Source organism: Acomys minous, assembly GCF_964271855.1.
Source record: "Acomys minous genome assembly, chromosome: 6".
Lineage (NCBI taxonomy): Eukaryota > Metazoa > Chordata > Mammalia > Rodentia > Muridae > Acomys > Acomys minous.
The window spans coordinates 32,946,731-33,201,490 of NC_140487.1; the positions used below are offsets into that span (position 1 = coordinate 32,946,731).

The following is a 254,760-nucleotide window of genomic DNA, read 5'->3' on the forward strand; positions in this document are numbered from 1 at the left end:
AGCTCTCCACTTGGAACTACATGTTGATCTCCATCTGAAACAAAAAATCTTCCAAGGTCACATTGTAAGACCATGGACCCCTCCAAAAATTACATTATTTTAAAATGAAAGAACCTGCATTCACTAACAGAAGTGGGTTTTCCCCCTTTTTTTTTCTCTTTGTGAATTCCAGAGTTGTAATAACCACTCTCACACTTGCTGACTAGTTATCATATTTTCAGATATTGTTGTCAAAAACATGTATTTGTTAGTTATGCACAATCTACTTGCTGGTAAAAATATACACCAAATGGAACATTGCGGGATATGCCTCTGTTGTACAACGCAATCTCTAGTGGATTTTGTTTATTCACAGCTTAACTTTCTCTGCTGATATTTGATCATAATATCAAATACATATTAGGTCTATGTTGTAGTACTGTGAGTAGCTCATAATGACTACAATCCCACCCTATGGTATTTTTAAAAATTTATCTTCAAACTCAGACCACCCATGTATCTCATTAGACAGTCAGTTTCCTATCTCATTCTTCCTTCCTGAGTTCTCTGAAGAACTCATATTACTGTCTGAGTTCTGGGAATACACACACAGGGCAGGGATTTCTCAACATGTTTATGAAGGAAGCAAAGAGAAGAATAGCTGACAGACAATAAGCACTGGCTTTTATTTAGAGGCTTCATGAAGGAGGCAGAGAATTGATGTTGTTTAATTTATTCTAAGTCAGACTTCTTGAGACACTGGAGAGAGGACAGGAAGTGGGTTTGCCGTGGTCTCCAGGGAAGAGGAAGAGTGACACAAGCAGCCTCTCTATTTCTTACAAATGTGATTAAACAGCATGATCTTTGGCCTTCTGGGAGACTTTACTCAAGAAGAAGCTGATTAGTGGCAGTTAGGAAACAGACCAGTGACAGTCAGGATGCTGTTTTACCATGCAGTCAATTGCTCTGGGAGCTGGTCTGAAAATCAATTAATTTCAGATACATCAGCAGCTGGCAGCTGATAATAAAGTTCTTTCTATCCTAAGCTAAAAGCAACTTATGAGTACAAGGGTAAGGTCACTTAGGAATCCATGGAGACACCAAAATAGCTTTTGTCCTGATCTCCCCCACCAGGCGGGAAGGGGGTGCGGAATTTGAGCCATCACTTTTTCAAGCATATCATACAGAGTTCCAGTAAAACAAACACGTATTTCTAAAGTATAAATTATGATGCTTTATACAAGCAAAACTGTAAGGTACTTACTAAACATTTACCATAAATGCTTAACACCTAGGAATCCTATTTTCTTAGCTGTCAATTAGCATCTTAATTTCTTGCCTATATAACTTCCCCTGTTTTCAAGTCTGTCTTCAGCTTCTGCATACCCTGAAGCTGGCAAGAAGCCTCTTGACTTGGCGTGATCAACACCAGGTCTACTATGCAAGCATTGTTCCCCAGCCTCTTCTCCAGCTGTATTCACTCCTAACTTTCTAAATCCATCTCCACTGCTCTTTTAAGGTTCTTGGCTGTCCTGTCTCCTTTTACTACAAGAACTCTATGTTGTCCCCTGTGCGTCAGCACTCCCTCCCTCCCCCGCTCTCCACATCTTAACTTCTACTACTTCCTGCTTAGAGGTCTGGGCATGCCGGACACTGGCCTCAGGAATTGCCTGCTGAGATCTCTGTTTAGGTCAGTGCCCTCTTGCAGATCTCACTGTGCGTCTTTATTCCCTATCACACTCATTACGGACTATAGTCTCTTTGCCTAACCGAAATCTAAGATTTGGCAGAAGTGAGTCCTGGGGCTGTCTAGTTCACTGTTTAAAAGTTTAGCACCAAGCATTGTGTGCCAGATATTTTTGTTAGGGGAAAAATGAATACATTAATTAGAGGAAAGTAACTTACAAGATAACAGTATGTGAACTGCCCACTTTGCATGAGTGAATTTTGCATTAAGACTGAAATTTTATAATTTTAAACCAGTCAGAACAATCTTAACGATTCTCATGATATTCTCTAACATTGCATCACAATTAGCCATTCAAAACAATGTTGTAAAATAAAAGTATAGCAAGTTTGAAAAATACATATCTCAAAAAAGAATCAAGTCCATAACGGTTACTTACTAGGTAAAATTACTACATTTTCAAAAAGGAAATAAAGCCAGAGAAAACTCAAAATGGTACCACATTAGGATTCAAATTTCTCAAATAAGAATACTAAAGCCTCCTAGAATCTGAACCAAAACCCAAGACTTTTAATTCAAAGGATAGGCCAGGCAAAATGGGAAGTAGTAAAACAGGAGTGCCATACACCCAGGGTTCAACTCTGTATGTGATAATGCTGAATTACCACATAAGATAGGACCCCTGGTGCAACAGTGATAGGATTGTTTGAGGAGTGACTAAATGTTCTCTTGGTTGGATGTGAAGCCTACTTAAAAGAAAAGCAAATCCTTTACTGGTACTGAAATCCTGGCCAAAATCCATGGCTACAGAAGTCATAGACTCCCACTTACTGATGCTAAGAAATACATTGTCAAGCTGACCTCTAAATACTTATGTTTATAATCATACATGTATACTGCTTTTAGTGTTTTCCAGAGAAGCTTCTATTTAAGTAGGGAGTGCTAAATGTAGACACAAGACTTTTCAAGAGATTAATGTTAGTGCTCAGCTAAAGATGGGACATTTTATACCAAGCCCCCCAAGGCTCAGAAATTGTAGAAAGAATATATAATAGCCAGATGATGGAGAGAATTGCTTTGCTATCAAATGCTGTCTTCTGGACATGACATGGCTATTGTATACTTTCCCATAGAAGCTGTGATGGTCTTCATAAGATCAAGTCATTTAACATTTTGTCATAGAGGAGGGAGGGGCTCCAAGGTTCCTTAACTAAGGAGCTATTGGCAATTGATGGATTCTGGAAGAGGACCTATTAACAGCTAACAAATTCTGGAAGAAGGAGAATCTCTTTTCTTGGGGAGTGGTCACTCAAAGGTGAATGACCTCAAATTCTTTTACTTATGGGGAAGAGTAGTTGCATTCAACATATATTTTTGAAAAGAGAGTTAGGGAGAGAAATTTGTGGAGAGATGTTTTGAGAGTGGGAGAAGTTGGATGGGAAGATTGAAGAGTGGATTTGATCAAGATATATTGTATCCATGCAGAAAATTTTCAAAGAATAAGAAGCAAATGAAAATAGCTTTCAGGCAATGAACCATTGAAATGCTTTTGCAGATACAGTATTTCCCTTTACAGCCATGATTGAAAACTACTTTCTCAAAATCATAGTCGGATGACTTAGGAAATAATATTTACTTCATAAGAAGGTAAATAATTTTATAACTCCCTCAAATACCTCACTCATATATCCTTATAAGTTTTGCCACCTGGCTCGTATAAAACAGAGACGTATACTGACAAATTGACAGACACAGTGACATACTATTAAAGACCTTATATATAACTTACTATAAAAATCAACGTTTTGCTGCTTATGTAAAACCAATAAAAAAGACAGCTAAAAATTTAGTCTAATTTTTCAACTGTTCAGAAAAGCAAAATATTTTTACGAAAAATCTGTTTGCTGAGGTTATACAACCGATGACGAACACACATGCACATTACTGACACTAAAGGCTGGCTTTATTAGGAAAGGGTATTGCTTTTTTCATATACATTTATTTTATTATGCATGCATAAAACAAACTACATACAGCAGGGAGAACCATGTGACAAGCATGAGTTCTATAAATGTTATATTCATAGTGATTTGGCTATCTGTATTTGTCAAACTTGAAGTAAACATTGTTCCTGTCTTGTTTGGTCTAAATTTCTGAATGAAATTCAATATATCCATGGTGTACTTTAATATGACTAGGAAGTTGTAGAATTAGAAACTGTAGTTTGTGAAAATGACATGGTTTTATAAGTTTTAAATCTTCCCTGTTTTCCCAGTGGTGATGACTCTTTATTGTATTGCATTTTCCTACTTGCTTAATCTTAAGCCTGTATGGCAAGGCAGGTAACAAAAATAAAAGCAAGAAACAAACAAAAACCCAGATTTCTTTGATTTGTCTTTTGAAGACTGTGGTAATCAAACTGAGTAGAATTTCTCAGAAGCACAGTTTTCTAGCACTTTACAAGGTCTTTACTACTTTCCTCCAAAGCCTGATTTCAGAACTTCATACACATGTCCTGCTGAACTGCAATAATTTCTCATTACATAAAATGTCATGCCAGCAATGCATTCTACTGTGTATATAACATGGGCTGCAACAAGGCTCTAAAGAAACCACAGCAGTTCTTAGCAATTAACCCTCTTTTTTTCTTTTTGTTCTCATTAATTAATTGATTGATTGATTAATTTGCTCTCCATCCTGATCTCAGCTTCTCCACAATCTTCTCTTCCTGGTTTGCCCCTCACACGCCCACCTCTGTTCCTCCCTCCCGTCCTCCTCAGAGACAGGGAGACTTCCCTGACTATCAATCCTCCTTGGCATATCAAGTTGCAGTAGGACTAGGTGCATCTTCTACTGCAGCTAGACAAGGCAGCCCAGGCAGGGGAAAAGGATCTAAGGGCACAAACAGCCCCTGCTCCTGCTTTTAGGGGCTTGAAGACCGAGTTGCACATCTGTTAAGTATGTGTAAGGAGCCTAGATATGTCTGATGCATGCTCTTTGGTTGGTGGTTCAGTCCCTGTGAGCCCCAGACACTATTAAATGATAGTCTGCTATACTTGCAGACAGGAGCCTACCATACTGTTTTCTGAGGTGCTTCACCCAGCAGATGACAAAAACAGATAACATTAGGCAGAACTTTGAGGAACCTTGTGAAAAATGGGGAGGTAGGATTGAAGGAGCCAAAGAGATCAAGGACACCACAAGAAAACCTACAGAAGGACTGAACTCTCTAATCTTTCAATTTCATTTATCCGTTAGTTTGTTAACAAATCAATTAACATTAGCAGCTTTCATTACAGTTCAGATACATGTTAACTTGTTACATTTAAAAGATAGTAGATCATCTATGTCTGCTTGTATAAAGGAAACAGTGAGTCATTTCCAGACAGAGCCAGCTGTGTGATTCCCAGCAATACACTGCATTTTGCTGACATTCTCTATTGAAGATGCATTATCTTAATTCTCTACACTCGATTTTTCACTTTTGATTTGTGGTAAACAACTTCCCCCCAGAGATTTGCATAATATTTTAATTTGCTTTTCATTATTTCTTTGGACTCTCAAGTCATAATTCAAATCACATTCTGACCAGTTGTTTTCTGGAAGCAATGTGCACATGCTTTTAGTCAGAAGAAAAATACAATTGGTGTCACAAGAATCATCATCACAAGCAACATGCCATTCCATCTGTAACTTTTTAAAAAATAAATTCTGATTTTTCAAATGTAATCAAGATAACTTGAGGTACACACATGAAATATATAAGCAGAAAGTATTTTTATAGACTTACATTTCAACATATTTTGAGTTAGGTAATAGGTATTGGATTTATGTTAAATCTATGTACAATTAAAAATAATCACAACGTAAGAAACTGGCTCAATATGTTGACTTGGAAAGTTAAAGAAAATACCACCTATGTGGCTTTTCAAAGCATTTGATCAGGAAGACACAACAGAAACTCCCAGTGAAACACAGGGAAAACTAATGTAAAATAAAACCATCGTTGCACAAACAGACATTTCAGAAGTGAGGCAAGAGGCCCAGGGGTGCAGGACTCTGACAGGGACATAAATGTTCCATACAATTCCTCATTTGCTGTGGTTTTTGTAAATTCAATTCATCCATATTTATTCTCCTTCTCTACTAATTCTTCCTGTGAGGAATAATATGGAATGCTTTTTCTTACACACACGTTGTCAAGAGTGATTTGTTCTCTGAAGCATCCCTGACCCACCCAGAAGATAGGAATCTGCTACCAGGAATTCTAACTGGCCTAAATTAGAACAGTGTTAAGCAAGTAGGATTCAATGTTGAATTTATTAAAATAAATCTGGAAATAGTTTTTAAATGTATTGCTATTCAGACTCCACCATCGCTCATCAATTATTACGGTGTTATGGGTGTACTGTGAGAACTTCAGAAGGAAGAGAGAAAGGAGTGGAAAGGGTGGAAGGTGGGAAAGAAGACAGTAGGGCAAAACAAATCCTCCAGTATCAAGTCGTTCTGATGTACATAAAAGTTTAACCATGGTGGTATGTTACTGTAATTGCAATACTTAACTTATTTTCTGTATGTCTCTCCCTCTATATTATAAGGCTCCATGTATTTGTGAAAATGAGACTCCTTATCTTCATGGTACTAGTTACCAACCATGAGAGAGATAGGTGGGGTCTAACCATGAGGTTGTGTCCTTCAGAAATAATGTAGCCTGCACCAGCTTATGCTTTCCCACAACGGACTGAGCTGAATAAATGAGACATAACATACATGGACCCTGGCAAAATTGGGAATACACAGGTGGTCTTTAAAGAATTATTGTCCATGTAGTGTAAGTAGTGCACCCAAGAACCATTCTAAGTGATTTACTTTAGGTCATTAGTTTTCAGAAGACTCAAAACTAAAGGTTTGCCTGAGTAATAAATACCAATAGTGTCCTTTACATAGTTCCCTCTTCCAAACCATGGTTCTAGAGTTTTTCTCGAACTATATGGAAGGCCAGACATCAAGTTAAGAAATGGTATTAAGATTTAAATCAGCTACTATTACATACATACATACATACATACATACATACATACATACATATAAAGTGAAGCTGGTTTTAAGACTCTGCTATATTAGTGGCTTTTCAGAAGTGAAACATGAGTGTTGGAAACAAATATTTCAGAAATTTAATAGGGAAGCAGTATTTATATTCTGGAATTTGAACGATGCTACATGGAAGAAATAAAATATAGTTCTATTTCTAAGCTGATGCCAATATTGTGCATGGTAACACACACACACACACACACACACACACACACACACACACACACACACACACACCACCTCCACTCTTGACAATTTAGTTATGCTATAACAGTAACATATGAGGTGAATTATTTTAGGTAAAAGCATTATTTCTTGAAAATACATAAAAAGCAACAATTAAATGAGAAGAAGTTCACTAATGCTCAGTGTTGCAATCACATGAAATGTGATTTTTTTTATGCTGGAATGAACAATTTGGTTTTTGAAAGAAATACACAGGTGGTAAAAAGAAATCCTATGAGACCATTCTTCTTTATCTGTAATATGAATATTCAAACACATCACATTACTTTCCTTTAAATTCAAGAAACAGTCAAAGGTGACCCTTATCTCCTAGATCATGAGAAATACAAAAAGTTGAAAATGTTGTAGAATAAAAAGTAAAGCTAAACCAAAATAGTCAGAAGTTTCAAGACAGTTTATATTGTCATTATTTGTAAACTATCTGGAATACAAACCAACTGTAATTCAGTGAGAGTAAATACAAAATTAAATAGGATGATTAAAGTAAAATAGTTACAATAACTACATTTCTAGTGTTAACTAATAAAATGATAATTATGAAAGATTCTATCTGTAATAGCACCGAAATATGTTATTTTGAATAACTTTAAACAGAAGTTATATACATAATTAAATATACATAACACATATGAATATAAGTATAACAGATAAACTAGATAACTGAATGAAAAGTTTGATTTTGTAAAAACTATTAATTTTCTTGAATGTGCAAACTGAACATTCCTCAAATCACTCCTCAGTAGATGAGTTACAATAAGGTGAAGAATAATTTTAAAATAATTTATGTTAAGACAATACAAATGAAAGTTGATAATTTGATTATCTATGAAAGTTCATTAAAAAAACAAAAATAAAACAAAAAAGAAAGTTCATTTAGATTACAATAATTAGACAATAATGAATAAAAATCACATATGGATTAATAGAGTGTTATAATTCACTCTCAATTATACCAAACATATAATGAACATGATATATAACAAAGATGCCTCACAAATTGATGAGGAGCATATTTACTTTTTAACATTTTACAAAGAAAATTTTGACTCATTAGCTTGTACGCTTTCTTAATTTTCATGTATCCATATAGCTGAATTTTAGGTGAAGCAGTAACAATGAGAAGATGATATAGGAAAGTGTTTAATGTTAGTGACTTGAACCTTTTTTTTTTCTTTTGAAGATTCTATTTTAGAATTAGATTAGTCTGGTAATTAAATGAGTTCCTACTGAAGTTCCAGTGAGAGATGCATGGAAACATATGTATGAATACATTGAAAATTCTGCACATAACTACAGCAGGTACACGATGAAGTCAGGGAACAGGAACTGTGGGGTACATTCGTGAGGCACATGCAATTGCTCTCATCTTGTCTTCCAAGTCAAGTTTGCTTCCAATTGTCCCTCTGAACCTTGACCTAAATGGAATCCTATCCAAGTTTAGGGATGGCAGAATTGAAGCTTATGCTAATGACGGGAGGTTCACAGAGTGTTACTGAAGGTGTGTTCTATTGAATTTCCCACATTAAACTACTTGTACAAGCCATATCCTCGATAATAATTTGTGGAGTGCCAGAAGGGAAACTTCATGGAATAGTCATGAGCAAAGTAATTCTAGTGGGCTTGTAACATGGTCCTTTTTGGGGATAAGTAACTTCGTGGGATTCATCGTGGCTTGAGTGAAGCATCACATCTGGAACACATCCTTCTTTGTGTCAGGATGAGGTTAAATGTGTGTCCTGAAGGCTCTGGTGATAGGGGCTTGATCTTCAGTGTAGTGATGTAGAAAGGTGAAGAAGTTTGTGAGATGGAGTTTAGTGGTAGTGTAGTCAGTCACTTTTAGTACCACTTGAACCTTGAATACTCTCAGGGACACTGGTCATTCTCTTAAAAGTGGGCTACCTCATCAATCTCTCTGCCTTCCTCTGTTATCATGTGATCTCTTATGTGTTCTAACCATTGTATCTACAGATATAGAACAGAGACCAAAACATGGGATGGCTTCATCTTGGAACTCCTACACTATGAGACAATCTTTTTTTTTTTAACGCATAAAGTACTCAACCTTCAAATTTTGCCATAACAATAGAAAATTACATTAGCCCATACAAATGGTTTTTGCTTTATTTGTGCTTCCTACAACACAAATTTATTTATAACCAGATATACATTTGTTCTCCAACGCCTAACATCCCCATAGTGCTCTGGAGTTCCATGGGAGAGAGGATTATGAGTTTGTTCTTTTTTTTTTTTTCACTTTAGTGATTGTTCTCCAGGTCTTTCTCAATATCCAGGACATTTCAGGTACACAGGGGAGTATATATTAAATAAATATGAAGGCATCATTTTGAATTTACATCTTTTTACAATGTTGCAGTTTTAACACTCCAAATGAGCTCATCCAACAAATGGGCAACATTTTTTAACCATTAAACATAATTTAATCTCATGAAAAGAAAACAGTGTAAGATCATGTTTGCATCTGCAATGTAAAATGTAGATGCATTTTGTCATGAGAATAAAGTCATTGAATTCTTATTTGTAGCCTACAGCCGTACCACCCTGAATGCACCCAATGTACTCTGAATTCTCATTTGTAATGGTATATACCTTTGCTCTCTTTCCTGAGTCCCTTTGCTAGGTCATATGAACTAAGATCCAAACTATGGGCCCCCTGCTTCTATCCTGGGAGCATCAGCTGGGCAGGCACTGGATTAACAGATCCACAAAGTCTAAAAGGGTTTTATCATAGACTCTCTGGAATTAAAGGATAAGGTTTCAAAAGACTCGGGCAAGCTCTAGCAAATCCTGGCACTGGTACACAGCAATCACTGTAGGAAAGGAAGAACGAGTTATGGTGTGTGCTTTAAAAGCTAAATGCTGAGTTTCAGATGAGCATCTGTATTATCAAATTGTCATTGTCTTAAAGAGATTTCTACTCTCTATGAAGTCTTCTAAAACTATCCCTGAAACAATAATTATTGCTAAATGATAGTTTAATTAACTGGTTTGCTATCATATAGTTAAAAGTGTCACTTTTGGCAATATTTCTACAACTTGCTTTTGAAATTTGTCACTACAATGAATAATTAAATAAGGAGTTGTAATATCTATGCTAACGAAGAATTAATAAAATGTACAACTCTAAAAATTAATGTAATCATTATCTAATTTCTTAAAGTCAATGACACAGGCAAGCAAAAATTTCTAGAAATCAATTAAGCACTCACTTTTATACAGCTATTATTTTAAACTTTCTATCATTGCATATGCTGGGATGGAAAAAGTTCTGTTCTAAGTTAAATATAGATTTAGAAATAGTGTCCAGAAATCTGAGCAAAAGCACGTAGTATGCCTTCTTACTCTCTTTTTTACACGCTATTTACCATTTATAAGAACTTCCTCAATTAAGAGGGATTTTGGTAAATTTTCAGTGTACGTACAGAATTTACTTTCAATGAAGAGAATGTCAGAATAATACAGAGAGTAACATTCTACAAACTCATAAAACACATCAAACCATTTACGAGGAATATATGCACTGTTTCCTTCACGGCTTTGTTTCTGTCATGGGTTAATTTTCACTGTATGTTTTCAATGATTGGTGGAGATTTTCTCCCTGATTACTGGCAATATTGTGAGAGGTTGACTATAACCCCCTAATATGACAAAGGTAATGATGAGATAGCCAACATTTTGTTGGGATTTGGGGCAATGATAAAAATTTGCAACATTTTTTAACAGACAACCTCTTGAAAACAAAAGATCTATTCTAATTTCTATGTAAATAGCCTTCCAAATATAGATTTACCTACTCATATATCTGCTAATAGTTGCTACCCTGTTGTCATTGTTTAGAAACATCTAACCTGATCCCAGATTAATGCTGATCTCAGACCATTTTCACTGTAAACTCTCAAGCTTTTTCATCCCAAAGACAGACAGCCACATATACATGTGCATGACCACAAAGTTTCAAAATTACCATCACTTACTTATCAAGTAAATCCAGGGAGGCACAGTAAAGAGAGTTGTCCATGATGTTTTCTTAACAAAATTTCTTCTAGAGTCTAATGCATCCAAAGAATCACCGAGGAAAAGGATTGCTTTGTAGTGTACAAACCCACCATAGCTAATTTAAAACCAGCAGTATCAATCATCACAGATATGAATCTATGCACAGTAGCACACCATGAGGTAGCATTTCACCATGCTCGACAGCAGACAAGTCTCAAAACCATAAACAATAGCACATAGTAGACAAGTAGGAAATTATTTATTTGGGACATTTGTCATTGCTAACTACAATCTATAATATGTTTTCTTGCAAATTTATATAATTTTTTTTAGCAATAACTATTTAACAACCGGCCAGCAGAATTCCTAAAGATTTAACAAGCATTTCTAGAAGGCTAGTACAAGCTTGCCCACACTCTAGGAACTCCCCTTTCTTCTATCCATGCCAATTATGTTACAGTAACAAAGCATAAGGCCAAATGAGAAGCTCCACAGAAAGATGACAAAGGGTCACTACTACAATCTGCCAAACATGTACTCAAGGTCACCATCAGGATGTGCTATGACATTTTCATATTCCTTTCTATAAAAAAGAGCAGCAGGGCCGTGGCCATCTGGCATTTCAGAGGCAGAGATGTCATCACATTTAAATCCAAAAATAATGATACCGGATTTAGGAGTATAGAGGCCAGCCAGGGACACACACATCACATACTGTCTTCAATCACTTGTATGGCTTTCCTGAAAACACCTTCTGGCAAACAGTAGCCCTGAGAACAGAGATCAGGATTCAGAATGCCAAATGCTTTCATTATTAGCACAGCCAGTAGAAAGCAGGTAATAGTTCCTCTACAAAGATCTTGCTCTGACCCAAGTTCAGGTCAGTGATAAGCTCATAAATCACATGTTATCATTTAACCTCATTACTTTTTGAAGGCCTTAAATATACTTTTTAATAAGAGCCACACAAAGCTTAGAGAAATTATATAACTTGCCAAGACTCATGGGAATAAATCACAAGGAAATCTTTGATGTTAAGTGTGTCTAGTGTCTGATCCACTACCAAATGATTGTACCGTAACTATCTAAGATGATGACATTTATAGTAATGACTGACATTTGAGTGGCACTTACAATCTAAGCAATAGTCTCAGTCCTTCACAGGCACTAATTTAACGCTCATTAAAACTAGATATTAATTAGCAGATTTTTTCAATTGTAAGATATTTCCTCTTGTAGACACATCCTTGACTTGAGAATAAAATTCAAGAAAAAGTCTGTACTATGAGTCATATTGATTGTACTATGCAACCCAAATAATAGTATTTGGATAAAAAAAAAAAGCTAACATTTCAAAATTAAGGAAAACTGAAATATTACCCCTTTGCTACTAGGGAACAAAAATGTGGGAATCTAAACCAGGAAATACAGGAAGTAAGGAGAGTGTAAAATAGAAATTTTAAATTCTGGGTAGTCAGTACAATTTTTCAATGTCCCCAAGAATAGTGGTAGATGGTGTTGGTGCCCCGACCAGTGGCAGTTCGACTAAAGCTCGGGAGGAGAATCACCTGAATGAGGGACAAAACACAAGACACAAAAAATGAGAGCAAGTCTGAATATTAATCAAGCTCTCAAATTTTATTTTTCAGGCAGAAGTTATTATAAGGCAGGAGACAGGGAAGCATATTGCTATGGCAACCTAGCTGCAGGCTATCTCAAAACACAGGGAATTGCATGAAGGGTCATAATGTTCTGCCACACAGAATATCTTGCTCTATCTTTGTCTAGTCTAACTTCTAAAGCATAACAGGATCAGCTAGTTTCCTGTAAAAGGCAAGCTCTGGGAGAAACAGAAACTTAAAAGGGCAGACTTGGACAAGATGGCTGAACATTGGCCATATGACCTACTGTCCTCCACAGTTTTGGTACTGCTGTTGAGTCCATAGGTAAGAGGAATGCTTTTGATTGTAAATAATGATACTGAACCTTAGCTTCATAGAGGGTAAAAGCCAAATCTCAGGCTATCTCTGAGGCACTCTTTAGATAGATCTTTGAACTTAAAAACTGTTTAAAAATGGATGTTTTCCAAAGAACAACACCATTCTTTGTTTAGGTGCTTAAATGAGGCCATCAAGATTGAGAAAAGATTCATCATAATAAGGTTCTCTTAACGACAGACTGAATGACCTGTTGCCTACACTGATAACTGGAATACAAGGCCTCCTAAGGGGACATTCCATGTGGCAGGCATATGTGAAGCCATGTTCCCTAGTGCGTATCACAGAAATCAACCCCAAACTTCTAAATGCTGTTTTCCTTCATTTAAATTTATTCTTCCCTCATAAAATACATCCTGACTGTAGTTTCTCCACCCTCTACTCCTCCCATTCTCACCCCCTCCACATCCCCTACCCCCTAGAACTACTCCTCTTCTGTTTCCCTTCAGAAAGCAGCAAGCTATCAGCTGAACACAGCATCATAAGATACAGCAATACTAGGCACAGACCCTCATACCAAATCTGGACATGCCAACCTAGTGGAAAGCAAAGCGGTCAGATATACCCCCACCCCCACTATTAGGAGCCCCACAAAAATCCAAAGCCACACAACCATAAGATTTATGCAGAGGGCCCAATAAAGACCCATGCAGGCTCTGTGACTGCCTCTTCAGTCCCTGTGAGCCACTATGAACCCTATTTAGTTGATTATGTGCACCTACAATCCTTCCTTCCCCTCTTCCACTGAGTTTCCCGAGATCTGGTTAATGTTGGTCTGTGAGTCTCTGCCTCTGCTCCCATCAGTTACTGGAGGAAGCCTTTCTCTGACATTTAGGTAGGCTAAGCAATGATGGTCTGTGAGCATAGAAGAATATTACTCCATTTCATTGAATTTTTTTGTCAGTCACATTTGGTTCTATTCTAAGACTCTGAGCTACCCAGCCTCAGTTTATTTATATGGTGGATTACGCTGACTGATTTCCATATGCTGAACTATCCCTGTATCTGTGGAATAAAACATGCTTGATCATGTTGGGTGATCTTTTTTTGTATTCATGTATTCTCTTTGGAAATATTTTATTGAGTATTTTTCACCTATGTTCATATGGAAAGTTGCTCTTTTACTTTCTTTCTTTGAGTTGTGTTTCTCAAATGCAGCAGAAGGATGTATCCTGTCTTCACATCCATTCTGCTAGTTTGTGTCTTTTTATTGGGCAACTGGGTCCATTGATATTGAACGATATCAATGACCAATGTTTGCTAATTTCTGCTATTTTGTTGCTGTTGTTATTGTTAGTGGTGGTGGTGGTATGTATAAGTGAATGAGTATGTGTGTGTGTGTGTGTACACGCGTGTGTGTCTGTATATATACACATGAGTACATGTGTATAAAGGCTGAGGATTGACCTTGGTGGCCTTATTTACATATATAATTCACTTTGATTTTCCTAGTCAGCATCTTATATTGAAATTGGAAGATTTTTTTTTTTTTTAATGACTGTCTGGTCTGTGAACCTCAGTGATCCATCTCCCCATTGCTGGGATTACAAATGTAAACCACCATGCCTGGGCTTTCTCTCTTCCTTTTATCAAAAATATTTTTTCCTTTTTATTCTGATTATGACTTCCTATCCGTCTGCTTTTCTAAATCCTGCCCTACTTTCCCAACCATCCAGATTAACCCTATTTCCATCTCCTATTAGAAAACAAAGACAGCGAAGAAGTAATAATATGATAAAATAAAACAGCTGGGCATGGTATCACATGCTTATAATCCCAGGACTCTGGAAGGCAGGAGCAGGCAGATCTCTGAGAGTTCAAGGCCAGCCTGATCTACAAAGTGAGTCCAGTACAGCCAATGCTACATAGAGAAACCTTTTCTCTGGGGAGGAAAAGATAAGATAAAACAAAAGCTAAATAGGACAAAACAAATAAACAGAAGGAAAAGACTTGTAGAAAAGGTACAAAAAACAGACATAGAGAACAACAAAGTTTTCGCACTCAGGAATCCCATTAAAACACAAAACTGGAAGGCATAATTATATATATATATTTGCATATATATGCAAAGGACTTATAAAGTAAAATAATATAAAGTAAAAATAAATAAGTAAGTAGATAAATGATTAAAAAGATAATTCAAGAGGAAAAAGAAGCTCTGATATGACCTTCTGAGACAAGGAACCCCCAAAGACGCTGTAGTGTTAGTTTTCCACTGGCCATCTACTGCTGGGCATAAGGCTTTCCCTTCAAAGTCATTTGTTTGTGTCCCGAGTGAGATTCCCTTGAAGAAAACCAACTTTTCATACTGAGTAAGAAGAGAAGGTAGTTATTAAAAGAAGAGATAGTATTTCCCAGAAGAAGATTTAGCCAGAAAGATCAACTTCTGGCTGTCTGCCATGGTACTGTTCCCTCAGCCTCTGGCACCTTTTTAAAAGGGGTTTGATACTTAAGAATTCTCCCTATATCTGCATTCAGCCATCTTTAGTTTTCAGACAACCTTCATATTTTTGCTCAAATAGGTCAAACAAGCCCTATTCATACACCTCAAGTGCTAATTCTTCTAGAGGTGAAGGTGCTTCCTAGCATGGCCTTTGTCTCTAGAAATCAATCTATTCCTACTGTATAGATGATTTTACAGTCACCTGATCTAAGAGCAAGTGGTTTCCTTTCCCACTGTTGGGTATTTCAGACAAAATCCCTTAGCTCTTGACTTAGACATTTTCTTTTGTCCCTACCTGCTCTATTCTCTTATTTCCCTATGTCAAGAATTCCTACAAATGTTTCCCTGAAGTACAGGACATGTGAATTTCTACAGAAAGCTTCATGAGTGCCAAGTCCTCTTTCCAGGCCTCATCTCTTTCCTCAGGACACTAACAGCCAACCTACAGATGAGTTATTTTGTTCTGTTTTCTACAAAATAAATATAATTCTCAAAGTATATTTTCCGAACTTGAAAGGAACTCATTGCATTGACAGATAGTTTCCTACTAAAAGTGATTGCTCTAAAACAATTAAAATCTTCAATAAATACCAAAAAAGCATATATTGACGTATTTTCATTGTAAGTTATTCTCTCCTAAAATAGAATTCTTGATTTTAGTATCGGTTTCTATGTTAGAGGTCTCCATCACTGACGTAGCACATATAAATTATGATATAAGGGTGACTTGGAAAGTTAACCATTTAATTATACTTTTTCTATTCTTTGAGAATTTTATGTATATATACAATGAAATGTGGTCATACACATACCACAAACACATTTTCCCCTACAACCCCTTCCATAACTATTCCCCCAACATCTATCCCTTCCAACTTCATGTATCACTATTATTATTATTATTTATTATTATTATTATTATTATTATTATTATTATTATTATTATTTATTATTGTTAATCTCCTTATCCTCCTCCTGATAAATCACTAACTTTAGTTAGTGAAGCCCATATGTGATTGGGTATGGGAAACATATTGGACCATGTGAGATGTACCAGTGGCCATACCATCAAAGCAGAATGATTCTACTTTCACTATTTAGGCTGGAATTTTACTGACTTCAATGTGCATAGGTAACAAACAACAGCTTCTTTGGGTCCACGTGTACAATAACTATGGTATGACAATATGATAGCATTTCACAGGACGACTCTGCAACTTCTAGATCTGATATTGTTTCTTCTCCTTTACATTGAAAATGGAGCCCCCTTTATTCTGACAAAAGCATAGATATTTAGGAGGCAATTTAGCAACAGAAGCATTTAGCTAGGTAATAATAGCATGTCTCTCATCCAGCACGTATGACCTCATCAACAATTGGCTTGGGACTAACTTATTTATTAGCAGACAAAACAATTAATGGCATAAGTATTATTGACAGAATTAAGTTACCTAAAGAAATCATAGAGAATCACATAATAATCTTTAGAAGAAACAGTTGAATTTTTGTCTAGAGATTTTATTCTTGGATAAACAGACAAATCTCTTCTTTGTTTTATTTTGAGGCAGAGTTCATTATGTAGTCCTTTCCATCCTGGAACTCACTATGTAGACCAAGGTAGCTTCAAATTCACAGAGATCCACTTTCTCTGCCTCCCAAATGCTGGAATTAAAGGCCTGGGCTACCATACCTGACCTAAAAACTGAGCTATTTCTATTGAAAGTTAACTTTATTTATTTTTACATTTTTAATTGTCTTTTAAAATGTAGTGTGTGTAGTGTGTGTGTGTGTGTGTGTGTGTGTGTGTGTGCATGCACGTGTGTGTGTGTGTGTGTGTGTGTGTGTGTGTGTGTATACATCAAAGCTTGGCTATGGAAGTCAGGTAATTTGAAAGAGGCAGTTTTATGGGTTCTGGGGATTGAACCTAGATTCTCAGGCTTGGTAGCAAGCTTCCTTACCATTTTAAACGTTTAGTTTTTCTTATTATCTTAAGTTCATGTGATTATATTTTGCATAATCCAATGTTATTATTCCTATGACTCAATAAGAATTTATTTTTGTTTCTGTTAAGATAAATAACTACATTAACTACTATTTATCTATCTTGCATTTTATGGTATTTAGACTAGTGTTAATTTTACAACAAATATGTGTCTACTAACTTTTTTCTCTCAGCTTGATTCAAATGACATGACTATGATAAGACACTGTTCTTAGTTCTTGGCAATACTTCCCTCACCAAAAATATTTCTCTTTAGTAAAAAAAAAGATCTGTAAAATTACTTTGTCTCTTTATTTATTTACTTGCTTACTTACTTAATCATTTTACAGAGAGCAGAGTGGTTTGGCTCTTCCTTATCAAGATGTTAGTTCATCACAAAGATGAAGATATGGCAGACAGGACAGCCCTCTTTAGGGAGGCCAGGGAGCAGATGGAAGGCTGCCCCCCACCCCCGCAGGTTGCCTTTGTATTCCCTTCTATTCCCATGTGTCATTCTCACCTATCCAATGGTAGTGACTGCATTCCATCAGTCTTCCTTCCCTAGTTAACCCTCTCTGGAACCTCCCTCACAAACTCATGCTGAGGTATACTTTACTCATTGCCCTAAGTATTCTCAATCTAATCGACTGAAGTGTTGTGCGTCCTTTCTTGGCATGCAAACTCCTCCAAGTGGTAAACTGCTTCACATTTATTCCTAGCTGTCGTCATTGTCACCTCACATCTTTGATGTCAGCCTCCACTTCCTTGCCCCTTTCAGGTTTAGTCATGCCCTTTCTATCCCACAGTCTTCACCTGGGGTTGATTTCCTCCAAAGGCTTCATTTGTTCTCTCCGTATGCACAACCCATACAAAGAATATCCCGCTATCAGCTGAGCACTTTACTGTTCTGACCATTGATTACTGGACAGTTTTGCCCATTATTGCATAATTAAATGTAAATTGTCAGTAATACAAAAAAATCTATCCAGTCTCTAAATCTCTCCTGTCATCTTAACCTACTTTTTGAGCATATTCTCATGAACTATGTTTCTCTAGCAGAACAGAACCAACAGAAGGAGCATATACTAAATGATTTATTAGATTGGCTTACTCAATACAGTCAGGGCAGTCCACCAAGAGCTGTCTTCCTATTGGAAAGGATAAGAAGTGATAGTTGGTAAGTCCATGAAGGTGCATGTCAGAGTTCTCTCAACCTGGGGCTGAAGCTCTGGAAGATTTTTCAGTCTTTGATCAAAGCACAAAGACAGCAGGGAAGGATAGCAGCAGTGACAGTGGTGGCACCAATGGCAACAGAAAAAGGATAGATGAACACACAGCTACATGTAAAAGAAGTGGATCAAAACACAAAGATTATTCTTTGGACATAGTTTTATCTGGGATGCCATCAGAAGGGCTATCTATATTTACTGTGGATCTTCACACTGTAAATGACCTGATCAAGAAAATGCTTCATAGCTATGTCTGGCAGCTTAGCTTCTTTGGCACCAGGTTCAGTCAAGGGGAATAGCTTAACCATCAAACCAAATATTCCTGCCTTCTTCGTATCCTTGTTTTTCCACTGCAACACACAAATGGCCTTTGGAGAAGTTTCCCTCTAAACCTGGAGTTCTGACTTCTATCTTCACTTACATAATGATTGTCACGCTTATATTCAGCTTAAATGTGAGATCTCAAATTGAAATAAACTTCCCTAAAGCCAAAGTTTAGAGCATGTTCTTCAATGCTTTCTTCACCAAAAAAAAAAAAAAAAAAAAAAACTCAGTTACTAAATAACAAGCTATTGTTTTCAAATTTTGTGAAATTACAGTTACAAAATTTTTGTGTGTATTTATTTTTTGTCCCCGGGGACAATTATGCATAGATCATCATCAAACATTTTTAAGACATGATGAATAGAAAAATACCAAGATCATGTTTGGTATGTGATGCCTTGGAAGAGAACTGTCTCTATGACAGAGAAATGCTTATCGTGTGTCCTTTTTCCTATAGTTATGTCTGAGATCAACCTCCCTTAGTCACCTGATGTCTCTTTCTTAGATTTGAACTCTTCTGTAAGTATAATTAGTTTTCAGGACATTCCCAGGCAGGTTTGCAGCTGTCAACACACTACAACAAATGTGAAAAAAAGATGAAGTGATGCCACTTGAACAGCTGGCACAGCAAAACTTTCTTTTGTTCAACTCATCGACCCCTACTTAACTGGAAGTGTTAATGTCCTTCCTGGCTTTTCCCATTGCATCTTTTTTTTTTTTTTAATTAATGAGATTATAATGTGATTGCATCATTTCTCTTTCTCTTTTCCTCACTCCAAACCCTCCCATGTTCCTTCAACCCCACTCTCTTTAAAATTCATGGCCTCTTTTTCTTGAATTGTTATCATATATGTATGTATACAAATATGTATGTATGTGTGTGTATATATATATATATATACATATTTCTAAATATACAAATACAATCTGCTCAGTACCTTACGTTCTCAGGGTTGTCCATTTGGTATTGTGCTCTTCCCTAGGAAACACTATTTCTCTGTGTTCCCAGTACTTCTTAGATGCCTGTAGTTCTTTGCCCAGGGCTGAGTCCATACAAATGAGCTGTCATCCTTCCACATGAGCATATCTATTTATGTTGTTCAGATCCTATGTTGTCAAGACTTCCTGGGTGTACCTTTTGACATTTCTAGGAGACACTATCTCACAGCAACATCTGTTCCTCCAGATCATAGTCTTTTTGCTCCACTCCACAATGATCATTGAAGCTTAACTACAGAAGTTGTATTGCTGTTGTATTTACTATGACTGGGTCCACAAACATGCAATTTGATTGGTCGTGTCTTTCTGTAATTATCTCTATTTCAAAGAGAAGATTTCTTCATGGGTGATGAGAATCGCACATATGTGGGAATAAAGTAACTGTTTAGAATGTAGTTAGGGATCATGCTGCTTTAAAAAGTGGAGCTGTAGGTTTTCCTGCAGCATCCATGACTCTGTTATCTCTGAGCAGTTGGCTAGATTTCCAGGACTAGGCATGAATTTCCTCTTGCTATATGGGCCTTAAGTCCTTAGAGAGTTATAGATTACCACCAGGGTATAACTGCCACTATTGCACCTTCAGAGTTATAGTGTCACACTGGTCTGTGTGATGGTTCAAAGGCATCACAGCAGGGTAGGACTATTGTTTGTTTCCCTCCTTTGAAAACTTTCATGGACACCTTTTGGTACCATGAAAAAGAGGAAGATTTGTGGATCCTTCCTGATGATTATGTCCACTCAAAATTACTAATAGGAATAAACTTTTAAAGGTCTCTAAGTTCAAGAAGGAGTATATAAAAAAGAATTAATAAAAAGTATAATTAACCCATGTTACTAGTTCAATTAACTCAAATTAAAAATTAGGGAGAAGGATTAATATAGGATAAACTGACTTTAGTGAATGGAAAATCAAAGGGAGGGAACTGAAGCATGAGAAGGCATCACATGCTGGGAGCTATGAGAAACCCTGAGCCTGAACCTAGGAAGATCTGGGTGGCTAGGGTTGCATTGGAAAGCACATTACTGTGCAGAGAAGCCTACCTCTTACCCTATATGAAGTAAACAGTCATAGACCACTTAAATAGGGGAGTGAGTGGAATACAGATTTATTGTATGCAAAGAAACACTGATGGAGTAAGTTGAAGAACTACTTAACCGAAAAGACTATACCTTTCATTTACCATGAACCATGGCTTGCTGATTACACTAGCAAAAGAACAAAACAAAACAAACAAAAATAAAAACAAAGCCGTCACCACCACCACCACCACCACCAACAACAACAACAACAAAAACTCCACAGAGAGCACTTGCAATTCATTGGAGATATCTGCTGGAAGTGTATGCAAGAGCTTGGTATGGGTAAGACTAATATGACAGTGGCAAAGTTAGTGGGACATCAGATTCTGTGCCCCTGGAATATTTGGAGGACCAGCTGTACCACTTAAGGTAATGGATGTTAACTACCACAAGTCAGAAGCTGCATAGACTCATGGGAAGAAGAAGAAGAAGAAGAAGAAGAAGAAGAAGAAGAAGAAGAAGAAGAAGAAGAAGAAGAAGAAGAAGAAGAAGAAGAAGAAGAAGAAGAAAGAAAGAAAGAAAGAAAGAAAGGAAAACTAAAAGCAAAACAAAACAAAACAAAAAGAACCTAGAATACAACAATGTGGAATCATATTTCTTATCTGAAAGAAAATTGCCCATTTCTGAAATTTGATCTTTGCTCAAAAGGAGGCAAGAGCAAAAGAACGCATAAAAGAATGGATTCTTGGCCCTCAGCCTCAGCAGGGCAGCCTCTCTGGAGGAACCAATCCAGAGCTGGAGCACTGCAGATTCCAAAGTGTCTCCGGAACAATGACAAAAAAAAAAAAAAAAAAAAAAAAAAAAAAAAAAAAAAAAAAAAAAAAGGACAGGTCTTATGGGAAAATGGTTTTTTAAGTGGTCTCTCAGAAATGGAAGGAAAGATGACGGAGCAGAGTCTTGTGTGCAGAAAACAGCGAAAATAGAATCTAAGCGTATAGGAGCTGTGTGCGCCACCGGAAGCTCGGAGCTGCGGCCATCATTGCTGCTGCTGCCACCGCCGCCGCTGCTACTGCTGTTCCTGCTGTCCTTGCTGCTCACCCTACCATGAGGAGGGGAGCTTGGGGTCTTGAGTACAATAGTCAGTTGCCCGTGCCCTGTTAACCTTGCACCTGGTGGCCCGAAGGATGGAAGGTGTGTGGTGTCCTGGAGCATGCTTTGATCCTGCCTCTCCACAAAATCATCATGACTGTGGGCAATGGCAGAACACCTGAGAAGAGTCTTAATGACGGTCCAGTATTTATGATGCCTCAGAAACCAGAAACCTTGGACTAAAACAAGGACTGGTTACAGTATTTGCATGTAAAGCTGTTTGGGGAAGAAAAATGTACTGTGTGATACTGCAGTTGCAGTGTCACTTCAATGAACAAATATGCTACAGAGAGATAGAAAATATGTGGAACGAGAGACTCAATGGCCAGGACAGCTGTAGGAGAAGGCTACTGTGGACAGAAAAACATTAGGGCCAGCAGGCTTTGCCCATGAATACTCTGGCCAGTGGGGGAAAATACCCTAGCTCTGAGCAACAACAGGATGTCTGCAACGACTAACGGTTCATTTTCTGGCTTGGGCCTCTTTCAAAGAACTCCATGGCCCTTACTTGCCCCAAGAGGCCATGCTGGTATGCGTAGTTAATGCTACAGCCGAGTGATGAGCTGATGTTGGTGGTCCATGCTGTCATCCTAGGCTGTGTTGATGCCCGGGGTCCATGTGGATTTCCGTGGTCTGTGCTGCTTCTGGGGAGCATGCACATGTCTGTGGTCTGTTCTATTGCCAGAGGCCAGGTGGAGGTCTGTGGTCTGTACTCCTGCCTACATCTGGGTTGATGTTCATGGGCCGTGCTGCTGCAGGGTAGCCATGTTGATGTGAGTGGCCTGTGCTGCCTCTGAGGGCCGTGATGGTGTCTGTGGTCCATGCTGTGACCCAGGGCTGTGTTGATCTCTGCGGTCTGTACTGCCACCCGAGACCATATTGAGGTCTATGGTTTTTGTGGCCACCAGAGGTCATGTGGAAATACAGGATCCATGTGGCCACTGACTGTAGAGGGCAGGGAAGCTTCTTTGACAGTAGTATCGATGACTGCGGACTCACAGTTCTGAACGAGAGACATAGAGGGCTTCTGTGACAACCTTTTCTCTCCCCCTCCACCCTCCTCTCAAAAAAATAAACAGTCTAGACAGGAAGCCATTGAAGAGAACTCTTAAAAGTAGTGATAGGGATGCTGAAGTGGAACTCTTCACAGTTGATGGTTTCTGCCAGGCATAGGGGAGGAGGTGGGGGTGGGGACAGACTCAGCTTTCTTTAAAGGGCTAGCCAGTGGGAGTTTGACCATGCTCCAGTGATTATATGGGCAACCCAAATTGGACTTGGTATTTTCTTTTTCTGTTTTTGGTGGGAGGTTACAAGGGTGGGAAAGAGTAGGACCTGAATGTAATCAGGATGCATTATGAGAAATTCCCAAATAATCAATGAAAATATTATTTTGGAAAAATAAGGAAAATGAATTGATCCTTCATTTTTCATAAGTATTTCCAGCATTGTTATTATTTAATTAATAGTCCCAGAAGACATTTATTAATGCTTCGAAGTTGGAAACAACAATTTTCTCTTCAAAGCTTTCCCAGGACAAAATAATGGAGTATTATATTAAAGGAATGAGTATAATATTTGTGGGTATTAACAAGTGTATTTCATATGTAAATCATTGTGTCCAATTATATGTTGACTAACTGGCTTCATGGACTGTTTTGTTTAAACATTAAAAGTGGGCAGATATTTAGTCTCTGGATATATCTGGGTAGATAGATAACAGGGTAAAAGTTGTAGATTCTTTTCTTGAAAGTTCTATGTATACCTCACACTTTTCATAGTAGAGGTAATTCCTTAAAACAGTCCTTTGGCCACAACTCCTGCAAGCCAACCTACTAACCACTCTTTGATTGCAGGAAGGAAGTGGTTCTGAGGCTAAGAGCCAAGAATTTCTCATTCCATTCCATTCATTGCTTCTGTTACTGATTTATTGAGTAACATTAAGTAACAGTTCTGGTGAATTTCCCTTGGTCCTACTGAGCATGGCAATGCCCTGGAAATTTCAGTAATGTGGGCACAGCCTGAGGCATGACTCAAAACTAGGTGGAGATCAAAAACACATCTCTGGCAAGTCTTTGCAATGTCCCGAGAGATGGCTCATTACTGAGTAGCTGCAGAGAGATGTGACTCAGCCAGTTTCTGCAATCAGCTGTCTGGGGCAACTAGGAAAAGGCAGGCAGGCTGTAAGGAACAGCCAGTGTTTGCTGACCATAGAAGAGAAAAACACGACTGTGATTTAGAACTGATTTTTGTCAAAATAACAGTATTAAAATGAGCACAAGTTTGCTATCTGCTTACAACTTTCTCCAACACTGACAATGAAGTTAAAATGCTGTAGATATTAGCACTCCTCTTTGGATTGAATGCTTAGTGAAAGAACGGGGTTCTTTTTAGGTGAATAGTGAGGAAGGCTCTGTTGGCAGACACAATTAAGAGATGTGTTGATTTGTTTCCTTAGAAATAAATGCTAAATTTGACATGCACAACAGGGTCAAAGAGTGAGAAGGCAAGCAAAGAAAGTTAGCCAAGTCAGAGAACATCTGGCTGATAGTGTGACATTTCCCAGCAAGTGATGTAGATACATAGTTTGGTTGAAGATTGAAAAGTGACGTTTACTTGTGGATTGTGTGCATAGTCTCTCACGTAAGTAGATCTTAAACGTTGTTGATTATGTATGTCCATGTTACTAGTTGCCTCCCTTTTACAATGGAAACTGGGTAGTTAAGTCAAAGTGCAATCTCTGTATTTACTTCATTGGGCAATCATTGCATAGTCGTCAGTTGTGGGAATTTATGTGGAAAACTTCAGTGTGGCTCTGATACAAGACTATAATTGTGTTCTCTGAGTCTCTATGTCTGCTGCTAGTTACTCCTTACTGCAATGTGTTCATGTTCGTGAAGCTGAAGATGGCCAGTGGCTAACTGAAAACTAAATGTAAATCTCCACAAGGGTGCCAGCTGTCTACAACTGAGACAGGGAATTGTCATTTTCATTAGGCCAAAACTTCCAATTTTATCTAAGTCTAAGTAAATTTGGACTTTTGAATGGACAGTGGCCTAGAAGTCACTTTGGGTTACCTTGCCTACAGGATGAGTAGAGATAATGATAGAGTCCAAAAGAACAATCAACCAATGCCTGGCCTAAACTGAGACCTTCCTCTACAGGATAGAGCGAGTCCTGAGACCATTAACTATACCCTGCTGTGTTTATAGACAGGAGCCTAAATGAACTGTTCTCTGAGAGGCGCCACCTAGCAGCTGTTCAAATCACATGCTGAAGCTCACAGCCAAGCATTAGGTGGAGCTAGGGCATTGCTGGGACCCAGGCCCAGGACACGTGGTGGTAGGAGGTGATCTGGCACAGAGTCAACAACACAGACTCTGGGAGTCAGGCAAGGAGCAAAAGCAGACTCATTTATTGTGAAAGTGGGGCATGCCTTGATAACCTTCTCCCAGTATTCCATTGGCTCCCAAACTGTAAGCTCCTGCTGTGGTTCCTCTCGCTTGGTTCCCATCTTGGGGTCACCAGTCTCTGGGAAGTCAGTTTCTGTGTGTGCCTGGGCATCTCTAGACAGGTCTCCTGCTGACTTTGCATAAAGGCCCCCTTCTGCACATGACTTGTTCTTGCTCTAGGCAGGTCTCTCTCCTTCCCCCTAGATATCCACTCTTTTGTTTTTAGTTTTGTGACTCATTGGGAACCACAGTTTTTATGCTCTGATCTTGTTCACCCCACCTCAGGAACCCCCCACCCCCCAAGTATAATTGACTGTTACTGTCTTAGGTTGATCTGCCAAACAGGTTCTTAACCAGCATTGACTAACAGTCCTTAAATGGTGGCATCCATGGAGAGTACATGGGGTGTTTAGGGGTTTAGACAGAGACTTCACAATCTCCATGAGTCAAGCCTGTGTCAACTTCTTGGGTGGACTGTGGTCTGGGCATTCCAAAGCCATGAGTACCTGTAGGGTAGTTTTTTTGATAGAACATTGCCTGGTGAAGTTCTGCAGGTAACACTTAAAACAAAATGATTAATATGATCATTGTTCTTCCCAAAATAGAACAAGTGGCTATCCAGGAAGGATCAAAGGATCTTTTGATGTTGTTCCATCAACTCTGTATCAGGGCCTGGTCTCACTGAGTTTTGATATGCTTTCTCTGAGTAGCACAGAGTAATCGAGGAACTTATTTGACCAGATCTCCTGGATGAAGTGGGACAACTCTTGGTGCGCCTCAGTGACATTGCACACTTGGTAGGGGGTAAGGCATATAGCATGGAATCAGGACAGTAGGGACATGTCCTTAACCCAGGTTAATTCCTCAGCTAAGAGATAACTTTGTTGTTGGAGAATATGTATGGCCTGGTAAAGGTGTTAATTTTATAGCTCCTGTGTCTGGAGCCCTTCAGCCAACCACGGACGTCTCCTCTGTTGTGGCTGTCTGTGTAAAAGCCATGGCCACTGTGGTTGCCCCAGCAACACCTGCTAGAATAAACACAACAATCGCGGCCATAATGCCAAAATCTCTTTTTACCTGATGTCCAACCTCAGTGGCATGGAGTTCCCGTGCCATGGATATTGGTGTGAGGAGTACGTGGGTTTGGTGGCGGAAGGGTGGAATGTCCTTGTATGAGGAGGCATAATTTGGGGGGGGGGATATTGAGGAGGGGGACGACATGACATGGGTACATTTTCGCCCTCTGTGCCACCTTCCTCACCTCACCCTTCTCCTTTGTGCCATGAAAAGGAGGTTGCCCATAATTTCAGAACACGTACAAACAAGTTTGAGGAAATGGACAAAACAAAGAGTCTTATGGTTAGTGGGGGACTTCTGTGGTTTGTTAGGCCACAGCCGTATGCCCACATAGTGTCTCCAGTCAGGTAAGGCTATTTTGGGAGGGGGGCTGATCAGTGGTTCAACGTCCTAAGCCCTTATGTGGAGGTGCTGAGCTAACCAAAAATAAAGGGAGTGTTCTTCCATGACAAGACAAATATACACAAAGGAAACGAGAGAAGCACTCAGTGCGCTCACCTCATGAGAGGGCAAAGAACAGAAAACATAAAGGGACCAACTCACCAACAAAACTGCGGAAGGGGCTATTCAACCTTGCCGCGGGAGAGAGAAGAAATGAGGGCCCAAAAACATGACTGCCGCAGTGAAAATAAATAAAAGCTAAGCCAAGCATACTCAATGACCATGCCTGCACAGCTAAGGAGACCGCACTGGGCACCAAATGTTGCTGGAACCCAGGCCCAGGACCCTTGGGGGCGGGGGTGAGCTGGTACAGAGTCAATGACACAGACTTTGGGAATCAGGTAAGTGGCAAAAGCAGGCTCGTTTGCAGAAATAGGGCATGCCTTTATCCCCCCTTCCCCCCACTCCCAGTGCCCCGTTGGCTCTCAAACTGGGAGCAGCTTCTGTGGCTCTTCCTCCTTGGTTCCCATCCTGACATCACCAGTCTCTGAGAGTCAGTCTCTGTGCATGTCTGGGAATGTCCATGCAGGTCTCAGGGATGACTCTACATGAAGGCCCCTTTCTGTGCATGTGTGTTGCCAGGTGGGCCTTGTTCCTGCTCAAGGCAAGTCTCGTTCCTCCTACACTGGGGAACTCCTGTGGAAGGGGGGGGGGAAGGATAGGACGGGAGTGAGGGGTGGGGGGAGACAAGTAGCAGGTCCCATGAAAGTCTTCACTTACAAGGAAAGTGGGACAGAGGGGAGGACATCCTATTGAGACTCTAGGTGAGAAATATATAGGGGATAGGGAAATAGATGGATCCAGAGGGTCCTAGAAACCTACAAGAGGAACATTATGATGGCTGGATCTGAGCCCAGGGGTTCTGCTTAATCTAAGGCACCAACCAAGGACAATACGTGCAGTCATCATCAAACCCCTACCCAGATCTAGCCAAGGGACAGAACATTCTCCGCAGTTAAGTGGAGACTGGGGACTGACTTTCACACGATCTCTGGTGCCCCATATTTGGCCATGTCCCCTTGTTGGGGAGGCCCAATGGCACTCGGAGGAAGGATAGCAGACTACCAAGAAAAGACTTGATACCCTAGCACCGTATTCATGGAAAGGAAATCTCCCTCAGTCACAATCATAGGGAAGGAGGATTGGGGTAAAAGTGGGAGGGAGGGAGGAATGGGAGGATAGAAAATGAGATGTAATATGAATTATTTTATTTTTCAATAAAAATGTGTTAAAAAAAAAAAAAGAATGGTTCAAGAAGACCAACAGTTAACAAGCACTGACCCAAGGAGGCTGAGAGAAAGAAAAGCACCAAGCAAAGGGTATATATGGACTAGACATGTAACCAATTGGCAGTTTGATCTTCACGTGGGTCCCCTAGTAAGGTGAGCTCGTACTGTCTGTGACATGGACTCTGTTGCCCGCTTTCCTTCACTTCTCCATAACAGGGTTGCCTGGCCTGGCTTCAGTGGTCATGGAGGAGTTCTGTCCTGATGTGACTTGATGTGCTGGGGTAGGTTGTTGTTGTTGTTGTGTTGTTGTTGTTGTTGTGGTTCTCCCCTTTTCTGAGGACATGGGAGAGAGATAAGGGGAAGAAGGTGGGAGCGAGGGACTGGGAGGAGAGGAGAAAGAGAGAGGGCTATGATTAGCATGTAAAGTGAATATATAAATTAAAAATAAAGTATAAAAAGCAAAAAAATAAAGAAGTCACTTTGGATGGAGAGATTTGTCATGCAAGTACCAGTCAGTGTTTTCCACACACATATGAACTGTTTCCGATTTCGTTTCCTACTCTCAAGAAGGCTATCTTGGCATCTGGTTTCCACATTGTTCATACCAAGCTTAAGTGCCCCTTGTCTAGTGATTAGACAAGTGCTTACAGCAACGAAAAGAGAATAAACGGAAAGTGACATGGTGGGTGAGAGTCCAGATTCAGTACATTAAACACTTGCAGTATGTAATAGGGGAACGTCTTATGATCGTTTTGTCATACATTAAAACAACAACAAAAACTTGTGGGAATGGAGAAGAGTGTGTTCTGAGCGTGGAGAAGAATCTGTGTACTATCACTTAACAAAAGACTGGCAACTTCCTTGTGAACGATCTCTCTTCTCTCTGGTTGGGGCAGTTCTGGTTGGTTTTTCGAGACAGGTTTTCTCTGTGTTGCCTTGGTTGTCCAGGACTTGATTTGTAGATCAGGCGGGCCTTGAACTCACAGGGATCTGCGTGCCTCTGCCTCCCAGGTGCTGGTATTGAAGGTGTGTGGCACCATACCCAGCTGGTTTGGGTAATTCTAAGGCATAGCATACACTCCAGAGCTCATGTACTCATATTACAGCTAACTTCTCTGCACCACGGCTCTATTCCCTTCCTGTGCCTCCGATACTTCCTCCACCTCCCTGAGCAGAGGCCCTTGGAGGCACTTTTTTAATGAATCTAACACCCATGACTTCTTCTGAAATCTGACCAGAACAACAGTAAAGTGAAAGAAAACTGGGTAGGGAAGGGGACAATCACAACGAGTAGTCTGAGAAGGAGAAGTAGAGCACTGTGAAACAGGTTAGAAGAAAGCAAGGTGGTCTGGGAAGAAAGGCCTGGAATATGTGAAAGCGGGGATCAAAAAGTGAAAGAACGCAACCTCAGCAAACAGGCTGGATATGTGGGTCCTGAAATAGCTTTGGAAAAGCCTTGAACACAGACTCATTGAGGAACAAATTCCGACTTTTTAATTTCATAAATGCATAGTCCTTGTCATCCAGGTTAAAGTGTTTACTTCAAAAACATCACTTTTCTATGTATAAAATGAATGAGAAGTGTTCAACCTTAGACTACAGTCATGAATGTAAATACATTTTATATCTAAAAATATTTATGGTGGAGTGACTTAGAGGTATGATTCCCAAGATCAGGTATTGGGGAAAAATGTATGAGAAGCTCAGGGATGAAAGATTACTTAATACTGACAGAATAGTATAAATTTTACATGGCATCTAACAGCAAAATGACATCCAACAAAGAAATATCTCACCCAAAAATGTCAATAGCACTCAATCAAGAAGCTGAAATGTAACAAACCAAACCTTTGAAGCAAATAAAAAGTGTTTGAAAAATAAAAATTACACAAGAAATTCAAATTCATCCTCTAAAAAATAAGTATGCTATAACCAAAAAAAATTTTTAAAAATTTTTATTGACATGTATGCTGAGATCTGGATGGCGAGGGACACACACAATGGTTGCACCAACCAAAGACAATGCATGAACCCCCTGTTCAGATGTAGCCAATGGACAGCTCATTATTTAAGGTTGTAGTGACAGCGGGGACGGGACTGCTTCTGACATGAACTCTGGTGACCCAGATTTGATCACTTCCCTTTGGTGGAGAGGCCTGGCAGCACACCGAGGAAGGGGAAGCAGGCTATCTGGATAAGATATAGGGGAGGGGAATAGGACTGAAGGGGGGGGGGGAGAGTGGGAACGGGAAGATACAAGCAAGGGGATAACATTCAGGATGTAATCTGAGTAAATTATAATAAATTAAAATTTAAACAACTGCACCGGGTATCTTGACAGTCTTTAAATTTATGGAAATTTATTTATTCATTCAATCACTACATCTTGTGAGCCACTTTATGTAGTTCTTTGCCTAGAGATATCTTGTGAAAGAAACAGACAAGCATGTATTATTTGCATTGTCCTGACATTCCAGTGGAACAGAGAGAGAGAGAGAGAGAGAGAGAGAGAGAGAGAGAGAGAGAGAGAACAGATAAATTATAGAGATAGACAACCCAAGAGATTTACCATATAGCAATCTACTATCTGAAGCCCTATTTCATCTGAGATCTTTGTAAATGTTTCTATTTCCTCTAATGAGGGGATGAGGTGAGAACCATTCCCAAGCCTTTTACCACTTTCGAATACTTGTTGGATGGTTCACCTCAGCTGTCAGGCCTAAATTCCTCTCCAAACTGACTGAGTCAAACTGGTTTCTCTTGCTTTTTGACTAAAGTTCTTGGCCAGGCTCAAACTAATAATCAGATGATATAGGGTTTGTTTGTTTGTTTTTGTTTTTTGTTTGTTTTGTTTGTTGTTGTTGTTTGAAGACAGGATTTCTTTGTATAGCCTTGGCTGTCCTGGACTAGCTTTGTAGACCAGGCTGGCCTGAACTCAAAAAGATCCTCCTGCCTCTGCCTCCTTAAGTGATAGGATTATATGTGTGTTCCATCATGTCTGACTTCTGACATTATGGTTTTTTTTAATAGTGACAAAATATTTTATTTATTTTTAATTTGTTCACTTTACATCCTGATTGTAGTCCCCTCCTTCAAAGCCTCCTGTTCTCACCCTTATCCCTCTTCCCCCTTCCCCCAGTCCTCAGAAAAGGGAAGCTCTCCTCCCTTAACATCTGACCTCAACCTATCAAGTCTCATCTGGAGTGCCTGTGTCCTCTTCTTCTGTGGCCTGGCAAAGCCAGCCCACCATGGGGAAGTGATCAATGAGTAGGTACCAGAGTCTTTGTCAGAGATAGCCTCCACTCTCTATATCTACTCAAGACCTAGCTTGGATCTTGACTTTCTCTTTAATTAAATCAGTTCATTTAGTATTAAGCAAGATGCTACTTCTGGGCATATACCTGAAAGATGCTCCATCATACAAGGACATTTTCTCAACTATGTCATAGCAGCTTTATTTGTAATAGCCATTTACACAATAAGAGACTACTCAGCTATTAAAAACAAGGACATCTTGAAATTTGCAGGCAAATAGATGCAACTAGAAACTAGAAATCATCCTGAGTGAGGTTAATCCAGACCCAGAAAGACACCCAGCCCTTGGATAGGAAGGAACTTTAGGTTGAAGATTCTAAAATGAAAACATTATGAAGTTTTGATGCTGAGAAGTGTAAAGAGCTAAAGTAAAGCATGATTAACCATGTAAGTTATGGAGGAGAGGTGGGTGTCAATTTGAATCACCGCTATACCAGACATAAAATGATAGACTCATTTTTTTCAAATTATATCCTCATTGTTACACCATACATGTAGCATTAAATATCTTGCTTAATACTTAATGAGTGGATTTAATTAAAGAGAAAGTTTTTTTAAACTTAAGATGTATAGAAACCTAAACAAAGATAAATTTGACATCGAGATTCATATATAGATATATTCATATACAAGTACATATTAATCAGATGTAATAATATGTATGATACCCACACTCTTTGGAGATAAAGGGTGAACTTTTTGGCTACTAAACTTGTCCTAACCTTACAAATGCAAAACATCTCTGAATTTCTATGTAATGTCAAATAACATATACTTCTTTTATATAATTTTTGTTAGTTCTCTAAAACAATGAGGAAGAGAATCTTCATCTTGTTCACTGAGCTGTAGGATGAACATAGATCAAAAGTGACAATGGGGAGAGACCTGGTCTGATGACTAAATCATGCATTCTCTCTTAGATGCTACTGAAGACTAAAGTTCTTGTACTAACAATTTATCAGGCTGACCCCATGAGCCGAAAGCTCCCTTCCAGTCCAAGGATTAAAAATCTTAACATAATTTTAAAGTACAGAATTATTTAACCAGATTTCAATTTAATTTAATCAAACAGAAACACATTTAGAACATAATATTATTTTCCATACAGAAGAAAATTAAGGATAGCTTCTAAGCTAAGGAAAAGACCTGGTTATTATTTTGCCAATTATTAGCTATCACAACCAAGACAGTTACTACAAACCCTGGGCTCCAGTGTATTTTCTTTGAATTCAGCTTTTACTATACATACAGAAATGAAGATAGGCACAGTTTTATAATAAGTCATTTATAGAGACCAGCTACCATATAAAGAAACTATAAATTCTTCCAGTAAAGAAAGATAAGGTGACCTCCAACTCCATTGAAATGACCATACATTAGACAGAGACCACTCCTGGAACTAAAAATGGAATGTTGAAATGCTTGATTTTAACATGGACTCAGCAATATTTTTATGCCATTATTAAAAATAAGGTTCAACTTTCACAATTATAGTTTGATTTAAAGCAACTTACAAGTCCTATTTCATATATGACAAAAGCAATGAAAGGCAGGTGAATAATGAACCAACTTTGTTCCACAGAATTGAACTGAATGAAGAATGTTGGCCTAATGGTTTACGGAAATTCACATACAAATAAGATAAGGTCAGGGTCAGGATCCACTTAAAACCCATTAAAATGTCATCAAAGCTGCTGATGCACTCCACTTGAAAGGTAATTAGACTGCCTAGTGATAAAGAAAAATAGGAAGCTGGTTGATTTAAGTTCAAGACTAGTGAGTGACTGAAAAATTTTAATACTGAATACCTACATTCTTTTTAATTTATTAAATGTAAAAGCAAAGTGTATAATGATACCATGAGTGACATTAAATAAACAGAATTGTGTGAACAAATTCTGAGATGTTCTTTTAATTGATTCAACAAAATCACTCCTGGGTTTTTTTTTTCTGTAAACCTATAAAATGCTTTTAATGTTTGCTCTTTTTTTTACATTGCTACTTATATAGCTGTATGAATGCAAAATACTAGCAGAGTATCATGTAGAAAACTGAATTCATCTACAAGCTTGACTTATTAATCTATAATGCCATCACCCAGGGACTGAGACAGAGGGATCAAACATTTAAGGTCATTCTGGGTAATATAGAAAGACCATCCCTCAAAAACAAAATCATTAATTTTAAAAACAAAAATGGAGGGAGGATTAAACTTTTATTTTCTTTTTCCATAGATAAGGAATGAGATCCCAGAGTAAATGACTTAATGGGTGATAGGCTTTTGTGAACCACAAACCATGTTTTGTTTTTTAGGAATTGTCAAGTTTCCTGGAACCAGTACTTTAAGCAAGGTCTGCTAAGAACACATGTATGAGCACCTGTTTCTCAATGGGCAAATCTTTCTTGTAAAAACAAAACAAAACCAATGTGGAAAGACAACATAGCAGCTCTTTCATGAAAAAAGCATCAGATGGGAGTCAAAGGAAGAGGCTAATTTAGAACTATTGGCAGAACATTTGAATAAAGTTTACTTTCGGATGCTACCCTGTTATTGTTGAAAAGTATAAATATACACCGATGATGTAAGCAGAATAGAGCTAGTCACTGGCTTTCAACATGTTCAGAAGACAGAAAACAGTAGGAAATATGTGGGTATGAGAAGGAGAGAAGCCAACACCTGGGAGCAGGGGCACTAGGCACTGCAGAACCATGGGGAGGTTGAGGCCTGCAGACTCCCTTTACTGTAGAACATTATGAGAGACTTATTTATTGACCTATTCCTTCCCACAATGGATTACTACATATTTGCAAGTCAGCCTTTTAACCATACAGTCCATATTAAGGGAAAATGTATGTGTAGCCAGCACAAAACACTAGTGGTTCTGCCATGTTATTAAGAAAACCAGTTGTCCAGCTTTCCAGTTGACTGATTTCATCCTGAAGCAAAACATAGTGGTTGAATACTCCAGAACCCAATACATGTGCTAAGAACACATGTATGAGCACCTGTTTCATAAGAGAATAACCAAGTCCAATGGACAACTTATGAAATTAGCAATAAGAAAAAGCCAATGTAAATAAATAATTTACCTGGTGGAAACCTACTTCATGAAAGCAGAGAAAACACAAATATATCCAAAGCTTTTTAATTTCAAAAAATGTTTTGAGACTGAGTTTCATGTAATTGAGCCCGGCCTTGAACTCAGAACCTTCTGAAGGATCATCTTGTCCTTATGACTTTCCTGTCATTACTTTACAAGTGCTGGGATTACAGGCACTAGTAAAAATGAATGATGAAAGAATTTGAGAGAAACAAAAAGATTAAGAAAAAATCTTTGAAAAAGGAAGAGGAGCAGGAGTAATGAAAAAAAGAAGAGAAGGTAGAGAGAAAGAAAGAGGAGGAGGAGATTGAGAGGGAAAGGAGGGAGAAAAGGAGGGGGAGGAAGATAAGATATATTTAATGTAATGCTTGAAGGCATATGAAATGTGCCTAAAGTGATATGCTCATATTGAGTAGAGCACAGGTTAGAAAGTGGCTTATTTCAGGAAGAACAGAAAAAGACGAGGGATCCTAGATTCCATAGAATAAAGATTATTCAAGAAGGACATTGTGGTTGTCCTTGGTTGTTTCTAGAAACTGAAAAACAATACCCTAATTGCTGGTGATACCACATGCTTTGAACACGGGAGGACTTGAAGGAATTGAGTGGGAACTGATCAGGAAGCCTCCTCCCTGAAGTCTAGTTCTCATTGCATATGAAGATGCTGTGCAATCTGCTCAGGGAAAAGAGAAATTAAAATTCCTACCCAACTTTAAAGTCTGTGGACCAAAGCAATGGCCAGCACTGTGAAGGATACCCAAAAATATAATAGTTGTGGGTATACCTTGAGTGTAACCAGCAACCATTTAGTTGGTGATGAGAACTGTTCAATTGGAGGAAATTCATTCTTTATTCTCAACTATGTATGGCTGATGAGCTAATGGACTCTACAAGAGAACTTTCCTGAACCAATTACATTCCCAAAGGTATTCTAAATATCAGTTCTTATATTCAAGGACAGGCATAGTTCTTACTTCTCATTAAAGAAGCTGATTTTGCAGCAGATACAAATCATTACCAAATCACCAAGTATCAAAATATAAAGAACAATTTTCATGAGGTTCCATTCACAGTGGATGTGTCTACAATCCAGTGTGTACATCTAAGACCCAAGGAACATCTCAGGAAAGGGAAGGAAACATTGTAAGAGCAAAAGCATCACGATGTCTGCTGTGAGATAATGTCTTCCATATATGACAAGATGTTGTGCCATGAAATCTTAACAGCATGGTTGTCTAAGAAAAGCCTTCATAATTACAACATAAATTGACATACAGTGTGGAAGAGAAAATTTTCAAAATGCTCAAGATCCATTGGCAGTTAATCATTAATGGGATAGGGCAAGTCATTTTCCTCTGGGAAAGAGCCTCCTGATTGGTTACTCCATAGCAAGTAATCATATCTACAAGCATATACATATAACAATACTAAATGGACTCAGCACATTGTATTTATAGATAAGAATTTAAAAATTAACATTGTGGATGTTGGGACTGCCTATTATTACTGTGGTGTGTTGGCTTCTATGTCTATGTTATCAATAAAAGTACATTTATATATTTATCTCTATATATAGTAGAGAAAGTGAAACCAATAAGACATATGGATGTGCATACAACTTGTATACACATATTTCGATACACACTCAATAACATTTGTAAAGCAGTAAGTCTGTGGCTCACAGAGAATTAACAGTTTGTCCAATTTCTCACAAAATATTAATTTACAATTATGAGTATGCTTCAGAAAAAGGAAAGTAGCAAATTTCAGTAGTTAAAGGAATGGAATTATCATTACATACATGTATCTTGGTTTTTGTAATAACACACCACCAAATGGGTGTTAGAAACATTAGAAACATCCTCTTGTGTGTCTTAGGTTAGAAGTCTACCCAAGGTGACTGCAGGCTAGGCTATGTTCTCTCACATTGAGCAGTGGCTGCTTGCTTCCTTAAGCTAGCTGGAGTACCACCACACCACTGGTTCCTAAGGTTCTGACTGTCTGAGCTAATCATTTCTTGATATGACCTTCTTTTAAATATAATAGTCATGTTGCATTAAGAGACCTATAATGAGACTTTCTTTGGGCAGCCGGCTCCCATATAATGACAGGGAGACTTTTTATTAGTTATGAAAACTTGACAATGCCTTTGGCTTGATCACAACTAGATCTTATAACTTATATCAACCTGTTTATGTTAGTCTATGTTTTTCCATGTCGTTTGCTACCTCTCATCAGTATCTTACATCTGACGTCCTCCATGTCTGGTTGATGAAAGTCCAGAACCTCAGATTCTTTCCCACAGTTCCTCTCTCTGCCTGGATGTTCCACTTAGTCTCCTCTGCCTCAGACTGGCCATTCAGCTCTTTATTAAACCATTCAGAAGGTGTTGGAGGGAGTGCTTACAAAATATGAAGCAGAATAAAAAACAACCTTCACACGGTGCAGAAAAAGATCTTCCCAATGGGGATCCAGCTATTGACACATTTTAACTTGATTAAATCTACAAAGACCAAATATACCCAATAAATTCATATTGGTGTTACAAAGGGGTTTGGAGTTCAACCTATTTTTTTTTTTAACAAGGGTAGCGTCATCCCAAGGTCATTGAATTCTGTCAAGACAAAGAGCCCTTGGCCTACATATAGATACCAGGGCTGTAGCAGAGCTACATAATGGTTGCCTGTAGCCTGTGTGGCTTATGTCCACCTCTAGATTCCGAACATGTGACTGAGAATGGGAGAGAAGGAGTGGAGTTCCTCAGCACAGTGCTTTGGTTTTCTCATGTTTCTATCCTTCCCTTTAGCTTTCTGTTTTCTTCAACTCCAGGTTGAGGGGTGTGAGGTAGGAAACACTTTGAAACACAAGCAGCAAATACTGAGAGCTGCTTCTTCAGAAATTCTTTAAGACACAAGAACCAAAGCTGCCTGAACACAGCTCTGTTTGCAAGTAGCACAAAGAAGACATACAGTATTCTCCTTCTAATTTACCCAAGTTTGCATCATAGAAAACAAAATTTCAGTCTTTGAAGGGCATCCATATGTCAATGAAAAGATGAAGGATTTTAGCTCAGATGGGGGAGTGGAGGTGGAATACTGAAGGAGAAAAGAAATGATAGCTGCCCTGGTGGTAGCAGACTTATCTATGGACAATAAATCTAAGAAACAGTGGGAAGTGTTATCACAATAAGAAAAAAGTTTATTTGTGTTAAGTTGCCCTGGAATTAGCAGGTTCAACAAGACTGAGACAACATTGGTTCTTGATGAGGGTTTTCATGCCTGTAGAAGGTAGATTTATATAGGATTTGGAATGTGCATTTTACTATAGTGAAATCCATCATGAATAATAGATTTTTTTTCCTAGGCCTAAACATAGGCAGAAATGTTTGACTCCCAAAGCAGAGGACATTTGTTTGTCCTTCAAGATAGATAACAAATTAAGCACTTTAGATCCAAGGCATCAGATTTTAGCGCGGTGCTCAACTTGCCGTTGTTTAAAATGTCACCAAATGCCTATTTCTTTGATCTAAATAATTTCTTGCATTTAAGTTTGAAAATTTTCTGCTCATATTTTGGGTTCATTCAAATTATTTCCCTAAATTTAAGAAAATAGTCATAAGATAGGAAACGAAAGCGATGCATGGGTGTGGACTTAAAGGCCTGTTAGTTAAAATGAAATTTTAGACAAACCATTTTAATGGTCTACGTAAATATCGCATAATCTAAACCTTCCATATTCCAAGAGTGCATGAGTGTGTGCGTAAAGATAGACATACATTCCTTGGAGAATGAACATAGCATGAACAAACAATTTACACTGATACAAGCAACTTGAATAAAATGGAAACTGAAAGAATGGGATAGTTGTCAACGCTGAAGTTGGCAGAGATTTAGAATCCTTTCCAAGGGGTTCTGTATGGACACACAGACAAAAGCTAATACCGATAAGCTATAAATGGGTACTTATAGCTAGTGCATTCAGTACAACTAGAGTCAAGACTTTGTTGTGCCTCTGTTGTCACAGAATCATGATAGATTTTTAAGTCCATCTTTGATTCCAAGGAGAAGTTTTTCTTTAAAATCTTGAAAATGACATTTATCCCCCAAAATAAGAATGTATATAAGGGTGTAAAGACTGGGATTTTAAAACCTAGGGGGAGACACGGTTTTAAAAAGGGAAGTTCTCTAGTTAAATTATCACCCCCACATAGCAGTTAAAGGGTGCTAATCCTTCATTACAGCTGCACAGTTGTCTTAATGGAAGGAAAAACCCATCAATATTTGACTCTATGGCCACAGAACAGTCAGCTCTAAGCAGGGTTTGTTCTTGAGAAATGCCAAATGACATGATTATAGCAGGCACAGAGCATTAATGATTTCCTTCCTTCTTTATTCACATTGTCTAAACACAAACATGTAAAACACATCACATTATCTTGAAGGAATATACTAAGAATCACAATATTTTAAAGTAATCATTCCATATTGTTTCAGACACATTTAAGTATTCTTCTTAAAGGAAGATTTAAAATCATATATTATTAATGTATTAGATGATTATAGATTTTGTATGAGTTATTTTGAGTAACACGTACCTTAAAATTAAATAACAAAATCAATGGTGATTGCTATAATTTATCAATTAAATATAAACATGAATTAAAAAGATCAAGTGTTAAAAGATTGCATCTTGTTAAGATTTTAGTAGAACTCGAAAGCCAAACAACCTGAATTTAAGTATCAGAATAAATAAAAATATACGCAATTTCTAGTATAGATAATTTCTTTCCTTTCTATGCCAAGAATTGCTACTAAATTTTGAAAATATAACTTGTTTTATTTTTAACATTGTATAATTTTCATAAAATCTTTTTTAAATTTTAAGTGGAGAAATCAAGCTAATTTCAGAATTTTAATTTCAGAAAAAAATAAAGAATCTAAAATTAACTTACACTACTTATTTAATTAGTAATTGATTGCCAGCTATTAAAGACAATTCAGAAGTTCCTGATGTGTGAAAAAAACAATAAATAGTTCAAGTGTGTTCTAAATATGGAAATACAAGTCAAATACCTTCAGTGATAAAATTCTGAGCCCCAAAATCTGACCAAGATGTCTTTGATAATCACATGTGCTGAAATGACATATTATAAAAGAAAACAAAATATTGTATTTAGGTTTCAAAAGTCCAAAAAAAACCCCTCTAAACAAATTTTTAGTTTAATTTAACAGCCAGCTACCAAGGGGTAATATGTACCCAAAATTCATTCTTTGGCTGGCTGTAAAATGTCTAAGACTTATGCCCTGTTCTACAGGATCCCAAACTCAGAAACAAAAAATTTCAGACAAGGATAACATTAAAGAATATAGGAGAACAAATATTATAGTAATAAGAGAAAACAAAATCCATTAGCATATTATTGTATTTAATGAACCAATAAACCTAATGATAGTTTTAATTCATATTTTCAAATAAAACGATATTAAACAATTCCTAACATGCATAATTAATAGGTTAAGAATTAGAAATCACTCCTGCTCCCCTCCCTTGTCGCACTCAGTTCTCTTTCCTCCATCTAGTCCAGAGCTCTGTTCTGTTTACCCTTTTCAGTGAGACGCATGCATTCTCCCTTGGGCTCTCCTTGTTTCTTAGTTTCTTTGGGTCTGTGGATTGTAGCATGCCTGTACTTCATGGCTAATATCCACTTATAAGTGAGTACATATTATGTTTGTCTTTCTGGGTCTTGGCTACCTCACTCAGGATGATTTTATTTTCTGGCTCTCTCCATTTGCTTGCAAATTGCATGATGTCATTTTTAACAGCTGAGTAATAAATATGCCATCGTGTAAATGTAGCACATCTCTATCCGTTCTTCATTTGAGGAACATCTAGGTTGTTTCCCATTTCTGGCTATTATAAATAAAGCTGCTGTGAATAGAGTTTGTGGCAGGATAGAAGGTCCTTTGAGTACATGCCCAAGAGTTGTATAGCTAGGTCTTGAGGTAGAGGAATTCCCGAATTTCTGAGGAAGTACCAAGTTGAATTCCCAATTGGCTGTACAAATTTGCTTGCCAACCAACAATGGAGGAGTGTTACCCTGTCTTCATATCCTTGCCAGCATGTTCTGTCACTTGTGTTTTTCATGTTAGCCATTATGACAGGTGTAAGATGGAATCTGAGTCATTTTGATTTGCATTTCCCTAATGAATAATGACTCTGAACAGTTCTTTTAATGCTTCCTGGCCATTTAAGATTCCTCCGTGGAGAATTTTCTGTTTAGCTCTGTATCCCATTTTTCAATTGGATTATTTGGTTTGTTTGTGTTCAATGCTTTACATTCTTTATATATTTTTGGATATTAGTCCTTTGTCAGACGTAAGGTTGGTAATCTTTTCTCATTCTTTAGGCTGCCATTTTGTTCTATTGACAGCATCCTCTGCCTTACAGAAGCTTTTCAGCTTCATGAAATTTCATTTATCAATATTTTATCTTAGAGCCTGAGCTATTGGTGTTCTCTTCAGGAAGCTGTTTCCCGTGCCAATGCTTTCAAAGCTATTCCCCACTTTTTCTTCTATCAGGTTCATTGCATCTGGTCTTATCTTGAGGTCTTTAATTAACTTGGACATAACTTTTGTGCAGGATGATAAATATGGATCTATTTGCATTCTTCTACATGCAGGAATCCAGTTAGACCAACACTATTTGTAGAAGATGGTGGTTTTTTTTTTCATTGTATAGTTTGGGCTTCTGAGTTTAAAGTGAAATGTCCATAGGTGTGTGGGCTTGCTTCTGGGTCTTCAGTTCTGTTCCATTGATCAACCTGTCTGGTTTTATGCCAAAACCATGTGGATTTTATTATTATTTCTCTGTAGTACAGTGTGAAATCAGGGATAGTAATACCTCTAGAAGTTCTTTTATTATATAGGGTTGTTTTAGCTATCCTGGTTTGGTTGGTTTGGCTGTGTGGTTAGATGGTTTTTGTTTTTCTGTATCAAGCTGAGTATTATTTTTCCATGGACTATAAATAATTATGTTGGAATTTTGATGGGAATTGCATTGAATTTGTAGATTGCTTTTGGAAAGATGGTCATTTTTTACTACGTTAATCCTACCTATCCATGAGCATGGAAGATCTTTCCATCTTCTGATGGCTTCTTTAATTTCTTTCCTCAAAGACTTGAATGAGAGGAAGACAGAGGGAGGGAGGGAGAGAGAGGGGGCAAGGGAAGAGAATTGAGAGAGACAGAGAGTTGAGAAAGACAGATCATTGAAAGAGAGAACTGAAACTGTGGGGAGCATCTCTGGGAAGAGCTGGAAGCCTAGGATAGGACAATGGAAACTCCCAGGAATCAGTGTGGGTGACTTTGGTTAAGACATGTGGAACCTTAAATGTGGAACCTTAAATGGCCACCTCCTATAACCAGAAAAGACTTCCAATGGAGGTATTGGGATGCAACCCAGTCACAAAACTTCTGTCCTATAATTTGTTCTACCTATAAGATGTGTCTGGGTAAAGACTGAGCAGAAATTGAGGAAATAGCCAAACAATGAATGGTCCAGCTGGAGATCCATGCTATGAGAGAGAGCTGACTCCTGATACTCTTACGATATTCTACTATACTTGTAGACAGGCACCTAGCATAACTTTTATCTAAGAGGCTTCACCCAGCAAGTGATGGAAACCGGTGCACAAGCCAATAGGCAGAGCTTATGGAAAACTGGGGAAGATGGATAGAAAGAGCTAGAGAGGTCAAGGATGCCACAAGAAAACCTACAGAATCAACAAACATAGGCCCATAGGGGTCTACCGAAACTGAAGTGCCAAACAGAGACCATGCACGGGATAGGACTCTGCTCTCTGTACATATGTAATGTTTGTGCAGCTGGGTTTCCACATGGGACTCATAACAGCAGGAGCAGGGGCTGTTTGTGATTCTTTTGCCTGTCTTTGTATCCCTTTCCTTTAACAGGCCTGCATTGTCTAGCCACAATAGGAGAAGATGCACCTAGTCCTACTGCAACCTGATATGTCAAGGAGGGTTTGTATCCATGGGAGGCCTCTCCTTCTCTTAAGGAGAAAGGAAGGATGGGAGGAAGGGAGATGAGAGGGAGGGAATAGGAGGAGAAGAAGAAGAGGAAGCTGCAACTGGGAGTTAATGTAATCAGCTAATTAGTTAAATAAATTAGAAATAAGGGCCTTGCCTGGGGCTGCCTCTTGACTTTTCTGTATTTTACTATGAGATCCTTAACCATCCGGAGCTCACCTGCACACTGGCTGAAATGGCCTTTGATGAGGCCATTGCAGAGCTTGATATGTGAATGAAGATTTATCCTCAGAGTGTAGTTGCTTAGACACAGCTTCACATTATGGACATCAGACAGTGCAGGCGAATGAAGACTGTGATGCAGCAGATGGGGCCGAGAACTAAAGGCTTCCAGGGCACCATTTTCCTTCCCCTCCATAAGGCCATTCCTTATTCCACTTGGATTTCCTCGATCAAGGAAGCCCACCCATGTGTATGGGATCAACTGTTTATAGTCCTTTCACACTGCAGCTTTGGGAAAACTCCATCCCTTGGTTTGTGTTGTCTCAGCCTTCCTGGCACCCAGTTAGTTAATGCTGTAGAAAACTCTCAATAGCTTCATTTCACATAAACACAACTAACTTCCAGACACGTGTGTAGAGGACTGACAGCACATTTGGTACTTAGGTAACATGAACCAGTTCTGCAAATGACTGTGTTGTGTGTTACTGTGAATATATGGAAATGCAGCACGTTAAATTTAAAGTGATTGTAATAATAACCTCTTGATTTCTACCTTCCCACTCTGACCCATCTTTGGGGGTTTCCTTTTAGAAGCAACTTTCCATACTCTTATTACATATGCCTTTTCAGTAGGAATCCAGAAGTGTTAGATTGAATGGCAAAGCCCTTGATGCATCTGCGCTTGGGGTCACAGATTGAAATGTCTCCTATGTCACATATTCTGGTGGTTACATCTGTCTGTGACGACAGGAAGTTTCCTCACACACCCTCCCTTTGCTTCTGTTTAAGTGGACAACTTCCTTCCCAATAAAAATTCGTATACACCTCCTGCTTTTGGAGCTGCTCTGATATTCACTTTACCTTAGAATAGAAGTAGCCTGTTGCTGCCAGAATGCAAGCACTGCTTTGAGCAAATTAAAATGCATGCATGCCCTCTCTTATATTTTTTTATTGTGGGCCTATCCTTTAAGAGCTGAGACATTTTTTTTTTAGCACACTTGTCCTTTCCTAATACATTAGAAGGTGGAAATAAATCCAAGTCTAAACTTCAGTATTTTTTCCATGCAAATTTGTGCACATGTGAGAGGGAGTCCAGTATATCCAGGGATTTTTCTTTAGAGTTGCACCACTATAGTGAGTGATTGCTAATTATTGACTGTAGTTCCACTCCCCCCCCCCCGCCAAGAAAACTCGTGAAAATGTTATTCACTACATAGTAGCAGAGTAACATAAAATAAAAGTACATTTTTATAAAAAAAAAAGTGTTAGAAATAAAAGTCAAATATACTTGACACCAGCACTTATATAGCTCCACATTACTCCTGTCAGCAGGTGATTTATTTTGCTGAGAACTGCAGGAAAGGACTGCAGAGACATACATGTTTGATGTGTTAGTTTGCATGAGGGTTGTTTGAGAGTAGAGGAAAGAGCATGTTTAAAGTCACAGAAGTGGGAGGAGACAGGTAGTCAAAACTGAAAGGAAAAGCACTTGAGGCATCTGGAATTTCAAGGTGCCAGTGAAACACTGAGTTAGAGGGTTGAGGAGCTTAGGCAGGAGAGAGAGCCTGAAAGGTTCTATGAATCTTGGCAAGTTACATGGAAAAACACAAGACTTTTAGGTGACACTTGTAGACCTGCAGACTGGGTACACTCTGACTTGTGATTTTCAATCAATCGTTCCTTGTAGTGATGTACTTGTGCTTGAATGGACCATGGAAACCTGCTTCTGGATTGCAATTCAACCTATTTCCCCAAAGAACAAATTGGGTGTTTGAAAGGAATATTGAATATTTATGTAACTATGAACAGACTTGAATGAATAATGAAATTATTTGTATTTTTTTTTCGTGAGTGGTCTTCTACCTGGAGGGCATCTTACTGATTTTCTCTTCCCTTCTATATGTATTTCTTGCATTTCTGGCTTCCTGATTACCATGTCTGTTTTACATATTCCTAACAAATGCAAACTAGTATGAAACACTGATTTTTCTCTCCAGCTATCTCTTTTTTCATAGCAAAGATACACTGTAGGTGTTAATCTAGTCTGAGAAACAATAGGATGATTATCAAAAATAAGCATAAATCCTCTAAAATTTTAATAAACTAAGAAAAAAGCAGAGTCCTTAAAGATTCTATTTATTACATTTCAATTAACAACAGGCACCATGAATGTTTAAAGCAGGAAGCACATTGGTTTTGGTACAGCACAACTTAATGCATTATCTATGGCTGGTGAAATTCACCTGAATTAGAGATTGCTAAGGACTGTGACTTAAAGTAGATCAATTAAGCATCTTCATAGCTGCAGACATTTCAAGCTTCCTGCACTCAGCATTCAGTCTAGCGGAAGTCACCCTTTGAGGACACAATCAAGTTGCGTTATGTGCCATTCACTACAAGAATGCACATGCCAGGGCACAAAAGTTGTTGATGCAATCTAATACTCCTTTCCAGTTACCCATTCCAAGTTCAAGAAGGAGAAGAAAATAGTAAATTCTGAAGATTTCATGGAAAAGGCTTTGGGACATGTTGATGGGCTGCAGATGGGACCCAAGTAACCACAGCTAACAGTTCAGCATCTATTTGTGCAGCTCTTTCTCTTCTTCAGTTCCGTTCCTCAGACCTGACAACCAGACACACTCACACAGGCCCCCAGAGCTACTCAGGGGCTGTAGATATGGGAAAGGGTGAGGTGAAAGCCTTAGCTACAATAGATCCATAAAAGCAGTTGCTTTTCTCGAAAGACCAAGACCCTGAATATGTGTACATATATTTAAGGAAGAAACATTGTTTATCAAGTAGCCATGAGATACCTGTAACTGCAGTTGCATCCACTTAATCCCAGAGACACAGTCATCAGTCTCACTGGTGTTTTTTTCCTCATAGATACCATAAGGAAAAACTAAGAGTTCACATTTCACCCTGTGATGAAAGTGTGAATGCTTTCAACATTCTTTTACCACTGCTGTCAGACACACATGACATTTTGGAAAAAAAAAAACCCAAATCACTAACAGAATCTTACTACCAACCTCCTTTCTCATTATACTGTACAAGCTAACTACTCTAATACATAAACATTGTAGGCAGTAGGCTCTCCCTGTGCTTCAGATCCACATACTGAGCTGTATCTGTGATGTATACTAGTATTTAAATAAGTATTGGAAACCTGGGCTTGACAATTTTAATTACTATTTATTTTCTTGAAGTGCTGGAGTTTGAACCCAGAGACTCAGGTGTGCTAGGTAAGCACTCTACCACTGAACTTTCTCCCCTGTCCCTAAACCTTAAATTTCATATATATATAATTTCTGATTATAATGTCAACAATAAACATTTTCTTTCTGGAGAGAGTCTTTTCCTAGGAAAAACTTATGCCATTGATGATGATTCATCTCCTTCTTCTACTTCTTCTTCTTCTTCTTCCTATCCTACCTCAAATCCTGAAATTACAAACCATAGAGTTATATAGTCTAACATAAGAAAACTATTGACAGTCAGGCCTATAGGGAGAAATCTTGTCTTGAAAAACAACTCACTTATATCTGCATATTAGCCCAAGGGGCATGTCCCATGAAAGCCTTCACTTACCAGGAAACTGAGACAGAGGGGAGGACATTCTAGTGGGACTCTAGATGAGAGAAGCATAGGAGAATGGCAAAGTAGAAGGATCCAGAGGGTCTTAGAAGCCTACAAGTAGAACATTATGATAGGCAGATTTGGGCACAGGGGTCCCACTCAAACTAAGGCACCAGCCAAGGACATTACAGGCAGTAAACTTTAAACCCCTACCCAGATCTAGCCAATGGTCAGAACACTCTCCACAGTAGAGTGGAGAGTGGGATGTGAATTTCTCACATACTCTGGTGCCTCATATTTGACCATGTCCTCTGGAGGGGGAGACGACAGCAGGTTACCAAGAAGAGACTTGATACCCTATGAGCATATACAGGGGTAGGTAATCCCCCTCAGGAACAGTCATAGGGGAAGGGAATAAGGGGAAAATAGGGAGGGAAGAATGGGAGGATACAAGGGATGGGATAACCATTGAGATGTAACAAGAATAAATTAATAAAGTAAAAAAAAAAAAAAAAGAAAAACAAAACAAAACAAAAAATAATAATGAGAGAGAGAAACAAATTAAAAAATAAAATAAAAGGATCATCAGTCATGAATAGAGAATTACAATAAATTCAGAAAGCAGGTAGAGATACACTTAACCTGTTTTAAAACCCTCAAGAATAATTTTGATAAAGGAAATACAAAGCCCATCAGATAGCAATTCCACATATACATTTCTCGGACAAACTTGTTTGACTGGCCTGGTCTCAGAGCTGCTTGCCTAAGCCAAGGGGACACAGGGGTGATGTAGACAACGAAAATGCCCATTGGCAGTTCAGACTTCCTGAAGAGAGTGTGTTTCTCTGTACTTCAAATTGGGCTTTTTTTTGTCCCCCTAAGACATTTTAATGAGAAAACTGTAGGGAATTGGTACCTTTCAAATTCATTTGGGTTGCCTCTGTGTGTGTCCATTCATTGACTACTTTCTCCAAACACCTTCCAAAATTAATTAGTGTTATTTCCCATCTGTAAACAAGAGTCATAGACAAGAGCCTTAACCAAGTGGTTCTCACCTGGACTCTGCTTTATGAAAGCATTTCCGGCTCCTGCGCAGTGGAACTCCACTTTATTGTTTCATGTTCAGGTAAGCCTGGGCACTGATCCTGTCCTTGGCGGTTTACTTTTCTTGGCTAATGCCTATCAGTAATTTTATGACTCATTTAGAGGTGTGGCCAAATTGCAAATACCTCAGGGCTAAGTAAATACCATCAAATCCCAGGGGCACACTGAAACGATTTACTCAGGCTGGATAGAGAAGATCTTGGTGCAAGTTTCACAGGCTGTGATTAAATCTGAGCTGTTTGTCACACTCTCCAAAGCCTCCTGAGTAGTCCTGAAAGACAGAACTAATTCTCTAAGATTTTGTAAACCTAGTTTTGAATTAAAATCCCCACTAAGTCACCATTTGACATTCATTCACTTTGTGGCTTGTCCTGATTCCTTGAAATTTAAAGACAAAATGTCTAAGAATACTTTATGTTACGTGAGCTTGTATATTAAGTGATACCAAATAGCTTCACCTTTTTCAATTGATAATTTAATTATGTCTAGTGATTCAATTTCACTTACATCTGAAGACACTGATTCAGTTCTTGATTCTGTACATATGAAAACAACTGTGCAAATTAGAGCTGCGATCTTAGTTTTTGAAGTGTATTAAGCAAGCAAAGTGTTTATTTCTGATTCTTTCTATAGTCAGATGTTTCTGGCTTGTCTCCATGTTTTATAAACCCCGAGAAGGAGCTGCTCACATGTTTATTACACTTATGTTCTAAAAGGTAGCTTAATCTTTTCTATATCGATTTTTGAAATAATACATCTATTAAATAGAAGCTTTTCACAAAACAATGAGTTTGGAGATAACTCTTAAAATATCATTTTTGACTTACTGAATTCAAATTTTCAATGTGTAAAAAAGTAAACTTATTTTTTTATATTGCCAATGATAGGTGTATTTACTGGCCAGTGTAGTGGTACTGCTTCTAAATATAATAAAGATCAATTGCTAAATATCTTTTAATATCTTGAGGTAGCAATGTTAGAAATCTGTTCTCTTCCCAATATGAAATGCATAGGACTCAGTTATTGGCTGTACTTGCCACCTTGTGCTATTGACTTAAAACAAAAGTCAAACTAGTCATCTATTTTGACTTGGTCTCCATCACCTCCCAGCCTCTGGTAACCCCTTTCTCTTTCTCACTTTTGTTTCTCTAAGAACATTGTTTCTATATTCACAGGGAACTAAAGACATAGAAGACTTCTTTTCGCTTTTGGCCTAGTTCTCTCACTGTGGCGCTCTTCATCTTTGTGAAAAGGGCAGCCTTTTCTTCTTCCCTAAGTCTAGGAAGCATGTACAGTGGAATTTATGATATACTGTTGCAAATATGCACACTTTTTTTGGTTCATTATGACTATGACTGACACCAAGGCTGACTTGGCTTCCGTGAATACTGCTGCAAGGACTAGGAGAAGACAAAGGACCTTCTTACCTTAGGTATATGAGGTAAATGTCCAGAGAGGGCTTTTGGGGATATACATTAATTCTAGTTTTAGTTCATAAAGACCTTTCATATTGTTTTCTACAACGGTTGAACTACTTTATATTATCTCCCCCAGTGTATGCATCCTATTTGGAAAGTTTTTCCTTCTTTCTTGTTTGTACTATCATTTCAACAGCTCTGAAGTGATGTCTCTCCGTGGATCTCATTTGGATGGCTCAACGGTTGGTTGCTATGGAGCACTCTTCATTTCTCTTGCCCATCCGTGTACGTTCTTTTGAAGAAACCTATTCAGGTTTCTTGCCCAACGTGTACTTGGATTCAGCATATACCACAGAGATAGTGCACCTTCAAGTACAGACCATCACGGCGCAGTGAACCCTGCAACGAGACATTAACTCAAAATTTAAACTTCTGTGACTTTGACCATATCTCTCAAGTATAAGGTAAAACCAGACGTTCCTATCTATGGTGCATTAAAGGAGGTATCTAGAGAGACACAAAGACGTCCCCCCGTCATTACTCACTCAGACAAAATCTTCTTAGGTCCCACAGAGCAGTGAATCTCTTTTGTAATATTATAGGTGTTTCCTGTGGCAGCTTTGGTAAGAACTGAAAAATTCTATCTCATTTTGTAAGGCAACCGTGTAAGAAAGTGCACAAGAGACAAGTTGCACAACAGGTTCCCTCACACAGCGACACCTACTGGGCTGAAGCGCTCAGTGACTTTTTACCAACTTCTGCTCAATTTACAGGGAGTGAAAGTCTTTTCTTTTGATGTTCAATCATTTAATTCACTATGGTCAGGAGCAGTAATCCCCTCCCCGTCCCGACACACACACACACACACACACACACACACACATCAAAGTAATTTCACAGCTTAACGAGTTTTCCTGAAAGGGCTGGAAATTACTCGCTGGTGTGTAGAATTATGAGCCCCCGAAGTATTAGCACGATTGAAAAGAGCATTATTAAAAACAAAACAATAAAGTGAAAATTCTTACAACTATGCTTTGGGAGTGTCCCAGAGAGGAAGGTGCTAGATGTGTTTCAATACGGAAAGGTCAGCGTAATTACTGACTCCTGGACATTAGGGAAAGGCAACAGAAAACAATACTCAAAAGACTACACTTCTGGGAGAAGAGAGTAGGTTTCTTTCGGCTGGCTTTAGAAATTTTGCCGCAGGATAAAAGACAAGATCCGTGCCCTTTTAAAACGGTAACTCTTTGCCTTAAAAGGATGCAGGGATCCTTCATCTGGCAAAATAACTGCCTTGCACTTGGATATTTACAGCCTAGCCAAGCCCGCATGCTTTCCAAGAGGCGCGCTTAGCAAAACCATCTGAGCGCGCCCAGCGAGTGTTCACTGTGAAAGGCAACATCACTGAGCGTTGTCTAGCCTGCACTGAGGCCAGCCTGTGCTCCGCCCTCCGGCTGCTTGCCACAGGCGGCCCGGCGCTCCCTGGGTGGGGCGGCGGCCAGTGCAGATGCCGCGGGCCACGCGGGGCCGCTGCTGCAGCCGGCTGGGCGGTGCGCCCAGGCAGCCTCAGCCGCGCGCCGCGTCGCTGTAATCGGACACCGAGCGCTCGCCCCCCGGCGCCCAGCCACTTGCCATTCACTCCGAGGTGCGGGGTTGAGCGACGTGGAGAAGGGCTCCCGGTGCCGCGGCTCTGCCACCCGGGATTCTTCTACAAAGAAACTCAGCACCGGCCGGCAAGAATCTCACCCACGGGACTAAGTCATTAAAGGTCCTGGGGAAAGGATCCGGGGAACTGGGAATCCGAGACTAGAGCAAGTGGCTGACTTCTCGTGGATCTTTGCCCACCTTGGTAAGCCAGACTCAAGATTTTCAGCCTTCCACAGTTAGCAAACTAGAACTTTTCTGGGTCTGTGTACTGACTTTTCTTCCGGTGTGCTCAAGTCTGGGCATTTCCTTAGGAGCCCACGCGGCTCGCAATGAAAGCGCTCCAAGAGCTAAGGCTGGCTGGAGGTTGTGGCACCTGCCAAGAGTTTAAATTGGGTGTTACAATGCCTTCTAAGGGAAAAATCGGTGGAAAGGACGTAAATTATTGCATTCTCGTATCTGGTAATAGTAGAAGATCATGCACCAGCAATTACTTTTAGCTGTGCGAGTTAAAGGGATGAAGTTGTAAAGCACTTGAGTGGGGAGATGGCATTCACAGCCATCACTAGGTGGGATTGAAACCAGGGTGTTCTGTTAGATAGATCAGCGCTAGCTGACCTACCATGTCATCTAGACAGTATTATTCATCACCATTTACGGAGCACGTCTTCTTTAGGGGAGGCAGGTAGGATTATATACTGATAGTAGCAATATGTAAAAATGTACAAAGGTTTCCAATCTGGTTAATAAACAGACTAAGGTTGGACATATTACTAGGATCCCCTTCCCCCTGCCTTTTAACTACCAAGCTAAGAGATCCCAGTAAATTACTAAGGGAAAGTCACCCATAAAAATCAATTTTCTTCTAAGTTAATTTAGGGATGACAGGGTGAAGAGGTTGTGGAAGCAGGAAGAAACTGTTTCTTTTGAAATTACCAACACAAACATCTCTAGGGTTTCCTCCATCTGTGTGGTAGTGGCGTAGAGTTTCAAGTCTAACTCCTGCAGCATATGTGCTACCAAAGAGAACAGTTTAGATGCTTGTTTGAGATTGCACACTGTTTTATTGTCCTTTTCCTTCTATGTAAGTGAAACGGCCTTTTCAATTTTTAACTGCACTTCCTTATTGAATCGAATCAATAATGTAGTTTCAATTTAAAAAGCCACATAACGTGAGGCCAGTAAAGATGCATTTTCAGATTAGACATGCTTGCCATTTTCCTGAATACTTACCCTAGATGAGAAGTGATGTGGCTTCTTTTATGGTCCTGAGTTCACTTGGCATGACATAGCCCGTGAGCCTCATATAGGTTTGTTCCAACAGTACATGGCCTCCCTTTGTATTTAGACATTGGTTAATAGCTTGTATTAATTTTATAGCTACAAAATTCAAGCAAGAACATTGTCTCTTTGATTTATTGTTTGAACATTTGACAGCCCCACTCTCTGGTTGATTTATGTATAAAATATGCATTGGTGGATATGAGGCTCCGGTGGATTACTCACCACTAGGTCATTGGTTCAAATTTGGCACGAGTCCATGCTTACCTCATCTGCATCTTTTAACCGCTGCTGCCTGGTCATTTGAATGCATTGGCAGATAACTGATGGAAGTGACTTATTCATCAGGGATGGAGCACAGGTAGATTTATGTATGGAAACACTATTTCAGAGGCAATTAATCCAGCAGAGTTAATGAGCATGGTATGAGTGGGTACCCCTGAATAGGAATGTGGAATGTCTCTACTACTGTATTTATTGGGGGAGAGTTTTTCCATTCATCAATATTCTATCTGTATAACAGAGTGGATTCCAGAGAGCTCAGCTATTGGGTTTCTTTGGGGGTTGTGAACCAATTAAGTTTTTTCCTTAATGCTGTGTTCTGATCTGATGTCAGCATGGTTTTTACAGGAAGATAAAACAATCTTCTTGTTGCAAAGACTTCCAGACACAAATAAAACCAAATGTTTCCATTTGAGAAGCAAAACCATAGCACCTCCTACTGCTTGCTGACAGCAGACCTCAGGTTGCCTTTCTCAAAGCTGTTGCTCTGTCTACATTGCTGTATTTCTGGTTTGCCAAAATGTGAAATGATATTTTCTTATCTCTCCTTTAAAGGTATTTTCCCTTGGATATTATTTTCAAATCAGAAGAAATGGCATTCCGGGCAATTTTTGTGTTGGTTGGAGTTTTTATTTATTCTATTTGTGTCCAAGGATCTTCCCAGCCGCAAGCAAGAGTTTATTTAACGTTTGATGGTAAGAAATTTGATAAAATGTATACAAATGTTATTTGAAGCCTTGTTTTTTTTCCTCCTTATCCAGATGAAAACCTGACATATTGAAGAGAATGCAATATTGTTATTTAGTTATTAAAATGTTCCTGGGCTACTTTTTGAGTGACATGGTGATTTATGATAGGTTAATATTTGCATTGGAAGAAGTGTTTATGAAAATGCTTGCAATGTTTGCTGCTTTTCCTCCCCTTATTTCTCTTCTGGGCTGGATGTATAATCCAGGGAGATAATAAAGAGCTCAAAGTATGGTACTGTTCATGTCATCTGGCTATGCTGGGAGGCAGCCCCCTCATGCCAAAACTACAGGATTAGAAAGGGCTACATGGGCTTGGGCCCTATAATAACCCAGTATGTTGCAAGTATTAGCTTCAAAACTGGAGCTCTTCTAATGGTGTTTTTTCCTATTCCAGAAGTGTTTCCCATGGTTGGAATGTTTTTCTAATGAGATGCAAAAGACCTGAGAAATATGTGGGACAATAAATTGATTATTGTTGTATTCAAAGATTGTTTTCTCAAGCTTAGATATGTTACACTTTCAAATTCTGATTGATATGAAAAGCCATAAGGTCCTGTGAGGGTGTGGTTACCAAATGTGTGCATGAGGTTAATGTACACTGTACACATCAGTTCTAGATGGGCGGTTGGGTCAGTCATAGAGCCCTTATTAACTGGACAGACGAAATATGAACTAGATGAGAAACATCATCTTGGCAGTCAGACAATTTGTGTGTATATTATGTTTCTCATTTTCACATGAACTCTGTCATTGCACGTGTTTAGTTGCTTTTGATAGTGAGGGTGGGTACGTTAAAGGCCATCACTTCTAATTTCAAATAGCACATGGATTGACACTTACCAGCCCTTTCTTTTTCTTTTCTTTTTTTTAAGTTATTAAGTGCTTTCCCTAAGGTCACTAGATGCACCAGAGAAGCCATATTTAGAGGTTATTGAGTGTGAGCTTCTAATTGCACTCTTAACCTTTGTGTCTGACATTTCACCTTAAAACCATAGCCATGCTGTTTAGATGTGGAGAACAGGGGAAACAGTGGCTGCTTTGAAATGCTTCCACTCTTCTTGAATTCCAAAATCATTTTACGGTTGCTTCCATTTTGTCTCCCAAGTTGACATTATCAAAGAAGAATAAGAAAGAAAGAAGAAAAAAAAAAAAAGAAAAGCTCAAAGAAATTTATAATTACCTATATTTTTCTTGCTGTGTAAGGAGGTGACATGGGCCCCTAGACCAGATACCTAAGTCTAGTCCCTTGCATCAACACTAAGGCAGACTTTGTATGTAAATGTCTGCAACAAGTGATTAGTCGCTTAGTGTATTTCAGCAAATCTGACTTTGAAGGGACAATTACAATTTACATTTTCCAGAAGAAAGTCCATCTTTTGGAATGGAGTGTCAGTCCTATGTAGGAGGGTGGTTCTTGTGTTGTGTAGAGTAAATAGACTTTTATAGTTTTGAATGTTTAGTATTTAAATTCTTTCTCACCAAAACAGACCCACAAAGAATAGGCTGCCCTAACGTGTGACTATGTAGACTGTGGCATGCTAAAATAATCTACCTATCAAGAGTTTCTGACATTTGTTCTGCCCACAATTATTAGGCCTCAGCAGATGGAATCGAAAGAATATCACTTACTACAGAGACATCTCTCTTACTCCAATACCAATTTGTAAAGGTATACCCATAAGAATAATCCAAATTAAATCCTTAATATTTAAGTTAGTAACTCAAAACATTTTTGCAATAAAGTAGTATACATCAGTCAATATGTTATGAAAAATCAATTGAGGAAAAATAGTTAAAATGTACAACTTTCAATAATTAATTCAAGATCATACTCAAGATAATTTACCACTTACCTGATTAACATGGACACATTTCTTATTACTTAAATTTTTCATTAGTTTATAATAACTTTAATTTAGAATAATTCAGAACAGTTACTAAATTTCCTCCAAAATATTATTTTTGTGGTTTTTCTTTTGTTTTGGTTTTGGTTATGGTTTGATTTGGAAACAGTATTTAACACTGTAATTATGTAGGCTTGGAACCCATTGTGTAGCCCAGGCTAGCCTTGAATTTCTGACAATTGTCCTGATGCAGCCTTAGGAACACTGAGATTCTAGCCTCAAGATACCACCCCCAAGTTCAAAAGGTTTATTCTTAACATCAAGGTATAAATCTACCTACAGGGTTGACAGGAATAAGATTGCGTATTTACTTAAACACAGATCTGGATCTTGTTTTATGTTGTAAATTTATGGCACTGTTTTTGAATCTGAACTCTGGAATCTGAAGGCACTTGAGGAAAGGCTTGTTATATCAGACAGACTTTAGCTGTTTCACCTGTATTAAGTCTCTCTGTGTGTGCCTGCCCCTCTTTTGTACCTTGCCCACTTGCTTGCTCTTTTGTCTTGTAATCTTCTCCCTCACTAAACCTGAGTCTCCTGTCTGTCTTTTTTCTGTGTAAAACACTGTTAAAAACTGTCAGACTTGCCTTACTTGAAGTCCAAGTAAACACTGCTGTCAGTGTAAAGGTGTGTGAAAAAGAGGTAGCTTCACCTTCCACATTCCGTCCCTTCTTGCGGTGGTTTGATGGGGGCGATAACAGTTGGGAAAACAATGATTTACAGGCTCACTTTCCACGTGGATCTAGTGCAAGGTCAAGCTGATGGCTATCAGTCCTACCTGGGAATGTGTGTCAGATGATATTAATTAGTTACATTCCTGCCAGCTGAATCTTCCATATTGTACAATGGAGACTTCTACTGGGTATTTTGCAAATTTTAGAATTCTTAGTTGTTTTTTTTTTCCAAAAAGCTTTCAAACAAATAGAACTTTCTGTCAGTGATATTTGGATTGAGTATTTCTTTTCTTAAAAGCCAACAGATTCATGGTTTCACATTTCATTGCAGTATTTACATTGATTCTTTTTTCCCCCCACATCAAAAACTTTAGAAGCTGTAAGGATTTTAAGGAAAGAGATTGCTGCCTGTGGTTGAGGAGGAAGACATGCTTTACTTGCTAGTGTTTTAGGCCAAGCCTTGTTGAAAAGCCCTATCTTTTTCAAATAGGTGTTCTACCATATATTGTTTCATGTACAACCCTGCAAGATCAGACATGAGTGCTCTGTGGTTTGATAGAAGGAGTCAGCTGGCTGTAAATGCTTATGAAAATGTTTCTGTACTCAGATAATGTTATCCATAGTGCATCTATATAATGTCCAACTATGGTGTTAAACCATTTAAATGTTATTTCTCTTTGTAAATGAAATATAGTCTTAAAAATAAGTTATTTATGATATTTTCCTTTCTTTGCTTCTGCCTCTGTAGGGTCTGTAGTAATGTTCTCTATTTCATTTCTGAAATCAGCACTGTGTATCTATATACTTTATGTTTTAGTTTTCCTTCTTAGAGGATTTTCCAATTTTAGCAATCTCTTTAGATAGTTAGATTTTTTTTACTTTTCCCTTTGTTTTCTATTAAATATTTCTTAATTGTTCACTAAAATTTACTATAATCTACTTTTTTTTCTTGGTGCTCAATAGGTTCTTCTGTTATAAACCTCTTTGCATGGAAGCTTAGCTAATGGAATTTAGTTCTTTCTTCTAATATAATTATTAATGCTATTGATTTTCCTCAAATATCTACTGTAAACTTTGTTAAAGCTCCTTTAGTTAGTCAAGTTATTTTTTATTTAATTAGCTATTTCTTCTTTTTACCTATATATTGGTGATTCATCAATATTTGGATTTAAAAACATATTTATATTTTATAGATTTCTGGCTTATTTTCCTAAAAGGGCATATATTGTGTAGTCACAATTATGCAGACTTATTTAAACATATTTTATAATACATATTGGTCTATATTGAAAATAATGCATATTCTGCCATTATTGCACAGAGTATATGAGAAAAGCTAAGTAGATCTAGGTGGTAAAGAATGTTTCTATATACTTCTTTATTTTCTATCTATTTGCTTTTTAATTGCTAGTAGAAGTGGTTAGACTCTTAACCTATTTATTTGTGTGGTTCTCTTTCATATTCTATCAGGTTTTAAATTATATTTTTTCCATTTTTATACTGACATATTTTAAATACTCTACTCCTCTGCTACTGAACACATTTGCACTATGAAACATCTCTAGTTTTGGTAAAAGTATCATGTGCATTTTGATGTATGTGACATTTACCTATTTGTATAATAAAAATTGTTGTAGTAGAGCACAGCATTTTTCTTCCTGTCTTCAAGATCCTGGAATAACAACTCATGAGACTCATTAAATATACAAATACCTAGACCACATAGCTAGGCTCTTCTCTATCTCATAACTTAAAATAACCCATCGTAATAATTGACATATTGCCACATGCTTGGTTACTTCTGCTCAGGTACCATGCATCCATCCTCTTCTAATTTTGCCAGCTGAATCTCCTGTGCCTGGCTCTATCCCATAATCCTTTTTACCTGCTGTGTGTCTCAGCTCCTATTTCCTGCCTCAACTATAGGTTATTAGCTTTTTATTGACAGGTGCTACATCCAAACAATACACATGATATTCTGTCTACAAAATATAGTTTTATATTGTATTTATATATAATATATAATCTATTTAAAATTGAGTCTTCGGTATTTATTACAAATTCTGATTTAAGAATGTGAAACTATTAGGACACACACACACACACACACACACACACACACACACACACACACACACACATAAGTAAATAAGTCTATATGGCTAAAGGGATGGCAGAGTGAGAAATAGATTTACCTGAAACAAAGAATATCAAAGCGTATACTCCTGTTCCATAATTGTGATTCTTTTTCAAGATTGCATGCCCCTGGTCACTGGGACCAAATGACCTCCTTAACTGCTTAAGGTTCTGAAATGAACTTAAACTTAGTTTTGTTTTATAAGACTCAGTTACTTTGAGGAAGTCTGACAGTGTTTTTAAGACTATTTCTTATAAAAGGCCTGGATAAAAAGAAGAAAAAAAGCAAATGTTCTTAAAAACCCATACATTTTGACTGTCTGATTCTTTCTGGGTGTGATATACTGGGGAAGCCGTTTAATCTACTTAATCCAAATGGTACCAGCTGGTACGTACTTTATGAGTGCTCTGAAAATTACATGAGTTATGTTTTGAAAGTATGGGCTATACTGTATATCTGTTTTAATACTCGAATGTTTTGTGTTAATTAACATTTGTAAGTACCCCTGATTTAAATTTTGGTCTCCATTTATGCTATAATGGCCTCTTTTCTACTTGCTCTAGAAGAGTAGTTCTCAATCTTCCTGATACTGCGACCCTTTAATGCAGTTCCTCATTTGTGGTGACTACAACCATTAAATTATTTTCATTGCTACTTCATAATTGTGACTTTGCTAATGAATTACAATGTAAGAATCTGTGGGTTTTTTTGATGTCTTAGGTGACCCCTGTAAAAGGGTCATTTGATCCCTAAAAGAGGTTGCAACCTATAAGTTGAGAGCCACTGCTCTAGAAACTGACATTTCTGAATATTTACTAGATATTGAATTAAAATCAACTTTGATATCGCTCAGTACTCCACTACCTTAGCGATAATAACCTACTTAAACCACAGCCGTCCCGCAGGAAATTTGGTTACCTGAAAACTATGATAGATCCTACAAAGAATGTGATAGATCCTCACTTATCTGTCACAATAGCAGAACATATATAGCATGGAGAGTTTTATTAACTAGTACAGATGCCTGCAGGTCCATCACATGATGCTTATGTAGTGATTGATGTGTTAAAAGTCTACCAGGCCTGAACTTCTTCTACTACTACCCTAAACATCTATATGTTCCAAATATTGAACTTTTATATGAGTCTTTCCTAGTTAATCCACAAAATTCTTCCTAATTATTCTATTTCTTTTATAATAGACATTTGGCCCTGTGAGCAGTAATATGAATGTACGATATATTTCTGGGCCTGTTTAAGATCTTGGCTGGTGGTCTAGATTGAATTCCATATATGCAGGCATCTCTAGAAATGTTTAGACTTTTATGTACTCATTGCTGCCAAAGTCTTTTTAAGATTCTCCTAAAAATCTATTTTATTGCGATAAGCTTAGGCTTCATGAGAATACAGTGTCCTTGGTTTGCCACTCTGATCATCATGGCACAGTGTATGGCTTGGGATGCTCTTAAGTAGTTAACAATGGCAGGAAAGGCTCAGGAAGAAGAGCATGTAGATTTCTTTCTGCTTTCTCACATCATGATGAGATGAATTATATTCATGAAAATTGTTCAGAAAGGAAAATTTGAGGAAATTTGCATGAGTGGAAAAATATATCCTTTGGAAGAGGTTTTAAAGTTTTAGATTGTTTTTCCGATTCCAAAGGTGAGTAAACTGAATTTCAGATCTATTTGCCCCTTTTAAATACTCTCAGTGTATATAAATTAAAAGCAATCCAACTCTAGCTTTCTACTGAGATATAGCATTTAGAATAATGAGTTTTATGTGGGTTTATGAGGATACCTATTATTGTTATAAAAATAACAATCACTGAGTAGCTGTGTTTTATAATCAAGTGACAGCTAAGATTATTAAGGTAGCTCATCAGAGACAACCTGTTACTAAATTCATCATTATGCCTTATGTGATGGTCCATGCCATTAATCCTAACACTCTTGAGGCAGAATCTGGCAGATCTGCAGGAATACACAGCCGGCCTGATCTTTATAATGAGTTCTAGGCCAGCCAGGGGTACATTGTAAGACTCTGTCTTGAAAACTAAGAGAAATATATAACTTACTCAAGTGAAAGTTTTATCTCTTCTAAGAACATTTAAACTATCCAGTGCTACGAAAAAATAATACTAAGTGCTGAAGTATTACTTTTCTTTAATGTATACTTGGGTCTAGAGAATAATCCCCGATTTATTTTTTTTCAAGACAGGGTTTCTCTATGTTATCTTGGCCATCCTGGACTCACTTTGTATTAAATAGTATAACTAAGGTGGTCCCAATAAGCATCAGGAGTCACTCAGCCTGATGATCATCTCATTGAACTGGCTGAAGTTTACTTCTCTCTTCACATTTTATCTTGGCTTAAAATCCATAACTATCCAGGTTCTCATGAAAAATGCATAATAGAGAAGTTAACGACCTGAGTCTGCAATTCATTGTTGGCTGGGCTCACTACAACAGTAAAGACATAGTCCTGGAAAAGTGCGTTCTAACCATTGGCTGCTGATTATGTTGCATGGGCCTCAGAAGGAAAATGACACATGTTGGATTAAAACTCCCTGGGGAGTTCTTGTTTGATGTACTTTTCTTTGCCAAATCAAGGATGCATTTCCCCACTAGATATGAACGCACCAGGCTCAAATGCATAGAAGTGACTGAAGGCAAATTCAGAGTTGGGAAACAGGAATATCAAGTGCAGGGACTAAACTTGAATAGATCCATTAGTTTTCCCTTCACTTTGTCTTTCGTTTTGCCTTTTTTCATGATTGGATATTCAGTAATAAGCTGTGAAAGTCCTCAGGCCATGGATAGTATGCAAATGAGAGAATTTTATTTCGGATTAAAGAAGACTAAACACCTTTTATCTTATCCTATCTCCCTCGTTTGACAAGCACCTTAGTTAATTAAGCCGCACATAAAAGAACCCCAGAGAATTAGTGCACCACACGCAAGACCTGATGAATTGTTACTGGATAATAAACTGAAAATAATGAATTAGTTCTTTATGAGCTCAGCCAACATTGACATTAGCAGGCAGAGTTGTTGAAAACAGATCATCTTGTGGTTACCCCCAAGAGATCAAAATAAAGCCAGTTGTTCCTGGTTGCACTATTCATTTGGAGAATGCTCACTGTGGATAAGATAAATCTTCTGAAATGTTTAGTTCTCAAGAAAGCCAGGGTACTGTGGTGCCTTTGAAATCCCTTTACATTGAATTAAGTTAAATGCCACTTCAGGATCTTGCTCATCTGCATTTTTTAAGTGAACCCAAAACTCAAAGAGGGCCCAGTGCAAGTATAACTTAACTTGTTTTTGTTTGTTTTTTTTCTGACAATGTTATTGATAAATGCAAATGTGGGTCAGATGTTACTAAAACAGAGCATTGAGTAGGGTTACACTAGGAGGACTTAATGTAAAACAGCAGGTTGAAAACAATTAAAGCATTAGGAGATGAATGAAGCATCAAAGTGCAGTTTTTCTTGCACACCACTATAGAGTCAGCAAGCCCACATAAGGCTTGAATTTCCTTGTCAAGTCATAAGCTTAAATTGGGGAGGAGAAATTTTAGTTCAACGTATTTAGTATTACAAAGAATGACTTCAGAAATATTAGAAGAGAAATTCTTTCTATGGTATGCTGGCTATGTACTGTCAGAAATACTTAAGAATTTGAAAATTTGTATATTGCTCTTTAAAAATTGATTATTATTCTTGGTGAATTTCCTTGGATTCTCTTAAACTTTGTTATGATATCAAAGTATCAGATACTATGATATGGCAGTACAAAAGTATAAGATGCCTGGAAATGGAAGCAATCAGGTAATGTCTCAGTCTTTTTCTCTTCTTAAGTGTGTAATTTTTAGTCTTCTATGTTAATAAAATATGGTTAGTAATTTGTATTTATTTTATAATAACTAGCATTAACATAGTGTCTGTGTCAGGGACTATTCTAAACAGTTCATGCTGCTTGCTGTAACTCTAAAAAGAGTGTAGGTTAAGCAGTATTTCTAGCCTCCAAATGTAGGTGAGAAAATTATGTAACTGGCTTGATGTCACAGGGATATAAAAAGGAAATATCAAAACACACGCTGCCATGTTAGACTCCTGAGCTGGAGCCATTTACACAAACAGTTATAGAATTGGTTTTAGGGCCTACAAAAATCAAAGTTAAAGAAGAGGATATTTCATAAACTCATTCTCCATATAGTCACAGCAGAGAACACCACAGTAGACTCCAGAGACTGAGAGATAGAAGAGGAACTGGGAGACTCTGGGTAAGAGGGAACAAAATATCTGGCAGTGAGAGCAAACTACCCCAGTGCTCTACCCTGCACAGTGGGTGACACAGGTCACAATAACCTACTATGTGAGTCATAAAGAACTTGATGGGAGGTATAGTGGAAGTATTCTAAAACAAAGACATCATGGGCCAGTGAGGTAGTTCAGTGAAAAGCAAGGCCCTGAGTTAAATTTGTAGTACCAAGTCAAATGACCCTAAATGCATAAACAACAAATATATCTGCTTAAAGACGTGGAGCTGCTAGCTTTTCTAACCATTGCCTGTTATAAGCACGCACTGGCTATCACTTATAACACGGGTGTAACCCCATGAGTAAGTACTAGTATTTTGTGTAGATTTTAAAAGTAATGTAAAAGTAAAATGGAAGCCAGAAAGTGAAGAGGGGAAAAGTGTTTCACGATTCCTTGAAATAGCAACATGCCATGAGGAATCTGAGAAGAACAGAGTTGTTTGTTGGGTGCAGGTGATATCTGACACTGTGCTTGTGAGAGGAAGCTGAGCTCAGGAGAAAGTGCACTATGGGTAACACATCACTTCTCTTGCACAGTGATCCAGGTGCGTTCCATAGGTTCATAGATCCTATGTTTTCTCTTAACAAAATAGTGATTCGATTCACATGTTCTTTCTCACAGTCCTGCCTCCTTGCCTAAATATAATCCCGGAACTCACTCCGTGTTTCCCATTTTCTCAACATCTTTTACTGGAGGAGGTCTAAGAACACTATCCTTTTTGATTTTTACGTCTGTTACTATGAACAAAAATGATATATAAAAGCATTGGGAGTGGGTGCTTCCATCTCTGAGAAGATCGCAGCACTGCTTTCTGCATTTTCACATCTGGACTCAGGGTTGTTTTGATTGTCAAAGAGAACCCATTTGACAGCAAACAAAGAAAGTTGAGACCTTTGCTAGCCCAGAGTACCATTTGGCAAGACAGGCCCAGGACAGGCAGAGTCCAGGCTTTATCCATGTGCTATTTTAGGCTAGGAAGCAATGTGCTGAGCTGTAAAAATGGCAATTCCCTTGCGCTCATCCAAGGGGGCAGGCTTCTGCTCAGCCATCACCACTTCCAGCCTCCCTTCTCATCCAGTAGGAATTTACTGCCTCAGAGAACTCAAGGTTAACACATTAATTCTGCAGAGTGCATTTCCCTTTTTGAAAAATTTCGTGTTATCTCATCTGTTACAGACTTTTCTCAGCACAAAGGCCCTAAGGCTTTGCTCACCTCCCACAGCTTGATAGTGGCCCTGACAGCGCGAGAGGACAGGAACGCATAAGAAGAAGAAGATGAAGCACAGGCAGACCTTGTGTCAACCCAGAGATACTCTGCAAATCAAAGCATTAGACCCAAATAAATATCAGGCCAGGGACATGAATATTAACAAGCTTAACTCATAATATTTCCCTAAAATATACATAACACTTAGATTCAAAACACCTTAATTTTTAAATTAGCTTTAATGAGCTAAAAATTTCAATAAGATCTTAATTTTATATATGAAGGCAACTATACAGTGGATTTTTATGTATCTAATTTACAGTACTCAAATCAAATCCAGAGTCTCACATATACCGGACAAGGACTCCACAACTGACCTACATACCCATATACTCAGGTCAATAACAGTTATCAAATATATTTGTTCAAAAATGGGTTCAAATACTAAGACAGACCAATAGTCATATGTGTTGCTTAAAAAAAAAAAAGAAGAATCATACTTTTAAATTACATGTCTCTTTTTAAAATAGTTTGACTTTTAAAAATAATATAATCACATCATTTTTCTTATTCCCTTTCCACCCTCAGGTCCCTCCCATAGATCCTTTCAAATGCATGGCCTCTTTTTATGTTAACAGTTGTAACACCCCTAACACTCATTTATATGTGTATTTCTTAATTCTTAAGTAAAAATTTTCAGTCTGTATAATGTTATGTGGGCCACAACCTTACACATGCTAATGACTTGTATTTATATCCTGTAATTCATGGAAATTAATTAGCATGCTTCTCTTCCCTTGTCTTTTCCATGATGCTGCTCTTGTAATCAAAGTTACCTTGAAGTGCTGCTGGCATCGGAATTCAGTTTCCCCATCATCAGTCCTTAGATTATTCTCCTACGTATTAAATGCATCGTCTGCCCTGATTTGAAGTGATGCCAGTAAAAGTGCTAATATTATTGCCTGACTTCAATTTAACATTGACTAGCAATTAATGTGCTTGAAAATAAAAGTATAAGAATGGCTTCGTCATTGGATGTTGTGGCACACGTCTATATTCTCAGTCCTCAGCGAGGCAGGGCTATGCAGATCTCTGTGAGTTATAGGCTAGCCTGATCTACAAGGTGAGTTCTGGACAGCCCGGGACTACGGAGAAAAACCCCTCTCTTGAAAAACAAAAACAAAGCAAAACAAAAGAAGGCTTCCTAGTTAGTCATTTAAATAAATGTCAGTCTTGTATAATGCAGTGTCCAAGGTCAAGCCTCTAGTCTTTCTGGTATCGGTAAAGGGATGTAATTTTACAGAAGGCAATCTCTGCGTATTCTAAGAGGAAGAGCAGAATGTTGACCTATTAAAATAAAACTTTGACTCAGTGTCAGATTAACCATGTTAACAACACTTATGCCAGATTCTTTCATAAAAATATTTTTAAGGTCAAATCTTTCCTGTCTAAATAAGTGAATGGATCTTGCAGAATAGATCTGCATCTGAATATAGATTATGTGTTTTTTATGACAAGTAAAATCCCATTTCAGTTTAACACTCAAGGGCGTACTGTTGGACCGGCAGCTGGCTTACCAGGTAAAGACACATCGATCAAGCCTGACTCTCATTCTCTTAAACCAACATGGTGTAAGGAGAGAACCGACTCCCACAAGTTATTCTCTGACCTCTGACCTCCGCACTCAGTGCTGTCCCCTCCTTCTCTCCCCCCCCCCCACAAACATATACACACTTACTCACTCATGCCCAAATATATAAAACTAATACCCTGTTGAAAATAGGCAGTAGAACAAATCCTAACAATCGAAGAAATTAGTCACACTGAGCCCAAAGGAGGAAATGGCATAAATTATTCTTTCATCTGAAAAGAAATGTTGGATGATTTAATTTGTGTCAGTGGGTGACCAGACACCTCGCCATTCTCTGAATGCCATCATTATGTATCTATATCTAAAAGCTGTAGGATAATAATGTGAGGAAAGTGGAGTCTCATTGCCATTTTACAAGAATGTGCGTTTAAAAATAACCATTCTTTATAGAGCCAGTCTCACTGGCCTCAAGAGCTTCCAACTTTGTTGATCCTTGCAGCCAGATTGTCGCTCTATAAATATAAGCATATGGGCTCCTTTCCCTTTCTGTGAACAGCAACACTGGGAACATTTCAGGAGACCAGAACGTTAGGCTGGAATAAAACAATGAGTATATTATCATCACCAAAAGAGCATTTTGAATTTTATTAGAAGAAACCAATTAAGATGTTATTTTCAAGCAAAGAGCTTGGCATGGCTTCAGAAAATTACTTTCCAGAGTCAGGCAAGGGGCTTAGCTGGCAAAGAGAGCCAAGCTTGCTTAGGGTTTTGACAGCATTAATGCACATGCCACTGGGCTTTTCTTCTGTAAGCTGATTCTCTTAAAAGCCATGCTTCCTGCCACTGTTGTACATAATTGCCTCAATTCTAGCTTCCAATAGTCTAGCAAACCTGCTGCTGCTAGAGTTGTAAGACCTCCGTGTGAAAACCTAATTATGCAAAGCCTTTTTCAAGGCAGTCTGCTAATGTCCATAATATTGCTATGTTTTTACATTTTGATATATGGAACATGATAAATGAATACTTATTTATGACACTTTTGTATTCCTTGTTATTCATTTAATTATCTCAACAGCAATAGTGTAAGCACTTTTCTGTTATAGAAGGAAAAATGTACTCGATGGCTTTGGGCACATGGAAAATGGAAGCACAAGGAAGCTTACACATGGCTAAGCTGTAGGGTATTAAACATTTGGACTTGGGGCTAAAGTAAATAATTACTTCCCTTCTGATTATGTTTATAAGGCCTCTGTCTTTTTTAGAGCTGCTTATTTTCAAGTTTGCTTCCTGGAAATGCTGTCATAAGCCATGTTTGTTTCCTTCACCCACTACCCTCTAGTGTTCTCACGTGTACCTGATGGTTTTGTATGAGTAGTTATCTATAAAGAGATCAGTCTTCACATTAGCCATTCACAATGTCAGTGCTAAGGCGATGGCACAGTGGGTAAAGTACTTTCCATATAGGTATTAGGCACAGAGTTAGTTTCCCTAACACCCATGAGAATGTGGGCTAGGTAGAAGGGCCAGCTTGTGATTCCAGCACCCAGGAGAAGAAAACAAGGGATGTCCTCCAGCAGCTGGCTAACCAAACTAGATAACATATTTTGCCAGAGACCCATCCTTAATACATAAAATGGAGAGGAATAGAGGACAACAACCTCTGGCCTACACACACGCATGCGCGCGTGTACACACACACACACACACACACACACACACACACACACACACACACATATGTATATATATGAACACATATTCCTGCAAAAGTTGTCAAAAGTAAAAATTTAAATATAATTTATACTTATTAATGTACTGGCGGGTCTCCTGACACTTGCTTTGCCATGGCCTTCTGTTTAGGTGTGTATGAGGGTTTACATAATGTGAGAAAAAGATGAACGTGCTGATAATAATATCATTTTTAGGATCACAAAAATACCAACTTCCACTCTTTTAGTGGGAATAGAGTTAAGGAAAGCTATGTGTTAAGATGTGCTATTTATTCACATTTCGAAATCAAATTCAGAGCCAAGTGGCATTTTAGTGAAATTTCCTCTAAAATGACTGGTTTCCAAATTTCACAGTCAATATATGTTACTAAGACAGAATTTAAAACACTTTATAATACTACCTCTGAGAAAGAAAAGATATTAGAGATTTAATAACTGAAAGTAACTTTGCTGATGTTCATTGCACAGACATTTTCAAGATATGTGTTTTTATTCAAGTACAGCCACCCAGATGCCCTTCACTTCAAATTGGAAGCTGGAAAATATAATTAGAATAGATTGTCAGAAAATGAAAGATCAGTATGGGCCCAGAAGTTGGCATTTTTTATGAGGAACTGTATGTCCATTTGTCTCATTATTTTCTTTACCACTCATTCACCCGCCCGCTCTGTTTGTGGAGACAGGTTAGGAATTGCTTAAAAGGGAAGCCTGATAAACTGCATTTAACTCTGCAGGTATTTTAGAACCGACCCTGTGCAGTGTCATGGTTTGCATCTGTGTACACAAGGAAGCAATACAGCACGTGTCCTGTCTTTGGGGGCCTCCCATTAGAGTAAACAGAATGAGTCAACCACATAAATACCTGTTACAGCAGCCAAAGCCTGGTGTGGACCATAAAAGAGGCACAGAGGCCTTTCAGAGGCAGTGATGTGTGGGAAAAAATCTTAAATGAATTTAGAATCTTAGGTTCAAACCCCTTGTAAGCATTAATCATCTCTCTAGCAGTTATATCTAAGTTGTAGACAGAATTGAGAGTAAATTAAATAGGAGTGCCAGGGATGAAGCTATTACCCTCAGCTCAAGGTCTCCAAAAGTCTGAGCCAAAGAGTTCTTGTCGAGCTTTGTTTTGTTCTTACCTCAAAATTCCTACCAGAGCCTGTAGCTCTTGTAGCCATTATGGCTGCATGAGTCATCTTTGACAAGAAGGTTGACTTCTGGCTGCAATGTGGACTCTAAATGGTTTAAAATCTTAACCATCTCCAGGGATGGTAGCCACAGCTTTGAGTGCCTTTTGCATTGAGTTTTTCAGAGCTCAGTCTCTCCTCTACCTCCTCCTAGTCTAGCAATGTTTAAGGAATACATCAAAAAGATGTATTGGCCTGTTTTTTTTTTTTTCTTTCTCTTCTTCAGAGCTGAGGATCAGATTCAAGACCCAGTCCCTGAAAGGCAAGCTCTCCACCACACAGCTGAGTGCCTACCCCACTGTCTGCTCATTTTAATGTAGAATGCTGCACAAGCTTACAACTCCTTTCCTCAACCTCCTTAAGAATGTGAGGCTTACACAAGGGAACTTATTTTGAATATCACTTAATTTGAATTTACCCAAGGTGAATTGGTCATAATGAGCTGAACCATCCTTGATGCTTGATGAGTAATTCGGTGCCCAGAGTTTAAAAGTTTCTTTTCTGTAGGCTTCATTCTCATTTGTACATTGCCAATCACTATAAGATCATAAGACTTTGGACTTAGAAGAAAACTAAACAATGATCTGTGTTTGGGGGGGCGGCGATGTGCTTGTGAATTTTGAGAATGAAAGATAGCTTCAAGCTGGGACAGTAGAACAGTCACTCCAAACTCTGAGTACAGATTACTGTCACCTAGAGACTGCTAAAAGTCCTGGTGCCAAATCCACCTCAGACTAGTTGATAATTTGTTCCTATTTTTAAAAGTCTTGCAGTTGTGAGCTCCCTCTTTCACGCTCTCTCTCCATCCTCATCTCCCATCCCTCTCTGGCACCCATTGCTGCCCCACCACCCTCCCCACCCCTCAACCCCCACCCAGGGAATAAGGCGGTGCACTTCCACTATTGGAATCCTACTCAGTCTGAGCTATTGTGCTATGACAGTGTGACATTTCTCTGACATAGGAAGGAGGAACGTAGTCGGTTACATCTACCCTGGCTTTTCTTACAGGGTCATAAAGTGCCAGGGATTCCAAAGTTTGTCCTACTGTGCTCTCCCTCTTCCTAGTAAACACTCTCAAGTCTGAAAGCAGTCATTTTACCAATGAGTCTACTGCTGCAGTTAGCTTTCTTGTTGCCACCTCTGCCACTGAGGCACTGTGATAGTGGATCAGATTTCTGCCTTAGTAGAGTCTACTGTAGAGTGAGGAATAAGTAAGCGTCCATAGATCTGTGGGTGTTTGGTCTGGGGTTCCATTTTAAAACTACCAAACTTTTCCTGGAGAGCAAGATTAGCCTTGCTCTTATAATTGCACATAATTTTCTGTGATATTATGATCATTACTCCATGCTCTTTGTGAAGAATTAATGATAGTGAGGCTAATTATCTTTAGATGGGGTGTAAAAATGATTTACAATAAAGAGACTTGTAGTTGTTTGTCTGATCAGTTTGTTATGTGGACTTTTTAAAAATGTACTTCATACAGTTTGATGAGAAATTAACTCATAACAATATAGAAAAATTGAGTATTTGAGTCTATGAAAATGTCAGGGTTCACTATGGTAGATATGTCATCTTGAAGTTTTGAACGTAAATAAAAATATACATGTTTTTCTCAAAAGCTTATACCATTCTTGAGTATTATATAAAAAAGGAACAAATATAATATTTTAATTATAAAAAGAGCTAAATAGCTTTTGGTAGATAATATAAACTTGATTCTTTATATTTTTCAACATTGCTAACATTGAGAAAGCCATCAGAACATTATTTTGTGCAATGTCTGCAGTGTAGGTGGCAGAAGAGCACAAGGCAGCTATTTTATTACATGTACAACAGGTGATATTCGAGGACACTATATTTCTGAGACTAAATCACATAAAAGAACTTTTGTTTCCAAGATTCCATCAAAGAATTAATTTCTTGGATATTTAAATAAAAAGATGTATGCCTGGCCTTCAAAAGACACATGCCTTGTAGGAGACCTTACACAGACCATAGACAAAAAAAAAAAAAAAAAGCTACTGACACATAAGAAATGTGGAATACATATCCAGGAGTGAAATGTCACTATTTAGCTTGGTAAACTCTATTAAAGACTTTGACAAGTAAAATGTGGATTGAATAGTTATACTTCCCTGTAATGGAATGCAGGGAAATTAACTTTCTCAGCAGAAGTTACTCTGCTCAGCAATGAAATAGACATATTAGTCTATTACAATCATGTAGATAAAGAGGATTACACTGTTTCAAAAAATATTTAACTGATTTGCTGATTGGAACCTTGTTGTCTAACCTAAATCAGCTTTAATTTTAACTTGGCAGTTTGGAGAATTGCTTGGCTTTCATATAATCCTCATTTTCTCCTTTTATTTCTGGAGTTTATCCATCTAAATTAGATGCTGTAATTCCCTGTACCACCCTCTAAGTAGGCAAATCTATGACTCATTTTCCCCACCCAATTACAGCAGAACCATTAAGTGCAGTGCACAAACGAGGTGTTACTGTGCTATTCCCCGGTTTATCTAAGTTACCCAGTCAACTGTTTTTACATCACCGTCTGTCCTAGGCAACATACCCTGGAACACAAAGAGATGAATACGTCATTCTATTTCTCCATGTCGTGTCAACCATAAGGTACAAAAACAAAACAAACAAAGGGAAAAAAACCCAAAATCCATAAGAAAAGCAATTGAGTGTTTGTAGTGTAGTGCAATAATCTTGAAATTATTGAATCTTATCTTCATTTGTTATGTAGAGAAACAGTTCTAATTTGTTATGAGTAGACAGCTCATAAGGCAGTAGAAAGTGGGTATTCATAGCATTAACTTGCTTCAATTGATCCAAAACATACAAAAAACAATTATACTTTGCACACCTGCTCTAGCTGAGGAAAGTTCAGGGATTCTGTACCTGGCTCAGATTCTTCCAACACTTAAAAGCACGGAACTCCTCTAAGCTTTATTGACTAAGCTACAAAAATTTATTCTGATAGTATCATTGTGAATGTTAAATGACCTAGTATTTATAAAAACATATGACATACAATGACAAATGCTGAACATAATTATTTGATATAAAATAAAGAAAAAAAAGTATTTTGCCTAGATGTGTTGGGGAAACATCACTTCCTGAAATCAAGTCAACCAACCACTGACACTGACGGGGCTAAAGACTTTAGTGGACAATCTTACTTTCTCATTTTCTTGAGAAGTCAGTAGATAGTGGTTCTAGTGTGACCTAAACAGAGCTTTTATCCCAGATTTCTTTCCACTTTCTGTGGCCTAACATCCTGCATCATAGAGTTTCTATTCTTTGGTGTGACACACAACAATGGAAAGTTAATAACTAAATAAAAGGATTGTTCTGAGGTGAGTGCATCTTCATGGTTGTAAGCGGTAGAGAAGAGCCAGCTACACAGTCCCAACCTGGTTTTTATCATCATTTTCTCTTAGGTTTTTATGTCTCTTTGGTTTTTATTTTTACTTCCTTCTTCCTTACACAGGATAAAAATCTTGTCTATGTTCTTGAGTATATATGCTACTTTTCACTTTTCTTATAGAAATTCTCCACTTATTTTTTCTCTACAATACCGAGAACCATTAAATTTAATACTTTTATCCGATTTTTAGTAGAGAGTCACAAGATATCCTCTGGCCCTAAAAGAGAGCTTAGTCTTACTGAGTGTCAGTTGGTCCAAGAAGCTGTGGAAATGGTTTTGCAATTTTGTTTTTACTTCATACATACAGTAGACTGATCCTAGGACCCCTGCACATATGAAGCAGATGTACAGCTTCGTCTTCACGTAGGTCCCCAACAAACTGAAGTGGGGGCCCCTTTTTACTCTATGCCTGCCTTTGGATCCCATTCCCCTAACTGGGCAGCCTTGTCTGGCCTCAGTGGGAGAGGATGTGCCTGGTCCTGCACCGACTTAATGTGCTAGGACGGGTTTGTACCCATGGGGGACCTCACCCTTCACTGAGAAGAATGAGGCAAGAGGAGAATGGGGAGGGGTGTGTGTGTGTGTGTGTGTGTGTGTGTGTGTGTGTGTGTGTGTGTGTGTGTATAAAACTTTGACCAAAAAGAACCTGAGATATGCCTATTCTTGAAAATAGGTTTGATTGAGGCAGAGGCCTAGCAAAATGATACCCAACATGGATAGTGAAGTGAGATTTTTATGGCTTTAGTAATAGATGTGTATAGACTTCAAAGTTTTTATTATTACCGTGATTTGACACAAATGCCTATATAAGGGGGCAGCAGTGGTCATTAGATTATGACCTTTTCTTTGAGGTTCAAAGCTTTGCAAGTTTTCTATGACTGAATCATGTTATTAAAGACTAATAAGTATATCTCATGTTTATGGTTGGAGGAATATTTCAAAGAAAAGGATTTATTCTAGTGGGGAACTTTAAAATTCAATCACTTGGAAACCACTGTGGTGTGAGTTATGGCACTAGCATTCTGATGCCAACCATGCTGATGCCATGTTACTTTCTATGTCAACAACAACAACAACAAAAACTAAACCTGAATCTGACATTTCTATTCTTTTTTTAATTTTTAAATTTTATTTTATTAATTTATTCTTATTACATCTCAATGGTTATCCAATCCCTTGTATCCTCCCATTCCTCCCTCCCTCCCATTTTCCCCTTACTCCCCTCTGGTGCCCCATATTTCACCATGTCCCCTGGATGGGGAGAAGTGGTGGCACTCAGAGGAAGGATAGCCGGCTACCAAGAAGAGACTTGATACCCTATGGACATTTCTATTCTTTTGATCTGTAATTTCCCATTATTTCTTGTTGTTTTAGAAAATAGTATGACATCTTATAAGTTCCTCAAATTGTGTTTATATGCCTAGAGATAAATTAAATACTACGGGAGATTGTAGAATTCAAAATAAATCATTTGCCTAATTTATATATAATATATATTTGCCTTACTGAGTCTTAAAATGAAAAAATACCTTACTTTTTCTACATTCCAGAGATATATTTGAGATTGAGGGAGATGTTAGAAAGTTCAACAAGAACTTCTTTTGGCATAGTTTAATGTGTGCTTTCCTGCAAAGTCCATTTTGTCACCCAGTCATGAACTGCATTTTCTTTTTTTTTGTTTTTTTTTTTGTTGTTTTTTTTTGTTTTTTGAGACAGGGTCTCTCTGTGTAGCCTTGGCTGCCCTGGACTCACTTTGTAGACCAGGCTGGCCTCGAACTCACAGCGATCCGCCTGCCTCTGCCTCCCGAGTGCTGGGATTAAAGGCGTGCGCCACCACGCCCGGCATGAACTGCATTTTCTTAAGGCCCTTTTCTATGTACAGTTCATAACCTCTGAAATTTGATGATGTTTTTCTAAACTAGTTGTATATTTCAGTGGGCATGTTTAAGAACCTGAATGTGTTTTGTTTATTAGAGGTTACACTTTCTGAAAATGTTAACATGTTTATAAAAGTTTCCCAATTATTGAAATCCTGGTGCCAAGAAATGTGTTATAAAAATTGAAACATCACTGTGCTTGTGCCTGGGCCACAATTCGTAGAGCCCTGTATTGTCCATATAAATAGCAGGAGCTAATGAGGCAATAAACAAAGCCATTTTATTAGATTTTCTTTGCCAGCATAACAGCTTAAAAAAACAGTTAATTTCTACTTTCCATTGCTTTCTGCTGTTGAAATTTAGATTGTCTTTTATTCATGACCACAAGTGTACCACACACACTCCTTAGTTTGTTACTTTAAACCACATGGAGGTTAAGCTGTATTTGTAAAGAATGGGGAAAGAAAACTTTTAGCTAAAGTAAATGGCACTTACAAAGAGAAAGTGGATTGTGGAAAGTGGATCGGTGTAGTGTCTAGAGAAAGCACTGACTGCGGTGTAGTGTCTAGATGGATGTCACCAATGACTGAGCATTTTTAATATTGTAGCTTTATTACTAACAGTTTAAAAGAAGTAAAATGCTAAGCCCAATCCTATACCCAGACAGAACATGTCCTACTTCCCTATATTTAGAACCAGAATTTAGTTACTGAGAAAAAATACTGGATGTCATCTAATCTAGCCCTTTTGTATTACAGTTGATGGTGACCCCCCAAAGCGATTAAGGAACTTGGCCTCTGGGCAAGAGGAGTAAAAGTGGCCTATACTTGTTACTTGTCCATATGAGGAACCATACATCACTACTTTCTGTTTTACATAACTACATAAGAAGCAACTGGAGGAATAGGGAAAATACAGTGTGGAGAATAAGAGGGCCAAAAAACAGACATGGCCAGGCTGTACAGCAATGGTTTTAACCTGAGGGTCTTAACCCCTTGGGAGGTTGATTATCAGATACCCTGAATATCAGGTACTTACATGGTAACTCCTAACAGTAGTAAACTCACAGTAAAGAAGTAGCGACAAAACAATTTTATGGTTGAGGGTCATCACTACATGAGGAACTGTTCCACTGCATAAGGAGACAGAAATAGAGACCCAGGACATGGAACTGAAATTAAACAAAGCTGTTTGGGTAAAATGCTAACTATTTGCAATCACTATATAAAGCAGAAGAAAAAAAATCAGGTTATAAACTGCTTTTTATGTGCATCAGAAAGGATCCTAATTTCTATACTTTGAAGACATTCATCTTAGAAAAAAATGTGTTTTTTTCATTAATTGATTAATTTATTTTCTTTACATCCTGATCACAAGCCTCCTTTTTCTCCTTCCAGACCCTCCGTCACACATCTCTTCCCCTTCTTCCTTCCCCTTCTTCTCACATGTGTGTGTGTGTGTGTGTGTGTGTGTGTGTGTGTGTGTGTGTGTGTTTGTCTAGTCTCTAAGACAAACATAATAAATAAAACTGATCGTATTGGCTAAAGAGATGAAGATGTAATGGGATTGGAGAAATTATCTTCCTAAAACATTTTTCCAAATGCTGTGCAGGCTGCCCTAGAAAAGGAGATGGTTGATGTCTAAAATGTATGTAAAATAAAGGGAGACGCAATGAGCTGAAACACCTTGAATGTAACATTTATAGAATTCTGGATTATTTCGTGGTTCTTCTTGCTGGACGGGCCAGCAAAGTAAAGTGAAGAGAACTAAATGCCAAGCTTCTTCTTCCATTCCCTTCTCTGGGTAACCACTGGAAGGTACTGCCATTTAGCCCTAAGTCTTTCCACTTCAAATAATCTGCTCATTAAAATCCTTCACAAGAATACCCAGAGCCTGAGCTTTGAGTTGATTTCAGGTCTAGTTGAAATGACAACCATGATCAACAAACGCAGAACTCAATATAAATAAACAAGAAGGAGATGACTACAGTTTAAAAACAAACAGATGCTCCTTGGGCCACACCTTTTGACTTCCCGCCTTGATCCAGCTGCTCTTCAAAGAGCCTCGGAGCAAGAAGAGATTTCCCCTGACTAAACCACAACATTAAAGTCCCAGTCTCGATTCTGCCTCTCCCTCGCTGTTATCTTTCTCCAACAAAAAGTGGGAAATATTCTGAGAAATATCACCAGAAAGATAGCTTTTATTAGATCAACAAAAAACTAGAGGGGAAAGCATTTTAAAATGGCCATAAAGAAGAGTTAGATGCCCATGACAATAGTTGAGTTAGAAACTTCAGAATGTGGAAAACAAGGCAGCCTTGCTTGGATCTTCCTGCATTCCTCAGCTCGATTCCAGGTTTGAGAGAGAGTCTTTTTGAACATTGTAAATGTATGGTTATTTTCCCAGTGTTTTGGTTTGTGTGCAGTGACATTAGAGGCCAGAAAAGCATTAGATTCCTTGGAAGCAGAAATGTGGATGCTTGTGAGCCACTGTGTAGGTTCTGGAAACCAAACCAGGGTCCCTTGGAAGAGTAACTCATACTCAAAACCAGTGATCCATCGCTCCAGCTCCAATAATATGCCAACAAATACACAATCCACTTGTCTAATTGAGTTATAAAACTATGGACATGTGCCAACATCATATATATCCTTTAAATGATTGTAAATACAAATGTTAAAATTATATAGTCAACTTGAAACCAGTAATGTATAATGTCCTGTTTTATACACGAGTTCTCAGTTTGCATGCGATCCTTAAATTCTAATATTGATGAAAATTCCTATAAGACTAATTTTTCAAATGAGTCACCCTGTAGCTAGTTTAAAAAATTCTGACAATTATGATTTCCTTACTCAAAGTTTGCATCTAACTATCTAGTTCTGCAGGAAAAGCAGAATATTTTCTATTAACTTTGGAAGTTTCTATTTTGCTTTCTTCTTTGAAGTTAACATGTACCTTTGAAAATAGGTTTTTGATTTAACTTGAGGTTGCTATGAATTTTGGGCTACGTCAGATATGTGATACCTCTGCCCCAGCCTTCTGAGTGCTAGGATTACAGGCATGACCACCACATTCCATAACCCCCATGTATTTTATCACATAACATGATAAAATAACAATGTGATGAAGAATATACATGCTTTGTCATTTCTTTTTTGTTCCTTTTCATTCATTCATTCATTCATTCATTCTTCTTTTTTCTTTTTGTTCTATTTTTCTGTATCTCCTCAAGCTTTCCAAATTATTTAAGAATTTTGGATAAATTCTTCATTTTGTTGATTTTAAGAGGGGCTGGAGAGTTTTGTTAATTTTAAGACGGGCTGGAGAGATATGTTGTTTCTCTGTCCTGCTTCTATTAAGGAAGCAGAAGAAATCCTATGGACCCATGGCTAGGGATGAGTAAGGGCAGTAGAGTGGGTTCTACTTTCTAATAGGTTTTTCATGGTGAAGAACTATACAGATTAGGATCTTCAGTTCCAAGAAGGAGGGCTTTGGTGCCTGGTTGGATTTCTCACGTTTTATTCATGAATTATCAAGGAATTAGTCAAGTATCTCATGAAAACCAGCATATGGTTCTTTTGAGTGTGAAGGCCTCACTCATGTTCTATCAAACAGAAAGCTCCAAACCAAGAATTGAAACAGAGTACACATGAAGGACTGACATGTGGGATTCCTAGATGTTGATTGTTTAGGGCTTGGAATTGAAGTATGAACACTTAATATTGTTAATTCAGGGATGCCTGCAGCAGTGTCATGATTACAAGTGTGTATGTTTCTCAAGGGGCAAAAGCACAGTGCAGTAAGGTTGCGAAGTGATCTCATTGCATTCCATGGTGCATCCACTTGATGTGTAGGACACTGGTTTTATTTTTATTTTTTGTATTTTTTGAGAAAACTAAGTAATACTTTTCTGTTGATATCACATGACCTAGGACAAAATGTTTTAGAATCTTGCCAGTCTGTGCAATTCTCTGAAAAACTTGCTCTAAGCTCTTGGTTCTGCTTTGGTGTTTCTGGAACACCGTGAACTTTGTATTTTCTCATGTGTCAATATAATTGGGCAAGTTCAGTCACCAAAAATTGTAGGCCTTTCAGAATTTGGACCAGGAGATATTAAAGTAGAAAGGACATTTAATAATGTAGTTTAACCTTAACTAAGTAAGAGGCGTAGGTCATCCAGGACACAGGGCTGTTCAGGACTGTATTCTTGAGGCAGTTTTACCAGATTATTCTTGAAAATGTTTAGTTTCTGAGTTTGTTTTTGTATTCTTTTTCATACTTTTAGCCCTAACATTAATCTTTCTGTTAAGGAGCAAGGACTGTGTGGGAGAAGAATCTGGGTGTAAAGGGAGGATCTGTCAGAGATCCTTGGAGCCTTTAGGGCTTCCTCTTCAGCAGACATGATTTCATAAGTCAAGAGAGTTTTTCTGTAAAGGTCTTTTTTTCCCCTGCTTTTGGTTTACTCATGAACATATTCTATCAACAAGTAAAGACAACCAACCTTAAAGGTATATATTGAGAAATTTAATATTTTAAGTAGGAGAAAGGCATGGCTATCTGATAATAGATTTTTAGCATTAAGGTTAATTCCTCCCATGTATGGGAATTCTGAGAATCAATGTTTTCTGTTAAAGTATATCTACTCTGATTCATTTCATCATAGTTTAGTTAGTTTTTCAAAGTATAAGAATAATAGACTATACCTAAGAAAATGAGCATTTCAAAACTGAATTCTGTAATTTTGCCTGCAAGTTTCAAAGATACAATTGAAATGAGTGCCCAGCTCAACTGTATATAATTGACTTAATAAGTTATTTGTAAGTCTATTACTAAAATTTATCCTGAGTGAAAATATTGCTATTACTAGGTATTTCTATGAATGAATCTTTTCTATTTTTGCAACATTTTATTTACTATTATACTTATCATTATAAAGGTGTTTGGAGGAGCTACATCTCAATTTCAAAAGACAGCTTCTCTCAGCAAAATGTGTACTTACTCTGGCTTGAATTTATGAAGGACAAAATAACAGACACTGGCACACAAATTTAGCAGTTGTACTTCTTTGAGAAGATACATTAATTTATGTTTCTACTATGGATGGTTTTAAAATCATGTCACAGAATATAAGGCCAGAAAGAGGATATGTGTATAACCATGTGTGAATGCCAGTTACTTGTACATTTGTTTATAGCATTAAAAGGCAATAGTATATAATGGAAACCCTAAAAGATTACAAAACAGTCACCCTGATTATACTTTAAATTGTACCATCTTTTACTTCTGAGAATATCACAATCCTTACTTATTTTATTCATAAATGCATGAAAATGACTGTAATTTCTAAGTAGAGTTATTGTAAATCTAATTGATGAAACGCTTTCTTGCCTGTGTAGTATAAAACTTAGCTGGGTATGGTGATACACACCTTCAATCTCAGCACTTGGTAGGCAGAGTCAGCAGTGCTCTGTTAGTTTAAGGACAGCCTGGCCTTCAGTGATTGCAGGACAGCCAGGGCTACAGAGTGAGAGATTAATCTCAAATTTAAAACCATTTTAAATGTAAGATAAACCAAAGCATATCTTAACATGGACTTGTGAGGTAAAAATGTAGCATAGCATAACTTCTGAATTAGGCTCTGTAGTTTTTTTTTTAGTTATTTAAATTGTAATTGTTAAACTGTCGTTATACTTTGAAACATTAATACAATTAGTGACTGGTGAATATCTCTGTTCTTATGAATCACAGCAGAATTTTCTTGCTCATTCTATGTCAATTGGGTTTTTGTAGAGTTCTTCTGTATATTGCTTTTGAGGCAGCTGTCTGCTTTAACAGTAGTTATCAATATTGAAAGCAGTTTGCATGTCAGTAAGCATCTATCATCTTCAAAATTATTTATTTTTATTTTTGATAGAGGTCAACTCATGAAGTATATCTAACTTGAAATTACACTAAAGGACAAAAATCTTATGGTTTTTATTATTTTAAAAAGTAAAACATTTAATACTTAAAATATCTGTAAAAATAGTCTTTCTGTAAGTAGCTTTAATGTGTACTTCAAACCAGTTCACTGTAATCTTCATTTAGGCCTGTATTATCTATCAACTGACTTTAAGTTATAAACACAGGAGGATAGAGATATAGCTCAGCTGTTATGAATGTTTCCTGCTCTTACAGAAGACCCAAGTTTGACTCCTAGCACTCATATGGTTGCTCTCAAAGCTCTGTAACTCTAGTTCCAATGGATACAGCGCCCTCTTCTGTCCTCCACAAATTCTTGCACAGATGTGATGCACATGAACTCACACAGGCTCACACACATACACAGGAAATAACCCATAAACAAGGGATGTCCATGATGATCAAAAGTCAACATTTTCAAAATATATATATATTGGAGCTGGAGAGGTGACTATGTGGTAACAGTGCTTGCTGTTCAAGGATGAAATCTTGTGTTTAGATTCTGGCTCCCACTTAACAAGCTGGCGATGGCACTGTATTCCTGTAACCACAGCATTGTGTATAGCAGGAGCAAGAATATCACTGTAGCTTGATGGCTGCCAGCAGAAATGAAAAGGCATGAGATCCAGGTTAAAAGAGAATAAGGGCCAGAATGATAGAGAACATGTGACCCTTTCTTTTGGTGGCAAACATGCACAAGCACACATGTGTGTGTCGATACTAGACATACATACATCACACACACACACACATTGTTTAAATCCCTATTAGAACATGTTTAAAACTAGACTCTTGCCTTAGAGAGTTGACTATATTTGGAGGCTTTTAGTTTTTTTCCCTTATAACATGTAATGGCTAGTAAGTAACCAATTTGAAATGAAGTTCATATTTAAGATAAGCAGGTCTTTCAAGTAAGTCAATATATTCATGTTCTCGGTACCTAAGAGAAGCAAAACCTGAAACCAGCATTTTAGTAATAATATCGATAGACTGAGGGCAACAGTTTTAACACCAGGATACTGTATTACCTAATACTATAATTTGTTAGATGCCATAGATGATTTAGGCATTTGATTGATATACTTAATCTTGGTTTAGGGACTGAGTCATCAGTTTAATCTTTCTGCCTTATTATAAATTCATTCTCTGGAAGTAGCATCATGGTGAGGGACATTTTCTCAATTGTTACTAATTTCTTCATAGTCTATATTGCTATTATATCATATTGAAGTGATTGTAAATAATATCTTACAATTATTGATGATTTGCTTAGGAATTTAACAATAACATCAGAACCACTGGCTATTCTAAGTACATGCTTAATATGAGATATTTTTATTAATTTTATATGTCATGCCTTGAGTTTTAGATATGTTCCATGAAGTTACAGTGCATTAAGGTAGAATTTTCATTATGGTATATTTCCATTTAACTCTTTCGTAGCTATATGTATAAGCCTGGAACCTATATGCATACTAAAACAATGCATACCTTATATAATTAATGTAACTTGTCAATGATGTTACACCTGTGTGCATACATCTAAAGATTTATGCACTTGATATTGGAACAAGAGAAGTACTAAACAGTATTTATTACTCAAAAACCACAAGATCTCCTTTCTTACAGACTTTGCTATTATAAAATGCTTATGTAATGGAATTACTAATTCTGCTAAATGGTGGAATTAATGAATTAATTAGTAGAATTATTATTTCCCCTAAATAAATTCCATTTATTTAGTTACACTTACAAATTCCATTGCCATTTTTTTAATTATTAGAGACTGAATACTCATTGGCATCTTTTTAGCACAAGATACATTTTATAAAAAGATCTTATGACATTATCTGTAAGTAGGTGAACTTTTACTATCTGAACCCTTGTTCACCATGCTTCTAAGTCATTTGCCATGATAAGTCTAGCAGATCCCTGAATTCTTTAAAGACTCTAATTTCAACGGGTTGTTGAGATGGATCAGTGGGTAAAGGTGCTTGTCACCAAGTCTGATGATCACAGTTTCATTCCCGGAACCCAAATGGTAGGAGGTGAAAGCTAACACTCATAAGTTGTTCTCTGACATCCACATGGATGCTGTGCACCCCACACACAGTGTAACAGTTTTTTAAAAAATAATTTTAATTTCAGGGAGGAAAACACCCAGCCAAGCCCTTTCTCCCAATTATTATGTAGATACATAAAATATATTGTGTATATTTACTGAATATTATTGTATAATCATATCATCGAATATTAAAAATAAGCTCATAAAGGTAAAGGACATAGACTTGATAGTCAAATTAGATATTTCTTGGCTGGTCTTCACTGTTCACTCACTAATGATGTTGGACCCCTCTATTATTGGGAGTCCAGTAATCTGAGTATGTTCTAGATTCGGTAGACTCTTATAACCACATAGTTGCTCAGTTTCAAAGGAGACAACTGGGTCAGAAAAAGCAATCCATTCTCAGCAGGTTTGCTGGAGGAGATGCTTGCCTCAGCACTTTTGTGTAAACTAACATCACACTGAGCAGAGACATGACAGATTAGAGAACTGAACAGCCAGACTCCCTTGTTTGGGGAAAATGAACAAATGAACCCGTTTTGAGTGAATTGCACTGGTATTGAGGTACGGAATAAAGTGTGTAAATGCTTCTGTTCAATGTAGTATTTACATGGATGGAACAATCACCTTGAATTTTTATAGGTTTACTTTTCATATCAACATGACTCTTCATTTTTCACTATTAATGGTATTTTTTATACGAACATGCCAATATTTAGAGATTTTAAAAGGATGGTATAACTCTCTTGCTTGTTGCATAGTAGGTATAGAGAGAAAAAAATGGGAGGTGGGGTGTATACCAATGCCCAAAATGAACGGAGAAAGAGAGAGAGAGAGAGAGAGAGAGAGAGAGAGAGAGAGAGAGAGAGAGAGAGAGGTTCCAATTCCATGTCTCTTCCAGACACCAGGTAGGATTCTCTTTCAGAAACAGTACAAGAAAGAATCCTCACTTGCAAAGATATGAACCAGTTAACAGACCTAGTCTTCAGGATTTTCTCCAGTGATGATAGTTATTGTAAAGGAAATGTTTTCCCAGAGGGATGACGTGAGCAGTCCTTCCACAGAAAGGATTTCATAGAGAGGAAACTTCAGCTCAACATAAAGCATACGATTTACATTTCCTGGGAACACAGGTTTTCCTAAAGCTGTTTTACCGATTTGCTTCTGTATTTTGTTGGTACATATGCCGGTCATGATGTTTATTATTCTCCAGTTCCTCAGACAGTTTTCCTGGATCATCAGCATACACAACCTGGGCTCTGATTGTGTCATCGCAATCTGGTGACCTTTGAGGAGAAATTTATGGTGGACATCAAAGCAGTCATAAACACATAAAAAAGCAGCTCCTCCTCCACACAGAAAAGCGGCTACTCACTGTTGCTGTTGGACATGTGGCCAGGAACCGCATCTGCAGTACCTCCCTCGTGTTTATTTGGAAAACAGTGCTGCCATTTGTAAGGGGTGGGCTGCTTATATTCTCTCATCAACACTTCTGCGTGGCCTTCCTGTTTACAGGAATGGAAAACACTTTCTGCTTATCTTCATCACAGACAGAAGTTTCATGCAAGTCATTTATTTATTTGCCATCTTGTCACACAAGATGGAGCCTTTTTCTGCTCCATCTTTATATGATATTCTTTTTTCCATTCATTTTATTAATGTATATTAATTACACAACTAATAAATTTCATTATACTTTAATCATCTTGAATCCCATTCTCAAATCCTTTCTTTCCTGCTGTTCCATATTCTTTACCTCCAATCTCTTCTTCTGTATATCTATCTATCTATCTATCTATCTATCTATCTATCTATCTATCTATCAATTTTTTGAGACAACATTTCTCTGGGTAGTTTTGGCTGTCCTGAACTCATTTTGTAGACCAGGCTGGCCTTGAACTCACAGAGATCCACCTACCCCTGCCTCAGTGAGTGCTGATGTTATAGGTGTGTGCCACTGTGCCTAGCATTACTTTCTTTTTTACTGTAATTATTATTGTAACATGTATAGTTGGTTATCCAAAGTGTCAGCCCTAAAAATATGAGCAACACTAAGTGGATGCAGAAGATATTCTAGAATGATTCTCATTTGAAAAATGCATTGATAGGGTCTACAATTTTTGTAGCAACCAAGGACCAATTTTGTAGGTAAAAAGTTTCTGGTGAAATAGGACATGAAATCAACATTTATCTTGATCTTATTGTTCTATATTAATCTTAGCCATCTTATCTGTAAAGCACAGAGGTTCAAGTGTAGAGGCTTAAGTGATATATATATATATATATATATATATATTAAATATGAATTTGATTAAATATATAAGATGATTTGATTAAATATATAAAATTTTACATGTATTTGCCTATATATGATTGAGGATATAATTCTTTGGCTTATGTTAATGTGATAAAATGAAAATAAAATTATGTTTAGATTTAAAAAAATTTTATTCTAATCTACTATTCAAACTAATAAAAATCAAGGTAAGCATACCAAAGCTAACAACATTTTTGGTGAAATACAGTTTCTACTCCCAATGTGGCCCTCAAAATTGGTGACAGTGATTGACACCTCATAGATCAAGAAGAGTTTAGTTATGATAGTGACCTCTGATACTGTGGACTTTCAAAACTTTACTTGAAGGAAATAATAATGCCTAAGTGAAAAAAAGTGAGTGGTGAGTCTTTCAAATTAGGGATAATTGGTAGCATCAAGGAGCAGGTGACACCCTATTCCATTTCCTCATGATTTAAAGATGTATTTTGGTGGAGAAAAACTCCATAGGAGAAGACTTGCAAAATGTCCTGCTGAGGTGTCCTGAGGGCAGTTTGACCCTGCGCTGTTGTCTTTGTGAGAAGAACAAGAAGTATGGGTAAGTCATAAGACAAAAACACAAATGCCATTCCTAAAGGAATTGTATGAGCTGCCCTGAGGGAGTGAGAGACTGGCTTCATAGGTTCATGTAATTCGTAGGTTCATGTAATAATGACTGAATCAAACGTGTATGTGAAAAGGACTGAGTCAACAATTCCTCTGAGAGGCTCATGCTGACCAATTATAAAATTAACTTTATTTGACTAAATGGCTTGCCTCTGATTGCAGTTTTAATAGTTCCCTGCTTCATCACCATGCCCAGCTCTGCCTTAATTTCTTATTTGTATTACAGACACTAAGCACACTAAGCACAGCCCTTCCTGGATCTGGGCTGTTCCATGTGTGTGATTATGAGACCTTCGGGAAAGTCTAAACTCCATGTTCATTTACTGGGGTACTAAGAACACACCGCTTTGCTATTTATTAATATAGGATTTACTTTGTTTTTAACTGTGTGCATGTGTTTGTCCAGTAGGAATATGTGCATGTGAGTGCAGATGCCCAAGGAAGCCAGATACACATATTATGGCCTTTGGGATTGGAACTGTACATAGCTGTAAGCTGCCTAAAGTGGGTGCAGTGGGTACTGGGAAAAGCAGCAAGCACTCTTAACTACTTAGCCATTGACGTCAACCCAGAATAAACAAATAAGACACTTTTCTTTTACTTTGGAAAGAGGCTGATGTGTTAGAAATAACTTTTGTTCCTTTGTACGTTTTGGATACATTATAAACTAAAACGATGGACTTATAAAGTGATATGAGGTGTCTTCAATGGCTGAGAGAAAATCTAACACAATGTAATAGAAGAACGTGCTTCAAGCAGCTCCCATCATGAGGAGAGAATCCTGTTTCCTTAGGCCACCCTGTTTGTGCCATGCATCCTTTTTCCATTCCTGTAGATGTATTTATCTTCCATCTCTCTGTGTTGCATAAGAGCATAAGAGGTGAATGTTGTTTCCTGGCATGAGCCTTTCCTTTACAGCATTTTCTTTTTAAAGAAATCCCATATGTGTATATCCATTTTTATGTGGAATGCATCCAAATTAAACACTGATGTATAAAAGTTTTCCAGATAACACTTAGAGTTCTATTGGATGTCTTTACTCCATTCTAGGGTTTAGACAAAAAGAATAAAGAATATATCCAATTAAAACAAGGAAAGAACTCTTGAACCTAGCCATGCATACAAGAAAAATAAATTGTTTGAAGAGAGACATGAGGTAATTGTGACTCCTTTAGGGGAATGCCAATGTCCTAACATAGCTCCTGAGTAAAATTCTTTCCTGACATTGGAGCTGAGCTGATCATCAAATGTCCAACGAATACTTCTATATACAAAGAGACCAACTGAGTGGGTTTGCAAATGCCTGTCTCTTAACAGACACATAAACTATATGAGACATAGCTTACCATGTAAAGTACGAGAAAAATGTAGCCCTTAAATGTTCTAGAATGTAGCTCCAACTTGTTTCTAAGACCTTAAGTACATCCCAGATACCGTCGTTTCATTGAACACTACTAACTATATTTTGCTTCCTGCTTCCTGTTGCCATATAACACTAGACTAAATCTCTCCATCTTTGTTCTGTGCTTAGGATCCTCATCACCTGACATTTAAACTATTCATATGATTTGCATCACCACATTTGTACTTTTGGACCATTATCAGGTCAAGTTAGGGTTACCTGAACACATGTTTTGTGATATATTAAAAGAAAACTGTCTTAGTTAGGGTGACTATTGTGGCGATGAAACTCCATGACCAAAAGCAAGTTGAGAAGGATGGTGTTTATTTGGCTTATATTTCCATATCATAGTCCATCACTGAAGGAAGTCAGCACAGGAACTCAGGGCAGGACCCTGGAGGCAGGAGCTGATGCAAAGGCCATGGAGCTGTGCTGCTTACTGGCTTACTCCCTATAACTTGCTCAGCCTGCTTTCTTATAAAACCCAGGACCACTTACTTACCAAGGAATGGCCTCATCCATCATGAGATGGTTCCTCCGACATCGATCACTAATTTTAAAAAATGCCTTACCAGTTTGCCTATAGTTCAGTCAGTCTGAGGTGTTTCCTTCAATGAGGCTTACTCCTCTCCCATGACTCTCGCTTGTGTCAAATTGCACAACCAGCAAGCATAATATTCAGTTGGCTATTTGGTCAATAAAATTAAGGTAGCATATACACGCCACATGGATGCTTTGGACAAAAGGATCATTTGTATCTTGGGAAAGATATCATCATGCTGCTTAGAACAGTATGAAATTTAAAATAAGAATTACTTATTTACCTGTTGAATAGTAAATTTTATAGATTCAAACCAGAGTTGGAACTTATAACTTAACTGCCTATAACTAAAACCTGAAATGGAAAGCTACAGTCAAAACAGGTCTATTTTATAACAATTGAATTTTTTTTATTTAATGTAGTCTCCAGTATACAAAAACATGTGTCAATTCAAGTTATATTTCAGGCCAATAAGTTGCCTCCTAGGGAATGACTTTTGCTGTAGTAGACATGATTAATAGAGAACATTTCTCTAATGGATATTATTTAAGGCCTGGGGAGCACCATTTCAGTCATATAATGCATACAATTGCATTAGTAACATTTTTGGATCATGGATACAGTAGATTGTATTATCAGTTGTACTGATCAGAATAAGCACTTATTACTGTTCTTTCCATAATCAAGAGGAGTTTTGTATTTCACGTATAGAATTGAATAGAACATGGCTGTTTCTCTTATACATTAATAACCTGTATGCTACAGCATTTTTTATTTATGAGAATATCTTAATTTGGGTAAGGCATAATGGATTCCAAAATGTGTTGTCAAATTAACAAAATTATATGAGTAGTTTAATTCATCACTACTTTCTACTTTTCTTTATAAAATTACTTGCTTTTTAAGTGCATGGGTGTTCTGCCTGCCTCTATGTCTGGGTGAGGATGTCAGATCCCCTGGAACTGAAATTTCAGACAGCTGTGAGGTGCCTTGGGGGTGCTGAAAATTGAACCTGAACTCTTAGGAAGAATAGTCTGTGCGCTTAACTCTTAAGTGTCTCTCCAGGCTCTCTTTTCTCTGTAAGTCATATTTATACACACATGTGGGAGCAGATTCATGCATAGACACCCTGAGGCTGTTAAGATACATAGAAACCATTATTTCCTTGGCAAATGTTTCCTGGCTTAATATCTTGTCCCTCATGCTGTCTTCATTCTCCTGTACTGGCTGATTAGAGGGTTTTCATTCTACTAATTTGTTATCTGCACAAGAGGCAATGTGAATATAATTCTCTAACCTTATTTCAACTCATTTCTGCTGCTATGCAGGCAATTGCAAATGTGGTTAATTGTTCCCATGATGGCTAAGATAAGCATCACATGTAGGAGAGAAAGAGGCTTGGGTTTTCCACACTACAAAAGATAAGCTCAGGGTGAGTGTAGCAATCCTGGCACTCACTTTCCTAATCATTTACACATGCAAAGCCCTTTAGCAGTGCCAACAATTGTCCATTATATTTTGCAGGGGTTGTATAAATCACAGAGTGCGCTCAGAGGGTGTATCAATTAGATTTTCTTGGAAGCTAGTGGAGCAGTGCTGGTAGTAAAAATGACTTCAACCTAATTTTTGTTCAAGTCTCCCCCTCTTTTACAATTATTTTCAAATGTAATGATAGAAGACTAGCAATGGAACTATTGGAAGAGCTATATTTGAGGCTCATTTGTAAAAAATATTTATGTCGTTTTTATTCATTCTTGTTTGAAACAGTCAAAACAGCTTGAAAGAATTTGTGTGTACTCTTCATTCAGATAACTAAAGCAATTAGCTTTTTGTAGAAACCCCCCAAACCCCCAACCTCCGTCTCTCTGTCTCTCACTATCTCTGTCTCTCTGTGTCTCTCTCCCTCCCTCCCTCCCCCTCTCCCCCCTCTCTCCTCCCCCCTGCTCTCTGTGGGTGGCTGGGCCTTATATTTTTGAAGTATGGCCTCTCAATGAAGCTAGCCCTCACCAAATCAGCTTGGCTGGCTGTCCAGCCAGTGAGCTACAGTGATCCAATTGACTTTGCTTTCCCATCCTCAGAATTATCGACTATGCCCACCACAGCCCACTTTTCACAAGAATGATGGACCCATATAACTCAGGTCTTCATGGTTGCATGGCAAGCTCATTATCCACTGAACCATCTTCTCAGATCTATAGAGCATTAGTCATCAGAAACAGTATGGTACTGCCTAGGAACCATGGTATATTCTGGTGAGTGGCATTAGTAATAACACTGTGTCTTCTTTTTTAAAAATATATTTTATTAATTTATTCATATTGCATCTCAATTGTTATCCCATCCCTTGTATCCTCCCATTCCTCCCTCCCTCCCATTTTCCCCTTACTCCCCTCCCCTATGACTGTGACTAAGGGGGGCCTCCTCCCCCTGTGTATGCTCATAGGGTATCAAGTCTCTACTTGGTAGCCTGCTATCCTTCCTCTGAGTGTGATAGAGCAATTTCAGTGCAAAAATCATACCTGAAAACTATGGTGGGTGTATTTCTTTCTATAGTAGAGCAGAGTGTAAATGGAGCTAAGTGTGAGGTTGTGCCTTTGCTCTGAAGGAAAAACCACTAAAGCAATTAGACATTTTGAAGAGTATACGTAGCATGAGTTCCTAATGTAAGCAACCATTATGATTTTAAGTGTCCCTGTGCTCATTGAACCAACACCGATAGCTTAGCACCATGTCCCAGAATTGTCTATGTGGGCATGGAGAGCACTAATGTGCAGAAGGGGCCCTCCCATAAATGACCGTATGTTCTTATGAAATCAGATGTACATACAACAATGGCATATGAATTAGCAAATTACTCTGTATTTTAGGCAGTGACACATTCACACACAAGCCCAAACGCACACACTCATGCACTCACAGAGAAACATAAGTAGGATAATATTGTTCAACATGGATGGGGGAAGGAAGTCTACAATATTTAAAAGTAGGCCATGAACTGAATTACTCATGGAGTTCAGTGACTTATTGTCTGGACTTATAGTGACAGGACTTCTGAGTGTGTTACGTGACTGGAGTCTGCTCCACCATTCCCGTCTCTCCAGCATTTTAGGTAGGACAGTCTGCAGTTTCCCCATTTCCATGTCCTTTTGCTTCTTCCTTTCCTGACGTGATATCTCATGTGCTTTCCTTGCCTGAGGTGCCTGACTATCTCCTGGGCCTCGGAAATGTGTGCTTTGGTCTTAAGGGAAGCACGTTCTATCATTTACTGCCTTCTCCTGGATCTCCAGCAAGCCCTGCTCAAAGGACCACTTTCCTTTCTATGTGTTCTATGTGTGGGATTAGAGGCCTGGATCATACCTTGCAAAACCATCTTTTTCTATGTCGAGTCCAAGACTTTTGGTGTTTGCAGTGCTCTCAGATCCAGCCCTGTGCTCATGACTAATGGGAACTTGGGCAGACATACTGTTAACCTGACCACCTGAGTGCCCGTCTCGGCTGCTCTCCCTCACCACACTAGCAACAGCTCTGACCTTTAGAACTTACAGCTTAGAGCTTCCACGATTACCTCGATGACCCAGTATCTCTTTTTGTGAGATTATATTTATTTTCCTTTTATTTGCTTTGAACCAAAATAATCTCCCTTGTTAAATTCAATTTCATGTTAATAGAAGTGACTCTGTTCTTAAAGGGAAGTTACATTTAAGTTAAGAAGATACGTTTTAAGGCTTTCATCACATATTTCAAACAAAAGGTGTGATTTCGGTAGGAAAATTGTTTCCCCTTGTGAGTGACTTCAATATATGAGTTATTTTGAGGAAAATTTTGCCTTTCTTGTTTTATTGCTTTCACTATACTATATCCAGCCTCACATATAAATTATTTATTATATTTTAGAAATACAGTTAGAGGAAAAATTAAAACTACTGTGACACCAACAATATCAATACAGAAAAAGTATTTGGGAAATAAACATACAGCTTTTAAATATGTGTAAATGCAGCATTTATATCAGAGGAAAACCATATAAATATATCTTTTTATTGCATATGCCGACTAATATTTGCACTTAATAAGAGTTTAAATACTATTTGACACATTAATGGTCACTACAGGCAAATAGCAAGAAATTCCATATTTATGCATTTATCCACAACTAAAATTAAAAAAATACAAGACAGGATTAGAACTGGAAAAGCAATGAACTTTGTTTTTGTATTTGTGTGATTCATTCCTGTTACCTACACTCAATCTTTTCTCCTCCCCTCATAGTTAACATTTCTTGTTCTCTTTTCTTTGTGTTGTAGGATACCTACATGTACATTGGCTTACATGTATGTATATATACATATATGCTGTTTCTGCATATAAGAGAGAACATGTTGTTAATGACATGAGAACAGAGTAGGTGAGGTCACTGGTAATTATAATTTTACTTTTTATTCTAAATTTAAAGGTGAAAGCATAATCGTCTTTCCCTATCATGTGATTCTGTCAAAGCTGGAGAACTCACGATTCTAAAAAGCTTGGAAACTGGAGCAGGGTGAAGACAAGCATTAAAATTTGGGAGAGAGTTTAGGAAGCATAACACATACATATCCAATCCTGGTAAGCGTAATAAATTAAGAGTCCTGTTAAAAATACATGGCCACCACTATAAAGAGAGTTTATACATAATTAAGTGTTCTGTGTATATTTTGTTCCTGTGCCACAATACTTAGGTTCACTCAGAAGCCAACTGTAGAGTGACTGGCAGTAATCTATACACTGACATCATTTATAGCTGGCTGGTGCCGTCTGACCTGAAAGATGGCCACTTGCCTATTCTCTGTGGCTCCCAGGATGGAGCTGACTATCAGCAAGAGTGGGATGCAATTATTGAAGGCTACTCAGTCTAGTTTCATGGAACCCCAAAGGAACCTCCCAGGAATTACTTGCAGAAATGCAAGGATGCTAAGAACAATAAAGGAGTGATTTAGAGGACAAAAGCACACACTATGTACTGACAAGTGTTTTCACATTTAAGAATAGGGATTTTCCAAATGGCAGATCAAATTGTTGAAAGAGCAGAAAAAACATATGAAATTTTGTGTAACCTAATTATTATAAAGATGTTTTAATTTATATTATAAAGAAAGCCATTTTGTTTGGTTTGGTTTGGATTTCTGAGACAGGGTTTTATGACCAAAATAAGTTTGAACATGATTTCATTGATTAGAAAGCAACATCAATTATATTTCAATAATTTCCTAAATAATATAGTAATACATTTTATAGTTTGTGACATAATTAGAATGCATCTGTAGAAATTCTTAATTAAAAAAAAACAGTAAGTTAGACATTCTTACTACTTCCCATATAGAGATGAGGTGAATATTGGTGAATGAGGCTGTGAGGTCAACCCCAAGACTCTTGGACGGGAGTTGTTACACTCAACAAATGGGAGATGTTTCAGGGCCCAAAACAAAGCATTTGTCTCCAGGATGGCCACTCTCAGTCTTTTCACTGCTCTCCACAGTGCCCTGCATAAACACGTTCAGCTCAGCCTATCTGCTCATCCTGGTAGCACCAAGGTAGATTATGAGCCTTGAAACCCAATAAACAGAATCCAAATTTCTAAAGGTACTAAGCTATGGATCATCAGAAATTTACTTTATATGGTTCATTAATAATATGTAAATTAATAGCTTTATGCTTTCCCCATATATATTTCTGTACACATAGCCTTACTGTGTGTGAGAAACATTTTATTACTGAAAATAAATATTAAGGATAGCTCGGTGTGGCTGTCCTCTCTGTGTAGAGAGGAAATTTGAAAATGATCTCATAGTATTTTACTGTTTTTGAATAATGTAGGTGAGTTATTGTCACTGTTTTATGTTGGACAAATACCTAGGAGACTGCTGATGACACTTAGCACTTATAGGCTACCCGGTCAACAAGAACGTTATAGTTTCTATTAATTATCTCACTTATTCTTCACAACATCCCATAATGATGGATACTTACACTGTGACACCATTACACAAGATTAAAGAAAAAGACAGATGTGTGTAAAGGTATTAAGAGCACACAGGACAAGGCAGTACCTGTTCTGCGGAAAGTATCGCTTATGATGTCAAATAACTTGGTTCCCATAGATCTGTTCTGTCTACTTTTCATACAACTGGCAGTCTTAAAAACACCACAGAGAGTTTATCACTCCCCCAGAACACCATAATTCAAGGATTTTGAACTGGAATGAAAAGCCCAATGCTCAACACGCCCTTCTCCTCACAGCCCTTCTACTGGTGAGCAAAGTCTGCAGGGAGGATGGTTATGGAGGGAGAGTTGAACTTTGACTAGGGAGTGGTGGGGACTACAGCTTCCTCTAATGCAGTAGGAGCTAAACAATTCTCTTGCTGCGCATAAAAGTGAGACTAATGTTGCCTGCTGTTCTAATTTCTTTAAAAGAATGCAGATTTTAGGGCAAAAAACTTAAAAGTTGGCTTACATCATTATTATAAAAATAGTAGCAAAAGAGCAGTGTATTCTCAGCACCCAATATGAGTGACAGATGAGAAACCAGGCTGTGGCGTCTGCCCTACGGAGCCTGGATCTGCTTGCTCTGTGGCCACAGTTTCATCTGGCCTTTCCTCTGTCCTCCACATCCTTACCACAGTGTCTTCTTTTCAGGTTCTCAGATATCTCAAGCCTCTTGCCACTTTAGGTCCTACTTGCTGTTCTGTGATTACATTTGGAGCTTTTGCATTCCTCAAACCTCAGCTCATCTCTCAGTGTCTCAGAGTGATGCTTCCTGGACCCTCACCCTGTCTTAAAATGACTCCCAACCCATGCCTTCAATCTCATTAACACATACTTGTGGTTTGCGAATTGTGCTCTGGGGAACCCTGTATGCTTAGTGATGGAAAACACCAATACCAGTTACATGAAGGAGCAAGACACAGCTTTCACCTTTTTTCCTTTCCTTCTGTTACAACTAAATAATTATCCAGAAAAGAAACACACTAGACATTGAGACAGACTGAATAAAGACATGATGAGAATTACAGTCTTCTAGTAAGCCAGACATTAAAGAAATTGGTGAAACCATGAAACATTGACAGCCTTCCCAATAACTGTATTTAAAATTCAGTTTTCACAAAATTTTATTTTAAGTATTATGATGGTTTTAAGGCACCTAAAATCTTGTTTAGTTTTTTTTTTTATCTACTGTGATGAAGTTGTCTTCATTCCTGAAATGCATAGATACTTGAGCACACACAAGTCAATAAATATAATAAACCACAAAAAACATTTTCAAAAGAAGACAAAAATAACATGATCATCTCAAGTGATACATCAAAATTTTTAACGAAATCCAACATGTCTTAATTCATTTTTTGTCTTTTCAAAGTTCTTTTTTCTAATTTTTAAAAATTATTTTATTTTTGTACATATACATTTATATTATTACAAATATATACAATAGATTGCCTATGGCAAGAAGAGCTGTGACACAAGCAGTAATTACATAAAGGTTACATTCTTAGTGTTTTGGCCATTTGTATTTGATAGCCATGAAGAAGACATCTTTCCTATTTATTACGGTTAACAAAATTCAACAAGTGTAGTTGTTCAAAGCTTATCTATTAAACTTTCAGATTAAAAACAGGCTTGAGAAGAGAAATTTTGAAAATTATTTTATAGAAACAAATCAAATGTTAAGGTTCAATTACTTACCTTTTTATTTCCTAAAATGTAAGAAATATCAGGAAAGGGTTGTCTACCACTTGCACAACCCATGACCCCTCAGAAGAGCACCTGAAGCATAAAGCCACAGCGAGGACATGAGAGTGAGCAAAGCAAGACACCTGGATGCGGGGCGTAATGAGCAATATGACTTTAAGCTGCCTGTGTAGGAAGCTTTGAAATCACAACAAACACGAAACTGTGAAATCAATGCAGAAAACTTAAAAGATCCCCAAACAGGAAAGTTGCAAGATTAAAATGGCACATAAGAAATATTAGTTTATAGTGAAAGGGAGATGACATAAAGTTTCCATTTTCGCCCCTTTTCTACTCTCTGTAGCAGTTGTTGACCCATTTCCCTATGGACTTTCTGAGTAAATGGACATTTCTGAAATTGTAGTGTCTTTTTCCCCATCTGTAAATCCACTATGTGCTAAGGAATGAGGTCCCATCAATTTAAGTGCACCACTGACAGAAAACACAGTTTAGCTCATTAGTTGAGCATGATAAATTTATAGGCAGAGAAGAGGGTTGACTTTTACAGGAGAACATAAATTCACAGTGGCCAAGTCTTGTTCGGATCCAATAATAAACTCTGTTCTCACTGAGGCAAGATCACACATATCCTTTCAAGGCAAACCCTGATTGTAAAGCTAGGAGCGGAGGTGCCTGCATTCTGGGGGCATTGCGCTGGGGAGGTCTTTCTCCTTCCCATGCAGGGGCAAGAGCACCTAAAGTCACTAGTACAGTTAGAATGTCATTAGTGGGTCATTCTCCAAAGCGCCTCTCTCTGCTCTGCTTTGATCATACAAATCCCATAATATAGAACATTAAGAATTTGGAATCTGGTGCCAGGAGACTCTATTTAATGGGCTCAATGATCTTGGGTAATGTCTACAGGTGTTTGTGCTTCATTTTAAGCATGTGGAGCCCAGGGCTTCCTACAACTTTCGAGAAATAAATGGAAATCTAAGGACTGCCCTAGACACGCAGGACATGTGTGCCCTTCGATAATAGTGGTTCCCTTCATGACAGGATGAGGAAGCCAAGGGTGCCGGCTCTCATGCATTGCTAGCTTTACATCTCAAAAGCCAAGGGACCCTGAATAACTCATTGCATGTGTCTGAGCTTTGGTCACCTTGTGTAAAAATTAGAGCAGTAAAGACATGTGTGGTTTTTGTGCTTGAAAGAAGAAAATCTGTTTATCAAATTGATTTCTTGCATGAAGCAATAGGGTTCTATGTTTTAGGTAGCTCCATATTCTGCAGAGGACTTTGTACAGCCTAAGAGTGTACTCACTCTTCTGAGACCTCTGAGAAGCACTGATAAGATGTCATAGAGGAGAAAAGAATCGTTTCCACTGGTGGAAACAGACAAAATGTGGGAGAGAAAGCACATTCCAGCTGGACTTTGGACACAGCAGAAGGACACTGCCATTGCCCATGGCAGCTGGTGTGATTTCAAATGGGACAGCAAAGAATGATTGAGTATTTTGAATAAAATGCTGAGAGCTTACAGTAAGAGGTGCAGAGGAGACACAGGGGAGAAAACTTCAGGACTTCTGACTCTCCACATCAAGGATTGGCCTTAGTTCTACAAGAAAGAGGAAGACACTGAGAACTTGCAAGCGTGAGAGTTTTGATCTTTTGTGATCTAAGAAAATAAAGGAAGACCTAGGAAGAAAAGAGAGTAACATCTGAGAGAGTAGGTGGAACAAGTGCCTGCAGTGGCCAACTTAGAAACCATAAGGCATGGCTTCCTCAGGGTTTGAGAGAAAAGAATTAGTGTTAAAGATGAGACTAAGATTTGAAATCCAGAGCTGCTGGAAGAGCTGCTGTTAGCAAAAGGAAAGGCTGTTTGGGAAAGGAAATAACACATATATTGTTAACATTCTTTAATATTATCCCATCCTAAATACCTTCTAAAGAAACCCCTGGTGAAGTAATAGTGGATTGTCCAAGGCTCCTCTGGTCAGTCACAGTGCCTAGTGTAGAGAGTGGCACTAACCAAGAATTATTTTCTCTTTAGTACTGATTGCTTTGGGGTGGGGTCTGCGAAGGCCCAGAATGTAGAGAAGGGAGCTAAAGCTATGTAGAAAACTACCTTCAACTCCACATTATTCCTTCTGTGTGATTTTGTGTGTAAATCTACACAGAGACCCGGCAAATGCCAGTCTCTCACATGTACGAACCGAGCTGGGAACTCCTAGGTCTACATCTCAAGCTACCCTTGTAATGAGATGCTGATTGTGACTGTGGCTGACACATTTTCATCAACATTTGCCAGCTAATTACAGTCAATTGTGAACATTAAACTCATATGTGATTGCTTGTAGCACTGCCAAATTGCTGTGTGTGGATAAAGAGGAAGGAGCTAACTACATAAATTCACTCATGCCTGTGAGTGGGTGCTGTGATCATTTGGAAACCTAGAGTTTTATATATATATAAACTTTTGGAAACTTGCCCTATCCTTCATTGTAATTAAAATTGTAGTTATTTGTAATTTATTTCATTGAAATGTACAAGAGGTATTACATTTTTAAATGGAAGCTTAACTTGGATTTTAGAAATAGTCAGCCATCTTTCCAATATGTCTGGTTCTAAAAGTGCATTTTACTACTTATATTTAATATTACACATGTTTATTGTTAATATATTAAATGTGTTAGTGTATTATTAATTGTATTATACTAATGATACTGCCTTGATGAAAGAACTTGATGTGGATTCCATAGGGGTAATTCCTGATGTACAGATAAGTGGCTGTCCACAATGTCACTGGATGTCCTCTCCAGCACTTCTTGTGGAACATGGTATATTGGCAGCTTCGGAAACCATTCAGCTTCTCTATATAGGATTTTGTCAGACTCTCAGTGGCCCCTTCCTCATGCCCCCCCCAAACAACAGTGTTTGTTTAAATTATGAATAGTCTTTGCTTTCAGAAAAGGTGTGTGACCATCATCTGGATATAAATATAGGGTCATTGGATATGTTAATAAATCAAAATTACATTTTGCAATACAAGGGAGGAAGCTAGGACAGGGAGGAATATCTTTTGCTTTGCTGCTTTCCCAAGTCTACTTCCTTTTTCCTGTTACTGAGAGAGAGGAGTGCAACTCATAGATGCGCGCATGGTCTACACCGGCTAATGGCAATGATTTAGTTGTCAGTAGTTTTAAGTGATAAAGATTTCATAGTGAAAAATATGTTGTCTATTTTCCTTGAAAATCTTGGAGAACTGAGAAACCAAGAAGTTATTATTCCTCTTTGATGAGGCATGCTTTCTAAGTTCTACTGTCTTCTTGTTGGCATCTCTGCCATTTTCTAAACAGTAAGACACTGCCTATTTGTCATCAATTATACCCACCCTTGGCTTGCTTAAACAGTATCAATGCTACTATCGCATGGCAATGAACTGGTGAGTTCCATAGCAGGCATAGTTAATGTCTATTTGGCAAATGCTGAAACTGAAGTAATAGCAGTCAAGCACATAAGCTGGCTATTATATACTAAAGTGATGGCAAGTCTGGTAAAATATGTGGATTTGGGAAAATCAAAAATATATTGTTCTCCTCCAAAGAAGTTTACTGACTGAAGAAACATCAGAGGAGTGAGCCTATTGCTAATTACAATGGAGATCAGCAGGAGAAAATGAAAGCGAAAGGCTGTCAAGGAACTAACTAGAGAAATTAAAAATAAAAATGACAGCATTTTCAAATTCAAGACAAAGAAGTTTTTGAAAAAGTGGTAAAAGAAAAAAACATGGAGAAAATTAAAACTGAAAAACCAGATTTTTGGATTCAGCCTGAAAGAGGTTCTTAAGAATAAAACATTATGAATGTAACATTTATGTGATTCCTGATTGTTTTGTGGTTCTTTTTGCTGTACGTACCTTATGTGCTGTATATGTGTGTAATAATATAAATGTATACGTAAAAAAACAGTAAAAAAATAAAACAATAAAATATTCCTCAATTGAAAAAAAGAATGTGATAGGCAGAATGAGCATTCCTAAAGCCACTCACATCCTCTCCTGAATCTGAACATGTCATGTTACATTGCAGGGGGAAAGGGGTAAGATTTAGTGTAAATTTAAATTTTCCAATCAGGCCCATAAAACCGGGACATCCTGGAATGTCTGTGTGTCCCCAAGTAATCACGAGGGTTCCAAGATGAAAGAGGAATGGGGGGAGTTTAGAACGGCGCGGTGTGAGAAAGCTGTGACCAGCTATTGCTAATTCTGGGGACAGGAAGAACAAAGGAAGAAAGATTTCTTCTGGCTTACATGTGAGAGAGCAGAGCCCATCATGGTGACACAGGCGTGGCAGGAGTGAGACCATGAAGCACCTCAGTCACTCCCAGGATTCAGAGAAGCTGTGGACAGAAACAGGCCTGGGGTGACAAGACCTGTGCACAAGACCCACTTCCTTCAGCTCTGGTTGGGAGCTGGATTGTTCCTCGCTTTGTTAGTATCTGAAGACATAATGAGGAAAGGATAGCACTGGTCGGAGAATAGAGTCCCGTGCCCTTGAGAAACAGTCTGATTGCTACCATTGCCACTCAAATTGGAAAATCTTAGTAGCCATGTCCTTGTTCTGAGTGAGATACTGTTGTACCTTTCCGGCTATTCCATATAAGGATCAGGTGAATTTAATCTCATCACTGTTTTCTGCTGTAGACATACTGTTCTACAGACAGAGATTGTAAGGCACAATGGGTCTGCTTCTCCAAGGTCACACTACAGCACAGTAGAAAAGGAGTGGGTGAGATCTTTTACAGTTGTGTCCAGTATGAGGATTTTGTATCCTTTTGGAGAAATTGCAAAGTTGCAGGGAATTTAAAGAAACAGTGCAAGAAATATTCATGTACTTAGACTCAGAAGTTGTTTCCTAACTTAGAAGTTCTTTGTACAGCATAACTGCTGGGAAAGAGACCAATTTCCTTCCAAATGACATCAGCCACACTTTGGGGCAGGCTGCATGCCAGGGCGTAGTTGGCTAACAAAAAAATACTCCATGTTTCTGGGGTGCTTTTTGTCTTCATTTAGTTTGGTATTTTTTGTTTTATAAAGTTTTGTTGTTTTGATTTCTGTGAGTTTTGATTTTATTTTGAGAAATAACATTAGGGTGAATGAGTAGGGTACTGCAGAGGATCTGGGAAGACTTGCAGGGAAGATAATAATATTCATTATAAATAAAATATATTGTATGAAAAATTCAATAATAAAAATTTGGTAACATTGAAAAAAGAAAATAAAGAATGCTTTTTAATGATTTTTTCATCAGGTAACAGGCAGTGTGAATTTGCATTTGAATACACATAGTGATATATATTATATATTATATATACATACTATATATATTATACAGAGGTCTGATAACATTGTTTTTATTATTACATCACTACACTGCACGACACTGCAGCTCAATTCCCTCTCAGAACCCACTGGTATGACTATGAACTCTATATTCATAGAACTCTTGAGATAACAAGACACACAAGTTTCTGTAGAAGGGTCAAGGATGAACATTATAAAAGGATGTGAGGACATGGTTACCACCACAATTAAAATATTTTGTTAGTCTCAGTAGGGTAAAAAAATATATCTAATCTGTACTTCAATAAGTAGTTCTGACTGTTATTAAAGACATACTTTATTTAAAATAGTTAATAGAACATTAATTATAAGATATTATAAATCTTATAATAGCATGTTAAATTTGTGATTTGTCCTATGTTTCATAAGTTAGCAAATGAATATTTTCCAAAAGCAAGATTTGAAAAATTGCCCCAATGAGCATACCAACTTGTTCCCTTCTCTAAATTTCTCTCTTTTATCTGTTGTCTGAAATCCATCCAAATTTCTAGCTTTTAAAGTCCATTGTTTCTAGCATTGCAACCTCACATGGCTTCCTGTACTTTTTATAAGCACAGGGATCAGCTATATAGAGCAAAGATTTGCTTCTGTGCAAAGTTCATATCTTTGTTAATTTTTCTCCCATAAGTGGTTGCTAAAACTGCAGTGCCCATAAATAACCAGGGATATTTCATGTAAAATTAATTCCTCCCATTAGTGCTGTGACTGATGAATTAAGGCTCATTTAAGAGTAAAGAAATGGTTCTGGGGAGAAGGCTCAGCTGCTGAAGTCTAGGCTCACAACCCAAAATATAAGAATAGAGATGTAAAAGATTGAAGGTAAGATAATGCGATCTGGCTACCATATACCAATTAAAAGTTATATCTATAAAAGTCATCATGAAGATCCTGAGTAGGCATTTGGAGAGTGAGAACTAAATAGCTCAGGAGAGAAGTGGATTCTAGAGCACTGGACCTGTGTAAACCAATGTTTCTGATAGCAGTTCTGTGTGACTGTGTGTGGTGGAAGCTGTCATATGTGTTAGGATGCTTCGATGTTTATTTCCCTCCTTTACTGTATCTTATCTACCTCAATATAGTTTTCTAATCCCTGGATAACTGAGCACTATGCTAGCAGTACCATAATACTCCTGCATCATTTAACTAAGAAAAGGGCACACTGCTTAGTTCAATGTAGTGTTCTCACAGTAGTTGACATACACTCCATGCAAGAATAGTCTCTGATGACAAATTACTTCTGCTGTGTCAATAATTGTTTAGTTTTTTCATAACTTTGTAGATATGCTCTCCAAAGTATTTTATTATTTAAATTTATAGCTATTTAATATGTGAGGACAGAGCAAGATTGTGTTTAAAGTTGGCTTGTTGTATGTTTATCTTGATATTTTGCCATATGTACTTCTTATAAAATATTATGCAGACATAAAATTAAGTAACCTTTAAATTGTGGATGTTGTAATATGTGTTCAGATCATGATCTGTAACACTGAAAATAAGTATAGAAAATTATGATATTGAATGGCATGTTTAACTGAGACCAACATTATTGCATTCTACTGTAGAGCCATCAAGGTTTTAAAGCCCACTAGTTTCAGAGAAGATAAATTGAAATAATTTGATAGTCAGAGGGATTGATCCATTTCAAAAATAAACTTTTGCTATGCATAAAAGAAAATACTGTTTTTATGCAAATGATACTAAAAATTAGTTCAGTGGTGTTGGTTTCCAGAAAAAAAAAATTCAAAGTAACATTCTTATCTGTGTCTTTTCATGTTCTCATGAAGTCATTTAGCCAACTGGATAAAGGCTTTGTGAATTGAGTGGGGGGGAAAAGTCTGCATTACATTCAGTGTGCCTTTGATTTAAAGTCATATGTCAAACTATGTCAATGTGACTGATGGTAAAGCAAATATTTCTTAAAGAAGAATTAAGAAAACCATGCTTCTGAAGTACACCCCAAAGAAAGCAGTCACCAAACCAGTGGATCTCCTCAATAGAAAATTTCAAACCGCACAGCACCTGCCTTCATTGTATCTTTTGAAAGGAAGCAAATCAGCAAACGAGTGTTGGCATGGGTGGCCTTGTCCTGCTCATCCCCTTCCTTTGATTGAGCTCACTGACCTTTTGTTGCTGCCACTGCAGAAGAATAATGGGCATGGGCCTCTGACCTCTGCAATTTGAGATCAGACCCATCTAGTCTGGATGTCTCCACGTTAAGCTTGGAGCCATCCCCATCTCTCTGGAGCCTCCCTTTTCTCTGACTGAGAATATCAAAGCCATCAAATGGGCACATGGTAGTGTCTCGGTGGCTACTCGGTAGAGCTACGTTTCCCTATGCTACACCTGGGGTCTTTCCTGGTTGTAGCAGCTTTTTCCTGGTCATGGCTATATCTATTGCACATGTAGGACTTTAGCTTTGCTATCAAATACATAGTGCTGTGCTTCTCTATAAAAAATATATAATAAAAATGTGAAATATTGGAGAAAGAAATTAAGTGTTCTATACATTCTCAAAATCATAATGAGGTAGTCAGAAATACCCTTCAAGGAAAGACTCATAATCCTCTCTCTCTCTCTCTCTCTCTCTCTCTCTCTCTCTCTCTCTCTCTCTGTGTGTGTGCGTGTGCGTGTGTGCGTGTGTGTGTGTGTGTGTGTGTGTAGCGTAAAATCCAGGGACTTGGGAATGGCAGACAAATGCCCTAATATTGAACTATATCCAAAATGCTCACAATATATTTTTAAAAACTGTCTTATAGACATAAATATATACAGTCAGACAAAGGCCATGTTTTATGAAGTAAACACTACAATAGTTAATATGTGCTGGAAAATAGAACGACTGGTAAATAGGAGTTGGCTTAAAACATTACATTTTATTTTCATATGGTAATTTGAGGATTATGTGAGCTGAATTAAGATACTAAAGTGAGAATTAGTGGATGCCCCCTTAAATAGACCATTGTGTTTTATACTTAGAAGTGTTGTTTACCAAGGTTAAATATGGATTTGTAGCCCAATAATGAGGTGTTCTTGAAACCTATTATTAAAAAAATAATAATTTGTGTCTGGCAGACATACAAAGGACTCTTAAATCAAAACAGATGTGAGAGGTGTTGCGGACTTCCCCACGCAGGCTCATGCAGGAATACCCTCTGCCAACTGCGCAATTGAGACTGAGCGTTCATCACCAAATAAGGGGCTCAGCTCTGCCTTGTGATGGAGAGGAGACTACCATCAGGGGACCTCAGAGTGAGCTAAGTGAAGGCTGTCAACAGAGGTGCCAGGAACAGGGGCTGTGTCTGGAAATATGTGTGCTCTCACCAACAGCCACCGGAGCTTCACGGTTGATGTAACTCCCTTTGGTTTCCTCATCTTCTGTGCACAGAACTCAGTCCTTGAGGCTGTTTTGCTGGAACAAAGCCCTTCTTCAGTTGCTGAGCTGCTCCCTTGCCTCAGACAGGCTCTGCTGAGCGTCCCTGGCATCATTTGAGCAAATCTCCAGGGAGAATTTAGAAATGATAGGACACATGTGATGTCCCAAGAAGAGAACCTGTGGATGTATTCCTAAAACCATCCTATAACCAAGCTTAGTCACTGAGGAAGTGATTTCTCTGACTCTAAACATTAATATAAAAACATGTTTGAATGAGTATGCTAAACACAGGCTAACCTGTTATCATGTCCAATTTCACAACTTTTTTTCATATACAATTTCTCCCTTCCTAGTATTTATTTCTTTTTTATTGTTCATCTAGAAATTAAAGTGTGAGGAATTAAAAAAAATTGTTTCCTTGAAGTCGTTGGTCATGTTTGGTTCTTGCGATTTCTACCTCTATTTCTGCATAGATCCCTGAGTCTTGAGAGGCAGTGTTGATGAAGATGTTCTACTTAGGACTGAGTGTTCCGAAATCTCTGACTGTGTGCCTGATGTCTAGTTGTGGATCTCTGTGTTCATTTTCTTCTCTTGTAAAGACAGCTTCCCTAGTGAGGGCTGACTGAATCATCGGTCTGTGGTATGGTGGTATGCTGGTTATTTTATTTTGCTTTCTTTTATTTCTGCGTGTGCCTCTCTCTCTCTCTCTCTCTCTCTCTCTCTCTCTCTCTCTCTCTCTCTCTCTCTCTCTCTCTCTGCGATATTTGTTTCATTTTGTTTTGGCCTTTTTATGGCCTCATTTGTCTTTTACTTGTTTGTTATGATATTGTTGCTGTACCTTTTTTTAAAAGACAGACTATAAAAAGTTGCTTGGACGGGGAATTTCTGTGAGGAGTTTAGGGAAGGGAAAATAGAATCAAAATATATTATATAAATCAATTTTAATTACAAATATATAGCAACTAAGAATGAAATGTGATGAATGTTTGTATCAAGAAGGATCTTGGGATTATCTTAAAATGAAGAAAAGTGGCAAAAGGTAAATTTGAAAACTTGAGTACTAAGAATGTCTTCAGGTTTGGTGTGGCAGTGAAGAACCAGCACTGAGGAGCCCAGATTCCCTGCTCTTTAAGGACTTTCCTATTCTGTCTAGGAACTTCTCTAAAACTGTAGAGCAGAAAGATGGTTCCTCTCCAGAAGGAGAATCGGAAATAAGTAAAAATGAAGACGAGAGAGAGAGACTAACGACTAGACCGAGAAAATAGAGAGGAGAGAGAGAGAGAAAATAGAGAGCTACCTCTAGCTAATGCTTGCCCTGTGAAGAGCCGTGGGCAGACATAGCTGAAATGCTTTGTCCCTAAGTACTGGCCCCGGAGTTCAGGAGATGACCACTGAAGGACTTTTTGAATACATGACCTGACGCTTTCAGCTTTGACTGCTCAGTCTCCTGCAGCTCTTCCTTATGTCTTCACATGCTTTATTTGCATTTGATTCCTAATCGTCCTTTGAGCATGGGCCACTTGAAAGCACCGATAGATTGTATCCATCTTTATTTAATACTCTCCTCACATATAAAGATAAGGATTTCCTCCACTCCAAATTATGTGGGACTATGAATATGCAACCTAAAACACCAATGTTAAACTATTTCAAGAGAAAGAGAGGTTTCCTATGCATTATTTAAAGAGTTGTTTCAGTTTAGATTATGTCCACATGACTGATTTTTTTTTCTCCTAGAGACTCTTCTGTGTTGCAATCTTTCAAACCCTGTGGGAAGCTCTGCAAATAAATGCCCCTAGCCTGTCAGTGTTTCCCCAAGTCACTCAAGTCTCACTATCATCTGGAAGATGTGCTGAAAGCATGCGCTTCGGAGCTCCAGACTGAGGAGTTGGGACTCCATTGTTTGTAGTGGGTCTAGAAATCTACTCTCATAAGACTCTTCTGGAAGCCATCATCCTAAAAAGCTACTTTAACAAATCCATCCTATCTTGAGTAACCAATGCATAATACAGTTTTTCTTCAATATGGCAGGTTGTAAATATGGTTGAATATGTTATATATTTTAAAGTAAAAGCAATATTAGGTAGCACAGAAAAACTGTCCATATTATGTTTCAATTTTAAATCATTATGGACATTTTGAACAAACATGTCTATTTTATTGAAGTTTTACATGTTACTATAAATTATGCTTACTTATATTTTCAAATGTCACACTGATAAATAGACTCTCATGTAACTAAGGCACTATAAAATTTTAACACACTTTTGAGTTAGCCAAAAGTCCCAGGGCAGTTAATAATGAATTTTTGAGCTTCTTATTATTTTCTTTAAGTTGACTCCTATTTGTAATCTAAACATTTCCTTGAAATATTGGTAAATGTCAAGAATTTATATCTATACTCTATAAAATTATTTTCTGATAGGTCTAAATATTTATAAATATATGATATTAGGTTTTAAGAACTTTTCTTGAATGGAAATCTATTTATATCAGGCTATGACCTCTAACTAAAGGACCAATTCTGATGTGGTGTGCAGCTTAGTGGTAGAGCTCTGACCTAAAACACACAAAGCCCTGGGGACAGCCCCAGCACTAAAGCCAAAAAGTTACCATGGTGTGCAATGCCTACTACAGATATTTTTAAAAATATAAATAGTTCTAATATAGACTGGACAAATTAGCCATGAGCCATTCTGGATTTTGGAGGAGGCTTCTTTTTTTTTTAAAGGAAAACAACAACACACTTTTTTTCTTCTCTTTTACCTGAAAAATCCTTCAGATATTCTCATCTCAGAGGAATAATAACATATGAACCATGAGCCTGGCCTGAAACTCACAGGCCTATGTCATTACAGTAGGACCCACATTGCTTGAAGTATTTACCAACTTTTCTGTTTATGATAAGAATGTGCCCCTACAGGAGAAATATGCATATAGAAGGCGGCAAATGCAACAATGATATCTTTCCTTTCAAGAGCAATAGGTGGAAAGGTGGAGGTGGATGTGCAGAGATTTCCTCCTTAGCACAGACTGGTGGTGAAATATGTCAGGTGAGGACCACCAAGGAGACATTGCCTCTCACTGAAGTGGGAGGCATGAGGCGCTTAGGATGAAATAAGAGGGAGGAAGAAGGGAGGAAGACAAGGGTAGAAATGGTGTTGATTTTTGCATGAAACACAATCCCAAGGGCCGTGAGTTTCATTCCACAACATAAGGGAGGAAATGGAATGACCGTGTAGAATGACAACACCTTGAACTTCAGCCATGGCTGATGGTATGGGGGCTAAATCACTCCATGTTCCCACTGTGCTGGGGCTTGAGGCAGATAAAGGGTCAGATACGCATTCTTGTCAGCAGCACAATTAGATCCCAAGAACTTGTGCTGGGAACAGAAGCTCCAGGAAGATAATAAGTTGTAACATATTATAGAAAAAAAGTACACTCACAATGTCCCTTTGTTTATTAATCCTTTAAACCCTATGCCTAGTGAACAAAGACTATTTTCAGCATAAATTCTTCTTCTGGCCTGTTTTCCCCAGTCCTGGGCTGTTTGCCTTTTGCAAACACCTTGCAGGGCTGTCACGATTGCTGTGATTCTGTGCGTGCAGGTAGTGACCCCCTCTCAGCCTTCACTAATCCATGTTCCCCCGGGGTTGTCATTTTGTTAGTTGATAATTAATGAATCTTTCGTGTCCTTTTGATTCTTGTTTGGGTGTAATTTTCTTGTCTCAAAGTAAAAGCGCTTCACCTACTCTTTCATAGAAGAAAATGGATAAAAACCATCAAATGTCCCAAAATGCAGCTTTGAAAAGTCTAATTTAAGGTTCAATGCGCTGAGGCAGCCATTATAATCCTGACATTAAAAAAAAACTGCAGTGGTGAAATTTCCCTGAATATTTATGGTAAGCTTGTTAAAAAAAATAATAAAAATGGGCTTGCTAGGAAATGATAAAAATAATGTTAAAAAAAAACAGCTTAGATTTAATTAACTACACTTGATGGAAATTTCTTTTTCTAACCAGCTGAAGGCTACAAAGGTTGTATTATCTGAGCTTGTATAGACAAGATATCCCTTTACATCTGCCCTCTTTTAAGAAGCAAGGAATAGATTCATAAAATCTAATCCTGTATATACATACATGATAATGTGACTGCTAAATACACATCAATTCTAGTGGAAATATAACATAATTAATTGGAGGTTTGGTTTTTGTTTATCTGTTTGTTTTCAAGAATTTTATGTTGAAGTGAAGGTTAGCACAAGCAAAAAAAGCTGCTGTAGCTCTGGATCAAAGTAGTACTTAACTGGGTGGCTCACAGAAGGTAAACTGCCAAACTGTTGCCTTGTGTTTGCAGGCTTGCCTCTCTCTGAAAGTGGATGCATTATTGGAACTTCTGTGCTCCAGCCTTTTTAGCTCTTACCTGAGACTAACAAGTCATCATAGTTTACTAAGAACAGTCAGACCCTAGTTACACTAATTATTGAGAAGCCATTATTGCTAACTCTGTCGCCCTCCACAATGGAAAAATGGTGCTGTGTTCTATTGATGATGTTACAACCTTTATTTGATGTTAATGTAAGGGTTAAATGACATGATTTGTAAGCAGGAAAACGCAGAAATATTGTTACTAAATAGTTGTTAATTACATGACATATGTATTATAAGTCCAGTGCAAAAAAAAAAAGTTACATGGGAATTTGTAGAGTCGCATGCCCCTGCAGTAGACACAACAGAAAATGGTAAAACGTGAGCATCTGAGAGGCATTTAGAGTGTCTACAGGACATCTGATAATGTCTCACATTTATCTACATTTAAAAACTATGTGCTCTATCAGTAAGCCTACATTCCAAGAATTTCAAAGCACGACCGTAATAAAATATGAAAATAGGAAATGTTATCATTATTAGAAAATATGTACCATGCTTTTCTTGATCTTTCAAGTAGATATTTTAAGCAAATAGTATGCTGTGTCTCGGGTATTCCTTAATTGGTTTTAAGTGTTGGACAAAATATTTTTCACTTAAAGCAGTGTAAAACTGGATAAATGGCCAGCCAGCGACGCAATGGTTGCCTACTTGCTGTCCAGCTGATAAGCATCAGTATACCTGACCAGACATTACAACATTAGTGCTAGCGTACTGAAGAACTGGGTGCATACGAAACCTCACCGGAAGTTGAGTGTATCCCATGTGTTGAAGGTACTCAATCTGATGAACGTTACAGGTCATAGCCTACCTTGACTTAAACATGCTCAGAACACTTAAACTGTAATTTGGAAAGTTATGTAACTCAAAGCATACTTCAAATGGAAGTGCAGAGGTGCCTTTAACCTCACGGTTACATGGCAGATCTCGAGCTGCACAGCTAGGCCACACATCCCACACATCCGTAGCCAGGAAACCATCGGAATTCGAAATGCAAAGCGCTCTCTCTACTGAGTGATTGTGACTTTCACACCATTAAAATACTGGGGAAAAAAAGTTTGATGTACCAGAATTGAGAAACCATTTATGCTGAAAGACACTAGGTGGCCTCTTCCCACACTGGTGCCCCCTGCCATAGCCAAGAACTTTGGACTAACTCAAAGCAGACACATAACAGGTTCCTTTCTAGCTCAGTATGTGGGCTTGGAACTTAGTTACAACCCAGGGCTGCAGGCTTTTCAGAGGAGATCCTATCCCATCCCTGAACATCAGCCCATGAATGTAGCATAGGAAAAGGGGGGGGTCTCTAAAGCAAGGTCAAAGGAGAGAATAGAAGCTCTCCCTTTTTACACACACACCATGATCTACTTTTTTATTCATGTAAGGTCGCCTCCAAAAGTCACCTCAGCCAAAGACAGACAGATGGAAACTCTTGAAAGGCTTTCTGTTGTTTTAGCTCAGAGCATTTTGTTTGAGCTGCCACAATGTTGCATAATAATAAGAGAGATGAGAGTCTATTTTTTCCTTTATTTTAATATAATTTATTCACATTACATCCAGATTGTATATTTTAAATTTAAAAAAAAAACCCTCTCTAAAAACACAAACGTGTCCCTTCAGCAGTTTTCTTTATAATTTCATAATTATTATCAGACCATATGAGTGAGAGCAAAAATTGCTTCTTCAAAGTACACTTGGGTTTTCATTATAAATAATATAACATTATATTTCACTGACAGGATACCAAAAACAAATTTTCTCTCTAGTTCTTTTTTTTTTTTTCTCTTTTATTCCCACGAATATATTTGTGAATAGCAAGTGGCACAAGCTACTGAACAGGAGGTAAGACAAAGGCCATGAATGAGGCCAGGGATGAAGCTGTCCTGTGTAACAGTGCAGTGGAGAGCTGGGACAGGAGAGGGTCCTGTCTCTCCATGGGAACTTCTGGCAACACATGGTCAGCGGCTCTGACCTAGGAGCTCATCTATTGCCACGGCAATGTGTCTGTTAGTAGCTCAATGAAGAAATGCCCCAGTCTAGAGACACTGTCCATTGTGCTTGCATTAGCTGCTCCGGCAGCTCCACGTGACAATATTAATAGATGCATTTGGGGCTTCAGAGGTGTGAGGAAGCAAGCCACACCGAACCATAGAGGCACAGAGTTCTCCTTCTGTCCTTTGTTTTCTCTATATGCATTGTTTTCATCTAGCTCAGGACCATGAAAAGGGTCTTCTGTATCACAGTTTAGATACTTTGTTGTACAAATGTTCACATTTCAGTCCTTATCATACTTGTCTTCCAGAAACTAAATTCTAATGTGTATTTTCACCAACTCATCATATTTCACCTGTATCCCCACATCTGTTCATCTTTCTTGTCTTGAGCATCTCTCTTAGAAAGGTGAAGTGATTTCTACTACAATTAGTAGCTCCCACCATTATGGAAATACATTTTATTATTCATGATGGAGAGGCATTGATAGAATATTGTACTGTCTACTGACTTAAAAGTGAAATAGTAAGCCTTTAAAGTCAAAGACAGTATTTTTTTTCCGTAATGGTAATTTTTATATATCTACTCAGCAAAAGCATAACATTTAATTAATTTCAGCCATTATGAAAAAGTTGACATTGCAACTTCAGTGGTGTGAAATTCTAAGTGGAAAAAAATCTCATTATAAGCGCTATACAATGAAGGTCAAATAAATAATCTTCTATTTTTTTTTCCTGAAGAAAAGTAAAGAAGATTAGTGTACTTTCTCCTACACTGTAGAAAATTGAGCAATTATCCACTCATGACAGAATTAGGTAGACAAACTTAAGTTAAATTTAGAAGCTTAGCTGTAAAATGATGTTTCAATGACATTCAAAAGCAGGATTAAATGGCAGTAGCAACTGCTGCATTAAGAAGCTTTTGCTGTGAAACAGGCCGAGGGAAGGTGATTGAGGTGGGTTTGTAAGTGAACTTATCAACTCCTGTGTAAAAGTCTGGTTTTAGTTTCATGGGAGAATGTCCACATTTAAAGAAAAAAAAACCCAGACCTCCTGGATCTACATTCTGCAGCGAAAATTGTCATCAACCAATTTTACCCAACATTGAAATATGAGTGCAAACATAAGATGTGAAATGACAATCTTCTATGGAGTCCATGGCTTCACAAGTTATAAAGAAAAGAAAGAGTCACCAAATAAATAATGAAATAAAAAAAAATGATGGAGAAAAGAAAGTTAACTTTGTGGAAAATTTTTGGCTTCGCTGCATTTTGTCTGTTTCTAAAGATATTACAGACAAATAAAATCTTAATGCTTTGAAGAATAAAAACATCGTTAACTATAAAAACAGAGGGGATTGAGAATTTATTTTAGTCTAATTTAAAGGGGGTACTGAATTTTTCCACAGCCATGCTAAGGAATGAGTACTTGGCAGAGTGGAGCAGAGTGTCTGCCCACTGACGTGACTGAGCTTAGTTTTATTCAGTGTCTGTGGAGTCATGAAGACAGTAAAGTTATCACTGAAAAATCAACTTTTACACTATTTGGCTTTCTGCATATCTACAGAGTAAATATAGGAGCAACTTAGGAAACATTATACTCTATGTATGTAGAACATTTTAATCAAGGAATAAAATATAAATAAAATTATTTTAATTTCTTGACAGTTGAGTGGAGAGTGGGGTATGACTTTCTCACAAACTCTGGTGCCCCATCTTTGACCACATCCCATGGATGGGGAGACATGGTAGCACTCAGAGGAAGGATAGCAGGCTACCAAGAAGAGACTTGATACCCTATGAGCATATACAGGGGGAGGAGGACCCCCTCAGTCACAGTCATAGGGGAGGGGAGTAAAGGGGAAATGGGAGGGAGGAAGGAATGGGAGGATACAAGGAATGGGATAACCATTGAGATGTAATATGAATAAATTAATAAAATATATTAAAATTTATTTTAAAAACCTAAAGGTTTATATTATAGTAGGTTTTAAATAATGTTTTAGTGATTCCTAAGATGATAGAAATATACAACAGTAAAACTTTGGTATGTACTTTATCTTGTTTTTGTTGTTGTTGTTGTTGTTGTTTATGTCAAACTTTTTTATTTAAATATAACTAAAATGGAGGCTTAGGTGGCATGACCAATGGTACAAAGCTGGCTCTAACAGGCAGACAGTTGCTACACTGTGTTGTATAGGGGGTGGTCAGTACTTTGCGGGATAGAACATGGCATCTCAAGATATGCTCAACCTTAAGCATGCACTGTCTCTCCTGTTGCCTATAAATGTCTTAGTATGAGATGGGTCCTAAAAGATCATCCTGAGTGAGGTAACCCAGACCCAGAAAGACATGCATGGTATATACTCACATATAAGTGGATATTAGCCCCACATAGATGTCCTCTGAGAGACTCCACCCAGCGGGGGATCAGGACAGAGACTGGGACTCAAAGTCAGACTCTGGGTGGAGTGCTGAGAGTGGTATGGAAGAATTGCAGTGGGGATGGAAGGACCCTGAGGGGTCAGAAGCTGCTCAGGGAGAACATCAAGGCCAGCGGATCTGGACATGGGGGGCCTGCATAAATTGTTGCCCCAAGAAAGTACAATGCAGTGAACCTAGACCTCCTGTTCAGATATAGCCGATGGATGTCTAATTCTCCACAGGGGAGGAGGGGGAACTGCCTCTGACATGAACTCTGGTGCCCATGATTTGATTACTGCCCCTTATCAGGGTGGCCTTGCCAGCACACAGAGGAAGGGGACGCAGACTATCCTGATGAGACCTGATAGGCTGTGGCCAGATGGTTTGGGAGGAGGGCCCCCCTGTCAGAGATCTAGGGGAGAGGAATAGGGTAGAAGAAAGAGGGAGGGTGAGAACGAGAAGACAATCTGAATGTAATGTGAGTAAAGTATAATAAGCAAAAAATAAATAAATAAATAAATAAATACATTGGGACTAAATTTTAAATTCTGTTTAAATCTGGTCAGTATTAACAGTTTCAGATTTGTATAAATAATTAGAAGTCTCTTAAAATTGTATTCCCTCCTTTGACAAGTAGGAAGAGAATTCTAAGTGAAGTTGCTGATAAAACTCTAGGAAAGAGAAAGACAAACCTAAAAACTTTTATGCCAAGTGTAGTGGGTCTCTACAATTGACAGTGCCACTATTGTCACCAGTCCATAGACAACAAGTATAGGAAAAGGGACATACTTTCAGAAGATGGATAGTAGTTTGGCAGAAATAACAAGTCCAAGGTTAAGAAATTTTGGCTTGTATTTGGATGGCTGAATTTTGAATTTTCCAGTGACCTAAAAATTTAGTTTTACTGTGTGCTACAGAATTGAAACAAAGACACCCAAAATATTTACCCTTCACCACAGACCATCTGACAGTAGTCTACACTGCTTTGACCTTAACTTTCCTGCCTGGAAACTTAAATGAAAAATGTCAGACAGCACTGGGTCCTGTGATAAATAGCTCTTTCTGGTTTCTTTTCCTTGCCCGTCTCCCAAATAGAACAGAAAATTAAAGACTTTACCAAGGTTAGTTTAAACAATTTTCAATAGTCCCTTAATGTATTTGAGATGTTCTAAAATAAAGTCCCTTGCATTTTAAATTGACCTACAGGTATGGATAAAGGAATCTATTTTCTATAATATGAATACAGTGTGTGACACTCAGGGAACAGGAGTTCTGCAGGGATTGGTACAGTGAGAAGAGTCAGAATGGCCTTGCATAGCCCTACTAGACAGTCCTAGTAGTATGTTCTAGTGCTAAAAAGACACCTTTTCCATTTTCTCTCCTCAGTCATGTTACATTATTAGTTGACTTTGAGAACGTTTGACCACTCTGAGGATGATTAACAAACACACTTGCGTATGAGGGTAACGACAGTAGTTAGTTACAGTGCTCAGGACAACACAGCGCAACTGCAACTGTTCTGCTTTAACCTGTTGGCTTACTTTAGCCAAGAATTCAGGCATGAGAGATGGATAATATCACTATGCTTACTTTAACAATGAGCAAATTAAGCTTCTGAGACCAGAGACCAAAGTAACTGCTAGTTGATGCAAGAGAGTGCACCTTGTCCACAGGGCACACATAGTAGACTACTCTATACCTTGTAAGACTATAGTAAAGAGAGATGATACTTCATGCAGAGTCATCTGGAGAAATATTGAGAAAACATTTTGTCTATTACTGTTACTGGTAATATTTAGAGGATTATTCGCCACATAGAATTTTGTAAAGAGAGCGGGGACAGGGGAGGGTGTCTTAGGGTAATATAAACACTATATACTCTGTAGGAAAATAGATTTGAAACTCAAATAGTTGATCACATCAAGGACTATTCAATGGATTTTCTATGTACAGTTTTTAGGAACACATCTGAGTAAAGAGCTTGTCAGTGCAGAAGTTTGCACTGTCTACAGGGGCTTCTGGAACTGTCCTGTTTTCATCTCACACGTGGTGGAGACTCTTGCCAACTTCCTTAGGGAATGAGGAAAGTTGTCAACAGTAAATTATCACTGATCTTCACAAATTTTAATGGATCTTGGTTTCAAATATGCAGCTCAATTACCACAGCTCACAAAGGTGTACTTCCAATGAACATTCTGCGAGTCACTCACTGGCCCCAATTCTACCTCAAATCAAATATGTAAAATGAATTCTAGTTAAGTCCAGAAATAGCTCATGATAGTGAAATACAATTGTGATAGATAATATTATTAGAATGCTTCCTTTGCATTAGAGGGTTTGGGGTGGTCTCCTCAAGTAGATAGCCCTAACTTCTGAGTCCCATAAAAACAACAACAACAACAAAAAAAAAAACTTGGCATACGTAGGACAACTTTGAGACCTTGATACTCAAGCTAGGTTGATATGGTCAACAAACAGTTGTAAAAAGATCATGTAAGTAACTCTTTGTGAAAGAGTTTTTTAATCCCTAAGAAATCTTATAGCCATTTGCATATCTCATCTTCATTGAAATCTGAAAATCGTTACCCTCAAGGCTAGTAAAGGAAATCAAGCCCCTTGGGTGAGTCTGGTCAGACTCACCTTCCACAAAGAACAAGGGAACTTGCTTTTCCAAGATATCTGCACTTTGTGGGACCAAGATGGTAGGAACATTGTGGTTATTAGATAAGACAATGCTTGTCAAATGCTATTAGGAAATATATGTATTTTATATGTGTCAATTGCCGGTACAAATTTGATTATGTGAGTGGTAGATCAATACAGGGCATATTGTATAAAATCAAAGAAAATTATTTTTATTTTTCTCATTTACTCTTATGTTGGAAATAAGAACTATTTTTGTTAAAATTCTGAGCTGTTATGATTATTTGTATTGATAAGACATTTTTATTGCAGCTTTTATATAGTAAGAATAATACTAAAACAATTCTACATTACTACTTTATAACTCGAACAATGCAGAAATATCTTATGTAAAACTGAAACTCCTAACTTGATGTGAAGATCCCCAACTATAATTGAACAGCTACGAGGCTGAAGTCCTTCACACTTAGCTTCGCACTCTATTGCTTCCATAGTCACAGAAGACTATATTCATCTTTCAGGTAGGGATGCTTAAGAACCCACAGTTAGAATAACTTGGCTCAAGCCACATAGCTAGCCAAATGAATAGCCAAATCTGAGGATAAATCTGACTTCAAAAGCCAGACTTTGTTCGAGGAAAATGTATTAGATTAGAAACAAAATCCATTTATCTGTGTGCTTTTGAGTACATTGATTTTTAAACTTGGATTGTCTAAAACTTAATTTTTTATGAGTGTTTCTTAAAAAGCAGTTTTTCTAATTTTCACATTGATATTTCTGAAGTAACAAAGCTTGCAGTGTTTTTCACATCGAGGAAGTACCAAATGTTTGTTTCTGGTGAAATTAAGCCAGATGCAAATGCCTGACGGGAAATTTATCTGGCTCTTCCTCTGGCTGCACCAGCAAGGTGGCTTACTGGTCTTAATCCCATTACATCACCAAATGGTTTAGCAGAAAGTCCTTCACCTCATCTCAGCTATTTAAAGATGCTATTTTGACTAATAAAATAATTTTGCCTTTTAAGATTAATGGATTAAAATGGCTATAAGTCAATGAAATACATCTCCACACGTCAGTTAAATGTATGACCTTGATTCATTAATATTCAGATTAAATTTAAAATTTCTGACACTTGCCGTATCCTTTTTTGCATATCCACCACTTTTGAGTGCACTTTATTTCCAATTGTATGTTAAAAATTAAAGAGACAGTCATGACTCATGTTTACATCATGATGGCGGAAGCATTTTGTAAAATAAACTTTGAGTCTCGCACTCTGCTTTTCTCCTTGAATCACATGAAAAAAACGATAAATATTATGTTTCCAGAGCAAATACAAAGAAGTGTAGCATTGATGTCCTCTACCATATCAGATACCATCCCATGAAAGGGAAAAAATCAATGACTTTCCAGTGTAGCATGAAGGAAAGTGAATTTTCTTGTGTATGCTTTAAAGAGCAAATATGTATGTGTGTGTGTGTGTGTGTGTGTGTGTGTGTGTGTGTGTGTGTGTGTATGTGTATGGATACATACATACATACATACACACATGTATACACACTCTTGAAAATAATCAAAAGACACTGAAGTGCACTCTTAAGGACTAAGCAGTGAACACTGCTATAGTCACTGAGTTTGCATTTTAGATTGTGTCAGGAGAGACAAACAGAAGACAGTATGAAAAACAGAACAGGACTGTGTATTGAAGACTGACCAATGTGTTTAAAACAAAATGAACTTGTTCTCTGCCGCTCTCCAAACTTGTGTCTTGTTTTGAAGCCAAGTGCAATAACTTGGCTAAACACTGAGTCTCATTGAACTGAATAATATTTAGATAATATAGCTGTCACTTTAGTGAAAATATCTCCATATCTCTTTGTTCATAATGTCTGGCCTTTTAAATTTGAGATCCTGAAATACTCAGTTTATTATATTTTTCCTGTACTCAAGTTAAAAATGGGCTTTAAAAGGCATTAAATGAAACAGTAGTTCAAGAATTTGCAGTGGTTGGGGGTGCCGGGTTCTTCAGTTCTGAGTAATTTAACTTAATAAAATCTGGGTGGTCTTCCATCATTCTGAAGGAATTACAGATAGAGAATTGCTGGCAGTATGTAACTTCTTTCCAGTCAGTAATTTGCATTTCCTTCTTCATGTAGTTTAATCATCTGCTAGGTGCCATACAAGTGGAGCCTGCTAGAAATTATATGTGCACCCACAGTGATTTGAACAGAAAGCTCACACATCCTGAGCCTTTATCAGAGAGTAATTGCAGCTTTCTGAACTCACAGAACCCTGAAAGACCTCTCAGGTACCCCTCATTTCCAGTTGATCAAATTATGAAGAAAATTATTAATAGGTCAGATTCTTCCAGTGTTTTCCTATGTATATTTTTCTCAGCAGACATACAGTAATCTTAGCATTCACATTCTTTATGCTCTTAATAGTTCATCAAAAAGCAATTTCCTCCAGTTTCTTCATTAGTCCTTATACGTGACTGTCCTGCACCCTCTCAGGTTTGTCGTGTTACTGTAGTCTGTATACCTCAAGTGACTTGGAAACAATTCGGCAACCTAAGTTTGACATTTAAGAGTTTGAATCTTCACAGGCTGTTTGTGGCAGTCAAGAAAGTCAAGAAACGTGTAGATTTTCTTTTGCATTTTGATGAATTCCCGCTTCTGCAGAGAAATCCTATTATCTTTGTCAATCCCAAACACACCAGCCTTTGACTCTTTCTCATCCAGTCAGGGTTCTATGCAAGCTCTGCGTGCTCTCTGAGAAAGACTTTTCACTTGATTGGCTTATATTTGTCTTCAGGTCACCGTTTTCCAGACACTCCTAGAGCCCTGGTAAAAGTCAGCCATCCTTGCTTTTAAACTCCTTTGTCTTTTACTCCATTTATTCCTTTAATACTGTGAGCTTTCATATTGACAGTGGCTCAGCTAATATTTGTTGAGTGAAGAAAAATTAACCGTTTCCTTCTGGGTACTTAGGGAGTCTTAGTGTTTGTTCTCTAGTATTTCTGATTTATCTTGTTCACAGTGTGTGTGTGTGTGTGTGTGTGTGTGTGTGTGCGTGTGTGTATGTGTGTGTATGTGTGTGCATGCATGTGTGTGTGTGTGTGTGTGTGTGTGTGTGTGTGTGTGTGTCTTTCCCAGACTGTCTTCTTTGAGGATAGCACCTAATTTCTTTCATTCATTCATTCTTTCATTTTCTTTAAGTAATCCATTGACTCAAGTATCATCTGTTGAAAGGTGAAATACTTCAAAAAATAATTTATTATGTAGTGCCGAATACATTATGTATAAAGTCAGGCTTTGTGTATAGAGACCCATGGCAAGAAGTACTAAAGGCTTTCATAAACGTAAACTGGGCAGACTTCACATAGCATGTGAGACCTCTTGCTTTTATGGCTATGAAATCATCTTGCTTGAAGTTCCAACTCAAGAGTTACCATGTGTCCAAGGAGGCCTAACTCAAATAATGAAAAACAAACCACTAGAAGGAAATGTGTAATAGACGAATGGGAAACGTTGCTGGATTGCTAATGTTGTCAGAGTGGAAAGTAGAAGGAAATGGAGTCATGTTTCTTTTCAAGGGCTTTGTTCACCAGAAAACTCAGGTGCAGTTCTCATTCCTTCCCAATGCGCGTGCGCACATGCGTGAGTGCGCGCGCGCACACACACACTCTGTCATTAAGTTTGTCCTACTACTCAAGGACTTTTTAAAAAATTTTTTTATTAATTTATTCTTGTTACATCTCAATGGTTATCCCATCCCTTGTATCCTCCCATTCTTCCCTCCCTCCCACTTTCCCCTTATTCTTCTCCCCTATGACTGTGCCTGAGGGGGATTACCTCCCCCTGTATGTGCTCATAGGGTATCAAGTCTCTTCTTGGTAACCTGCTATCCTTCCTCTGAGTGCCACCAGGTCTCCCCCTCCAGGGGACATGGTCAAATACGAGGCACCAGAGTACGTGTGAAAGTCAGACCCCACTCTCCACTCAACTGTGGAGAATGTTCTGCCTATTGGCTAGATCTGGGTAGGGGTACTCAAGGACTTTTAACATTCACATTTTGCACTATTTCTTCAAGATCTTCTTTGTAATTGTAATTCCACCTAAAAATAACAGTATGAATAAATGTTCTACAAATCTCTAAGATTATATAGAAGCAGATATAATAAGAATGTATTATATTTAATAGAGAACTAATCACTGACGCTCTTCCTAACTTCCACCACACAACCGTCTGTGTGTCTTTCATTATGTTTCTACTTTGCTGGTCACCTTGGGACCACTGTTGCTTGGGATACCTTGCTCCACTGCATCTCTTCCAGAGGTGTCCACAGCACAGCAATAAAATGCTACTTTCAAGGGAAGTGCTTCTCTCGCACAGGTTTGTTTCTATGTTTTTGTCTAAAATGGGGACGCGGAAGCAGGTGTCTTCTGAATGAGGGCCATGATGAGTGCTGATGACTCTGTACATCCATGCCGTCCTCCTACAGTTCAGGAATAGGTCAGATATGAGTCTCTCTTCCAGAAGTCAGTTCCTGCCAGCTAAGCGTCTCTGAAGGTGTGTGAGAACTGAGTCTTCTTTATCTCAAATGATCCTGACAGTACACTCCCCAAAGAGGAACCTAAAGTTTGTTAGGTTCATTTTTTTCAAACTTCCTAAGTGAGCTTAGAAGAAAAGTCAGACGTTAAAGCTCTTTATTGAATTGAAGCATACAGCAGAATTACAATATGGATTTGATAGAAAAAGGAAAAGTCTTGTTCTGTGTCGTAGCTTCATTAATCTTGAGGAAAACGCACAGTTTTAATGCTATAACTGTATTTCAAAGAAAAGGTTTTAGAAATATTTCTCAGTCCTATGAGATAGATAGAGGAATAGAAAGGGTATTGGACTTATAGATATTCTTTAATGATATAAATAAATAAATGTTTATTTATTAATTGGTACTTACAATCAATGCAGATTGAATTGATTTCATGGGAATTTTATTGCTGCAGGAAACAGAAGAGCTCATTCTGGTTACCAAATGTCTGTTATGATAGAAAGAAAATTAAGAGACAAATTGTTTGACTTGTAATTGAAATGGAAATATGCCATAGTTTCAGGAAAGGCATAGCAGTCAGAGCAGGAGGCTGCTAGTCACAGTTCCCCCACAGCTGGGAGGCAGGACGATGGATGCTTCTGATGAGCTTGCTTTCTCCTTTAGTTCTGTGGGGAAACACAGCCCTAGTAAGGTACTGCCATCTTTAGTGCATGTCAGCCCACCTCAATTAGCCTAATCTAGATGGTCCCTCAGAGACAAGCCCAGAGGCCAACCCATTCTGTATAACACCTCAAATGCACCGCAGAGCATGTCCCCTTGCTGATCTAGATTGTGGCCAATTGACAACAGTAACCATCCCTCCAAACGATATCATTCTCTCTAGAAAATTCCAGATGCTGCTTTGAAGATATGAGGTGTGTGTGTGTGTGTGTGTGTGTGTGTGTGTGTGTGTGTGTGTGTGTGAGAGAGAGAGAGAGAGAGAGAGGGGGGGGGGGAGAGAGAGGGGGGGAGAGAGAGAGAGAGAGAGAGAGAGAGAGAGAGAGAGAGAGAGAGATCAGTGAAAGCCAAAATTAGGCATCCATCCACTGCAGCCCCCTGTAACGTTGGTACTTCCCATGTTCTGTTCCGCAGACACATGCTTCCTCTTCATAATGATAACTTCTTTAATAAAGATCATTAATTTTCTAAAACTTGATGGATGGCACTTTCTCATTTTACTGATTCATGACCAAAATATTAGATTACACACATTAAAGTACCTTAATAGGCTAAGCAGAAAAAAACCCAATATGAATGGACAAAGACTTTTGTTTCATATTTGAAATCTTTTATATTTTCTTCTTTTTTGCATATACATTTATATTATTACACATATATAAAATAAACTACATATAGCAAGAAGAACCACAGAGCAATCAGGAATTTTATTCATGTTATATTCATAGTGTTTTGGCTATTTGTATTTGACAACCTTGAAGAAAACCTTTTCCTATCTCAGTGAGTCTAAAATTCTGAATGTAACTTAATATCTATTATATCTCATCTCTATGAACTTAATACATCTACCTAGACCTAAAATCCTCTTAACCCCTAAAAAACTAAACTTAATTGTGAAACTAAACTATTTGGTCTTCAAGACCATCAGAGACCTGAGGAGTAAAATTAATTAATTGAGGAAACCGGAAGTTCAGGTTAGCTGCTATCCAAGAAACAAAGTATATTTTAGCAATCAGGGACTGTGTCCTCTTCTAACTTCCAAACATGGCATTCTGATCCTTTGCAAAAGTTCTGCAAGAGAGAAAAGCCCAAAGGGAAATAAAGAAATACCAGCAACTCAAAGACCGGTTCTGATCTGAAAACTACTCAAGTCAGTTTTAACAACTCAACCTCATTGAAACTATCTTCAGATTTTTATTTTGGTTATGAATATAGTTAAAATGGAAGGAAGAATCCTGTGATCAAGAGGAATAACATATTTCATGGCCTTGAGGCATACAAAGGAACAAGGCAAGTTTGCAGATGGAAAAAAAAAAAAAAAAAAGGACAAGAATACAAAGAAAGTACACTAGGAGTGAGGACTGAGATTTTACTGCGGTAATGGAGCTAGCTCACACCAGGCCTTGAAGGCCAGGTTAAAGTCTTGGGCTTGGTTCCAAATGTAATAGAATGCCATTTGACACAGTTGGGTAGTGGGAACTTTAAAGTACAGTAAGAACATAACTTTCATTGAGACCACGAATGTTCTGAGAATCAAAGGGGCATTATTGGCAATTATGCTGGAAAAACAGTCACAGCCTGGGTCTGTCTGTGGCAAACTAGAGTAAGACTCCTTCATAAAGGCTCCTGTATGTTTGCTAATCTCCCTTATGCAATGCCTGGGAAATCCATTTTGCGTCACCGTTGCCTTCCCCTGGCCAGACTCACTGAGCAGAATTGTTTCCTTTGGTCCTTTTTTCATGCATGTGCTGCATTAGTTCCTCTGCTGTAATCTTATTCATCCATCAATAAACAGAAGAAAGAACCTTTTTAATCGTGTGATGAAAACTGCCTGATCATACTGTCTGCAGCCAGCCTCGGGGCCCTGGCATAGGATAAGGAGAAGTGCATCACATCACTAAGCTGTGGCACGCTTGGGTGCCAGGTGACTGTAGTGTAGTCTCTGACTTTTCCAGAGAAAATTCAAGACCACATTTCTATTGCATCTTTAGTTCTGTGCAGACTCCTGTGCAGAATGAGAATATGCCAGAACTCCAAATGAGCGGTCTTTAAATTTAGGAAGACAGGGGACTATGTGGTTCTGCTCACAGATTAAGAACTATACTAGCTTTGCAAGTAATTCCACTCTTGTGACCTTGCTTAGGATGACCAGTGAGAGTCCCTGAATGTTAACAACTTGGGGGGACCTGGGGCTGAATACAGAAGCTTTGAATAGAAAGTGAGAGAGGAGTGTGTGTGTGTGTGTGTGTGTGTGTGTGTGTGTGTGTGTGTGTGTGTGTTTAAAGCTCAGTTCCTTACTCTACTGAGGAGCCCACAGATGGCTGCTATTTAGGGCTGTTAATTTTGAGCAAATGTGGTTTTAACAACCTGCCTGCTGCTCTCTGTTTACATTAGGCATTAAGAACTGTAATTTTACTGAGCTGCCCTTTCAGCTCCTTATCTACTGGTTATTCCTAAAAGGACAGGTAAACTTCTCTTGTTAACCCAGCTTCAAAACATGAGCCTCAAGGAGAGGACGAAACATGAAGCCCCCTCTATTTAAAAATCTAAGATAAGACATCCAGGAGAGAGCATTATCCTGTTAGAATCACTTCCTCTGAAGCGAAAAGCACCAAAAGCTTTCAAAGTTGCCCTGTGTTTTCTGCCCAAGGCTCAGTAGATGTTTCTCCCAAGAGTCTTTCTGCAGGCTAGCTCCATAAAATAATAGAGCAGAGGTGAGGTTTTAAACTGTCACACAAGCTTATCTTCTTACCTGGTTCATCTATTTGAGTGACATCTCTAGCCTACAGTGTTAAACAGGCTATAAATATGTGCTGAATAAATAAACAGACAACATAGCCTGAGCTTCAAAAATAATTGACAAGTAACAGTTACTGAGAGAGCCCTGGGAACTGATTTTCAGTGCAGTAATTCTTTACCCAGTCGGGACTGTTATAAAAGACCAAAGGCTGTGTAGCATTCTTGGTAAAATAACTTCTTTCAGGATGCATGACTAACTAACGTTTGCCATTGATAAAAGGATCCCCGTGCATTCTACCAAGATCACATGTCTGAACATACAAATGAAATTTTTTAATGAAAAGAATCTTTAACATTACAGCTTAAGGCCCCTCGACACTAAATTGCCTTTCTTGGTGTTAGCAATACTGTTTTACTAACAAACACAGTATGTTAAATACTGATCCATATTCTCATTGCTGGAATATCATGTTAACCTCTGCAGAGATCTTGCCAGGGGACCCTGTTGTTCTCACACTTTTAGTTAAATTCTGGAGGCTCACAAGTTATTTCTATTATGCAGAAGTGTCCATCTGAGCATGCAAATGTTAGGTAAGCATATAATTCTGGAAAGTTTCTCTGAAAGAACCTTAGCCTAGATGGCGTTACAGTAATTTTCCATCATGGACATCTACTATAATGTGCTTATCAGGGCAGAAATATGTATTTTTTTAAAATGTTCTTTCCCAGGAGATTTTCCCAGGAACTTGGAGACTTGTGCTGCCCTTTGTGGAGCCACTGGGTTTTTAGCTTTTCTAACCCTATATGCTGTATCCTCAGCCAAGCTCATTCCCGTCCATCTCGGCACGGCCTGAGAAACAGTGCAGTGTCCCTGAGGTACAAGAGGATGCTGTCATTATTGGCATTTAAAACAAACTGAGGGCAACCCCTTTCTTTACTTATTTAGAGGCAGTTTTTACTCAAGTGGGCAACTTCTTCTCTTCACTGTAGTCAAAGCATTAGGTCAGTCATTTCCCCAGGCTTCTATCGCAGAAGTGACACCTGTGGAGTCAGTCTTCTTGGTTAGCAGCTGTCAGCTGCCAATGGGCTGCAGACAATTAAATTTGAAGACTCTTTATGGCCAAAGCAGATAGATAAAAGCCTCCGACCAGAAAGGTCTTTGAGTGGATATGGTTACTGCCGCCTCTGGCACTGAGTCTCGTGTATGACTGTTTTCTGATGAAACAGGTAGAGGAGCACTGCAAATTGCTTTCAGTGTTTTATTTCCCAGATAAGAGTACATGCTTGTTTCCATGTTAATGCAGATTGGTGACAGAATCTAAGGAGGGAGGGAAGGAGAGAGAAAATGGAGGGCATTTGCGAAGCCATCTACACTGTATTTTATATATATATATATATATATATATATATATATATATATATATATATATATATATATATACTATATTAGGCAGATGAGAAGGTGACAGTTAAGGACTGTACCTCCAAAAGTTAGGACACTTATTAAGGAAGCCTAATCAAGGTTCCTAAAAACATGCAGATGTTTTGATAGTGAAGTAGTCCATCAACTGTGATACTCCATGTTTTTTTTTTCCTGTATTGCCAATCCAAAGTTAATATTACTATTACTAATTTTACTATCATTGGAATTTTAACAGTTTCGCTCAATTTAAATGTCTTCACATATTATTTGTTTTTTGGGAACATTCATTAGAAGTTATTATTGCAATATGTTTATGTGAGTATATGTATATATATATATATTGTAATATATATATATATATTACAATAAAAGTCACAAGTAGGGGCTATCGTTTGGATGTGCATGGGAGAAGTTGAAAGAGGACATAAGAAGAGATGGAGAGAAGACAGGAGGAAGTGATATAATTATACTTAATCAAAACACAAAAAATTAAAAAGAAATTTGGCTGAGCAATCCATGAGTAAGCCGTGCGTTTACCAAGTGAGCAGAACTTCTCTATGGTTCCTACCTCAGTCCTTGGCTTACATTCCTGCTTTGGATTCTCTTGATAATGCCCCATCACATGAAAGTGTAAGATGAAAGAAGTAATCTACTATGCACCGACACACATCATAAAAACTTAACTGTAACTCACTGAGAGAGGAAGGTTAGTTTGTTTATTTTTAAACACAGCCAAATATGCTATTTTTGTTATCATTCTATATTGACTAAAAGTGCGTGAACTACATCAGGACAGGCAATCACCACTTCTGGTGAACTGACGAAATTGGCCAAACCTGTGCCTGCTTTGAACTGCCGTGAGGAACGTTTGAGTATTCTTAGATGTGATTCTTGACTTCCTCTAAGAATCTACGTTTTTATTTTTCTGTAAGCCAAAGCAGACATTAACAACTGTTCTAGAAAATGGCTTGTGTTCCATGCCTACAAATGGAGAATCAGTGTCAAGAAATCAGAAGCCTTAGAAAGAATTCACTTTGAAAGCTTGTCACTGTTTAAGATCATCATCACAAGAACATAGGACTTTAGGAAAGTCTGACTAGAACTCTTCTGTTTTGCAAAGGAGCTTTTTTTTTTTGCTCTGCAGAGAAAGCTGCATGTATCATGAATGTTGACTTTTCTTATTGTCCCAGTGCCTTCTTGGGCTTAAAGTTCTGCTCACATACATATAGTCAACGTAAAAGGAGCATAATGAGTATGAGTCACTGATCACTGGGAAGCTACAAACCTGAGTGTCAGAGGTTGGCTCTCTCGTGTGGTGGTCAGCCCACCCACAAAATCTTCAACCCAAAATTTACCGTGACTATAAGATGCTCAGAGATAAAGATAGAGCAGAGATTGAGGGAATGTCCAATAAATGCCTGGCCCAACTTGAGACCATATGGACATTTATTCTCAACATTTTGACCAGTTGTGGATCTCTGAAGTATTCTCTACCTGTTGCAAAAAGCTTATTCAAAAAAGGAGAAAAATTAAAATTATACTAAATATTTTATAATCCTGTAGAAATTACATTAGTTTAGAGCAATGGTGTTAGGAGATTCTCCTCTAGAATCTGTGGCTTCTCCAACCACCAGCAGGTGGCAAAGTTTATAGTAATGGTTACGAATTCCCTTTTACCTAGTGGGCCTTAGGTCTAGTTTGACAGCTATTGGTTATCCTAAAGATATTAAGTAGCACTTTGGAAAAATTATTATCAAAGAAGAAAAGTTTATGTTTTCTTTTTTTGGTTAACTTTCATCTATGAATTTTCAGTAAAATTACAGATTCAACTAATCCTGTTTAACATTTCTTGTTTATTATTTAGAGCTTCGAGAAACCAAGACCTCTGAGTACTTCAGCCTGTCCCACCACCAGTTAGACTACAGGATATTGCTAATGGATGAAGATCAAGACCGGATATATGTGGGGAGCAAAGACCACATCTTGTCCTTGAATATCAACAATATCAGTCAAGAACCACTGAGTGTAAGTATATCATTTTGATGAGGGAAGTCTTGACAGTATACATATTGCAAAGAATTCAAATACATCGAAAATGATGTATATAGGACTAGATAAACAGAAAATGCTAGACATATGGATGCACACACACACATGCATATGCACATGCACACGCACACACACACATGTAACATTTTACTTCTCAACTGAAGAAGATATTTAGTTCAATTCCTCCTACGTGGTTTCAAAACTTTTAAAAATCAGTTTAAACTCTTCAAATGAATAAAAAAAAAACACTTCTTGTATATTCATGTATTCAAAAGGAAAGGGAGAGTGTTGAGGGGCAGTTTACCATGAAAAGCCTAGTTAGAGTAAAGGAAATAAAGTACCATGTTATCTATGTGTAATGCAGAGTGTGGGGAATACAGCTATCAGTTGCACGGATGGTTGAATAAGCATAATTTACATTTTTGTTGGTTTTTACAGTAAGAAAGCAAAATTAAGCACCAATAAAGTAACTCTAAGTTACTCTAAGTTTATTATAGACAGGAAACTTTGCACTTATTATATTAAATGCCATCAACTCAAAAAGTATATATCTCTGCCAGATGTGATCTAAGACAGCAGTGATTTAAATACCAGCACAGTGCTTCAGGGAGACTCTGATTTCCCTTCCTGTGCTGCATTGTTGAGGAACATGGAGGCCCAAGGAAATCTGTCAGTCTGGCTGCATGGCTTACCAAAGGTGGTATTAAACTAAGATAACTACATAAACATAATTTACAATGATACTAGCGTTTGGTAAAAGCAAAAGCCTAAATGTGCATTGTATTTTGGACATTTATATTTATAAATACTTTCTTTAAGTACACCATTATAAATTTTCTTGTGTTACTGAAAAGGTTTTGTTAGTGAAAATTTTATTTGATAATCAAAAATCAAATGGGATAATATCATAGTAGTTCAATAACTTGAATTCAGAAGATACAAGGATAATTTAAAAAAAATAGATAGTAACACTTAAAGAAATCAGGGAGTCAAAAGAAAATGAAGAATATTGGGTTTATATGTACCTGAATGAGATTACACAAACTTTAATTTTCTTTTTGTGCAGGTTTTCTGGCCAGCATCAACAATCAAAGTTGAAGAGTGCAAAATGGCTGGCAAAGATCCTACAGTAAGTAGCTGAAACACACACACACACACACACACACACACACACACACACACACACACCAACTAGTTTGTCTTCAGATGGACCTAGCTTGATAGCAGATGGAGCTGAAACTAGTGGTGTTGGAGAATCCTTGGCAGGACAAAGGTTGAAATGTAAATGTGAGCGGAATGGAATTTTTGTAGCATCTGTAACTTTAGAGCTCCTGAATGGTTAAACTTTCCTGCCTTGCTTTCATTATTTAATGCAGAGACTTTTCATGATTGATGTCACCAATAAATCTTGTACCAAGTGGCTCCAACCTGCAGAATTCTCAGCAGGCTGCAGAAATAATGATAATGTGAGTGTCTGGAGTAACTCCCAGATACCATGGGAACTATTCCTGAGATTCTTGGTGAAAAATCAGTCATGAGCCTGCATGTGGTAGATAAATAAGTCAACAGTGATGAATAGTACATTTGTTAATTAAAACAATAACAAAGCACAATCAAAGGAGATATGCATATTGACAAATGTGCAGTGCAACACTTGTGCAAATTAGATTGCCTTAAATGGACTTCAATGGAAAGAGTCAAGTAAGGAAATTTCATTGATTTTGGTAATGTATATGTATATGTGTATGTATATGTATGTGTATGTGCATATGTATATGTGTATGATATATATGTATATATATAACCTTTTTGCTCTGAATCATGAAAAATATCATAATGAAACTAGTATCAAAATTATGGACTCTCCTGAATAATTTAATAATAGTTCACTCTGTTCATTTGTCCTTACTATCAATCATTCATTTGGTAAAGAACATTAAACAACAATTGTATATCGAGCATAATTCTAGTTACTAAAGACATAATTTGTGTAAATACAGACGTGGTTTTGCATTTCTTCACCATATCTAGTTGAAAAACAGCTGACCTATTTTAAGAAATCAAGGAAATAGATGCAAAATAAGGAATGCAATAAAATATGACTGTTGTATTTTTACATATATGCATCTGGGTTTGAGATCATATGAAGTTGAAGCTTCAAATCTGTGTCTAGAAAAGTTAGAATGAGAACATTGCGGCAGAGACAAGAGGTGCAGAAAGTACTGATGTCTGTATGGACTATGAAATCAAGCACTCTAGAGAAGTGTCAGGCTAGACCAGCCCCAGGGTAGACTAATACATAATGACATGATGTTTTCAGTGTGACTGACTCTCATGACATTCGTAGATATGAACTTCCATAAAGACTGGAAAAAGTCATAGCAACAGAAAACTGTAGGGCAGTGGTTCTCAACCTATGGAGACCAACCTTCACAGCAGTCATCTAAGACCATTGGAAGATACAGATATTTACACTGCAATTTAAACAGTAGTGAAATTACAGTTGTGGAGTACAGTGAAAATAATCATGGGTGAGGGTCACTACCACATGAGAAACTATATTAACGGACAACAGGATTAGGAAGGTTGAGGACCAGTGGCCTTGAGATCTCTGCGTGTTATTCCACAAGAGCTCTTGCAAGCCATTACCATGAATGTCTCGGGCCTTAATCTTATATTTTCAATTTTATATTTCACCCAGTTAACAAAACTTAAAAGAGGGAGATGAAACATGGCAATACCTAGTTACAATCTGTTGGAAAATTTGAGGGTAAAAAAACCAGAAAAATGTGCATTGTGATGGCCAACCAGGGAAAGGATAGAATGAAGTGCAGTGCTGTGGAAAGTGATGGTCTCCTGAGGCTATTCTTTCAATAATTGGGCAAAAACTGAACAATTTTCCTTCATTCTCTAAAGAATACATTTCCCTACTGATACATGTTTGATTGTGTCTTGCCTTTTATCACAATAATATGCCATAGCAATGTTACCGAGTTTCCTGAAACTTTGTTCAAGAAGATGTGAATATGTAATTCATAATAATGGAACAGGGAGAATATGTAGACTGTAGATAGATACTTTTGCATATCCAGTTTCCAAAAATGTCATCTTGATTTTTCTAAAGAGTCTCAGCCTAGTCACTTGACCCTGTTCTCCCTTAGGTAAAATAGAAACCCATTGTGAAAATTAAAACTTATGTGATAAAAATTTTCAATACATGCTTACATTTTCTCATAATTTTATTATGCTGTAATATCAATCATGGGCATTATTAATTCTTCTTTAAGACCACTTGCTATCCACTCTACTGTGGAGAGTGTTCTGTCCATTGTCTAGATCTGGGTAGGGGTTTAAGGTTTACCGCCTATATTGTCCTTGGCTGGTGCCTTAGTTTGAGCGGGACCCCTGTGCCCAAATCTGCCTATCATAATGTTCTACTTGTAGGCTTCTAGGACCCTCTGGATCCTTCTACTTTGCCATTCTCCCATGCTTCTCTCATCTAGAGTCCCACTAGAATTTCCTCCCCTCTGTCTCAGTTTCCTGGTAAGTGAAGGCTTTCGTGGGACATGCCCCTTGGGCTAATATGCAGATATAAGTGAGTATATACCATCTGAGTCTTTCTGCTTCTGGGTTAACTCACTCATTATGATCATTTCTAGCTCAATCCATTTATCCACAAATTTTGGGAATTCCTTGTTTTTAATAGCTGAATAGTATTCCATAGTGCATATGTACCACAGTTTCTTTATCCATTCTTCTACTGATGGACACTTAGGCTGTTTCCATGTTCTGGCTATTATGAATAAGGCTGCTATGAACATGGTTGAGCAAAGGGATGGTATAACCATTGAGATGTAACAAGAATAAATTAGTAAAGTAAAAAAAAAAAAAAGACCACTTGCTATACACTTGGGAAGTCATCTATGACAAATTCTGTTCTATGAATTTTTCTAGGTACAATGTTGAGTTCTTGGAAATAATAATCTATGAAATTATTTCAACTATCTAGTCTGTGTGGATAGAAGAATACACAATCTAACAAATATATCTTATGTTCTATGTGTACATGTCCTATATACAAGAGCTATACTTCAGCTGTTACAGAGACCTCTTGTTAATTTGACTTCAAGTGAAAAGGTCAATGGGAGCAGAACAATGAACAATAGATAAAATAAATGTGCCATAGACACACTATTTCATTTTACTTCTCACTAACACAAAGTGCTTACAAATGTACTCACAGTGTTGAGGTAGTTGTCATGCAAAAACATAATATTTCATTTTTTATAATATAAGAATGGTCTATTTTTATTAGTTCTTTGAGAATTTCATACATGTTTTGATTATATTCCTCCTCCTCCTCCTCCAACTCTAACTCTAATGACACTTGAAATTTTCTATGAACCAGGGACTGGGAAGAAATTAGAATGATGAGACCTAAATGAAGAACAGTACTCAAACTTAATAGACCACAGCAGGCACGATTCTAAGTGCTCCATCCTGGGATGAAATCTAGGCAGTTATGCAAGATAGAAACTGAAAAAGCCCATGGTTTTAAGATTTAGAAACTGAACAAGGAAAGGGGATGAGAAGCTTGTTCCAAGCCTTACACTCTTAGAGGAATGGTCTGCATCAGACAGAAGAGAGCAACCTCAGATCCTGTGTCTAAATCGCATGACCTCCCAGGAGAGAGAGATAAAAACTAAGGGAACACAAGGCAAAGGAAAACAGGGGAGCTGGGATACTTTGGAAAGTTTGCTTGGCTTGGCAGGCACTATATGAGATCTGTTTATAGTAACCCTTGTTTTATATCAATAATACAAAGATTCACATAAGTTAAATCCTGCCCCCAGACACACACACACATACACACACACACACACACACACACACACACACACACACACACACGTGTGCGCGCGCACACACACACACATACACACACACACAAACACACACACATACACACACACACACACACACACACACACGCACCATCTTTTTTTATATTCTGCATCTGAGTATCAATTCTAATTGCTGTGGAGTTTTGGCTTTCCAACTGCCTTCTGATCCTTTCTGGTCTGATACAATGGCTACTTCTCTGGAAACTCCTCTCCCTGCCAGCACTGTGCTGGGTGCTCTTCCTGTGTGAGTATATGAAACACCCTACCAGTTACTGCATCGATTCTTAGTTGTATGTCTTGTTGATAAGTTGGAAACACTGTGTGGCAAAGGCCACTATCCACTGTGCTAAGATCTGCGTCTAGTAACATCATTAAATTTAAACAAGCTCTGAAATAATATTTTTTATTAATTTATTCTTGTTACATCTCAATGTATCTCATCCCTTGTATCCTCTCATTCTTCCCTCCCTCCCATTTTTCCCTTATTCCCCTCCCCTATGACTGTTCCTGAGGAGGATTACCTCAGTTAATATTGAGTAAAATAATTAAGCAAGAGACTTTCCAGAGAGTTTATTAGGTACTGGCAATGGGACATGGCAGATGATGAGTTTACTAATGCTCTCTGATTAACACTGTCTACAGCTAACATGGGCATTTCAGAAAAAATGTCTTGTTATTTTTTTAGGTTATAGTCATCATCTCTTAAAACAAATTATGGTAGTAAAAATCCAGTTACAACAACAGAAAAAAACTAGAATTCATGATTCAGAAATTTCATCTCTAGCACATTTTAAATAAAGTTATTTTTTTAAAGGAGGGTACATGAAAGTAGCTCCGTTTGTGAGTATAGTACATCCCTAGCATGTAAGACATCATTTGTATTCAGTTTCAACCCCATGTAAGCCCAGCATGGTGGCACCCACCCGGAACCACAACCCTTGGATCACAAGGACAAAATATCCCCAGGAAAAGAACTAGTTGAAGGTCTGCCAGTGCTGTAGGAGACACATTCCCAAGAGATGGGACAGGAGAGTCAAATCCAGCAGCAGCTTAAATTTTATTCCAGATAACAAATATTATTCTACAGTAACTATTTTTATTAAGATAATAACTTATCATGGTGGAAATACAGCAAATTTTCTGCCTTAGTTAAAGAGGATACAGGTTATTTTGTTTTAATCTTTTACATGACAGAAGCTAAATGTAAAGTAAAGTTACAAAGTTACAATTAGAGACTGTGGACTGTGGGTCCAGTGATGGAATTGGCTCAGCATAGATGGTGGTCTTTTCCTACCTAGAGCAAGAACGGAAGTGACCAGGGTATTTGGTGTTATGGCTGCACTCTACAATACCCTCTACCAGTTTATGATTTGATGGCCAAGTCTTTATTTTGTGGCACCATTTTGAAGGTTACAGTGCTTTTAGGAGGTAGGCCACCTAGCATAATAGGTCACTAGACTTTGAAGAGTATACCCATTGTTGGTTCTGGACTTCTCTGTTGGATTCTTGGTCCTTGCTGTGTGAACACTTGATACTACAAGCTACCACTGCCACAGAGCCACGATGCCATGCTTTTCATACAATGTTACACTGAAACTCCCACATGTACAAACAGCCCATCATGGTTGGGAAGTCTCTTGAACCAAACTGAACAACAACTCACACAAATAGGGGGATGCTCCTGGTACCACAACCCTAGTCAAAAATTATGTCAAGTGATTATCAGACACCAATTGGTCAACCCTGAAAACATACATAAAAATAAAAATGTTCATAGGAAAGCAAGCACACACACATGCATGTAACAACAAAAAAGGAAAAAATACCCACAAATTGTAAAGAGAGTGAAGCAGAGGAATACAGAAGGTATTGGAGAGAGAAGGGGAAGGAGGAAATGATGTAATCACAGTAATCTCAAAAAAATATTTAAAAATTTAAAGTAAACCTTAAACCCCTACCCAGATCTAGACAATGGACAGAATACTCTCCACAGTAGAGTGGAGAGTGGGATATTACTTTCTCTCATACTCTGGTGCCTCACCTTTGACCATGTCCCCTGGAGGAGGAGACCTGGTGGCACTCAGAGGAAGGACAGCAGGTTACCAAGAAGAGACTTGATACCCTATGAGCATATACAGGGGGAGGTAATCCCCCTCAGGAACATTCATAGGGGAGGGGAATAAGGGGAAAATGGGAGGGAGGGAAGAATGGGAGGATACAAGGGATGGGATAACCATTGAGATGTAACAAGAATAAATTAATAAAGGAGAAAAAAAAGTCATCCTTAGTATTTACTAAAATCTCCAATGCCTTTTTTAACATACTAGTATTTTGAACAAAACTAGTACTAATCTATGAAGGACAAATAGCCTGCCCAAATCAGAATTTCCCCACTGCCTTATTAATATATTGCTCAAAACAAATGTTATTATTTCCATTTTCCTTGGTGCAAAACATGAACAATAGAAAAATCTAAATAGCTGACTTAATAACATCTAGAAAGAGATGAAGGCAAGGTTTAGATCTAGGTTGCCTGGCTCTGTGAACTGAATATTTGGCTATTGTTTAGTCTTGTCAGTATCTCTCCTGCCTACATGAAGACACAATGACAGGCCAACTGTAGCTCCTTCCTCCTTTCATGACACAGAATTCTATATTCAATAAAATTCTAGGAAATTCACTCTATAATAAGAAAATCCCCCCCACTCATGTACTTGTTTTTCTTTCTCTCATTTTCATAAATTTTATTTATTCTTTGTATATGTGTGTGTGTGTGTGTGTGTGTGTGTGTGTGTGTGTGTGTGTGATCAGTGGATGGTTATGTGCATGTGAGAGCAACTCCTAACAGAGGCCAAAAGATGATGCCCAGTCCATTGGAACTGGAGCTACATATGGTTGTGAGCCACCCAAAAGGCTTCTGGGAACCAAACTCAAGTCTTCTGAAAAAGCCACTGAGTTATCTCCCCAGCCCATGCGTTTGTTGTTTGATTATGCTGTTTTCATTTAGAAAAGTCTTTATGTATCATGATTATCAAGATTATTCTTCAAGACCAAGATGAAATTATATCTCTTCTAAATCTTTATACTGAGTTCATGTATGCATGTATGTATGCATGTATGTATTAGTATATAACCTTATGATTACTTCATGCATTCTACATCAGCTTTGGTGTATACACTCCCTTATCTTTGAAAGGAGAAAGCAGTCTAGCATTCAAGTGCTGCTAACCCTATACACAGTGCCTTAACAAATATTTACTGAAGGGAATTTACACAGCAGTAAACTGTGTAAATCTGGCACTCTGCAATGGAAAGGCAGAGCTCAACGTTAATGATTATCAATAATTAACTCAACTGTTCAGCATCACTTTTGAATTCTATCGAGGAAGAGGAGATAGGTGCAGTGACTATCACTGTGTAGTAATTTGTCTACTAATAGTGATATGGCTGGAGAAAAGCTAGACAATGACAGTGGCCAGTTTCAGTCTGAGGTGAAGAAACTATTTATCTCTTTTGGATATGAACCTCCTTATACTAATTTGAAGTTCAGCCACTTAATCACGAAGCATTAATGTGAGAGTAAAGGCAATAAAAGTCTATAGATAGATAGGCTTGAAAATGTTAATAATATAAAAATTCTAAGGCTGCATAGGAATTAATAACTGTGGAAAGAAAATGTGGGTTTTTAATGCATGGGACTATGAGAAAATTTAAATGTATGGATAATTATTATATTTGTGTTTGAAAACCTTCCTTATTGTATCTGCCTGTAAGAATGTAGGCAAATTGAAAACAATGAAAGCCTCTGTTTTCTGTTCTCTATCGGGAACTTAGTTGCTAAAAGAAAAATCTAATGAATTCATATAAAGTCATTAAGAAGCATATACTGAATGGTCAATACACATCTGTCACAAAGTTAAAAACTGAGAATCCTGGGAAGTAGTAATGGTAAATTATATAAAATAATTTCCCCATGTCTCCTATTACATAGAAAAAATATTAGCCACAATAAAGATGTATGCACATACTTGAAATGAGTATAATTTTATCTTAAATGTGAAAATATGTTTTTGACATTATCCTTTTACTATAATAAACATTTAACTGGATAAATTATCTACACACTTCAAGATAAGACAGAAGCAACATTCTTTTTCTAAATTTTCATCGAACCATATCGTATTGGAAAGTAATCTATACAGAATTCCAGAGTGACTGAACATGAGTATGGAAAAAAAATAATCAGAACTCTTTTGTCACAAGATTTGTTACATACAGACCACCCTCCACCTTTGCAGTTTCTTCAGGGTATTATGCTGTCATTTCTGGTTATATAAGTAATCTCCAGGTACCTCCTAAAACAGGTATCACAGCACAGCATTGTATATTTAACAAAGATTATTACCGTCATAACTTTAGAATAAAGTGTATAGTCTGCACTGAAAAGATTAATCTCTTTGACATTAGAATTAAAGACTGATTAATAATTCATAGCAGAAACATCTGCTTAAAATCCCCATGCAGAAAAAGAAATATATACTTACTGACAAGTAAAGATAAATATGAAAAAGATGATGGAATATATAAAATAATATACATGTTTACATTATTTAGCTCCTATTTTTAGCATGTTGCTTTGTTGTACTGTGTAGTAATATAAATAATAGATATTCAGTATACCAAGAAACCATAAAGAAGAAATGTGTATTATGGTGCATGCATGGAGACACTACTATTAAATTTGATATATTTTATAACTTTTATTAAACAAAATACACTTCAAATGATAAAAATTATTTTAACAGAATTATTTGAGAGAAAAATGACTTTGTAAAAGGGACATCATTCCATCTCCAGCTTGATTAACATACAATCAGCAAAAGTAATGAGCATATCAACTGTGGAGTCTGGATGATTAATTTGGCCACAGAGTCTCCTGCAAGGTCACAGTTGATTTAGAAGTACAGCACTGATACCCTTGCCTATTTAGTTAGAACAAAACCAGTTGAGAAACAGGTTTGTGAGAGATAAAAAGCATATTTGGTAGGGGAACATTCTTCATAGAAAGCTGTAGTTAGATGTGTGTTCCAGGACTTTCATGTCTTAGATTACCGTATCCTTGGTTACCATGGTTACCATGGTGAATTTATTATGTGTTGGAATATGAATGATCACTACTTCATTTCAAATGTGTGTGTGCATGTGTGTAACATATTAATATATTAAGTGCTAGTTGTATGCCTGTATTACATTTTTGCATCTATTTATTTACTTGTTTTGTTGTGTATATAGTCGTGTGAGTAATAGCAAATGCAATTGGCATCTGAGAACAAGTGTTCAGAGTTTTTTTTTTTTCTTCTGTAACACTGGGAAAATGCTCCACCACACAACAAGAACATGTGCTCAACCATGTTCATAGCAGCCTTATTCATAATAGCCAGAACCTGGAAACAGCCTAAATGTCCCTCAGTTGAAGAATGGATAAAGAAACTGTGGTACATTTACACTGTGGAATACTACTCAGCTATTAAAAATAAGGAAAGCCGGAAATTTGTGGACAAATGGGTAGAACTAGAAATATTCATACTGAGTGAGTTAATCCAGAAGCAGAAAGTCTCACATGGTATATACTCACTTATAATTAGGCACTAGCCCAAAAGGTATGTCCCATGAAAGTCTTTACTTACCAAGAGATTGGGATAGATGTGAGGACATCCTACTCGAACTCTAGGTAAGAGAAATATAGGAGATGGGGGAACAGAAGGATCCAGAGGTTTCTAGAAACCTATAAGAAAAACATCGTGATGGGTGGATCGGGGCCCGGGGGTGGGGGAGGGGTCTGCTCAAACTATTGCACTAACCAAGGACAATACAAGTAGTAAACATCGAACCCCTACTCTGATCTAGCCAATGGACAGGATATTTTCCACAGTTATGTGGAGAGCAGGGACTGACTCTGACATGAAGCTATATTTGACCAGCTCTCCTTGGTGGGAAGGCCCGAGTGCACTCAAAGAAATAATAAGCAGGCTACCAAGATGAGACTTGATAGCCTATGACCACATAGTTGGGGAGGAGGTCCCCCTCAGTCATAGACCTAGAGGAGTGGAATAGGGTGAGAGCAGGATGGAGGGAGGAACAGGAGGATACAAGTGATGGGATAGCAATTGAGTTGTAATCTGAATAAATTAATTAAATAAAAAATGAGTTATAAACAAAACAAAACACTGGGTTCTGGGGATGAAACTTGGTTTTTCTGGCTTGGTGTCCAAAAAAATCTTTCTCTTTGATCCGTCTTGCTGGCTGGACTTTCTACGCCTGTATTTCCGAACTTGCTTACCTAAAAGAGTACACATAAACACTATAGAGTCTAAAGGCTTACATAGGATCGGCTTAGGTGATAGTTGAACATTTAAAACACTCAGCATGCAAGTAGCAAGCATGAGGACCAGAGTTCAAATCCAGAGAAGCCATGCAAATGCTATGCTGGGTGGACATGGCAGCCCAGATATCTGTCATTCCACTGCTCAGATGGGGGCCATGAATTTCTCAGAATAAGCTGTCTAGGCGGCAGTTTATGCGTTATCAGTGAATGCTGGGTCAACTGAGAGGCTCTGCCTCTGAATAATGGGAAGGGTAATTGAAGAAGAGACCTGGCATCACAATCAAGTCTCCACACACAAGCACACATATGTGAGCAGGCATAAACTCAACCACACACCCATACATACACATGAAAAATACTCATACAGCATATGAATATTTAAATAAGCACTAAGTCATTATAATTGATACATGAGGTAGAATCCTTGTTGCCAAGACAGATGAATGGAATGGACCAGGTTGTCCCCTTACTGTATCTTCGAAGACGCCTCCTAACAATAACATTGAAGAGCTAGAAAGGAGATGTGCAGATGAACATGTCTAAGAACGATCTGTGAGCGTGTTGAGAACAATAAACTTGAGACCATTTTCACATGAAGTCTGAGAAAAGACTGAATTAGAAACAGTAAATTTTGTATGGATTCCCACTTTGTCCAGCTGAGCACTGTAAGAAGAGAAGGCTTCGTTCAGTTCCCTGAAAATGCCTGGAGTTCTGAGATCACCTGATTATGTTTGGCAAATCTCAGTTGAAAAAAACCCTTCTATAATAGTGCTTTATGTCTGAAGAGCTGGATATTTCAGAATGTAACATTCCAACATTTGTTTTCTTCTTTCTGTAAGTTAAATGAGTGTTTCTAGATTGCATTTACAAGCTGCACTGTTTCTACAGGCTATAGGCAAGAGCAGATGTCACCATATTGCCACCTCACACATCACGCATTGTATCTCAGGCTAGCAGAGCTTCTGTAGACATCAGGAGGAGGTGCCCTCACTAACGGCCTTTCCTTTTGCCAGCATGGATGTGGGAATTTCGTCCGGGTTATTCAGACCTTCAACCGTACTCACCTGTATGTCTGTGGGAGTGGAGCTTTCAGCCCAGTGTGCACTTACCTGAACCGGGGAAGGAGGTCGGAGGTAAGCGTGACAGTTTCATTTTGTCAGTTTCGGTATTAAAGTCAGAAGCTTGAAGGTATTTTAGAGTTATAGATTTGGGCATATCAGTGACAGTAAAACATTTTTATATTTTTCAACATGTGAATGTATTCCATTTTGATCTTGTCTGTGAAGGCAAGCTAATTAACATTCTTTGAGCCTTCAGATAAAATGTTTACTTGTTTCTAAACATACAAGCTGTAAAATAAAAGAAAACTGTAATTTCATAACTGTATTAAATGTAATGAACTAAAGTACAAAAATAAGAAATACTTTGTTTACACTTACTTTCATAACTATATATATATTCTCACTTATATTTTAATTTCAGTACACCTTTATGGATATATACTTTAAGATAGGATTGAAGCAGGATATTAAATGTTTTGTTGAAAAATAACTTTATAAATTGATAAACCATGCTTTCATTTAAAACTAACATTACCCTATACTAGTTCATTCTCACCTTCCACTTTTATTGCTTAGAGTGATTTGAGTTATTATGGTATGGTGTTTGCTGAATCCTAGTCAAACAGTTAGTTAATGTATAGTTAAACATAATGCTGGCTAGGATTGAGCTGTGATATCAAAGGCTGGCCTTGTCTTCCCTGTACAGCTGCTGAGTCTAGAAGCCACGCAGAAAACCTAAGGAGCCTTGGCCATTTTTCATTCTTTCTGTCACCTATATTATTTCATCTAACATAGTGATTTTTGAAACTGCATTATTTGAAACCATATTTAGTTTGTTATTTAACTTAAATTTAGAATGACCAGTTCCTAAATTATGTCTTAATTGGCTCTTAAAGATCAGAATTTTGGGGAAAACAGATATTGCTGTTAATATTCTTTTTGAGGTTATTTTTCTTTCCTAAGAACCAATGTACTTTATCACTAATGTAGTGGGACAAGGATTCCTCTGTACTCCATTTTATTTCATTGCGGTTCATGCATATAATTTATATATACTCATATATAGTTAGATAAATAAAAGCCATTAAAGATTAACTGAATGATTATCATTGGACCTCAGATTGAGTTTTTTTTTCCCAAATGAAACTCAAAATGCTACTGAAATATTAATACTCTTAAAGAGAAAGCTAGGCTTCTGGGGAGAATGCCATTGCATGCACTGAGATGATCATTATGGCCACATGCCTGTGATCACCAAGTAAATAAACTAATGCCGTAGCCACGCACCACCCTGAAGTCCACACAGCCACTATGCAGGTCAACACTAGCATGGCAGTTTTCAGAACACAGATTTCAAATGAAAGAGCCTTCCCACGTAAAATTTACCCACCATTCACTTCACACCCTAATTAGAAAGTCTGTCCAAAAATAATCTCCTTTCGAAAGCAGCATGAAATCATTCTAATCCCCTTGGGAAAATGGAGTCACACGAGTCTCACTTCACCAGCATATGTTTCATAGGCACCTGGCAGTCCCATCCAGTCAGACTTTTAGATAAAAAGCTGATATCTTAGGAAGTAATTCAAGTATGAAGGGATTATGCTTCTTAAGTTCTATATGTTTGTCTTGCTCTTAGTCAGCAAATTTAAAAATGGAATTATCTTGTATGTCAGCATATAAATCACAACTAGCCAATGGAGAGGACGTTCTTCACAGTTGAGAGAGTGGGGACTCATTTTCACACGAACTCTGGTGCCCCATATTTGACCACGTCCCCTTGAGGGGTGCCTGGTGGCACTCAGAGGAAGGATAGCAGGCTACCAAGAAGAGACTTGATACTCTATGAGCATAGGGGAGGGGAGTAAGGGGAAAATGGGAGGGAGGGAGGAATGGGAGGATACAAGGGATGGGATAACTATTGAGACACAATATGAATGAATTAATTTTTTAAAAAAGTAAAAAAAATCACAATGTAAATGTTCCTATTTTTGGTCACATTCAATTGGTTTTAAATGTAGGGAAATGGTATGATTTAACATACATGCAGGATGTGAAATGACAGTCCTATGCTCTGTTCATTACAAAGTGCGAAATTGGTGATAAAAGTGGGAGATTCCCTAAAACTGAGGTGTTTGCATTGCACAAACATTTCATGCTAGGAACGGGAGATTTTTTTCCTAATCTTCTCAGCAAGTTTGCTGTTTGCATACAGAAAAATGTTGTTGAGGACATGAAGAAAACGACACCCTGCTCACTGCTGATGGGAGTGTAAGCTCGCATAGCTACTAGGGTCAGCTGGGGCTTTCTCAAAAGATATGAGTAGAGATACCTATGGTCCAGCCCTCCCACTTCTGCGTATACAGAGGGACTCGGCCTCGGTTTCAGTCAAATTCCTCTGCCAAGAGCGACATAACAGAGAACGGATTTAGTTAGCTCATCGGTCCGGTCCGTCATGGTAGGGAAATCACAGCAGCAGGAGCTTGAAGCAGCTATCACGTGACATTTGAAATCAGAGGAAGAGAGACAGCTAGTAAATAGTTTATCCCATGTGCACATCGTAGGATTTAATTGTTATCTGTGAGGGAGCTGCGTGTTTTTAAAACAAGAGGAGCACGAGAGGGAAGATAATGGAATACGTGAGACATGAAAGCAGGAGGGGAAGAAAAGCTCAGTGGGTGCGGGGCACAGGAGCAGGTGGGTGCGCTCAGGGGAGGCTTAACAAGGTGTGTGTGGAGATGCCGTAATAAACCTAATTCAGAAGTTATTAAAAGTGGAGCTATGGGTAATCTTATAAGGTCAATGCAAAAAGGCTAAGGAAATAGGAAGGCAGATTGATGATCAGGGGAGGCATGGGCTCAATTCTTAGGAAATGAGTGAAGAGTCTTATTTCTGCTTGAAGTAGATGATTACGATTTCGCCACATTTTTTCTCAGTGTTGACTATAATTAGACTGTAAGTAAGACCATGCACTGAAGAGAGTGCTCAGTAATGGAGGAGTGGGCCTTCAGAGAATGCCTGGTGACCTAACTATTTCATGAGTTCCTCCACTGCCAATGATGGCTTATCTAGGGAAATCTATTCCTGGGCCTAGAATCACAGCCAAGATTATTAAATTTTCTTTCATCTCTATAATTACTTTCTTTGCAAAGCTGATGTGCTAGGTGCCAGGAGGCAGAATTTGGATTCTGTTCTTATCTTCACTCAGCTATTATTATCTTGATGATATCTTCCCCTACAGCAGACTTTATCTAACCAAAACAAACTACTTTTATTTTCTTTAAGTAAACAAAACTTCTGAATATTTACTTTCTCCTTATTTAATCAAGCCATTTCTTGCTATTCTCGAGACACTGATTACCACCACACAAATTATCTTATACTTTAATTGTTTTCACCAGCACCATCGACATCACAGAATTGCAGATGACTATCCACAGACTTTTTAAAATTAAAGTATAATCATACAATTTTCCCTTTCTCTCCTCCCTGATACTCCTCCCATGTCTATCTCTTCCACAAACTCTCAATTTTATGGTCTCATTTTTCTTTAGCTATTGTTATTACATATACATATAAGTGAACACACACGCATGCACACACACATATCTATGTGTGTCTATATCTATGTATCTTGCTAAGTCACTTCAGTGTTGCTTTCATGTATATGTTTCTAGTGCTTTCTACTTGGTATTAGATGAACACAATCAGGGGGTCTCATCCCTAGGTAGAAATGTTCCCTCTCAGTAGTTGTTACTGACTTGCTGCACTTCATTTAAAGGTGAATTCCTGGGAAATTTCTCCTATGTATATTGGGATGCCCACTGCTCTTGGAGATTTTCCAAGATAGTTTAGGCAGTTATGTTGGAGCTATCTCTAGGGTGTAGCTTCTCTATCACAGTGAGGAGGCACAACCACGCAGAAGACCTCCCAGTTTTCTTAAATTCCATCTGTTCCATCTTCTATAAAGTTCACTCAGGACTTACATTGGATGTGTATAAGTTGAAGCTGGGTAGCCCATGATCGTTTTGGCCAGTTGTAGCTTTAAGTAACAATCACCTTCTGCTGCAATCACTTGCTTCTTTGATGAGGAGTGAATGTTACCATTGTCCTTGAGTATAAGGATAAGTACTTAGAGCTCAGATATGAATTACACTGGCGGAGAAAAGATTGGTAGTGCTCTCCCCTCTAAAATCCATGAGCCCTCTAACTATTGCAGTTGTTTAGATATAATGCTGGGCACGATGTCCCTCCTGATAAGATGGCTAACATTGAGTCCATTGGACAACTGTTGGTTATAAGACGTAAGTGTCACTATTAAACCCTTAGGGCTTTCTTACCACAGTGGACATTGTAGTGGTTCCTAGAGTTACAACTGTGTAGGACTAAGTGTTCCTTTCCCGTCTGAGAAGTTTGCACATCACTGTCGCCTACTATGAAAGCAAGTTCTCAGCAACGATGCTTTCAGGTCATCTTAGCACATTGTATCCTCAATAGTAAAGGATTCCATCAACTTCTGAAGGCAACCAGGGACACCATCTGCAGCCTATGTTGTTTGGGGGACCTCTTAGACTCTCCTGACCAAGAACTCAAAGGAATGTGTCTAATGCCTGCTACCGGGGTTTTTGTTAGATAGATTGTGATACTTTGGGGAATATTATCAGCTCAAGCAGAAGTATGATCAATCATTTCTCAAGCAAAGTTCTGGTCATTTTATCTCTACATTCAAAAATATTATGAGACTATATTTATTCAGGATAGCTTTCAAAAACTTTAACTTGATAATTAAGGTTCTCCATCATGTGATGTAATCCACCAAAGTGCTCATTTTTTTGCCCTTGTTATTTAGTAATAGCTTGTAGTAAGTTGATATATGAAAATGTCAGTATGTCTATTTATAAAATGACTCCCTTAGTGCTGCTCACTGAGCACCATATAAAGACTGAATTTACTGCTACATAATTTCCAGTCTTTCTTACTGTATCTGTCCACACTCTGTTTCTATTAAGTGATGAACAGACTCTTATGTAACCTATGATTGTATATTATTTTCTTTAATTTCTATCTTTCTCATCAGAATATAAATCATTCAATGACCAAGATTTCTGTATGCTTTACTGTTTAGTTCCTCATCATGTACACAGATAATTGAATAAATTATATTAATGTTATAATTTTAAATCTTATAAAATGAGTTACACAAAAATTAAGCAGTAACATAGAATTTTTATTTTTAAAAGCCTAATTTTAGAAACATCTAACTATATATATAAAGATATTAGATTTTTAAGTAACTTTTGATGATGTTGATTTAAGTAGAACTCAAGCTCCATCAAGGGTGCTTGGGGATGCTAAGTGGGATGAGAATTCGCTGTGCTGAGGCCAGAGCCTAATGAATTGTTACAGGACAGTTAAGTTTTAATGTAACATGTTGGAAGCACGTTGATAGAAACTGCTTTTGAAGATGAATTGTTTTGTTAGATAATAATCATTTGAGTAAATTAATTATAATTTTGTCTTGTTGTGCTTATTATACTGCATTATTATCATCTGATACATTTTTCTACTACAAAGGACCAAGTCTTCATGATTGACTCGAAATGTGAATCTGGAAAAGGACGATGCTCTTTCAACCCCAATGTGAACACTGTGTCTGTTATGATCAGTAAGTAGGAAATGAAAGAAGGATGGGGTTAAATAATAAATAACACAAAACTTACATGTTAGTTAATTTTTAAAAAAATCTAAAGATGTACATGAGAAGATCACAAATCTCTTTGTGTACTTATTTTCCTTCCTAAAGTGTCATCTCCCTAAAATTATCTCTCATAATTTGTGTGAGTCTCTCACTGTATTGTAAAGGTTTGTTAGTTCTGCTTGATTGATGTCACCAAATAATACAGATGTTTGAAATACTTTCATCAACTAAGTGTGAGCAAATGGTATGAATTTAATAGCTTGGTATGTTAAAATCCACTTAAAACATCTAAACTACTAGCAAGTCCAGGAGTCTTTCCTGTTCAGGGTACTTAATATAGAACTGTGAGGAAGCCAGATGTTATCTTTTTAAAAACTTCTCACAAAATTCTTGAAGCTTTTTGAATGTGTTGTAGTACAGTTAGAAATCAAAATATTTTTTGAGTAAAGTTAAAAGGCACAAGTTTATCTGCATATAACCCTACAAAGAAATACTGAAAACTCTCAAAATTCTTTCCAAAGTGTTATTACTTAAGAATTTATTATTTATACAAAACAAAGCAGGAATTTTCTATCTGCTATTAGAATCACTGAGAAATGAAACAAGGACAGAAATCAGTTTGAAATGCAGGGTTTTGTAAGATTTAAATTATAACTGATAGTGTAGTATGCAGTAGGGTTAGAAAGCTGTGAGCTACCTTCTGAGTTTCTACCCCCTCCTGTACAAGTATATAGAATTGGGAGGTATACTCTTCAATGTTATTGAACAGTAGGGATTACAACCCATGGTTTATGACTAATGAGCTGTAACAAAATGGGAAATAACTATGTATTATATTGACTTATTAGCCAAATCTATATACACAACAGATATTCAAACAAATGCTTAAAGAGCTGAACTGTTTTTAAAATGTCTCATTCTTACCTTCGTTATCACCATCCAACACGTTGCCTTGGGCTTTGTGTCCCACCTGGGAAGGAGAAGTGGGTGACGAGGTGCCTGTCACACCAGCTCCATCACGGGTAGGGGTAGAGCTCAAAACCAGAGGAGCTCATTTCAGAAATGTTTCAATCTGCAGTCTGTGCCATCCAAAAGGTATTACTAAGAGTGCTGCAAATGCCCCAGTCCCGCCACAAGGGCCGCAGCTAGAAGGCAATCCTGAAAGCAATCTAGAGCACAGATTCATTTCAGGTCAGCGGGGCTAACCCAAGGAACTTGATCTTTCCTCAAATAGTTGTTCAGCTGTTCACTACTAGGTGGTCACATTGCTTCTCCCCAAGTCAGTGTTTACTGCTCCTTACTTAAGTTAAAAATGCAAATGACTCTTCCCAATGAGTAAGTTTCTAATAATATATATTTTAATTATAAATATATTATGTATACGTATGTGTGTATAACCTAGTTGAATTGGGCACATATGTCAGACAAATTGTTTAATTTTAGACATACTTTCTTTCCTTCACTTTATTTTTTACAAAAGAGTTAGTGCTGAGAAAGTAAGCTGTGTTTATGTTACTAGGAAACTTGTAGCCCTAAAGACCAAAATGTAGATTTTTTTGAATGATTAGTTTGTTCATCAATAATATTTTTACAATATTAATGTAGTTTTATGTAATCCAGTAATAAAATTAGTAAAAAACATTCTTAATGTCATTTAGGTATAATCTTAGAAGTGAACATTTAATGAGTACTATTAGGATCAAAGCTCATTTCTTATAATTTATAAATGAACTATTAAGATACCATGTGTTAAATGACATAGCCCTGGATCCATGTATGTTGCTTGCTTGAGAAAATTAGGACAAGTAATTCCTGGACTTGGTTTAAAAATACAGTATCATCACAATAAGAGCATATTAAAATCAACCCTTTGTTCATTTGGTCAGTCAATAGAAACTAAATTACAACTATAAACCTCTTCTAGTAATTAGGATAATGTGTTAAGTTAAACCTTCTTGAGCTTAGAGAAAGCTTCAAAAGGGATTAGAATTTCTCTAACAATTTCTCATTTTTCATAGATGAGGAACTCTTCTCAGGAATGTACATAGATTTCATGGGAACAGATGCTGCTATTTTTCGAAGTTTAACTAAAAGGAACGCAGTCCGAACTGATCAACACAATTCGAAATGGCTGAGTGGTAAGAAAACATTTGCTGCATTTCCCCCTTTGACACCTTGCTTCAAATTAACATTCAGCCTTATGCTGATAATAGAGAAAGTAGTTAAAAACTAAAATATCAGGCTTTGACATAAGTAGTTATATTTCTATACACTATGTGACAAACACCTACGATAAATGATTAGCCATCATTAATATTTCAGTTGTTTGAGCCAACAATTATAAGCCAACAGTCATAGAACTAGGTAAGTACAAACGTCAGTGATACTCACCATGCGTACCTCCACTTGGTAAATGGTGGTATAGCCCAGTTAAATATGGTTTTAGATCTCTTAATTGCTTTTATAATTTCATAATTCTAAATCAAGGTGTCATTCTAAATTCATGATATAAGATAATGAATGGATCATATAAAGAAGTTCTTTGTGTTTGTTTATGCTAAGAACCTAAAACTTAGACTATTCCTTTTTCAGAAATTGATGAACATTAAATGGAAATCAAAGTTATGATGATTCTATGATAATCATTGTTTAGTTGTTTCAACTTCTCAGGGTTATAAGAAATCCACACCCTGAAAGAAGGCTAATTTGATTTTTCTGTAAGATTCCAATCAGTTTCAGTCATGTGGAGGGGGAGGAAGCCGCTGAGCACTTGCCATTCTCCCCTCAGGCTTATTAAGTTAGTGATGCAATTTAGCATGAATCATCACAGTTAAGCATTTTATTTCACTGATGGAGCAGCATATGAAAGCACTGATTGTCTTTTTTCTTCTTCAAATAATTCTGCCAGTACATGTAGAAATTGAATATTCCAACAAGTTGTTTTGTTCCTGAAATAAGGAAACTCTCTATGTCTTCACTGACTATGATTTTTATTTGGGAAGTATCTTCTTAATTTAATTTGCTGTAGTTTAAGGGAAAACTGTATCAGATTTTTGGTGCCCCATCAACAATTTCTTCTTCCTCCTTTTCCTCCTCCTCCTCCCCCTCCTCCTCCTCCTCCTCCTCTTCTTCTTCTTCTTCTTCTTCTTCTTCTTCTTCTTCTTCTTCTTCCTCTTCTTCCTCATCTTATTCTTCTCCTCCTCCTTTTCTTCTAATTCTTCCTACTTCTCTTCCGCCTTCTCCTTATTATTTCCTGGTAAAAGTTATATCTTGTTTCCTTTTATTGAAAATATATTTTTATACAATATATTCTGAATAGAATGTCCCCTCCCTAACTTCTCCCAGTTCCTCTCCATCTCTTTCCCATCAAGATCCACACCCTTTCCTTTCTCTGGAAAGAAGACAAACAGGAATCTGAGGAATAAAAATATAATAAAATAAATAAAATGCTATAAGATAGAGTAAACACAAACTAATTGGAATAGGACAAAACAACCACTCATGAAAAAGAGCCAAAGAAAAAGCACAAGAGTCTAATGTAGATACAGAGACAAACACATTTGCACACACAGGAATCCCATAAAGACATGAAACCAGAAGACATAATACATACGTAAAAGATATGTAAGGGAAAACAAGCACAAAATCAAAACAACTCCCTGACTTAACAGTAGGAGACAAAGACCCTCCAAAGATGTCATTGAATATATCTTGTGTTAGCCATATTAAAAGACAAGCCCCATGCCTAACAATAGATGGCCAACACAAGATGAATTTGGGCGAGGCACTGCAAGCTGTATGGAAGAGTTGGGGCATGGAAAGGCTAGGGATGGTGGTTTGTCCGGAGCTCCACAAGGAGACTATCAATGCTGGCAGATGTGGACCCAGGGGCAGGGGCTGCACAGACTGATGCATCAATCAAAAACATTTCAAGCATAGAACCTAGACCTCCTGATCAGATATAGCCAATGAACAGCTCATTCTCCACTATGGGAAGAGCTGGGGACAGCCTCTGACACAAATTCTGGGACCCTCGATTTGAACACTGCCCCTTGGCAGAAAGGCCTTGTGAAAACACAGAGGAAGGAGATGCAGGCTATCCAGATGAGACCTGATAGGCTGTGGGCAGATCATAGGGGAGGAGGACTCCATGATCAGAGGTCTAGGGAAGAGGAAGAAGGCAGAAGAGAGAGGGAGCATGGGAACAGGAAGAGAAGAGAGAGGGGATTACAATCGGGATGTACTGAGAATAAATTATAACAAAATTTAAAAAAGAGAGAGTGGTTTGCTTCTCCTGTGAGACTGCATGGAAGAAGACAGGATTTGGTCTGTTAAACTAGAGCTATAGTTTGTAGTGTTTGATACCCTCCTTGAGGTATATTGGTATATAATTATTGCTTTTTGAAATCTTGCCTATGGATTATTCACTGTTGAGAAAGGAGTGTATCAGTTGTCTATTTCAAAGAACAGTAGGTGGATTATATCATGAAACCATAGTCTGTTGTTTCTTTTGTAGAACCTATGTTTGTGGATGCACATGTGATCCCAGATGGCACTGACCCAAATGATGCTAAAGTGTATTTTTTCTTCAAAGAAAAACTGACTGACAACAATAGGAGCACAAAACAGATTCATTCCATGATTGCAAGAATATGTCCTGTAAGTCCACTGAAATTTCTATTTAAGGAAAAAATTCAAAATTGTAATATGTTTTCCTATATTTCTTTATTTTTACTATTTGCTGTTATCAATGAGAATGATAAAAAAAAATGCAGACATGCAGTGTAGAATGCATCTTACAGTTCATGTGAGGGAATTTTATCACATTTCAGTAAAAATATTCAGGGAAATATTTTTGTTGTTGTTTTAAACATAGAATTAGTTTTCACTAATTTTACAACTCCATACTGGGATGCATTCAGAAAAATGGGAAATTGTACATTACTAAGGAAAACAAAATAATTCTTGTAAGTAAAATACATTCAAATCTCAGTAAAGCATAATTATGGTGGAGCCACTTGTATTAAAGGAAAATTAATGCCTTCACTACTCTAATGAGCAAAGTATCAATATATTAGCAGTACATATAAAACAATTATATAATCTTCCATAGGCTCTTTATAGGTGTCCTTGGCTTATTAATGATAATTTTGTAAGCTGTACTCATTAAAGTATCCAGTGTCTATCTATCTTTAACTGTCATATTCTGTTAACTAGAACTTCACTGTTTCTCAATAATTTGGGTAAATATACCAAAGTCAACAGAAACAAGAAGGCTATTGGACACAGAGTAAGACAAAAGTCATCAGTAGACTGTATGAAGGAGCAAAAAGTGTGTTCTGTGTATTTTCTAGGGAAACGTATACAATATACCATCCACTCAGAAATACTAAGGACTAAAGGGAAAATGTCAAGGGACTGGAGATAGAATAGAAGTATCTGGGTCCATCTGATGTGGGTTATACCCACTCTCCTGAACACAGTAAGCTCCAACAGCCAAACGCATGCAGTAAATAGTATTTATATTTTAAAAAATCAAAATTTACCTCAGCAAGGGGAAATGGTAGTTTATTCATCACATATGAATGTTGATGTCATGTATGGTAAAAACTGAGCCATATAATTATATCTCCACATAGTTCAGTTTGTGTTGACATTGTACTATATAAGAATAAAATATTATAGACCCTAGCTTTTCAAAAATTGATGAGTACCCTTTCTAATCTTCAGATTATTATAAATTATGAATCAGAGTTTTAGTTGAACTTTTAATGCACAAATTTTTTCCAATTATCTGAATTGTGTTTACAAAATTGTTTCAGAATGACACTGGTGGACAACGTAGTCTTGTCAACAAGTGGACCACATTCTTAAAGGCAAGACTTGTGTGCTCAGTCACAGATGAAGATGGCCCCGAGACACATTTTGATGAATTAGGTGCGTGGATGAGAGACTGAGCGTTATTTCTAAGAATGCTATTAGGAGAATCATGTGCCTTAACAAAGAAAAGATGTGTCCTCCTTGGATATTTACAGTATAAATGGTGTTCCAGTTTGGATGGGGAACTGCTCACTGTTCCTCAATGTCTTTGAATATTTAGTGATTTCTTTCACCATTGAGTGCACCGCTGCAAGACTAGGACATGAATGGGTGTAGGGTGGAAGGACCTTTATAATTTATATACAGGTAATGGTATTTTTACAAAAACGAACTTAAATTATACTTATTTGTAATGTTCTGATCTAAATAAGTCTAAATTTAAATATCTTAAAATCAGATTATTATGTAACATTCTCTTTTAAATTCTGATATTATTTAAATCAATTTATATAAGGATATACATACATACATACATACATACATACATACATACATACATATGTTCAGTAGAATATTTAATAGAGTTTAAGGAAAATTATTTAATTATAATTTACAAAGGTTATTTTCCCTGCTTAGTTTTCTTGGTGATCAGACTATGAGAGAAGGCTTATGATCTCCAGATAAAATAAGGACTAATAGTCTAACAAGGAATATTTTTCTGTGCTTGAAGTACCTTTTTATATACCATAGTATTGTGGGTAACTAAGCTACACTTAGAAATAACTCTTTTAAACATTACTCATTGGAATGTATAATATAGCCATTCTCCGAATTTGAAGCATGTGATAAGGTAAGCAATAAATACTTCTTGCAAAATGCAAAAAAAATTTAGTGATTCTAACCCTTATAAACACAAAGGAGGCTGTCACTTTAAAAAGCATCTTCTATCATGTGGTCTTTGTTTCTTCAAGACCCAATATTTTTCTTTTATTTTATTGTATTATAAATATATGTGTCTTATGATATAAAGTCTTGTTGTTAGAGGAATTGTTAGGTAGGGTAGTCTGACAATTTTGAGCATAAACACAAGTAAAGTTTTATTTATTTATTTATTATGAAGGAAGGGCTCTGTGCAAAATGTTATCCTCAGGATTACAACTTTAAATCATAGATTGAGAGGAATTAGAGAGTTGTGTTATTATAAAGTTAAAACTACGATATCATCAGTAAAAGATTTTGAGAAAACACAGACACAAGCAAGAGGAAAGGGTGTGTGGCACTCTTCCCATGGGCACGATGGTTAAGCTTTGTGTTCTCCTCCCATGGGCACGATGGTTAAGCTTTGTGTTCGCCCCTCACTTGCACAATTAAGGTTTTTAAACTTCCAGTCCATATTATCAGCCACTTGGGGCTTTCCACTTAATATTTATACATCATCATTTCCATAGAGATAGATCCTTCATAAATGCCCTCAATTCCAGGCTAGCATTTTAGTTAGGTTGCCAAGAACTTATCACCACCTTCCACCGAATTGTAGGGCTTTCCAGAAAGACACTTCTGAAGACTACTTTTCATATTTGAAAATATTGCCTTAAGACAATTAAAAATAAGCAATTAAAATTCTGAAAACTTCACGAGCGTGTCCTTTTCCTTTGTATAGAGGATGTGTTTCTTCTGGAGACTGACAATCCAAGGACAACACTCGTATATGGCATCTTTACCACATCAAGGTAATTATTAAACAGTTACAACATTTTCCATTTTATGTACTTTTGCCAGATTACTGAAACATATTTGATCCCAATGAACATTTGAAAATACTTTGCAAAGAGCATCTTACACAATTACATGTAGTTCTCTAGGGAAAAAAACAAAACAAATCAAAACTATGAAATTGTAGAAGTAAAATGCTTGAAATTTTTCATTTAAATAAGAAAACTAAGAACTAATAAGTCTAATAAACTTTAGAATCTTAGGTTTTGGTGAGTGATGAATATGTCTCTTTACTGGATTTTGGCAGAGGTAGCACAAGTATGTGCATTCTCATACAGGTGTGCATTTTTAATTATTTATAATCTTATAGCGAATATGTACTGGGAAAACTAAAGCAATGTTGGAATTTGTATTAAAATAACATTGATTCATTCATTCATTCATTCATTCATTCAATTTACATCCTGGTCATAGCCTCATCCCTCCTCATCACCCAGCAGCACCCTCCCTCCTTCCCCCCACCCCCTCAACCCCTGTCCCCAACCCCTATATCCCACCTATCCTAGCCCATAAAGTTGTGCCAGGACTGAGCATGTCCTCTTCCCCTGTTGTCTGGCAAGACAGTCCTTCCAGGAGGAAGTAATGTAAAAGTTTGCAGAGAGTCCATATGAGAGAGAGAGAGGCCCCGCTTCCCTTACAAGGGGACCCACATGAAACCTTAGCTGTTCATTAGCTATGTCTTTGCAGGGGATCTAGGACCAGTCCATGCATGGCCCTTGGTTGGTGCTTCAGTCTCGTCATGCCCTCTGGGCTCTGGTTACTTGGCACTATTGGTTTTCTTGTGGAAACCTGTCCCTTCCAAGTCCTTTTTTCCTTCCCCCCACTTTTCTACAAAGCTTCCTATGCATCGCCCAATGTTTGGCTGTAAATCTCAGCATCAGTTTGATAATACTACTATAAAAAGATATAATATTCACATATTCATGGGAATTATTTCAGAATGAAATTGTAATTACGTACAGGTGGTGTCAAATTAAATTTGTATTTTGTTTATGTGTTTATTTTTATTTTTCCTCTCTCAAAAATAGATTTTTTTCACACATAACATCTTTTTTCCTGTTTTAAAATTAATTTATTCAGATTACAACTAAATTGTTATCCCGTCACTTGTATCCTCCCATTCTTCCCTCCCTCCCACTTTCTCCCTATTCTCCTCCCGTAGGTCTATGACCAAGGGGGATTTCCTCTCCCACTTTATGGTCATAGGCTATCAAGTGTCATCTTGGTAGCCTGCTTATTCTTTCTTTTATCTTTTTTTTTTCACTTTATTTTTTAAATACTTATTAATTTATTCATATTACATCTCAATTGTTATCTCATCCCTTGTATCCTCCCATTCCTCCCTTCTTCCCGCTTTCCCCCCTACTCCCGTCCCCTATGACTGTGACTGAGGGGGACCTCCTCTCTCTGAATATGCTCATAGGGTATCAAGTCTCTTCTTGGTAGCCTGCTGTCCTTCCTCTGATTGCCACCAGGCCTCCCCATCAAGGGGACGTGGCCAAATATGGGACACCAGAGTTCCTGTGAAAGTCAGTCCCCACTCTCTACTCAACTGTGGAGAATGTCCTGTCCATTGGGTAGAGCTGGGTAGGGGTTCAAAGGTTACTGCATTAATTGTCCTTGGCTGGTGCCATAGTTTGAGCAGTACCCCTGGGCCCAGATCCGCCAGTCATATTGTTTTTCTTATAGGTTTCTAGGACCCTCTGGATCCTTCTATTTCCCTATTCCCCCATGCTTTTCTTACCTAGGTTCCCAATAGGAAGTTTTCCCCTCTATTCCACTTTCCTGGTAAGTAAAGACTTTCATGGGACATGCCCCTTGGGCTAGTGCCCAGATATAAGTGAGTATATACCATTTGAGTCTTTCTGCTTCTGGGTTAACTCACTCATTACGATAATTTCTACTTCAATCCATTTGTCCACAAATTTCGGGAATTCTTTGTTTTTAATAGCTGAGTAGATTTCCATAGTGTAAATGTGCCACAGGTTCTTTATCCATTCTTCTACTGAGGGACACTTAGGCTGTTTCCATGTTCTAGCTGTTATGAATAAGGCCATTATTAACATGGTTGAGCATATGTCCCTGTTGTGTGGTGGAGCTGGGTATTGAGGAAGCCCTATTCCCTTTTTTCCGAGAAAGGGCCAGATAGATTTCCAAAGTGGTTGTACCAATTTGCATTCCTACCAGCAAAGAAGGAGTGTTCCTCTTTTTCCTGACAAAGAAGCCAAATCTATTCAACGGAAAAAGGATAGCATCTTCAACAAATGGTGCTGGTGTAACCTGTACAAAAATGCAATTAGACCCATATTTGCCACCTTGCACAAAACTCAAGTACAGGTGGATTAAAAACCTCAACATAAAACCAGAGACACTAAATCAATTAGAGGAAAAAGTGGGGAAGAGCCTAGGACACATTGGCACAGGAGACAACTTCCTGAACAGAACACCAATGGCCCAGACCTCAAGACCAACATTAACACATGGGACCTCAAGAGGCTAAGAAGCTTCTATAAGACAGGAGACACTGTCAACAGAACAAAGTGACAACCTACAGACTGGGAAAAGATCTTCACCAACCCTACATCTGACAAAGGTCTAATATCCAAAATATATAAAGAGCTCAAGAAATTAAACACCGCCAAACCAAATAACACAATTGAGAAATGGGGCTCAGAACTAAACAGGAAATTCTCAACAGAGGAATATCAAATGGCTGAGATACACTTAAAGAAATGCTCAACCTCCTTGTCATCAGGGAAATGCAAATCAAAACAACTCTGAGATTCCATCTTACACCCATCAGAACGGCCAAGATCAAAAATTCAAGTGACACCACATGCTGGCGAGGATGTAGAGAAGTAGGAACACCGTTTCTTTTATCTTAATTATGGTTCTCCTTCCTCTACTCCTTCTATTTCTTCCCACTTCTCTTCCACCTGGATCCACGCCTTTTCCATCACTCATTAGAAAACAAGTTTGTAAGGTATAATAATAAAATATAATATAATGAGATAAAACAAAATCTAACACAGCAGAATTGGACAAAATAAAGGAAATCGCCCAAGAGAAGACACAAGAAAGAGAGAGCCACTCAATTGTACACTTAGGAGTCCTATAAAAACCATTAAACTGGAAGCCATGCTATATAAGAAAAGGACCTGTAGGGTGAAGAAAAAAAAGAGAAAATATATTTATGTAAATCAATATTAAAATATAAAATAATAAAATCAATTTTTGTTTTTAAAAGGAAAAGCCCTGACACATTACAAGACAAGGGACCTCCAAAGATGTCCTGGAGTTAGTTTTCCATTGGCCATCCACAGCTGGGCAGGCAATGTGCCCTTCAGAGTAGTTGTTTTCCTAGTAAAACTCCCTTAGAGAAAACTAAATTTGTACTTGCAAGTAGTTTTCAAGTGGAGATTGCTTCTGGGCAAGGGATAGGGGTGCACATCTACTTCTTTCAGCTCTTGGTCCCCATCTGGTGTAGACCCGAGCCTCATTCTCTCGAAGTCCATTTGTGCCTCCATGGTGTTGATTTAGAGGAGCTTGTTGTCTTGGTGTTCCCCTTTTCCCTCTGGCTCTTAATCTCTTTTCCCCTCCTCTTACACCTTCCACTGGATTTCCTAAGCCCTTGGGGGTGGGACAGAGTGTTACATGGTCTTTCTCTTTGCATAATACCTCGCTGTAGGTCTTTGTGTTTGTTCCCATTTGATGGAGGAGTAACCATCTCTGTTGCTGACTGACAAGACACTGATCTTCTTTCCTGGCCAGAGAGCTCAAATTCACATTTCTCTGCAATCATTGTGGAACATTTGCTGTTGCTGCTGAAATATAATAGGAACATTTTTGGAAATGTTCAGAACTTAGCTGCAACCTACCAGTGTCTATTGCCTATGTGTAGCAATTAAATACAGTGATGCTTTATGAATCTATGCCTTATTTCAAAATAACTGGATTTTATTAATTTTTTACATATACAAAAGTATCTATGGAAAATACCACCTTTCAATTTAAACATTACTTACGTGTAGTATGTATATTTGTGACAAGCTTCTTTATTTTGTATGTTATATATGTGTGTGTGGTTACATGCATGCCACATCACACAGGCAGGATCAGAGGACAACATGTGTAAGTTGGCTTCCTGCTTCTATATTGTGTGTTACTAGAATCCAAACCAGGTTGTGAGATTTCGTGGCTGGTGTGTTTATCCACAGAGCCATCTCACTGAGGCAACTGTAATACATTTTTAAGAAAGATAAAACAGATTCTTTGTGTTTGTTTTCAGCTCTGTTTTTAAAGGATCAGCAGTGTGTGTATATCATCTGTCTGATATACAGACTGTATTCAATGGGCCTTTTGCTCACAAAGAAGGACCCAATCACCAGCTGATATCCTACCAAGGTAGAATTCCGTATCCTCGCCCTGGAACTGTAAGTACCCAGGAAATTTGCTTTCATCATACTAAAGCAAATATTACATTTACATTTATTAAATATAACTCTGGTCTTCTTGTTATGCTCATTATAATTTCTCAGCTTTATGGTTCCAGCTTAATCCTTTCCTAATTTGAGAATTTACTAATATGTCATTTATGTTATGTTATATTTTTGTAGTGCTAAAATTACTACCAAAATCGTCCAAATAACTTAGTTAACTATGGCAAAGATATTTTTTCTAATTTTAAAGCTCTTTGAAAACTTCAGTTGAAGACTAAATATGCTAACATTAGTGCTAGCTCACTACCACCACCACCACCCTCCCCCCTGCCTTCCCCAGAACGCCCCAGCACTTTTCCTTTCTTTTGTTGGTAGGGTTTCTATGTAGCCCTGTGGCCAGCATAAAAACCACTAAGTAGAAAAAGCTGGTCTTGAACTCACAGAGATCCTCCTGCCTCTGCTTCCTAATATCTGGAATTAAAGGCATGCACCACTATGCCCAACCTGCTAGTTTTTTAAAAATAGTACTTCTTTACATTTTTGTGTTAAGCAATTCATCATACATAATGATACTCACATGAATATCAACTTAGAGATAACTCATGTTAACTGCTCTTTTAACTAATGTGTCTACTTGAATAACCAGTGGTTAACTGAAAAAAAAAAATTAGTGAGGAAATTTTTTAAATCCTTGAGCCAAACCAAAAGGAAAGCATATTTTCCCAAAACCTTTGGAGATATGGCTAAGTGAGTTCTAAAAGGAAAATTTATGACTGTGAATGTTTGCATAAAAATAAAAATGGCCATAGAGAAATAGATCAATTTTTTAGACCACTTCTTGCCCTTGCAGAGGACCAAAGTTTAATTCCCAGGCCTCACGTGGTGGATCGCAATCATTTATGCATCCAGTTCCACTGAATCTAATGCCCTCAGCTGTGGGTACCAACTGTGCACATGATGCATGTACATACATACAGGCAAGACTCTCGCACATAAAAAAATTAATAAATCCAATATCCTTAAATGGGCTGAAGGTAAGACTCAGTAGTTAAGAGCATCTGTTGCTCTTGCAGGGGACTCAGGTTTGTTTATCAGAATGGAGCCTCTGCTTACCAATGTGGAGCCTCACTACCATCCATACCTCGGGCACCAGGGGCTCCAATGCCCTTTTCTGAAAACAAGAACACAGGCTACTCACGTCCATACATACATACAGGTAATACACACACAGAGATCAAATAAAATGAACAGATCTAATAAAATATCAATTTTGATGACCTACCATGTGCTTAAAAGTCATAGAAAAGTAACACCAAAGCAAGTTAAAAGCAGTAGGCAGCAAGACTAAGAAAGACCACCACTGCAGATTTTGGGATTTTTGTTTTGTTTTGTTTTTTGAAAGACTTTCTCTGTGTAGTCCTGGCTGTGCTGGAACTCGCTCTGTGTATCAGGCTGGCCTCCCAAGTGCTGGGACTAGAGGAGTGAATCACTGCCATTAAGTTTCCTGGAAGATATTAATGAAATGTGCATTCAAAGACAATACATTCAATCAAGCACAATACAGTCAATAGATCCACAAGTCTGACTGATCCCTAGCTGAGTTACTGAGTAAACAAAACAAAACAAAAAAGAGGAAGCTTCAAAATAGTAAAGCTAGAGAGCTCCCCAAAGAAATGCACAACTGTTAGGGAATACTTTTATATCCCAGAGATCTTGATAATCTGGAAGAACTTGATAAATTATGAAACACGTATGACCTGCCAGACTTAAATTATGAAAACACAAACAACTTAAACAAGACATAACACACAAGGAGGCTGAGGCAGCAATAAAAAAAATCTCCCTAAGAAGAGAAGGACCAGATGTGCTTACTGTTCCACTCTACCAAACTTTTATGGAAGGGCTGACAAGAGTACTGATCAAGCTGTTCATAAAATTTAAAACAAAAAAGAAGGAACACTACCAAAATAATTCTACTGAAGCAGTATTCTCTTGAAGGTAAAACCAGATGAAAGCATAACTGCTCTCTTGGATAAACACAGATGCAAATATTCTTTTTCCCCCTTTTTGTTTTTATTTATTCTCCTTTTATACAAAACATCTGAACCATAGATTCACCTCCCTTACTTTTTCCCATCACTCTTCACCTCCCTTCTTCCCCAGATCCATGGCTCCTCCCTTTCCCTTCAAGAAACAGCAGAGTTCCTAAGGATATATTCATTACAAGATGCAATAAGACTAGGTACAAACCCTCACATCAAGGCTGGATGAGAGAAGCCAGGAGGAGGAAAAGGGTCCTAAGAGCAGTCAGAGGCACTCCCACAAAAACCCCAGGCTAACCAACCACATCATGTATGCAGAAGGCCTAGTGCAGACCTGCGCAGGGTCAGCTGATGGCCTCTTCAGTCTCTGTGAGGCCCCTGGGTCCTGTTTAAATGATCCCATGGGCCATGTTGCCCTTGTGTTCTTGACTCCCCTGAATGCTGCAATTGCTCCTCTCTCTCTCTTTCCTGTGGATACAAGTATTCTTAATGAAAGTCTTATAAAATATACTTATATGTGCATGTCACAAAAGCTTCCAAATGTTGGTTCACTTTATTTTTTTTATATCAGAAGGCATGTTTTATATTGCCAGTCTTTTGTTTCCTTACTGTCTTAAGATATTTTACTGCCTAGCATTTTTAATCATCCACTAAGCTTAGAGGGATTCTGTACCTCCTGAAAATTGAAACAAACAAACAAACAAAACAACAACAACAAAAAAAAAACACACACACAAAAAAACTTGAGTTTGATTCTCTGGCTATGAAGCTCAAAGTTTGAACATTGACTTTTTATGCAGAAGAAATAACTTTTAGTTACTTTGTAAAATTATGAAAATTGTTATTGATCCCTAAAAACACCACACTTAAAATGTGTCTATCACCTAGCTTGATTATAGAATCAGTGATTCCCTTTACAACAGCACCTCCTTGATGTTCCCAGTCCAAAATAACTTGGCCAAAATATGGACTAATTTCTTCTAATGCTAAGGCAAACAATCAATAGATGCAGCCATCTCAGGGTGCTTCAATTGTGACAGTAGATCTGAAGTGAAAATGGCCAAGGAGGAGAGAAGGGAGAGAAAAGCTGAGAAAATGTCGTGTGAGAAAACCCCTCTCTTTATTTTACTCAAGTTAGTTCAAATATTTTCCAGAAGGCTCACTACTAACTGATTTAAGAGTGAATTATAATTTTTTAAATGACAGGAAATTGACCTAATTAAGCTTATAATTTAATACAGAAAAGGAAAAACGGTGACTGTGATCTGGCATGCTCTCTCCAGTATGGGAACAGACAGGACAGGAGCAAGGGACTTGTGAACTCAACAGAACTCCAGACCCTTCCTCCTGTAGCTTAAGGGAAACCTCCAGAAAGCATAAATAATTGTAAAAGGGGCACGTTTGTTAAACTGAGGTCTCAGAATGTCATGAAGAATGTTCGGAAGGCATCTTGTTCCTGACGCCTAAAAACTGATTTTGTATATTATCCGCACCTTCCTCAACTGAACACATTGCATCAATAACGTGAAGGTAACCCTAGTGGCGTATTTTTGCAGCTGAATTCAGCCTTATTCCACCTTTGGCTCTTCACCCATGTGGCATCTTAAAAGTCACTTTGACATGTGCACAGGGCTTTGAGGGCCACACAGAAAACCGCTGTCTAAAAGCAGTGCTTGTGTACACTGTGGGAAGAGATCAGCCTTTCTCCACATATAAACCAAGGCCAAATTAGAAAATTCTGCTAGCAGTCCCATTTTTGAAAGCCCTTAAGAATAAGCATTTTCCTCTGCTCTAAAACAGTGTGGAGTCAGCCAGGGATTAGTGACACACATCTGGAACGGACTCTGTGCAAAAAGGGAGTAGTCAGTACTTAAGACATTTTTCTATAATGTGGTTTCTTACATCTGGTATTGAGACCACAACAGCTCCTTTAAATCCAGAAATTGTCAGATGAGTGGTCCTTAGGGAATCAAAGGGGCAGGGTGGAGGAGTGACCCCGAAACTCTGCCTAGAGAAGTATGCTTCCCCGAAGATCTGGTCACCCCACCCTGAGCCCAGAAAAACAGCATGAAGTCAGCTTTCTAACTCAGTTGCCAGTGGCTGCCTCAGCCCTGGGCTTCCTGCTTCTGTAGCCAAGAGCTCTTTAGCCAAGTGAACTCAAACAGTCCTTTTCCCCTAGGGTCAGGAATGCTGTCCTTGTGTCTGAAGTCTTCCCAATGAGGGATCAACTGTGATTGTCATTCCTTATGTCTTCACACAGTAGTCGGGTTGCCAGGTCAACCTCATAAATACATAACTTTGTTTTTAAGTAAATGACACTGGCCGAAATTCTATACCCTCATTCTCATGTTCCCTGTAGGTGATTCCTTCAAAGTGGGGTGTATGACTTTGCTAGCAAACAGTCCACCCAGCAAGCACAGGCTGGGAAGGCTGCCAATTGTGTCCTCATGTTTTCCCATAAGTATCTAAAGTCTGTGGAAGAAACAAGACACTTTTGGTATGTTGCAAAGGGCATCCAGAGACTTCAGGCTCTCTGTGGCTGAGCAAATGCATTACATTATCTTGTTGCAGTGAGGGTAAAGCTTCTGTAGACTCTTTGTATACCCTGTACATCCTGCTGAAGCAGAACCGAATAAAGTGTTCATTTTTAACTCCATTGTAAAAGCATACCAAAATCGTATCCTCTAGTAGTATCCCAAGGCGGACGTTCCCTAAAAAGCACAGCCTCTGTTTACTCTTCTACACATTTACTCCCTGATACTAGTAGTGCTTTTTCCTGCTGTCCTAAATTCGTTTTCTTTTTTTCTTTTTGAGTTTATACTTTAATGGCATTCCTTCCTTGCCTTTATTCCCTCCTAGGTCTCCCATATACCACCCCTTACTTTCTTTGAAATTCCTGGCCATTTTTTCAGTAATTGTTGTTTCATGCATGTTTTTAAAAATTGTGTGTGTGTGTGTCCTTGTGCACACATGGGTGGGTAGGTAGAGGTCAGTTTAAAAGCTTCTATCATATAGATCTTGGAGTTGGAAATCACCTCATCAAGTTTGGCAGAAAATGCCTTTACCTGCTGAGCCCTCATTGGCCCTATACACTCATTTTAAAAATACTAACTCTTTCATGTGTATGACAATGGGTCCTGAACCATGGTCTGTCATTTGTAATTTATGAGTCTCCAGCTAGTACTTTGTTGTAAAAAAAAAATGTTTATCTTCTTTGTTAGTGTATTTGTATCTAGAGAGCCATAACAATTTCTTGTTCTAATGTTCACTACAGGACTCATCAAATGACATTTGAGTAAAACAAATGTTCAAAGAAGGTAGACATATGTATTAGTTTAGAATTGTTTTGACTTGGAAACTTCCATCATAGAACTGGGGTAAAACACATGGGAGGACTAGAGGCAGCAGTCCTTATGAGCACCTGAGTGTAGCCCAGGAGTTAGGCAGGATGCAATTGTCCATGCTCTCTTCCACATGACAGTCATTGGTCTCAGCTTTTCCACTGCAAGGTCAGCATAGTCAAAGTGTCTGAGAAAGTGGCACTTAACAGTGCTTCATAAGAGCAGGACAGAATAACTGGGAAAACAAGCACTGCAGGAATTTAACTAAAATGATTTAATGATGATCTGTCTAATAAAAACAACTCACAGAATGAGGATGTTTATGTTATGACAGGGCGTACTGACTATGCCATCTTTTTATTTTTGTATTTACATCATGTCTACTGTCCTTCTTCCTCTCCAAATTCTCCCATACCCCAGCCTTCTGAAATTAATGACCTTTTTTCAAATTATTACAATCTCTCTAATAATTACTACACACACACACACTTACATGTGCCACCTACTGAGTCCATTTAATGTTGCACTTACGTGCATGAGATTATGGTCTAATCTCTGGATAAAACTGATTCTCCCTCTCTCGGGAGCTCTTCATCTAGTGGGACCTTGTGAAATTTCACATCTTCATATTGGCATGTCAGCTGGTTTTCATTAGGCAGGTCTTATTTATGCAAATGTATGGTTGAGCTCTCATAGGATCAGCCTTCCTGTCATGTCTAGGGGATACTAGACAGTTGCCTTCATCCTTTTACTCTTATAAACTTTTATTTCTTCTTATTTGGGCTTATTCAATTGTAAGGGTTATATTGCAATGAACTAACTGGGATTAAGACCCTAAAGTCCACAAATTTCAGGAATACCTTATTCTTAATCGCTGAGTAGATTTCCATGCTGTGAATATACCACAGTTTTATGGGACATGCCCCTTGGGCTAGTGTCCAGATATAAGTGAGTATATACTATTTGACTCTTTATGCTTCTGGGTGAACTCACTCATTATGATAATTTCTAGTTCAATCCATTTGTCTACAAATTTCAGGAATTCCTTATTTTTAATAGCTGAGTAGTATTCCATAGTGTAAGTGTACCACAGTTTCTTTATCCAATCTTCTACTGAGGCACACTTAGACTGTTTCCATGTTCTGGCTATTATGAATTTTTTATCTTAGCCATTCTGATGGGTGTAAGATGGAATCTCAAAGTCGTTTTGATTTGCATTTCTCTGATGACTAAAGACTTTGAGCATTTCTATTTTTAATTTTATTAATTTATTCATATTACAATTAAATTATTATCCCATCACTAGTCTCTTCCCATTCCTCCTTCCCTCCCGCTTTCACCCTATTCCACTCCCCTAGGTCTATGACCGAGGGGGACCTCCTCCCCCACTATATAGTCATAGGCTATCAAGTCTCATCTTAGTAGCCTGCTTATTCTTTCTTTGAGTGGCACCAGGCCTCCCCAACAAGGGAAGGCGGTCAAATATGCAGTACCAGAGTTCATGTCAAAGTCAGTCCCCGCTCTCCACATAACTGTGGAGAATGTCCTGTCCATTGGGTAGATCAGAGTAGGGGTTCGATGTTTACTATTGTATTGTCCTTGGTTAGTGCAATAGTTTGAACAGACCCCCTGGACCTCGATCCACCTGTCACAATGTTCTTCTTGTAGGTTTCTAGGACCCTCTAGATCCTTCTATTTCCCCATCTCCTATATTTCTCTTACCTAGAGTCTCAGTAGGATGTCCTCACATCTATCCCAATCTCCTGGTAAGTAAAGACTTTCATGGGATATGCCTTTTGGGATAATGCCCAAGTATAAGTGAGTATATACCATCTGAGTCTTTCTGCTTCTGGGTTAACTCACTCATTATGATCATTACTAGTCCCCTCCCCTCCATTTGTCCACAAATTTCATGATTTCTTTTCTTTAACTGTTTCTCAGCCATTCGATATTCCTCTGTTAAGAATTCTCTAATTCTGAGCCCCATTTCTCAATTGGGTTGTTTGGTTTTCTGGTGTTTAATTTCTTGAGTTCTTTATATATTTTGGATATTAGACCTTTGTCAGATGAAGGGTTGGTGAAGATCTTTTCCCAGTCTGTAGGCTGTCACTTTGTTGTGTTGACAGTGTCTCCTGCCTTACAGAAGCTTCTCAGCCTCATGAGGTCCCATTTATTAATTGTTGACCTTAAGACCTGAGCTGTTGGTGTTCTGTTCAGGAAGTTGTCTCCTGTGCCTATGTGTCCCAGGCTCTTCCCCACTTTTTCTTCTAACCGATGTAGTGTCTCTGGTTTTATGTTGACATCCAAAGTTTGTGGACAAATGGATTGAACTAGGAATGATCATAATGAGTGAGTTAACCCAGAAGCAGAAAGACTCAAATGGTATATACTCATTTATATCTGGCACTAGCCCAAAGGGCACGTACCATGAAAATCTTTACTTATCAGGAAAGTGGGATAGAGGGGAAGACATCCTATTGGGACTCTAGGTGAAAGAAGTATGGGAGAATGGAGAAATAGGAGGAGCCAGAGGGTCCTAGAAACCTACAAGAAGAACATTATGGAGGATCTGGGCCCAGAGGTCCTGCTCAAACTATGGCACCAGTCAAGGACAAAATGTGCAGTAAACTTCAAACACCTAACCAGATCTAACCAATGGACAGGACAGTCTCCACAGATGAGTGGAGAGTGGAGAGTGGGAACCGACTTTCATATGAACTCGGGTACACCATATTTGACCACGTCCCCTTGATGGGGAGGCTTGGTGGCACTCAGAGGAAGGATAGCAGGCTACAAAGAAAAGACTTGATACCCTATGAGCATATACAGGGGGAGGAGGTCCCCTCTCCAGTCACAGTCATAGGGGAGCGGAGTAGGGGGTAAGCGGGAGGGAGGGAGGAATGGGAGGATACAAGGGATGAGATAACAATTGAGATGTAATATGAATGAATTAATAATAAAAAAGGAAAAAAGACCTCATAGTCACTTATTTTTTGCATTTTGACCAATTATGAGTCTCTAGACTAGTACCCATCTTCTGAAAAAAGAAGGTATAAAGACACATACTTTTAATACAGTTAGGAATTTCATTACTTTTTGAAAATATCAAAATAGGAAGTTCTCCTGAAGCGAGATTGGTAGATTTGTAGCACAGGCCCTTATGTCCAATTAGGTAGCTAAAACTGGACATATATCTATTATCCTAAACATCAACCAACTCTGAAGAAATAAAAACGCTTAGTGTGCTACTTAAACTGCTGAAATATCTAGAAGAAAACATAGCTTGTACTATTTCTAGGTCCCTGTATGATACTTACCTGTGCTAGAAGAAGATAATAAAACTTTTATGCACTAATGGTTGTCATTATTATGCTGAGGAACCTCGCCAGTGCAGATACAGTTTAAGAGGAAGAAATCTGTTTGTTTGTTTGTTTGTTTGTTTGTTTGTTTGTTTTTGTCACCATTTTTACAACTTGATTTGTCTTGACTGGTAATCTTATGACACGAATCATCAGAACGATCTGTCACCAGAGTTACTTCTTTTCTAAATTTGGGAGACTCTTATTTCTAAGGTCCATTGTGCATACATCACAAAAGTCTGAGTGTGAAAATGTAACGATCCCTGATTTGGGGATGACAAGATGGCCAAGCAGGTAAAGGAACTTGTCATAGAAACCGTATGACCTTAATATGAATCCTGGCACCTATGTAAAATGGAAACAGATAACTGACTCCACAAAGTTGTCTTTACACTACAGTACACAAATACACAGACACACACACACACACACACACACACACACACACACACACACCACTACCACCACCACCACCAATATCAATAATAAGGGTAATAATAAAGATAAAGTTTTTTAAACTACTGGTTTGTGTTACCTATTTAACCAGCATGATTTTAACAACCTCAACAAAGTTTTCATTACGAGTTTCTTTATCTTTAAGTATAAGTTCTAAATAGGGCACTAATCATTTAATTAGAGCATCACATTTATGTATATAACAATGAGTGAAAACAAAGCTAATAATTTGAGAGAAATCAAGCAGAAACATATGGGAGAGTTTGGAGGGAGGAAAAGGCTAGAAGTAAACTATATAATTATAATCTCAAAAAAAAAAAACCAAAAGAAATACTTTTAAAGATAATCACAAGTTAAATTACTAACTGAAAATTATACAAATTGCCTAGGGGTATGTGCTAACTGGGTTCGGGTTTTTTTTTTTTAAGAATATACCAAGAAGAGTCCTTACAAATACTTAACGAGATGGCTCAACACAGCAAGCCATAATTAGTGGTGTCTTCTGAGTGTCTCGAGCTGCAGAAATTCCCCTTGCATTGTTCTTTCCATATTTTCATTCCGTGGCAGCATATTGCCCCTTTTCCACTTTGTGTGAGGAATAAGGGATGAAAACACCATAACCCACACTTTGAAGACATATGGAACACAACTGTCATCTTAGAACAGCCTGAAATTAAATTGTTTGTCCCCATTTGGCCTTCATTTTAGGAAATTTATACACAGAAATATTTAAAAATAATGTTTTTTTCTTGTAATAAAAGTATATTCCCAGCTCATAGGATAATCCAAGGACAACCTTACTTTTTATTTTTTTAGTCAGCCATTTTATTATTTCCATTTTTTTTTCAAAATAGAGAAAGTGTGTGTGTGTGTGTGTGTGTGTGTGTGTGTGTGTGTGTGTGTGTGTGTGTCTGTGTCCTATAAAAAGTTTTCGGTTAAATTGATCTTGGTCTAAAACTTATATTCATGATGATAATAGGTTTGTATTTGAATTTTGCTGATAGATTTGTGAAAATGTTTGTCTCTCTGTGTTGTTCCAAATTCTCTGATGTCATTGGCAAGATATAGCAAGGGTTCAACACAGAGGCTGGCACATTTTGCTTGGTTTCTAATGCTGTTTCTCTTTATTAACTAAATTGGAAGTAGAAATTGGACAAATTTCACACAAAACTCCCCATTTCTGTCTTCTGTTACAATCTGGCCATGTTCACCTTATGCTCTTGTTAGGAATAAACAGTTGGTTTTAAGGGTTCATTGTCAGCTTTGAACGAAGCACAACTTTCTAGTGGGTCACAGTCCTTACGGCGTACCATAGTCACCAAGATGCTAAGAACAGCACTTTTGCTTTGTTTTTTATTAATGCAAAACCTCCTTAACTATTAAGGAAAAACTAAAGTGGAGATATTTTATTTCAAGAATAATATAAAACCCAGTTTTGTTTCTGAAAGTAGTTATGTTATGAAGTATTTAATAAATTGAGGTACATAGCATTTGTACATGCTAACGTATTGTATTTGACAATTTGGCTCACAGGACTTAATACTTGGATGCTCTTTATGAATGAGTTCAATTTTAACCTGGACTTTGGTCCTGGGTATCAGAAGAACTTTCTTCCTCTGAAGCCATTGTCAGGCCCCTTTCCAGAACTGGAAAACTTTCTAGTTATCTGTTTTTCCAATATCATCATTGCTTTCTACCTCTCCCTGAAAACTTCAGGCACTAACCATCCCTCTAACAGACAGAGGAGACTCTCCCATTCCAAATGGTCCTTATACCAAAATTGCAGGCCAGGTCATCTAATGAAGAATATAATCACTCCTTCAGCTATGTTCATGAGACATCAACTATTGTCAGTTTTGTTATATGACAAAAGAATTAGCAAAATATATAGATCCACTTGCTCTTAATAAAACTTACAATCCAGACAACAAGCTTGCAATACAGATGAAAGCGATCAATATGTAATTCGCCATTTCATAAAGAGTGTGTGAAGGAAAATCCAGGTATGGAGACAGAGGAAAGAGCTCGTTCCCTATATGTGATCACACAGAAGGAAGTAACTTTTAAATAGAAAACTGAACGAGGAAACAGAGGGAGCCCGAGCCTAGGCTGGAACAGTGGATGTCAGGTGGATAACACTAACCACAGTGGCAAGCTTGATTCAGTGCAGAGAGTAGCAGGCAGGCCATTCTAAGCTGTTGGGGTTTTGCTCTAAAGCTAATGGACAGGAGGACACTGTCTTCCAGCAGGGAGGCAACAGATCTCATCCTACACACTAAGCTAAACTCCAACCTCAAGATCTCTCCAGGGAAGGGAAGTCATATGGAAAGAGACTCTTTCTTCATCAGAATTCCCATTGAGTATGATAATATATTCTAATTTGTATTAAAGTGATAGCAGCATTAGTTTGTGTCCATAGGTATTTTTATCACCAGTAAACTTCCTGGTACAAAATAGAAAATAGAAGAATGACTGATGAAAATAGTTAAACGTTGGAGTATAGGGCAAAGTGCATCAACTCCTCTGTGAAAACACTCCAGAATGAGGGGATAGAAGTCATTCAATTATCTAATGAAGTGCTTGTTATATGTTAACTTTCTACAGATAGCCATCTCTTTCTCTAAGGCCAGACTACTCACTTCTTCTCAGTGGATCTCCAATGTACCTAAACCAAGTAGACTTTTAAGTGTTTTTGGAAATGACTATTGTTAAGACAAAGAGCCTGTTTTATTAATTTATTTTCTTTTATTTGTATTTTTTTTTTTTAGTGCCCAGGAGGGGCATTTACACCCAATATGAGAACCACCAAGGACTTCCCAGATGATGTTGTCACTTTTATTCGGAACCATCCTCTCATGTACAATTCCATTTACCCCATCCATAGACGGCCTCTGATTGTCCGCATAGGCACTGACTACAAGTACACGAAGATAGCTGTGGACCGTGTGAATGCTGCCGATGGACGATACCATGTTCTGTTTCTGGGGACAGGTAGGTGTTTGAGCTCAAGTGTTACTATAAATGAATGTGCAGTAACTTAGGTAGAAAAGTAAGACCAAAATATTGAGAGTAAAAGGACACCAATGTTTCCTTTGGTTTAGCTTTTAGTAAAGGATATAATCTCCCCCTGCCTCATTCTCCACAACTGTAAATGGAGTTAACAAAATAAACTACTTATGAGATTATGAGATACAACTGAAGTTCATATATTCGGCATCCAAAATAGCTCCCTAATGATATTAAAGTCAAAATTAAAAATAAAGAACTAAATTAGGGCTTAGAAAAAAGTTTTATACAGGAATATAGCATTCTTCTGAACTGGAACAACCTCTGTGATTTTTTTAGTCAATACTTGGAGTCATTTTCATAGTAATAATGATAGATCAGATATTTTCTGTAACATTGGCAAGTGACTTTAAAGATAGATAAATGTTTGGAAATATTATACATATTTGGAAATTATTATTTTAATAGAACCAGAAATTCCTAAGTTTTCAACTTCTTTTTTTTTTTTTTTTACCAGAAATGAAATGAAAATAGTCTTACTTACTTGCCTTACTCTGGATGAAGAGTTCTAAGTGTTTTATAGCATTAGTTCTCACAGTGTGGTCCTCAGACCAGCAAGATCAGTATCACCCAGACCTTGTTAGAAGTACATTTGTAGGCCCTCCTCCAAGAACGGCAGACATGAAACCCAGCCATCTGTGCTTTAGCAAGCCCTTCTGGTGCTTCTAATGCACGCTATGTTTGCAAATCACTAGAAGGGAGAAGGGAGCCTTGGCCCACTGGGCTGACAAGATCACAAATTCCATCCCTGCTGGTCCCCATTTACACAATGTCTGCAAGGTTCCTCCATATTGTCCAAGCAGCAGAATTTCACACACTTACTCCCTTGTAGGCAGCGATATGGATTTCATCAGTTGTCCTTCTAGAATATAAAAACAACTCCGCGAAGTTACACAGTGTGTCTTCTAATTAAGGAAACAGATATAAAACACGCCTGTGAAAGCCATTGTAAAATGTGGCACTTGTGGAATATGTAGTCGGAATTGTGGGAGTTGCTCTCAGATTTCAACCAGCTTCAAAATGTGGTAACTTCTTCTTGGCTAAATAAAATTTGCAGCCTGCTTTTCTTAGGAAATTCTTATTTTACCCCTTCTTATAACTAAAACCCTGGATCTGAATCTTCCGTTCACACATAATTTTTCGTTTGAAATCCTAGAGACAGAGAATCTTCTAAAATGTATTCTTTGGCACGTCTGGAAGGTTCTGCATGTTTGCTGGTCCCGCTTTGTTTTCCACGACTTCCATAAAATCCTTTCTCCCCAGTCTAATCACTCCTTACCCCTCGACTACCCTGGCATCTCTAGGACCTTTGTCGTCACTTATAGTCTTAATCCCTAGATTCTTTCATTTTATCCTGCACCAACATTGACTTAGAAATCTTCTTCCCACCCGAAAAACCATGAGTGAGTATTCACCCCCCCTGCCAATTCTATTTCATTGCAGATTTCTCCAGAGCCTTGAATGTTCCCATTCTGTAACCACCAAAATGCCTCCCTCCTCTTGTACCATTGTACCATGACATTTCAGGGCCTCTCCCTGTCTGTTGCTTCAGCTGTGTGGCATACATTTCATGTCCTCATTATTCTCTACCTGGAGGCTCTCTCCATGCCCTCCTGTTCTTATATATTCTTTGACCACTTTAATTATGTATCATGTGCAGACAAATCTTAAAAGTGTGCCATTAATCCTTGGCACCCTAATGGTTGCATTAATAGTTCAACTACTGTGGTGCAAACTCAATTTATGCTCTTCCAAGACATTCTAACTACTACTTAAATACTTTCCCATATTGCATTTACTATGGTACATTCTTCTCTTGCTTTGATCTCTGTATAATCTATAATTTCTATATAGGCACATCCCAGGGTTTTGATAACTCAATAAATATTTTCAGGCTGATTTTCAGAGTATGAGTATGTCCACTGTTACCCAGGCAATAAAATGAATTTGTGCATGTTCCCCCCCCCACCCCATGAAGACAATCTTATTTGCAAATTCATATGTTCTAATAATGATTCTTAAATTACTACAAAGATGTGTATTTAAACTAACAATATATTCAAGGTGGTATTTGCATAAAAAAAAGCCCTACATTTCTGGAAAGAAAGCTGCAGGTTAGAGTCCTGTTTATCTCATTTATCTCAGTGGGTCCTGTTAGATGATGGTCATCTTTTTGCCTCCTTTGAAGGTTGTTTAGAAGGTGGATGTTGGTGTCACAGTGGGATTGCTTTGTTGTGAAAAATCTACATATTGTATGTATCTTTCATGGATGGAATGTTCAAGTCTTTTGAAACTGTTCAGCAATGTTTATTTAAATAGTAGACAGTAAGAAGCACTCTGCAAAGATGCTTTGGCTTTTCTCCCCACAAATTCTGGCACCTTGACATGGACTTTTTATATGTGTACTTAAACACGTGTGCTATTTCAAAAACTGTCTTTGGGCATATGCTTTTAATTGTAGCAGAGGCTTCACTAATGACTGCTTGCAAAGCCTCATGAGTGGCCTGCGGATTCTGTCCAAGTAGGAGAGTGCATGTTGTGGCAAGGCTTCTGCCCACAGCATCTTTCTGGAAAGATGGTCACTGACTGAGCCACTGATTCTTACATGTATTATCCAGTCAGACTGCACTGTAAGTTTTGAACACAAATTTCTACATTCGTAAAGCTTGAATGACTAGTACAGTGATACAATATGAACATTTTTTTTTTTAAAAAAGATCTCTTTGTGTATATCATTATCAGGGAACCATCTAACCTCTTCTGAAATGGCTTTCAGGAAAAATGGACTATTGTGCTATGCAAAACTAATTCTATGTGTAAGTGGGGGAATATCAAATTTTTTGGATGTTGCCAAGTGTCTAAGTACAGGAGAGTATTTTCATGTCATGCATTAATAATGGTGCACCAGTTATGGTGACAATAAAGGAAGATATAATCATGACTTCCATTTTTACTGCTATTTTGAAACCTTCAGGGGGATTCAATGAAAGTGCCTGTTGTCAAAAAAGTTTTATGTAATTATGTAAATTGCTAAACTTGAGCATTATAAGTGACAGTGTAGTTCACAGGACTTCCAGTTTGGCTGTGTGGGGTCAAAGCCTGACTATTATACAACTCGTTATCTTTAGAGAATGGATCTGAGTCTCAGATGCAGATAATCTAACCTCACCATCAGACTGTCCGGTTAAAGGCTCACAACCCAAAGCATCAAAATAGAAATGAAAATTTCTTTTATATGTCATGAGATCCAAGCTATATAAGTAAGTAAAAAAAAAAAAAAAAAGAAAGAAAGAAGACAGGGAAGGTAGGAGGAAAGAGTCAGCAGGGCAAGGTACGAAGCTCTTCAGCTAGCAAGGCCTTGGTCTTTCCCAGAAAAAGATCCCTTCCTTTTATTTGGGTTGATAAATATAGAATTTTCATAATACTAATCTTAAAGAAGTTATTTTCTAGTTCATGGAGACTACATAGGCATTCATGTTTCCTCAAATAAAAATTTATTTTCTGAGCTGGGCGTGGTGGCGCATGCCTTTAATCCCAGCATGCGGGAGGCAGAGGCAGGCGGATCGCTGTGAGTTTGAGGCCAGCCTGGTCTACAAAGTGAGTCTAGGATGGCCAAGGCTACACAGAGAAACCCTGTCTCGAAAAAAAAAAAAAAAGGAAAAGAAAAAAATTTATTTTCTGTTGAATTCTATTACATGCTATTTTGTGAAAATTTAAGTTGACTGTATATAATTATTTTCATTTAACTCCTCTTTCTACCTCTTTACAAATTCATTGTATGTATGTATCTTTGTGTGTGTAAAATCAACTATTTGTTTTATTAATTAATATTCAATTTCCTTTTTTACTCTTTAGGAAGTTCATAACATGCAGGCAAAAACTATCACGGGATTAATATCTCTCTTTTCACTTTGCCACCTACCAGTTGTAGCCAGGCCATTGGCCCAGAGCAGACTCTATTACACACTCAAGAGATTTTAGCCTACTTTCCTTTTGCTTCTGGAGTTATGAAAATATTTAAGTATCTGGGTCAAGTTCAGACACATTCTGTCAAGTTTCCGTTCTTCGCACTACACATGAATCTGAATGACACCATTTTTGATGAAAGAGTTAGTGTTCTTGTGAATGGTGTCAAAGATTTAGCATGATTTCATAGCCTTGTGGTTTTTTAAGGTAGGATTCGTGTGAGTGGTCCTCTGCCACAACTCCTGTATAAATATATCATTTCATGCTTTTTATTAGCTGCCATGTAGCTGGATGAGTACTGAGTTGGAATGTTGGCTCAAGGAAGTCTTCCCAGTATGCAGAGTTTGGAAGTATATGCTACATGTGTGAACGGAGCCTGAAAATGTCTGCCTGGCAACACTGGAAAACAACTGCTTTCTTCATAACTGGAGGTGTTGGCAGTTGCTGCTCTTGAAATGGCATCTTGAGTGAGCTGCTGCGCCAGGAACACACTAAAATACGGGTGTAAAATTTGATAGCTGCAGAAATGTGTTTGAGTTGGGAAAAGACTACCACCAATTGAGAGCTACGCATAAAAATACCCTAAGGATGATATATACATTTCTTCCTCATTTAAGAGTGGAGAACAAATCTCTTTAAAATCACTGGGGTTTATAACAATGTGGGTCACTGCTTGCCAGGACAGAATCTGAAAACTTTTGAGAGTTTATCATCAGTTCAGCAGTGATTTTTTTTTCACAGCAGGCAGTACTGATGGGGCACAGTGGAATGATGGCTAACTTGAGGGGAGAAAAATGATAATTCATGATGCCACAGCTGCTTTATCATGTGAAGAGTAGCAAGGATGAGAGTGGTGAAAAGAAATAAATAAGGAAGCCGATAATCACAGAGTGATCCTCTGTCCAAAGAAAGTGCTCTCCCATGAACTATGCCTCGTAGGATGAGGAGCTGGTTCGGTGCATGTAGATCAGCCTGACAGCTTGAGCGTGGATCCACAGGACTCACGGAAAAGCCAGAGCACTAGCATGCCGTTTGTTGTCGCAGAAACTGCTGATGAGATAGGAGGTGAAAGTCTGTTTGTCTGGCAAGTCTGGGCCCAGGAAACCCAGCAGCGAACAACGGAGAATGTCTAAATGAAGGTGGTTCCTCCACCTAGGAACCAGGGCTTACTTGTCAGCACTCCTACATACACATGAAGGGCCATATATGTGCACACATGCACACACACTCATATCATGCACACAAGAAAACTATTTAAAATAATAAATTATTCAACAGGATGATAATTTCCTAAAACCAAAATGTATTTTTAATCTCTGAAAAATCATTATTTCAAATGGCAGAATATCTTCCTATAAGCGGCTCTTTGAAAATGCATTCTTTGAAAGGCAGAAAAGGGCTCATAGATCATTTAGAGTGCTTAAAATTCGCATTGCATAAGCACCATAAATAGTTAAGCAATTATTTTAAACATTGTAAACAATTAATCAAGTAAATAAATAAACACTAACATTTCTTTATTTTATTATCATTACAATGATGCTTGCTTTTGGCAAGTACATGAATAGTTTTATCTAATTCTCATAAATATTCTCTGAGTAATTATAAAAATACAAGCTCCATTGGGCTGGAGAAATGGCTCAGCCATTAAAGGCTAAGTCTCATAACAACAACAAGAACAAAGTAGGTTTTGTGCATTCAGGACACTTGATATAGTATATTTATTATTGAAAACCCAGTTCCTGGACTACTTTATCATGCAGAGTAGCTGTTCTATCGGAATTATTTGTGTGAATGAAAAAAATGTGTTTTGTGTATTATTCAGCACTGATTCAGATATAATTCCAGATCACATAAAGTTATTTCTGTATTGACTTCCACAGATTCAGCATGCAAGTACATGGTAACTAATGGCACATTCTAAACATTTATCTTCAAATTCCTCTTTTACTTAGTATAGTCTATTTACATTTCTCTTTTACTAATGTTAATTTCATTTTCATTTTCTCATTTGACTTCAAACAAAGCATTTTATCCACACATGTCAAACTGTTGTTGCAGATGAGTTGACAGGACACTAGCCTTGGCATTTCGTTGTGTGGACAATATCACACACTTAACCTCATCTAAATGTTGTCACCAAGTCCTACATGTGAGCCAAATGTATCTAACAAGGTGACAGAGAAAACAAAGTCAAACTTTTTGATGAAGCAGACTGAATTTTTGTGGAACAATTAACTGGGCTAAAAGTCAACCTGTGAATTTGATACCTCCCTGTCTGCCTTTTCCATTTTGACATGAAAGAACTCATTTTCTCGGACAAGAGAAAGTAGGACTTCACCCCGAGTTTTTGGAATACCACTACCTTTACTGATTTTAGTTTTGTTTTAGAATTGAGATTATATCTGTATCCAAAATGGCTAACATAGTTAACAAAACACATAGGAAACCCTGCCACGGTTCTCTTTGTTAAATCTGAATGGGTTCTGTGCGTGAAGTGATCCATTTGAAGGGTTTCTGAATATGCAAGTGCATAGCACTCTCAGCAAGAGACTGGCTGATTTGTTCTGTTTCCTACTTAATCACTGATATTTTTCTAGTTGGCTTGAAGACAACTGTAGCCAACCTTCATCACTGTGTTGTTTCTGTTTAGTTCTCTTCTCATGGGCACATGAGGATGTTTTTGAACCATCGTATGTTGATTTATGAAGTCTGTTGTCTGTGTTTTAGATGTAAATCACCGTGCTGGGTTTTTGTTCTTCCAGTACTGCCAGCTTCCTGGGGACAGCCCTCAGGACAGCCCTTGTCTTAGGAGAAGAATGCACAGCCTCCTGTGACTCCTCATAGGCCACTAGCTGTCTGTAGTGCTGGTTGCTTTTGTGGAAACTAGCTCTGGAAAAAAAAATGATTGCACTGGGAAAACTGTACATTTTAGGAAACTGGAGGAAATGTTTTATTTAGAACATAAAATGCCGTAGACCTTGGACGTTTTAAGGCAGATCTGAGCAAAGTGTGTGGGGTTAACATTGTATGCTTTACTTTCCAAATGTGTTTGCTTAGCTTTCTTTTCCACTGATGGAGCAGCAGAATGGCGAGCATCCACTTACTTCCTTCTCATAGTTCCCTGCACTGGACACAACAGACCTTAATTAGCAAAACGATCTCCCAGGTGTAGTTAATGTTGCTAGCCTTGAGAAGGGGGCATTTTTCCAAACTTTGTGCGTGTACTCAACACAAACATGTGGCTCTTAGAGAGAGGAGAGAGAGAGAGAGAGAGAGAGAGAGAGAGAGAGAGAGAGAGAGAGAGAGAGAGAGAGAGATTGTCCTTGGTTATAGTAAAAAAAAAATTGAGAGTCAGTGGAAACATTGTCTGAAATGTCCCTGGAGATGGAAGAGAGGAAGTACTATATGGCGAAAGATAAAAGACTCTAAAGATTATAAAACACAGGAAACAAGTTCTCCCTAAAACATACAGAATATGATGCTCAAAATACTGATTTTGGCACACTGAGATCCATGTTGAATTTCTAGGCGCCATAATCGTAAGAGGAGCAATGTGTTTTATTCAGAAATACTAAACTGCTAATAATATTTTATGTAACAACTTAAAATTAATTCAGCTTTTGAATTTTAGTTTTATTCGTTAAATATAAATAACTCAAAAATAATGATCAATCAAATTTCTGTTTTTAAACCCTGAATGGAAAGCCAATAATAACTAATGCATAAACGTAATATCCATAATATCATGTTTCAAATTAAGCTTCTTTCTCAGTCACTGAGATGCAGCACAGTAACAAACCACAACGCCTTGTGACCAAAATGCTTAGTTGTCTGCTTTAAGGCTGGCAGAGTCACTTTCTCAGTCTGTTAGTACAGCACAATCATGAAACTGAGGTCCAATCAGCTTGCATTTTGCTGTTACCTCAGGTAAATCATACACACCTCCATGATTGGAACAAGGAAGTGCCTTATACAGAGTTAACTTAAAATATGCCAGCCACAATCATATTCATTTTAAAGCATTTTAATGTTTACTTTGCAAATATACATGTGTGTGCTTTCATGCCATGGCATGTATGTGAAGGTCATAGGAGAGATATTTGGAAGGTGTTTGTCTCTTCTACCATATGGATTCTAACTCAGGTGGGCAGTTACTATTGCCCACGCAGTCATTTAATCTACCCTATAATACTGATGCAGAAGGAACATTAAAATGGCTAAAGGAAAAGATAGCTTTTTGTATCTTGCTATTAAAGGCAAGCAATGATACCTGTTAAAATAGGAGTTGGAAGTTGTAGATTAAAGGGGGTTATCTGCATCAAGAATTATACAGAGGAATTGATGAGATGATAAAACATATCATTTTCATCATATGTGCATTTGAATATTTTTTAATGACACATTTAGCCTTTACTTTGATCTATTATTCACGGGTTGACTAAGTATCCCATCTAAATTACAACTATATAATTTAATTTACAATACAATGTACACTCAATTTACATCGTATTTAATAAATATTATAATTTTCTATGCTTTGTTAAGATAACAATCAGCCAACAAAATGAAATTCTCCTTTCCCTTTATACGTCTATAAACTAAGAACTTTATGAACTGAGTGGCTTGTTTAGGATTATGGTGTCATTGGAAACAGTATTGAAATAAATAGAGAGTCCATCTCACATTCGATGGAAGTTTTGGTGGACTATCTAGATGGATAAGTCAAGAGGGTGTTACTACAGATACACTTCAGCAGAGAGTGCTGTGCTAGAGGTAGAGATAGGAGCCTCATTAGCCAAGAATGTGTTAGGTGAATCCCCGACAGCGCTGAGGCCCATCTAGGAACTTATAAAGATTTAACTGTGAGAGTTCCCTGAATGAGTCAGAAAATTAAGAATATTTTCTAATAAGAATGAGAAACAATCATGAAGATAAATGCATAATGGAAGGAAGTGATCTTATGGTAACTTTGAGAAAGGACAGAGGCAGGGAGGAAGAAGCAGTGGACAGGATCATTTTATGTGAATGTCCTTTTTATATGCTGCCTTCCACCTTATACTATCGTCCTATATTCTAGTGGCATTGAGGGGACAGTAACCAGAAAGAAGGGAAAGGTGAGCAAGGGTAAGTTAATGGTGAGCCTGGATATGACCGCAGAGGAATGAGCTTCCTTATCTGTAAATGTAGAAACACGGCTGTTCTGAGCCATTTTGTGCAAATGATTTGAAGTTCAAGTCTAATGCCAATGGAAACGTTACTAAACAAGATGTCATCAGTGACCAGACAGTTCATTAATTTCAGGAGTCGTTTTTTCCCTGACTAATATAGGGCTAAGTAGAAAGTCTGAGTTTAGAAATTTATTGTTGCATCCTTGATTGAACCAGAAGAACCTTATATAATACACTCACATTGTTAGTAGAAAGTGTATTTGTTTTAATTTTGAAGCTGGGTTTTAAAATGATTTATGTATGTGTATAAAGTGTGTGTGTGTGTGTGTGTGCGCGCGTGTGCGTGCGCCAGATATAGAAAGCATATGTTGCCCTCTATCACACTTCTATTGTTTTATTTGAGACAGAGCCTCTCATTAAACTCAAAAATCACCAGGTGGCTAGCATGGTGGTCTGGTGAGCTTTGAGAATCCTCCTGTCCCACCTCAGCCCCTCACCAAAGTTAGAGTAATAGACGCTCACCATGAGGCATAAGAGGGAGGAAAGCAAGGGTAGAGACACATGAAAATAAAAGGAACAGCAAGAAAGAAGAGAAAAAAGAAAATAAAAAGAAGGAAAGGAGAGGGAGATAAAAGGAGAAAATAACTGTAGTGACAGGTCACAGCTGGAGCAGTTGGTGCATTTTAGAAATTAAAGAGCCAAGCAGTGTTTTATAAGATTGGATTGCGTGGTAACATGTGGAGACTAGTAATAAGGAGTGGGGCTATATCCAGTCTCTCTAGAGTTCACAGTGAAGGTTCACCCAACTTGTCTCCTTTGATCTTGAGCAGCCTGTTGGGTGTGTAAGAAAAGGCAATGTACACGTTTCAAAGACAAAGGAAAATTTGCAGGTCACAATTTTGGATTGCATGGGTACGGACACAATTTACTGAGCATCCATTCAGGATGTGGTGTTAACTGGGATGATAGGCAGCACTTCGCCACTGAATGCTTACTACAAGCAGCCATTGTAGAGCAGAGCTGGACTCATCACAGGATGTAGTTACAGGATGCATCTCTTCTAACAACTGCTGCTAGGGAAACACAACTGTGGAGTCCTTAATGAGCTGTGCATCTTAAGCCATTCTTCTTCTGGGGTTCTACCAGCTACAAAGTGAGTACAAGACAGCCACGGCTACACAGTGAAACCTTGTCTCGAAAAAAAATAACAAAACAGAACAAAACTGTTTACTTTAAAACATGTCATGATTTAGCTCTATAGTTTTATGGGACTCAATCTCTTAATTTTTTTTGTTTATATTAAGTTGCAAATGCTTACTGTAAAAACATGTTTATAAAAGAAGAAAAACACATTGTAGTTTACCATCCCTTATTTAAAATCAAATTGTTACCATCTAGCCATCTCAATCTAGCTTTTATTTTCTTCCAGTTAAAGAACTAAAAGGCTGGAAAAATCTCAGGAGAATTATTAGACAGCAGACTGAAGCAACTGGTGAAGAAGGGATTTTATGAAGATTGTGGGAATACAGAGAGGGAAAGAGAGAGAGGGAGGGAGGGAAGGAAAGAAGGAGGGAGAAGGAGAGAGACAGACAGACAGATAGACAGAGACAGAAAAGCACAGAGAGACACAGGCAGGCAGACAGACACACAGACAGGCCAACAGGCAGACAGACAGAGACTAAGGGAAAGAAAGAGCAAGGCACATAGAGACAAAGGCTTTTTCAAGCACCCGGAATACTGGGAAGCCTGAAATCTGGACTCTCCTTGAGGCTGGGGGGGTCTGAAGATTCTTTACATTAGTCTTTTCTCCCTAATTTAGGGTTGTTCAGTTTGACAAAGACAGGTGGACTGATAAGGTAATAATTTGGAGGTAAGTACATCCTGACCCAGCTTTGAAGTAGTCAGATGTGTCCATTGGCAGGGTAGCCCTCCTGAACAGGAGAAAGAGGGTTCTCGACTTTAACCTTTGTCTCATGTCAGAAATGTGAGGCAGGAGTGGGACGGTGTCTGTCTTTATAATCTATCTGTGGTCCCTCTCTTGATGTGTCTGCCTCCCAGGGATTTACTCAAACCCCTAGTCCCACAGAATATACTTTAAAAATCAGAAAAAATATAAAGAGGGAACATCAATATGTATATATATAACATGTCTTGTAAGGCCTTGATGATACTTTGTAATAGCATGAGCTACTATTTTCCATAAAGTCTTCAACCCAAGCAAAGTAAATGCCTTCAAGGCAATAGACTTAAGACATTGATTCAATTAAGGAAAGATTTGGTACCATAAAAAATATATTTTAAATAGAAAAAAAAACCTGCAAAGCTTGAAATTTAGGGCTGTATATAGACTTAATGAATGGCCTAATATTAAAAAGGGAGTGTGATCCTCTACTCACATGCATGTTATGTTATAAAGACAAATTCTTCTTACAGTGTCAGATTTGCAAGTAGCTGCTTGACTATTTGGGGCCCAAGTATAAAGTTTTACAGTGTGTTGCTTGTGTACTTGTTCTATTAATCCAAACTTAATGGTCCCCCGACAGGAAGAGAAGCTAGCACGGCATGTCTCAGATATGGTTTGAGGCGGTATCCAGAACTTTTAGTGGGAATTGTTGTTGCTTTTCCCTTCAGGAAGGGAGCACAGTGGGCTGTTTCCTCATATTAGGCCTGGCCATATTCCTGATAGTTTGCAGTGGTTCCATGTGCATATTCATCTCCTGTATCCACAACCTACCTCATCCTGAGCCCACCCTGTGGCTCCAAGGTCCTTTCAGTGCTGTTTCCCTGCAGACTAGAAGAGGCCTAAGAAGCCTTTCTACCCAACATGCCTTTAGGTGATACTTTTAAATGAAATAATTGTCCTTACTTCTATTTGCATAGTATTTTCTGTAGATTCAGAATTCTCTCTCTCTCTCTCTCTCTCTCTCTCTCTCTCTCTCTCTCTCTCTGTGTGTGTGTGTGTGTGTATGTGTGTGTGTGTGTGTGTGTGTGTTAGTGATTAGAGATTAAAATATTGCTTGCATTTTGGTTTTCAAATATTGTGCTAAACTGTTAACCATCTTTTGTGGTGTTATTCTCTCTATTGGTGTGTTGCTGTTAGGTTAACGGTATGGCCTAATAAATGTTTATAAATTAGGCTTATAATTATTATAGTGGTGCTATCTAACCCGCTTTCTCAATAAATAAAGACACAGACACCTGATGTATTACATAATAGCTTATTTTCACCTGGGACAAGGCAGGTCTTGCCTCCTAAGTTATTTTCATTTATAACCCAGCCTCCATCCCATGCCATTTGCTTCTAATAATTTCTATTTGTGGGTACCGCCAATCCATAAACCCAAAATATTTGTTAAGGTTGTTCCTTTTGGCCATCTCTCTCCATGTAGAACTTCAGAGCTGCTCTCTGGGCCCACATGGCTCGTTCCTATCCCATGGCGATTGTCCTTCTTCCTTCTCTGGTCTGTCTGTCTCTCCTTCCTAAGATTCTTCTCTTTCAAAGCCCTGGGAACCACACCCCTTTCTCCTGCCTTGCTCAGGCATGGGCTTGTTATTCAGACAAGCAGGGAGGCAAGCTTCAGGTCAGCATCTAGATCTTGTGAGCCAGTAATTAGTATCAAAATACATAGTATCAGACCAACCTCCATAACTGGTGCGCTTTTTGTTTTTGTTTTTTGTTTTTTTTTTTTTGCTACTTTCCAAGTTGCTTCCACTTTTGTTCCTTTGCTCTGTTTTCAGAAGTTTCCATACAATGCAGGGCCCTTGACTCGTTTTCTTCAACTTAATTCTTGGTAACATTTTTTTTACCAAGATAAAATATAATGGGCATTTTATAATTATTTTTTCTTTTTGTTCCTCCTTTTTAAATTTATTCTCTCATGCAATACATCCCAACTGCAGCCTCCACTCCCTCCACTCTTCCAAACAGCCCGCTCCCTAGTCCTTTCTCCTCAAATGAACTGTTCCTCTGGTTTCCTTCTGTACCCTCTGGAGAACAGGCCTCCCAGGGATATCAACTGAACACAGTATAAGAAGATGCAATAAGACTAGGCACAAACTCTCATAGCAAGGCTGGACGGGTAAAGCAACCCAGTAAGAGAAAAAATCGTCCAAAGATCAGCCAAATAGTCATAGACACTTCCAGTGTTAGGAGTCCCACAAGAACACCAAGCTACACAACCACAGCATGTATGCAGAGGTCCTAGTGCGGAGCCATACAGGCTCCCTGCCTACTTGATTCTGTGGGCTCTGTTCTCATGGGGCTTTTGATCCCTCTGGCTCTTACCATCCTTTTTCCTCCCTTGCTTCTGTGAGGTTCCATCTAATGTTTGACTGTGGGTTTCTGCATCTCTCTGTATACCAGAAAATCATTAGGAATCATTTTATTGATTTTTTTTTCATGTCAATGTATTTAGGTCTATTCTAGGTCTCTGGTCTGGGCCATCCAGCTTCAGGTTTCTGCCCATCCAGGCAGTGTCTGTAATGTAGTTTATTTCATCAGTTTTGGAACTTTTAGCCATTAGTTTGTTCATGTTTTTTTCTTTCTGGGTCTCTTTCCTTATCCTTTTGGGGCTCTATTCACAGGAAAATGTACAAGCATTTAATCCCACATGTGTCACAGGAGCCTGAGCTATGCTTTTTTTTCCTTCCAAGTCAGGCAAGTTCTTATTGAACTTCATTTAAGATTATTGACATTTTCTTCATGCAACCAAAGCATACTACTCTGGTATTTAGCTGGTAGATTTGATATTTTATTTCTATGATTATACTTTTGAAAACTAAAATTTCTGATTTTCCAAATAGGTTTATCTTCTAAGTTTATCACCTTTCACTCATTAAAACCATGCCTTTTAAATTTTTAAGATAAATTTCCTTTTACTTCTTTAAATTTACTTTTGATTCTTTGAACATATTTATGAGAGCTAATGGTCATATGTACTGCTACTTTCTATTTTAAGACATGTTTTTAGAGTACTGTTTAGGCTGATCCCATACTGGTGTCCATCTCAGGCTCCCTAACATGGCACCATCTTCAGGTATAGGGCTTAAGGTTATTATGTACTAACTCTAATATTGGTTTCAGCTTGACTTTAGTTTATTCTTGCTGTTTAATCACGATTTCCTTATTGTTGCTATGTGTAATGAATTTTACCGTTGATGTCTGGACCTATGAAAAAGACCTTATTGCCCTTGGGTCTGATAACTTCTACTATAGAGAACTCAGTATAATTATAGAGAGCATGCTATTGTTTTCCCTTGACCATGTTGGGTCTTGCTCTCCTGGTTGTTAGAGTTTATGTACTGCATGTAAACCTAGTTTGGCAGGAAACCAGCTGCAAGTTATTTCCTTAACTTTTCTTATATAGTCAAGTTACTGTTTCTGATTGTTTTTAGGTTAGACCTAAACAAGGTCTTACTTTCAAACATGATCTAATTAAATCTCAGTCTGTTGGGGGAGACCAAGAATTCATCAAGGTGTTAATGAGATCTGGGTGAGGCTAACATTTTTGGCCTCAAAAACAGTGGTTCCCTTTTCCCCTCCCCACAACTGCAGAGCCCCCAATATATCCCCTCGACTCTGCTCATAGTAGTGACCAATTATCCCATCCCACACAAACCCTGGCCAGCTGCACTAAAGGACAATCCCACTGCTCTTCTGCTGCTCCCAAATCCTAGATCTGTCCCTTCTGTGTGATCTCCAGGCTGCACTGTGCTCTCAGAACCTCCTGAGGAAATTGTCACCAGGCAGGGAGTGCACTGCTCTCGAGATCACCTAGTGGGGATCCTAACCCATATGATCTAAAACAAAAGAAGGGTCGCCTCTCAGTTTAGCAGGACGGTTCAGCAGGAAAAGGCATGTGTGTCCAAGCCAGTAGACCTGAGTGTGATTCTTATAAGGCAGATGATAATCAGAGTAAATCTACTTCCACAAGTTGTCATCTGTCCTCCTCACTCACACCAGGGCAAGAGTATACACACTTGAGCACACATTCATACACATCATTAATTAACTAAATTGGAAAGAGTTTATCATACAGTTTTCCCATTCTTACGTTATTCACTGTGGGAAACTTCTTCAGCATCCTTGACTCTATTATAGCCGTTGTCCATAAGCACCTTCCAGAAAGATTTCATATTTCTTTCAAAAGTATTTGAAATCTCTTATTCCTTATTGCCACATCCATTCCAGTTTTAACCATTAACAATAATTTTACAAATTGGATATGCTTGTGAAAATTCATAAATTATATGTTTGATTTTTTAAAAATATTTGAAATGTATTGATTATAATTTTTCATAGGAGTTTTACATAATGTTTTCTTACATTGTGCATAATCTATTTCATACATTAGTGACAAATGTATTCTTTCAGCTTAATGTATGCCAAATGGAAATAAAGTTTGACAAATATATATCAGAATTGATTTGGTGGTTCTACCAACGATGAATATAGACAACTACATAGAGGTTAAAAACATTTATGACAATTATACTGTTTGTCACTTGAGAATCTCAAACACTTGAGCAGGCATATGTTTCTCTGTAAAGTTTATACATATGCAGTACTTCTAAAAATTCCTTCTGTGATTTAACATGGGAAGCAACATCTGTATTTTTAGTAAACTCTGTAGGTGACTTTGGCTGAGGTAATCTGAGGGCCACGTGTTTGAAATGTTATATAATTGAACATGACTAGAGGTGCTAAGGAGCCAAGTATGTTTAAATGCTATCAGCAAGTGAAACTGAAAATCAAAGAATCCTATTTTATCTAGGTTTTTTTTTTCCTTACAATGCAGCGAGGTTTTTTTTTTTTTTAACTTTCTGGAAGGTTCTTCCCCAAGGAAATGCTTTTTAATTTGCATGCACCCAATGCATTTGCAGTGATGTGCCCCTATAAATTCTCTCATCAGCAAATTTTGGAAAAAACTGAGAAGGTAGCTTTGATGGACGCGGCCACCCTAAGTATGTCCCCTTCAGTGGAGACACTTAAGATGCTACTGATGGCTTAGGATGGAGTAGGGCCAGCACCTGTGGCTGTGGCTGCTGAAAATGTCAACACCACCGTTCTTCAGTTATCTATCAGGAGTGAGAATGACGCTTGTTTCTTCATTTATTTTTTCAAATTATAAAAGTAGCAATAAAGGAATACAGCGGTAGTGGTTTGGTAATCAAACAGGAAAATGACTTCCATTTGGAATGGATATCTCACTTGACTTTAAAGGAGGCAGCCACTTGATTAGATCCAGTTTTGGAAACTGCTGATGCAGAAAGCTTAGCTACACTTCCTTCATGTTTCCATAAAGCTCCTATTTGCCTGCAATTTTACAGCTTTGCCTTGGCTTTGCCGTTTTGTTCTCTCCATAGGTGGATTGATTCTGAAAGTGATAGTGTGTGGGCGTTTAACACATTTGTTTATTCTTTTCTAATAAATACTTTTAAAATAAAATTTAAAAATAAATACTAGAACTTACACGACAGCTATCCCTGAAATTTTGTACTGTACTGCAGAGTTTGACACCTCAGGTGACTGAAGAGAAAACAGAAAAAGAAGAAAGAGATCAGTATGTGATTTGGGGATGCGTGTTTATCTTTTCTAAAAGTGAGTCAGGCTGCCTTATCTGATGTGAATGATTGATTACTAAGCTCTCAGAGTCACAACTGTGTGCATAATTTGTAGGGTATGGCATAAAACAAAACTCAGAGTCCCTTTCTAAAACAATTAAGACTTTCAAAGAGGCGATGAAAGAGCACTAAATCAAACTTGTACCCTCCCTTAGCAAAGGTGCCTATGCAATTGTGTTGGTCACACATGGAGGAAGCCAGCTTGAGTAGAATTCTTTCATGTGTTAGCAACCACTGAGAGGGGAGGACTAGATCTGATTAAGGAGGCAGAATTTCTCCAATCCAGTGGCAGGCCCAGCTTGTTTCCAGGGAAACCGGAGGACCTCAGTTAAAATGCAACCAAGGGATAAATACCAATGGTGACTCCCGTGACCTGCTGAGTAATGAGCTATGCTTCATCACTTGCTTGAGACAGCCAACACCTACTGTGTGATCCATGTACGCTGGTCTCCAGGTTAGAGACAGGAGAGCGCTTGAACAATTGCTGCTGTGATCCCTAATATTGCAATTTCAAAAAAACCTAAGTAGTGTAAAATAAAGAATCAGAAAGAATGGTTATTTAGGGAAGTTTCTTTAGATATTGGGTAAACAGAAGGAAATTAAATAATCAATGTGTGTTGGTGATTCCGCTGTTTTCCTTGTGTATAAATTTACATTACGGAAACCACTTCTAAGATTTGTCTAGGCTCTTCACACATATCATTACTGCTTTAGTCTATTCAGGGATCTATTCTCTATGTCATCTAGATGAAGAAGTTGAGAGTCAATAGAAACAAGCTACTTCCATATGCCCAAGGCTTCATAGGTGGAATGCATAGAGTTAAATTGCCTTCATCAGCTGAGAATGCCCTTTGTACCACCCCAGACATAGGTTTCAATGATTTCTATATAATTGTTTCTTAATAAAAACAACTGAAAATGGCCTTATACCTTACTCTGGCTAATTAAAACAACAAAAGTCTTCACATTTGGGTGTTTAAACAGCAGAACTTCACTGTAGCATATTCTACCTCTGTTTTCTGAGTTGCCAGCTCTCCAAAGGGTTTCTTGTATAGTAGTTGGAATGACTCTAGCACAGCTATGTGAATGAAATTAATACGCTGATGAGGGAGGTTCATGCTGTGGCTGAGTCCCAGGCCCTGACTTGTTTATTGGCCCACTCCTGTGTGAGCACAGAGGCGAGGATGCTGTTATGAGATGGTCTCCAGGAGCTGGTGAACAGCGGAGGCCCCCTTTACTATACAGACTGAGAATGGAAGAAATGTTGTTTCCAAAGCTGCTTATAGATATTAATGCAAGACGGGAAATGGTTCAACATAAGCTATAGTAACAGACACCCACTGCAAAAGTATTGGCTTTGTGTCCACAAGCCAAGTGACACTGGAATAAAAGTGAGACTGCTTCACTATAAGGTCATTGTGGCCATGATGCCTTTTTCACAGATAAAAACCATGGGTTTATTACAGTGCATAATTTCAAAGAGAACCATTCTCAGCACCCCTTAAAGAAAGATCTGATAACCATATTTTCTTCAAAGGAAACTTTACAGAGATGGCTTTATGTGGGTGTCACTGCTGTGGAACTTTATGGCCGCTATGGAATGTATATCTCACAATGACTAACATTTTAATGTGAACACAGGACTTAAACACCCATAAATTTTAGACTCTGAACACTTGAGTATTATGTCTATTTATCTTTTTATCTCTCCTGTCTGGCCTACTGGAGATCCTCAATATTTTTTTTTACCAAGTCAATGAGTTCAAATGGATGGTGTGTAACCAGAATTTACTTTATTTTATAGTGAGTTATACAGCCTGCGAAACTGAAAATACATTTTGTATGCCTTCATTAGAGTAAGATAAAATTTAAAATATCTACAATAAGTAAAACAAAAGACAAGTGATATTCTATAATTTATTATAAATGAGTCAAATACATGTTCTTCCCCATATTCTATCAGCTAATTTTATAGTTTTTCATATTTTACCAATGTATAAATTATCTCTACCAAGAACCTTTTAGAAGAGACTGATGATTCATAAATTTTTGCTCTCATAGTACATTGACATATTAGAAAAAATCTAGAGGGACCTGACTTATATGAAAAAATACAGTGTTTTTCTTTTATATGGAAAAACATGTATTATACACGTTTTATAAACAATACGACCATTTGATATGTGTTTACATTATGGAATGACCAAAGCAACCAAACTATTTGAACTTCTCAGAGCTTCCTTATATCTTTGAGAGACATTACAATCAGGATACACTTTTCTTTAATTATTCCTGGGACTGGTCTAACAAATCCTCTCCCCATCTTCTCCTCACGCTTCCATGAAGAAAGCGGAGATGCTAGTAGTCCTTACACACTACAGTAAGGAGCCAGGAGAAGGTTATAACCTCTATCATATTATGATGTCCATCAAATCAGGTATTTCCATTCTTGTCCTGATTTTCTAAACATTTAGGATTATTGCGTCACATATTCAAAAGGAGCATTTGCATACATGTGCATACGTACACTCAGAGACAGAGACTTACATACACCTATTCAAACAAATATGAGGGGAGAGAGAGAGAGACAGAGACAGAGACAGAGACAGAGACAGAGATAGAGAGAGAATCATCTACCTTTCTCTAAGATTCATAACCTAAGTTCCTCTAATGTCTCATTATGTCAAGTTTTTCTGATTAGAACTTCTGGTCACATGATATTCTTCTACATATCTCCACTGCTCATTTTGATGGGTTGTCATTCATCCATTTACCATTATGGCATGATTGTACAGTATCTCTAAGAGGATTCTTACTTGCAATTTTTACTTATATTATCTATTAGAACAAAAATAGCACAAGGCATCACCTGGGCTGATTCTAAGGGAGCTGCAATATTGCCAGGTTGTAAAGTACACACAGAGTCTTCAGTACTGCGTAGCCATTATTAATTTTTAGTTCGCTTTAAGCAGTGAACTGAACTTAAACACCTGTAAAGCCACAGTCTCATATGTTGCATCCTCACACGTCAATGACTGTGCCAGCAAACACTGGCTTTTAATGTTCTAAATATTATCCACTAGTTTTCTTTCTTTTTAAAATCTTTCTACTGGTTTGTAACGCTTTGTAAGCAATGGCATTTTAATTAAGAACTTTTGAAACTCTTTTGATAAGGTTCATAAAATGCCAATTGTCAACATGAGTACAATTTCTATGTCAAAGTAACTCTATTTTATACACTGACAACAAATTTTAGGTGTTAAGATTTAAGATTTGTAGGGTTAGTAACTAAAAGGTTCCTAGTTAGAAAATTCTTCACAATCAGTTTTAGATAACTTATCTTCTGGGCATTTCTTAAGAACATTTGATAAAAGCCATCTTATGTGCTGATGGGATGGACAATTATAAATTGTAAGTTCACAGTCATAAATGAGAATATTTATAACTTTATATTTATGATCCAACTTATGAAATATTTTAAGAGTAATATATTTTAATTAATACTTACATATTTTTCTTTATCAAATTAGTTACAGTTTTTTCACCTTCTCTTGGTTAAATCTCCACTAATTTTCTTAAATGTAAACTTCATGTAACTGGTAAAGTAAAATAATTGTATACACAAAAGTGCCTACAGGATTCTTTGAAACAATCTGAATTTTATATCTCAGCCTAAAAATCATTTACTGTGTATACTGTTAGTATTCACTATGGCTATGGATACAAGAACATTTTTATTTTGCATTTCTTTGTTCCATGTAATTTCAAACCCTTACGTTTTAAGACAATACAAAGCAATTTGCCAAATGATAAGTTAAAAAGCAGTATGATTATTTTACAACTGGTTTCTTTACCTGGAATAAACCACATTTATGTTTCTAATTTCAACTCTACGTTGTAATGGGCATAAGATATTTCACTATCTCTAAACTCCAAATCATAGATCAAACATTTGCTTTCCAAGACTAGTGATTTTATACTATTACAATATCCAACCATTTCTCCTAGAATATCCCTCAAAATGAAACCAATTCACATTAAATGTTGACAAAATAATAGGAATATCATTGTATAATCCTACCTTAGAGAAATAGGAAAGTTTTAAATGACAAAACTTAAAAAGATTTTGATTGTACTTAAGGAATATATACTTGGCTCACAACTTCTTTTCCAGGTTTATTTATATATATGTGTGTGTGTGTGTGTGTGTGTGTGTGTGTGTGTGTGTGTGTGTGTGAACAAGGGTGCCTGACTCACAACTTCTGATTTAAGACGTATGGATGATCTTTTCTTCTTGGATAGCTACGACTCAACATTAAGTAAAATATAAGATTCCCATGCTTCTCTGGGTCTCAATTTAAAGATATGGGATTAGCCATGCATTCAATGAGTTACAAATGCTTGACCCGTTTGATGGCTGGCCTCTGCGTTGACAACATCCTGGGTCTTGAGACGATACTCTGCAGCATCTCCCATCTCTCTCCCATCTAGATCGGGGCACCGTGCAGAAGGTCGTCGTCCTTCCCACCAACAGCTCTGCCAGCGGGGAGCTCATTCTGGAGGAGCTGGAAGTCTTTAAGGTTTGATTCCCTTCTCCTATCCTTCTCATGCCTGATGACCTCATTCCTTCACTCCTCCAGCCAGTAAAAACACCCAGTAAAAGATTAAGTAAACAAATGTAATAAATTTTAAGAATAGGAAAGCATCAGATAAAAGGAGGCACAGAGAACAAATATTATTTTGTGAAGTATTCTCTTATACTTCATGTTATCTTCACATGAAAGGGTTACATGCTTTTCAGCTATCATCACAACTCGAAAGAAATTTGTTCCTCATTTTTTTTTAAAATGAGCCCCTATGGTCAAGGGCTAGGAGAATCTGTCATGGAGAGGGTTTTAGCATCCCCTTCACAAGCCACTGTAACCCCAATGCCTTCACATTAGTAATTATAGATAAGCTCCTTCATACTTTTGCAGCCAGTCATTTCAAGAAAAGCTGTTGTTTGATTGCTTTCCATTCCAACGCCACTCCAGTTAAACAAAACAAATGTTCCTTCTCAGCACTTGAAGCATTATGTTCGATCTGTACTTGGGATTTCACTGTTTTATTTATTCTCCCTGAATTGGAATTTTTTTTAAAAAATGGAAGAAAAACAACAAAACCAAACCAAAAGGTGTACACAGGAGACTTTTGCATCTATAAGATCTCCACTATTCAAGACACAGGCCCAGAGGCCCTTTCTTTGTTTTTACTTTAGACAGTCTGTCTCACTCTAAGCTGGCCTCCAGCTCTGGGCATTCCTACCTCGGTTTCCCAAGTGCTGTGATTACAGCCTGCAGTTGGTCACTGCAGCACTCAGCTCTTCTTCCCTCAGGTATTTGGGAACTAGCAGAACCAACCAGGTAGTGCCACCTTGCTGCTTTCTTCCTAGCATGACTGCAGCTGTTGGACAAGAGTCCTTATCTGCATTTGGAAACTAAGGGAAAACAAAGAAAGAGGATCACAAGAACCTTTGTCATGGAACCAATCTTTTCACAGACCATTATTTCCATTAATTAAGATAAAATGGCTCCTGGAGAACAGAGCCAGCCTCTGCCTGAGGATTTTCCTCAGTTGCACCTCAGAACTCCCAGAAGTAGACTATCTCTAGTCCAGTTAGTTGTTTAGCTTAACTGACATTTCAGGATATATTGACCCATTAAAATGAGTATTGTAATTACTAAGACTATTGGTTTCATAAGCATCTAACTGCTTAAGATACAATACTGCTAGATTTTTGTGATTAAATTTTCATATTAAAGAATGTAGCAAAGTATGAAGTCTAGTATAACTTGGAGTTTCTCCAGCTGCTTTACAGTGTGTGATTAAATTTATAACTTTTAATACTTGACTCTAGTTCACACTATGTTCCTTATGACTATCGTATTAAAAATATGCCCATTAATAAATGTTAATTTTCAGGGGTTCTGCTTGATATAAGGTACCAACCAAGGACAAAACATGCAGTCATCATCAAACCTCTACCCAGATCTAACCAAGGGACAGATCATTCTCCACAGTTAAGTGGAGACTGGGGACTGACTCTCACAGGATCTCTGGTGCCCCATATTTCGCCATGTCCCTTTGTTGGGGAGGCCCAATTGCACTCGGAAGAAGGATAGCAGACTACCAAGAAGAGACTTGATACCCTAGCACCATATTCAGGGGAAGGAGGTCCCCCACAGCCACAGTCATAGGGAAAGGGGATTGGGGTAAAAGTGGGAGGGAGGGAGGAATGGGAGGATGCATGGGATGGGATAGAAAATGAGATGTAATATGAATTATTTTATTTTTCAATAAAAATGTGTTATTAAAAAATGTTAATTTTACCTATCCCAATAGGTTTTGCCTTTATAAAGAACTTGAATATTTCATTGCATTAACTAAAATTGTTTTACGTATTATACGTTTGTATCATGCAACTAACTAGGAACAAGATGTCATTCTTTGATGATACCAAAAAGTTATATAGTACAAACACTTCATTTTTTAATACTGAAGCATTGTTTTCAGTTATCGGGAAATGTTAATGAAGTGAGTTTGACACAAGTCTAAACATATATGTATGGAACAGCCATAGAGACATGTGCAGTTTTCTGAAGTAGTGAGAACTATGTATGGGCTGTTACATGATTTGCTCTGCTGTTATCATCAAGCAGAAGAAACTCAGTAGAAATGCAGTCAGCCACAATGCATGTGGGGCCATTATTCTAAAAGGTGTTTGAGCTTCCTTACTGATGCCTGTGTGGTTGCTGATACAATAGAGCCAAAAGCCACTGTTGGCAAATGAAGTAATTGCCTTTCATGGATTTGTGTCACATTTTTGAGGTGAGGTAAAAAATAATTGGGTGTGCATGATCTATTGTGATGGTCATGTAAGGATATAACGGATTTAGGGAGAAAATAATCCTTAGTTAAGTGTCATATAGACAAACTGCAGGAATATCAGTGTAGCTGTTAGAAGAACAGAACCACAGTCTCTTCTTTAGTCCTATATCCATGTTTCTGAAGGTATCTAGTTTCTTTAAGCTTAAAGTGAACTGAGAAACAACTCTAATAGTTTATTCAATGACTGTAAATTGTCCCACCTGTTGCTCATGTGTATGTGTGTAAACTATTTAAGGATACTTTGAATTACTGAGAGCGATACCACCATTTTTTCATTTTACATTTTTTACAAATATATACAATCCAAAGGAGCTGTAACAGTGGCAATAATTGAATTTAAGAGTTTGCCTGAATTATTACAGTCTTCAAGAATCATCATCAGCTTATGAGAAATTTACTTTAAGCTTAAAACTAATTGAAAATACTTAGGAAGTAAAGCTATCAAGTGGCTTTCAGAAGGATTAGTGTCGCAATAAATTCTTTCACAAGAAGCCCCCTTCTAACTGTACATGTCTTTGTTTCCACCAGTGAGAATGCAGTAGCATGGTTTAGCCCAATACATCTTTCCTAAACAACTCTTGTCAGCTTAACAATATCTCAGGCAGACTGAGTGGTGGAATGTCCCCTACCACCGCCTCCAAATACTTCTCTCAATTATCCCAATTGTCAATTTTCACTTTAATGCCTGCTATGATAAGTGTGTGATAATTGTACTTCTTTCAAGGTTAAGCACATGTTATACCACAAGTCTATCTGTAATTCCAGAGAGTCTATGCACTGACTGAGAAAGAAATATGACATTTGAATTTTTATGCAAAGCTTGAAGTTTTACGTGAAAAATTGCTTTTAAAAATCATAGGACCTACTAATGTACATTTTCTAATCTTTTAGAATCATGTTCCCATAACAACAATGAAAATCTCATCCAAAAAGGTAAGAACGAAGGCGTTTTTATGATCTTTCAAAGACAAAATATTATAATCAGGAAAATATGTTTTTTTACATTCTGAAAAATTAGTTTTACTATTACCAAACAACCATACAGAATCATCTCTGATATGATGTAGACCTCTATGTTTATTAGTGAAAATGATATGTTTATTTGCATAAAAGCTAATGAGAGCAGACAATAAATACAGAAAGGCATTCCAGCTCTTTGTATACGCTATACTCTCAGCTATTGTGGCGTGTTCACTATACTTGGAAAAAAAAAGCAACATTCTAAAAGAACTGAGCATGATTTTCAGCTACTGTAATATCAAGGCATCCTCAGGGGCTAGAATGAGTGATCCACCCACTTCTGCTTTTCTGCCACTGTTACTACTTTGAGGTAATTATTCAATGCTGTTTCTTAGAGTTGATATATGTCTACAGAATGGTTAATGTACCCTATTTTGGGGATGTGGATTTGGTAAAGGAGAGAATGATGGTGCTTATCAAGACTTTAGTTAATCTAATTTTCTTGAGCATGCAAATATTCAGTGCTCATGTGCAGAAGATGGTAAGTCATGCACCCCGCCCCAATTCCCAAAGCCCTAAGAGCTACCTCCCTAGAGTCAGTTGAATCACCTTCACATGTATTTAATGTGACTTGACTATAAACTACAGGCAAGTTGTTTAACTTCCCTGACTTAAGTCTCTACATCTAAAATGCAATGCCTTTCTCACAAATGATGTATGTAAATTGCCTAAAGTAAAAATGGAATAACTAGTGCTGTCTGTAAGAACCTTGGATGCTATTTTTCTTGGAACAGAAACTGAAGATTTTAGATGTTTGAACAACTGACTGTATAATTGCAGTGCCCTTTGCCATATCCAACGTACTAGACATGATGTGGTATTCATAGTTGCTCTTGTGCTCTTTTCACTTGACCAAATTTTATGAGAACAAATAAATATGACATAATGGAGTTAAAGATCTCATCTGTAAAAATGTTTGCATGGTGCCTAACAAACATTTTCCCAAGTAACATGAAGTCATTTGTCATTTTGCTAATGTCCTATGGAGCTGATCTCAAGTCAGAACTGTCTTTGAAGCCAGCAGGGAAGGCTTTTGTTTACGATGGCTTAATGGAAAGAGACAATATAGAAGCAAGATTCAAAGTCTTCACAGCCATTTGTGTGTCATAGTAGTCGTATATAAAATGGATATCTCAGCGTCTTTATAGGTCATGTGTTATGCTGGTTTCAACATTCTACACTGTAGATAGCTCAGAATGTTTCAGTGGAGCAGTGAGCATCGCAGCTAGGGGAGTGACTTTTCTGAAACGCCTTAGCTTCACTAAATACCGTGTTATTTTCTGAGGTTGGAAGACTATAATTTGTGAAGAGACTATCATAGGTGTTTAGTTTTCATGAGTTTGGTACTTTTCTTAGTACTCAAATTATTTAATCTTCTGTTTCTTGCATTCTTTTTTTTTCAATTTACTCTTGTTCCTGATTCCAAGAATATTGACATTACTAAAAAAAATTAAGGTATATAGAATAAAACTGTTTTTTACCTTTTCCTCAAATAAATTATTGTTAAAATATTTTAATGACTCTGACATTGACACTTGCCTCTCTCCTTTAGATATATATTTAGTTATGTAATAAACACTTACAGGGAATGGAACCAAGGGGTCTACTGCATACTAAGGATCCTACCACTGGGCTACATCCTGAGCCTTCTTTTCTAACTTTTCATTTTGTGACAAAGTCTTACTTAGTGCCCGCTGTAGCCTTGGGAAGCCACTCTAGCCAAGCTTTGAACTTGTCACTCTCCTGCTTTAACTTTTCAAGAAATTGAAATTACAGATCTGTGCCACAGGGCCCTGTACTTCGCCATTTATGTCCTGTGTTCTTGGGAGAATGACAATTGACGAAACACAGAATATGCTGCCATCTTCTCAGGATTTAAATATCTATATGGGAATTCATCAATTTCCAATAATTTCTCAAAATTCAATTGACTTGAATAAAATAGCAATATTAGACACAATACACTGGCATGATTCATGTGATTGGAACTGAAACTTACAGATTAATAGTCTGTTCATTGATATTTTCCTCTACTCTTGTAAATAATACAAATTCATTGTCAATTCACTTCCCAACATCTAGTCAGAACATTTTATTATCCCTATAACATTTTCATCTTAGAAGAACACTACAACACAAGTGCTCCTACATTACATAAAATTCTCAAATAATTAATAGAAATGTGTATTTACATTTTCTCAGTGTCTTACAACTGAAACGGGGTAAACTCTTATTTTTGACTTTGTTAGAGTAATAAAGATTGGTAGACAAAGGAGACATTTTCAGTCATGTTTCAGTGTAAACCCTTATATTAGGGCTGATGAAATGACTTACTACATGAGAATGCTTGCTATCCAAGCATTTGAACCTCACATTGCATTACAACATCCACATTAACTAGCAAGAAGTGGCCATGAGCATCACTGTACCACAAAGGGAGAGGATGGCTGGGATTTGCTAGGGCCAGGATATGTCCGGTTCAGTAACTTACTCAATGGAATATAGTAGAGTGTGAATGAGCAGGATACCCAGTCTCCTCCCCTGGCCTCTGCATGAATACACAGGTGCACATGCATGTGCATGTGTCACATAAATCCACATACAAGCAAAAATACACACATAAAAATAAACATTAATTTTTTCAGATAATCTAAACAATAGCTTTAATAAGCAATGTGTTCCTTTCAAACATGCATATTCAAATGTTTTCTCTTTACCTATGACTGAGTGTCTAGGACCTTTTTCTTCTAAACAAAAATGTTTTTTTTATTTCAAAATTGACTTGTGCTCTTGGACTTGAGACATCGGAAAGCTTCCTTGTGATTTGGTAGGATACAGTAGTCAAAGGGGAAAGAAAACATAATTATTTAATATGCAATATATTAGCTCAAACACTAGAGAACAGTAGATCCCAAAGTTTAAAGCAGGTTACCATTCTGTATGGCACACTGAGAGGTATTTTATTTTTTTTTAGCAGAAAGTGGTAATGTTATAGTGGTGTTAACATAAGAAAATTCTATTTATTTTGGCATTGTACTCTCTTTGCTTCTTGTTTTGAGTCTGTTTCTAAATGAATCCATGGGTTCGTGGCCATAAATACTGCTACAGCTAAAAAGTCTTTTTCTTTTACATCTGAAATAAATCATCCTGATTCTTCTCATAGCAACAGTTGTATGTGAGCTCCAATGAAGGCCTCTCCCAAGTGTCCCTGCACCGCTGCCACATTTATGGCACAGCCTGTGCAGACTGCTGCCTGGCAAGGGACCCGTACTGTGCCTGGGACGGCCACTCTTGCTCCAGGTTCTACCCGACTGGGAAGCGGTGAGTACCACACATTTGTGTGAAAATCCAAATGGACTCCACAGGGCAGTGCAGATGTGGATCAGTTCTGTGGCTGTTTTTATTTTAAAAGATAATGTGAAATGAAACCACGTTTAGCTCCACACAGCCTTTCAGGGAAGAAGATGTCGTACTTCAATATTTGAAGTGCTCTTTCCATACTTTTCTTCTTCATGGAGAAGTCAGGCTGAAGGACCCATCAAACATCTGAGATGGGATTTAAGCTCTATCTTCATACTAGCTAATGTGTGCCTCTGGTTTGTCCTCTAGGTCACTGTAGCCTTAAATTCCACACGGCGATGAGTGTCTATATTGCTTAATTGTCTTAGGACAAAGTTTTTACCCATAATATAATTAATAATTTAGATTAATTTCAAAAGCTAGTAGTTTGGATAGAACTGTGTATATCACTCTAGCCACAAGAACACTGTTCTAGGAAGGATACCCACATGGCTTGTTTGCAAAGCCTAGCAGCACAAGCTTCTTCCTATTTAAGGACTCAATGAGTGATTGCTGGGTAGGATAACAGTCTAAGTAAGGGGCCCTAGTCCCAGGTAAATTAAGTGCCAATTGGAGGGGATTTCCAGTAAAAAGCACTGATCAGATAGCAAAGAACATGCAGAACTCAGAGTTGGTTGAGATCCTGAATGTTTGCAATAGTTTTGAGATATAGGTTATAATAAATGAGGGCACCAAAACCTGTTTGAAGTTAGGGCCAGGAGAGAAAGAAAATGATGTCAGTCTTAAAAACCAATGAACTACCCATGAAAGCACCAGATGATTTTTAATTATATTAATTTTTATTATTTAAAACCATTTTTACATTTAAATATATTTTTACCATATTCTTCGCCTCCATCAAGTCTTTTCACAACCTCCTCCACCCATCAAACTTGAACTTCTTTCTCAAAAAACAAAACCTCAATACAACAATAGACCCTCTGAACCCGAGAAAACAGAATAAAACCATGCCCCCAAAGAAAGCAAATAAATGGAAAACTAAGAAAGTAACTAAATAAAAGCACACTCAAAAACTTTGGAATCCATCATAGATGGTTTTTAAGTTTTACAAGACTCCTGCCACTGAATTTTCATATCAAGGCCATCTTGACCCTTTTTGTATGCTAATTCACCAAATGTTTATTTTGTGACAAATGGATTTTAGGCATCGTTGTTGAAAATGGGTTTAAAATATGAAAAGGAACAACAGAAGAGTTTGAGTATAAAGCAATCTGAAGACAGAAAACACACAGAGAAGGCTGTGAATATGGCAAATAATTGCAAGGTCTCTGGATATGGGAAATAAAAGAGTGTTAACAATAAAGGCTACACAACATGTAGAATCTTTGGAAAGGTTGAAAGGATGATCTGAGAGGGCCATGGTGAGCACAGAGGAGGGAAACTAGGACAAAAATGTCAGAAGGTTAGCACCAAGACATCCTCAGGAGGAACAGGACTCCGGAAGGATGCTGAAGAACATGCAAGAGATAAACCAAAGCTCATGATGGAGCTTAGTAGGCCATGAGAGGAGAAGGGAGGCTGGAAAGAAGTCCGCAATGCCAGACAAGGTTGGACTTTATCAGCAATTTATCAGCACTCAGTCTTTTTGTTTACAATGGAAGTGAGGGTGACTGGGGGATTTGGAGGCCCATGTTGACACAATGACTCTTGGTTCCAAGCACCAGCTGGGTGTTGCTTTTCTTGGAGCACTGGCATTGGAAGCAGCTGGAACAGAATCAGGAGAATAAAGGATTTAGGGTTATTCTCTAGGTCCCATACAGGAATGGCTTACACGGGGATAGTAGAGGCAGAGGTGACAGAAGAGTGCTCTGAGCTGATACACTCACATAATCACTCTGTTGAAGTATTCAGTGTAGGACCTTGGAAAACTAAAGAATAAGAAAATTCCCAATTTCTCAAAACCAGAGTAGTAGAAAACATATATTGTTTGAGAATGAACCCTGAAATAGGAGCAGGCGTGAGGGAGAAAGAACACATTATACCAAGAACGTCTATGAGACTCTCCAATTTGTGTGTAGCATAGAGAAAGAAATGCAAATTTGGAGTAGAGAGCAGTGCCCTGGACTGGACCCCTTCTTTACAAGCATAGGGGCAAGGATGAAGGTTAAGGTTAAGGTTCGGGATCAGTCTTGCATCAGTGCTCAAAGACTTACTATTCTCCCCCATTAGCCGTAGCAGCTGGGCAGGAGGTCCTAGACTTCCATCAGCTTTCCTTCACTTTTAGATACGTATTCCTAGTCAATTGTTTCTATTTGAACCGGCTGAAGAGTTCAGAACCTGGGCACAGAGTGTGTGGAATTCAAATTTCAAACACAATCTCAAATAAATTTGATTTTTTGCAGCAACTGTTTTCAACAGTATGTGTCTTGTAGCTCTAAGTATAATAAAAGTAGTATTTTAAATGTGTTCCCACAGCTATTTGCCAGATGGTACATTTTTTTTTTTGCTGGTACAGGCGGTAAACCTTAAACCCCTACCCAGATCTAGCCAATGGACAGAACACTCTCCACAGTAGAGTGGAGAGTGGGATATGACTTTCTCACATACTCTGGTGCCTCACCTTTGACCATGTCCCCCAGAGGGGGAGACCTGGTGGCACTCAGAGGAAGGACAGCAGGTTACCAAGAAGAGACTTGATACCCTATGAACATATACAGAGGGAGGTAATCCCCCTCAGGAACAGTCATAGGGGAGGGGAATAAGGGGAAAATGGGAGGGAGGGAAGAATGGGAGGATACAAGGGATGGGATAACCATTGAGATGTAACAAGAATAAATTAATAAAGGAGAAAAAATAAAAATAAATTAAAAAAAAGAGCTCTAGAGCTAAGCATGGGGTCATTAGCACCAGAGTTGGAGCCCTTGACCTTTTACCCAGATTAATGGCAATGTTGGCTCATGATTCTTTCTAAAGAGCAAAGTGAGGTGGGGATTATAAACTGGATATAATCACCAGCCTATAGGTAAATCAGAACTCCTTCCTTGCAAAGACTTTGTCTGAGGCCTACAGGAATCTTTAGTTTTCACACAAGCAGTGATTCTCAATTAAAATTCCATTCCATGTGTGGAGCATCATTGGACATTGAGATTTATTTGAAATTTTGGATGTCTCTGAGTATGTTCACATGTTGTCTCACCTATTACAAATCCAGTTGCATTTTCTAAGATTCATGCTGAAACATCCTCACGCATTGCTCTTATGTCAGCACGCATTGTGAAATTAGTCATGGCTCATTATATACCAATTAATGAACCTATCTGAGATTTGGTTGCTCTTACCATATTGTGCTAGCATTAAATTATGTGTGCTGGGCTGAAAAATAAGTATCAACTATTTAAATAACTGTTTTCACTATATCTACCAGTTTCTTGGTTCTATGATGAAAACCTGTAAAATGCAAAATGCACGCAAACACACACAGTGGATAAGCTTACCAATATTTCCTTTTGGCTAGTGCAATACAAGTTTCTCTAAAACTATCTGTCTATACTGCTTAAATATTCCAATTTATTTCCAACTAAACATGCTGTGAAATATGTAAAGTATGTTTGTAGAATGAATTGATACAGGTTTCCCTATTGTTTTCCTTCAGACATTAAAAAGTAGTGGTGGAAAATACCATTTATAATATTTTAAGTATTAACTTTTTAAAATTAGTGTTATCTGGCATTATTCTCTTGGAATTATCTGTCTGTAGCAAATACTACATAGATGAATTAATGTAACTAAAACAAAAATATAGCCTTTGTATGTAAGCAGAGAAACACAGCCAGAAAGCAACAGAAAGAAGAATACATTCACACAACAACATTAAATATTGGCTCCACGGTTTCTTTCTTATAACTTGGTACATAAACAATATATACTTTTTGTTCACCACTTGGAAGCATCTAAAATATCTGTGTGTATCAATATTGTAGTGTACTTTCTAATGCTATTCATCCTGAATTCAGGCAGATAGTTAGAAAATGTAAGATAGGGTAACCAGTTCAATTTTTATAAATATCCTTTCTGTGGAAGTAGAAAATGATTTCATTGTTTATCCAAAAGAATTGAGAATAATGGTGCCAACTCCCCAATCCTACATGTAATGTAATATCACACTGCTGAGCAGCACGGCTCTGTGACGCTCCAGGAATGCATCAAGGGAACGGACACACACCAAGGGCTCTCGCTGATCTCATTTAGAAAGAGCAATATCAAGGTTTTCTATTTGAATGTCTGGACGTTGATGTGGCAGGCTCCCTTCGCCTAGCTTGAGTGGTTATATACTGTGAACAAGAAACACCCCATAGTGCTGGCTACAGGACAGTACATATACACACTGTGGATAGAGTGAGTGTCTAGAAGGCTAAAAGTGATCAGGTTAACCATAAGAACACTCACAAAGTACTGTTTGAGTATACATTCTTAGGCTCAACAGTAGTAAAAAAAAAAAAAACAAATACTTGGCAATAAAACTGTACATGGAACTTGTCTTTAAAAGGATGCTCATTGTTTTTCTTTACCGGAGAGTGACTGGTACTTCCACTCTGTGTGTAATGCTATACAGATGTGTAACTGAATGCTACAATTCATATACTAATAGTTGATAAAAAAAATAAATGTGACCATAAAGTATTTACCATTTTCAATAATTTTAAAATTAGGTTTTCAAATCATGAATGACTGAGATTAGTATTCCTTTGTATGTTTAATAATAACTGTGTACATTTTTATTTTTGTTAGTTTTGTTCAATCTGTTATCATCATGCTAAAATATTAGGAATTAACATTTAATTGAACCAAGTGGTATTCTCACTCATAAGTCATTTAGCTGTGTGCCCCCAATATTTAAACTGAGTACCCGCACGGCTTCTCGGTGTAGTCATGTGCAGCCAACTACTCTCTTTGGTTTATTCTTTTCTGTTGTGAAATTTAAAGTAGGAGAACTCATGGACATGAGCATCACAGAATGAAATCCTTAATGAACAAATACTATAAAATTTATGTAACTAATTTTCCATTTATAAGGATTATAGCTTGAGTTGTGAGATGCTTTTTCCATTGGTATTGTTGTTTATAGGGTAAGGCAGTATAATTTTATCTCATTTTCTAGAAGATTTCATATGTGCCCATATAACATTAAATATGCTATTGTACTACACACACACACACACACACACACACACACACACACACACACACATATTCATGAGAAAAATACAGCAAATATGGAAAAATTGCATATAAACATTTTAGAAATCACTCTATGTATATACCCATTTTTGGAAACCTGAAAATCTTTTAAGTGTATTTTTCTTTGTATTCAGAAATACTACTTAGCTTTTTAAAAAAAAAAAAAGCTTAAAACATCTATAGGACACTGACGTTTAAACAAAAAGCATGTTTCTTTAAAGAAAACTTTTATAAAAAGAAAAATGCTGTTGAGTTTATTGTTTAGCAGTTTTCATTTTAGTTCATTGTGGATTGATAACTGTGCAATAAAATTTAATACAGTCATTTAGAAAATCTAACCTCTACTTTGTGAGTGATAAGAACTAGGAATTTTGTGGCTGCCTGCTCACAGATGACAGAAGAGAGAGACTGACTAGTTATAGATTAGACGTAGGCCGCTTATCACTGGTGACGGCCAGCACTGTGAGGTCAGGTAGCTGAGTGAGGTAACGAGACGCTTCCATTCGCTTTCCAAATTAAAGGTCAGGTTTAAACAGGGGTGTTTTTAACGTGGAATAGCTGTCATTAATGCCTAATCCCGTTGATGTTTCTCTGCACTTACAGAAGGAGCCGAAGACAGGATGTAAGGCACGGGAATCCACTGACTCAGTGCCGCGGCTTCAATCTCAAAGGTATGAGAAGAGCAAGTGTTTATTACGATGCAAACAGCGGCGCTCCCGTTTCTCTTCTACCAGGGGATCTCCACCCAAGCAATTCACTTAGAAATGCGTCATCCTGAGTCTGTAAAATATTTCTTAGTGCTAATTAAATTTAACTACTATTCGTGTGAACACTGACACACACACACACACACACACACACACACACACACACACGGCTGCTCTGAAGCATGTGGCTGCCACTGTGTGTGCGGGTAGGTCTCTATACAGATGGCAAACACAGATTATCTTAGCTTCTTAGTTCTTTCTACAGCAAAAGAGTTACTTTTGAAATTTGCTGACAAACAACACAACAAACATTATTTTATAGAAGGAAATAGACACAAAGTACTCGTGATTTAAATTATTTTGAACCATAGACCTCCCTGCTAGAACATTCACACTGCTTGACCATCTGCCAGGCTTCTTACGAGGCTTATTGTCTCACAAACGCAACCACTGCCTGTACTGAATATTAAATCCTCTCCTATTCCCTACTGCCTGACCATAACCGTCCTACCGTATTAAAAGTTTGCTCATTCTTGATGCTTTTATGGTGGAATCACATGGGATCTGTGATGTTAGGCGTAGTTCTTTCCATGGTTTCAAAGTTCCTTTACTCTTTAACAGGTATATGAATTTTTATTATTTCTGAAATTAATTATTTGTAGCACATTTTGCTTATCTATTCATGCCTGTCTAGAGACCCGCTTCTACAAACACAGAGAATAATCCTTCAGAGATCCAGGCTGAGACTCAATTCTAGCCTGCCCTGTCTTAAAGTTAACCCAGCCCCTTCCTCCTTATCCTGACTAGGAGATGCCATGATAATCCTTTCCTTGCACCCCACGCAGCTCTTCCTCCTCGCTCACCTGGTGCTCCAGGCATATGATTTTAAAGATAAAATTATGTGCACATTTGTATATTATACAGTTTATAAAATTAAAACAACCACAGTATCTGAAGAGAAGAGTGTGGGCACAGGTCTGTGGCCCCAGCCCAGTGTTCAGGGCTGTGGGGCAGCATTCCCCTGACTGCTCAGTCTACCTGAGCTAGAGATGCAGACTGACATTTACCACCCATGTGAGCCTGGGCCTTCTTGAGTTAAGAACATCACTCCTGTTCCTTATTTAATTAACTCCGAGATATAACTCCAAGGTAGATTTTTGTTTCATTGTTTCATACATCTAATTCAGGGATGATATGCAGTTTGCCATTTGCTGCTAGTCATGGAGTAATTTTTATAAAACATAATGTCAGTTACTGCTTATAATGCCACTTGTCACGGGGATGAGAATGGTGGTACTTGATGTAATGCCAAGTAGCCAGGCTGATTTAGCCTTGAGCTTTGGTTCAAGTGCTTTCTTGGGATTATCTCGTACATTGTTTAAAATCTGTACCCACATTGATTTCTATCCCCAACTTATAAATAAAGCTTTCTGCTCCTGTTTTAACATCTGCCTGATTTCACTAAGTGTTTTATTTTCCATAAAACATTAACTAAAAAGTTTTTAAATGTTATAATCTATGTTTTAGAAATGAATAAAATGAACACAGAGGTGGTTCAAGAAACTTGTCTCATGTTGGGTAGCCAGTGAGTATGATTTCATGGATAGCATAAGCTAAGGTCCCATTTTGCCTGACACTTCACACTGCATTTACAGTGTGTTATCTTTTATATATGCATATTGTAAATATACAGCTATTGTACATATTGTAGTATTTTTCATGGCTTATGGCCTTACTTTTCATAATTGAAAAAAATCTCACTAAAATATTATAATAATTAGATAATTAATGCTATGTTACAATACTCACTACAGAACAGTAAATGTTAGATAATTTTGTAGTGTGTCTTTTACTTTGCATTTTAAAAAGGCGCCTCGCCCTACAGAAGAGTTTGCTCATTCAATTGTCCCTCCTCCCTTATGGTGCGAGGCATCCCGAGCACAATCTGAGAGACAGAAATGTTCATCGAGAAGAGTAACCTCTAAAATCAATTCTCTTTCCCATTCCACCTGACTTGATTTTTGCTTTTCAGCATACAGAAATGCAGCTGAAATCGTTCAGTATGGAGTGAGAAATAACAGCACTTTCCTTGAGTGTGCTCCCAAGTCCCCACAGGCATCTATCAAGTGGCTGCTGCAGAAAGACAAAGACAGGAGGAAAGAGGTAAGTGCCTGGCCTCGCTCCATCCATCAAGGTTGGGGGGTGGGGGTGGGGGGCTAAATAACCATTCTTCAGCGAGGCACAAATGAGACTGGGAAGGAAAGACGACGAAGTGGAGGCATCCCTTTATGTCAATGGCATGTCAAGTACCATCTTCTTTAAGACCCTTTGTCCTTAGATTTGAGGGATTAATTGGAAATCCTTTCTGCCAGCCACTTCTATAGCTTCGTGTTGGTCACAAGAGCTCAAGTGCTGAAGCAGAGAAGTGATGTTAAGAAACACTTGTGAAAGAAACGAGATGTGTGCAGAGGCAGAAGCTAAGACTTCGTACAACAGCACCTTTGTGTGGCTCACAAGATGAAAGGGCTTTAAAGATGTGCCGCTTTCCTCAGCAAGAAATCATGCCACGCTATAACCCTTTGTAGCAAGTAGCATTTTTTTTCTGCTGTGTGGTCATGTGTTCATTGCATTAGCATTCATGATCTTTATATGTCACTCAGGTAACTTATCCAATCCTTGTTTATGAGACCACTGCCTTTATTTGTTAGTATGGAAAAAAAAGATCCCTAGATTTACAAATAGGTACATTCCTATTCAAAACTTTCATTGATTATAAAGAACTGTTTGAAAAGAACAGCATTGTAAACTGACATTACAGTGACATATTTAAATACAGAATCCCATAATATTGATGTCACACTGTTCTGACAAGTGGGAAGAAAAAAATTATATGCACATATATGCATCCCCTAAATTTAAAATGTCATGCTGTGAGTACACCATCAATTTTGATGGATTCAAATGAAAATTGGACACCCTCCCCCTCCTCCCTGCACCTGTGTGCTGCATTCTATTGTAGATGATTTCCGTGCACAGCACTAGAAGTTGTAGAACCCAGACATTGTATCAACATGGCTGGGACCTTGATGACATAGGAAAAGCCACATCCAACTCTCACGCGTGCCTATTCAAGCATGTTATGTGGTCTTTTATAACTGGGAATTTCTTGAAGTTGAAACATTAAGTCATAGGCTGTGACCATTTACATAAATGAGGATTCAATTCTGAAGAGGAAAGGATTGGATGGATGGGCTTTGGAGCTCTCTATTTCCCCTGACTTTATTGATAGTTTAAAATTTTTTGATCAAGGAATCTTGCAAAGGACCCAGTTTCAATTCCATGCACCCACATCAGGAAGCTCACAAACCCCTGTAACTCCACTTCTGGGAATCAAAATCACTCTGCCCTCTGCTGGCTGGTACCTGTAGGTACATGATGCCTAATAACTCCCTCAAGATTACACATTTTAGATGTAAATACAATCCTCATTTTGTTTTATTGACAACGAAATGTGTTTTTGTACAGAACTTTGATAATGTAATAATATTCTCATGCATTGCATTATCTTTCTTGAATTTGGTCACATTTCTGTTTTCATTGAGAGAGATAGAGATAGAGATAGAGATAGAGATAGAGATAGAGATAGAGAGAGAGAGAGAGAGAGAGAGAGAGAGAGAGAGAGAGAGAGAGAGAGAGAATCCAGATTGTAGATATAAGAACACTTCCTACCACATAGATTCTCAATCCTTCCATTGATAATAAAATAGCTACGAACGTAAAGCAAATTCATCTCCTGTATGTAGCCTCTACTAGCCATTGATCGTTTTCTACTATAAGCCTTATGGTAACTAAACATTACCACATGGTTTTATTTTATTACCTGTGGAAATAAATTTTCTTGAAAGTCTTGTAAGGTAATGTCCTTGCAACATATTTTTAGACATTCTGTAGTGTGTGATAATTGGACAAGACTTTTGAAAACATTCAAAATTCTGCTTCTGCATATGTATGTATGTGTATGTGTGTGTGCCTGTATGTGTGCACACATGTGTGTGTATGCACACACTGAGACTACTTATGAACAAAAGAATTAAATCTCATAAAAGTTTTTTTGTGCTTCTACAAGTGAGGAAACTTGTAAAACTAAAAATAATTTCAGGACTAAATAGACATCATGTAAGAATTTCATTAATATAACTATTCCCTGTGAATTAAGAGCCAAAACAATTACCAATCTTTTTATATTTAGAATTAAACTGCATTTGTCTGAAGGGCACTGTCTTAATTAGGATTATAGTTACTGTGATAAAACACCATGACCAAAGCAATTTGTGGAGGAGAGGGCTTTTTTCCTTATATTTGCGAATCACTTTTCACTGTCAAAGGAAGTCAGAACAGGGACTCAAACAGGGCAGGAACCGGGAGACAGACGCTGATGCAGAGGTTGTGGAGGAGTGTTACTTACTGGCTTGCTTCTATAGGCTTGCCCCACCTGTTAACCTTTTTCCTTTTTTTTTTTTAAACCAGGGACTATTTATTAATTTAATTTTAAGTCTCATATAAAGGATATAACCAAAAATGATGACATCACTTTGATGACTATTTTCTTTTTTCTGTTTATTCTTCTCTTATACAATACATTCTGTTAGAAGTTTCCCCTCCCTTCATCCCTCCCAATCATACTCCCAACTCCTTTCTCCCGCGATCCACTGATTTTCCATTTCCCTTCAGAAAGAGCAGGAATCTTATGGATAGCAACTGAGCATAGCATAACAAGAAGCAATAAAACTAAGCACAAACCCTCATATCGATGCTTGGTGAGGCAACCCAGTAGGAGGAAAAGGGTCCCAAGGGCAGGCAAAGGAGTCAGAGGCACCCTTGTCCCTGTGTTAGAAGTCCCATAAAATTCCTAAGGTAAACAACCAGAACATATATGCAGAGGACCTAACATAGACCATACAGGTTTCCTGATTGCCTCAGTCTACTTTGTTATAGAACTCGGGACCATCAGCCCAAAGATGGTGCCACCCACAATGGGCAGAGCTCACCCCTGTCAAAAACTAAGGAAAGGACCAACAGTGGCATCTTCTGGAGCCATCTTCGAGGCTCCCTTCTTTCAGATAACTCTATTTTATATTGATATAAAACTAGCCCACACAGGAAACCACCAGATTTCCAGGTGTAGGTGGTACCTTCACTATCTCTTTTAGTAGTTCAGTTCCCTGGGGACAAGATTGTGCTTTGCAGAGAAAGGGGTGCACGTGTGCAGTGGAACTAACCACAATGCTGTGTGCTCTGAGAAGAAAATCTGTAGCTGTGAAACCTTTTCTCTTGCATATATTGACAGTGTTGTCTTAGAAATACAGTTTTCCATTTGGGACATTCACACTGTTTCTTTCTTAGGTTAAGCTGAATGAGCGCATTTTAGCCACTTCCCAAGGGCTGCTGATTCGCTCTGTTCAAGACTCTGACCAAGGCCTGTACCACTGCATTGCCACTGAGAACAGCTTCAAGCAGACCATAGCCAAGATTAACTTCAAAGTTCTGGATTCAGAAATGGTGGCCGTTGTGACAGACAAGTGGTCCCCATGGACATGGGCTGGCTCTGTGAGGGCTCTCCCCTTCCATCCAAAGGACATCCTGGGGGCATTCAGCCACTCTGAAATGCAGCTCATCAATCAGTACTGCAAGGACACCCGGCAGCAGCAGCACCTAGGAGAAGAACCCCAGAAGATGAGAGGGGACTATGGCAAACTGAAGGCTCTCATCAACAGCAGGAAAAGCAGGAACAGGAGGAATCAACTGCCAGAGTCATAAACTGTTCGTCCATGGGGCTTTGCTTCCAGGAACAAACGCTCTGTCTTCACCGGTCAACTACTGCGCAAAGACTTGTGCTTTCCCCATGAGAAATCCCTGACAAAGGCTGGAGACTCACTCTAAAGTGCGTTCTCTGTGAACTGAAATGAGCATGCATCTTCTTGTATGATACAGACTAGCACTAGACATGTCATGGTCCTCATGGTGCATAGAAATATTTAACTTATCCCAGATTTTATTTATAACTTTATGTGTCTTCTCTTCAAAAGCATCAGTGCAGCCACAGAAGCAGAACTGTTACACCCTCGGTTGAGCGAGGGCCATAAATTACCCTGTGCTGTTCCTGCTCTAGGGGCTTAGATTTCTAATTGTCAGTGGTTTTTTTTTCATACATGAAAACGAATTCCAATTCACAATTTTCACATAGTAAATGTCATATAAATGCATGTGACAGAACAGCCATCCAAAGTCTTGTAGGTTAGACAAATGACAGGAAAGAGAGCATCCAGATGTTATATAAGAGCAAGAGTGACTCATAAAGAGAGTGTGATGAGTTCATATGCTTCCAGTGAGTTATATTCTTGCTTTTTTTTTCCCTTTGTTTAAGATTGTAAGATGTGTCAGTGGCTGCTATCTGCCATCATTCTTCCTTTTCTTGTTTCAGAAAGAAAAATGAGTACCTTGTCCCATCCAGGCCTTTAGTGGGACATGTATCAGCAAGGCACTGGCATTTCTCCTGTTACATTATCATCTTCCAAGCAAAAGCACTTTGTTTTGGGGAAGTTATTTAAGTTATTGTAGACTTACATGTACTCTTGCGTTATTTAATTGATTTACTGTTTTGATTTTAATTTCATAATCTACCTGGCAAATTAAATGAAACAAGGATGACGCGTTGCTAGGACATCCAACTTCGCCATGGAGAGTAAAGCTATCAAAAAAGAAATGTAAGATCAAGGTATAAAATGTGCCATGTGAAGAAAAGTGTAACACGTAGCTTGTTTTCAACTTTAGTAATCAACTTCTATGATTAAATCCTATATTTGAGGAACCAGTTTTACATATCACACTGATTTTTTCAAGCAAGATATCATGGTTCTGTAATCATATGTGTGTTAAGGAGAAGTTGTTATTATGTCAAGAAAGACAGTTTCAACACAGTATGAACAAAATAGACTTGTTATAAATAATACCTATTTTTACCTACAAATTTTTCCATTTGATAATACTTCTTTAAGAATGTTGAGACACATGTTAAGGGATCTGTGTAACCATGAAAAATTTAATATTAATGATTATCTTCTAATTATATGTTTGGATTTTTATGAGAAAAGTGTAAGACTAAATTAATTTCTCCAATTTAAAAATTAAGTGGATAAAACATGGGAAATTTTCTCCTACTTCTTTTAATTATACAACTTTCATCTTTTATTTAATTTCATTTATACATGTTTATATTTCCAGAGAAAAAGAGAATTTTTTTCCAAATACTATTGAACCATGCTTTTTATTAACAATTCATGACAAGGGTAATTAAAAGGGGCGCTACCTCCTTTCTTAGTGTTATGGACAAATCTCCAGGTGGTAAAATTATGGGTAGAGGTGTGAGTTGGTGTAGATTACACGTTGGCACATACAAGAACCTGGGCTCAAACTGAAAGAGATGAGCAGAGATAAGGAGGAAGGGAGGCAGGCAGGAAGGATGGGCAGAAAAACATGAAAGAAGGGAGGGCAGGAAGGCAGAAACTGAAGAAAGAAAAGATGGGGTGAATACATTCATTATAAGAAGATAAAAATGTGTTTAGTTAAGTGATGGTAAGTTTTGATGTTCTAGAGGGCACTTCAGTGTTGTGAACACAGAGAGCATAAATGTCCCCCAAATGTGTACAGTGCTGCAATAATCTATAGTGTTCTCATATGTAAATTGTTTGCATGCTTAAAATGCTCACCTCCTTTTTTTTCTGATACATGCAAAATCAGCAGTGTGTTTACATGCAACATTAACACCACCCTCTGTGTTTGTGATTAGTCTGTTGTATGACCAGGATTAAAGTGAAATGACTTCAAAGGCGCGGTTCCCCTCGCTCCATGTAGGTTCAGCCTGGTGACAGTGCTGTTTCGTTCTATGCTATTATCTGTCCTATTTAATACCTCCTGGTTTTTACCACAATTACATTTTAAATACTCATTACTTTTCTTTTAAAGTTATAGATATTTTTATTCAACACAACCCTGACAAATGTTAAATATATGTATTTCTCAAAAACATAATTAATGCATATTGATTATGGGGGACTAGTTGGTTTTATTTTGTGTACTTTGACAATTTAATGATTTAACATGTTTTTATTTTCTAATGTACATAAAAGTATCTAGAGATGCACTTGCCCCCCCCCAATGTAGGTTTGTGAATAGATTTAGCATGATGAAGCTGTCATTACAGTGAATGCTCACCCATTGTTGAGAAAATAATCTAGAAGTAGTTACCACATGAAAATTTAATTAGAGATTGAAGAAATCATTTGTCTGGCAAAATAAAACATTGAACTCCCATGAGGATGTCTTTCACTTTCTTTTTAATATTGTAAATGTTAATGTGATAGAAACAACTGAATTGTTATTATCATTTAAAGATTCAATTATCCAGTTTATGAAAACATACCTTTAAATACTTCAGAATTTAATAATTACAGACAATGTCTTATACCAGCAGCCTTCATTCAAGTACAAACTTGCATCCATCCAGTGCCATCCATTTTCCATGTATATTCTTATAAATATATTAGCATATGCAATCTATACATTTTAGAGTCGGTATTTTTCCTTTACCCATGCCTATATACATTATTCATAATATATCTTGCCTATAACTTTAAACATTTATAGTTTGGGAATGAATATAATTGAATCTATCTACCTAGATTTAAGTCCATCCTCATGACTTTATTTTCAGAAAAAGTATATATATATATATATTTTCCTCAGTATTCTGCATAAGACCCCACCTGGAAAGTGTCAGGACAGAACAAATTTTATATTCACATGTTCAGAAATAGTTATGACATTGTCTGGTTTTGCTAAAACAATAAGGAGTCCTTCATTTGTCTTCTATGTCAAATTCAACATCAATCATCCAGGTAGAAAATCTGATGTCAAAGGAGCAGCTGTCACCTTATCAAGTAAGAGAGGTCCTCAGAAACATGAAAGAAGGAAGCCACAGATTAGCACATATGGTACATAAAAGTGAGAGGACCATTGCAGTTCTCTTCTGTCTGTTCTTGGGGTATCTACCTGCATCAGTACAAGTTCAAAGAAACAATCATTTGCTGCAACAGCTCTTCCAAGATAACTCTGCTTTTACTTCAGTGGCCTCATTGCCTCTCAGTATCTTGTTCACACTTGAGTAACTAGTTAGTTTTTAAAATAATTTAATGTGATTTTTTTTAAAAAGCTTTAATATATTTCTGATCTTTTATGCTTCTTATATAATTGAAAAAAATTTTAAGGAGCCAGATAACAATTTCTGGCATGCATTGAGCTAGCTAAAGTCAGAAGAGGCAGGCAGCTTTGCTGTGTATTTAAGGCTGTGAAAAAGCTGACGTCTAGATGAAGACATAAGCAGACCAAGCAAAACACGCTGTTTATTCTACTTGATATTTAGAGCTTTGTTGAATTCTATGCATAATAACACAGTCATAGATCATTGTGGAAAAAACATTTTATTCATTTTTTTGTAAGAATCTATCTGCCATTCTTTGAACTGACCAAATTCTGCACAAGAATCTAAACCTTTTGCAAAAGTAAAACAGAGCACAAAAGAAAAACCAGATGTACACTCCAAGTGGATGATTTTACCATCAATAAGCTGTTGATGTAGGTAACCTCTGATGGACATTCCTATTTTTATGGTTCCATGATGATATTATCTTCATTATCCGGACATCGGGAGATAGAAGACCAAGCTTCATCGTTTAACAAATGTCGTCTTCCTTCTAGCAGCCCTAATGTATTTATCAATTCACCTCATAAAATCCTACTTTCAAATAGTTAGAATTGTGTATTTCCCAGGGCTATTATGTTGCCCTGCTTGAGTGTTACTTACATAAAGTGCTATTAAAGAATGACATTATAACAAACACATTAACATTGTTTATTCTATGGAAGGTTACTTCTCAACCCCCAAAACAGAAAGAGGGTGTGCTTTTATTCTTCAAGTGCTTTTCTTCCTCTTGAGTTATCCATGCAAAAGGCCATCCAAAGAGCTTGTGAGACCAATACTGAATTATTTGTACAGTCCCAGTGGGTATTTAATGAAATTGTTATGAAAATAAGTCACCACCATTACTTCTCCGGGTATCTTTTCATGCACATGTGACTCAGTGGCTCATCACATGAAAAGATTTCTATATTTTCTCAAGTCTTGTCATAATTTCATTCTACAATTTGAAATAGGACAAGCAGGCTACGCCTTTTAATTTTCTATGTATTCACTTTGAGAATAAGTCATAAAAATCATAGACTTTTTTACTTATCTATCACATCTCAGATACTGGGACACAGGATGTCACTGATGAAGTCACTTGTTTTGAAGCAATAGGAACTGGCAGTTTATAGCAGTGGTGTGAGGCCAATGGTTTGTCTCATGGAAAGGGAAAATGACCACAGGAAACAAAATGTAACAGTGATCCACAAACCTGGACACTCCTAGTGATTTCTTTATAGACCCATATGTATATTTGGATCTATGTATTATGTACTTACATTTAAAGACAAGCCACATTTAATTTACTAAATATTCAGAATAAAATTTAATACCCACTTCAAATCTCTATTACATCTTTTATACTTAGACATATTTCTAAATTCTTTTCAATAAGTAACTGCATTTTCTTTTCAAATTCAATTTTGTCATAATTATATGTAGATAAGTGTTTCTTTTGCATGTATTTATTTACAACATGTGCGTTCCTGGCACACAAGGTGTGCAATAGAGAGCATTGGCTCCAATGGAACTGAGCCTTCATACAGACCTTTGTCAGCAAGCCTGTAGGTGCAGGAGATCAAATCCAAGCTTTTTAGAAGAGTGGTGAGTACTCTGGACCACTGAGTTTTCCTCCCCTTCCCAGCAGGTTTGCGTCTTGACTTTCACACAGTTCAATACTCTTTTCTAGAGCCTCGTGAAGGTTTTTTCCTTGTAACTATCCAGGTCTCCTGGAGCATCGCCTGATTTCACCCAGGGAGAGAAACAAAACACTATGATGCAGATCTTACGACAGCAACATGAGGATTTCCATTCTTCTTACTAATGTCCATGTATAGAGCTTTTTCTGTAACAGTTTCCACGTGGAGCTCATGTGGTCCACCATTTTCTGTTCTCCTCTCAGGATTTTATATAATACCACACCAATGGGAATTGTGTTCTATAAATGGCAAACATATTTGAAGTGCTTGGATGTGTCTGATGCATTTAAAATAATTAAATGATTTTTTAAATGTGGAAAATGAAATGTATAATTATAAACTTTAAGCATCTTCAACGTCCAGTAGTATTAATTAGAAAATAAGCACATTTGGTCGAGTTTTCTACACAGCAGGCTTTGTGATTTGATTTGCAAAACACATGAACTAATGAATTTCAAGGCTTTGTCTTTTCAACTCACTACTTTTACAATTATTAATTAATTAATTAATTAACTTTACACTCTGACTCAGTTTCCCAGTTTCCTCTCAGGCCATTTTCCTATATCTCCTTTCCATCTACTCCTCTTTTTCTCTTCAGAAAATGGGGGGGGGGCCTTCCCATGGATTTCAACAACTCTGGCCTATCTAGTTGCAGTAAGACTAGGTGCATCTTCTCCTACTGGGGCTGGACAATGCAGCCTAGTAGGAGGAAATGGTCCCCAAAGCAAGCAACAGAATCAGAGACAGCTCTGACTCCCACAGTTAGGAGTCTCACATGAAGACTAAGCTATACAACACTAACATATGTGCAGGGGGCCTAGGCTAGATCCATGAATGCTCCCTAGCTGGCAGTTCAGTCTCTGTGAGGCCCTATGGGCCCAGGTTACAAGCTCACTACTCTTATCTGTGCCAATCTACGGTTATCTAAATACAAATCTCATGGCCCTGTAGTCAAAGTTAGTTGAGATCATTCTACCTAATGTAAAAAGAATAACATAAATTTTGGCCATTATTTGTATTGACTCTGCTGTTAAAAATTATTTTACTTTATTAATCTTTATGAAACACTCATTACATTAAAAGCCCGATACATAGACACAGATGTTGTAATAGGGAATACAGTAATAACTCTTATGGCGTGACATTCTCCACAGGCAGAAATAATTGGACAGTCTCTCAGGTATCTCGTAAGTTAGGGTAGGTGTATGAAGGAAATGAAAGAATGGTGCAAGCATCTTGTGTACATTAAGGGACATTCCAGATAGAAGAGCAGACTAGTAAGGCTCTCAATTAGAAACAATTCAAAAATTAAAAAAAAAAAAAGTCACTAATCCAAATGTGAGATCAAAAGCAACATGTCTCATATCTATCAACCAAGCCACCAGGGTCAAGTTGACCACAATGATATATTTGTTTGTTTATAACATAACCAAAGCCAAGGAAGTGACAGTCGGGATTTATGCTCTATAGAATATACATCTGGCTCTGTTAAGAGGAACTTTGAAATGGGAAAAAAATAGAAAATGAAGAAAACATCCAACTATGACCTAAGACAGACGATGTATTGAAGTGTTGTCTTCTATCCATGCAAAGAGATAACCAATTGTAACAGTCCCCTTTGGGGTGCACATTTGAAATGGACAGAAGGGTTGAAAGGCACTAATACCATCCACTGGGATTTAGGAAGAGTTGCTCTAGGGGAAACACCAACATCAGAAAAGGTCAAGAGAGCTCCAGCCATGATTCTGGAACTAGAATGTGCAGAAACTGCCAAGGGGAATTTTTTATCCAATAATTTCCATAGGAATAAATGGCGTAGGTTTCACTATGGGGGACCAAAAACAACCACGATGCTGTACAGATGCAAGGATCTATGGTGAGCTGTGTCCCATGCGAAGTGGATCTAAACCTTGGTGGCTGCGGTTCCTTCATTGGATGACAGGCCACTATAAACACTAACTGAAGATATAATAGGAAGGATCAATGCATCATCCCTCTGTAAGATCTTGGGCGTCAATACCCTATTAATCCTGGTATTATTTACAGGGAAAGAAGGGATGCAGTTTTTTCAGGATTTGGAAACACACTCTCTAAATGAAAGGTCATTTATACAATGGAGTTTGTGATAAGATATCCCTTTTTTAGAAGAGCAACATGCTTTCTTTGTGTCCTCAACATTGAATTAAGGATTAAGGGTCAGAACTGAAGCAGGGAGCCCAGACTGTTACTTCTCAGTGTACCTCCTCCACAGATGGCTACTCTCCTTTGCCAGGTTAATGAAGGGGAACGATTTCTACAAAATGGTCTCCAGACTCCCCTGAGATGCCTGCACCAGAAGTTGGCATTGAGGATGGAAACTGGAGAAGAATCTAGTTTCCTTCTCTGTAATAGAATAATTATGAGCTTTCATACATGGGCAAACTTAAGGAATATTAATCCCAGGAAGAGGAAGAACAAATGACAGAATTATGTGCTTGCCTGGTTTTGGTTTTAGCCTCCATTGTCGCCAACTTCAAAACCAGGAGCTGGCACCATACATACTATTACAGCCATAAATTATCAGGGGAGACTCTTAAGATTGTCTCAAATTGTCAACAATTTTTCTTTTAACTTGGACGGAGGAAGACATGCAAACTTTTTATAGACTTCTTTTTAATGCCTTCATTAAAAAATGGAGAAAATGGTAATCGTAGCTTTGTTAAGCTCATCTATGGCCTCTGACCCTTTTTTGTGGTCACACACGGCAGGCTCTGGGTTATGTTATAGCATCACACTGCTTACATACAATCTGTAAGTTTTGTCTCTTCCCTAGTAGTGAATAAACTTGGTATCTGAATTGTGTGTTATTCCTTGCCTGGAGTAAGTGCCAGCTGTGTAACAGCCTGCTAATTGCCTAAAGCATATGTGTTGGTTGTACTTGAGGTTTTCATTCTGTGAACTCTCATAGACACAAATAGTTAATCAACACAGTATTGCTGATAGAATATAAACACAAATATGAACAATTATTGTTTTAAAACATCTATAGAAATGCATTTATGGTATGCTAAACACAAAACTCACTAATCAAGTAATTCAAATACTATTATGGGCCCCTATGAGAAACTGCACTGTGTCTCTTCTAGAATAAACTGTGACAAAAATAAAACACAGTTAATATAAGATGACAGGGAAACAATAGGAGCAATATTTAGTGCACAACACAGAGAGGGCAACAGAACATGATTTAACATTATGTTTTTTCTTACTATGCTATTTTCATGGTTTTTAATCTATTGATCATGGTGATATTTCTCTGATAAACATAATTATATGAATTTTTAGGTAAAAAAGAAGCCCCAAATTTAACAAGGACCAAACTGCTGAACTAAGTACTTGGAAACCACATTGGCTTTAACCAGGATAATCAGAAAGGTTTCTAACTACAGGGAGGACCTAGGAATGGGAATACTAGTTTTAAATACAGTAAAGTTTGTGTAGAAATAGAAGATGTTTTCCATGGGTTTACAGAAGAGCAACATGAATACTCATACACACACGCAGACACACACACACACACAGACACACACACACACAGACACACACACACACAGACACACACGCAGACACACACACACACAGACACACACACAGACACATACACACAGACACACACATGCAGACACACACACACAGACACACACACACACAGACACACACACACACAGACACACACGCAGACACACACACACACAGACACACACACAGACACATACACACAGACACACACATGCAGACACACACACACACAGACACACACACACAGACACACACACGCAGACACACACATACAAATAATCTACAACTTATCGTAAGATACAGTTCATGGTTTTTATGTGGGGTGTGTGTGTGTGTGTGTGTGATATGAGATGATATATAGATATAGGCTTTATATATATATATATGAGAGAGTAAAAGTATCGGCCCTTGATTGTTGAAAAAGGTTGATCAATGTAGAAAGTTTCAGAGTCTATTTAGTAAGGAAAAGATGAGAGGGAAAAATTTACCATGAGTAACTAATTAACTGATTGCTGTCCAGTCTAGAATATAAGTTTAGAGAAACCAGCCTCTATGGGACAAAGAGGTCTATGAAGATTAGTCGTCACACATTTGTTTAATACAGTTGCCATGGCACCCGCTTCTAGGTTTGACAAGTTGTTTGAAACCCTCTCATGTACCGTTGCCTTTAACCTGGCAGAGACTTTCTTTGTGATAGGTACCCTATGGTGCATTTGCTCCTCAATTCATTCCCTGATAATTAACATACTGCACAGATCCAGGCAACAGTAATACTGATGAGGAACACCACGTGCATGCAAATAAAGCCTCTCCTTTGCAAATGCTTCCTGTGAACAAAAGCAGAATGCCCAAGTGCTCCATCACTTCCCAGTTGGCTGAGGCACAGATCACAGCAAGATTACATGGTTTCCCATTCCTGCTCCACCTCTGAGAAACCTGTGAGAAGTGTCCTACGTTCCAGCATATTGAGCTTGGCAGTCTCATTAGCTCTTACATCAGCAGCGACTCCAGGCTGAAATCCTATCTTTCTGTGATCTGGTCTCTCCCGAAGGTACTCTTTGGGGTAAAGGAGATCCTAAGACCTCAAGACCAAATGATATGGAAACCAAACTAGCAACACTCATGCTAGTAACAACAGGCTACCCTTCTCCACAATTCAGCAGGGACCTCGAAACTATGCTACTCATGTGCATATTGCCAAGCTGTGAATGTCAGATTGGACTAAATTAATAATTTCTGAATGCAATTTAATTTTGCCATTTTTATAGTTTGAGAGGTTTAAAAAAGAATAAGCTTTTAAAGTAAAAAAAAATGATAATAAAGCTAATTAATTGCTGGGGGTTGTACTCTATCCCATGATCTTGTTTAGTTTTCATGCTCAAACCTATGACTACTACTGCTACTATTTCCCTTTACAAATGTAAGAACATAAAGGTAATACAAAAAAGACATTTACCAGAAAATAAGCAGAATGTTTTAAATATGGTGATTATTTCAGTATACAGAACTACTATGTATGTTCCTTGAGACTGTGGTAAGCTTTAATGCTGGTGCTAAGACAGGAAACATCAATGTGATATATATAAATAAAGACTTCTAGCAGATGCTCACATTTGTACAAAATGATTTTATCATTTGTTGTTAGAATATCTACTGGAAGTATAGGAAAATAATTTTAAATTTTCACATTATTATTTTGCCATGAGAAAATTAATAAATAAGATAATGTTTACAATATGAGTTTATTTGTGAAAACTGCATGCATTTTATTCAAGAAAATCTTTGAGGCAAACCTAACTTAAAGCTTACAGTTTAAAAAAAAACATAAAGGCAAAGCAAATATGTTATCAGGATGTGTTAAAATACACAGGGCAAGGGAACAATTTGTTTTTAGTTAAGCAGTTCTCATGGAACAGAATTCTGTGTGGTGAAAAGTGTGAGGGCAGGTGGGAAACCAAGGTGGTCCCTAGAGCTGTCAAGGCAAGCATTTTGCAGATGATAAAGTTGAGGCATAGAAAGAGGCCACACATTCTGCAACAAAGCCAGACTCTCAACATCTCCATGTAGTGCTTTTTCCATATACATGAGTGACCCAGAGGCATGGTTATGTAGCAGAAAAATACACACATGACCAAACAGTTATTCTTCTAGGCTGTCAGCATTATATTAAGAAAGGGCTTGAATTCCTGGAATTCCAGTTCATGGCCTAGCAGCTGTTCAGTTGCCCTGTAAAACTAGGCCAGATTTTTTTTTTTTTTTTAGTCAGTCTCCATTGGCTACACTCAGCTAAACATGGCTTAAGTGTAAAACAGGCCAAAATGACAGGAGAATATTGTTTTTCATGACTCTACATCTGCTTGAGGAAGAAGTGAAGAGTCTCGGCCTTTAGATCAAATTGACAACTTTTTCTAGATTCCTCAACAGTAGTTATGGATTCTCTTGTCAGCATCACCTTCCTTTTAAATTGATGTCAAGAGGGAGATGAACAGTCACAGCTGTTTAGGATAGAAAATCATCTGAAAGTAGCTCTTTAAAGAGCCAAGGTAGCACTAGTGTTTGCCCTGTCTTTTCATGAGAGGCAGCATATCAGTCCCTGATTGGAACCTCTGACATTACCCAATATTCAAGATGCTACCTTCTTCTACCTCTGCCTTCCACCTCTTCCCTCTATCTCAACTGCATTGCTACTGAAAGCTGACTGTAACCACAAATCACTTGTGAGCCTTGATGAAAGGTAGATTTTCACACAATAGGTCTGAGACTATAATGAAGGTTCTCCACTTCTAACACCATCCTCACGCTGCCGATCTCCAGGACAAACATTTAGTGACAAGACTCTTGCTTTTATAATTGATGATAGAGAGAATGAAGGGAAATTATGGGAAAAAAAGAATAGAGTTCATCCCCCTTTTTCTTTTATTCCCAGTACTTGTCAAATAAATGTTATATATTTTCTCTACAATCAGAGATAGCAACACCAGAGAATGTAAAATTCTCTTTTTCATTCAATTCCTGGTATCTTTTGAAGTCACAGATGGTGATGATTTTGCCAAAACACTCAATTTAGCTTACTCTTCTTAGCAGTCACTGAGTAAATTAATATTATTTTGGTGTGCTCATTTTCAAATACAACTGCTTTCACTACAGTACCGTCTGAATTGAGTTGAGCAGGATTGTAAACATTTATGAAGTAACAGCAGTCTAGTTGGTCTAGTAGACAAATAAGGGGACAGAGCTTTCAAATGTAACATTTGCTTGCTTTATGGTGTAAATGTCACTCTCCTGATCAAGGTCAAAACACCTAGTGTAGAAAAACCTAATATAGGCAAACAAAGGGAATGACTCAATTTGCCTTCCAGCTTAGAGAATGGACTTTACCTTGAAAAAGAGAGAGAGAGAGAGAGAGAGAGAGAGAGAGAGAGAGAGAGAGACAGAGAGAGAGACAGAGACAGAGACAGAGACAGAGACAGAGACAGAGACAGAGAGAGAGACAGAGACAGACAGACAGACAGACAGAGGTAAGAGGGGCTATTCAGATGGGTCAAAGAGCCTCTTCCAGAGGTCCTAAGTTCAATTACCAGTAACCTCATGTGGCTCATAATGATACATAAATGAATCTAATGCTCCCTTCTCACACTCAGATGTAACTGCAGACAGAACATAAATACATTAAGAAAAAATAATACATAAGTAAATAAATGTTTAAAAATATTGAGGGATTGCTCAGCATTTGAGAACTCTGGTTCTCCAGAGTTCCTGAGTTCAGTTCCAGCACCCACAATGTGACTTGAAGCCATCTATAACTATTGCCCCATGGAATCTGATGTGGATTTGATGCCATTTTCTGCTGTGTGAATGTACATGCAGACAAAACACCTACGGACATAGAGTACATAAATAAATAAAGACAAGCTGGATACCTAAGTCATAGTAGACTCCCAGGGGGATATGAGAGGGACTCTAGCAGAGACTCCTAGTAGCAGGAGTCATAGAGAGAGATTAGACACCCTCTATCTAGACAAGTATCCTATAGAGGGAGGGAAACAGCCACCCACCCACAAAAACTTCAACTCAAAACCCACCCAGACTACAAGATTTGCAGGGATAAAGATAGAATAGATAAAGTAGAGATTGAGAGAAGGTCCAACCGATGCCCAGCGCAACCCAAGACTCACCCTATGGGACAGAACCAACCTCTGACACTATTAATAACGCTTTGCTATGCTTATAGACAGGAACCCAACAGATCTGTCTTCTGAGAGGCTCCCCCCTGCAGCACTTCAAACAGATGCTGAAAAACAAAGACAGACATTGAGTGATACATAGGGAGCCTTGTGGAAAAGTGGAGGGAAAGAGAAAAGGACATGGAGGTGAGAGGAGCGTCACAAGAAGACCAATAGAGCCAACTAACCAGGTCCCAGAGGGGACTGCTAAAACTGAAGCACCAATCAAGGACCTCACAGAGACTAGTCTTGAGCTCCTACAATGATGTAGCTGATTAGCAGCCAAGGCTTCGTGTGCATGCCCTAGTAAGGGGAATGCGGGCTCTCTCTGATATGGACTCTCTTGTCAGCTTTTCCATTACTTTCCCCTGGCAAGACTGCCTTATCAGGACATAGGGGAAGAGGACAAGCTCAGTCTTGACTTGATGAGCTGGGGTTGGTGGGAAGAGGGGGGCTTCCTTTTTAGCGAAGGGGGGAAGGGGATGAACGGAGGGAGATAGGATGGGACTAAGAGGTGAGGGAGGATGGGCCTATGACCAAGATGTAAAGGGAATAAATAAATTTAAATTAAAAGAGAGATGAGTCTACAAGAAAGAAAAAATAACAGAAAAAATACAGAAGAAAAACAAGGGGAGGATCCCATCGTCTCTACAGCATTATGTCCATATCAAGGCTTCTATTTCATTGACTTCTGTCTCAGTCACTTTCTGATATTTTCTTCAGATTAGAACATAGGACTATTTTTTAAATTCTTTGGTTCTTTATAGTAAATGACTTTTAGAAATAAATACTGGATTGCAGATGAAAGCAAGTATAAATATTGACCCTATTTAAGATTGTTTTCAAAGAAAAAGTCGGAACCATATGTCCAACTTTTTAATTAAAAATAGAGTGAATGTCTTTGAACATATTGAATGAATAAAGTTTCATAAGGTGTAGATCTTTCTAGGAATTATCTACACTTCTGAAGTAATTTTACCTGAAGTGGTAAAGTTGTGGTGATACAACCTTCAAAATCTAGTTTGGAGGAAAGCTAGAGAGTAGAATCCTGATGAAGCCAACAATCAGGATTGTTGGGTCTACCAAGGACTCTAAAGTGTTAGAAACTGGCTAATTTAGTGCAGAAGATTTCTGGAAATATAAAAGGTTGAGACTATGATCTAAAGTAATATAGCTTTTGAGTAATATGCCTGACAGTTTTGTCGATAATAGCTAAGAACCGGCATAGGCATAGGTGCATATTTAAGAATGAAAGTGAGTAACGTTGATCTGTATTCTTCTGTGTTCTATGCTTCACTTGCCAACAGAGGCAAAGCACCACGGGAAGACTCAGGAACATGAAAAAGAATTGTATCTTTTGTCATTATCTTTAGACTATAATTCCAAACACATAGACTCATGTGCTTCACCTCACAGCTACCTCCATGGTAACAGATATCCAGGATGAAGGTTCAGATCTGCACTAAGATAAGCAAATAAAACATTTTCTTAGTTAATAGATGGGTAATGATGCCACCAGTTTTATCACTTCTGCAACCTCATCTTCAGACACAGTGTTCACATTACCTTCAAATGTGCACTTAAGTATCAGATACCACCTAACTGTCAGGCACGGAGAGAGAAATTAGACTAATCTTGGCAGTCTGAAAGAAAGATGTTGTCAAAGGTCATCAGTAAGTCTGACAAAACAGTGCTCATTAACAGTGTCTGTCAGCACCTCCATTTGGAAGTAATTTGGATATTTTCAGTGACCCAGTCAGCTCCCATTGGCTGGGCAGTGACCTTGGCCAGGGTGAAACCTGGTTGCTGTAGCTCCTACAATATACTGTAGGTGGAATCCAGGATGACAGACGGCAGCAGGCCAACAAAGAGGAACTTGTCCATCACTGCTATTCAAGATGAAACTGCTCAACAGTGTAATTCAGCTGGCACAGGGCTTGTGGGTACACATGCCACGGGAGAATTGTTAAGTTCCCCTAATGTTACAGACATGCTGTAGTCTTATGATCTTAATGTTTGTGAGTTTGAGGAATACACAGAAAACTGGCATTGCTCTTCAACTGTAGTTCTCAAAAATCAATACCCTCAGCACTTTTGACTATGCACTTACCATGTATTCAGTTCCTGAGCAAAGCCTAGTTCTTCTGACATTTTTTTTCTCCATGCTTATTAACAAATTGAATTGATTTCTAGGTGAGACAGTACCTTAGTCTTCTCCTGGACACGGCCCTTCCCATATCACAAAAATCAGTATGAAGTATCTCTACAATGGAGTAAATTATTCTTTTGAAGTAGCAGTTTAACTAGATTTTGAAAGTAATTAAAACAATTAGAGAAGCATTAACCCCTTAGATGATAAAGTCTTGATCTATTTTGCAGTTTTCCAAGTTGTATCAATATCTATATATTAATGAGTGTGTATCTACACACGTATGCACATATAGATATTTATGTATATATGGCTATATATACATATATATATGAATGATATTTTGAATGACATAGCACAGCATTTCATCTCTGGAATGTGAGTCTTAGTAATTCTAGAAATAAGGTACATTTATAATCAGCAAAGTTCTTAATGAAAATGAGAATGCATGTAAACTCTGATGGAAATGTATGCATGGAAGGATTAATCAGTATGAAAATATGCATAACTTTCAGATTCTGAAGGACTTTTTAGCCTTTGTAAACTTTTTAAGAAATAGAAAATGTGTCTTTCTTTTGACTGCACGGTCCAACACTTTCTCCCTTATTTTTCCCTTGGCTTCTTTGAAATGGTTTTATTCCTAATAAAAGGGAAAGAGAGAAAAGGAGGGAGGAGAAAAATAACTGATAAAAATATTAATAATCAACTTACTGAAGAATAGAGACTAACATGAGAATTTATGTGCTTCACTCTTAGAACTTGTAAAGTTGCCAGATGTTGCAGGTACATTCTCTCTGCTGTGGACCACTTAGCATCCACACTCACTGTTTAAATAAGGTTCATGGATGCTGAGGACACAATTCACATCCTTGATAAGAAATCAAGAGACCATGTAGTGACTACACAGATGACACTCTGCTATTCTTATTCTTTCCTAGAAAAGCAAATGTTCTGCCAAACATAGCAAAACCCTTTGCAAATAACCCTAGCATACACCACACTGGGGTGTGTGTGTGTGTGTGTGTGTGTGTGTGTGTGTGTGTGTGTGTGTGTGTGTGTGTTTGTGTGTGTGTGTGTGTGTGTTACTGAATTTCTCTTTAAATATGGTTACCTTATCCATAACATATCATCGTTCAAATGGCTTTTAAGATGATGCATCTCATTCACTGAAACTCTTTGTCTAACTGTATTTGTGATACCTCCCATTTAGGTGAAGGGGGCTTTTATAAAGATTGCCTTAGCTCATCAAATTCCTGCTCTGTTTACATCACCCACTTGACTGTACACATTGTCATGATCAGCAGAGACTACATTAAATAATTAAGAGACTGAGGACAAGATGCCATGAGCTGCCTTGAATCCGTGGATGCAATCAATAACTATCTGAGAGATTGTAGAGTGACAGGAATAGGGAATCCCACACTGAGTCATTAGGGGTGGTCCACATAGGGATGGGGACAGCTTAATATGTGGCACAACCATGCAATTTTCAGATTTAAGAGAAAATGCAAGATGGAAAGAAATCCAGTTGATTCAGAGCAGGAGAAACAAGAATCATATTTGTCATTCTAAGTCATGGTTTATCTCCTGAAGAGGAGCTCCTAACATTCTCACTTTTTCAGTTTGAAAGAACTGGCCGTTTCTGAAGTGCTAATACCACTGTAAACACGAAACATATTACTTAAATTTTTTTATAATTCCATTGGCAAAGGGGCTATGCAGCTGTTGTTTGCTAAATTGTCATTTCTTGGGTTAAAAGTTCATCCTACACAACCAGGGTATGGTCACTGCCCAGGAATCAGATGAGCACCCCAGCGTTGCATTCTACATGCATCATATAATTTGTTTTGGATGGCCTTCCTTCCAGATGCTAAAATCTGGTGTATTTGTTAAGAGCTGGCTGGAGCCTGAGTCACTCTGGAGTTCCTTCGGCTTCAACCAACTAATTAGATGGAACCCATCCCAACACATATGTCTCCTCCTTGCTGAAAGTGATTTAGGCTGTTGATGTCAGAGAGTGACCTCTGGGTTGCTTTCTATCTACAGTGAGCATGCAGCAGTGTTTCCACCCTGCAGGAAAACGTGAGCTAAAGATACCACAGATGGCTCTTTCAGACAGAATTCTCCTAGACAAGAATGAAAGAACACTTTGGTAAATTCCATACAGCAGTTCATATTTAAGAGTCCCCCCCAGCCTCCACCCCCGCCTTCTCATTCTTTCTCTTCTAAGAACACATTCAGAGCTCTGTTCAAGCTCCATAGGGTGCTTTGGGAGTATGTTTGGAATGTAAACATTTGCTGGAGTTGCCATGCTGCCACCTGGTTTAGTATGTGACCTTTCAGGGAGTCCCTAGTAAAAAGGAATCTTGGTAGTCACCAGCAGGGGGTTCACCCTTTACCAAAAGAACAATGAGGTGTGTGAATTGAGTGATGTGTTCACATGGTTTTGACTTCTACCAGGCATTGGCATATTCCCGCTGTGCAGAGGACACATCACAGCTGTAGCTGAGCCATGTGGCACTTATGACCACTCTTCTTCTATTGCTTTTATAGCTGCCTGTTCTCCTTTTTTACTCTACATCTTCCTCTTCCTTCTCTCTGAATTTTCTCCTGCCTCCTTTTTCAAGTCTTATTTTTAAATGCTAGCTTTCAATCTTAGCCCTGAAGATTATCCATATGGATGGCTTCCTGGAAACAAACAACCACCAGACATTTGAGAGTTCATTTCTATATGTTCAGTTTTTACTCATGTTGAGGCATCACATCAAGTGATTTTTGAATCCTTCATATAGGTAATGTGACATAGGTGAGCTACTTAAAGAGGATGCATTCTTGTCTCCATCTTTGCAAGCATTTTTATATTTAAAAATGTGTCAGTTGCTCATGACTAGTTTAAGCATAAAAGGAAAAAAGATTACTTCTAACCTACAGACTTATCTATTTCCTGGATATGATAAAAATTTAAATTCTCCATTTGATAGCAAAGTGAGCCAATTCGGGGATTTCACCAGAGCTTCCTGAGATATTAAAATGTATGGCAGTTGTGAGAAGTTAGTTTTCCTTGTCCCTGCTTTAAGAAAGTATTTTATCCATCCTTTACTTCCATGACATACATGGTGAAGAACACATACATACAGACACACAAAGACACACCCACAAAGACATCAGACGGTATACAAATGTATTAAAGAAATAATCCCATTTAAATAACAATAATGTATTAATCTAATCTTCAGTATTACATCTTCAGAATTAGTATATAGCTACAACAAAATGAATGTTGAAGAAGCTATGATGAAATTTCAAATATGTCTTTTGGTCTTCATTTATTATCATAGAGTCTACAAACTGAAAGAATGGAAACAAAGCCAGGAAAGCAAAAGATCCATGAGAAACCCAGAAACAAGCAAACAAAAACAAAAACAGTTAATGTCAGTTGGAAGAAATAGGCAGTATGAGCTGCAAGTTTGTCTAGCAGAAAGGCTGGCGGCCCCGATGACTAGGATGAAAGTATAATGTGGTGTGCGATGAGAAAGCATTGGCAAAAGGGGAAATGCCTCATGCTGACACAGTGGCTGGAAGAAACCACAATGGAGCTGATTAAGCAGCATCAGCAAGAATCACCACTCACCGACATGGGTCACAGGACGTGAATGGTCAGCTATGGTTAACAACACAGCACAGGTTGTTTCCTGTAACTACGGAAGGATTAAGAGTATAGTGTTAGAAAGCGAGTTCAAACAAGGCAGAATGGATTAAATGTAATTTAATTTGCGTCCACCTCTTTTTCCTTCCTCTCAAGCCATGGTGCCCCCTGTCAGCTGGGGAATTTGGAAAGCCTGATTAAATGTATATTGCCTTGGAGAAGTCGGTGATTGCTGGTTTAGCTTTCTGAAAGAAAGACTGGACTCTTTATGAAGACTGTGCTGAGACACAAGAATGGCATGAACTGTGGTAGGAGGAAGTTGAATGGTGTTTCTAGAAAGTAGGAAGGAAGGAAAACCACTTGCTCCCAACTACAGGAGACATCTTGGTTCCTAGGGACATGACAGGCACCTATAAAGTGGCTGACTTTTCAGACAAAGATCCTGTTTGATCAAGGCTGCTATTTTGAGTCATCCAGGCTTGAACAGGAGAACCTCACAAGAACCTCACCCATACTCTGGTACAGCCCTTACTGGAGTTAAGGCTGCCAAAGTAATACCACCATAATTTTTCCTGCTCCTGGCGTTCAAAAGAAATAATTTCTAAAAATGTGTGTTACTAAGTGTAAGTGAGATATGACCTTTTTGTGGTGATTTAGAAATTCAGAAATATGACTGGTATGCTTTGACTTTTTGACTTCAACCATTAACAGCTTTCTCCTCCTCCTGCCCTTTTTCTTCTTCTCCTTCTCCTTCTTCTTCTCCTTCTCCTTCTTCTTCTTCTTCTTCTTCTTCTTCTTCTTCTTCTTCTTCTTCTTCTTCTTCTTCTTCCTCTTCTTCTTCTGATTCTAAACTACAGCCTACATTTCTAGGCATATTTCACTCCAGTGATTTATAACATGCTGCCACATTGTGTCAGGTCCAATATAAGGCAATGAAAAATAAACTTATAATTTGCACTTTTCAAACCAGCAGGACCCGAGCTTGGCAGAAACTGTTTCAAATAGTTCTAACATCAAAAACAAAGTATAGCTACTGTCAACAAAAGTCTCAGAAATTAAAAGAGAGAGAAAGGGAGAGGGACAAAGAGAGAGGGGGGAGAGGGCAAAGGAGAAAGGGAGAGAGAGAGAGAGAGAGAGAGAGAGAGAGAGAGAGAGAGAGAGACTTACCAAGATTATCAAAGAGAAGTTGGAGTTACTTGAAGACTAAAGACATAAAAGAAAACACTTGGAGTTTATTTAAAGTATCTCACCATTCTTCCTTTAGTTGTTACACAAAGACCTTTGAAACACCATATAACAATTGTGTATAATGATCCTATGATGCAAAAACACTCTATTGCATGTATGGCTTTTTTGATATATAATATGTATACTACCTGGTCCACCCATCTAAATGTATAGTCCAGTGGTTTTCAGTATATCTACAATGTCATCATCATCTAGTCCATTTACCATGATAAATTAGCAACTTACTCTCACTATGAATTTTTACCGGTTCATGTTAACTTCATTATCTATTTCTTTCAATTTTTAATGATGAAGTTGTGTTCAAATGGATATTTTACTAAATATATTATTTTATTATATAGTATATAAATTAAAACTTAATATCTAAGTGTAAGTTTTAATGCATGTTATATAAGACCTCTGACAACACAATTTAAAATCTGTATTGCCAAAATCCCAATGCTCAGATTTCTGTTTCAGCTAGTTGTTTTTTCAATAATGAAACCACTCAAAGATAGCTGAGTCTGAGAGAGTTCAGCTTTTGGCTTCTTGACACAATGTCTTCGATAGATGGGAGATAAAGTCTGGATTGCTTTTCTTGTCCTTTCAGTTTGGGGCACTGGACACTGTTCTCAGGAGTGCTATTACAGGCCACCATTGCTCAGTATGGCAACATGGAAACAGTACACCTACAGGACCAGAGTGAGCGCTACTATCCCAGTATGTAAGAGAGCAGCTCGGCCTGCAAGCAAACCACTAGAGAGATTTACCAGGACACTTCAGGCAAATGTGTTGTCCTTTCTAAGAACCCAACATCCTTTCACTCACAGATAGATTTCTCAAGGCACAGCACTGAAGACTTCTGGGCACACCCCTTTCTGGCATCTTTATGCCAGCCCCCAGCACCTCTGATAACAACATGACTCTAAAAACTTTGCTCCTTTTTGTGTCTTCCAAACATGAGTCATTCTCAGCTGTGTCACTCCAAGAAGATAAGTCATCAGACTCTTGACTTGTACTTTTATACATCTTTCATGTATTCCTTAAGTGTATAAATACAAAAAGAAAATATGGTCACTAGGTAATTAAAGCAGCATTTAACTTTGTTTTCAGAAGGGAATTATACCTTCTCAGGTGCCTCTTTTTTTCACGATTTACATTTTATTGATTGATTTTTTTAGTTTCTTTTCTTAATTAAACATTTTTTATTTTTATATATACATTTATATTACTGCACATATATACAATAAACTACCTGTAGCAAGAAGAACCATGACACAATCAGGAATTATATAAATGTTACATTCTTAGTGTTTTGGCTATTTGTATTTGACAGCCTCGAAGAAAACATCTGTCCTATTTGAGTATAAATCAATCTCCATCACATTTTGTCATTATCAACTTAAAACATCTATCTAGACCTAAAAACATCTTAACCCCTAAACAACTAAGCTTCGCTATAAAACTAAGCTACCTGGTCTTCAACTCCATTAGAGACTTGAGAAGGAATAAACTTGGTTACCTGAGTATGCCGGGAGGGAGTGCATGTTAGTAGCTTTCCGAATGAGAAGACGACAGAGACAGTTTTCTACCTGAATAGCCACCCAAAACTCTACAATGTTGGAGCACCTTCTTCTGCCTTCTGGCCTAGCATATCTGACAGACATATTTGTGAGGCAGGAACCATTGAGGACTTTCTTACCCCATCTTGGCAGAGTTTGGCTGTTGACTCCGCCTGCATCCAAGCCTGCCCTTCTTTAGCCAGAATTCTGTCTGTGCTAGAAACAAGAACATTTTGCCCAGTGGCTTGTTTGCCACATTTGAAGCCGTCCCCATAAGGAGGTTCTTTGATGCTCATCATCCTCTTTGAGGTAGGCTGGGTGTTGCCAGGAGTTAACCTGTCTCATTGTCGGTGAATCTTTAAAACAATAAAAACATTTTTAAATGCCATATTCTGTATGTCTCTGAGGGTTTTGAGGATCTTATATAACTATCCTACCTTATCTTTCCATAGAATCTTATCTATCTGCTGCACCTAAGGTGTATAAATCTTGTGATAAAAGTAGACTATTAATTGACATGACCATGATTTGATCAGCTAACAATTAATTTGTGTAACTTATTTATCTCAGATAGCTTGCAACAACACTTTCAAAGTATTGAAAGTAAACCTTGCCAGCTGTCTCTTATCTTGTACAGTCTCCATTTATATGGGCTCTTTGTCATCATGTCAAGCCAGTTTAAGTACTTGGCTGGGAGGAAAAGACACTAACTGCTTTCAGTCTGGATAACAAAACTGAGTTGAACTTGATATAGCGGGTTCCACTGATTAACCTGTAACTTAATTAAGTCAGTCAAGCACAGATGCTACTGACCTAAGTCCACAAGGGAATCAACACAAAACATGGGTGATGATCACCCTTAATATCCATACTAATGCAAGCCGAATAATCAGCAGGCTGATGGCTGATGCATGAACATGGCTGTGTGAGCCTCTCAGCAGCAATGTCCGAAGAGGAGCATCTTCTACATATTATCCCAGTATTTACTAATGGCAGAAGAATCTAGCAGTAAAGCAATGTTACATTCTGTGCTCTCCATCCAGCATATCTCAGCATTTTCACAGCCAGGCCCTAACTCCTTTCCTTCCTTCCCTGATAAATATCATTAATGGTTGTTGGAAACCATGAGGAGAACCGTGCCTTTAACAATTTAAATTTCACTCATGTCCACAGCAAAATAAGCCTTACAGAATTAGAAAGCTTCTCTATCGCCTTAAAATACTTTTACCTTGCTTCTTAATCCCATGAAAGGATAAAGTTCTTTGCGTTCCATTTACTGTTATCCTCACTGAGTAATGGCTAAAGTAACGAAGAATATGGGTGTGACCCTTGTGCAACAGAATGAGATAGAAATGAGGAATTCTAAGTGTTTAGTAAGCTTGGGGATTTAGGATATGATCAGCTGTCATTCCGGACACCCTTGCACTCCTTAGTTTAGAAAAGCTGAAAGCTTTTCCTGTCCAGCACAGATGTCAATCCCTTTGGCAGTGAGAAGTATCGAGGAATTCTGGGCAGGACTTGTAATTCTCCAAGTCCCTCAGCCTTATGCAGGACCACAGAGGAATAGTGACTCAAGAAGATGAGGAGGAGGTTGGCAAGATCCAGACAACTCTCAAGACAGGGGAAAGAGGGTTCTCTGGGTGTGCCTCACGATGAGGTGTGTGCTGTGCTGAATACACCACAGAGAACGTGTGGGAGCAGAGCCAATGGATGCCCCTGAGACCCGAAGCTTTAAGCTGAGTCACGTATGCACAAAGAGGACATCTAGGTCAGAGAGAAGTCAACTCTGAGCCAGAGCTGTTTGGTTATAATAAATATAAATTCATAACAGGCATGACAGCAGCATTTATCACACTTTCAGCTTTTGCAAATGTTTGCCTTTAGCATGAATCTCTGCTCTGACCAGAAATCCCGTTGTTTGCATATGGTACACTCATGTTTCTACAATACTTCTTCTTCTGTCTTCTTTCTGGCACGCAGTTAGAATATCCCCTGGATCTAATTCTTGAATGGTATGTAGGCTTTTCCTCTTCGGGACAAAGTTGAAACCAATAAAATGCTAATTTAGCATTACCCAGTGCAGGTAACAGACAATAAAGTATAGAGAACTGTGCCTCAAGAAGATAGCCTCAGCAACCTGCAATAGAGATGTGACTGAACCCAACTGAAGTTCTATAAAGCAGTTTAGATTATATAAAACTTATTTCAATTAAATATAGTGAGAGATGTGTTTAAGGCTGTTAGCACGTTTTGCTGCAATGCAGTAAGCAAATTATGCTCAGGAAAGTCCCTTGAACTACCTCAGGTGTTTGTGACACAGGGTAGAGCGAGCGTTGATCACCATCCTGACCTTCACTGGCTGACATGAGTCGACCTCTATGGCTTTGTGCGTTTTAACCAAAATCTTCCTGTTTACCCCAGTTCTTTGCCTACAGAAAAAAAAATCACCCTTAAGATTGCATCCTCAAGTTAAATCATAGTATCTCATTTATTTCTTTAAGACAATGTCTTCCAGGTTTGCCTGTGATATTTCAAATGGCAATATGTCCCTTTGGTAAGGCCCGACACTGTTACGTAGTACCATTCACACCTCCCGCAGTACTCAGGTTATCTTTCATCCTTGTTCTTGTGAGCAACATTGCAACAAACCAAAGGACTATCTGTTTATGTTTAATTCATATTCAATTATTTTAATTAATGTGGAGAATATATAATTGCATGTAGTTACCTTTGTTCTTCTCCCAATTAAACCATCCTGGCAGTGACAGAATGATGCCCACTTTAACAGGTACCATGTGATGTTTTGATCCATATATTCGTCATGTAAAACTTAAATCAGGTTAAACATATCTGACTCTTAAGACATTATCGTTATAATGACTCCATTTAGAACCATTTCTTATAACTGTGAAATTACTACTTTGGCATTATTTGATCTGAATGCTATTCAAGAGCATGCTAAAATGTCTTCTCTCTATTATTAGGGCTCATTGATCAACCTTTTCCCAGTCATAGTCTCTTCAGACATAATTTATTCTACTCTCAGCCTCACTATGATCAAGATGAAAGAAATAATCAATATATATGATTATGCATCACCTCTGTGCATGTCTTATTAAACTTACCATAATTACTTTCAATTTTATCTACATTGTTGCAAATGACAGGAGCTCCTCATTTATGGTGAATGTCATGCTATTGTGGGTGGGTTCTCTGATTATCTGTTGATAGAACATTAGATTATATTTCTTAGATGTTAGAATTGTATGACAATGAGCATAAGGGTGCAAATGTTTATTCCTTTTTGGGAGATAGATTTTAATTAGCTTGACCTATTTATTATCTTGACTTAATTGATATCTATCTATCTATCTATCTATCTATCTATCTATCTATCTCTACATATATATGCCTCATATCTTAACTCATATTTGTATACAAATATTTTATCTCCTTTTTAAGAATTTATGTATAAAATAAATTAAGTAGAATATAGGTGATTGAAGGCCTGGTGGCACTCAGAGGAAGGATAGCAGGTTACCAAGAAGAGACTTGATACCCTATGAGCATATACAGGGGGAAGAGGTCCCCCTCAGTCACAGTCATAGAGGAAGGGAGTAAGGGGAAAATGGGAGGGATGGAGGAATGGGAGGAAAAAAGGATGGGATAACAATTTAGATGTAATATGAATAAATTAATATAATAAAAAAGAATATAGGTGATTGGAAAGGAAAAGAGAATATAAATGGTTTTATGTTGATTTCTGTACCTTTCAGTTTTACAGAATACATTTATTAGTTCCAAAGTTTTGGGGGAAGTTTCAGGCTTTTTGACATGTGAGATTGCATAATATACTAACTAGGATAATTTCAGTTCTTTATGATTGGATATCTTTTACTTCTTACCCCATTTCTATTTTTACCAGAACTTATATTGACAAAGTAGCTAGTGTGGACATCTTTGCTCATATTAGATCTTAGAAGAAGTTTTCAGACTTTTCGCCATTTGACTGTAATGTTACCTACGGGATTTTCAAAACTGATTTTATGGGTTTGAAGAAATTTCTCTTTGAGTCTTTACCTAAAGAGAATGCTAAATTTTGATAAATACATTCTATAGTCTTATCAACCAATCTGTTAGTGTTGGATATCATGTTGAGTTATTTGCTTTTGTATCCAAGGACAATCCAAGTTCTTCATATGACATGATCTTTTGGATGTACTGCTGAATTTTGTTCATACCATTTTATCAGGAACAGTTGGTCTCATGGTCATTGTAGGTATTGGTCTATAGTGGTCTTGTGGTGTCTCTGTCTGGCTTTTTTTTTTTAAATTAGTGTAACTCTAGCTTCACAAGAGTTTGGAAATCCTCCCACTCTATTTTACAATCTGCTGTGTGTGAGGCAGAGGCTCTGGTTTTATATAATATGTCCCAGGCTAAGTTTTTTGAGATGCTGACTCACCACCTCTTACCCTAGTGGATCAGACTCCATGAGTATCAACATGTTAGAGATGAGCAAACTCTGAAAATAGAATGATAAATTTATTTCTCCCAGTGTTACAAACCTAGTAAGAGGTGGTTGCAGGATTTGCATGCAAGCATTTTAGATCAAGGTTGCCCTGATGCTCATAAAAAGATATTAAGTATGTGTCAATTCTTGTAGCGTAGACAAGCCTGAACTTTTTTATGTGGTGCAAAAAAAAAAGGCCTAGCCAGTTGTGTATAAAATTACATGGGCTGTCTACCAAAAAGGAGTTAAAACTCAATTATTGAAGAAATTGAGATTCTGTAACAACATCCAGCTCAACTCATTTTCTTTTTTTCTTAGAGTATCAAAATTCTGGTATCTACCAACAGCCTGATTGTTTTGAGCAAACTTTATTGTTTGTAGTCTTTTTTCATTATTTGGTTGAAATAACTTTGGCAGGCTGGCATCGGAGTCAAAATAATCCCATCAAATCTGAGTTACATCACAGGTTTAATCTGGTGATAGTTTATGTTAAGTTGTTACAGTAATGAAGTTGTGCCTTCACAGAACCCCGTAGAGGTAAAGACAGGGGTAAAATACATTACCAGGCGTGCTTGAGGACAGGTAGCCATGCATATTGATGCCAGCATGATAAAAAAAAAAAAAGAGCTCAGTTAAACTATCTGGAAAACAAGCTTGAAACTAATTTAAAACAAACAAACAATCAACAACAACAACAACAACAACAACAACAACAACAACCACTTCCTTTCCTGGTAGAGGCTTGCAGAATACCTAAATGCTATAGTGGGCAGGCCAAGTTAAGGTAATATTTTAGTAATGTCTCCTACAGCTCTAAAAGTCATTCTTTAAACACATATTCTTCTTATCTGATACCAAAAGCGAGACTTTTGTCAATACCTAGCTTGAGTCACTTCCATTCCTTTACCAGTAGAAAATTCCAGTCTTTGATGTTTGAATGAGGAAAAAATGAAAAGGTATTAGAATTTTAACACAACAGGGCGTGTTAAAGAGACCAGATTTTAGGTGGGTCTCAGTGGGTAATTAATGCTGAGTTGGAATGCATGAGCTCTCTAAAACTTGTCAATAGATTTTAGTACAAGGTCACTTAGGCAACACTGAAAATGTGGCAGTAGAGAAATGGTCGGAAAACCCTACATACTAGCTTTTAAAACTTTCAAGGTAGGCATTTGGTAAAGGAAATCATTATTGCGTTATTTGTGTGTGCGTATGACATGTGCAGGTCAGGAGACAACTTGCAGGGTTCGGTTGTCTCCTTTCACCTTGTAGGCTGCAGGTAGTAAAGTCAATTGGCCAGGCTTTGGGAAAAAATATTTTCCCACTGAGCAATGCTGCTGGCCTGACATTTTAGACTCATCTATATGATGGGACTTTCCCAGGCTCTTGATAGAATGGCATACTCTCTCTTCTACACTTAGCATTTTAGTCACTCTTTGGATACTACCTCTGCTTGCCATTGTCACAGATCCTCTACAGGTTTCCCATGAGATGGGGGCTGTTTCCCTCCAAGCCTGCTTTCTAATGCTCCTTTCTCTTGGCTTCTGCGGCTGTTCTATTCGAACATTCCTTCCAGACTCTGTCACAAGCGCTACATCTTCCAACCCGTCGTTAAAGTCAGTGCTCCTCAGATTTCTGTTTAGACTACTTTATATTTTTACCGATTCTCGTGCCTTTAGTACTTTTGTTCAAGTCCTTGGCTTCAGTTGCCTCTGTCCAATGAGTCATGGGGAGATGCCCATTTTCTATCACTTTCTTCCTCTAGACTCCGTTCCCATTACAAGTTCCATACATACCTCAAATTATCAGCACTTCAAATGCCAGGCATAACTAATCTGCACTATTCAGTCCCAATTATTTTTACTTCTACGACGACTATGTAAAGGATTTGGCATGTCAGTCTATCCATTCATTTACACGAGGGACAACTTTTAATAATTATAAGTCTTGATTCAAATCCCTTGGTATTTCTTTTTTTTTTTTTTCAAGCCAGTCTTTCAGGGTCTCTCTCTCTCTCTCTCTTTTTAAATATATTTTATTTCCCTTGGTATTTCCTGACCAGAATTAACCTCAATTTCAAATTTCTTTGTCATAGTTCAAATTGCTAATATCTTACATCAAACTTGTTAAAACATCATCCATTTAATTCCCTATAATCGAATATTTTTGATATAATATCAATGGCATCAATCTCCTTTAAAAAAAAACCTTATATCTCAATATTGCCCCAAGTAAGCCCAACAGCCATTAGCCTGCTTCTTGGAGCCTTTCCCTGTTCCCACTTATCCTCCCTGCTCAAGTCAGTATCTAATTTCCTTTTAACACTATTGCAAAGGAGCTTGGCTTGGCTCCTTTATCTTTCTCTGTCCTGTGAGTCTTCATATAAATGTTAAATCTTCTTGAAATGACCCTTATTTGATTTCAGCCATAACTATGTTTTTCATACTTTTTCTTGTATTTCCCTATTCCTTGGTCCCAAGGGCTTCCATCCTGTCTTTATCAGTGGAGGTAAAATATCATTGTGATGTCCTTTTCCCTTGCTTGCATGTCCATGAAATTAGCTTTACTTTACTGATCTACCTCACAATGGGAGGTCACATTCACTCTTATCAGGAAAAAAAGAAAGAAAAGAAATGAAAGATAAGAAAACAGAAACTCAGGATAGGGAGTTGTATAAATGTACTAAACTAATTATCTATCATGTCTCACCTCTAGGTATTTTTCTACTTCTACAGGTATATTAACTTCCTTTTATTTGAATTGAAATTGCCTTACATTTTTATCAGACAAAATTACTAAGTTGAACCTCAGGATAAAATTGAGAACAAAAAAAATAATAATTCTTACTCATAATTTACTTATGGCTCAAATCAAACTTAATATAGTGTTTTTTCTATAAACCAATGGGAAAAAAATTAAAGTCTGAGACTTAAGACAACCAAGGAGCACTTATATATATATATTTTTTTTCTGTTAATTGCTGTAAGTTTAGCAACCTGGCAATTTTGTTCTAGTCATGGAATAATTATTTGCATATACTTTAGATATTAACATGTAAAAATAGAGTCTATTTGCATTTTGGTTTTGCATAGTTAATAGTCTCTGCTAAATCAAAATGCCCAGTTTTTAAAAGGATTTTAATGAATCATACTTATGGTATTGCTATACAATGTCAAATAATTCATGAAGATAAGAAAATGGTCACTATAGAGAAATAAGCCACACCTTGACTACATCGTTGCTGTCATTTTGTTAATGACAGGAGCAGCTAAATCTCAGCAAAAATTATTGATACATAACTCACTGTCATTCTCAGATTGAGTATTTTAGATTAGCCCATTCTATCCTCTGATACTTCACAGTCTGTTTCACCATTTCCTTTTCTTTCCACCCAAGACAACATATAGTGAAAAAAAGTTTTTGAGCTTAACATTAGCCCCTATTTTGGTGGATTCTTTCCTATTTTGTTATAGCCTACCGTAAGCAAGCTATCTATGGCCTTTCCAGAGTAGGGAATTTTGTCTTATCTTATTGCCTAGTAAAGCACTTCCTAGAAAGTATTATTACATGCTTCTTATTTCCTCCATAGCAAATGAAATGATTCTGGACACAGCGGAATCTCAATAATTACGCTTTGATTAATTGAGTGCATTTGGACTCTCTCCTCTGTTGAATGTTTACAGTATTAATCATTGTCTGTGGCTCTGCTGAATTCTTCTGTAGTTACATACAATCTGAGCATGCAGCTTCAGATCTGTGTGTCTATGAAGTCTTCAGATCAATGGAGACACTCACAGTCCAAATTTGTAGATACACATTCTTATGGTTTGTTGTGCTCTCTTCTTTCCTAGTGCCCTCTTGCTAACTTATACTAGTATGAGGATGGTAAATAGAAGTAAACTAATGTTCTTTTATTAGTGCAATATATACTTCCACCAAAAATTGATCCTATGCCTTTAACCTACAACTCTACTCTTCAGGAATACTACGATTTTTTAAATGTTAAACAAACAAACAAAAAACCCCAACACCTTCAAGGGTGTTCTTTGCTTCATGCTTCAGATGCCATGCTATAGAGAAAACATAAAACTGTATTTTTATGTGAGAAATGTTTCATTAAAGCAAAATGAAAGCGAGGGAATAATGATACATATGAAATGCCTGCCTTACATCTGGGTCGAAAAATGAGGAAGGGCAAGTCAGAAAACACATTTCTGCAGTAAGAACAGAAATCTGAAAGATGAAAAGGAGTTATCTGGTTTGGTTATTCTATCTAGGCTCAAATCATCTGCAGTTTAATTCATAAAACCAAACAACCATAGCCATGTATTATTTCTCACAGATCTTGTGTCAAGTAACCACAAATAGCTGCTTACAGGTTGGCTGTCTATACCTACCATGATGCCAATTCTTACGCTGTGTATCTCAACGTAATGGTACATACAAATGGGACCTTGGGGAGGGAATTCAGATAGCATGAAATCATAAGAAGCTGGGATGATGGACTTATCTCCATCTGTAAGAACACCAGACATCCTTTGTTTACTATCTGTCATGTAAAGTCATCATGAGAAGATTGCTGTAATTCAGGAAGACAGCCTTCAACAGAATGTGACCATGGTGACACCTTCATCGCAGACCTCAAGCCTTCAGAATGGTGAATAAACGCAGTTTTTCAAGTATGGCTATCTATCGTGTTTTTTTTTTTTTTTTTTTTAACTATCGTGTTTTATTGTGTTAGCCCAGTTGTGCTGACTACCTAATATCTCTGTCGCAGGAGGATATAAATAAGATTGGATCCATCCGAAAAGCCTCCTTCCACTTTCATGTTAAGGAAGATAGAAAACTCACCTCTTAGTCAGAGTATGGCAGGAATCTATAGTGATTTCCCTCTATATTGTCTTTTACACAGTGTAGCCCAGCCTCATGGCCCAGAATGGCATGTTTCAACAGCAGCACAAAACTACATTATAGGATTTGACCTGTTTAAGCAGTATCATTTCCAGTACATGCTACTTGCTAGAAATTAGTTTCGAAGCCAACACATATTAAAGCCAAAGGAAAACCAGGATCCCTTCTTAGATGGAAGTAGCAAAAAATGTGTACCCTTTTTAAAGCCACCACTAGCACCCTATGGAAAATCATCTGCATATGTTTGCATGGTGCTAATTGGAAGAGGAAGTTAAAAGAAGCTTATCTAGCAAGAAGCAGAGTGAGTGTGATCACAGAATTGTTGAATAATAGAAAGCAGATGAGTGCTGTATTTCTTATATCACCTACCGAGTCTTCTGCTTTGATTTATTTTTTGCTGCAGCGCCAGGAGGAGCCTCTTTCAATTCCCATTTCAGTCCTTACTCTCCTGGGCTCATGTGTTTGCTTCTTCTTAGTTAGTGCATTGGAGAAGCTGAAGCTTTTATTAGTATAAAAAACAGATACGGTGCCCATCTTTTTTGAACTTTTGGGGAGCTTTTGTCCCATCCTTAGGGGGGCAAGGTTAATGATGTTTATATCCACTGACATCCTTCACCTTGTTCCATCTAGGCTGCCAAATCTGCTGCCACTCATGCTGCAATGATTCAAGTACAAAGCAGTCTATCAACACATTAGCACCATGTTTTGCAAGATCTGTTCCTATTGCTCTCACTTCTCACTTTTGGCACTTTTCACATTAAAAAAAAAATCAAAACACTAGGCTGGTTAACTTTCCTGTGGCCATGGCCAAACACAGGGCACAAACAATTGGAAAGTAAAGCCCCCCTTTTTTTTCCTCTCACAGTTTTACATGCTCAGTCTATAGATGCTCAGACAGAAAGAACATCAGTGCAGCGGGAGGAGCAGAGGAGCTCTTTTACTACTGTGGACTGGAGGCTTAAATAAAATGGCCCGAGTTGGCTTTATCTCTCCTTTCATCCATAGCCTATGCAATGATGCTACCTACAATGAGAGAGTACATCCCACCACATTTCATCCTCTTAGCTAATACTCTCACAGACATATGTGAGAAGTTCTTTCCCAATCACCTACATGCTTCTCAATCCAATCAAGATTAATTATCATTAGCTGCTTGGTCTTTCTATATGAAGTGTCCTAATGTGTACAGGATACTGTATCTATGTGATCTTCCTTTGGACTCCAGATGCTTGTGCTCTGGAAAACACCTACTTACAGGTATAAGATGTGCCCCTGAAGCCACAAAAGTCAGTTTTATATACTCAGTTGCCTATTTGGAGGCAAATCCTTCTGAAAATAGTCTTTCATCTTGTTTCTTCCTTGGCTGCTCATTTGTCTCCATAACAAAAAACAAACATCTTGTATATTCACCCAGATGATTGAAAGATAACAGGAGATCTAAGTTGAGTAGAGATTTTATGAATATTTAATGACAATTAAAATGTATGGTGGGATGAGTCTGTGCTTAGCTATACTCGGAGTACTAGATAGATAGAGAAAGAAATCTGGCAATAAATTTGAAAGCTCATGTCAGTCAATATAGTGAATTCCAAGACCATCAAGGTAATATAAGACTCCGTGTCCAAAAAAGGGAGAGGGGGAGAAAAAAGAAAGAAATGAAGAAAGAAAAGGAAAGAAGAGCAAAAAGAAAAGGAAAGAAAAAAATGACAGGACAGAGTAGGGCAGGGCAAGAAAGGAAAGGAAAGAAAGGAAAGGAAAGGAAAAAGAAAGAACTATACCAGTATTTAAATTTCATTGTATTCCCTTTCCAGTATACCAAATAACTTCCTGTTTACATGTGTAGACATTCCATGACTTCAATTAAAAGGTGTTTACAAAGTGCTTTATATAAAGTATATATACATATGTTTGATTACTGCTAGACTTCGTGTAAATGGTAAATGAATTGAATAAACCTTTCAAGTCAGAAGCCTGTTCTTAACATAAAGTGACTGGCTCCCCCGTCCCTTTTCTTGCTTTCTAGTTTATGTTAGATTTTGTCTGCCATCTAGTGGAAGATTGACAAATCACATGTAAAATTTTATAAAATCATCCTGTATCAGGGGTTTAAACCCATTTGTCTACAGGAATAGTACATTTCTATCTTGGTTCAGACTTGTTACATCATACGCCTAGAAACTTTAATGATTTTTTAGATTGTCTTGTTTATTACAGTATCCATTTTAAAACAGTATATGAGTACCCTCTGGACGTCAATGTGATCGGTAACAGTAGAGTTTGTATTTCCGTCCCCCTCCCTGTTCCTCCCTCGTTCTTCTCTATTCTTCTTTTGACTGATTGTCCATGTAACTCCATCTTTGTAAAGAATCAAATCTTCATTTTACTAATTATTTTCACCAGCCTTTAAGCTTCCATTATTCTTTCTATCTTCTGATAATTTAGGATTTGTCTTGTTCTTGCTTTTCTAAAAGCTTGAATTTCTTCATTTGGTTATTTATTTTCATTTTCTTAGTTTTACTATATGCATTTACATATTCAAATAGTCTTCTCAGAAAAGCTTTTGGTACATTTTACTAACTATTGAGTTATGCATTCAATTTCATTTGATTGAAGGGTTGTTGTTGAAATTTTGCTTTTGCTTTTTATTTTTGTTAATTTCCCTGTTGATTTACCAATTAGCTTCCTGACCACTCAATAGTTCATTGCTTAATCTCCACTTGTTTAGCTGTGTTCTGTAGTTCTGTAGTGATTGGCTTCCAGTTTATGTCCTTCTGAACAGATAGGATAGACACATTATCTTAATTTTACCATGTAAATTTTGTTATGTTTTGTAGAACATTCTGTATGGTTAGGAAAATTTATAATATGAGGCAACTGAATGGGATATTGTACTGATGGCCCTCAAGTCCATTTGATCTCTAGTGTCATGCAGTTCTGGTGCTTCTTTTCGTGTGTGTGTGTGTGTGTGTGTGTGTGTGTGTGTGTGTGTGTGTGTATTAGAACAACAGGAACTTCTGGATAGCTATCTTACTGTGTTCTCTCCTGGATGTGTCTCTTTCATCTCCACAATCACAAACTACAGTTAAGACCACTAAATAGTCCAGGTTAATCTCTCTGCCTTAAGGCCTGTCTTCAAGTTAGTTACTTCTTCAGCTCTAGGCCCAACTGTAAGACACAGAAATCCAAAAGAGGAAGGATTTTTTTTACTTATAAGTTCAGAGGGCTCCATTCATCCATGGGGAAGATATGACAGAGATGCTCATTGTGGGCAAGGATGTAGAAAGCAAAACATGAAGGAGCTAGAGAAAGATGCCCATAAACATACAGTCCTGAGCCCTATTTCCTCCAGCTAGCTCGTTTTTTCAAAGCTGCCAGAATCTCTCCATATAGAGCCACGTAAAAGACATTACGGTTTCAAACCCTAACAAACTGAAACTTTTATTACATATCCAAAATCTTTTCCAGTGAATGACACATATTTGCAGTTTGCAGGAATCTTGTAACTCATCATTGTGCACAACGGGAGTCTGGCAATAACAATTTTAAAATAGAAACGCCAAAGCCATTTCTCTCACCACAGTGGACACACTTACCAAAGTCTTCTCGGAATTACCCAAGGAGCGGTCCAACTGCCTTGTGACACCATGTAATTTAGTTATGGCTACATTTCTTCTTAATGTCTCATATCATTTAATATAATATACTTCAAGGAGAATAAAAACTAGGATCTGATGATACTGGAATTTGGTGCAATACAGGTACAAGGTAAATAACTGATGCTATATTTTGTTCAATCCTTTAGGTTTACAAAATGATTACACATGCATATGAGAAACCTAACATTCAGTGAAACAAGGTCTTTTTATATTCTTATATAAACACCTGTCTACACACAATTACATATGTTAACATATAGGTCTGTGTATATACCAAATCATTCTGCATTTCTCAACCAATTTATGTTTCACAATTTTGTATGTAATGGGAAAATTTTGCTATGAGTTAGACAATTTAAGGTGAAGTGAAATTTTTAGATACTGTATTAGTTTTCCTGGAGCTGTTATCTATGTAGACTATGCATGATTGGTGTAATACAGAAGCCTTAAAGTACTGTGTTTTTTCTGTGTTGATATTTTCACAGTAGGAATCCTGTAAGTCACTAGTACAGATATCTGCCAGGGATAGAATGTGTTTCATGCTGATAAAAACACAGAAGTGATAGAATTATGGGGTCAGGGAAAAATCCACTTATAAGTGAGTATATAAAATGTGTATCTTTCTGGGTCCGAGTTACCTTGCCCAAGATGATTATTTCTGGTTCTAATCACTTGCCTGTTATTTTCGAGATTTCCGTCTTTTTAATAGCTGAGTAGTGTTCCATTGTGTAAATATACCACAGTTTCTTTTTTTAATTTTTTATTATTTTTTACGTACACATTGATATTATTACACATATATATAGTAAACTACCTACATTAAGAAGATCCATGAAATAATCAGGAATTATATAAATGTTACATTCTGGTTTTTATTAATTTATTCGTATTACATCTCAATTGTTAGCCCTTCCCTTGTATCCTCCTATTCCTTTTTCCCTCCCACTTCCCCCCTTCTCCCCTCCCCTATGTCTGTGATTGAGGGAGACCTCCTCCCCCTATATATGCTCTTAGAGTAACAAGTCTCTTCTTGGTAACTTGCTATCCTTCCTCTGAGTGCCGCCAGGCCTCCCCATCCAGGGGACGTGGTCAGAAAAGGGGCACCAGAGTTCATGTGAGAGTCAGATCTCACTCTCCACTCAACAGTGGAGAATATCCTGTTCATCAGCTAGGTCTGGAAAGGGGTTCGAAGTTTACTGCCTATATTCTCCTTGGCTGGTGCCTTAGTTTGAGGAGGATCCCAGGATCCAGATCCACCTGTCATAAAGTTCTTCTTGTTATACCACAGTTTCTTTATCCATTCTTCTATTGAGGAACAACTAATAGCCAGATTCTGGCTATTATGAATAAAGCTGCTATGTACATAGTTGAGCAAATGTCCTTGTTGTGTGGTAGAACATCTTTCAAGTATATGCCTAGGAGTGGTATAGCTGGGTCTTGAGAAGCACTATTCCCAGTTTTCTAGGAAAAGTGCCAGATTGATTTCTCAAGTGGTTTTATAAGTTTGCACTGCTACCAGCAATAGAGAAGAGTTCCCCTTTGCCCACATCCTTGCTGGCATGTGCTGTCACTTGAATTTTTGATCTTAGCCATTCCGGTAGGTATCCTCTGAGAGACCCTAGCCAGCAGGGGAACAGGACAGGTACTGAGACAAACAGCCAGACACTGGGCAGAGTTTTGAGAATGGTATGGAAGAGTAGGGGGATGGAAGGACCCAGAGAGTTCAGGATCTCCACAGAGAGACAATCAAGGTCACTGGATCTGGACCCATGGGGGGGCTGCACGAATTGTTGCACCAACCAAGGACAATTCATGCAGCAAACCTAGACCCACCATTTGAGAAATAGCCGATAGACAGTTCATTCTCTATGGTTGTGGGGAGAGTGGGGACGGCCTCTGACATGAACTCTGGTGCTCCTGATTTGACCAGTTCTCCTTGGTGGGCACACAGAGGAGGAAGATGCAGCTATCTAGATGTAACCTGATAGGCTGGGGTCATATGCTGGAGGAGGAGGTCCCTTTCTCTCAGATGTCTAGGGGAGGGGAATAGGGCAGAAGAGGGAGGGAGGGTGTGACTAGGAATATACAGGGAGGGGATAACAATCAGGATGTAATCTGAATAAATTATAATAAATTATAAAAAAGAATTATGGTGTCTAAGAGCATCTATCTTGTTCATTTGTCTGGTGACTACAGTTGCATTTAGTGTGCAAACATTTTATTATAGGGATATTTTTCCATAAAGTATCTGCAATTATTTAGCTAAATACGGTAGGGGACACCACCATGTGTGGGATGTTTTAGTTCTTAAGTATGAAGATTTCATTATGTCAACGTATTTAACACTTTTTAAATTTTTTTGGTAATTTTTAATTGGCTTATGCTCATTGTAGTGATGAGCTTCATAAGACATTTTCATTTTCAAATGTTTCAGGTGCTCTCACCTTATCAACCCTGATGTTTCCTCCTCTTCCTCTTTCTGTAGGTGTGTAGTCCAGAAATGTGGCATACAGTGCAGGAGAAAACTATACATTCGTGGCAAGTGTCAGACAAGTGCCATGTCGGTGGGAGCATGAGAGAAGAGAGCAGAAATGACGCTTCAAATACGGCTATGTTTGTAGGTATGACATACGAATGTATGTGTGTGTGTGTGCGAGCGCACGCGAGTGCATGCATGTGGGCAAACGTGTGTGCACAGTCATAAGTACAGGTGCTCACAGAGGCTGGAAGATGACCCCTTGGAGCTGTGATTGTCCAAGTTAGCTCACTTCACATGATTATATATGACTGCATTATTTTCTACCAAGAAAATAATTTTATTCTATATACCCGAATAAAGCTCCATTGCATACATACGTAGAGAATCATAGATGTAGTATGTACCATATTTTCTTTATTCATCCTTCTGGTGATGAAGACCTAGGTTTATTCCATAACATGGCTATTGCAAATGGGCTACAATACACATAGATGTGACAACATTACCAGGAATGTGTCTAGAAGAGGGATTTTGTAGCTCGAAAGATAACCTGAGAAGCTTTCAGCTTTGAGAGACCTTTTAATTCTTTAAAGTAGTATTTTAAATATCTACTTTTATAACTGTGTATGTTCATAAAATCTCCAGGGCATTCTAATCACATTCCCCAGGTTTCTCTGCCGCCGCTCAGCAGCAAGCAGGCTGCTTACAGCTTCCTGTCTCCTTCACATTGTTATCAGCTGTTTTAACAATTGACATGGATTGGAAAGGTCTTTTGGTCTTCCAGGGATTATTCAATCATTGCCTGATAGGTCCTTGGACAAACATATGCTTAGAATTTATGGTGCTTTTCCTCCTAACTGCATTGGTCTGAACGACATGGATGCAGAGCAATCTTTTAGAGCAAGTCACTGTCTCCGTCATGGTAGTGTTTCCCAACTTCCTTTTGTCGATAAAGTGTCCAGACTATGAACAGAGTAGTGACTGTGGGAAGTCAGGGTAGATTCTCACATGTGTTGTAAGATAGTGACTAAAGTTGGCCATAGAGTGAAGAATTTAAAGGATTATTTGATAATTACAAACTTCTTAGAGATGTAAGAAATAATTTCACAAAGTTACAGCAAGAACTTTAAGGTTATGTTTGGTAGTGAGCTGCCAAATGGTAGCTGTGAGTCAAGAAAAAAATGACATCTAGTGTAAATGAAAATTGGGAAGTCACTATTGGAACTGGGTAGATGATATGTCAATAGAAGCTTGAAAATAGGGAGCACACTGACATTTCAAACACTAAGCATTTTATAGGGACCCCCTTTATATCACAGGCATTGTAAAGTCATGCACAAGTTCAATAAATATAGTCTGTACTTTGTACCTGATTCTGATTCCTATTTAGGGAAGCCAAAGAACATTTTCAATAGTGATAAAAAATCTTACTCAGTATGTGTATAAAACCAAGTCAAATGTAGTTTTACTATTTAAAATTCAGGCTTTCCATAATATACACTGAACTATTGCTTATAAATATTTCTACAATGTAGCAATAGGTCAAATGGTTAATCCTAAATGCTTACCCCACTTGCTGATGTTAGTGATAAAAACTGCACATCAAACTGTCCATTCATGGCTACTCTTGTAGGTGTTTCTTTTACCTTAGACTTACAGGATTTTCTCATTTCCTGTTCAGAGGTTTGTATGTCTGATTCCCCTTCCCCACACATATTTCAGTAGCATCTGCATATCATTTTTAACTAACTAAAGTCCTTCCCAAAATCTTACTCAGTATTCAACCTGTTTTCCTGTATGTGTCATTTGGAATTTGCTCAAAAATTTTAATTTATGTTCTGCATGTTTATTTACTTTAAGCAAAGAGAGATTTTATCTCAATATGTGCCATAATCAGAGTAAAAAATTAACTTGATCCAATGGCATCATCCTGGTGTACCATTAAGAATGGTTTCAGAGGTGTCAGAATAGAGTCTCTCATAAAAACAATGCATTAATCAACTTAAAGGTAGAGAGGAGTTTATAAATATAGATTTATGAACTATAAAAATATAAAAAATATGAAATTAGGTTTATAATTGTGGGACAGAGCACAAACATTTCTCCCTGACGCCTTTGTCTCTCTCTGTCTCTCTGTCTCTGTCTCTCTGTCTCTGTCTCTCTGTCTCTGTCTCTCTGTATCTCTCTCTCACTCTCTGTGTGTGTATGTGTGTATCTTATTAGACTTGTCTTATAAATAGAGAACATTAAAACAAAAGTTTGGGGTTGAGAGAGAAATGCAAAAAATATAGAAGGTGTGTAGCATCAAAATTTACTCTTGAGGTGGAGAGAACATGGATCAGGTACACCTGGCCATATCTGAAGATAACCCAGAGCTTAATATAATTGATGTTTTTCTGTAATGTGCATGTTTTCAGGAGGGGGAAATTGTGGCACGTCTATGACACTTGTGGGTACAGGTGCCTTGCACAGTTCAAATCTAATGTCTATTTCTTGGTTCTATCCCTGGCTATTTCCAAAAAAATTGTACTTTCCTTCAACATTTTATATACTTTTGCATTTTTCCATTATTAATATAGCTAATCTTAAATAATACAACAAAGGAATATGATACATCCTGACAAGTGGTTATTCATGGGAGAAATTCCCTTCTACTTTCCTAGATAATTTCCATGTACACTAGGTATATGGCTAGCATGGAAAGGCAACGTGTAGAGGAGATAATATTAAATTTTTAGCTCATAGACACAGTTGCAAACTTATTAGCTGTAAATTTTCTCAGGAGTTTCAGGTATATCTAGGGGCAAATATGCAGCACTGGCATGTACTGATATTTCAAATTGATCCCAGCAAAAAGAAAACCTTCAGAGTTCTGTTTCTTAGTCTGTATCAGATTTTAAATATGCTCATATGTCTAATTTCATTCTGTGATTTCCATGGAAATCACCAAAAACTAGATTATCTTTTTTGCTTACTAGAAGTGAGAATATGTGAAACTCCCTTTCAACACCTCTTCCCTCTCACAGGTTTATAGAGCTATCTTTCCACAAATGCCTTAGGCCTCAGCTGCTTATAATAAAGATAAGATGAGGGCACAAACATTACTTTTGACTTGGCACCCTCAGCAATCATACATATAAGCTCCCCTGTGGGTTCCTCCCTGGTCACTTTGTTTTTTGTTTTTTTATAATAAAATTTATTTATTTATTTTTAATTTTTTATTAATTTATTCTTATTACATCTCAATGGTTATCCCATTCCCTGGTCACTTTGAAGCTCAAAGTGCCATGTAGCAAAACACAGCAGGTCTCATTATCATTATTTTTTCTTTATTTCTTTGGCTCTTCCTGCTCACTATGCTAATATAGTGACATGAAGTTATAACGTGACAATGTGCTCCAGCCCAACTTTTGACAACATAGAAGCTCTGTTGACTGTTCTGCTATCCTTTATACTGTGCTCTATCCAGAAGTGCTGGATCCCGAGAGCTTTCCTTCCCATGTGGACCCTTTCTGTCTCAGCAAACTTCCAAGGAACATCACAGACCTCAGCATATTTACCCTCCTCCTCGCCAGCCCTCTATTATGTGCAGTAAATACGACAATTTGTCATGCATATTGTCGAGCAAATCACATAACACATTCCAGCAAACCCAGGGAACATAAAGTTAGTACCATTTTATCCTCCACACTGCCATCTACATTAGCTTTATTGCTGCTTGCAAATATCATTTTACCAGGTGAACAGAGTAAATGACACACAGAAAAATATTTATAGTGGCATTCTCAAGTCTGACGGATTTCATTTCAGCTCAATAAGCTTATCCAGCTTTGATCTCTTATGTCCTTCTGATCGTAAATCAAGTTAATACCAGCAAGGGAAATAAAAGTCTTAGAGGTGATCCAGCCCCACCTGACTTCAACTCTCACATTTCAAGGCCGTTGGCATGTGTGAGTCAGTCATGTACTACACTACACTACTAGTTTGGATTAGTATAGGATCTGGGTTTCTTCTTTTTTTTTTTTTTTTTAAGTTCCCAAATGGTTTGGAGTCTGCTGGAGTCCCAGAATTCACATAATTAAAGGAAAAAAACTCTTGAAGATATTCATACGTATAGTAGTCTCCCATCAAAAGTATGTGAAACAGAAGACTTATTACATATGTCTTAGAACATCTGAGGAAGAAGAGAATTGGAAATGACTCCTGAATAGACAATACAGAATTAAGACAGCAACCTCAAGCACACATGAGTCAAGTGCATTATAGAGCAATAACCAGTAACGTCATGTTAATAAGATCAAAGTTTTAACACTTAAATTTAAACAAAAATTTAACATTTAAAAAACTTTAGCAGTCTACCAAGAAGAGACTTGATACCCTATGAGCATATAAAGGGGGAGGAGGTCCCCCTCAGACACAGTCGTAGGGAAGGGAGTAAGGAGAGAATGGGAGAGAAGGAGGAATGGGAGGATACAAGCGATGGGATAACCATTGAGATGTAACAAGAATAAATTAATAAAAAATGACTTAAAAATTTTAGTTACCGTGGAGCCACAAAAAAAAGCCCTCTGCAAAGCACAACTGTATATATTTAATTCAGATAAATATAGCACACCCTTACATCATTGGTGTAGCTCATCCAAATATCATAGGAATAACAATAACAAAAAAGAGCAGAGGTGATTGGGTTCATCTATTGAGGAAACCATGGTGAGAAAGCCATTGGTTGTCCCAGCCAGGAGTCCCATACAAATACTAAGCTGGTAGCTATAATATATATGAAGAGGATCTGGTATAGGCCCATGTGGGCCCCGTGCTTGTGTAGTTGGTTGAGAGGGCCTTGTTCTCCTGGTGCTCTCTATCTCTGGCTCTTAAAATCTTTTTACATCCTTGTCCACTGCATTCCATGAGCTCAGAGGGAACAGATTTGGTGGAAACCTCCAATTTAGTGTCTCTCTCTCCACATAGTGTCTACTTATGGATCTCTGTATGTGTTCCCATCTGCTGATGGGAGGAAGCTTCTCCAACAATGACCACATAAGCCACTTCTCTATACGTATAGCAGAATATCATTAAATACCGTTGCATTGATTTTTTTTTTTGCCAGTATTGTTTGATTTTACCCTATGTCTCTGGGCTATGAAGTCCCTGGTTCTTGGTTACCAAATCAGTGTCAGGGTGAGTTTCTTCTCATGAAGTGGGCCTTAGATAAAATCAGACATGTTTGTTTACTCCCACAAGTTCTGTGTCACCATTGTTATGGCAGAGTTTGCGGGCAAACCAGATTGTAGGTCAAAGGTTTTGTGGCTGTGTTCCTGTCCACATTTCTCTTTCAGTAGCCTGCGGAGTACCTTCCCATACCAAAAAGATTAGAACATAGAGGTGAATGCTCCATGTAGGCTTCAGGCAACTTCTCTGGGTTCAATAAATTGTGTGAGTTTTGGTCTCAGCAATGTGGCCCCACTATCAGTTTGCAGAGAACTGGTCTTAGCAATAGCCTTGGTTGATCTGGGATTTCCATGGGATCCCCTTGGCCTGCAACTCATTTGGCCTTAATCTAGTACTGCCTCTTGAAGCCTTGCCATGTCCTCTGCTAATGAGTTCAAGGCAATTCCTCACATTCTCTTCTGTCAGTTTCAATATGTCTGTTTCTATTTGACATTTTTGATCCACTTGGACTTAAGTCCCGTGCAGGGTGATGGATAGGGATCTATTTGCATTCTTCTACACACAGACATCCAATTTGACCTGAAACATTTGCTAAAGATGCTGTCTTTTCCCATTGTATATTTATGCCCTCTTGATTTAAAAAATGAGGTGTCTATAGGTTTGTGAACTTATGTCTAGGTCTTCCATTGATTACACTGAAAAAAGTGTCTGTTTTTGTGTCAATACCTTGCTTTTTTATTACTTTATTTTTGTGTACAAGCTTATACGTCCAGCAGTTCTTTTATTATTTGTTATTATTCAGTACTATTTTAGCTTTCCTGTTGAGAGTTTCTGAGTGTGACTGTGTTTCCATATGAAGCTGAAAATTATTCTTTCAAGATATATAAAGAATTGTGTTAGAGCTTGTTCGGAATTACATTGAATCTGTAGATTGCTTTTGGTAGAATGGTCATTTATACTATGTTAATCTTACCGATATATGAGCATAGGAAATATTTCCATCTTCTGATATTTTCTTCAATTTCTTTCTTCAAAGACTTGACTTTTTTTATTAATTTATTCTTGTTACATCTCAATGGTTATCCTATCCCTTGTATCCTCCCATTCCTCCTTACCTCCCATTTTCCCCTTACTCCCCTCCCCTATGACTGTGCCTGTGGGGACCTCCTCCTCCTTTATATGCTCATAGGGTATCAAAAGACTTGAAGTTTTAATCATATATGTTTTCAATTGCTTGATTAGATTGCTCAAGATAGTTTATATTATTCAATACTATTGTGAAAGGTATTGTTTCCTTGATTTTGTTCTTGGATCATGTATCATTTGTATACAGGAGGGCTACTGATTTTCCTGCTTAATTTTCTATCCAGCTACTTTGCTGAAAGTGTTTACAGCTTGAGTAGCTTCAGGTGAAATTTTTAGAGTCACTTATGTTTATTATCATATCTTCAACATGAAAGTTTTTCTGGATGTAGTATTCTGTGTTGGCGTCTGTGCTCTGAGTCTTTAGAACATCTCTCCAGGTCCTTCTGAATTTTAGAGGCACCATTGATAAGTTAGGTGTAACTCTAATTGATTTGCCTTTATATATCACATAGTTTTTTGTTCTTGCATCTTTTAATACTCTTTGTTATGTACATCTAGAATTTTGATTATATCGTGCTATAGTTAAATTATTTTCTGGCCTAGTCTATGATTATCTTTATGCTTTTTATGTATTGGTAGAATTGATCTTCTCTAGACTTAGGGATTTTTAATGTTTTTTTTGTGTGTGTCTTTTACTTGGGTTTCTTCTCCTTCATCTATCTGTAGTATTCTTATTTTGGCTTATTTTTTATTTTTCATATTTTCCCTATGTTTTCGTGCCAGGAGTATTTTTAATTTAACAATTTATTTGACATAAATATTCATTTTTCTATCATGTCTTCAGTGCCAGATATTCTTTTTTCAATCTCTTGTATTCTCTTGATGAGGCTTGTCTCTGATGTTCCTGTTTGAGTTACTACATTTTTTCATCTCCAGATTTCCATCAGATTGGGTTTTCTGTACTGATTCTATTTCCACCCTCAGCTCTTGAACTGTTCTCTTCATTTCCTTCTACTGTTTGTGTTTTTTCACAGATTTCTTTAAGGGATTATTCATTTCCTCTCTAAGGACCTCTACTATGTCTATAAAGGCTAGTTTAAAGTTTTTTTTTTTTGTTGCAATACTGTGGTAGAGATGCTGGGGTTCTAGTGGAGACATACTGTCCTGAATGTTATTGATTGTAATTTTGGACAGCATCTAGGCATCTTGGTTTGGAGAGATTGTCATTCTAGGTGCTGTTATCTGGTCTTATCTTTGTTGGGTGAATGTTTTAATGTTTTGTTCCTTGGTTTCTACGGCACTCTCTGATCTTTAGGAGAGTGTGGTGGCTATGTGTTGGCATGTATGAAATTCTTCTGGGATCCTGATAAGTGCAGCCACTGAGTTTCCAGGGAAAACATGTCTCTAGGTACTGGGAATTGACACGTAGGAATGGATATGGGGTAGTAGGGAGGGAGGGGTGCTGAATGTGTTCACAGGTGGGAGGAAAGGAGTGCGTTCCACCACGATCCACTTAGTGACCCAGGAATGCTAACTAGAAGGTCTATTACAGATCTGGGGATAAGAATAGGAATTGGACTTGGAAGAAGGAGGAGGAGGAGGAGGAGGAGGAGGAGAGATAAAGACCTGCAGTTATCCTATCTATTCCTCTAGTCAGATTGGCCTCTGTGTCCCCAGGGAATGCCTGCTGGAGTTGGGGGCTGGGATAAAACAATGAGTGCTCCTCACCTTTGACCATGTCCCCTGGACAGGGAGACCTGGTGGCAATCAGAGGAAGGACAGCAAGTTACCAAAAAGAGACTTGATACCCTATGAGCATATAGAGGGGGAGGTAATCCCCCTCAGGAACAGTCATAGGGGAGGGGAATAAGGGGAAATTGGGAGAGAGGGAAGAATGGGAGGATACAAGGGATGGGATAACCTTTGAGATGTAACAAGAATAAATTAATAAAGGAGGAAAAAAAAACAATGAGTGCTGGTACGAACTCAGAAGAAGATCTGTGCGCTCCACTGGAGATGGGGGGTGGAGGCAGAAGGGAGGTTGCAGCAGGTGGTCTACTGCACAGCTAGGAATAAACTTAGGGAACTGGTTTCAGAGCAGCTGAGGGAGAGATGAAGTTCTACGGCAAACTAATCTGCTTTCCTGGCCCAAGTAGTTCGGAATGTTTTATGTTTTTATTTCGTTAAGTGTAATACCCCTTTAAATTTTCTCTTTTTCATTTACTTAAACATTTGTTTTGTTTTATTATAAATACCTGTGTTCCTTTCATGCCTTTTTATTATTTTCTCTTTGTTCAATTAAATGCTAGAGTTCCTCTTATATACGTGTACAGATCCTGGGACCTCATCTGTAAATCTGTAATGCTCAAATTCCTTATATAAAATCACACACCATCTGCCTATAACTTAGTCAGCTCCTTTCACAGATTCGAAGGTATTATGAGAATACTGATTATATAAATGATAGTTATTATATTGTTTAGGGTATAACTATAAAAATCTGTGCATGCTCAAAATAAATACTATTTTTCCTTTCGTATTTTTGGTTCACAGAAGTAGAATACCTAAATGTAGAGAGATTATTGTGTTTTCTAATAATTTATCACTGAGATTCTATATTTTTCTTTGGCCTAACCAAGCCTAATCATGATTTATTTTACTGAAAAAATTAGTGATTTTTTTTTAATCTTCAAGATTTTGGAATGTTATTTATATTTCAATCTCTATCAATGTTTTGTTTGTCCACTTAGATTTTTTTTCTTACTGAGTTCAGCTGTTTCCCTATTGTTTTAAGTTGCTACACCATCTATAGGTCAGTTATTTTGAATCCTTACCAACCAATCTGTTCATGTCCCCATATTTTCACACTTCATGATTCCTGTTGGTTTGAAGCTTGCGGCCATACATCAATGTCTATACCCTCAAGGAAGCATTTTTTCCATTCTTTATAGACTATCTTTTTTATGAAAATGTCATTAAGTTCTATGTCAAGAATCAGTGCAGACCTGACTGCCTTCATTTGGACCACTTTGTCTGTTTTTGTGTTATAAGATACATTAGGCACATATAACTGAACAGAGAACCCATGTGACCACTGGGCATGTCTGAAGCTCACAACCATGGACATCTCCCTATCTCTGAGTTTCCCCCTGATGTCTAAAGCCACTGTAGTTTCCTAGTATTGATGCATGCTGAGTCCACCTTGATGGAACATTGGGTGCCTGACTGATAGCACATTAGTCTTGAAGATTACCAGCCTCCCTGTGGGACATGGGAGACTTGTGGCTCCACATATTAGGCTTTACTGTGGTACATATGATGCTAATGTCTACAGCAAAGTCCAATGCTTATGTTTCTCTCTCTGCCAGGTTATAAGTCTTTCTGTTCATGCTATTCTCAGTGCCTTTGGTGAGAAAATGGTGCGGGTAATATGAAGTGTTTTTCCCACTTTTTCTCAGTGCATCTTTCCTTAATAGTGTACTGTAGCCATACAGCATCGTATCGCCAGAGTTTCTAAATTCTAGTGAAGGTATTCTGTCAACATCTTAGAGTGACAATTTTCACATCCTAATTAAAAGAAAAGACACCAATCTCCATGCTTTGTGTATCTTCAGATACCAGAAAGATTCTTCCTAAGGTGTTGGCTTAACTTGAGGTTTTTAATAGGATTTTAAAAATAAACTAAAAAACTTACATCTAGATGCTATATTATTATTATTAACGCTTTTTAAAATTTACCATTTATATATTTAAGTTGTTTCTTTGAAGGTGG

General features: G+C 37.7%; 1 protein-coding gene across 1 annotated transcript; it reads left to right on the forward strand.

The window, feature by feature from the left end:
- The first annotated feature begins 50,615 nt into the window (after positions 1 to 50,615).
- On the forward strand, positions 50,616 to 210,190 carry SEMA3C (semaphorin 3C). The gene is made up of 18 exons (XM_084787253.1): positions 50,616 to 50,991; positions 52,905 to 53,044; positions 125,340 to 125,500; positions 126,591 to 126,653; positions 137,827 to 137,946; positions 143,446 to 143,536; positions 145,588 to 145,707; positions 148,086 to 148,228; positions 149,392 to 149,506; positions 151,050 to 151,119; positions 155,451 to 155,595; positions 167,568 to 167,790; positions 189,117 to 189,205; positions 192,444 to 192,485; positions 195,736 to 195,893; positions 201,714 to 201,781; positions 203,850 to 203,980; positions 207,221 to 210,190. The coding sequence occupies exons 2-18, from the start codon at positions 52,942 to 52,944 to the stop codon at positions 207,632 to 207,634; spliced, it is 2,256 nt and encodes a 751-aa protein (XP_084643379.1). The 5' UTR covers positions 50,616 to 50,991; positions 52,905 to 52,941; the 3' UTR covers positions 207,635 to 210,190.
- The last annotated feature ends 44,570 nt before the right edge of the window (positions 210,191 to 254,760 follow it).

Coding starts and splice junctions, on each gene's coding strand:
- SEMA3C (XM_084787253.1), top strand. CDS start 52,942: ATGGCATTCCGGGCAATTTTTGTGTTGGTTGGAGTTTTTATTTATTCT. Junction 148,229..149,391: donor TGATTGCAAGAATATGTCCT/GTAAGTCCACTG, acceptor AAATTGTTTCAG/AATGACACTGGTGGACAACG. Junction 149,507..151,049: donor GACACATTTTGATGAATTAG/GTGCGTGGATGA, acceptor TCCTTTGTATAG/AGGATGTGTTTCTTCTGGAG.